The sequence below is a fragment of the Bombina bombina genome, chromosome 3, assembly GCF_027579735.1.
Source record: "Bombina bombina isolate aBomBom1 chromosome 3, aBomBom1.pri, whole genome shotgun sequence".
NCBI lineage: Eukaryota > Metazoa > Chordata > Amphibia > Anura > Bombinatoridae > Bombina > Bombina bombina.
The window spans coordinates 122,656,715-122,945,072 of record NC_069501.1 but is presented as its reverse complement, the minus strand read 5'-3'; the positions used below and the strand labels follow the sequence as shown (position 1 = coordinate 122,945,072).

General features: G+C 37.4%; 3 protein-coding genes and 2 long non-coding RNA genes across 5 annotated transcripts; 2 read left to right on the top strand and 3 right to left on the bottom strand.

Moving 5' to 3' along the window:
• Positions 1-49,772: 49,772 nt before the first annotated feature.
• Positions 49,773-199,842, top strand: LOC128652969 (uncharacterized). Its single transcript, XR_008401325.1, has 4 exons — positions 49,773-49,895; positions 55,051-55,291; positions 164,282-164,468; positions 199,733-199,842. It is a non-coding gene; the product is annotated as an uncharacterized LOC128652969 (long non-coding RNA).
• LOC128652967 (claudin-8-like) lies at positions 144,513-147,020 on the bottom strand. Its single transcript, XM_053705981.1, has one exon. It carries the CDS (start codon positions 146,842-146,844, stop codon positions 146,131-146,133), a length of 714 nt encoding a protein of 237 aa, XP_053561956.1. The 5' UTR covers positions 146,845-147,020; the 3' UTR covers positions 144,513-146,130.
• A 14,573-nt stretch (positions 199,843-214,415) lies between the features above and the next one.
• LOC128652968 (uncharacterized) lies at positions 214,416-225,381 on the top strand. The gene is made up of 4 exons (XR_008401324.1): positions 214,416-214,710; positions 218,485-218,692; positions 221,801-221,967; positions 224,238-225,381. It is a non-coding gene; the product is annotated as an uncharacterized LOC128652968 (long non-coding RNA).
• Positions 225,382-239,816: 14,435 nt separating this feature from the next.
• On the bottom strand, positions 239,817-240,545 carry LOC128652239 (claudin-8-like). Its single transcript, XM_053705178.1, has one exon. It carries the CDS (start codon positions 240,543-240,545, stop codon positions 239,817-239,819), a length of 729 nt encoding a protein of 242 aa, XP_053561153.1.
• Positions 240,546-251,589: 11,044 nt separating this feature from the next.
• On the bottom strand, positions 251,590-252,327 carry LOC128652238 (claudin-8-like). The gene has a single exon (XM_053705177.1). The coding sequence runs from the start codon at positions 252,325-252,327 to the stop codon at positions 251,590-251,592; it is 738 nt and encodes a 245-aa protein (XP_053561152.1).
• Positions 252,328-288,358: the final 36,031 nt, after the last annotated feature.

The window sequence follows — 288,358 nt, the reverse complement described above, 5'->3', positions numbered from 1 at the left end:
ATCTAATTGCAGTTGCCTGCCTGCCAGCGGGTGTGTCAGGCTCACAGTGTATACTGTGCCCACTTGTCCAGTGCCACCACTCATATCTGTTGTAACAGTAGTGTACATTTAAAAAAAAACAACACTTTTTTGACTGTGAAATAATAGCAGTCAGTTTCCTTCACACGTGTGCGTTTTAGTGCGTGCCTGCCAGGGCACAGTGTCACACCAGTGCAACTCATATCTGGTGTAACAGTAGTGTACATTTAAAAAAACAAAACACTTTTTTGACTGTGAAATAATAGCAGTCAGTTTCCTTCACACGTGTGCGTTTCAGTGCCTGCCTGCCAGGGCACAGTGTCACCCCAGTGCAACTCATATCTGGTGTAACAGTAGTGTACATTAACCCCTTAATGACCACAGCACTTTTCCATTTTCTGTCCGTTTGGGACCAGGGTTATTTTTACATTTCTGCGGTGTTTGTGTTTAGCTGTAGTTTTCCTCTTACTCGTTTACTGTACCCACACATATTATATACTGTTTTTCTCACCATTAAATGGACTTTCTAAAGATATCATTATTTTCATCATATCCTATAATTTACTATAATTTTTTTTTATAAAATATGAGGAAAAAATGAAAAAAACCACACTTTTTCTAACTTTGACCCCCAAAATCTTTTACTCATCTACAACCACCAAAAAACACCCATGCTAAATAGTTTCTAAATTTTGTCCTGAGTTTAGAAATACCCAATGTTTACATGTTCTTTGCTTTTTTTGCAAGTTATAGGGCCATAAATACAAGTAGCACTTTGCTATTTCCAAACCATTTTTTTTCAAAATTAGCACTAGTTACATTGGAACACTGATATCTGTCAGGAATCCCTGAATAGCCATTGAGATGTATATATATTTTTTTTTAGAAGACATCCCAAAGTATTGATCTAGGCCCATTTTGGTATATTTCATGCTACCATTTCACCACCAAATGCGATCAAATAAAAAAAATTGTTCACTTTTTCACAATTTTTTCACAAACTTTAGGTTTCTCACTGAAATTATTTACAAACAGCTTGTGCAATTTTGGCATAAACGTTACATTTTTCCAAATTTTAGGTTTCTCACTTCAATAATTTACAAACATTTTGTGCACTTATGGCACAAATGGTTGTAAATGCTTCTCTGGGATCCCCTTTTTTCAGAAATAGCAGACATATATGGCTATGGCATTGCTTTTTGGTAATTAGAAGGCAGCTAAATGCCGCTGCGCACCACACGTGTATTATGCTCAGCAGTGCAGGGGTTAATTAGGGAGCTTGTAGGGTTAATTTTAGCTTTAGTGTAGTGTAGTAGACAACACCAAGTATTGTTCTAGGCCCATTTTGGTATATTTCATGCCACCATTTCACCGCCAAATGCGATCAAATTAAAAAAAAATAGTCAACTTTTTCACAAACTTTAGGTTTCTCACTGAAATTATTTACAAACAGCTTGTGCAATTATGGCACAAATGGTTGTAAATGCTTCTCTAGGATCCCCTTTGTTCTGAAATAGCAGACATATATGGCTTTGGGGTTGCTTTTTGGTAGTTAGAAGGCCACTAAATGCAACTGCGCACAACACATGAATTATGCCCAGGAGTGAAGGGGTTAATTAGGTAGCTTGCATGGTTAAATTTAGCTTTAGTGTCGAGATCAGCTTCCCACCTGACACATCAGACCCCCTGATCCCTCCCAAAGAGCTCTCTTCCCTCCCCCACCTCACAATTGTCCCCGCCATCTTAAGTACTGAACAGAACGTTTGCCAGTACTAAAATAAAAGGTATCTTTTTTTTTATTATATATTTGTTTAGCATATTTACATATGCTGTTGTGTAGGATCCCCCCCTTAGCCCCCAACCTCCATGATCCCCCCCAAAACAGCTTCCTAACCCTCCCCCTCTGTCTTATTGGGGGCCATATTGGGTAATTGCAGCTGTCTGCCAGTACCCAGTTTGAAAATAAAATGTTTTTTTTTTATTTTTATTTCATTTTTCTGTAGTGTAGCTTCCCCCCACCCCACCAAAACCAATCCCCCACCCGCTCCCAGATCACTTAGATTTCCAAGTACTAAATATTTTGCACCCCTTTCTCCCACTTATAAAAACATTTTTTTCTGTAGTGTAGCGGTTCCCACCCGCTCCCTCCCCGTGCACGCGCCCACCTGCCTCCTCCCGTGCACGTGTGCTCGCTCTCTGACAAGGACCGCATCGATGGCCGCCCACCCACCTCCCACTTCAGCTCCCACCCACCAACGAATGCGGCCATCGATGTCCGGTGCAGAGAGGGGGGCGGGATTTAACTGTATTTTATCTGAGGACGTATGGAGTACGTCCTCGGTCATTAAGGGGCTAAAAAAAATAGACATTTGACTGTGAAATAATAGCAGTTTCCTTCACACATGTGCGTTTCAGTGCCTGCCTGCCAGGGCACAGTGTCACACCAGTGCAACTCATATCTGGTGTAACAGTAGTGTACATTTAAAAATACAATACAAAAATACAATTTTGACTGTAATAGATTGAATAGTTAGTTGTCTGCAAGCGTGTGTCTGGCCTACAGCATCTACTCTGCCGACTTCAGCCAGTGCACAGTGCCACTCATATCTGTTGTCACAGTAGCTTGCATGCATAGTACCACTAATAAAAAAAAAATGACAGGCAGAGGCAGGCCATCCCCGCAGGGGCCGTCGTGGTCGTGGTGCTGTGATTCCCTTTGGCCCTAGAATAATGCAGTGCGGTGCGTTAAACTGGGACTTTAGTCTGTCACTGTGAAGCGGGCGTAACCCTTACACTACCTGATCGATACAATATCATACCTGATGTTTTAAAGCACGTTATTCCAAACAATTTAGGAATGTTAGGTGATTTATGCCCTTTATGGATTAAAACCAGACTCTGCATCAACTATGTAATTTTCCATGGGAGTTTTGCCATGGATCCCCCTCCGGCATGCCACAGTCCAGGTGTTAGTCCCCTTGAAACAACTTTTCCATCACTATTGTGGCCAGAAAGAGTCCCTGTGGGTTTTGAAATTCGCCTGCCTATTGAAGTCTATGGCGGTTTGCCCGGTTCACCCGTTCGTGAACTTTTGTGGAAGTTCGCGTTCGCCGTTCGTGAACGGAAAATTTTATGTTCGCGACATCACTATTTGAAATGCATTAAAATGTATAAGGTCACAAAACAGAGCGGTTGTGCTGTTAGAGCTGTGACATTATCTGATGCATTTTGCGCTGCAACTGGAGCTTTCTCAAAGATTATTTTGGGGATTGTGTGGCTGGCTTTACATACTGTGATTACCCTCCCCAAACCATGCTGTATATACTTCACTTCCTACTAACAACAAGTGAAACAAATGTGCACATTAATTTATAGGTGGTCATCCACTCTTTGCTAGGTAATTTGGTTTCATGGATACCTGTGACTCAACTACTAAGCTCTGCTCAAATATAATTTTGTCTGATTTTGACAAAACTTGTATCAAGTACCGCTGCAGCCTTAACTCCATAAGTGAACGTGTGCAATATCGTCTTGTAATCTTTTCCAAACCAGCTGAGTTACTCTGCACCGGACACCTCTCACTAACTCGCAGGAGCATCTGACATCATCCGCATTCAACCTAACAAGCAGCTCACACAGAACGGCTCTGATCCTGCATGTACTGGTATCGTTATTAAATCTGACTATGCAATTGTCATAACTTTATTGTGCCTGCCTGGACTTTACTTACGCATGCTAAACTGTGGCATACATCTATTGCATTTTCCTTAACAATACCATACATAGTTAATTACTCTGTGACTGCTTACACGCTGTACACTGCAAGTCATGTTGTATCTCTGCTAACTGACTTTATTTGGCTGTACGCTGCTGTTACTGATAACATCTCTGCTAAAGCTTATATTCAGGAATGCTACCAACTACTGACTTGAGTATTACAGAGAAAGTCACTAACCTATGCCTAAAGGAACAGACTGCTGCGCTTGCTTACATTCTGCTTAATTCTAATATTGTGCTTGATACAAATGTTCATATTGTGGTTGTCCTCGCCATTACTACTTAAAAAATATATAGTGCTAAAACTGATCCTCTATATTCCTGAATTTTCTTCTTTGACCAACTCTGGGTCACCCTCAGTTCTATGAGCTCAAATAGGATATTAAATATAACATTGTATCCAAGGTTTGGTGTGAGACTGAGTGGAGAAGTACATTCTTATATGCATACTTGGGTATTCCTTTGAGTATCCTAACAATAGGCCATATGTATATATATATTTAACGTTGTTGCGGCATACAAGCAAAGACAGAACATCATCTATGTTGTTATCTTAAATTTCCCTTAAAAAGATCATTATTAGGTGACAAAATGTATATTGTATTTGTAACAGTCTCTGAAAATGCGTGACATATGCAAAAGTAACAGAATTGTAACAGTAGATCCTGTGGGAAAAAATATTATTGTTATTATTAAAGATGATTTGTAAATAGAAGGAAACTAATCCAAACATTACCTTTACCTGTTTTATGACCTTATGAATTTTAATGCATTGCAAATAAATACAGGGAGTGCAGAATTATTAGGCAAATGAGTATTTTGACCACATCATCCTCTTTATGCATGTTGTCTTACTCCAAGCTGTATAGGCTCGAAAGCCTACTACCAATTAAGCATATTAGGTGATGTGCATCTCTGTAATGAGAAGGGGTGTGGTCTAATGACATCAACACCCTATATCAGGTGTGCATAATTATTAGGCAACTTCTTTTCCTTTGGCAAAATGGGTCAAAAGAAGGACTTGACAGGCTCCAAAAAGTCAAAAATAGTGAGATATATTGCAGAGGGATGCAGCACTCTTAAAATTGCAAAGCTTCTGAAGTGTGATCATCGAACAATCAAGCGTTTCATTCAAAATAGTCAACAGGGTCGCAAGAAGCGTGTGGAAAAACCAAGGTGCAAAATAACTGCCCATGAACTAAGAAAAGTCAAGCGTGCAGCTGCCAAGATGCCACTTGCCACCAGTTTGGCCATATTTCAGAGCTGCAACATCACTGGAGTGCCCAAAAGCACAAGGTGTGCAATACTCAGAGACATGGCCAAGGTAAGAAAGGCTGAAAGACGACAACCACTGAACAAGACACACAAGCTGAAACATCAAGACTGGGCCAAGAAATATCTCAAGACTGATTTTTCTAAGGTTTTATGGACTGATGAAATAAGAGTGAGTCTTGATGGGCCAGATGGATGGGCCTGTGGCTGGATTGGTAAAGGGCAGAGAGCTCCAGTCCGACTCAGACGCCAGCAAGGTGGAGGTGGAGTACTGGTTTGGGCTGGTATCATCAAAGATGAGCTTGTGGGGCCTTTTCGGGTTGAGGATGGAGTGAAGCTCAACTCCCAGTCCTACTGCCAGTTTCTGGAAGACATCTTCTTCAAGCAGTGGTACAGGAAGAAGTCTGCATCCTTCAAGAAAAACATGATTTTCATGCAGGACAATGCTCCATCACACGCGTCCAAGTACTCCACAGCGTGGCTGGCAAGAAAGGCTATAAAAGAAGAAACTCTAATGACATGGCCTCCTTGTTCACCTGATCTGAACCCCATTGAGAACCTGTGGTCCATCATCAAATGTGAGATTTACAAGGAGGGAAAACAGTACACCTCTCTGAACAGTGTCTGGGAGGCTGTGGTTGCTGCTGCACGCAATGTTGATGGTGAACAGATCAAAACACTGACAGAATCCATGGATGGCAGGCTTTTGAGTGTCCTTGCAAAGAAAGGTGGCTATATTGGTCACTGATTCGTTTTTTTTGTTTTGTTTTTGAATGTCAGAAATGTATATTTGTGAATGTTGAGATGTTATATTGGTTTCACTGGTAAAAATAAATAATTGAAATGGGTATATATTTGTTTTTTGTTAAGTTGCCTAATAATTATGCACAGTAATAGTCACCTGCACACACAGATATCCCCCTAAAATAGCTAAAACTAAAAACAAACTAAAAACTACTTCCAAAACTATTCAGCTTTGATATTAATGAGTTTTTTGGGTTCATTGAGAACATGGTTGTTGTTCAATAATAAAATTAATCCTCAAAAATACAACTTGCCTAATAATTCTGCACTCCCTGTATATAGATTTTAACTCCTTAACCCAAAATTACATATATATATATATATATATATATATATATATATATATATATATATATATATATATATATATATATATATATATATATGTGTGTGTGTGTGTGTGTGTGTGTCATACGGTACTACTTTGCCTATTGTACCGCAGGACTTATTAATACGTCCGAGCTACAGTAGTCTCGACTGAAAAGTTTCAGCCGAGAGCTGAAAATCCTGAGCTCCAGACATCTGCTGGCATATGGAAATGGACCATCAGTGCTCTTGTTCCATATGAAGGCAGATGCCAGATCATTACAGATGGTGACACTGTGTGTGTCAAGGTCTGTAATGATCATCTGCTGGTGCTGGTGCTGGTGCTGGTGCTGGTGGGAGTTGTGGGAGGGAATCCGGGAGGCAGGTGGGTGGTCCAGCAGCAGAGGGAGGAGGGAGGAGGGAGGAGGGAGGGTGAGGGAGTGTAGAAAAAAAAATAAAGTGAGAGAGAGGCTACACTACATAAAAAAGAGGTGTGGGGAGCTCTAGATAATGATTGCTGGAGGGGAAAAATATAAGTGTTTATGGGCACTGGCAGACAGCTGTAGTAGTGGGAGCGGGGAAAGAGAACTATTTGGGGGGATCAGGGAGGCGGGAGGGTTGAAGAGGATCACTAAACTGCAGAAGAAATATATATTAAAAAAAAACAAACTGCATACTGCATACTGTCTGCCAGTACCTAAGATGGTGTTGACCTATGGGGGGTGAGGGAGGGAAGAAAGCTTTTTTGGAGGGAACAGGTAGGGATTAGGGGGTAAAAGGTGTCAGGTTGGAGGGTAATCTCTGCACTAAATCTAAAATTAACCTTGCAAGCAACCTGATTAACCCTTTAACTGCTGGGACAAATAGAAGTGTGGTGCACAACTGCAATTAGCCGCATTCTAATTACCAAAAAGCAATGTCAAAGCCATATATGTCTGTTATTTCTAAACAAAGGGTATCCCAGAGAAGTTTTTACAACCATTTGTGTTATGTTTGCACAAGTGGTATGTAAATCATTTCAGTGAGAAACCAAAAGTTTGTGAAAAATTTTATTTATATGATTGGATTTGGGTTGTCTACTGGCAGGTTAATAAGAAAAAAAATCAATGCTCTATATCTGGTTAAATGAAGTGATAGCAAAAATGCTAAAAATTCTCTGGTATTTTCGGCAAGTTCTTCTATGAAAGTCCAGGTAGAAAAGGGGTTAACCTAATGCAGTGCATGGTGGTTTGACTTTGTATTGCTTTTTATAAGCTGGTCTGGGAAAAACCCTTGATATTTTATAGGATTTTTGGCCGTGTTTCACTCCTGGAGGCATCGGGCAATATCATGAAAGCTGCACTATTTAACAGCTTCAAATAAAAATGACAGCCAATCTACAGGGTACATTAGTCATTGTTAATGGGTTAATTTTAATACATATTACATTTTAGAACTCTGTGGAAAATTAACCAGACAAGAGGCCTATTTATCAAGCCGTCAACTGCAAATACATTGGAATTCCACAGCGTAATTGTGGCAAGCTTGATTCACCTTATTTATCAAAGCCTACAGACTGGCAAAAGTAGAATTTTGTGATGTAACATATGATCCACTGGTCTCAGTCCAACACAGATCGATGCTTACGTCACTACAGATGTTCCAAATGCAAATTCGGCACTATCTGACTACTTTTGGAAGTTAACAAATATCTACCAGGTACGCTCGCCACTATTCCGGCCCAGCATACCTGGTTTTCAATCGGCCACTAAAAAATTACTAAGTTACAAAAAACTAACAACTAAGTTACAAAAATAAATAAACACTAAGTTACAAAAAATAAAAAAGAAATGATCAAAGATCTAAACTAATTACACCTAATCTAATAGCCCTGTGAAAATAAAAAAGCCCCCCAAAATAAAAAAACCCTAACCTACAATAAACTACCAATGGCCCTTAAAAAGGCCTTTTGCATGGCATGGCCCCAAAGAAATCAGCTCTTTTACCTGTAAAAAAAATACAAATAACCACCCCAACAGTAAAACCCACCACCCACACAACCAGCCCCCCAAAAAACCTACCTAAAAAAACCTAAGCTCCCCATTGCCCTGAAAAGGGCATTTGGATGGGCATTGCTCTTAAAAGGGCATTTAGCTCTATTGCACCCAAACCCTAATCTAAAAATAAAACCCACCCAATAAACCCTTAAAAAATCCTAACACTAACCCCAGAAGATCGACTTACAGTTTTGAAGATCCGACATCCATCCTCCAAGAAGCCGGCAGAAGTCTCCATCCAAGCGGCCAAAGTCTTCATCCAAGCCCACAGAAGTCTTCACCCAGACAGCATCCTCTATCTTCATCCACCCAGCGCGGAGCGGATCCATCTTCAAGACATCCGGCGCGGAGCATTCTCTTCCATCGACGTCTTCTTCGGAATGAATGTTCCTTTAAATGACGTCATCCAAGATGGCGTCCCATAGATTCTGATTGGCTGATAGAATTCTATCAGCTAATCGGAATTAAGGTTGAAAAAATCCTATTGGCTGTTGCAATCAGCCAATAGGATTGAGCTTTCATCCTATTGGCTGATCCAATCAGCCAATAGAATGTGAGCTCAATCCTATTAGCTGATTGGATCAGCCAATAGGATGAAAGCTCAATCCTATTGGCTGATTGAAACAGCCAATAGGATTTTTTCAACCTTAATTCTGATTGGCTGATATAATTCTATCAGCCAATCAGAATCTAAGGGACGCCATCTTTGATGATGTCATTTAAAGGAACATTCATTCCGAAGAAGACGTCGATGGAAGAGGTTGCTCCGTGTCAGATGTCTGGAAGATGGATCCGCTCCGTGACGGATGGATGAAGATAGAAGATGCCGATTGGGTGAAGACTTCTGCAGGCTTGGATGAAGACTTTGGCCGCTTGAATGAGGGCTTCTGCCGGCATCGTTGAGGATGGATGTCGGATCTTCAAATCTGTAAGTCGATCTTCAGGGGTTAGTGTTAGGATTTTTTAAGGGTTTATTGGGTGGGTTTTAGTTTTAGATTGGAGTTTGCGTGCGATAGAGCTAAATGCCCTTTTAAAGGCAATGTCCATCCAAATGCCCTTTTCAGGGCAATGGGGAGCTTAGTTTTTTTTAGTTAGGCTTTTATTTGGGGGGGTTGGTTGTGTGGGTGGTGGGTTTTACTGTTGGGGGGTTCTTTGTATTTTTTATTTACAGGCAAAAGAGCTGATTTCTTTGGGGCAATGCCCCGCAAAAGGCCCTTTTAAGGGCTATTTGTAGTTTATTGTAGGTTAGGGGTTTTATTATTTTGGGGGGGCTTTTTTTATTTTCATAGGGCCCTTAGATTTTTTTTGTAACTTAGTGTTTGTTATTTTTTGTAACTTAGTTGTTAGTTTTTTGTAACTTAGTAATTTTTTAGTGTAGATTTAAATTATTTAGTTTGATGTAATTTTATTATAAAAGTTACGTTAGATTAATTATTAATTTAATATAGTTTAATGTAATTTTATTATAAAAGTTAGGGTAGGTTAATTAATAGTTTAATATAGTTTAATTTAATTTTAGTGTTAAAGTTAGGGGAGATTTATTATTAATTTAATATAGTTTAATGTAATTTTAAAGGTAAGTTTAAACTGATTATAAGATAGGGATGAGTTAATATTTAATATAAAGTTAGCGGGTTGTTAGGTTTAGGGGTTAATAGGTTAATTTAGTTTATGGCGATGTGGGGGGCTGGTGGTTTAGGGGTTAAAAACATAATGTAGGTGGTGTAGGGGGCAGCAGATTAGGGGTTAATAACATAATGTAGGAGGCGGTGGGCTCCGGGAGCGGAGGAATAGGGGTTAATAACCTTATTAGAGTGGCGGTGATCTCTGGGAGCGGAGGAATAGGGGTTAATAACTTTATTTAGTTGCAGCGGGATCCGGGAGCAGCGGTATAGGGGTTAAACAGTTTAGTATAGTGTGGGTGTTTAGTGACAATATACAAATAAAGCTGGGAAAAAGTCGAATAGAAGCGAGATCGATAACTGTCAGTTAACAACAGTCCGCTGCTCATCGCCACGTACTAGGTGCGCGGCTTTTTGACAGCTTTTTTGTTAACTATGGAGAATTAATTCAAGTCTGCGGCAGCGATGTTAAGCGATGTCAGGCGAGCGTATTGGTGCCATCGAATGCAGCACAGTTGACAGCTTGTTAAGTCGGTCTCCCTGAGAACATAATGTCTGCAATAGAGATAGCTTTTTCTCTCTCACTTGATTTCCTGTCTCATGTTGTCAGTCTAATCTTTAAAATTAATATCAAGGTCTTTATATATATGGCAAATAGGTTTAGAGGTTAACTTAGAAGTAAGTGAGAAGTAAAGTGTTTGCACAAGGAAAACACAATGCTGAAAGAAAGGATATCAGTGTTCACAAAATTCTCTCCACTGCTGTCTAGAAGTATATATTTGTCTTTAAAGGGACAGTCAACCATAGAATTGTTATTGTTTTAAAAGATAGATAATCCCTTTATTACTCATTCCCCAGTTTTGCATAACCAACACAGTTATATTAATGTACTTTTTACCTCTGTGATTACCTTGTATCTAGGAACCTTTTTCCAGCCCCCTGATCATATGACTGTGACTGTTTATTATCTATTGTCTTAAATTTAGCATTGTTTTGTGCTAGATCTTAAATAACTTTCTGTGCCTGAACACAGTGCTATCTATATAGCCCACGTGTACTTTCTGTCTCTTTGTGTTGAAAAGAGATTTAAAAAGCATGTGATAAGAGGCAGCCCTCAAAGGCTTAGAAATTAGCATATGAGCCTACCTATGTTTAGTTTAAACTAAGAATACCAAGAGAAAAAGAAATTTGATGATAAAAGTAAATTGGAAAGTCAATTAAAATTAAAAGTCCCATCTGAATAAAGAAAGTTTAATTTATACTTGACTGTCCCTTTAAGGAATTTGTAGAAAAGAGCAGCAGCACCACACTTTATGAACTTTTAACTGCTTTTAATGATGAAACATACAGGAAAGCAACGACGTTTCGGTCATCAACTGACCTTAATCATACAACATGATTAAGGTCAGTTGATGACCAAAACGTTGTTGATTTCCTGTATGTTTCATCATTAAAAGCAGTTAAAAGTTCATAAAGTGTGGTGCTGCTGCTCTTTTCTACAAATTTGTCTACTTTGGGGGTTAGTGCAGAAACCCCTGTAGCGTGCACCCTTAATTGGATGGTGAGTGCTGGGCCCATTTCTATTTTTCCTTTAAGGAATTTGCCAAGGTTATGGTCAATATAAAGTAGTACAATTGCAGAATTAAAAAAATGCACAAAACACTTCAAAAATACATTACAGTTACACTTATATTAAAGGGACAGTCTAGTCCAAAAAAAAACTTTCATGATTTAGATAGAGAATGTAATTTTAAACAATTTTCCAATTTACTTTATCACCAATTTTGCTTTGTTCTTAGTTAAAAGCTAACCTAGGAGATTCATATGCTAATTTTTATGCCCTTGAAGGCCGCCTCTTATCTCAGGGCATTTTGACAGTTTTTCACCAACAGAGGGTGTTAGTTCACGTGTGTCATATAGATTACACTGTACTCAAGCACGTGGAGGTCCAGGGAGTCATCTCTGATTGGCTAAATTGGATGTCTGTCAAAAGAACTGCAATAAGGGGACAGTTTGCAGAGGCTTAGATACAAGGTAATCACAGAGGTAAAAAGTGTATTAATATAACTGTGTTGGTTATGCAAAACTGGGGAATGGGTAATAAATGGATTATCTAAAAATTCTGGTGTAGGCTGTCCATTTAACACTGTCAAATAAAAATGGTTCTCAAAAAATATTGCACACAAAAGTTATATCAAAGATATGAGATTTAAGCTGTTAGAAAAAAAAGATGCAGAAGGGCTTTAACATTGAGATACATGCATATACATGTCTAAATATATACATATACATGTATATTAGAGCCTTTTGGCATAAAGTGGATGAAAACATGTACAAGCATATTTATGCAATATTCATATTTAATAAAGGTTTTAACTATGTATTTACTGTAAATATTTCCCATTCCAATGTTCTACACTTAGCAGAATATGTCCTATGTATTTATAAATAGATATTCATATATATATATATATATATATATATATATATACATATATATATGTATATCTCTATACCTATATATATTCATGTTCATGTACAGTGTTCAGCATAAATGAGTACACCTCTTTTGAAAAGTAAGATTTTAATCAATATCTCAATGAACACAAGAACAATTTCCAGAATTTTGACAAAACTGAGTTTTATAGAACATTTGTTTAGCTCATTACATGAAAGTAAGGTTAATAATATAACTTAGATTACAAAACAAGTTGGCAACATATTGCAACATCTATCTTTTTCCATTCTTCAAGAATGACCTCTTTAATAGTCTGGATGCTGGATGGAGAGTGATGCTCAACTTGTCTCTTCAGAATTCCCCATAGGTGTTCAATTGGGTTCAGATCAGGAGACATACTTGGCCACTGCATCACTTTCACCCTATTCTTCTTCAGAAATGCCACAGTGGCCTTACATGTGTGTTTTGGATCATTGTCATGTTGGAAAACTTCACAACGACCAAGGGCATGGAGTGATGGTAGCATCTTCTCTTTCAATGTAGAGCAATACATTTGTGAATTCATAATACCATCAATGAAATGCAGCTCCCTGACACCAGCAGCACTCATGCAGACCCATAGAAGGACACTGTCACCAACATGTTTCACTGTAGGCACCATGCATTTTTCATTTTCATCTTCACATTTGCAACACCATACAGTTATGAAGCCATCAGTTCCAAAAGCATTTATCTTGGTCTCATCACTCCAGAGTACAGAGTCCAAGTAGTCTTCTTCTTTTTCAGCATGTGCCCTGGCAAATTCTAGGTGGGCTTTTTGTGCATGTACTATAGGAGAGGCTCCCTTCATGGATGACACCCATGCATGCCATCCCTCTGCAGTGTACGCTGTATTGTGTCATGGGAAACAATCACCCGAGTTTGGATTTCTACTTCTTTAGCTAACTGCAGTGAACTTGCATGGCGATTTTCTTCAACCCCTCTCATCAGAAGACTCTCCTGTCGAGGTGTTAACTTCCGTGGACGGCCTGGACGTCTCTGTGAGATGGTTGCAGTTCCATCTTTGTTACATTTTTGTATCATTTTTGCAACAGTATTCTGACTTATAAGTAAAGCTTTGCTGATCTTCTTGTAGCCTTCATCGCTCTTGTGTAAAGAAATTATTTTCTTTCTCATACCTTGTGACATTTGTCTTCCATGTGTTGCCATTGCTGACAGCATGACATGGGAAGGGAACTTCTTTGGTAAGTAACTCCCTTTTATAATCAACTGTCTGCTGGACACCTGTTTAATGAATAATTAGATTCACCTGTAGTTGAATTCTTGTTAATTAGGAATTTGTTGTCAGACAATGAATTTGTTTGGAAAAATACTTTGTTGTGAGTGCAAATTAACAAATCTTGGTAGTAATCAATGGCCCGCATTTGAGGGAGTATTTTGTAGTATAGTGTCCTATAGAATATGTTGTTTCTGAAAGGTAAGTAAACGTTTTCTGACAAATCTGTTGGGGTGTTCTTATTTATGCTGAGCACTATATATATATATATATATATATATATATATTTTTTTTTATATATATATATATATGTATAGGTATAAATATATATTTGTTGTAAAAATCAACATCAGATATATGTATACATATCTATTTATGAATAAATAGATTTCCGTTACGTAAAGAACATTGGAAAATAAAATATTCAGAATTTCATGTCGGGTTAACGTTATTGAGAATATGTGATGGTGTTTGTGCGAGAGAGTGTTAGGTTTTTTTTCAACTTTTTTTCTCCATTGACTTCTATGGTGGGAATGCATGAACGCGATCGCAATTTTCCAGATTTTTGCGCAAATCAGGTTACCGCTGGAGAAAAAACTGTTTACTTTCAACTTGTACTACCAGCACAACCCGATAAGAGCAAAACTTGAAAATCCTAACAAAGTTTTCAGCAAAATACTGCTCCACTTGTAATCTAGCCTTTACTGTCTATGAAGGGATAGTTTAGTTTAGTTAAATTATATTCTATATAGATGGCATGATAGTAATTACATAATAATGTAGTAATAGTATATCATAATAAGCTGCTGACATAGTATATATATAATATATATCTAGAAGCTGTTTCCGGCAATCCCCTGTACTGTTTCAATGGCGAGGGGAACTTTAGTGACAGACCCCCCCCCCCCCCCAGTAAAAATACATATATTTTGTCTTTTTATTTAGATGGTCATTTCTAACTCTGTCATAAATGGGAACCTTTAGTTTTTATTACAACCTACAAAAGTCTGTAAGGGCCCCTCTTTCAAATTTGGATACCCAATTTAGGGCTCGCTTCCATTGAGCCGTTAAAAATGGAGCCATAAGCTACCAAAGCGGCCCACAGCTAAAAGTAATTTACTGCTCCATTTAGTACCAGGTTTCCATTGAAAAGGTTCGCTCTTTTCGTGTAGGTGTAAATTAGCAATGTGTGACAGAAAAATCCGTAGAACAATTCGATATCAGAGTATCTTCAAGTGTACACCTTCCCTCCGTTCTTCAAGTGATCTGTGAACAACGGAGGGAAGGTGTACACTTGAAGATACTCTGATATCGAATTGTACTACGGATTTTTCTGTCACACTCTGATCAGACTTGAGTCTGTTAATTTGGAACATTACCAAAGTTTGAGTTCTAAGACACTCATCTAAAAAGATATATAACGGAGCCTCAAAAGAGACACTTAATAAGACATTTACTGTTCTCTCCTAATAGGAGTGTTTTTTATCTGCTCTTATAAACGTCTTGTTGTTTGTTAAAAACAGACAGTGGAGACACGTTTTGTCTTACTTGCGCATGTATTAGATGCCCTGTATTTAGTTGAATATATATATTATATAATATTGTACTTAGATATTCTACAAGTTTTAAATTTTGTATAATCCTACACCACCGGTAGTTTTTAATGTTTAATTTTATATGTTTAATTTTTAATGTGTAATTTGAATTGATCGTACTAATTAAGTAAAACCTCTTGTTTTATTATTAAGTGAAGAGAGTGTAACTTTATTATACGTTTTTAAACACACCACTTAACATAGTTAGTCAGCATTACTCTAGTGTGAAAGTGTCTATCTGTTTAAGCGCAAAAGATCTGTTTTCTATGATTATAACCATTTAAACTATTAACCCCTAAACCCCCATGCCCCCATATCACAAACAACTAATCACTAAGCCCCCTAACCTAAAACCCCCTAAATGAATCCCATTACATACATTAAAATAATCCTAAATTACAATTAAAATAAAAAAAACTAACATTACTTTAAAAATAAAAAAACCTAAGATTAAATTAATCTAAAATTACAAAAAGTAAAAAAGTCTATAATTACATATAAAAATAAACCAAATTATCAAAAATAAAAAAATTATACCTAATTCCTATGAAAATAAAAAAGCCCCTCTCCAAAAAATCACCCCCTAATCTAATACTAAACTACCAATAGCCCTTAAAAGGGCCTTTTGTAGGGCATTGCCCTAAATTAAACAACTCTTTTATCTTAAAAAGAGTCCCCCCTCTAACAGTAAAAACCCCACTAAGCCCCCCAAAATAAAAAACCTAACACTAACAAATCCTAAACTACCCATTGCCCCTAAAGGGGCATTTGTATGGGCATTGCCCTTAAATGGGCATTCAGCTCTTTTACACTGCCCAAAATACCTATTCTACGAAAAAAATGAACCCCCCAAAAATAAAAAAAATCCTAACTCTAATCCCCAAATATGTACTCACCGTTCCTGAAGTATGGCAGAGAAAGTCCTCTTCCAGGCGACGGTAAACTCTTCGTGGAGCCCGCAACATCTTCCATCGTCATACAGGACCAAGCCGGCGGGTATCGGAGATGACCGCGGGACTGAAGACCGATGACCACGGAACTGAAGACCGGTGACTGAGGAACTGAAGCTGGCGACCACAGAGCCAAAGAGCGTGGAGGATCCTCTTTGTATGATCCCAGCCGTACACTGAATATTGAATGCAAGTTACGCATTTAAATATGGCGTCACTTGCATCTTCTTTGTACAGTGATCGTAGGAAGAGGATCCTCCACGCTCCTTGGCTCTGCAGTCGCCGGTCATCTGTTTATTGGTCACGGTCTTCGGTTCCGCGGTCCTGTATGAAGATAGAAGAGGTTGCCACTTGGAAGAAGACTTCATCATGTACTTCAGGAATCGTGAGTACCTATCTGAGGGTTAGACTTAGCTTTTTTTAAATTTTTGATGTTTCTTCATGGGACTTCCATAGCGCTGCCATTATGAGTTTTGCGGTGAGGCTAAAAAGCTTGCGTTACACCCTATACCGACACGATCCATTTCGCAATATGAGAGCAGTAGTTATGAGTTTTACGCTACAAAACTGTTACATAAAACCCATAACTAAAGTGTAACAAAGTACACTAACACCCATAAACTACCTATTAACCCCTATATCGAGGCCCTCCCACATCGCAAACACTAAATTAAATTTATTAACCCCTAATCTGCCGCTCCCAACATCGCCGCCACTAATAACAATAATTAACCCCTATTCCGCGGCTCCCCGACATCGCCGCCACTATACTAAAGTTATTAACTCCTAAACCGCCACCCTCCCGCATCGCAAACACTATTTAAATATTATTAACCCCTAATCTATCGTCCGCCCACATCGCCCCCACTATTCTAAAGTTATTAACCCAGACCGCCTGGATGAAGATGAAGCCACCTGGATGAAGATGGAGCCACCTGGATGAAGATGGAGCCACCGGGATGAAGATCCTTCAAGTGGGACTTCAGCAACTGTAAGTGGATCTTCGGGGGTTAGTGTTAGGATTTTTTAAGGTTTTTGGGTGTTATTTTTTTAGTTTAGGGTTTGGGCTTTTCGTAAAAGAGCTAAATGCCCTTTTCAGGGCAATGCAAAAGAGTTAAATGCCCTTTTAAGGGCAATTCCCATACAAATGCCCTTGTCAGGGCAATGGGTAGCTTAGGTTTTTCAGATATTATTTTTTATTTTGTGTGTTACTCACTCAAACATAATTTACAATAGCGTTTATATTTTAGCAAAGATGTTTTCATACATGTAATAAAAATATTAATATCTTAAGGTGTTTAATGTCTCTTTAAATTGGTTTGAATTCACAAACCCCGCAAAAGCTATGTGATGCACTTTACAAATGAATTATGACTGACTGGAGCAGAGCACTCTCAATGGGAAAACACTTTTCAGATTCACTAAGAACAAAATTACCTTTCCAGATGATCCATTTCCTCTTTCTCTATGCAGCCTATTCTAGTATTAGTAAGTACAGGGGCTGTAGCAGTAGAATTGTTCATTGTGCACATTGATCTGTCTGAATCATTTCACACATGCAACAAAGCAAAATCTAACATGATAATCCATACTAATCCACAGCATGATTTAACATGAAGTTTTACTTTTTGTTTTAACTTTTCCCTCTTGAATGTGTGATTAAGATATAATTGTAAAGTATTATGTAAAACAGTATATTCAGCATGTTTGAAAGAGAACAGGAATACAATTCTTTACTATAATGACTTAATCCTTGCATAACATTATGCAAGTACATGTTACTGCCTGTTGAGACTCAAAAGCGATAACCAGCTAATTTATTTTTCCAGTTACCATATTGTTGCCATTTAATACTGTGCTTGTCTCTTCCCTCTTTCCTTAAAAATAACTAAGCTAACAGATATAAAAGAGAAAGTTATACATACGTGAGGAAAAGTCACTACTGATATTAAAATAATTTTATAGTACTTTACCTTTTTCACTATTCAAACAAGATCACATCTTTGTTAACCGGATGCTAAGTCAAAACATTGTTTCAGTGCATTTAAAGTGATTGTGTCTATATTTCTTAGCTCCTAAAAAGGTTTAGTAATTTAGAAGCAAGTGACCTTGTTTGGACTCATAGTGCATTAATGTGCATCCACAATATAGGGCTGCATTACGAGTAGCGAGCTTACTGTTGCGCGCAAGGAAAAAGGGATTTATCAGGGCTATTTGCACACGCCAGGGGGGTGATCACATATTTTGTGTAATTTTCAGCACAACTGCTGAAACTCACGTCACACACACCACCATATGATATACTGGCATAAGTAGGCCAAACTGGTGATGTTCAGAAATGTGCGCAACTACACATTTCTGGCGTCGCCAGTACTTTACACCAGTATATTGCATGCGTAATCGGAGATCAAAGAATAGGAGTGTTTGTGTTGATTTCACATGTAAAAATTCAAACGGTGCCATTCCAAACAATCCCTCTCACATCTTAGAAACAGCATGGGACACGTGGTGAGTAATAAGGGTGTGCCTTGTCTGTCAGATGTTTTAAGGCTGCAGATGTGAGGTTGTGCTGTTTGTGATTGGTTTGACACACTTGCAGAGGCAGATATTGGCTTGATTTATTAAGTGACCATGCAAGGGTTAAATATGGGAAATGTATGTGAGTGCGCATGCGTTAGGTGTTTGTTAAGCCTTCCAAGGACTTACGCTGCTTTTTTACTGTGCGCAAATATGTTACAAGGGCTCAAAGATATGAGATCTCAGGTGTTAGAAAAAAAGACATGCAAAATGCTTTAACACAAAGATACATACATACAATATACCTGTCTAAATATATATATATATATATATATATATATATATATATATATATATATATATATATATATATATATATATAAATTACTCCAGCCGAGTGCATTTTCACCTCCAGGACAGCTACCAGGGCGCAGGCAGGCAAATTCACAGTTCCATAAACAGCATGCACTCACTGGATTTGTGAAAATAGTGCTTTATTGGCACAAAAAATCAGTGACATTTCGGGGATCTTACCCCTTCATCAGACTTAGGGGCCAAATGGAGCTTGATGCCCCTGTTTCCGCGCTAGCCTTCAGGCTCGCCAGAACCAGCAGATTTAAAGCAGTGGTCTAAAGACCGCTGCTCCATAACTGGTCCGCCTGCTCTGAGGCTGCGGACATCAATCCTCCCAATCCTATACGATCGGGCTGATTCTAAGGGGGTTCATGGCAGATAGCAATGGAGGAGAGGAAATGTTATTAGGAAAGGTTAGTTTAAGTTGTATGCATCCCTGAACAGAAGAGTATTTAGGGAGTGCTTGAAGCTTTCAAAACTTGTGGAGCGAGGCAGAGTTCCACAAGATGGGAGTCAGTCTGGAGAAGTCCTGTAAACGTGAATGTGAGTAGGTAACAAGAGAGGAGCAGAGGAGGAGGTCGGGAGCAGAGCAAATGGGATGGGAGGGAGAGTATATGGAGACAAGGTCGGAGATATAGAGGGGAGCAGTGCAGTTGAGGGCTTTGTATGTCAGTGTCAGAATTTTGTGTTTAATCCTGGAGGCAAGAGGAAGTCAGTGAAGGGATTAGCAGAGAGGTGCAGCAGATGAAGAGCGATGGGTAAGGAAGATGAGCCTGGCAGATGTATTCATTATGCATTGTGTAGGAGCTAGACAGCAGCTAGAGAGACCAGAGAGGACGGAGTTGCAATATTCAAGGCTGGATATGATGAGAGAGTGGATTAAAATCATAGTTGTGTCTTGTGCAAGGAAATGTCTAATTTTATAGATGTTTTTAAGGTGGCCAAATGAGTTGTTAACAGTTATAGAGAGATGGGGGGGTCAATATTTTAGAAGAAGGGGGGAAAATAAGGAGCTTAGTTTTGGAGGGATTTAGCTTAAGGTAGTGAGAGGACATCAATGAAGAGATGTGAGAAAGACAGTTAGTAACACGGGTTAGCAAAGAAGGAGATAGGTCTGGAGCAGAGATATATCGGCATACAAATAATATTGAAACCCATGGGACTTTAATAGGGAACCTAATGATGACGTGTAAATTGAGAATAGAAGGGGACTGAGCCTTGCGGTACCCCAACAGAAAGTGATAACGGGGCAGAGGAAGCCCCAGAGAAGGCTACACTAAAGGTACGGTTAGACAGGTAAGAAGAGAACCACAAGAGGGCTGTGTCTCAAATGCCGAAGGATTGGAGGGTTTGGAGCAAAAGAGGGTGGTCAATAGTATCAAAGGCTGCAGACAGATTAAGGAAGATAAGCAGAGAAGTGGCCTTTGGATTTGCTGTAAGTAGGTCATTGGTAACCTTAACGATCGCTGTCTCTGTGGAGTGATGGGGGTGAAAGCCATATTGCAGTTGGTCAGGGAGGGAGTGTAATGTAAGGAAATGGGATAGGCGTACATGTTCTAGCTTTTCAAGAAGCTTTGAAGCAAGAGGGAGTAGGGAAATAGGACAGCAGTTAGATGGGGAAGTTGGATCGAGAGAAGGTTTTTTGAGGATAGGTGTGACCAGTGCATGTTTTAGAGATGAGGGAAATATACCAGTGCTGAGGAAGAGGTTGAAAATGTGTGTGAGTATAGGGGTAAGGGTAGAAGAGAGGAAGGGGAGTAGCTGTGAGGGGATAGTGTCGAGGGGACAGGTAGTGAGGTGAGAGCGCAGTATAAGTGGGTGAAAGGCTGGAAGCATGTTCAGACCTGATTTAATTTCTGATGGAATAGATTTTGTTATTGAAGTGGCTGGCAAAATCTTGAGCTGACAGAGAAGTTATATTGGGAAGTGTGGGTGGGCAGAGAAGAGTGTTGAAAGTGGAGAACAGACGTTATCGGTTTGAAGAAATAGTAGAGATAAGAGTAGAGAAGTAGTGTTGCTTATAAAGATTAAGGTCAGAGAAGTAGAAGTTCAAGATAAACTTGTAGTGAAGAAAGTCAGCTGAACTCCGAGATTTTCTACAGTGTCGCTCAGCAGTATGGGGACATCTGCATAAGTACCGTGTCAGAGGAGTATGCCAGTGCTGAGGGTTAGTGTGTGGTTTCCGAGCTATGGTAGGAGAGGCCAGATTGTCAAGGATCAATGTAAGTATGGAATTATAGTGGCAGATAGATTGGTTAAGGCAGGAAAAGGAGGAGATGGATGAGAGGAGAGTTTCGAGAGAACTAGCGAGCTGTTGCTGATCTAATGAAATAATGCTTCTGTGAAGTTTTGGTGAGGGGTAGAAGGAGGGAGAGTTGTAGGGAGGGATGAGATGTTGCAACTGAGGAGATGATGGTCAGAAAGAGGAAAAGGTTAGTTTTTGAAGTTTGAGAGAGTGCATCGATAGCTAAAGATCAGATCAAGGGAGTGACCATCTTTGTGACTGGGAGAGTCATTCCATTGTGATAGACTGAAAGAGGAAGTGAGTTGCAGAAGTTGTTTTGCAGAGGAGGCATTAGGATTGTAAAGAGGGATGTTGAAGTCATCAAGAATGAGGGCAGGGGTGTCTGAGGAAAGGAAAGCCAGGCAGCAAAGGGATCTAGAAATTGAGTTGAAGAGCCAGGGGGGTGGTATATGACTGCCACACATATAGAGAGGGGAAAGAATAAGCAAATCATGTGGGTTTTGAATGAGGAAAACATGAGGGAAGAGATGGGTTGTATTTGTTGAAAGGTGCAATGAGAGGAAAGTAAAATATTATTATTATTATTATTCTTTATTTATAAAGCGCCAACAGATTCTGCAGCGCTGTTCATAGGTAACAAAGATAAAAGGACAGTACAATATGAGACACCATAAGCCAGGTTGAAGAACCACGGTGCTGCTAGAGCATCTATCAGCGTCGCTTCTGGGTCCCTGGACCTGGATCCGTAACAAGGAAGCTTGGCGTTCTGGCGAGACGCCATGAGATCCAATTCTGGTGTGCCCCAACGATGAACCAATTGAGCAAACACCTCCAGATGGAGTTCCCACTCCCCCGGATGAAAAGTCTGACGACTTAGAAAATCCGCCTCCCAGTTCTCTACACCTGGGATATGGATCGCTGATAGATGGCAAGAGTGAGTCTCTGCCCAGCGAATTATCTTGGAGACTTCTAACATCGCTAGGGAGCTCCTGGTCCCCCCTTGATGGTTGATGTAAGCCACAGCCGTGATGTTGTCCGACTGAAATCTGATGAACCTCAGGGTTGCTAACTGAGGCCAAGCTAGAAGAGCATTGAATATTGCTCTTAACGCCAGAATATTTATTGGGAGGAGTTTCTCCTCCTGAGTCCACGATCCCTGAGCCTTCAGGGAATTCCAGACTGCACCCCAACCTAGAAGGCTGGCATCTGTTGTTACAATTGTCCAATCTGGCCTGTGAAAGGTCATACCTTTGGACAGATGGACCCGAGATAGCCACCAGAGAAGAGAATCTCTGGTCTCTTGATCCAGATTTAGCAGAGGGGACAAATCTTTGTAATCCCCATTCCACTGACTGAGCATGCATAATTGCAGCGGTCTGAGATGTAGGCGCGCAAATGGCACTATGTCCTTTGCCGCTACCATTAAGCCGATCACTTCCATGCACTGAGCCACCGAAGGGCGCGGAATTTAGTGAAGAACACGGCAGGAATTTAGAAGCTTTGATAACCTGGACTCCGTCAGGTAAATTTTCATTTCTACAGAATCTATCAGAGTTCCTAGGAAGGAAACCCTTGTGAGGGGTGATAGAGAACTCTTTTCCTCATTCACTTTCCACCCATGCGACCTCAGAAATGCCAACACTATGTTCGTATGAGATTTGGCAATTTGGAAGTTTGACGCCTGTATCAGGATGTCGTCTAGATAAGGGGCCACTGCAATGCCCCGTGGTCTTAGGACCGCCAGAAGAGACCCCAGAACCTTTGTAAAAATTCTTGGGGCTGTAGCTAACCCGAAGGGAAGAGCCACAAACTGGTAATGCCTTTCTAGAAAGGCAAACCTTAGGAACCGATGATGATCTTTGTGAATCGGTATGTGAAGGTAAGCATCCTTCAAATCCACTGTGGTCATGTACTGACCCTCCTGGATCATAGGTAGGATTGTCCGAATAGTTTCCATTTTGAACGATGGAACTCTGAGGAATTTGTTTAAGATCTTTAGATCCAAAATTGGTCTGAAGGTTCCCTCTTTTTTGGGAACCACAAACAGATTTGAATAAAATCCCTGTCCTTGTTCCATCTGTGGAACTGGATGGATCACTCCCATTATTAGGAGGCCTTTCACACAGCGTAAGAATGCCTCTTTCTTTATCTGGTTTACAGATAATCTCGAAAGGTGAAATCTTCCTTGTGGGGGGGAAGCTTTGAAGTCCAGAAGATATTACTGAGATATGATCTCCAACGCCCAGGGATCCTGAACATCTCTTGCCCACGCCTGGGCGAAGAGAGAAAGTCTGACCCCTACTAGATCCGTTGCCGGATAGGGGGCCATTCATTCATGCTGTCTTAGAGGCAGCAGCAGGCTTTCTGGCCTGCTTGCCTTTGCTCCAGGCCTGGTTAGATTTCCAGGCCGGCTTGGATTGCGCAAAAGTTCCCTCTTGTTTTGTAGCAGAGGAAGTTGATGCTGCACCTGCCTTGAAGTTTCGAAAGGCACGAAAATTAGACTGTTTGGCCCTTGATTTGGCCCTGTCCTGAGGAAGGGTATGACCCTTACCTCCAGTAATGTCAGCAATAATTTCCTTCAAACCAGGCCCGAATAGGGTCTGCCCCTTGAAGGGAATGTTAAGTAATTTAGACTTTGAAGGGGGGGCGGAGCTAGCAGCCAAAGCAGGGAGACGTGCATTTCTGAGGCTCCTGATTTTATTTTCAATTTCTATAAAACCTTTCCTCTGTGGATTAAAATTTGGATGTCAAACTATCTTTAAGATCCTCAGGAGGCTAATATAGATCATCTGGCTGCAGCATACATGGTGATTTTATTGCTGTGTTCACATCTTTGGAGAACCAGCAGGCCGCACATTGAAAATGGCGAAAGACAACTGCACCACACTACAGTCTCTACTCGCTGAATACGAGCTACGGATCCTCAATAGACTGGATGGTCTATTGACAAAGATTGAAGGGGCGCGTGTCACTGGGAAACCTGCCCTAACTGTTGATGAGGGAGAAGTGGATATCTGTAAAGAACCTGATCGCGTACAGCTAAGTGCAGGGTGTCTTTGCATAGAGCTGGATCTCCCTGATTTGGGGTTACTGCCAAACGGATCTATTTGCGAAGCCCTGGTCCTACTAGACCGCAATGTGCCGACCCCTGGGAAGATCACTACTGCCGAGTCAGGTGCAGGAGGGAGCGTGCTTGGCTTCCGTGAATGCAAACCTATTGCTGTGTGCATATCGCTGTCGGCCTTACATCGGAGCGCGGTCCTGGAGGTCTACATAGCCTGGGGCCTTGAGTGGAACAGCGCAGAGGCTCAGTCTAAGTATACTTACCTTCCCCTGATGGCCCAGAGTTGTGAGGATCCCTGGCTCTTTGGAGCAGATCTCAAAACAGGAGTTGGGTGATAATAATTCTAATAGAAGTGGATACTGGGTGCTCAGGTTACCACCTTCCCTATTGAACGTGCTGCTCTCTAAAACACAGCTCTTATAATTGCTGAATAGTTCAGCTATATCTGATCCTTAAGAATCTGCACTTATGAGGATGATTATCTGAGAGTGTGTGGATATTGAGATTACACCTTCTTAGATTGCAAAATGCCATAATTGTTATTATTGAAGTGGTGACTAGGCGCTTAGGATACCATCTTGCCTATTAAACGTGCTTCTCCCTAAAATTCAGTTTCTGCAACTGTTGAATAATCCTGCTATAACTTTACCTCAAGAATCTGCACTAATGAAGATGACTATCTGAGATTGTGCAGATGTCAAGACTAATCCTTTTGAGAATGCAAAATACTTATTATATGCAATTAGTTTCTCTAGCACTTATTCTGTCTGAGTACTGTTTAGCAAGGCCCTGTTTTGTTGCGTGTTGATGCCGCAAGGACTTATTTATGGCAGTTGCAAATGTTAAGCTATCTCAACATGTTTTTTTTTGTTTTTTTTTTTACCTTGATATATGCCCTGCAGTTCCTCTAACATGCTATTAATAGCTCCTACTCCATTGTAGGGAATTATTTACCTTTCATTTATATGCTGATCACCTGTATATTTCTTCTAGTTTACATACAATTCTGAAATGTGTATGATTGATAATTTACACTCTTGGGTTACACTATCCATGTGATGCTGACATTGGTCCTGTGCGACATTCAATCGCCTAGTTGTTATACTTTGCATTCATGAGCATTCAAGTATGACTAATGCCACTTTATGTGTATATCTATATGTTTCTTTAACACTCTGTACTTAGTGTTGGGATACGCTAGCATCAATTCCTTTATACTATACTCAAAAAAAAAATTTTTTTTAAGAATGTATGTGCTGAGCATCTCATGTTTGGTATATTGTTTGATATGACCACTACCTGCATTATATGTTTATATTCTTGCTCAGGAGCTTTTAGTGGGGGGCCCTGGAGAGCTGCCCGGTGTAGATAATGCAAAATAATATTCGTATCATTACTATAACGTCATTGTTGTGTGCGGTAGATAATTAAACATAATCTCTTTCCCCTGGGGCTAGCGGCCGAAGCCACAGGAGAGACAGAAACTAGAAAAGACACATACAACACATGCTTGTCTGAGACCTATATACCTAACATTACGATATTATTTATAAAGTGCAGGAATGTGTTTGCACACAATACATATGGAACCTAAAACCTTGCTCCCCTTGAGTTTACTTTAATATTTCTGAAATAGTTCATACCTAAACATGGAGAGTTAGAATATATTATTCACAAGATATAGTAACCCTTTGTTAGATAACTTTGCATTTGTTACGTATGTGGGTTTTAAAAACTTTATATGGTCTTCACCCACTATATTTTGCAGCTCAAAATTATAAGTGATTGTGACCTGTCCAAGGTTGAAATCTACATACTGATTTAGGAACTGGCATTCTCACAGAATAACAAATCTATGGAGCAGTTTTAAATACTGTGGTTATCGCCATAATACTCCTTATCCTCACTTTCACACTGAAGAGCTGGCTAGCTTTAGTTCCACATCCAATGGGATATATATGTGCCCGTATTTTTCCTTTACTTTTTTAGCTTTAGAGTAAATAATAATTTGCAGACCTAGCGGTCTAGCAGGTCCAATAGTTGTAAGTTATTTTATGGTATTCTGTGACAATTCAACAGAGGTTCTGTTACTTATGTTTTTTTTCTTTTTTTTTCTTAAAATAGAAAATGAGGTTCGCCATTGGAGTTCCAAAAGTGGTCTCCTTTGTTCATGTTGTCCCCCTATAAGTTTGCTTTATGGTTCTGAGGATCAAAAGTGTCCTCTTGTGTCATTTAGGGGGGTGGTGCGTTATTTGGCATACTGGCTGCACAATATTTTCTTTGAATTTGATTCTGTACTATGTCTTGCATATTTTGTGCCTTTTTTGTACTCTATTGTTCTTTTTTTGACATTTGTATGCCTTGATTTGAACTTCAATAAAAAAATATTAAAAAAAAAAAAAAAAAATTTAGACTTTGAAGTCACGTCAGCTGACCAAGATTTAAGCCATAGCGCCCTACGCGCCTGGATGGCAAATCCAGAATTCTTAGCCGTTAGTTTAGTCAAATGAACAATGGCATCAGAAACAAAAGAATTAGCTAGCTTAAGTGTTCTAAGCTTGTCAAGTATTTCAGTCAATGGAGTAGCTGTCTGAAAGGCCTCTTCCAGAGACTCAAACCAGAACGCCGCAGCAGCAGTGACAGGAGCAATGCATGCAAGGGGCTGCAGGATAAAACCTTGTTGAATAAACATTTTCTTAAGGTAACCTTCTAATTTTTTATCCATTGGATCTGAAAAAGCACAACTGTCCTCGACAGGGATAGTGGTACGCTTTGCTAAAGTAGAAACTGCTCCCTCCACCTTAGGGACCGTCTGCCATAAGTCCCGTGTGGTGGCGTCTATTGGAAACATTTTTCTAAATATAGGAGGGGGGGAAAACGGCACACCGGGTCTGTCCCAATCCTTAGTAATAATTTCTGTAAACCTTTTAGGTATTGGAAAAATGTCAGTACACACCGGCACCGCGTAGTATTTATCCACACAATTTCTCTGGCACTGCAATTGTGTCACAGTCATTCAGAGCAGCTAAAACCTCTCCAAGCAACACCCGGAGGTTCTCAAGCTTAAATTTAAAAGTAGACATATCTGAATCAGGTTTCCCCAAGTCAGAGACGTCACCCACAGACTGAAGCTCTTCCTCAGCTTCTGCATATTGTGACGCAGTATCAGACATGGGCCGTAAAACATCTGTGCGCTCTGTATTACGTCTAACCCCAGAGCTATCGCGCTTTCCTCTGAATTCAGGCAGTCTGGCTAATACCGCTGACAGGGTATTATCCATGATTGCCGCCATGTCCTGCAAAGTAATCGCTATGGGCGTCTTTGATGTACTTGACGCCATTTTAGCGTGAGTCCCTTGAGCGGGAGTCAAAGGGTCCGACACGTGGGGAGAGTTAGTCGGCATAACGTCCCCCTCGTCAGAATCCTCTGGTGATAATTCTTTTAAAGATAACAGCTGATCTTTATTGTTTAAAGTGAAATCAATACATTTAGTACACATTCTCCTATGGGGTTCCACCATGACTTTAAACATAATGAACAAGGAGTTTCCTCTATGTCAGACATGTTTATACAGACTAGCAATGAGACTAGCAAGCTTGGAAAACACTTTAAATCAAGTTAACAAGCAATATAAAAAAAATGTTACTGTACCTTTAAGAGAAACAAATTTTGCCAAAATTTGAAATAACAGTGAAAAAAGGCAGTTAAACTAACGAAAATTTTTACAGTGTATGTAACAAGTTAGCAGAGCATTGCACCCACTTGCAAATGGATGATTAACCCCTTAATACAAAAAACAGATTAACAAAACGAAAAATATGTTTTTTAAACAGTCATAACAACTGCCAAAGCTCCTACTTTTGAAGCCTTTTGAGCCCTTCAGAGATGTTCTATAGCATGCAGGGGACTGCTGAGGGAAGCTGAATGTCACAGTTTGTAATTTTAACTGCACCAACTGTAACTTTTATACTATAACAGTGGAAAGCCTCAGGAAACTGTTTCTAGTCAAAAATAAAGCCAGCCATGTGGAAAAAACTAGGCCCCAATAAGTTTTATCACCAAAGCATATATAAAAATGATTAAACATGCCAGCAAACGTTTTATATTTCACATTAATCAGAGTATATACCTCTGATAGCAAGCCTGATACTAGTCACTATTAAATCACTGTATTTAGGCTTTAATTTACATTAATCCGGTATCAGCAGCATTTTCTAGCAAATTCCATCCCTAGAAAAACTTAACTGCACATACCTTATTGCAGGATACCCTGCACGCCATTCTCCCTCTGAAGTTACCTCACTCCTCAGACATATGTGAGAATAGCAGTGGATCTTAGTTACTTCTGCTAAGATCATAGAAAAACGCAGGCAGATTCTTCTTCTAAATGCTGCCTGAGATAAAATAGTACACTCCTTTACCATTTAAAAACAATAAACTTTTGATTGAAGAAAAAACTAACTATATTTTACCACTTTCCTCTTACTACCTCCAGCTATGTTGAGAGCTTGCAAGAGAATGACTGGATATGGCAGTTAGGGGAGGAGCTATAGAGCAGCTCTGCTGTGGGTGATCCTCTTGCAACTTCCTGTTGAGAAGGAGAATATCCCACAAGTAATGGATGATCCGTGGACTGGATACACCTAACAAGAGAAAAGAGAGTTACAGGAGAGGAGAGAGCACTAGAATTCAGTGAATAGTTGCAGATGAACAGGGATTCTATTAACGTACCAAAAGAGCGTTACAGGAGAGGAGAGAGCACTAGAATGCAGTGAATAGTTACAGATGAACAAGGACTCTGTTCAAGCCTTCATGGTGTGGCAGAGTAGTGAAAATGATTTGCATACATGGGTCACAGATTTAAATTTACTTTCAACACCAATCAATTTAAAAATGGAATCATTTTATGAGGAAATCTCCTTTTTGGATCTTAATGTGTTTAAAGCCCAGTCTGAAGGAGTTTGTAATTTTGGTACATCATTGTTTTCAAAGCCAACTGATAGAAATTCTCTATTAGAATCACATAGCTGTCACTATATACACCAAAACAGGGGGGGGGTTGATAGCCTCTCAACTCACTTGGGTAGGTAGAAATAACACTGAGGTACCTATCATGCTAAAACTAATGGATGAAATGGAAAATAAATTGTTGCCACATGGATATGACACATGATTGGTCCATGAAACAAGAACCAGAATCCTCACCAGGACTCAAGATGATCTCCTATTATGCGGAACAAATAAAACAAGACACAATCGGCTAGATTTAGAGTTCTGCGGTCAAAGGGGTGCGTTAGCTACGCGTGCTTCCCCCCCCCCCCACCTTTTAAATACCGCTGGTATTTAGAGTTCACAGAAGGGCTGCGTTAGGCTCCAAAAAAGGGAGAGTAGAGCATATTTACCGCCACTGCAACTCTCAATACCAGCGTTGCTTACGGACGCGGCCAGCTTCAAAAACGTGCTTGTGCACGATTCCCCCATAGGAAACAATGGGGCAGTTTGAGCTGAAAAAAACCTAACACCTGCAAAAAAGCAGCGTTAAGCTCCTAACGCAGCCCCATTGTTTCCTATGGGGAAACACTTCCTAAGTCTGCACTTAACACCCTAACATGTACCCCGAGTCTAAACACCACTAACCTTACGCTTATTAACCCCTAATCTGCCGCCCCCACTATCGCTGACACCTGCATATTATTATTAACCCCTAATCTGCCGCTCCGTACACCGCCACAACCTACGTTATCCCTATGTACCCCTAATCTGCTGCCCCTAACACCGCCGACCCCTATATTATATTTATTAAACCCTAATCTGCCGCCCCCGCTATCGCTGACCCCTGCATTTTATTATTAACCCCTAATCTGCCGCTCCATACACCGCCGCAACTTACGTTATCCCTATGTACCCCTAATCTGCTGCCTCTAACACCGCCGACCCCTATATTATATTTATTAACCCCTAATCTGCCGCCCCCAACGTCGCCTCCACCCACCTACAATAATTAACCCCTAATCTGCCGACCGGACTTCACCGCTACTATAATAAATGTATTAACCCCTAAAGCTTAGTCTAACCCTAACACTAACACCCCCTTAAGTTAAATATAATTTAAATCTAACTAAATAAATTAACTCTTATTAAATAGATTATTCCTATTTAAAGCTAAATACTTACCTGTAAAATAAACCCTAATATAGCTACAATATAAATAATAATTATATTGTAGCTATTTTAGGATTAATATTTATTTTACAGGCAACTTTGTATTTATTTTAACCAGGTACAATAGCTATTAAATAGTTAATAACTATTTAATAGCTACCTAGTTAAAATAATTACAAAATTACCTGTAAAATAAATCCTAACCTAAGTTACAATTAAACCTAACACTACACTATCAATAACTTAATTAACTAAACTATCTACAATTATCTACAATTAAACCTAACACTACACTATCAATAAATTACTTAAATAAAATACATACAATTATCTACAATTAAACCTAACACTACACTATCAATAAATTACTTAAATAAAATACCTACAATTATCTACAATTAAACCTAACACTACACTATCAATAAATTAATTAAATACAATACCTACAAATAAATACAATTAAATAAACTAACTAAAGTACAAAAAATAAAAAAGAACTAAGTTACAAAAAATAAAAAAATATTTACAAACATTAGAAAAATATTACAACAATTTTAAACTAATTACACCTACTCTAAGCCCCCTAATAAAATAACAAAGCCCCCCAAAATAAAAAAATGCCCTACCCTATTCTAAAATTAAAATAGAAAAGCTCTTTTACCTTACCAGCCCTTAAAAGGGCCCTTTGCAGGGCATGCCCCAAAGAATTCAGCTCTTTTGCCTGTAAAAAAAAAACATACAATACCCCCCCCCAACATTACAACCCACCACCCACATACCCCTAATATAACCCAAACCCCCTTAAATAAACCTAACACTAAGCCCCTGAAGATCTCCCTACCTTGTCTTCACCACACCGGGTCCCGATCTGTCCAGAAGAGCCTCCGAAATCTTCATCCAAGCCCAAGCGGGGGCTGAAGAGTGACGTCCATCCTCCGGCTGAAGTCTGGATCCAAGCGGCGGCTAAAGAATTCCATCTTCGGGCAGAAGTCTTCATCCTATCCGGGCAGAAGAGTCGATCCGGACTGGCAAACATCTTCATCCAAGCCGCATCTTCTCTATTTTTCCATCCGATGACGACCGGCTCCATCTTGAAGACCTCCGGCGCGGATCCATCCTCTTCTTGCGACGTCCTAAGTCCGAATGAAGGTTCCTTTAAATGACGTCATCCAAGATGGCGTCCCTCGAATTCGGATTGGCTGATAGGATACTTAGGATACTATCAGCCAATTGGAATTAAGGTAGGAAAATTCTGATTGGCTGAAGGAATCAGCCAATCAGATTCAAGTTCAATCCGATTGGCTGATCCGATCAGCCAATCAGATTGAGCTCGCATTCTATTGGCTGTTCCGATCAATCGGAATTTGAGGGATGCCATCTTGGATGACGTAATTTAAAGGAACCTTCATTCGGACTTAGGACGTCGCAAGAAGAGGATGGATCCGCGCTGGAGGTCTTCAAGATGGAGCCGGTCGTCATCGGATGGAAAAACAGAGAAGATGCGGCTTGGATGAAGATGTTTGCAGGTCCGGATCGACTCTTCTGCCCGAATAGGATGAAGACTTCTGCCTGAAGATGGAATTCTTTAGCCGCCGCTTGGATCCAGACTTCACCCGGAGGATGGACGTCACTCTTCAGCCCCCGCTTGGGCTTGGATGAAGATTTCGGAGGCTCTTCTGGACAGATCGGGACCCGGTGTGGTGAAGACAAGGTAGGGAGATCTTCAGGGGCTTAGTGTTAGGTTTATTTAAGGGGGGTTTGGGATAGATTAGGGGTATGAGGGTGGTGGGTTGTAATGTTGGGGGGGTATTGTATGTTTTTTTTTACAGGCAAAAGAGCTGAATTCTTTGGGGCATGCCCCGCAAAGGGCCCTTTTAAGGGCTGGTAAGGTAAAAGAGCTTTTCTATTTTAATTTTAGAATAGGGTAGGGCATTTTTTTATTTTGGGGGCTTTGTTATTTTATTAGGGGGCTTAGAGTAGGTGTAATTAGTTTAAAATTGTTGTAATATTTTTCTAATGTTTGTAAATATTTTTTTATTTTTTGTATCTTAGTTCTTTTTTATTTTTTGTACTTTAGTTAGTTTATTTAATTGTATTTATTTGTAGGTATTGTATTTAATAAATTTATTGATAGTGTAGTGTTAGGTTTAATTGTAGATAATTGTAGGTATTTTATTTAAGTAATTTATTGATAGTGTAGTGTTAGGTTTAATTGTAGATAATTGTAGGTATTTTATTTAATTAATTTAATGATACTGTAGTGTTAGGTTTAATTGTAACTTAGGTTAGGATTTATTTTACAGGTAATTTTGTAATTATTTTAACTAGGTAGCTATTAAATAGTTATTAACTATTTAATAGCTATTGTACCTGGTTAAAATAATTACAAAGTTGCCTGTAAAATAAATATTAATTCTAAAATAGCTACAATATAATTATAATTTATATTGTAGCTATATTAGGGTTTATTTTACAGGTATTTACAAGTATTTAGCTTTAAATAGGAATAATTTATTTAATAAGAGTTAATTTATTTCGTTAGATTTAAATTCTATTTAAGTTAGGGGGGTGTTAGTGTTAGGGTTAGACTTAGCTTTAAGGGTTAATACATTTATTATAGTAGCGGTGTGGTCCGGTCGGCAGATTAGGGGTTAATAATTATAGGTAGGTGGAGGCGACGTTGGGGGCGGCAGATTATAGGTTAATAAATATAATATAGGGGTCGGCTGTGTTAGGGCAGCATATTAGGGGTACATAGGTATAATGTAGGTTGGGGCGGTGTACGGAGCTGCAGATTAGGGGTTAAAAAAAATATGCAGCTGTCAGCGATAGCGGGGGCGGCAGATTAGGGGTTAATAAATATTATGTAGGTGTCGGTGGTATTAGGTGCAGCAGATTAGGGGGACATAGGGATAACGTAGGTGGCGGTGGTGTGCGGTCGGCAGATTAGGGGTTAAAAAAATTTAATAGAGTGGCGGCGATGTGGAGGGCCTCGGTTTAGGGGTACATAGGTAGTTTATGGGTGTTAGTGTACTTTAGAGCACAGTAGTTAAGAGCCTTATAAACCAGCGTTAGCCCAGAAAGCTCTTAACTACTGACTTTTTTCTGCGGCTGGAGTTTTGTCGTTAGATTTCTAACGCTCACTTCAGCAACGACTCTAAATACCGGCGTTAGAAAGATCCCATTGAAAAGATAGGATACGCAATTGACTTAAGGGGATCTGCGGTATGGAAAAGTCGCGGCTGCAAAGTGAGCGTTAGACCCTTTCCTGACTGACTCTAAATACCAGTGGTAGCCCAAAACCAGCGTTAGGAGCCTCTAACGCTGGTTTTGACGGCTAACGCCAAACTCTAAATCTAGCCGAATGAGAGGATGAATTATGTAACCACTTTTGACATGACACATAAACCTATCAACTTGGCTAGGAGGAATCATTGGGAGTCACTCAAAGAAGATAAAAATCTCCCATTCCAATATATGCAACCTCCAAGGATGGCCTATCACTGTGTGCACAATCTGAGGGACATACTTGTTGACACTGACCCTGAGAAATGCTACCAAAAAGCTATGTGGCTGAAATCCACTAAAATGGGATGTTATCAGTGTGGAGATTGCACTACATGCCAGAGTATGCTGAGGGGCTAGCCCTTTCAACACCCGCAACTGAACTAGAGGTTCAAGATCAACCACAGATTGACTTGCACTAGCGATTATGTGCTATACCTGCTCATCTATCCTAGCTCTCTGGTATATGTTGGTAAGACAATTACAAAGTTTCAGGAGTGTATGAAAATATATATATAAAATGGTGATTTAGAACAACCTATAGCACGCCATTTTGCACAATGTAAACATAATTTGTCTAGCTTAAGGACTATGCTGATTGATCATATACCCCCATTACGCAGAGGAGGAAACAGAGCACAAAAGCTCTTATGTCTGGAATCATTACATTGACATTCAGATGGTTTAGCAGTGATGGGGATGGATTTGGTTACAATAGGTTAACGTCACACATGTAAATTAGTGATTCCCTTTCACAGTGAACAAAAGGGTTAATTGAATTGACCTTTACTGTAACCTTAAGAGTTGTGATAGGGCTTTTGTTTCTGTCAGTTTTGTGTAACTTCCCATTTTATATTTTGTGAACAGGTAACACAAAAAGGCCTTTTGGGAGCTTTTCTGTTTAAAATACATTCACTGCTCCAGGCTTCTAACACACATATCCATTTTGCATTGTGATCACCTAAGAAACTTGATGGCCAATTCAGGCGGAAAGCAAAAAGACATTTTTGGAGCAAATCATAGATAAATTGTAATGGACCCCAAAATCTGAATAATCCACAAATGGCTTTCAAATAAGAATGTTTGATAATATCATACAGTGTACAGCTTGCCATATGTTTGTATAACTGGACACGCACTTTAGGGATCATATCTCTCTGGCACTTGTGAGTATATTGTTTCTTTAGAAGCTCGTATTAGAGTTCTGGAGGAATAAATTGCAACACTGTGTGATATCCAGATGCTTGTAAATGGAAATAGCATTAACTGAGCAGATTGTTTATGAAGTGGATTCAGACGGGGAGAATAGGGGAAGTAGAAGTAAACAAAAGAGACAGGCCAGTTCTGCGCCGGTACACCCCAATAGATTTGTCAGATTTTGGGGATATCGGTTCATTTGTGTCAATATCAGAGAAGACTGTTCTGCCTACTATAATGAACAGTTCTTCAGTCATGGAAGGGGGACATACAAGTCTGGGCCCAAGACTGTTGCTGGTTGCAGGAAACTATTTTATTAGGAAGGTTGATAAGGTAATTTGCTATCCAGATCCCTTAAATAGAACAATTTGCTGTCTTCCAGGTATTATTTTGGAATTTATTGACACATTTTTAAAGGGGTCTGGGTCTGAATCCACAGTCATGGTGCCTATTGGGACTAATTACATAGTTAGTGGGAGATTGTGTATCCTAAAAAATGACTTCCGAGAGTTAGGAAGCAAACTTAAAGCGAGAACCTCCAAGATTACCAGTGCCATGAGCTAACCAAGTAAAACAGAAGCAAAATTCAGAAAATTCCTGGTTAAAAACATGGTGTAAAAATTAGGTGTTTGACTTTTTAGGGCACTAGGCTGACTTTTTGCTTGGGCACAATTTATACAGTAAGGATGGATTGCACCGGAATGACATGGGTTCGGGTGTGTTGGGGAAGAGGATGGTAGCAGGTTTAGAGAATTTTTAAACTAATAACTGACAGATAGATCAGTCTGTGAATATGATACACCTAAAACATCTTAAGGAATGAGTTACAGAAGGTTACACTTAGGAACTGTCAAATTACAAAGTTTGAAGGAAAGCACACCAAGTAGCAGCAGAAAGCACAAGAATGAAATGTAAAATGGAGGAGCTGGAGCACTTAGCCGCAGAAGAGGATTGTGATATTATCAGTATAACTAAAACCTGGTGGGATGATTCATATAACTGGGTAGTTAACTTAGAGGGTTAAATTTTATTTAGTAGTAGTAAAAGGGGAGGAGCAATTTGCATGTATATTAAAACTGACCTTAAACCTACAATAAGGGAAGATAATTATGATAATACATGTCGAAAAAATCCTAAACAATATTGCTAGGAACATGCTACAAGCCCCCCACCCCACCCCACAACATTACTGATGTACGAAACTCAGCTGTTAATGCAAATAGGATAGGCTATTGTTCTGTAATTATGGGAGATTTTAACTAGCTTGAAATAAACTGGGCCAATAAAACTAACAATACAGCTAAGGGAGATAGATTTTTTTATTGTTCTCAAACATAATTTCATGTCATAATTAATAGAGGAGCCAACTAGTAATAAAGCTATATTAGATTTAGTGTTATCAAACAATACAGAAATAATAGCAAACATTGAAGTCAAAGAACATTTGGGTAACAGTGATCATAACATGGTCACATTTGAAATCACTTTCCACAGTGTTAGAAGTGTTCAACCAAAACTTTTAATTTTAAGAAAGCAAAATTCAATGAATTAAGAAAATTATTAAATAGCATAAATTGGGACAAAGTGTTCTTCAATTAAAAAAACAGAGGATACATTGATAATATTTAAAACTTTGTTAAACAAATATGCACATAAACACATACAATATGGTTATAAAAGTAAAAGAAATAGATCCAAGCCAACGAGATATTAGAAACAAAACAAAACGTAGGGCATTTAAGTTATTCTAAAACAATAGTACAGACTCAATAAAATTATATATATATATATATATATATATATATATATATATATATATATATATATATATATATATATATATATATATATATATATATATATATAATGTAACAAAGCATGCAAAAGCAATCTAATTAGCAAAGATTAAATGCAAAGGATTCCAAGTCAAAACTTTTTTTTAAATATATGAATAGCAAAACATCTAAGAAGTTAAATATAGGTACCAGAAAATCACCTAGATTACGAGTTGTTCATTCATGTTTTAACGCTGAAAAAATGGTAATTTCAGTGTAAAAACAGCACCGCCGCCATTACAAGTCTTGTCGGTATAGCTGTACTGCAAGCCTTTTAGCCTGTAACGCAATGTCAGTCCCGCACACGACAGTCCCGCACACGTAAAAATTACGTTTTATCATGGGACTTCCATAGCGCAGCCATTACAAGTTTTGCGTTCTGGCTAAAAAGTTTGTGTTACACCCTATAACGACAAGATCCGTACTGCCATCTTAGAGAAGTAGTTATGAGTTTTACACTACAAAACTGTTACATAAAACTCATAACTCGTTACAAAGTACACTAACACCCATAAACTACCTATTAACCCCTAAACAGAAGCCCTCCCGCATCGCAAACAATATATTAAAGCTATTAACCCCAATTCCGCAGCTCCCCGACATCGCCACCGCTATACTAAAGCTATTAACGCCTAAACCGCCGCCTCCCCCGCATCACAAACACTATTTAAATATTATTAACCCCTAATCTGCCGTCCGCCCACATCGCCCCCACTATAATAAAGTTATTAACGCCTTATGCCGCCGCCACTATAATAAACCTATTAACCCCTAAACCTTAAGCCCCCCACAATGAAATATACTAAATAAACCTATTAACCCATAAACTGAAAGTCCCCCACATCACAATAAACTAATTTAAACTAGTAACCTCTAAACCTAATTCCCTCTGACTTTATATTAAAATTACAATTTCCCTATCTTAAATTAAATTAAAATTTACCTGTCAAATTAAAAAAATAAGTTTAAACTAACAATTAAACTAATATAACTATTAAACTAAAATTAAACTAACTACCAATTAAATAAACTATATTACACATAAAAGAATCCTAACACTACTCTAAAAATGTCAAACTATTTAATTGCAAAAAATAAAAAAGACTAAACTACAAAAAATAACAAACAAAATTATCAAAAATAAAAAAGAATTACACCTAATCTAATATCCCTATAAAATAAAAAAGTCCACTCAAAATAAAAAAAACCTAGCCTATATTAAACTACAATAGCCCTTAAAAGGACCTTTTATAAAGCATTGCCCTAAAGAAATCAGCTCTTTTACCTGTAAAAAAAATGCAAAGACCCCCCTCAACAGTAAATACTACCACTTAACCCACCCCCCAAAATAAAAAAAAACTAACTCTAAAATAAAATAAGTTACCCATTGCCCTGAAAACGGCATTTGTATGGGCATTGCCCTTAAAAGGGCATTTAGCTCTTTTGCATTGCCCTGAAAAGGACATTTAGCTCTTTTATGAAAAGCCCAAACCCTAAACTAAAAAAAACACCATAAAAACCTTAAAAAATTCTAACACTAACCCCCGAAGATCCACTCACAGTTTTTGAAGTCCCGCTTGAAGGATCTTCATCCCGGCGGCTCCATCTTCACTAAGGCAGCAGATGGCTCCATCTTCATCCAGGTGGCTCCATCTTCATCCAGGTGGCTCCATCTTCATCCAGGCGGCATCTTCCATCTTCATACAGTGTTTTTTATTTTTTGTAATGTTAGGTTTTTATTTTTTGTAATGTTAGGTTTTTATTTTTTGTAATGTTAGGTTTTAGTGAAAGGTAGTTTAGGTTTTATTTCACAGGTAAGTTTGTATTTGTTTTAACTAGGTAGTTAGTAAATAGTTAATAACTATTGACAAACTAGTCTACCTAGTTAAAATAAATACAAATTTACCTGTGAAATAAAAATAAAACCAAAGCTAGCTTCAATATAACTATTAGTTATATTGTTGCTAGCTTAGGTTTTTTTTCACAGGAAAGTATGTATTTAGTTTTAAATAGGTATTATTTAGTTAATAATTGTAAATTTAATTTAGCTCTATTTTAATTATGTTAAAGTTAGGGGGTGTTAGGTTTAGGATTAGGGTTATGGTTAGATTTAGGGGTTAATATAGTTTCATTTAGGTTGTCGCGATGTGGGGGCTGGCGGTTTAGTGGTTAATCAGTTTATTATAGTGGCGGCATGGCGGGGAGCAGCAGAATAGGGGTTAATAGATTTATTATAGTGTGGGCGATGTTGGGGTGCAAGGGATTAGGAGTTAATAACGTTAGTATAGTGGCGGCGATATCGGGAGCGGCAGATTAGGGGATAACAGATTTATTTAGGTGGCGTCGATATCGGGGGCAGCAGATTAGGGGTTAATAATATTAAGTAGGTGCCAACAATGTCACAGGCAGCAAATTAGGGGTGTTTAGATGTGGGGTTTATGCTAGGGTGTTAGGTTTAAACTTTTTTTCCCCCATAGACATCAATAGGGCTGCGTTACGGACTTTTCATTCTGCGATCGCAGGTTTTTTTTCTGACACCTTCTCCCCATTGATGTCTATGGGGAAAGCATGCACAAGCACGTCAAAACAGCGCTTGTATTGTGTGCGGTATGGAGCTCAACGCAACCATATCGCACGCACAAGCTGGCTGTTTGAAAACTTGAAATGGCTGCGCTATAGGGGATGAAATAACGCAACTTTTGTTGCATTTGTTAAATTCCCTATAGCGAGCATAACTTGTAATATACCTGAATGTGAGAGGGATAGCATGATTAACAGTGACAGGGAGAAGGTTGAGGTACTAAACCAGTTAATTTATTCAGTATATACAGTGGGAAATACCTTAAAACAAACTAGAACATGCAAGCCCATACCAATAATTGGGTTATCTCTAGAGAATATCAGGGGGGAAAATGGATAATATTATGGTAAATAAAACTCCAAGTCCAGATTGAATACACCCAAGGGTTTTAAGGGAACTTAGCACTGTTTTAGCCAGACTTCTACTCTTAATTTTTTAAGAATCATTATCCTCAGGCATAGTACCCCAGGACTGGTGTAAAGCTGATGTGGTGCCACTTTTTAAAATGGAAAGCAGTGCAGATCTAGGAAGTTATAGAATTGTTAGTCTGACATTGGTAGTGGGCAAGATACTTGAAGGGGTTATAAGGGTTTTTTTTGTTGAGTATATTCGTGTAAACAAAATGAAGTAAAAATATTGATAAAGTGGAATCAGTTGATTTGATAAACTTAGATTTTGCATAGGCGTTTGATACAGAGCCACATGAGATTAATGTACAAAATTAAGGGACTGGGAATAGCTGAAAATGTTAGCTCATGGATAAATAACTGGACAATGCAGACAAAACAGTGTTACAAGTGTTCAACCAAAACTTTTAATTTTAAGAAAGCAAAATTCAATGAATTAAGGAAATTATTAAATAGCATAAATTGGGACAACGTGTTCTTCAATTAAAAAAAACAGAGGATACATTGATAATATTTAAAACTTTGTTAAACAAATATGCACATAAACACATACAACATGGTTATAAAAGTAAAAGAAATGAATCCAAGCCAACGAGATATTAGAAACAAAACGTAGGGCATTTAAGTTATTCTAAAACAATAGTACAGACTCAACAACATTATATTTTAGGGTAGTTATACGATAGTTATACGATAGTGCAATCACTATAATCTTATCCTATATATGCCACTCTCAAATACTTATCTCCTTCCTCGATAAGTGTTTGTTAGAAATTAATTATGAAAAAAGTAAGAGGGCGCTGTGGATAGCAATTGGATCTTATAATGGATATTTGTTAATACTTGGTATCAGATGCTTTACTCAAATAAAGCATCAAATATGAATCGATATTTAAATGTATCAGAATGTTTCTTCAAATGATTAAAACAACTTGTGAAACTTTGTTGTATTTACTTAGCTACTAAGAATTCTTATGCCCAGTTGAAGCTTTACACCGGTTATAAATATATCTTCCAAAGAGTGTTTTATACTCAGATCATTTGAAAAGTATTTCTATACTCTAACAGTCTTAAATAAAGATGTGTAACTCATAGATAGAATTCTATCAGCCAATCGGAATTAAAGGGTAAAAAATCCTATTGGCTTGAGCAATCTACATAAACAGTCATAATAAAGTCAATAGATTAGTGCAGGATGAAATTGCTTTGTAATGGGATTTGCAAAAAATTGAATAATGGGCAGGTAAATGGAAAATGAGATTTAATACACGAAAATGTAAGGCACTACATTTTGGAAGTAAAAATAATCAGGCAACCTATTATTTAAATGGGACTTAGTAAAACAGAGAAGGAAAGAGATTTGGGCATACTTATAAATAAGATAAAAATGATTGCACAGTGCAGAGCAGCAGCTTCTAATGCTAATACAATTCTAGCATGTATAAAAAGAGGCATTGATGCAAGGGAGGAAAGCATAATTTTGTTCCTATATAAATCCCTGGTAAGACCTCTCCTTGAGTATGGCTTGCAATTCTGGGGACCAATCTCCAAAAAAAGACATTACAGAGTTAGAAAAAGCTCATAGAAGGGCCACAAAACTAAAAAGTGGAATGCAGAATTTAAATTATGAGGAGAGGCTAGCCAAACTTGCGCCTAGATTTAGAGTTTGGTGTTAGCCATCAAAAGCAGCGTTAAGGGGTCCTAACACTGCTTTTTACTGCCCGCTGGTATTTAGAGTCAGGCAGGAAAGGGTCTACCGCTCACTTGCTTTCCACGACTAGAGGCAACCACAGATCCCCTTACGTCAATTGCGTATCCTATCTTTTCAATGCGATTTGCCTAATGCTGGTATTACGAGTCTTGGAAGAAGTGAGCGGTAGAGCCTGTACCTACCGACAAAAAAAGTCAGTAGTTAAGAGCTTTATGGGCTAACGCGGGAACATAAAGCTCCTAACTACTGTGCTATAAAGTACACTAACACCCATAAACTACCTATGAACCCCTAAACCAAGGCCCCCCCACATCGCAAACCCTATAATAAATTTTTTTAACCCCTAATCTGCCATTCCGGACACCGCCGCAACCTACATTATCCCTGTGAACCCCTAATCTGCTGCCCCTAACATCGCCGACACCTATATTATATTTATTACCCCTAATCTGCCCCCCCCCCAACGTCGCCACCACCTACCTACACTTATTAACGCCTAGTCTGCTGACCGGACCTCGCCGCCACTATAATAAATGTATTAACCCCTAAACCGCTGTACTCCCGCCTCGCAAACACTATAATAAATTTTATTAACCCCTAATCTGCCCTCCCTAACATCGCCGCCACCTACCTACAAATATTAACCCCTAATCTGCCGCCCCCACCGTCGCCGCTACTATAATAAAGTTATTAACCCCTAAACCTAAGTCTAACCCTAACCTTAACACCCCCCTAAGTTAAATATAATTTAAATTAATCTAAATAAATTTACTATAATTAAATAAATTAATCCTATTTGAAACTAAATACTTACCTATAAAATAAACCCTAATATAGCTACAATATAACTAATAGTTACATTGTAGCTATTTTAGGATTTATATTTATTTTACAGGCAACTTTTTATTTATATTAACTAGGTACAATAGCTATTAAATAGTTAATAACTATTTAATAGCTACCTAGTTAAAGTAATTCCAAAATTACCTGTAAAATAAATCCTAACCTAAGTTACAAATACACTTAACAGTACACTATAAATAAATTTAATAAATTACCTACAATTAGCTAAACTAAAATACAATTAAATAAACTAATCTATAATACAAAAAACAAACAAACACTAAATTACAGAAAATAAAAATTTTTTACAAGAAGTTTAAACTAATTACACCTAATCTAAGCCCCCTAATAAAATAAAAAAGCCCCCAAAATAATAAAATGCCCTACCCTATTCTAAATTACAAAGTAATCAGCTCTTTTACCAGCCCTTAAAAGTGCCTTTTGCGGGGCATTGCCCCAAAGTAATCAGCTCTTTTACCTGTAAAAAAAAATACATTACCCCCCAACATTACAACCCACCACCCAAATACCCCTACTCTAACCCACCCAAACCCCCCTTAAATAAACCTAACACTAACCCCCTGAAGATCTCCCTACCTTGAGTCGTCTTCACCAGCCAAGCCGAATTCTTCATCCAAGCGGAGCAACAAGAGGTCCTCCATCCGGTAGAAGTCTTCATCCAAGCGGGGTAAGAAGAGGTCCTCCATCCGGTAGAAGTCTTCATCCAAGCAGGGTCTTCTATCTTCATCCATCCGGAGCGGAGCCATCTTCCATACAGCCGACGCGGAGCCATCCTCTTCAACCGACGGACTAACGACGAATGACGTTTCCTTTAAGGGACGTCATCCAAGATGGCGTCCCTCGAATTCCGATTGGCTGATAGGATTCTATCAGCCAATCGGAATTAAGGTAGGAAAAATCTGATTGGCTGATTCAATCAGCCAATCAGATTGAAGTTCAATCCGATTGGATTCTATTGGCTGATCGGAACAACCAATCGAAATTCGAGGGATGCCATCTTGGATGACGTCCCTTAAAGGAAGCGTCATTCGTTGTTAGTCCGTCGGCTGAAGAGGATGGCGCCGCGTCGGCTGTATGGAAGATGGCTCCGCTCCGCTCCGGATGGATGAAGATAGAAGACCCCGCTTGGATGAAGACTTCTACCGGATGGAGGACCTCTTCTTGCCCCGCTTGAATGAAGACTTCTTATGGATGGAGGACCTCTTGTTGCTCCTCTTGGATGAAGAATTTGTCTCGGCTGGGTGAAGACGACTCAAGGTAGGGAGATCTTCAGGGGGTTAGTGTTAGGTTTATTTAAGGGGGGTTTGGGTGGGTTAGAGTATGGGTATGTGGGTGTTGGTTTGTAATGTTGGGGGAGGGGGGTTATTGTATTTTTTTTACAGGTAAAAGAGCTGATTACTTTGGGGCAATGCCCGGCAAAAGGCTCTTTTAAGGGCTGGTAAAAGAGCTAATTTCTTTGTAATTTAGAATAGGGTAGGGCATTTTATTATTTTTGGGGGCTTTCTTATTTTATTAGGGGGCTTAGATTAGGTGTAATTAGTTTAAACTTCTTGTAAAAATTTTTTATTTTCTGCAATTTAGTGTATGTTTTTTTGCATTATAGATTAGTTTATTTAATTGTATTTTAGTTTAGCTAATTGTAGGTAATTTATTTAATTAATTTATTGATAGTGTAATGTTAGATGTATTTGTAATTTAAGATTTATTTTACAGGTAATTTTGTAATTATTTTAACTAGGTAGCTATTAAATAGTTATTAACTATTTAATAGCTATTGTACCTAGTTAAAATAAATACAAAGTTGCCTGTAAAATAAATATAAATCCTAAAATAGCTACAATGTAACTATTAGTTATATTGTAGCTATATTAGGGTTTATTTTATAGGTAAGTATTTAGTTTTAAATAGGATTCATTTATTTAATTATAGTAAATTTATTTAGATTAATTTAAATTATATTTAACTTAGGGGGGTGTAGCGCCTAGATTTAGAGTTTGGTGTTAGCCATCAAAAGCAGCGTTAAGGGGTCCTAACACTGCTTTTTACTGCCTGCTGGTATTTAGATTCAGGCAGGAAAGGGTCTACCGCTCACTTGCTTTCCACGACTAGAGGCAACCGCAGATCCCCTTACGTTAATTGCGTATCCTATCTTTTCAATGGGATTTGCCTAATGCTGGTATTACAAGTCTTGGAAGAAGTGAGCGGTAGAGCCTGTACCAACAAGACTCATACCGACAAAAAAAGTCAGTAGTTAAGAGCTTAATGGCTAATGCGGGAACATAAAGCTCCTAACTACTGTGCTATAAAGTACACTAACACACAATAAACTACCTATGAACCCCTAAACTGAGGCCCCCCCACATAGCAAACCCTATAATAATTTTTTTTAACCCCTAATCTGCCGCTCCGGACACCGCCGCAACCTACATTATCCCTGTGAACCCCTAATCTGCTGCCCCTAACATCGCCGACATCTATATTATATTTATTACCCCTAATCTGCTCCCCCTAACGTCGCCACCACCTACCTACACTTATTAACCCCTAATCTGCTGACCGAACCTTGCCACCACTATAATAAATGTATTAACCCCTAAACCGCTGTACTCCCGCCTCGCAAACACTATAATAAATTTTATTAACCCCCTAATCTGCCCTCCCTAACATCGCCGCCACCTACCTACAAATATTAACCCCTAATCTGCCGCCCCCACCGTCGCCGCTACTATAATAAAGTTATTAACCCCTAAACCTAAGTCTAACCCTAACCCTAACACCCCCCTAAGTTAAATATAATTTAAATTAATCTAAATAAATTTACTATAATTAAATAAATTAATCCTATTTAAAACTAAATACTTACCTATAAAATAAACCCTAATATAGCTACAATATAACTAATAGTGGTTAATATTTGTAGGTTGGTGGCGGCGATGTTAGGGAGGGCAGATTAGGGGTTAATAAAATGTATTATAGTGTTTGCGAGGCTGGAGTACGGCGGTTTAGGGGTTAATACATTTATTATAGTGGCGGCGAGGTCCGGTCAGCAGATTAGAGGTTAATAAGTGTAGGTAGATGGCGGCGACGTTGGGGGGAGGCAGATTAGGGGGTAATAAATATAATGTAGGTGTCGGCGATGTTGGGGGCAGCAGATTAGGGGTTCATAGCTATAATGTAGGTTGCTGCGGTGTCCGGAGCGGCAGATTAGGGATTAATAATATAATGCAGGTGGCGAGGATGTCGGGTGCGGCAGATTAGGGGTTAATAAGTGTAAGGTTAGGGGTGTTTAGACTCGGGGTTCATGTTAGGGTGTTAGGTGAAGACTTAGAGAGTGTTTCCCCATAGGAAACAATGGGGCTGCGTTAGGAGTTGAACGCTGTTTTTTTGCAGGTGTTAGGTTTTTTTCAGCCAACTCAGTCCCATTGTTTCCTATGGGGATATCGTGCGCGAGCACGTTTTTCCAGCTTACCGCTACCGTAGGCAACGCTGGTATTGAAGGTTGAAGTGGAGCTAAATTATGCTCAATGCTCCCTTTTCTGAGGCTAACGCAGCCATTCAGACAACTCTAAATACCAGCGTTGTCTTAGGGTGTGCTGGAAAAAAAAGCAGCGTTAGCACCGCTGGACTTTACCGACAAAACTCTAAATCTAGGCGTTGGTCTTTCTCTTGAAAAAAAGGTGCTTGAGTGGTTATATGATTACTTTATATAACTGTATTCTAGTATAGTTGGCTGAAGCTCTGTTTATCCCAATTAAATTGTTTGTGATAAGAGGTCACAATTTAAGACTGGAGGAAAGGAAATTTAGGGCCAGATTACGAGTGGCATGCTAAATATTTACAAAAGGGGGTTTATTGCGAGTGTTTGCATGCATCAGGTTTATATATCGCATTGTGAATTGAATGTATCCACAAATCAGCAAGTGCTACTGAGGGTGCTGAACCAAAAATGGGCCGGCTCCTAAACTTACATTCCTGTTTTTTCAAATAAAGATACCAAAAAAGGAAGAAAATTTGTTAGAAGTAGATTAAAAATGTTTTTTAAAATTACATGATCTATCTGAATCATGAAAGAAAACATTTGGGTTTAATATCCCTTTAAGTTCAATTGGATCATTTATTACAAACCAGGTATAATCTGTACATATTGAACTTGATGTAATTCTGTCTTCTTTCAACCTCATCTACTATGCTACTATGTTAAATAGCTCTTTTAGACCTTTCCAATCCAATGCCTTGTCATATACCATATCCCTTTAAAGGGATGCTAAAGTGAAAATGTAATGTTCATGATTTAGATAGAGCATGCAGATTTAAGAGATTGTCCAATTTACTTTCATTATCAACTTGTCTTTAGTTTTTTTTATGCATAATTTCTGAGTCACCTGCTTCTACCAAGCCTGTGAACATATTCATTACATGTATGAGTCTGTAATTGGTAAATAACTGTCACATGGTACAGTAGGCATGTAAATAGAAGCAATCTTTACTCTGAACAAAAATCTATTGATAATTTGCAATTCAGAGTAAGTGTGTTTCGACAAAAGTGCATGGAATTCTACTATATTTAGTGGTCCTTTAACTGTTTGAAATGTATTTCTATTATAAAAATTTATATATATGAAATTCAGAAAGATCCCTTCCACATAGGCAATTCACAAGAGTGGCAAGAATAGTATCTGAAAATGATCAGCTTTAAAGGAGATTAAATGATATAACCAAAATAAATTGTGGATAGAAGTTATCCTCCTAGGTTGTTATAGAGTGAATTGGAGAATTCAATTTAAAATCAGCCAATAGAATAAAAGTTTTTCCTATTGGCTGCTTTTGAAAATTGGATTTGAAAATCAGCCAATAGAAATGCAAGGGCACCTCTATATAAGGGGGAGCCTCATATTTAATCTTCAGTGTGCTGCAGTGACAGCATTAAGAGGACATTGGACCGAAGATCAGAAAAAAAGAAGACTGATGGAAGATGGAAAAAACGGACGCACACCACAAATGAGCACCAGCATGGAAGAAGAGGAGCACTGCCGAAGTTGCCCACCTAAGGAGCTGGCTTCAAGTGTGGTGAGTATCAACTTTGTGGTTTAGAGATCTGAGAGTTACATGGTCTATGAGGTTGCTTTGGCTATTGTTGCTCCTAGGCACTTTCACTTGACTAGGGCAGATGTAGTAGGGTAGAAATTTTGGTGGGGGAATTTAGGATAGGATTTTTTAATATTTTTTTTACTGGCAAAAGAGTGATAATCACTTACGCCCCTTTTCAGGGCATACTTTTTTTTTTCAGATTTTTTAGCATAGGATTTTTTTAAGATAGGAATTTTATTTAATGCAGAATAGCTATTACTTTAGGGCACTGCCTGACAAATGCCCTTCTCAGGACAATTTTATTAGGATAGTTTTTAAAAAAACAAACTATAATCACTTCAATTAGGGCACTTCCTGACAAATGCACTTTTCAGGATAATTTGTAGAGTAGGTTAAGGAGAAGAGGTTGGTCTTTAATATGGATCACTCTGAAAACAGTAAAGCAATTATGAAAATTGTCAAGAAACATTAACATTTTTTAAGAACATATCATCTAGAGGTTATAGAGTTTAGTTTACCAAGAATGCCAACCTTTAGAAGGAGGCGTAATATTAAAGATGTCTCGGTACATATGGATGTGGGTAGTAAAAAGAGGGCAATGCAGGTTTTTTTAACCTGCAGGAGAAATGGCTGTTACCTGTCCCTTAATTGTGGTAATTGCAATTCCATTATAAAGGGTTCATATTTTTTTGCATTTACTAATATGTAGAAAATTTACTATTAAAAAGTACTACACCTGTAATTACCACCTTTGCTGTATATTTGATAAAGTGTCCATGTGGGAGAATCTATATTGGAGAGACCACAGGAAAAGTCCATGAACAAATTACATAAGAGCAGGAACAGAGAGGCATCAGTGTCTTCCCATTTTTTTTAAATTTTACCATAATATCAGCCAATTACACTTTACAATTATAGACAATATACCATATTTACGAAGAGGTAGTGATAGGGGAGTCACTCTTGTAAAAGAGGGAAGCCTTTTGGATACACAAAACCAAACTCCTTTCTATGTATAGGCATGAATAAGGAATTGCATCACTCCAACTTTCTTTCCATTGATTCTTTCTGCATGCTGTGTCTGTATTTCATGTATTTTGATATGATGTACAATATTTTTTAGAATATCAAAACTTTCTCTCAAGCTGTAAGTTGATGTAATTTTCATAACGAATGATATGTGTTTTAATGGACAGACCACTAGAGGCACATATACAGGTTGCAGGATTATTGGGCGTTTTTTGAACAGTGCAATATTAGATGTTAGACATGCATGATGAAGTGTTTATTGCACTAAAGGTATTTTAGTGCTGCTGGAAGTTTTTGTGAGCTTACTTTACACCACTCCAGCCGAAGCTTGGAATGGCACATGTTGATGTGAGGATTGTGTTCAGCTGCTTGGCCATGGAAACCCTTTTCATTAAGCTTCTGACGCACAGTGATAGGCAATTTTTATGTGCTATGTGGTTCAGCCCTGCTCTCAGAGTTACGTGGTCTACGAGCTTGCTTTGGCTATTGTTGCTCCTAGACATTTTCACTTCACAAAAATAGCACTTACAAATAACATGGGCAGATCTAGTATGGTAGACATTTCATAATCTGACTTTTGGCAATGGTGGCATCCTGTTACAGTTCCACATTTAAAGTCACTGAGCTCTTTAGTATGACCCATTGTACTGCCAATATTTGACTATGGAGATTTCATGACTAGGTGCTGGAATGTATACCCGGAAAAAACTGAAGTTGTTACAGTTAGGGGCTTTTTTCTTTAATTGATTTTTAATTGGAGTTGATGCCGGAATAACTTCTAGAAACATCTTCATTCATAAAGTTTGAGTTGCTTTGGGGAAAGGGGCAAAACAATTCTTCCACCAGGGTCCTCTCTTTATTAGGTGTGTCTCTGGTTTCACAAAAGGGTTTTGTTGAATTTAGGCCCTTATAATAACTATACAAAATTATTTTTTTTACGTTATCTTTATGCTAGCAATAAAGAAATGAGACAAAATATTTACCACAGTAAAATGTTGTACTAGTGTGCAATAAAATATCTAAATTTGTATCATCTCCACCTGGAAGTTATTATGATAGCAATCAAATCACAGCTTCAAGAGCATGGAACTACTTATGTAAAAGTAACCCTTCCTAATACTCACCTAACAGCATATGCCTGATACTTTCAGTGACCAATGCTTTTTGAGAGAGACTTTTGGTTTGGATTCTCAGGTGTTTTGTGGGCAGAGTCATGAACAGCAGGAACTGTCATGGGCATTTTATGGCAGGTTTAGGTGCAGCAACGGGGTTAGACAGAGTATAGGTGGAGTCAGGCTTGTAGTGGAATGGGAAGGTCCCTGGCATCACTTTGTAAACTTTTCTAGGGAAGGGTAAGATCCCAAACTATGAAAATTCCAGTTAGGGTTTTTAGATGTTTCTACAGTTCTGGTGTGTGACAGAGAAGCTCCTTCAGTACACAGTAAGTGATATCTAGAAGCTCCTTTAGTACGCCGTTAGTGACACAGAAAAGTTTCCTCAGTACACAGTGTGTGATATAGAGAAGCTCCTTCAGCATGCAGCAAGTGATATAGAGAAGCTCCTTCAGTACGTAGTAAGTAATATAGAGAAGCTCATTCAGTACGTAGTAAGTGATATAGAGAAGCTCCTTCAGTTCGTAGTAAGTGATATAGAAAAGCTCCTTCAGTATGTAGTAAGTGATATAGAGAAGCTCCTTCAGCATGCAGCAAGTGATATAGAGAAGCTCCTTCTGTACACAGTAAGTGATATAGAGAAGCTCATTCAGTACGTAGTAAGTGATATAGAGAAGCTCCTTCAGTTCGTAGTAAGTGATATAGAAAAGCTCCTTCAGTATGTAGTAAGTGATATAGAGAAGCTCCTTCAGAATGCAGCAAGTGATATAGAGAAGCTCCTTCGGTACGTAGTAAATGATATAGAGAAGCTCCTTCAGTACGTAGTAAGTAATATAGAGAAGCTCCTTCAGTACACAGTAAGTGATATCTAGAAGCTCCTTTAGTACGCTGTTAGTGACACAAAAAAGCTTTCTCAGTACACAGTGTGTGATATAGAGAAGCTCCTTCAGCATGCAGCAAGTGATATAGAGAAGCTACTTCGGTACGTAGTAAGTGATATAGAGAAGCTCCTTCGGTACACAGTAAGTGATATCTAGAAGCTCCTTTAGTAAGCAGTAAGTGATATAGAGAAGCTCCTTCAGTATGCAGTAAGTGATATAGAGAAGCTCCTTCGGTACACAGTAAGTGATATAGAGAAGCTCCTTCGGTACACAGTAAGTAATATAGAGAAGCTCCTTCGGTAAACAGTAAATGATATAGAGAAGCTCCTTTAGTACGCCGTTAGTGACACAGAAAAGCTTCCTCAGTACACAGTGTGTGATATAGAGAAGCTCCTTCAGTATGCAGCAAGTGATATAGAGAAGCTCCTTAAGTACATAGTAAGTGATACAGAGAAGCTCCTTCAGTACATAGTAAGTGATATAGAGAAGCTCCTTCAGTACATAGTAAGTGATATAGAGAAGCTCCTTCAGTACATAGTAAGTGATATAGAGAAGCTCCTTCGGTACGTAGTAAGTGATATAGAGAAGCTCCTTCAGTACACAGTATGTGATATAGAGAAGCTCCTTCAGTACGTAGTAAGTGATATAAAGATGCTCCTTTAATACGTAGTAAGTGATATAAAGAAGCTCCTTCAGTACGTAGTAAGTGATATAGAGAAGCTCCTTCGGTACACAGTAAGTGATATAGAGAAGCTCCTCCAGTACACAGTATGTGATATAGAGAAGCTCCTTTAGTACGCCGTAAGTGACACAGAAAAGCTTCCTCAGTACACAGTGTGTGATATAGAGAAGATCCTTCAGTATGCAGCAAGTGATATAGAGAAGCTCCTTTAGTACACAATAAGTGATATCTAGAAGCTCCTTTAGTATGCAGTAAGCGACATAGAAAAGCTTCTTCAGTACACAGTAAGTGATATAGAGACGCTCTTTCTGTGTGCAGTAATGATATAGATATACTCCTTCAATACACAGTAATGAATATAGAGACACTCCTTCAATACGCAGTATGTGATATAGAGACGCTCCTTCAGTACGTAGTACGTGATACAGAGAAGCTCCTTCGGCACACATTAAGTGATATCTAGAAGCTCCTTTAGTACGTAGTAAGTGATATAGAGAAGCTCCTTCAGTACACAGTATGTGATATCTAGAAGCTCCATTAGTATGCAGTAAGTGATATAGAGAAGCTCCTTCAGTACACAGTATGTGATATCTAGAAGCTCCATTAGTATGCAGTAAGTGATATAGAGAAGCTCCTTCGGTACACAGTAAGTGATATAGAGAAGCTCCTTCACTACGTAGTAAGTTATAAAGAGAAGCTCCTTCGATACACAGTAAGTGATATAAAGATGCTCCTTTAGTACGTAGTAAGTGATGTAAAGAAGCTCCTTCAGTACGTAGTAAGTGATATAGAGAAGTTCCTTCAGTACACAGTAAGTGATATAAAGAAGCTCCTTCAGTACGTAGTAAGTGATATAAAGAAGCTCCTTCAGTACGTAGTAAGTGATATAGAGAAGTTCCTTCAGTACACAGTAAGTGATATAGAGAAGCTCCTTCAGTATGCAGCAAGTGATATAGAGAAGCTCCTTCAGTATGCAGCAAGTGATATAGAGAAGCTCCTTCAGTACGTAGTAAGTGATATAGAGAAGCTCCTTCAGTAGACAGTAAGTGATATAGAGTAGCTCCTTCGGTACACAGTAAGTGATATAAAGAAGCTCCTTCAGTACGTAGCAAGTGATATAGAGAAGCTCCTTCAGTATGCAGTAAGTGATATAGAGAAGATCCTTCGGTACACAGTAAGTGATATAAAGAAGCTCCTTTAGTACGTAGCAAGTGATATAGAGAAGCTCCTTCAGTATGCAGTAAGTGATAAAGAGAAGATCCTTCGGTACACAGTAAGTGATATAAAGAAGCTCCTTCGGTACACAGTAAGTGATATAAAGAAGCTCCTTCGGTACACAGTAAGTGATATAAAGAAGCTCCTTCAGTACACAGTAAGTGATATAGAGAAGCTCCTTCGGTACACAGTAAGTGATATAAAGAAGCTCTTTCAGTACGTAGCAAGTGATATAGAGAAGCTCCTTCAGTATGCAGTAAGTGATATAAAGAAGCTCCTTCGGTACACAGTAAGTGATATAGAGAAGCTCCTTCGGTACGCAGTAAGTGATATAGAGAAGCTCCTTCGGTACACAGTAAGTGATATAAAGAAGCTCCTTTAGTACGTAGCAAGTGATATAGAGAAACTCCTTCAGTATGCAGTAAGTGATATAAAGAAGCTCCTTCGGTAAACAGTAAGTGATATAAAGAAGCTCCTTCAGTACGTAGCAAGTGATATAGAGAAGCTTCTTCAGTACACAGTAAGTGATATAGAGACGCTCTTTCTGTGTGCAGTAATGATATAGATATACTCCTTCAATACACAGTAATGAATATAGAGACGCTCCTTCAATACGCAGTATGTGATATAGAGACGCTCCTTCAATACGCAGTATGTGATATAGAGAAGCTCCATTGGTACACAGTAAGTGATATAAAAAAGCTCCTTCAGTACGTAGTACGTGATACAGAGAAGCTCCTTCGGCACACATTAAGTGATATCTAGAAGCTCCTTTAGTACGTAGTAAGTGATATAGAGAAGCTCCTTCAGTACACAGTATGTGATATCTAGAAGCTCCATTAGTATGCAGTAAGTGATATAGAGAAGCTCCTTCAGTACACAGTATGTGATATCTAGAAGCTCCATTAGTATGCAGTAAGTGATATAGAGAAGCTCCTTCGGTACACAGTAAGTGATATAGAGAAGCTCCTTCACTACGTAGTAAGTTATAAAGAGAAGCTCCTTCGATACACAGTAAGTGATATAAAGAAGCTCCTTCAGTACGTAGTAAGTGATGTAAAGAAGCTCCTTCAGTACGTAGTAAGTGATATAGAGAAGTTCCTTCAGTACACAGTAAGTGATATAAAGAAGCTCCTTCAGTACGTAGTAAGTGATATAGAGAAGTTCCTTCAGTACACAGTAAGTGATATAGAGAAGCTCCTTCAGTATGCAGCAAGTGATATAGAGAAGCTCCTTCAGTACGTAGTAAGTGATATAGAGAAGCTCCTTCAGTACACAGTAAGTGATATAGAGTAGCTCCTTCGGTACACAGTAATTGATATAAAGAAGCTCCTTCAGTACGTAGCAAGTGATATAGAGAAGCTCCTTTAGTATGCAGTAAGTGATATAGAGAAGATCCTTCGGTACACAGTAAGTGATATAAAGAAGCTCCTTTAGTACGTAGCAAGTGATATAGAGAAGCTCCTTCAGTATGCAGTAAGTGATATAGAGAAGATCCTTCGGTACACAGTAAGTGATATAAAGAAGCTCCTTCGGTACACAGTAAGTGATATAAAGAAGCTCCTTCGGTACACAGTAAGTGATATAAAGAAGCTCCTTCAGTACACAGTAAGTGATATAGAGAAGCTCCTTCGGTACACAGTAAGTGATATAAAGAAGCTCTTTCAGTACGTAGCAAGTGATATAGAGAAGCTCCTTCAGTATGCAGTAAGTGATATAAAGAAGCTCCTTCGGTACACAGTAAGTGATATAGAGAAGCTCCTTCGGTACGCAGTAAGTGATATAGAGAAGCTCCTTCGGTACACAGTAAGTGATATAAAGAAGCTCCTTTAGTACGTAGCAAGTGATATAGAGAAACTCCTTCAGTATGCAGTAAGTGATATAAAGAAGCTCCTTCGGTAAACAGTAAGTGATATAAAGAAGCTCCTTCAGTACGTAGCAAGTGATATAGAGAAGCTCCTTCGGTACACAGTAAGTGATATAAAGAAACTCCTTCAGTACACAGTAAGTGATATAGTGAAGCTCCTTCGGTACACAGTAAGTGATATAAAGAAGCTCCTTCAGTACACAGTAAGTGATATAGAGAAGCTCCTGCGGTACGCAGTAAGTGATATAGAGAAGCTCCTTCGGTACACAGTAAGTGATATAAAGAAGCTCCTTCAGTACGTAGCAAGTCATATAGAGAAGCTCCTTCAGTACACAGTAAGCAATATAGAGAAACTAATTAGGAGAAACCAGTAACTAATCAGGTTTACTCAAGGTGTTGGAGATTCTGGTCACTCCAATGTGCTTAAAGAGAAACTTTGGCTATATAAAGGTATATAGGTCTTAAACTTTCTCATGTGAGGAATATCTAAAAGATGTTAGAATATAATAGACAAATAAAATTAATATATTCAACATAATTGTTCAAAAGATATTGCAAAATATATTTTTTCATCAATTCTAGGAACATAAAAAGCAAATTAAGTAATACGAAACAAATAATTATGAAAATTAAAACATAAAAAATATGTATTATATATTTTTTTTAATTAATTGCAATATCAGGTGTCTAAATTTGCTATCTCTCATGAATGATTGGCACAGCCAATAAAATAAGCACACTATAAGCCTTTGGTTTCAGCCCCGTTTTCTGCTTTTGAATATTTTGACTTTGTGGTTGGGATTACCGCACAAAGCTGAATCCTTTGCTTTTACCTTAAGCGTTTGGAGTGGTCTGGAAGACGTCATCCATCCCTGCAGCCTATCACAGCAAGCTACCAGCTGACAAAAAGTGGAGCCCTGGAGCCAGAGAGGAGGGTTGTACACTCACCCTGATGAAGGAGCTTAACACACAGTGGACAATCCCAGAGGCGAAGACTGGAGTGTTTACTCACCTGACCAGGATGGAACATACATCGGATTTGCCCCTAACTACATCTTGCACAAAGGCTCGGCAGTGGAGGTATGTGGACTTACTGTTCTCAACTTGGGACACTGTTTTCTAATTGACGTAGTTACTTTTTACTTAAACAGTTGTTATTTGATTTCCGGATTCCACCAAGGTCACATAAACTGTTACTTTTTGCAAGCAGTTCTTCGGGACTATTTCAATAACCTCTTTGGGATAATCCTTATTGATGAACTATCAGCACAACAGAACCCTTTGTTAAGGGAACCCTCACTTGGACCTTTTTTAACTATACTTTATTTGGATAAGGATAGCTCAGAATAACAGAGGACTTACTTAGTGATACCAAGCCCTCATTACTCACAGATACCAAGTGCAAACTTAATATTATAATTACTATTTGTGTCTGATTTATGCACATTTCTTTTATATAGCAGCAACTTTAAAAGTTTCTATGTTACTTTAATAAGTTAGGATCATACTTTGCATATTTTTGTATATCGTTTACGAATTGAATTACAGTTTAAAACATTGAGAGGGACAGGGCAGTTCCCTGAGCTGAACAGTGGAGTACCCAGTGTATGTCTGAAGCTCTCTCACAAGTGTTGTGAAATTATGTAAGCATTTTAAACAAGTTGGCCTCACTGATTTGTCTCACCAACTGTATGTAGGTAAAGTTTGCTCAAAATTCACAATACACTTGTTTTAACTAACAGAAAAATAATATATACTAAAATATAGACAAAGGCAAGTCAAATTATAGTGAAAATATTTCAGTTTAATTGGGAATTGATGCAATGGAGCCTTTATTTCAGCCCAGGGGTCCTACAGTTACCTTCTCTCTCCCATGTGAAATTGTGCATCCCAGAGACTTTAATTGTTTTCTTTGGAAGGCATCTCTCATCTCTCTGGGATTTCATGGTTCTTCCCCCTTTCTTAGAAAATTCAGTGAGTTCTGCCCTGTAATGATGCTCTATGGAAAACTGAAGCTGCCAGTTTTAATTTAAATAAGACATTCAAATTGCAATCTAATTTGTAAAAGATACACATAAATATACAAAGTATGAGACTAATTTGTTAAAGAAACTGTGAAAGCATAATCAGAATTTTTAAAATCACAATCCTTAATACACTGCTGTAAACAAAAAAAAAAGAAAATAGAAATAACAAAGTTTAAATGTGCCAAAATGTAAATAGAATGTTTAAAGTGAAATAAAATAGAAAGCACAAAGTGTAAATGCAGCAGAACTGTCATTTCATGCAGTGCTATATTGCACTGGGCTTGTCTCTCCTTCACATACGGAAATGCAGGGAATGTCCCTTGCAGAAATAAAGCAAAATTTGCCTTTTGAAAATTTCACTAGGGATCTGACAGTGCTGAAAGGTTTTGAATATCAGGTCCTAAGTGATATAGAGCAGCTCCCTCAGTACACAGTATGTTATTAAATGAAGTTTCTCCTGGTTATTCTCCATACAAAAGAGGTTAAATGAACACTGAAATCTAGTTTATTTAGGGCCAGATTACGAGTGGAGCGCAAACGTTTATGCAGGAGTAATAAGGGGTTTATTCCAGGTGTTTGCGCTCGTCGGGTTAATCACTCCTATTATGAGTTGAAAGTAAACACGATTGCTTGAGCGCAATCACAATTTACTCTAGAATGATTACAGCAACTTCAGAGTTCTGGTTAACTGTTTCACAAAACTAAAAAGTGTCACAAAACACATCAAAAATATATTACAAAGTATAGTTACACTCATGATAATGGCACAAAAAAAAGTTATAAGGGCTCAAAGATATGAGATCTCAGGTGCTAGAAGGAAAAAAAAGCAGGCAAAGGCTTTAACATTGTGATACATACATATACATCTCTAATGATGTATATGAATGTTTATATATATGTCTATATATGTATACTTATTTATTTATGTATTTATATACGATTATGTATTTACAGACATAAACACATACATACATATGTACACATATAAAGACATATATATATAAGTGCATTGGATCCCTTTGCAGTTAAGTAGATGAAAACATGCAAAAGCATATTTATGAAATATTCATATTTAATAAATAATTTAACTGTGATTGTAATGTAAATATTTCAGATTCCAATGTTCTGCACATTGGGGAATATGTTCTAAATATTTATAAATAGACATTCATATATATATATATATATATATATATATATATATATATATATATATATAGGGGTCATACACTCCCAAGTTTTTCAACAAACAGTAGAAAGTCTTCTCATTAAGTTGGATAAAAAGAACAAGAACAACCACAAGGGAGTAACTACTCAGATAATTTAAATTCACAGGAAAAAAAAAAACCTTGAGAGATCTAAGTAATGATACTAACATTGTTAAGAGAATCAGACAAGGGAGGGAACGTTGTGGTTTTGAATAAAACAGACTATTTAGCTGAATCCAAAAGACAAATTAGTGATACACATACTTACGAACATCTCTTGTCTGATCCTATAGACTCTTTTACATACATTTTAGGTCAATTAGTGGAAGGGGCAAGAAATAATTGCATTATTTCTTCTAAGGTGACTGATAGCCTTATACCTGAATGTCCTGTCATGTCTATCTTCCACTATCTACCGAAATTACACAAAAGTATGTTCAATCCCCCTGGCCGCGCTATTGTGGCGGGTTTAGGCTCTCTCAATGACAATATTTCCAATTTGTTGGACAGTTTCTTACAGCCAATTGTCACCAACTTTCCTGGGTATTTGAAAGACACAACAACATTGATACAGCAGGTTGAGGGTTTTGAATGGAAGAACTCATATAGGTTTATTACCCTTGATGTATCATCATTATACTCATCCATCCCTCACACTAAGGGTCTTAATGCTTTGGAGCACTTTTTGTACACTTCTTCGTTGTATGACGACACTATACAATTTATCTGCTTAATTGCAGAATATTTGCTTTCAAACAATTTTTTTCTTTTTTAGGGACAGCATTATCTCCAAAGATGTGGCACAGCCATGGGCGCCAATTTTGTGCTATCCTATGCTAATCTCTATATGGGATTCTGGGAACTGTGCCACATCTTTGGAGATAATATTCCTTTTAGACACAATATTATTTATTTTGGAAGATACATTGATGATCTTCTAATAATATGGGATGGAGATGACCATCTAATTTCACAGTTTCATGAATATATCAACACCAATCACTTTAATCTTTCTTTTACCATTGAGCACAGTGATACACAAATCAATTTTTTGGATGTCACTCTTGTGGCATGTTCCAAATCTGTAGAAGTGGTTTACTATAGAAAAGCCACTGCAGGAAACACAATATTACATTACACTTCATGTCATCCTCAGCATATACTTCAATTAATACCTTTTAGGCAATACATTCGTACTAAAAGAAATTGCACACGAGATACCAAGTACCAGCAAAATGTAGAAGACACGCAACAAAGACTAGAAGCCTGTGGCTATAGCACTGAATTGCTTGATACAGTAAGACAAAAAGTAAATTGTATACCTAGAGAGAGTTTATTAAAATATAAAAAGAAAACTACTAGTTTTAACTCCAAACCCACATTTATTACTATGTATAGTAGAGACTATACTAAAGTAAGAAACATTATTCTGAGTTGTCTTCCAATTCTTAAGGGTGACAAGAAATTAAATGTGATTTTTATCCAATGGCTGTAACTTTTTTACCAGGAGGGCAAAAACTCTTAGAACTATTCATTCACCTTCCATGTTACCTAAACAGCAATCCAATATAAGGCTTCCTACCTGAGTAGGTTGTCATAAATGTAATTGCAATGTATGTAAAACTTGCCAATATATCAAGAGTGGAATCAGATTTGAATCAACAGTAACTAAGGCAACATACGAGATTATGTATAATATAACATGTAATACAACACATGTTATTTATCTATTGACATGTAACGGTTGTAACAAACAGTATGTAGATCGCACTAAACGGGCCTTGAGAGACAGAGCTCTTCAACACCTTAGAAATATTAGTAAACCGGACAGTAACACACCTATAGCCAAACATTTTAGATATGAACACCAATCAAATGACACACTTTTACAAATACAAGGAATTGATCATATCTCTAGGCATAGGAGAGGGAGGGTAGAGAGAGGTTACTTGATCAGAAAGAAGTATTTTGGATTTTCAAGCTTCAATCTAAACATCCTGATGGCTTAAATTCCAATATTGATATGTAAATTTATTTTACTACAATTTCTAATTCCATCTTATTATTTAGGATTCTTTTTTTTTTTTATAAAAATGGAGTGAGTCAGGATAATTAATCAGTATAAAAACAAGGGACAAGGTTGACCAATAGAAATAAGTACATGAATAATATTGATACACATTGCTGTTGTATATTTTCCTTCCTTTTTTTTTCTCATAAATTGTTGATTTCATTGATATTGTATTTATGTTGAGACATTTAATTATAATTTCGGTACAAACTTATATTCCAAGTTTATATATAGTGGCTATTTTTTACAACAGCAATGTAATATACAGCAATATACCTTTAGGATGTTAATTGAAACAGGTGTTTCTGAGCTAATTAGATATAACTTTTTCTTAAATAGAGGTCTGTTTGGAGTCTGTGGTTATGCCAGTGATCAAGGGCCAGGGATAGGCCCGAAACATGTTTGGCACGCTTTTCCACCAGACCGCAGTATTTTTCTAATATTTTTTATGGCTTTTCATGTATATTTTTTTTTTTCTTTTTGCACAATAAATGTTACTTTTTATAAAAAAATTATCTTTTCCTCTCCTTCACTCCTGAGAGGTGCGGATGATACCTGATTAGTATATACATAACATATTTTGTTATGTGAAGAACATTGGAATGTGAAATATTCATATTTTTGTGTTGGGTTAGTGCGATCGGATTTGCGCGTGAGTGGGGTGTTTTTTTCCACTTTGTTTCTCTATTGACTTCTATGCGGGAATACGTGAACAGCCCCTCAATATTCTAACTGACTTTTTGCACTCGTCAGGTTAGCGCGCAAGTGAAAATAGTATACTTTTAGCTCATAATATGAGTGCAACCCGATGAGCGCAAAAAGCTTACTTCTAGCGCAATTTATGCTCGAGCAGTAGCTTTCCAGATTAAAATGATTAATCTTTAAAGGACCAGTCAACATATTAGATTTGCATAATCAACAAATGCAAGATAACAAGACAATGCAATAGCACTTAGTCTGAACTTCAAATGAGTAGTAGATTTTTTTATAACAAATTTCAAAGTTATGTATATTTCCACTCCCCTTGCACCATGTGATAGCAATCAGCCAATCACAAATGCATATACGTATAGTCTGTGAATTCTTGCACATGCTCAGTAGGATCTGGTGACTCAAAAAGTGTAAATATAAAAGACTGCGCACATTTTTTTTAATGGAAGTAAATTGGAAAGCTGTTTAAAATTACATGCTGCATCTGAATCATGAAAATGTAATTTAACCTGAGTGTCCCTTTAAGCATGTAAAGACCCAATCTGTGAATGAACAGAGCTGTGTGAGCTATCCATATCAGGGAATACAAGCTTCATAATTATAAATGGAATTGCACTGTGAAATTCTGTCAGTACAAACTATTGGTGCAGTTAACACAGTACAAAAAATTCTGGTGAAATTAGTTATCAAATGTTTTTAAATGAATTGACCTCAAAGTTAAAAATCTTTAAAAAAAAAGTTGTGAAAGACAATTTCCATTGCTCTTCTTAGAAGAACCCTTTCCATATTGCACACTCATTGCTTTATATGTGCAAAAGCTGATTTTTATCTGTCTCTAATTGGCCACATCAAAGGAGATAATTACTCAAGAAACTTTTCAAGACATGTGTCTCTCTAAAAAAAAACAATGTAATGCTTAAACAAAACTGACAGTTTTAAAAACATTTAAAATAATATTTTTGCATGGAGAGCTTTTGCAATCCAGTGGTTCATATCTGATGCAAATATAAAAATGAGATTAAAAGGACAGTCTACTCCAGAATTGTTATTGTTTAAAAAGAAAGATAATCCTTGTATTAACAATTCCCCAGTTTTTCATAACCAACACTTATAGAAATATACTTTTTACCTCTGTAATCACCTTGTATCTAAGCCTCTGGAGATTGCCCCCTTATTTCAGTTATTTTAAAAGACTTGCATTTTAGCCAATCAGTGCCCTCTCATAAGTAATTCCACAGGCATGAGCACAATGTTATCTTTATGGCACACATGAACCAGTGCTATCTAGCTGTAAAAAACTTTCCAAATGTACTGAGATAAGAAGCGGCCTTCAAGGGCTTATAAATTAGCATATGACCCTACCTATGTTTAGCTTTCAACAAAGAATACCAAAGAGAAAAAGCTAATTTGATAATAAAAGTAAATTGGAAAGTTGTTTAAATTTGCATGCCCGATCTGAATCATGAAAGTTTAATTTTGACTAGACTGTCCCTTTAATGTGCCTTTAAAGGGACACAAAACTCAATTTTTTTCTTTCTTGATTTAGAAAGAGCATACAATTATAAACAACTTTCTAATTGACTTCTATTATCTATTTTGCTTCATTCTCTTGATATTCTTTACTGAAAAGCATATCTAGATATGCTTATGAGCTGCTGATTGGTAGCTGCACATAGATGCCTCCTGTGATTGGTTCACCGTGTGCATTGCAAATTCTTCATTAAAGTATATCTAAAGAATGAAGCAAATTAGGTAATAGAAATAAATTGGAATGTTGTTTAAAATTATATTATCTACCTTAATCATAAAAGAAAATGTTTGGGTATAGTGTCCCTTTAAGCTTTGATAGAAGAACATTTTTTCATTTGTAAACAATTAATAGTTTGAACTGTATGTAAACTGTGTTGCCAAAGGACAATCCCTTACACTTTGAAAGAGCCAATACATTGAATAAATAGGTGTATGGTGTAATTGTATAGACATTTATGAAAGCTATACCTTCTGCATGTAACTATCTCTTTTTTTCACATCTTTCTCTGAGTTATAACTAACCACTCATGCTCAGTTAGTTGTATGTTGTTTTAAGGTTGATGAAGTGATATTATAGGAAGTGTCAGGGACTGTTTTAATCTCCCATGCTGGTGGCAGGAGGTATATTGCAGTGTGCTAGTCTCTTAAAGGGACAGTCAAAATTAAACTTTCATGATTCAGAAAGAGCATGCTATTTTAAACAACCTTCCAATTTACTTCTGTTTAATTTGCTTCCTTCTCTTCTTATCCTTTGCTGAAAGGTCAATCTAGATTAGCTCAGGAGCAGCAGAGAACCTAGGTTCTAGCTGCTGTTTGGTGGCTGCATATTTATTCTGAGTGTCATTGGCTCACCAATATGTTCAATTAGAAACCAGTTGTGCATTGTTGCTCCTTAAACAAATGATACCAAGAGAATGAAGCAAATTTGATAATAGAAGTAAATTGGAAAGTTGTTTAATATTGTAAGTTCTACCTAAATCATGAAAGAATTTTTTTGGGTCTCATGCCCCTTTAAATAACTTATTGTACTGCTTTTAGCAAATTTGCTTTTTTCTCTTAGCAGCCTTTATAAAAGTGTAAACCTAGGCAGGATCATAGGAGCTCAGGAGTGTGCACGTGTCTTTAGCATTCTATGGCAGCATGGTTTGCAACAATGTAATAGAATATTGCAAACTCTGCTGTCATAGAGACACCCTTGAGCTTTTTTGGGCCGGCGTAAGTTTACTCTTCAGCAAAGGATTCCAGGAGAACAAATCAATTGTGATAATATAATTTGGTTGGAAAACTGTTTAACGTTGCATGGCCTGTCTTATTCATAAAAGATGAATTTTGACTTGATGGTCCATATAAAATAACATGGGAACTATAAATCGTTTTATCATGCATATAGCATACTCAATGGTCATATAATTAATACAAATCATTCCTGAAACTAATATTTTGCTAAAACACTTGATGCAAGTGTTGGAAGTAATGTAACTTATTTGTAATTTAAATATTGCAGAATTCTTAAAGATTTGTTCTTGTTCCTCAGTAAAGAACTGATAACAGGGTACAAATGTAGCACTCATGAACGTGTAGGAAAAAATGTGAGGAAATAAGCTAAAATATAACTTTTACTAGATTATCATTATCTAGCAAAAGTTATATTTTAGCTTATTTCCTCACATATCAGTTCTTTACTGATTTATTGTATAGATTGTAACCAGTACAAGCACCAATCCCCACATATTACTAGTAATATATTAAATATATATTTTTCCAATGGGGAGCGTTCATAATTTCTGAGTAGTGCCATTGTTTCTTCTCTATGATTGTTCTTGTTCCTCGTCACAGCAGCAAATTGTGACTTCAGCTTAGTTATAATCAGTGGAGCTGCATATAACTATCTAACCATCACTCTAAGGCCAGATTTTGTGAGCAGCCCAACAGTCAAACAGTTAATTAGGGAACTATATCCTGCAGTTAGCAAACACTACACAATGCAGCCAGCAATATATGGTTACCTTATTAACTGTTTCACTACTGGGCTGCTCACTGAGAGCTTGCTTCCATTGAGCTGTAATTCCGTTTGCGTACGCTCGTAAACCGATAAATATGCTGTCGGAAGCAATATCATTTATCGACTGCTTCCAACGGCTTGTTATAACCCAATTTCGGCAAATGGACCCCGGCTGCCAAAAACCTTATCATGTCCCATACAAAGAATAGGAAGCCGCTAATCTTTAAATTATACCCGGTTTCCAATGCCCACGCAAACCGTAAATACACTGTCAGAGGCTGCCGATACATTAACAAAAATAACACCTAGCTCAACTAGGTGTAAAACAGGAAAAAGGTGCTCTTTGAGATCTTTTTCCCATTTAAAATCTAACCCGACACGTCAAAACCCCTCTATCCGCCATCCCCCCACATTGCAACTTATAATATATGTATTTACCGCTAAACCTCCATGCCCCACAACCAAACTATCTATTTAAACTATTAACCCCTAATCCGCCATTAACCCACATCACAATTAACCTAAAAAATCTATTAACCCCTAAACCGCCAAACCCCACAACGCAAATAACTAATCACTAAGCCCCCTAACCTAACACCCCCTAAATTAACCCCATTACATAAATAAAAATAATCCTACATTAAAATTAAAATAAAAAACCTAACATTACTTTAAAAATAAAAAAACTGTTTAAATTAAGCTAAAATTACATAAAATAAAAAAGTCTAACATTGCATAAAATAATAAACAAAATTATCAAAAATAAAAAAATTAAACCTAATCCCTATGAAAATAAAAAAGCCCCCCCCCAAATAAAAACACCCCCTAATCTAATACTAAACTACCAATAGCCCTTTAAAAGGGCCTTTTGTAGGGCATTGCCCTAAGTTAAACAGCTCTTTTACCTTTAAATAAAAACTAAGTTCTCCCTAACAATAAACCCCCCCACCCACCAAACCCCCCAAAATAAAAAAACTAACACTAAAAGATTCTAAACTACCTATTGCCCCTAAAGGGGCATTTGTATGGGAATTGCCCTTAAAAGGGCATTCAGCTCTTTTACATGAAAGTTTAGTTTTGACTTTACTGTCCCTTTAATTTTGACTTGACTATCTTTTAAACAACAAGGCCATGAATTAGAGTAATAAATTGTGAGCATAGTGAAGCAATTAAAAAATGCTCCTTTTGAGTGCTAAGCACTTTCCCACCTGGGTGCTAAGCTGATTTAAGTTTTTTTTTTTTTTTTTAAATATATACATTTTTTTAACTTTTTTTTCTTTTTTCAGATCCCCAAGATTTACACCGTTGGAAAGGTTAGGTAATTACCTTTCCATCGGTGGGTCTTGGGGGTCTGTAGCTGCTTACATGCCTGAGATACAGTCTTCTAAGCAGAATGCCCCCTTTCCCTATACTTGTCATTTTCCTTTTTAAATAAAGTTGCGCAGTGATATCATCATGCCATTGCGCGTGACGTCACTGCGCAAAACGTGAATCCCCGGTGATGCCTGTCACTATACAGGCCCGATCGCCGGGGTAGAAGCGGGTGGGAGCCCCCAGATCTCCCTCAAGGTGGGAGAGTGCTAGTGACGGCTCTGAGCCGTCGTTAGCACCTGAGTGGGAAACTCTGCAACGGTAAACACAGCCAGTAGAAGAAATTACACTCCCAGTGGGGTATAGAATCGATAAGGTAATAAAATGTTAATTTTCTATTGTTCTCTCCAAGTATTGGTGATTGTTTTACAGATGTATAAGATAAAGAAGCAGGTATATGTACACAATGTATTAAAATAATGAGATCTGATTATACCTACAAGCTCAACCCATTTTATTAGGTTGTGGCTTCAAAAATAAAATCGGCTAATTCATATACACAAATAAGCCTTAAAAAGCAAATCTCATACATTTTATACTCTGCAGCTGGTAAAAAAAAGTAATTGGAAACACATTAAGGGAAAAACTATTTTAAAGTATACTGGGGGGTAGTTATCAAGCCGTCTACTTTTCTGGCTTCGCCGGCCCAATACGTCCGCCTAAGCTCGCCTACCTTCGCCGCCGCGGACCTTGAATACGTTCGCCTAAGTTATCAAATAAAGCTGTCAAAAAGCCGCGGGGCGATGAGCAGCGGACTGTGACAGTTATCACTCATCCGATCTCGCTGCCCTTCGGCTTTTTCCCAGCTTTATTGCTAGCCTGTCACTAAGCACTCACACTAAACTGCACTGTTCTACCCCCTATACCGGCGCCCCCGGAGGCCCCCGCAACTAAATAAAGTTACTAACCCCTAAACCGCCGCTCCTAGACCCCGCCGCAAGTCTTATAAATGTATTAACCCCTAAACCGCTGCTCCTAGACCCCGCCGCAAGTCTTATAAATGTATTAACCCCTAAACCGCCGCTCCCGGACACCGCTGCCACCTACATTATACCTAGTAACCCCTATCCTGCCCCCCCTATACCGTCGCCCTCTATTATAAAATTATTAACCCCTATCCTGCTGATCCCGCACCTCTCCGCAACTAAATAAATAGTTTAACCCCTAAACCGCCACTCCATGAACCCGCCGCAACCTATAATAAATTTATTAACCCCTATCCTGCCCCCCACTACGCCGCCGCCACTGTAATAAAATGATTAACCCCTAAACCTAAGTCTAACCCTAACCATAACGCCCCCCTAACTTAAATATTAATTAAATACATCTAAATAAATTAACTCTTATTAACTAAATGAATCCTATTTAAAACTAAATACTTACTTATAAAATAAACCCTAATATAGCTACAATATAAATAATAATTATATTCTAACTATCTTAGGATTTATATTTATTTTACAGGTACCTTTCAATTTATTTTAACCATGTACAATAACTATTAAATAGTTATTAACTATTTAATAGCTTACCTAGCTAAAATAAAGAGAAATTTACCTGTGAAATAAATCCTAACCTAAGTTACAATTACACCTAACACTACACTATACTTTAATAAATTATTCCTATTTAAAACTAAATACTTACCTGTAAAATAAACCCTAAGATAGCTACAATGTAATTAATAATTATATTATAGCTATCTTAGGATTTATATTTAGTTTACAGGTAACTTTGTATTTATTTTAGCTAGTTAGAATAGTTATTAAATAGTTATTAACTATTTAATAACTACCTAGCTAAAAGAAATACAAAATTACCTGTAAAATAAATCCTAACTTAAGTTACAATTAAACCTAATACTACACTATCATTAAATTAACTAAATAAACTACCTACAAATAACTACAATGAAATACAATTACATAAACTAACTAAAGTACAAAAAATAAAAAAAGCTAAGTTACAAAAAATAAAAAATTAAGTTACAAACATGTTAAAAATATTACAACAATTTTAAGCTACTTACACCTAATCTAAGCCCCCTAATAAAATAACAAACCCCCCCAAAATAAAAAAAATCCCTACCCTATTCTAAATTACATAAATTTCAAAGCTCTTTTACCTTACCAGCCCTTAAAAGGGCCATTTGTGGGGGCATGCCCCAAAAAGTTCAGCTCTTTTGCCTGTAAAAGAAAAATACAACCCCCCCCCCAACATTAAAACCCACCACCCACATACCCCTAATCTAACCCAAACCCCCCTTACAAAAACCTAACACTAATCCCCTGAAGATCATCCTACCTTGAGTCGTCTTCACTCAGCCGAGCCACCGATGGAACTGAAGAGGACATCCGGAGCGGAAGAAGTTAATCCTCCAAGCGGCGCTGAAGAAATCTTCCATCCGATGAAGTCATCATCCAGGCGGCGCTGAAGAAGTCTTCGATCCAGCCGATGTCATCTTCAAAGAGGCGCTGAAGAGGTCTTCTATCCGGGCGAAGTCATCTTCCAAGCCGGGTCTTGAATCTTCCTTCCGCCGACGCAGAACCACCTTCTTCACCGACGGACTACGACGAATGACGGCTCCTTTAAGGGACGTCATCCAAGATGGCGTCCCCTCAATTCCGATTGGCTGATAGGATTCTATCAGCCAATCGGAATTAAGGTAGGAAAATCTGATTGGCTGATGGAATCAGCCAATCAGATTCAAGTTCAATACGATTGGCTGATCCAATCAGCCAATCAGATTGAGCTCGCATTCTATTGGCTGATCGGAACAGCCAATAGAATGCGAGCTCAATCTGATTGGCTGATTCCATCAGCCAATCAGATTTTTCCTACCTTAATTCCGATTGGCTGATAGAATCCTATCAGCCAATCGGAATTGAGGGGACGCCATCTTGGATGACGTCCCTTAAAGGAGCCGTCATTCGTCGTAGTCCGTCGGTGAAGAAGGTGGTTCCGCGTTGGCAGAAGGAAGATTCAAGACCCGGCTTGGAAGATGACTTCGCCCGGATAGAAGACCTCTTCAGCGCCTCTTTGAAGATGACATCGGCCGGATCGAAGACTTCTTCAGCGCCGCCTGGATGATGACTTCATCGGATGGAAGATTTCTTCAGCGCCGCTTGGAGGATTAACTTCTTCCGCTCCGGATGTCCTCTTCAGTTCCATCGGTGGCTCGGCTGAGTGAAGACGACTCAAGGTAGGATGATCTTCAGGGGATTAGTGTTAGGTTTTTGTAAGGGGGGTTTGGGTTAGATTAGGGGTATGTGGGTGGTGGGTTTTAATGTTGGGGGGGGGTTGTATTTTTCTTTTACAGGCAAAAGAGCTGAACTTTTTGGGGCATGCCCCTACAAATGGCCCTTTTAAGGGCTGGTAAGGTAAAAGAGCTTTGAAATTTATGTAATTTAGAATAGGGTAGGGATTTTTTTTATTTTGGGGGGGTTTGTTATTTTATTAGGGGGCTTAGATTAGGTGTAAGTAGCTTAAAATTGTTGTAATATTTTTAACATGTTTGTAACTTAATTTTTTATTTTTTGTAACTTAGCTTTTTTTATTTTTTGTACTTTAGTTAGTTTATGTAATTGTATTTCATTGTAGTTATTTGTAGGTAGTTTATTTAGTTAATTTAATGATAGTGTAGTATTAGGTTTAATTGTAACTTAAGTTAGGATTTATTTTACAGGTAATTTTGTATTTCTTTTAGCTAGGTAGTTATTAAATAGTTAATAACTATTTAATAACTATTCTAACTAGCTAAAATAAATACAAAGTTACCTGTAAACTAAATATAAATCCTAAGATAGCTATAATATAAGTATTAATTACATTGTAGCTATCTTAGGGTTTATTTTACAGGTAAGTATTTATTTTTAAATAGGAATAATTTATTAAAGTATAGTGTAGTGTTAGGTGTAATTGTAACTTAGGTTAGGATTTATTTCACAGGTACATTTCTCTTTATTTTAGCTAGGTAAGCTATTAAATAGTTAATAACTATTTAATAGTTATTGTACATGGTTAAAATAAATTGAAAGGTACCTGTAAAATAAAAATAAATCCTAAGATAGCTAGAATATAATTATTATTTATATTGTAGCTATATTAGGGTTTATTTTAAAGGTAAGTATTTAGTTTTAAATAGGATTCATTTAGTTAATAAGAGTTAATTTATTTAGATGTATTTAATTAATATTTAAGTTAGGGGGCGTTAGGGTTAGGGTTAGACTTAGGTTTAGGGGTTAATAATTTTATTACAGTGGCGGCGGCGTAGTGGGGGGCAGGATAGGGGTTAATAAATTTATTATAGGTGGCGACGGTGTAGGGGGGGCAGATTAGGGGTTAATACATTTAATATAGGTTGCGGCGGGTTCAGGGAGCGGCGGTTTAGGGGTTAATACATTTATTATAGTTGCGGTGGGCTCCGGGAGCGGCGGTTTAGGGGTTAATATGTATAGAGTAGCTTGCGGTGGGCTCCGGGAGCGGCGGTTTAGGGGGTAATAACTTTATTTAGTTGCAGCGGTGTAGGGGGGGTCAGATTAGTGGTGTTTAGACTCGGGGTACATGTTAGGGTGTTAGGTGTAGACAGCTCCCATAGAAATCAATGGGATGTCTGTCAGCAGCGAACTTGTACTTTCGCTATGGTCAGACTCCCATTGATTCCTATGGGATCCGCCGCCTCCAGGGGTGGTGGATTGAAAACCAGGTACGCTGGACCGTAAAAGTGCCGAGCGTACCTGCTAGTTTTTTGATAGCTAGCAAAAGTAGTGAGAATGTGCCGCACTTGTGTGCGGAACATCTGGAGTGACGTAAGAATCGATCTGTGTCGGACTGAGTCCAGCGGATCGAAGCTTACGTCACAAAATTCTACTTTTGCCGGTCTCGAGCCTTTGATAACTAAGGCGAATCAGCCTCGCCACAAATACGCTGCGGAATTCCAGCGTATTTGAGGTTGACGGCTTGATAACTACCCCCCACTGTCCCTTTAAATATATTACACTACAAGAAACCTTCATTAAAAATGTATTTCAGCTATTTCCATGGTCAAAGCATTGAAATTAACTTCTTTCAAATAATGCAGACATTTCATCCTTTCTATCTTCAAGAAGAATATGTAGAAATATGCAGTTTGGAATGAAAACAACATTATCCTTTAAGTAATGAACATTGGAATTAAATATACAGTAAAACAAATATAAAGACATAAATATATATATACACACATACACACATTTATATATATATATATATATATATATATATATATATATATATATATATATTAGTGCATTGGAGCCCTTTGCAGTCAATTAGCTGAAAACATGAAATATCAAATGTATGCAATATTCATATTTAATCAAATGTTTAACTGTGTATGTAGTGTAAATATTTCACATTCCAATGTTCTTCATATAGGGGAATATGTGCATAAGTATTTAAAAATAGATATTTATATAGATATCTGGATATATCTATTCCTAAATATAATCATTCTTTAGCATGTAAGATGCAAGTAGAGTTGTTCTTTTCATTTAAATACACTAACATTTTTTTCTGTATGTGACAATGCATGTTGGAACTTATCACATGCTTGTACATGAAAATAATTATCATACTCTAAAACTGAGTAGTAATTTGTCACAATTAAACAAATTACTGTGACAAATCATAAATATATTGGGCAAGATTACAAATGGAGCGCTAATTTATTTTGTGTCTGTCAATGTGCGAATTCGCCTTCTGACGGGCGCACAATAAATAACCAGCCATTACAAGTGGCTGCTTATTACTACCACAAGCTAGCAGTTACAATTAATGCTCAGAAAATTTACTAGAGGTCAGACCTTTGTTTAAATATCAGAAAGTGGCCCAATTGCCCCAAAAATAAAGTATTTGTTAGTTTTTTTATTTTAAATTTTTTTAGCATTTTTTGTAAAATAAAAAACAACGGCACTAAGCAGTTTTTAGGGCCTAAAGTTGGTGGGTGTGGGGTACTATAAAAAAACGCTTTACATTGTGGTCTATGGGGACTGTGTTCTCAGTAAATATATATGTATATGCTTATATACATATACATTTGTGTTAATATGTGTATATACACATATAAACAAATAAATATATATGTATATATTCATTAGGGATGGGCGAATGTGTTTATATCCGAATTCGAATGTTAGAACGAATGTTATTGTAGAAATTCGATTTACATAATAGAATGTTGATAAGAATAAATATTATTAAAAATTTGATTTTCGAATGTCACATTCGAATTCGAATGTCACATTCGAATTCGAATGTCACATTCAAATTCGAATCTTACATTCAAATATCACATTCAAATTCGAATATTACATTTATAAAACACAATTGTAGACTAGAAACACTATTTCAAATGTCACATTCGAATCGAATATCACATTCAAATCGAATGTCACATTTGAATTAGAATATTACATTTATAAAACACAGTATTAGACTAGAAATACTATTTTGAATTCGAATGTAACATTCGAATCTAATATCACATTCGAATCGAATATCACATTTAAAACACAGTATTAGACTAGAAATACTATTTCAAATTCGAATGTGACATTCGAATTTGAATGTAGCATTCAAATTTGAATATTACATTTATTAAACACAGTTGTAGACTAGAAATACTATTTCAATTTGAATGTCACATTCGAATTCGAATGTCACATTTGAATTCGAATATTACATTTCGAAATTGAATGAATACATAGCTAAACATTCTATTAGTTGAACTAATATTTTCGAATTTTATTGAAAAATTCGAAAACGAAAATTCGAAAGTAGAATGTTAGAATGTTATATCAACATTCGAAATTCGATTCGAATGAACGAATGTATCAAAATTCATTTTAAATTTCAAATTTTTAGAAACATTCGCCCATCCCTAATATTCATATACATATATATTTATGTTTGCTATCCATCGCTGTGTGACTTACCCCCTTTGCTGCAATAGTTCTCATGGCGTGTCTGACAGTATGAGAGCGAGACTCCCATTGGAGCCTATGGAAGTGTGTACTTGCATTAAAAATCATCTTGTAAAGAATTTGCCAAAGTGTCATCTTTTTATACATCCAGTTCAATCATCTATTTAGATGCCTGTAATTTTAAGATCATTGAAAACAGGCCTAATGATTGTTGACATTAACAACACAACAAATTGTTGCTAAAAGTTAATCAGTATAATTCTGATGGTTACTTGCTAACTATGTGGCATGAGACCCCTTGTTTAAAAGTGGAACACCCTGCTCTAAAATGATGAGTCTTATGATAAAATTAATTGGTTAGGGGTGGCAGAAGTCCTGACCCAGAGAGGGTCTGTGTTGTACCAAATACCTTCCACTTCCTAATAATAGACTCCACTGTGCTTCTAGGCATTGATAAAGCCTTTGATATTTTCTTGCATGCATCTCCTGACTTGTGCCTGTCCACAACATTATCCCAGAGATCTTTTGACAGTGCCTTGCCACCTATAGTTGATTGTTTGCTTCAGTTGCACTACCAAGAACAACTGATATGCTCCAGGAAAGATCTTTTCATGCTGAGCTAATCAATATTCCCACAGCTGATCACAGTTGAAGGTCAAACGGCTTTGTGTGTGCCATTGAGAAGGTGATTAGCTACACCTGATTGAGTTTACAAGTAATTTTAGGAGGGGGTGATTCTTTTTCCAACTCAGTAATTCTGTTTTTGAATTGTCTTTATTTTTGTCTGACATGTTGCTGTTATATCTTTCACTTGGATGTTATAAGTAGCACTGAGTAATTAGGTAAAAAAAGTGTCTGTCTTTATTTGTTGAAAAGCAGGGAATGTCCTATGTTCTCTTGGTATTCTTTGTTGAAAGTTAAACTTAAGTAGGCTCAAACTGATTTCTAAGCTGTTAAAGGTTTACTCTTATCTAAGTGCATTTTGACAGTTTTTCACAGTTAGACACTGTTAGTTCAGGTTTGTCATATAGATAACACTGGACTCACTCCTGTGGAATTATTTATGAATCAGCACTGATTGGCTAAAATGCAAGTCTGTCAAAAGTACTGAGATAAGGGAGCAGTCTGCAGAGGCTTAGATACAAGGTAATCAGAGAGGTAAAAAGTATATTAGTATAAATGTGTTGGTAATGCAAAACTTGGGAATTGGTAATAAAGGGATTAACTATCTTTTTAAACAATACAATTCTGGTGTAGACTGTCCCTTTAAAGTAAACAGTTTTTAATTAAATGTTTTAATGCAAAAATGTTTTAATCTTATTCAATTGCAGCTTTTTCTCCAATGTATTTTAATGGGACAGTCAAGTCAAAATTAAATTTTTATGATTCAGATAGGGCATGCAATTTTAAACAACTTTCCAATTTACTTTTATCATCAAATTTGATTTATTCTCTTGGTATTCTTTGTTGAAAGCTAAACTTAGTTAGACTCAAACTGATTTCTAAGCCGCTGAAGGCCGCCTCTTATCCCAGTGCATTTTGACAGTTTTTCTCAGTTAGACACTGCTAGTTTATGTGTGCCATATAAATAACCAACAGTTAAAACCAACATTGTTATTGTTTAAAAAGCTACATAACGCCTTTACTACCCATTCTCCAGTTTTGCACAGCCAACATGGTTGTATTTATACACTTTTTTACCTCTGTGATTACCTTGTATCTAAGTTTCTTTTGGCAGCCCCCTGATCACATGGCTATTAATTTATTGACTAGCATTTTAGCCTATTAGTGCACTGTCATGCACAATTCCACGGGAGAGAGCACAATGTTATCTATATAGCACACACATGGATTACCAGTCTCTTGTTGTGAAAAGCTAATAAAAAAGCATGTGGTAAGAGTCTGTTTGTAGTTGCTTAGAAATAGATAGAAATTTAGAGTGTTGGTTATGCAAAACTGGGGAATGGGTACTAAAGGGATTATCTATCTTTTTAAACAATTACAATTTTTAAGTAGACTGTCCCTTTAAGATTGGCTGCCTACTGCTTTATAAGTTCCACAAAACATTTTATTTCTATATCTCAGACTTTAGAAGCTTTTTAATTTAACAAACACTGCATGGTTGTGGGATTTGTAATTATTTTTGATGAGTGTTGTTTTGAGGATTTTTAGATTATGACATGGAAGTGAGTAGGATTTGTGGCCAGTGACTCATTTGTGTTGACTCACTTGATAAAGGCCTAGTTCTAGGCTGAAACGCGTCAACAGAATCAAATTAAGCACATTACCTTATATCCACTTAACAGTTGATATACTCTGCAATTTTGTTTTTTCTTTTTTCCACAGGCTTTTTATGTCAATTTTTGTTTTTGTATTATTGTTCTCTCATCTGGTACCACAAGGTCCACTAATAGGACCTGGATCTCACCCTATTCTTATATGATTTTTATATGATGCCCAACAGAGATTTCATATTACTTTGAGCACTGAGTACATTGTTGAAAACAGAACATTTCTGTACACCTGAATTTTTGTACACCCAGATTTTTACTCACTTTTTCACCTTCCACCATTTTTTGTTTTTTGTTTCTCATCCATTTTTTCTCTTTTTTTTTTCATTTTTTCTCATTTTTTCCCTTTGATTTTTCACTTATATTTTTACACACATGTTATTTTGGAACCACTAGCATCAACACACCGGATTTTCAAATTTATACTCTTGGATGAACTGTTATTGACACATTGAACTTTGGACCAACTGATCATTATATATATTTATTCCAGGACCAACCTATTTCGCTAGCTCATTGCTAGACTGTATTTTTCCATTGTGCCATTCTGGTACTTCCACTGTTTATTTAGTCTGCCTTATTTTTGCTTTTATTTTGCACATTTCGTATTTTTAGTGTACCAACCATTTACATTATTCTGTTTTATCATTGTTTTTAGACATGGATCTATGTATTTATATGTATTAGTTACTATATGTAAGAGTTAACACATGTTCTACACACTAGGTAATATTGGTAATATTGACTTTATGTACTTGGTGTTTATGTACTAGGTACGATTTTAGAATTTTTTACTAGGTATTTATCTAAGTGTAATATGTGCTAGAATAAGCATGTACTATGTACTATTTTTTATTACTAGGTATTTATTACAGTGTTAATTTTAGTTATCTACCTCAGCCTTTTTGGTGCTCCCCTCATCTCTTTCTCTGTTTAGACTCTTTTTGGGGTTCACTAGGGAACTCATTGAGGAAAGCTAGAGGTACCTCCATTTGCGTAGGGTAAACTTCATTGTACTAACTTAAATTGTGAAACTGTCAATATTTAATGGGTCACACTCACAACCTAAAACATATTATTTAATTACTATTTAAGTATCTGAAAATAATTTTTATGAAGTGATCATTTTGATTTAGAAGCCAACAAGAAGTGCAGTTGGGCCATAAAGGGACATTAAACACTTTGAGATGGTAATATAAAATTATAAATTGTAAGCACTTATGCTTATCTTATTTATTTTGTCCCCTTTTCCTGTAATTTGATTCTGAAATTGTGAGCTTTTCATGTCCTGTTAGAAATGGAATTGCAAGGGGGGGGCGGAGCCAACTGGGAAGCTGATGGGTCGCACATTTCAGGAGCTCCGGATACTACACATATAATTTATAGATCTAGTGACCCTGCACGCTTCTAAATCGGTCCCACTATGAAAATTTACTGACATGACTGACCTTGGCACCTATTCCCAAAATTTATAATACTGCTCTGATGAAACTACGCATGTATCGGGAGAAAACTGTCTACAAGCGGCTTGGGGAGCCGCCATCTTAGGGCCTGCATAGTGTCTACGGGGACGACAGAGGCTTACTGACGGCGACTGTGCTACTCCTAAACCTGACGACTGCTGCCAAACTCCAACATGGATACCGCAGAGTGCATTATGAAAGAGATCCACCGTTTTTTGAATAGCTGCCAAGAGGTGCTTGCGGGCTTTGTGGTGTCTGCGCCACGGCAGTCAGAGACAGCGCCCAGTGCCTACCTTTACCGCGCTCCCGCTGTTACTGAGATACCCAAGGGGGAGGATGCTCTGGGGCCCCGGCGTACCTCTCTCACTCGCTTTCATCTCCAGGTCACTCTGGGAGCGGAGAGCGCGATGGCGGTGGCACAACCAAAAAAGCAAGAAAATGGAGGCGGGTTGCCGAAAGCTGCACGCTGTACACCTCTGGACACTGTAAGTGCTGTTGGGGGCTCATCGGCTCTGGCGGATCGAGACCTCCTAGCTTGGTACCATCTATCCTCTGGTGTGGCCTTCGGAGATATCTTTGACAAGTGGCAAACTAGCCGGATGGATAAGAAATCAGCCCAAAATGTACATTACTTTATCTATGATCCCTCTCTTGAGTTGAGGACACTGGTAGGGACTTTGGCTTTGCATGAAAGACTAGGAGTGGGCTAAAAATCTCCTTTAATAAATCCATTGCAATGTGAAAGGGAAACAATGTGGTTTTGCGATCAACCAATATCACCACTTCAAGATGGACCTATTAATGTTATACCAAAGTTTAATGCTCTGATGCAGTTACTTAATCTGCTTTCCGTTATTGCAATTTCCATGTTTAGCTATAGTAATATATTTATGGAGACCCTGTCTCTGTGTTGCTAGGCACCGCACTTATTGTTAATGTACAGACTGTTCACGGCAAGACCACGGTGACCTCTTTAAGTATATATTTAAGGTCTAGATTGCATTATAGAGCTATTGTTTGATATAGTTCATCATGCTGGATTGTCTCGCCCACATAAGTGCTATTCCCTAGCCTGCTTCTGTTTAAGGTTTATTATGATTAATACTAGGGGAACCTTTTCCACAGCAGGTGGAGCTTGGACTTCACTGAATTTCTTTTTCTGAGTTATTCCTACCGCTTTTCCCTCTCATAATATACAGCATCAGATGCATGTATGTCTATTTAAAGATATTCTATGTTAAGGCGCTGTGTTGTGTATGTAGAATGTTGATATGAGTAATGATCGCGCTACACATACACTTGACAAAAGATGGAAATGTACAGCTCTCCAGCTGCTTTGGCCCGTAGTACCTGAATTTGTCGTACTGGACAATAGCATATGCCATACCTCGATCATAAATACACAAGTCTCCCCTGATAGTAGATAGCTATTAATGTTCCCTCTAGAGGCCATCTCTTTAGCCTGACAAAGATAAAAATAACATATTATGATGTCAAAGAGAGTACCCTTTATATAGATATATATGTATACACATATGTGTTTTTACTCCCCTCACTCCCTTCACAGTTAATGGTCACTTATAGCTACACTAAAGCTTGATATGCTGATCTCTACCACTTTAAATGTTTTTAAGACGTGAGTGTCTGCGGCCGGGATACTCTGTCCTTCTCATGTTTAGCTTTATAGACGGGATCTGCATCACATATATAGATAGGAGACCAAATAGTAAGTAGGGGACTACCAATTTTCACCATTATTCCCACAATTACAACCATACCCCGTGCCCTACTAAGTCTATTACCTTTGGCCCATTTGCTTAACACTCCAATTAACATATAGCCCTTGCCTAAATGACATCAACAATTCAGTAAAAAGGCCTAGAATATATATACACAGCTTTCTTTATATAGTTTTTAGAGCAGGCAGGTCCTGCATCATTGTCATTCCCTTTTATGTGATATAGCGCTTTACTTAAATATTTGGTCTAACATACTCAATTTACCACCTCCCCCCCCCCCCCACCTTAATATATCTCCTATTTCAGGAGAGTGAATTATGTGGTTTCTCTACCCAATACCACACCTTATTTCTCCTTTTTATAAATATGTCTTGCACTTTAAACTTATATTGGCACTACATTTCCTCCAAGCAGAGCAAGATTGTTTAGTATTATTTTCCTTTCTCACAAATAATGTTTTCCTAAGCAAGTCTTATATAACTATTGAGCTTACACTGAGGTTTACCTTGTTGCTATATATCTCTAAATAGCTCTTATACTATTACTTAATTTATGTTTGATATTTACCTGGTTATTTACAATATATCCCAATTATAGCTTTAAAAAACATAAAACAGAGGTTCTTCATTAGGGGCTCATGAGTGGCCCTATCACATCACTGCTTACCTGCCCTATACTGTACTACAACATCTTGGCGGTCTCTATATGGCCACTTACACCTTGCAGCAGGTTTAATGTTTGAACAGAGTTTCTTGTTTATAGCTAATAGGTAATCTGTCATTTAACTATACTATGCACCTAGGTGACCTTGTCTTGGCAGTTTACTCTGTAACAATTTATTTTTCTTTTCATTATGTATGGAAAAGCAATACTTGTTGTTTGGTAAAGAACCTCAATAAAAATTTGTTTAAAAAAAAAAAAAAAAAGAAATGGAATTGCAAAACATTTTTATATCCCATACAGCCATTTGGGGCTGATTTAACAAGGGCCGAATGGCCCCTAATCACCCTGTTTCTGTGCGAGCCTCTGGGCTCGCCGGAAACAACAGCTAAGAAGCAGGGATCGGCATTGCACAATCAGTTCACCAGAACGGCTTGTGCAATGCTAAATGCTGACAGCGAATCATGTCCGCCTGCCATTTGATAATTGGTCCCCATTGGCTGCACACTTTAGTGACCTATTTATAACTGTCCCTGATTACAACATGGCAGTTCCCAATGTTTTATAGACACTAAACCTTGACACTTGTTTTGTCAATATTTAAATAGCTAAAGCTAATGAAACTTTTAAAAAATACATCTACATGTTATTCTCAGACTAATCTTTTCTTTGAAGCATTGATTTAGTGTTTTATGTCCCTTTAAGGTCTGATTGCTCTTTGACTGATAGCAAAATAATAAAGACTATGGGGCTGTATCATGTCTGCTTGTACATTAATAAATTGGCCCCAAAATATGGATTAGAAGAGAAAGTATAATTGGCAAATTTGGAGAAAGGTGAAATTCTTTTGACAAGCATCTAATTCTAGATGAAAGGTATGAGGGCGGTGCAAGTGTTTCCGTATAGTGTTATTACCAGTATAAATAAATAAGTGTGGCTCATACCTGCTGCACTAGATTAGATCTTTTTCTTGGCATAGCTCTTAATTTATGATTTCCTTTTGACGAGACATGCTAAATATTCTGTCCAACAAGCTGAACCAGTATTGCTAATCCATTACAGATGACAGACACTCTGATAGATTAAACAGTTTGATATTCAATTTATGCAGTGCAAAGTACATAACAATTTTATATGTAATACTCCCTTATGACCATTCATTTTACCAGTCTTCATTTACAAACTTTAATAAAAACAAAATAATAAAGGTCCCTTTTTAATGTACAAGGCTGGAATCAGAACTCTAATATGCAATCATGATGGCCTTTAAAAATGTAGAGACGTTACAACTGTGGAAGTTTTTCTGTATCCATTTCAAAGCAATTGTGAAATATGATGTATCCCCGAAATGGAAATTTTTATGGTAAAAAGATTTTCACAGAGGCATTGTTGTACTGTAGCCTGCTGGTGATGGTCTGAGGGAGACTTAGAAAAGATAAGAATGTAATATGATTTGTGTGTGAGAGAGAGTTTGTGTGTGTTTGTGTGTGTATGTGTGTATGTGTGTTTATGTGTTTGTAAAGTGTGTATGTGTGTGTGTGTGTATATGCATGTGTGTGTATGTGTGTGTGTTTTTGAATGTGTATGCGTGTGTGTTTATGTGTGTGTGTATTTGCATGTGTGTGTGTTTTTGCATGTGTATATGTGTGTGTGTGTATTTGCATGTGTATATGTGTGTGTGTATGTGTTTATGTGTGTGTGTATTTGCATGTGTGTGTGTGTATGTGTGTGTGCATGTGTATATGTGTATTTGCATGTGTATGTGTGTGTATGTGTATTTGCAAGTGTGTGTGTATGTGTGTGTGTTTATGTGTGTGTGTAAATTGTGTATGTGTGTGTGTATGTGCATGTGTATGTGTGTGTGTGCATGTGTATATGTGTGTTTGCATGTGTATGTGTGTGTATGTGTATTTGCAAGTGTGTGTGTATGTGTGTGTGTTTATGTGTGTGTGTAAATTGTGTATGTGTGTGTGTATGTGCATGTGTATGTGTGTGTGTGCATGTGTATATGTGTGTTTGCATGTGTATGTGTGTGTATGTGTATTTGCAAGTGTGTGTGTATGTGTGTGTGTTTATGTGTGTGTGTAAAGTGTGTATGTGCATGTGTATATGTGTATGTGTCTGTGTTGCAGTCATATACCGCCCCCCTGGCTCCCCAACTCAATTTTTAGATCACTTTGCTGCCTGGCTTCCTTGTTTCCTTTCCACAGATACCCCTGCCCTCATTCTTGGCGACTTCAACATCCCTCTTGACAATCCCACTGCCTCCTCTGCAAAACAACTTCTTCAACTCACTTCCTCTTTCGGCCTGTCACAATGGACTGACTGTCCCACTCACAAAGATGGTCATTCCCTTGATCTGATTTTCACCTATCGATGCACTATCTCTAATTTAACAAACTCCCCTTTTCCTCTCTGACCATCATCTCCTAACTTGCAACATCACTTCCCTCCCTACAACCCCCCCTTCCTCTACCCCTCATAGGAAACTTCAAAGAAGCACTAAGTCATTAGATCTGCAACAGCTTGCTAGCTCTCTCAAACCTCTCCTCTCATCCATCACCTCCTTTTCCTGCCCTGACCAATCTATCTGCCAGTATAACTCCACCCTTATATCGGTCATTGACAATATGGCCCCTCCAACCATAGCTCTGAAACCACACTCTCATCCTCAGCCCTGGCATACTCCTCTGACACGGTACCTACGCAGATGTTCCCGTACTGCTGAGCAACACTGGAGGAAATCTCGTAGTTCAGCTGACTTTCTTCACTACAAGTTCATCCTGCACTCATACTATTCTGCCCTTAATCTCTATAAGCAACAATACTTCTCTAATCTCATCTCTACTCTTTCCTCTAACCCAAAACGTCTGTTCTCCACGTTCAATACTCTTCTCCGCCCACCCCCACCTCCTAATACAACATCTCTCTCAGCTCAAGATTTTGCCAGCCACTTCAATAACAAAATGTACTCCATCAGAAGTGAAATCAGCTCTCAACATACTACCAATCTCCCACCCCCTCAAAAGCTCACAATCATCCAAAACGCAAATATCCAAAAATGCAGCTCTTTTGCCCCTGTTAATGAGGATGAAGTTTCTGCCCTTATACTGTCCTCCCACCTCACTACCTGTCCCCTCAACCCCATCCCCTCACAGCTACTCCCCTCCCTCTCTTCTACCCTCACCTCCATACTCACACACATTTTCAACCTCTCCCTCAGCACTGGTATATTTCCCTCATCTCTAAAACATGCACTGGTCACACCTATCCTCAAAAAACCTTCCCTCGATACAACCTACCCATCCAACTATCGCCATATTTCCCTACTCCCTCTTGCCTCAAAGCTCCTTGAAAAGCTAGTATATGCACGTCTATCCCATTTCCTTACACTAAACGCTCTTCTTGACCCACTGCAATCTGGATTTCGTCCCCATCACTCTACAGAGACAGCAATTGTCAAGGTTACCAACGACCTACTTAGAGCAAAATCCAAAGGCCACTTCTCTCTGCTTATCCTCCTTGACCTGTCTGCAGCCTTTGACACTGTTGACGACCCTCTTCTGCTCCAAACCCTCCAATCCTTCGGCATCTGCGACACAGCTTGCTTGTGGTTATCTTCCTATGTGACTAACCATACATTTAGTGTAGCCTTCTACGGAGCATCCTCTGCCCCGTTACCACTTTCCATTGGGGTACCTCAAGGCTCTGTCCTCGTTCCCCTTCTCTTTTCAATCTACACGTCATCATTAGGTTCCTTAATAAAGTCCCATGGGTTTCAATATCATTTGTATACCGATGACACCCAAATCTACCCCTCTGCACCAGACCTACCTCCTTCCTTACTAACCCGTGTCACTAACTGTCTTTCTCATATCTCATCTTGGATGTCCTCTCACTACCGTAAGCTAAATCTCTCCAAAACTGAACTCCATATTTTTCCCCTTTCTTCCAATGTCTCCACCGCCAAAATTTCTATAACTGTTGATAATTTCATCATTACTCCTACCCCGCATGCCCGAGTTCTTGGGGTCACACTTGACTCAGATCTTTCCTTCACTCCAAACATTCAGTCCTTGACTAAAGTCTGCCGCTTCCACCTTAAAAACATCTCTAAAATTGGACATTTCCTTACACAAGATACAACTAAGATTTTAATCCACTCCCTCATCCTTCCCCGCCTCGACTACTGCAACTCCGTCCTCTCTGGTCTACCTAGCTGCCGCATAGCTCCTTTACAATCCGTTATGAATGCCTCTGCCAGGCTCATCTTCCTTACTTGTCGCTCTTCATCTGCTGCACCTCTCTGCCAATACCTTCACTGGCTTCCTCTTGCCTCTAGGATTAAACACAAAATCCTCACTCTGACATACAAAGCTCTCAACTGCACTGCTCCCCCCTACATTTCAGAACTTGTCTCCAGATACTCTCCCTCCCGTCCCCTTCGATCAGCTCAGGATCTCCTCCTCTCCTCCTCTCTTGTTACTTCCTCACATTCCCGTTTACAGGACTTCTCCAGATGGGCCTCCATCTTGTGGAACTCCCTGCCTCATTCCACAAGACTCTCCCCTAGTTTTAACAGCTTCAAGCGCTCCCTAAAATCTCTACTATTCAGGAAAGCTTACAACCAACACTAAAATTTCCTAACTCCATTGCTTTTACCTTGAACCCATTAGAATGTAAGCCTATGAGACTAGCTGTTTGCAGATCACCTTCATAAGAGCCGACTGCAACAGTGAATCTTTCGGCAGGGCCCTCTACCCACTTGATCCCTACAAAAGCTATCCTGTATACCGACTATGTTTACAGCGCTGCGGAATCTATTGGCGCTCTACAAATACCTGATAATAATAATAATAATGTGTGTGTGTGTGTGTATGTACATGTGTCTGTGTGTGTGTTTGCATGTGTATATGTGTGTATTTGCAAGTGTGTGTGTTTATGTGTGTGTGTATGTGCATGTGTATATGTATGTGCGTTTGCATGTGTATATGTGTGTGTGTATATGTGTGTGTGTGTGTATTTGCAAGTGTGTGTGTGTATGTGTGTGTGTAAGGTGTGTATGTGTGTATGTGCATGTGTATATGTGTGTGTGTCTCTGACGGCATCAGAACAAGGCTCCCATTGGAGCCTATGGAAGCGTGCTCTTGTGAGAGCAATGCTTTCTAGCAATTGCGAACTGAATTGCGCTTAACTAGTAATACCAGCGCACATTAGCGTGCACTGGTTTTTCTCAGTGGAGCGCTAATATTGCTTGCGCACAATCAACATTTAGCACTCCATTTGTAATCTGGCCCTAATTGTCTAATGAAAAATGTTATCTTACAATTTTCAGTTAATACTTTTTATTGAAAGCATAGGTATATATTCCTTACTTAGGGTGTATCAGTTTTGTTAAATAAATGTCTTTTCAATTAATTTATCATATAGGGGCCTATCTATCAAGCTCCGAAAGGAGCTTGACGGCCCGTGTTTCTGGCGAGTCGTCAGACTTGCCAGAAACAGCAGTTATGAAGCAGCGGTCACAAAGACTGCTGCTCCATAACCCTGTCCGCTTGCTCTGAGCAGGCGGACAGAAATCGCAACAATTCAACCCAATCGGGTTGATTGACACCCCCTGCTGGTGGATCATGTCTGCTCGCATGTCACAGTGGATCATGCCCGCTTGCATTATAATAAATCTGCCCCTTAGTGGCAAATTCACTGCTGTTATTTATTGCTATTGCTAACTGACAGTTAATCTAATTACAATAAGTACAATAACAATTTAAAAAAAACAGGATATTATTATTTGCAAACAATTCTAAATTTACTAAATATATAGAGAAAATATATCTTTTTAAACATCCTTTTCCTATAGGCTACTTACAGCAGGTTTGAATGATAACTGGGGAAGACATTTCACCATCTCCAGTCTCCTTTACTTGTTTTTTAGTCTTATTTTAATATTTAGTGTACAACTGATACAGTTAATATAGTTGTGTTTTAAGCAGGAAAAAATATAACACTTCTATTGTTATTAACAGTTTGGGACTTTGTAACTACACTTCATATTGTTTGGCACAACTAAATTCTGGTACTGGACACCAAACGGTATTTTTTAATGCCTTAGCATTTAATTTTTTATTTTACACTGATGTTTATAATAAAGTATGCTGGAAAGCAGATGGAGATTTTTTGTAGTTTGATTTGGTGTGAATTAGCTTGAGCATGACAAATCTGCTTGTTTTAATAGAAAATTCACACAATATGCCTATAATGTCAAAGATGCGAAAAATGCAAGAAGGTATTTTTCCTGCAACAAGTTATGTACCTAGTAATGTGACAGCATGTACTAGTTATTTATGTTTCTATGTGATTTTGAATTATGTGCGACTGTATTTCGAGTGGATTCCACAATATGTTTGGTTTTGAATAGGGATAAATGAACTGTATCATAGTGTATTAGACATATTGTAACTGCTTTAAGTTACAGATGTCCCACTAATAATATAATGTAGTCTTGTAATTTTGTATATAAAACAGTTTATGTTGTTTGCCGTTTCCCTATTCTCTTTTTTTGTACGAGTTATAGCATATAAGATGCAAGCAGAGTTTTCTATTCATTTAAATACACAAACATTTTTCTGTATGTGACAAGGCATGCTGGAACTTATCACATGCTTGTACATGAAAATAATTATCATACTCTAAAACTGAGTAGTAATTTGTCACAATTAAACCAATTTTCGGTGATAAATCATAAATATATTGAGCAAGATTACAAATGGAGCGCTAAGTTATTGCGCGCCTCTCAACGGACAAATTCGCCCGTTCACGGTCGCACGATAAATAACCAGCCATTACAAGTGGCAGCTTATTGCTACCACAAGCTTGCAGTAGCAATTAGCGCTGAGAAAATTTGCCAGAGGTCAGACCTCTGGTTAATTTTCAAATAGTGCCCCAATTGCACCCAAAATAAAGTATATGTTATTTTTTTTTTATTTTAATTTAAAAATAAAAACAACTGCACTAAGCAGTTTTTGGGTTCTAAAGTTGGTTGGTGCCTTTATATTGCGGTCAATGGGGACAGTGTGTTCTCAGTAAATGTATATGTATATATATATATATATATATATATATATATATATATATATATATATATATGTATATTTTTGTGTTAATATGTGTATATACACATATAAACACATACATATATATGTATATATTCATATGCATCTATATATTTATATTTGCTGCCTATCACTGCGTGATTTTCCGCCTTTGCTGTGCTAGTTCTCATGCCGTATCTGTGTATTGTAAGGGTTGACAGAGGGACTATCCCATCCCCATTATTTTTTACAAGTGGATAGGGTTTTTCAGGTAATATCAGTTGCTACAAAAGATATGTAATTTTCCCAATTTTAGTGGTTAAATAGGGGTGCTTTGGTCCATTTAAGTCCATACAACCCCCAAAATCCCCTAGTAGACAGGTGATTGAGATTTCTATGACAATCACCTAAAAGGGCATGAGACCATTCATTAGAAATAAGGTAATACTCTCTTTTATATGACAGTTATGAAAAACATAGGGCTAGGTTACAAGTAGAGCACTAATTGCTCAAATGTAAATTTTACAAGAAGTAATCATCTTGCACTCGTTGGGTAGCACGGGTATTACAAATATGAAGTAAAAGTTTTGCACCAATTGAAACCTAACGTGTGCAAACCAAAGGACTTCACATATTGCCCCATTTGCCCCATAGACTTTAATGGAGAACACAGAAGAAAAACATAATTTATGCTTACCTGATACATTTATTTCTCTTGTGGTGTATCCAGTCCACGGATCATCCATTACTTGTGGGATATTCTACTTCCCAACAGGAAGTTGCAAGAGGATCACCCACAGCAGAGCTGCTATATAGCTCCTCCCCTAACTGTTATATCCAGTCATTCGACCGAAAACAAGCAGAGAAAGGAGAAACCATAGGGTGCAGTGGTGACTGTAATTTAAAATTAAAAAATACCTGCCTTAAAATGACAGGGCGGGCCGTGGACTGGATACACCACAAGAGAAATAAATTTATCAGGTAAGCATAAATTATGTTTTCTCTTGTAAGGTGTATCCAGTCCACGGATCATCAATTACTTGTGGGATACCAATACCAAAGCTAAAGTACACGGATGAAGGGAGGGACAAGGCAGGTACTTAAATGGAAGGTACCACTGCCTGTAAAACCTTTCTCCCAAAAATAGCCTCCGAAGAAGCAAAAGTATCAAATTTGTAGAATTTTGAAAAAGTATGAAGCGAAGACCAAGTCGCCACCTTGCAAATCTTTTCAACAGAAGCCTCATTTTTAAAGGCCCATGTGGAAGCCACAGCTCTAGTAGAATGAGCTGTAATCTTTTCAGGAGGCTGCTGGCCAGCAGTCTCATAGACTAAGCGGATTATGCTTCTTAGCCAAAAAGAAAGAGAGGTTGCCGAAGACTTTTGACCTCTCCTCTGTCCAGAGTAGACAACAAACAAAGCAGATGTTTGACGAAAATCTTTAGTAGCTTGTAAGTAAAACTTTAAAGCACAAACCACGTCCAGATTGTGTAATGGAAGTTCCTTCTTTGAAGAAGGATTTGGACACAAAGACGGAACAACAATGTCTTGATTGATATTCTTATTAGATACCACCTTAGGTAAAAACCCAGGTTTGGTACACAGAACTACCTTATCTGCATGGAAGATCAGATAAGGAGAATCACATTGTAAGGCAGATAACTCGGAAACTCTACGAGCCGAGGAATTAGCTACCAAAAAAAGAACTTTCCAAGATAAAAGTTTGATATCTATGGAATGAAGAGGTTCAAACGGAACCCCCTGAAGAACTTTAAGAACCAAATTGAAGCTCCAAGGTGGAGCAACAGGTTTAAACACAGGCTTGATTCTAACTAAAGCCTGACAAAATGCCTGAACGTCTGGAACATCCACCAGACGCTTGTGCAAAAGAATAGACAGCGCAGAAATCTGTCCCTTTAAGGAACTAGCTGACAAACCTTTTTCCAATCCTTCTTGGAGAAAAGATAATATCCTGGGAATCCTGACCTTACTCCATGAGTAGCCCTTGGATTCACACCAATAAAGATATTTACGCCATATCTTATGATAGATTTTCCAGGTGACAGGCTTTTGTGCCTGAATTAACTTATCAATGACTGACTCGGAGAAACCACGCTTTGATAAAATCAAGCGTTCAATCTCCAGGCAGTCAGCCTCAGAGAAATTAGATTTGGATGGTTGAAAGGACCTTGAAGTAGAAGGACCTCTCTCAGCGGCAGAGTCCATGGTGGAAAGGATGACATGTCCACCAGATCTGCATACCAAGTCCTGCATGGCCACGCAGGTGCTATCAAGATCACCAATGCTCTCTCCTGCTTGATCTTGGCAATCAGGCGAGGGAGCAGAGGAAACGGTGGAAACACATAAGCCAGGTTGAAGGACCAAGGCGCTGCTAGATCATCTATCAGCGTTGCCTTGGGGTCCATGGACCTGGATTCATAACAAGGAAGCTTGGCATTCTGGTGAGACGCCATGAGATCCCCCGGAGATTTCATCCCCCGGATGAAAAGTCTTTCGACTTAGAAAATCCGCCTCCCAGTTCTCTACACCTGGGATATGGATAGCTGATAGGTGGCAAGAGTGAATCTCTGCCCAGAGAATTATCTTTGAGACTTCTAATATCGCTAGGGAACTCCGTGTTCCCCCTTGATGGTTGATGTAAGCCACAGTTGTGATGTTGTCCGACTGAAATCTGATGAACCTCAGAGTTGCTAACTGAGGCCAAGCCTGAAGAGCACTGAATATCGCTCTCAGTTCCAGAATATTTATTGGAAGGAGTGACTCCTCCTGAGTCCACGATCCCTGAGCCTTCATTGAGTTCCACACTGCACCCCAACCTAGAAGGCTGGCATCTGTCGTTACAATTGTCCAATCTGGCCTGCGAAAGGTCATACCTTTGGACAGATGGACCCGAGATAGCCACCAGAGAAGATAATCCCTGGTCTCTTGATCCAGATTTAGTAGAGGGGACAAATCTGTGTAATCCCCATTCCACTGACTGAGCATGCAGAGTTGCAGCGGTCTGAGATGTAGGCGTGCAAACGGCACTATGTCCATTGCCGCTACCATTAAGCCGATTACTTCCATGCACTGAGCCACCGAATTTTCATTTCTACAGAATCTATCAGAGTCCCTAGGAAGGAAACTCTTGTGAGGGGGGATAGAGAACTCTTTTCCTCATTCACCTTCCACCCATGCGACCTCAGAAATTCCAACACTATGTCCGTATGAGACTTGGCAATTTGGAAGTTTGACGCCTGAATCAGGATGTCGTTTAAATAAGGGGCCACTGCTATGCCCCGCGGCCTTAGAACTGCCAGAAGCGACCCCAGAACCTTCGTAAAAATTATTGGGGCTGTAGCTAACCCAAAGGGAAGAGCTACAAACTGGTAATGCCTGTCTAGGAAGGCAAACCTGAGAAACCGATGATGATCTTTGTGTATCAGAATGTGAAGATAAGCATCCTTTAAATCCACTGTAGTCATGTATTGACCCTCCTGGATCATAGGTAGGATGGTATGAATAGTCTCCATCTTGAATGATGGAACTCTGAGGAATTTGTTTAAGATCTTTAGATCCAAAATTGGTCTGAAGGCTCCCTCTTTTTTGGGAACCACAAACAGATTTGAGTAAAATCCCTGTCCCTGTTCCTCCTTTGGAACTGGATGGATCACTCCCATAACTAGGAGGTCTTGTACACAGTGTAAGAATGCCTCTCTCTTTATCTGGTTTGCAGATAATTGTGAAAGGTGAAATATCCCTTTTGGGGGGGAAGCCTTGAAGTCCAGAAGATATCCCTGGGATATAATTTCCAACGCCCAGGGATCCTGGACATCTCTTGCCCACGCCTGAGCGTAGAGCGAAAGTCTGCCCCCTACTAGATCCATTACTGGATAGGGGGCCGTTCCTTCATGCTGTCTTAGAGGCAGCAGCAGGCTTTTTGGCCTGCTTACCTTTGTTCCAGGTCTGGTTAGGTCTCCAGACCATCTTGGACTGAGCAATTGTTCCCTCTTGTTTTGCATTAGAGGAAGTTGATGCCGCACTTGCCTTGAAGTTTCGAAAGGCACGAAAATTAGACTGTTTGGCCCTTGATTTGGACCTATCCTGAGGAAGGGCATGACCTTTTCCTCCAGTGATATCAGCAATAATCTCCTTCAAACCAGGCCCGAATAGGGTCTGCCCCTTGAAGGGAATGTTAAGCAGCTTAGACTTTGAAATAACGTCAGCTGACCATGATTTAAGCCATAGCGCTCTGCGCGCCTGGATTGCAAAAACCAGAATTCTTAGCCGTTAGTTTAGTCAAATAAACAATGGCATCAGAAACAAAAGAATTGGCTAGCTTAAGTGCTCTAAGCTTGTTAAGTATGTCATCCAATGGAGTCGCTACCTGTAAAGCCTCTTCCAGAGACTCAAACCAGAATGCCGCAGCAGCAGTGACAGGAGCAATGCATGCAAGGGGCTGTAGGATAAAACCTTGTTGAATAAACATTTTCTTAAGGTAACCCTCTAACTTTTTATCCATTGGATCTAAGAAAGCACAACTGTCCTCGACAGGGATAGTAGTACGCTTTGCTAGAGTAGAAACTGCTCCCTCCACGTTAGGAACTGTCTGCCATAAGTCCCGTGTGGTGGCGTCTATTGGAAACATTTTTCTAAAAATAGGAGGGGGAGAGAACGGCACACCTGGTCTATCCCATTCCTTAGTAGTAATTTCTGTAAACCTTTTAGGTATTGGAAAAACATCAGTGCACACCGGCACTGCATAGTATTTATCCAGTCTACACAATTTCTCTGGCACTGCAATTGTATCACAGTCATTCAGAGCAGCTAAAACCTCCCTGAGTAACACGTGGAGGTGTTCAAGCTTAAATTTAAATGTAGAGATATCAGAATCAGGTTGCATCATCTTCCCTGTGTCGGAAACATCACCCACAGAAAGAAGCTCTCCTTCTTCAGCTTCTGCATATTGTGAGGCAGTATCAGACATAGCTCTTAAAGCGTCAGTATGCTCTGTATTTCGTCTAACTCCAGAGCTATCTCGCTTTCCTCTAAATTCCGGTAGTCTGGCTAATACCGCTGACAGTGTATTAGGCATAACTTCCCCCTCGTCAGATTCCTCTGGTGATAAATTTTTTAAAGACATAATATGATCTTTATTGCTTAAAGTGAAATCAGTACATTTGGTACACATTCTAAGAGGGGGTTCCACCATGGCTTTTAAACATAATGAACAAGGAGTTTCCTCTATGTCAGACATGTTCGTACAGACTAGCAATGAGACTAGCAAGCTTGGAAAACACTTTAAATCAAGTTAACAAGCAAATATAAGAAACGATACTGTGCCTTTAAGAGAAACAAATTTTGTCAGAATTTGAAAAACAGTGAAAAAAGGCAGTAAATCAAACAAAATTTTTACAGTGTGTATAATAAGCTAACAGAGCATTGCACCCACTTGCAAATGGATGATTAACCCCTTAGTTAAAAAAACGGATCAAAAAAACGATATAGACTTTTTTTAACAGTCACACCAAACTGCCACAGCCTTGCTGTGGGCCTACCTTCCCCAACAAACGATTTTGGAAAGCCTAAGAGCCCTTTAGAGATGTCCTATAGCATTCATGGGACTCCTGGAGGAAACTGGATGTCTCAGTCTGTAAAAGTTACTGAGCAAAAAAGCACTAAATTAGGCCCCTCCCACTCATAGTAACACAGGGGAAAGCCTCAGGAAACTGTTTCTAGGCAAATTTAAGCCAGCCATGTGGAAAAAAATAGGCCCCAATAAAGTTTTATCACCAAAGTATATATAAAAACATTTAAACATGCCAGCAAACGTTTTATATTGTAAATATAAAAGAGTATTACCTCAGGAAGTAAGCATGATACCAGTCGCTATTAAATCACTGTATTCAGGCTTACCTTACATAATTATGGTATCAGCAGATTTTTCTAGCATTCACATCTTCTAGAAAAAATCTTAACTGCACATACCTCATAGCAGGATAACCTGCACGTCATTCCCCCACTGAAGTTATCTCTCTCTTCAGTCATGTGTGAGAACAGCAATGGATCTTAGTTACAACCTGCTAAGATCATAGAAATCACAGGCAGATTCTTCTATTTTTCTGCCTAGGACAAAATAGTACAACTCCGGTACCATTTAAAAATAACAAACTTTTGATTGAAGCAAGATAACAGCTACATTTCACCACTTTCCTCTTACCACCTCCATGCTTGTTGAGAGTTGCAAGAGAATGACTGGGTATGGCAGTTAGGGGAGGAGCTATATAGCAGCTCTGCTGTGGGTGATCCTCTTGCAACTTCCTGTTGGGAAGGAGAATATCCCACAAGTAATGGATGATCCGTGGACTGGATACACCTTACAAGAGAAAAACCTATTGCTTGCGCAGTAAACCCGACAGGAGTTATTCGTATTTCACATTACATTTTTCGCCTCATACAAGAAAACGTTTTTTTTTCTTGTAAATGCAGTATAGATATATAGGTATAGATATATGTTGTACATTAACATTATCACATATATGTAGAAATATATATTTAATAAAAATACCTTTTTTTACCTATACCTATGTATTTATTTATTTATATCTATATATCTATTATACATACTGTACATTATTAATATTTTTTTTTTCAATTTTCAATTTAATATTTCAATAACAAGCTTTACAATTACTAATTCTTCATGTGCACTAACCCAACACTGCGTTACACCTAAAGTGAGAAACTTGAAGTGCGTTACACATATTTTACATTCCTATGTTCTTCACATAGATTTTTTTTATTATTATTATTAAATCAATAGATAAATAGATATAGGTAGATTTTTTTACTTCTGCACTATCCTCTAATGATTATGGGGAGAATAAGATATTCAGGTTTTGCTTACGCGCAAAAGTTTTACTTTCAACTTATAATATGCGCACTTCCTGAAGTGCACAAAAAAAGCTTATTTATAGTAAAGTTTACACTCGAGCGAAAGAGCTTAATAGCACACCACTTGTAATCTAGCCCATATTCAGGTATACAGAGACATATACAGTATAGTATTAATCAATATTAATATGTAGCTAATAACTAGTGTTGCTTGTCAATATATAATTGAGGTTTTGGTACTTTAATAAAATTATATTAGTTAGTATAATATTCAAGGTCCCCAACATAGCTGCATGATTCCTATCATTATATTAATGATATCTATAACCGCAAATATTCCCATTTATTCATATATGGTTTAAGTAAGTCTCTTAGTCCAGTGTTTCTCAACCGTTGTCCTCAAATACCAGGGGTAACCTAAGATGGTCTATTTACATTGAACACCAGTGAAGGATTCCACAATATTTCTAAGTATTAAATAAGCCCACATGAAACAGTTTTGTTAATATGATTTAAGCTCTTTACATTTATTAATCAGGTGAGTTAATCAATTCTGGTTTACCTTTTATAGTCACAAATGTTTTGTTAGGCAATTCCTGTAAACCTGATCTTGTCTGTTGACAAAAACTCTGGGTTAATCAGGAATCTGTTAATCCTATTATATAAAAGGCCAAGTGTGTTTGTCTGAAGCTGTCATTCGCAGTAGAGACAGTGCGAGGACAAACACATCTGGCCTTACCTGACATGCTGCTGTTTGCGCAAAGAGAGGGGGGGAGAGAGAGAGCAAAAGAGAGGTGGAGTGAGAGAGAGCGCAAAAGAGAGGTGGATAGAGTGCAAAAGAGAGGGGGAGAGAGCACAAAAGAGAGGGGGCGAGAGAGCAAAATAGAGGGAGGAGAGAGAGAGCAAAAGAGAGGCGGGAGAGAGAGAGCAAAAGAGAGGGATGGAAAGAAAGAGCAAAAGAGAGGGATGGAGAGAGAGAGCAAAAAAAGGAGAGAGAGACAGAGCAAAGAGAGGGGGGAGAGAGAGCACAAAAGAGAGGGGGGAGAGAGTGCAAAAGAGAGGGAGGATAGATAGAGCGCAAAAGAGAGGGGGGTAGAGAGAGAGCGCAAAAGAGAGAGAGAACGCAAAATAGAGGGGGAGAGAGAGAGCGTAAAAGAGAGGGGAGAGAGAGCGCAAAAGATAGAAGGAGAGAGAGCAAAAGAGAGGGGGGGAGAGAGGGAGCAAAAGAGAGGGGGAGCAAAAGATAGGGGGGAAGAAAGAGAGAGCAAAAGAGAGGTGGAGCGAGAGAGAGCCCAAAAGAGAGGGGGAGAGAGCAAAAAAGAGAGGGGGAGAGAGAGCAAAAGAGAGGGGGGAGAGAGAGAGCAAAATAGAGGGGGAGAAAGAGAGCAAAAGAGAGGGGGGAGAGAGAGAGCAAAAGAGAGGTGGAGCGAGAGAGAGCGCAAAAGAGAGGGGGAGAGAGCGCAAAAGAGAGGGGGAGAGAGCACAAAAGAGAGGGGAGAGAGAGCAAGGGGTGGGACCGCTATACTGCAAAAATGGCCCGTGTGAACAGGCTTTAGGACTAGTAATATTATAATTTTCTTAAGGTTTGCCGGGATTATTAGCTTAAAGGGACACTGAACCCAAATTTTTTCTTTCATGATTCAGATAGAGCATGACATTTTAATCAACTTTCTAATTTACTCCTATTATGAAATTTTCTTCATTCTCTTGGTATCTTTATTTGAAATGCAAGAATGTAAGTTTAGATGCCGGACCATATTTGGTGAACAACCTGGGTTGTCCTTGCTGATTGGTGGATAAATTAATCCACCAATAAAAAAAGTTATGTCCAGAGTTCTGAACAAAAAAAAAGCTTAGATGCTTATTTTTCAAATAAAGATAGAAAAAGAACGAAGACAAATTTATAATAGGCGTAAATTAGAAAGTTGCTTAAAATTGCATGCTCTATCTGAATCACGAAAGAAAACATTTGGGTTCAGTGTCCCTTTAACTGTTTCTTGCCAGCTACGCTCGCCAGAAACAAAAGTTTGTGTTTCTCTATTAAACACTTGTCACTTAGCAACCACTTTCTGGATTGTTTATTCTTTCTCATCACCTTAAACATTATTCCTTTGTAAACTATAACACTGCTGGACTTTAGATCCCTACTCCATATCTGAGCTTACCAACTCCTTTCCTCCTAATTTATATCTACTTCTTAAAACATTAATAAAGTGATTGTAGCACTCTGTGGCCCTCTCTGCATCGGCCAGTGATGGTGCAGATCGTTGGTGGCATGGGGGGAATAGGAGGAAGGCGGGTGGGTGGCCCATCGCTGGAGGAGTTCGGGTGAGAGGTCCGGTAGCACGCGTGAGGGGGCGGGAGCAGGTGGGACCGCTACACTATACAACATTTTCAGTGAAAGGGAAAGAGGGAGAGGGGGGATAAGTGTTGGGAAAAGAATCTGGGAGGGGAAGGGGGGAGGGTATTGGGGGGGCAGCTACACTACAGAAAAAAATTGGGTTTTTAATTTGCATTATAAAATAAAAGCCTAAATTAGCAAACTGGGTACTGGCAGACAGCTGACAGTACCCACAATGGCGGAAAATAGGTAGAGGGGGAGGGTTAGAGAGCTGTTTGGGAGGGATCAGGGAGGTTGGGGGCTAAGGGGGAGCCTACACTGCAGAATATATAAAAAAGTACTTAAGATGGGGGTGACAATTGTGGGGTGGGGGAGGGAAGAGAGCTGTTTGAGAGGGGTCAGGGAGGGATCAGGGGGTGGGATGTGTCAGGTGGGAGGCTGATCTCTACACTAAAGCTAAAATTAACCTTACAAGCTACCTAATTAACCCCTTCAGTGCTGGGCATAATGCAAGTGTGGTGCACAGCGGCATTTAGCAGTCCTTCTAATTACCAAAAAGCAATGCCAAAGCCATATATTCATGAACAAAGGGGATCCCAGAGAAGCATTTACAACCATTTGTGCCATAATGGCACACTCTGTTTGTAAATAATTTCAGTAAGAACCTAAAGTTTGTGAAAAAGTTAATGTTTTTTTTTTTTATTTGATCGCATTTGGCGGTGAAATTGTCTACTAAAAAAATATATGTCAAGCGATATTCAATGAATGGAAAGCTAACGCTATTAGCTAAAGTCAAACAATAGAAGTTAAAAAATGAATGAGACTTTCAGTCATTAAATCTTTAGTAGATATTTCACATTAAACGCTATACGGATAAGAGCCGTTTCTCCACCCGCCATATTCAGCAATTGATTGACAAATGACTCATCTGCAATCAACTAATCATTGTCCCCCCCCCCCCCCCCGGGGTGTTCAGCCCCTTTGCACAAACATCACGGCCCAGGGGAAACAATGATTAGTTGATTGTAGATGAGTCATCTGTCAATCAATTGCTGAATTTGGTGACCATTGGATCAGATCTTATCCGTATAGCGTTTCATCTGAAATATCTCTGAAGATAAGTATATACTAAAGAATTCATGAATGAAAGTCTCATTCATTTTTTAACTTCTATCGTTTGACTTTAGCTAATAGCGTTAACTTTACATTCACTTTCAGGGATTCCTGACAGATATCAGTGTTACAATGTAACTATCGCTTATTTTGAAAAAAAAAAAATGGTTTGGAAATAGCAAAGTGCTACTTGTACTTATTGCCCTATAACTTGCACAAAAAACAGCAAAGAACATGTAAACATTGGGTATTTCTAAACTCAGGACAAAATGTAGAAACTATTTAGCATGGGTGTTTCTTGGTGGTTGTAGATGTGTAACAAATGTTTGGGGTCAAAGTTAGAAAAAATGTTTTTTTTTTCAATTTTTTCATCATATTTTATAATTTTTTTAATAGTATATTATATGATGTGATAAAAATAATGGTATCTATAGAAAGTCCATGTACTGGCGAGAAAAAATGGTATATAATATGTGTGGGTACCAATTTTGCTTTGTTGTCTTGGTATTCTTAGTTGAAAGCTAAACCTAGGAGGTTCATATGCTAATTTCTTAGACCTTGAAGGCCTCCTCTAATCTAAATGTATTTTGATAGTTTTTCACCACTAGAGGGCATTAGTTCATGTGTTTCATATAGATAACATTGAGCTCATGAACGTGAATTTACTGTGGAGTCAGCTCTGATTGGCTAAAATGCAAGTCTGTCAAAAGAACTGAAATAAGGGGGCAGTCTGCTGAGGCTTAGATGCAAGGTAATTACAGAGGTAAAACGTGTATAATTATAACTGTGTTGGTTATGCAAATCTGGGGAATTGGTAATTAAGGGATTATCTATATTTTAAAACAACAAAAATTCTGGTGTTTAACTCTGTAGGCTTAGTCCTTTTTGTGTGTGTAACTTATTTTCAACATGGTGCGTGGGGGGGGGGATAATAACTAGGAATCAATTATTCTTTGCTATCATGGATTTAATCGCCTAGATTACGAGATTTGCATTAGAGGCTTGCGGTGCTAACAAGCAGTTTATGCTCACCACTCACTTACAGACAGTGCTGGTATTACGGGTTTTTACAAACCCGGCGTTAGCCGCAAAAAAGTGAGCATAGAGCAAAATTTAGCTCCACATCTCACCTCAATACCAGCGCTGCTTACGTTAGCGGTGGACTGGTAAAACGTGCTTGTGCACGATTTCCCCATAGGAATCAATGGGGGAGAGCCGGCTGAAAAAAAAACTAACACCTGCAAAAAAGCAGTGTAAAGCTCCTAACGCAGCCCCATTGATTCCTATGGGGAAAATACAATTATGTCTACACCTAACACCCTAACAGGACCCCCGAGTCTAAACACCCCTAATCTTACACTTATTGACTTACAACTTTTGAACTACTAAGCAGGATACTTCATTATACCTCTTTGCTGCATTTAACACTACTAAGTGTTTTCAAATTTGGAACGTCTTTCCTCCGTTTGGATTGGATGAATCTGTCAGGTGACGAAAAGACGTACACGCCGACAGTGAAGACGCTGGAGTCACGCTTGGGAGTGAAGAGAAACTCAGTGTGCAGTGCTCACAGCTGACCAATCCGTCGGGAGCGTGGTAATAGCACCGGAGCCACTCGCAGCTATTAAGTCTGTCAGGTACGTGGGACGTATACAATTTTACTCTATTTTCCATCGCTATAATTTGAATTTTATCTGACTGGTCAGTGACTCTTTGTGTTCTATATCACTGGGAATACCACTCAGACACCACTTATAGAGACCATCTGGTCCGTTGTTGCACTGACACCTTTTGCCTTCAAACTCCTTAGGTTATTAACCTCTAATTACAAGGTTAACCGATATCTACTATACGAACAGGCATATGCACTTTGATATATACTTTGGATATACTAGACTGCTATATTTTAGACCGTTTTTTCATCTTAACTGCCATCGTATTTTATATTGATCAGATAGATTTTATGTTATTGATTAGATGTATTTTTATGTTATTGATTGCCTTGTCATTTATTTAGAGTTTTTAGTTTAGTTATTCTGTTCGTCATTCAATCAGAGGTGCTATTTTATCTTATTATAGTACTAGTTATTTATTCGATGTGGCCACATCTTTATTTTTGCTTATGATTTAGCTAGATTTTAGAACATAACAACACTGTATGGATTGTTTTCTTTTTTGTATATATATTATTAAATCTATTTTTTGAGATTATCTCTTTGATGATTAGTGAATATATTCATATATTAACTTTTTTATGTGTATAAGCCATTATATTTATAGTAGTTTTATGAAATACAGATTGATGGTGTATTAATTTATTTTTATGTAAGCAAATCTATTAAAGTTTTTAGGTATTATATATTTGTATTTTATTGACACCCGTTATTTTATACTTTCCCCTTGTATGAGCTCAGCCTTGTGCGACACTCTATCACCCACTTTTCTTATCTCCATACTTTGAACTGTGTTAGAGAGATCACAGTTTATATTAGAGTTGGCTTGAGTTCTTAGGTACCTGTCCAGACCTATCACCTAATCTATTAATCTTACACTTATTAACCCCTAACATCGCCGCCACCTGCATTATATTATTAACCCCTAATCTGCCGCTCCGGACACCGCCACCACCTACATTATACTTATGAACCCCTAATCTGCCGCCCCAACATCGCCGACACCTACATTTTATTTATTAACCCCTAATCTGCCGCCCCCAACATCGCCACCACTATAATAAAGTTATTAACCCCTAAACCTAAGTCAACCCTAACACCCCCTAACTTAAATATAACTAAAATAAATCTAAATAAAATTACTACAATTAACTAAATAATTCCTATTTAAAACTAAATACTTACCTATAAAATAAACCCTAAGCTAGCTACAATATATCTAATAGTTACATTGTAGCTAGCTTAGGGTTTATTGTTATTTTACAGGCAACTTTGTATTGATTTTAACTAGGTAGAATAGTTATTAAATAGTTATTAACTATTTAATAACTACCTAGTTAAAATAAAGACAAATTTACCTGTAAAATAAAACCTAACCTAAGTTACAATTACACCTAACACTACACTATAATTAAATTAATTACCTAAATTAAATAAAATTAATTACAATTAAATAAAAATAAGTACAAAAAAACCCACTAAATTACAGAAAATAATAAACAAATTACAAGATTTGTAAACTAATTACACCTACTCTAATCCCCCTAACAAAATAAAAAAGCCCCCCCAAAATAAAAAAAGACCTACCCTACACTAAATTACAAATAGCCCTTAAAAGGGCTTTTTGCGGGGCATTGCCCCAAAGTAATCAGCTCTTTTACCTGTAAAAAAAAAGTACAAATAACATCCAACATTAAAACCCACCACCCACACAACCAACCCTACTCTAAAACCCACCCAATCCCCCCTTAAAAAACCTAACACTAACCCCTTGAAGATCACCTTACCGGGAGACGTCTTCATCCAACCGGGCAGAAGTGGTCCTCCAGACGGGCAGAAGTCTTCATCCAGACGGCATCTTCTATCTTTATCCATCTGGCACGGAGCGGGTCCATCTTCAAGACATCCGACACGGAGCATCCTCTTCTGTCCACGGCCGATGACTGAATGAAGGTTCCTTTAAATGACGTCATCCAAGATGGCGTCCCTTCAATTCCGTTTGGCTGGTCGAATTCTATCAGCCAATCGGAATTAATGTAGAAAAAATCCTATTGGCTGATGCAATCAGCCAATAGGATTGAACTGGCATTCTATTGGCTGATTTCAACAGCCAATAGAATGCCATCCTATTGGCTGATCGGACCAGCCAATAGGATTTTTTATTTTGGGGGGCTTTTTTATTTTGTTAGGGGGATTAGAGTAGGTGTAATTAGTTAAAAAATCTTGTAATTTGTTTATTATTTTCTTTAATTTAGTGTTTGTTTGTTTTTTAACTTTAGATAATTTTATTTAATTGTAATTAATTGTATTTAATTTAGGTAATTAATTTAATTATAGTGTAGTGTTAGGTGTAATTGTAACTTAGGTTAGGTTTTATTTTACAGGTAAATTTGTCTTTATTTTAACTAGGTAGTTAATAAATAGTTAATAACTATTTAATAACTATTCTACCTAGTTAAAATAAATACAAACTTGCCTGTAATATAAAAATAAACCCTAAGCTAGATACAATGTAACTATTAGTTATATTGTAGCTAGTTTAGGGTTTATTTTATAGGTAAGTATTTAGTTTTAAATAGGAAATATTTAGTTAATGATAGTAATTTTATTTATATTTATTGTAATTATATTTTAGTTAGGGGGGTTAGGGTTAGACTTAGGTTTAGGGGTTAATATATTTAATATAGTGGCGGCGACATTGGGGACGGCAGATTAGGGGTTAATAAATATAGGTAGGTGGCAGCGATGTTAGGGACGGCAGATTAGGGGTTAATAATATTTTACTAGTGTTTGCGATGTGGGAGTGCGATGGTTTAGGGGTTAATATGTTTATTATAGTGGCGGCGATGTCCGGTTCAGCAGATTAGGGGTTAAAATATTTATTTTAGTGTTTGCGATGTGGGAGGGCCTCGGTTTAGGGGTTAATAGGTAGTTTATGGGTGTTAGTGTACTTTTTAGCACTTTAGTTAAGAGTTTTATGCTACGGCGTTGTAGTGTAAAAACATAATTTATTTAAGAATTTACCTGATAAATTAATTTCTTTCATATTGGCAAGAGTCCAAGAGCTAGTGACATATGGGATATACAATCCTACCAGGAGGGGTAAAGTTTCTCAAACCTCAAAATGCCTACAAATACACCCCTCACCACACCCACAATTCAGTTTAACGAATAGCCAAGAAGTGGGGTGATAAAGAAAGGAGTACAAAAGCATCAACAAAGGAATTTTAATAATTGTGCTTTATACAAAAAAATCATAACCACCATAAAAAGGGTGGGCCTCATGGACTCTTGCCAATATGAAAGAAATTAATTTATCAGGTAAATTCTTACATAAATTATGTTTTCTTTCATGTAATTGGCAAGAGTCCATGAGCTAGTGACGTATGGGATAGCAGTACCCAAGATGTGGAACTCCATGCAAGAGTCACTAGAGAGGGAGGAATAAAAAATAAAGACAGCCAATTCCGCTAAAAAAATCCACAACCCAAATCATAAGTTTTAATCTTATAATGGAAAAGAAAAAAACTGAAATTATAAGCAGAAGAATCAAACTGAAACAGCTGCCTGAAGAACTTTTCTACCAAAAACTGCTTCTGAAGAAGAAAAAACATCAAAATGGTAGAATTTAGTAAATATATGCAAAGAAGACGAAGTTGCTGCTTTGCAAATCTGATCAACTGAAGCTTCATTCTTAAAAGTCCAGGAAGTGGAAAATGACCTAGTAGAATGAGCTGAAATCCTCTCAGGCTGGGATTTACCCGACTCCAAATAAGCATGATGAATCAAAAGCTTTATCCAAGATGCCAAAGAAATGGCAGAAGCCTTCTGACCTTTCCTAGAACCAGAAAATATAACAAATAGACTAGAAGTCTTCCTGAAAACTTTAGTAGCTTCAACATAATATTTCAAAGATCTCACCACATCCAAAGAATGTAAAGATCTTTCCAAAGAATTCGTAGGATGGGGACACAAAAAAGGGACAACAATTTCCCTACTAATATTGTTGGAATTCACAACTTTAGGTAAGAATTTAAATGAAGTCCGCAAAACTGCCTTATCCTGATGAAAAATCAGAAAAGGAGACTCACAAGAAAGAGCAGATAATTTGGAAACTCTTCTAGCAGAAGAGATGGCCAAAAGAAACAACACTTTCCAAGAAAGCAATTTAATGTCCAAAGAATGCATAGGCTCAAACGAAGGAGCCTGTAAAGCCTTCAAACCCAAATTAAGACTCAAAGGAGGAGAGATTGATTTAATGACAGGCTTGACATGAACCAAAGCCTGTACAAAACAATGAATATCAGGGAGTTTAGCAATTTTTCTGTGGAATAAAACAGAAAGAGCAGAGATTTGTCCTTTCAAGGAACTTGCAGATAAACCCTTATCCAAACCATCCTGAAGAAACTGTAAAATTATAGGAATTCTAAAAGAATGCCAAGAGAATTTATGAGAACACCATGAAATGTAAGTCTTCCAAACTCGATAATAAATCTCTCTAGAAACAGATTTACGAGCCTGCAACATAGTATTAATCACTGAGTCAGAGAAACCTCTATGACTAAGATACCTGGGATATGGACTGCAGAAATTAGACAGGAGCTGGATTCTGCCCAAACAAGTATCCGGGATACTTCTTTCAAAGCCTGAGGACTTTCAAAGCCTGATGATTGACATATGCCACAAATGTGACATTGTCTGTCTGAAAACAAATAACGGCACTCTCTTCAATAGAGGCCAAAACTGAAGAGCTCTGAGAATCACACAGAGTTCCAAAATATTGATTTGTAATCTCGCCTCTTGAGATTTCCAAACCCCTTGTGCTGTCAGAGATCCCCAGACAGCTCCCCAACCTGAAAGACTTGTATCTGTTGTGATCACAGTCCAGGTTGGATGAACAAAAGAGGCCCCTTGAACTATACGATGGTGACCTAACCACCAAGTCAGAGATAGTCGAACATTGGGATTTAAGGATATTAATTGTGATATCCTTGTATAATCCCTGCACCATTGGTTCAGCATACAAAGCTGAAGAGGTCTCATGTGAAAACGAGCAAAGGGGATCGCGTCTGATGCTGCAGTCATGAGACCTAAAACCGCCATGCACATAGCTACTGAAGGGAATGACTGAGACTAAAGGTTCTGACAGGCTGCAACCAATCTCAGACGTCTCTTTTCTGTTAGAGACAAAGTCATGGATACTGAATCTATCTGGAAACCTAAAAAGGTTACCCTTGTCTGAGGAATCAAAGAACTTTTTGGTAAATTGATCCTCCAACCATGTCTTTGAAGAAACAACACTAGTTGATTTGTGTGAGATTCTGCAGAACGTAAAGACTGAGCAAGTACCAAGATATCATCCAAATAAGGAAATACCGCAATACCCCGCTCTCTGATTACAGAGAGTAGGGCACGAGAACCTTTGAAAAGATCCTTGGAGCTGTCACTAGGCCAAAAGGAAGAGCAACAAATTTGTAATGCTTGTCTAGAAAAGAGAATCTCAGGAGCTGATAGTGATCTGGATGAATCGAAATATGAAGATATGCATCCTGTAAGTCTGATGTGGACATATAATGCCCTTGCTGAACAAAAGGCAGAATAGTCCTTATAGTCACCATTTTGAATGTTGGTACTTTTACATAACGATTCAAGACTTTTAGATCCAGAACTGGCCTGAATGAATTTTCTTTAGCAAGAGTAGAGATGGCCCCATAAACTTTGGGGATCTTTTCCCAAAACTCCAATCTATCAGTAGGCAAAGGATACAATTTTTTAAACCTTGAAGAAGGAGTAAAATAAGTACCCAGTCTATTCCATTCCTTTGAAATCATATCTGAAATAGCATCAGGAACTGGAAAAACCTCTGGAATAACTACATGAGGTTTATAAACCGAATTTAAATGTTTATTAGTTTTAGTATCAAGAGGACTAGACTCCTCCATATCTAATGCAATCAACACTTCTTTTAATAAAGAACGAATATACTCAATTTTAAATAAATAAGAGGATTTGTCAGTGTCAATATCTGAGGCAGGATCCTCTGAATCAGACAGATCCTCATCAGAGATAGATAAATCAGTATGTTGTCGGTCATTAGAAAAGGCATCAACTCTATGGGAAGTTTTAAAAGACCTTTTACGTTTAATAGAAGGCGGAATGGCAGATAAAGCATTCTGAATGGAATCAGAAATAAAATCTCTTAAATTTACAGGAATATCCTGAGCATTAGATGTTGATGGACCAGCAACAGGTAATCAACTACTACTGATGGAAACATTCTCTGCATGTAAAAGTTTATCATGACAACTATTACAAACCACAGCTGGAGGAACAGTTACCACAAGTTTACAACAAATGCACTTAGCTTTGGTAGAACCAATATCAGGCAGCAGGATTCTAGTAGAAGATTCTGAGACAGGATCAGATTGATACATCTTGCAGTATGTAAAAGAAAAAACAACATATAAAGCAAAATTAACAATTTCCTTATATGACAGTTTCAGGAATGGGAAAAAATGCAAACAGAATAGGCCTCTGACATAGAAAAAAAGACCAGAGGCAAAAGGAATAAGGTCTTACATAATGAAAAAATGTTTGGCGCCAAGTATGATGGACCACAAACTGAAAAACATTTTTTGGTGCCAAAAACGTCCGGAATGAAACTCGAGCGTCATAGAGACGCAACCTCGTGAAAGACTCGGCGCCAACTAAGATGCCGGAAATGACGAATTTGCATCAACAAATGTAATTTTCGCGCCAAAAAAGTCTCGCGCCAAGAATGACGCAATAAATTATAGCATTTTGCGCTCTTGCAAGCCTAAAACAGCCCGCAATTTAGAAAGAGTCAATTTGAAAACCTCAGGTAAGAATTTTTTTTATTTTTTTTTCATAATGCATTTCCCAGATATGAAACTGACAGTCTGCAGAAAGGAAATATGCTGATAAACCTGAATCATGGCAAATATAAGTACAAACATATATTTAGAACTTTATATATACAGTGCCAAACCATAGCTGAGAGTGTCTTAAGTAAATGAGACATACTTACCAAAAGACACCCATCCACATATTGCAGATAGCCAAACCAGTACTGAAATGAAAATCAGTAGAGGTAATGGTATGTAAGAGTATATCGTCGATCTGAAAAGGGAGGTAGGAGATGAATCTCTACGACCGATAACAGAGAACCTATGAAATAGATCCCCATTAGGAAGACCATTGCATTCAATAGGTGATACTCCCTTCACATCCCTCTGACATTCACTGTACTCTGAGAGGAACCGGGCTTCAAAATGCTGAGAAGCGCATATCAACATAGAAATCTAGCACAAACTTACTTCACCACCTCCATAGGAGGCAAAGTTTGTAAAACTGAATTGTGGGTGTGGTGAGGGGTGTATTTGTAGGCATTTTGAGGTTTGGGAAACTTTGCCCCTCCTGGTAGGATTGTATATCCCATACATCACTAGCTCTTGGACTCTTGCCAATTACATGAAAGAAACTCTTAACTACTGACTTTTAAATGTGGTACCAGGCTTGACAGGAGAGTCTACCACTCACTTTTGGTCAGACTCGTAATACCGGCGCTATGCAAGTCCCATTGAAAATATAGGATACGCAATTGACGTAAGTGGATTTGCGGTATTTCTGAGTCTGGCCAAAAAAGTGAGCGGTACACCTGTACCTGCAAGACTCGTAATACCAGCGGGTGTTAAAAGGCAGCGTTAGGACCTCTTAACGCTGCTTTTTAACCCTAACGCACAATTCGTAATCTAGGCCAATGTGTTTCAGTATGGATGTATTGTACTTAAAATGCAACATCTTTATCATTTGTTTGTTATCTAGGGTATTTATATCTAAATGGTCAATTTAGAGTAGTGGATAGTCATTGGGCATTACTAAATTCTTGTATTTCTTTAAATGTGTTGTCATGGTAATGTTTCACTTAAAACCTTGTCTGTTCTGTATATTCTTTATAATACAAACAAATACACATACATTTGTTAGATTTAATAGTAGGTTTGTATATCCCAAAAATATATTACTATATATCCTTCACTATAAAGACATTTGTTTATCATTGTTATATTTTGGACATATCAAGATTTAAAAAATCTAATAGTGGTCCATTATACATAACCTAGATGCTGTTTCAGTGTAAAAATGAGAGAGCATCCCGTACAGAGGTGAAAAGATAGATATACAGATAGATAGCAGATAAATAGATATATAGATAAAAGTTTGATGATAGATAGATAGATAGATTGATGATGATAGATAGACAGATAGATAGAGAGATAGAGAGATAGATGATAGATAGATAGATAGATAGATAGATAGATAGATCATAGATAGACAGATAGATAGAGAGATAGAGAGATAGATGATAGATAGATAGATAGATAGATAGATAGATAGACATTATATCCCCTTTTATATTTGTTTCTACCATCAAATATTTCTACAGTACAAATAATTTAGCTATTTTAAAAACAAAAATTGTCCCTTTTAATCTTCCTTACAATCAATATTTAATTTAATAAGCATCTTTACTAATGGCTCTGGCACTGCAGTAATAATGTATGACCATATGAATGTGGAATGTAGCCATATGATCTAAGACTTCTCAAGATGTTTATATTTACAATATAGAAATCAGGTGTAACTTTAAGTAATAAAACGTGCACTCCTGCAGGTATGCAAGATGAAATCATATTTTCTATGCTATGGTCTATAATTTAAATACAAGAAAGCAGTTCTAGTTCTATGACTAGGAAGTAGCTGGCACAGCCCTCAAGGCAGAGCTTACAGTGAGCGAATAGCTGAGGAATGTGCCATTAGCATGTGGTTTATATATACAAACATCAAACTACTTTCATTAGCATTGTTAGTATGAATACACATCAGTGAGGTGGTATGTACTGTGTATGTAATTATACTCTCATAAATCTGAAACCACAGGGCAAAATAATAGGTCTCTGAAAACTGATTAAATACATTTATTGACCCTGTAACTTATAAAGAGAAGCTAAAAATATTAATAATCATTATATGTATTTTACATCTTCATTCAAAAATAGATTTGACTTGATATTGATACAATTACTGTAGTAAAGTCACTACTTAAGCATTAAAGCCACCCATTAAGTTGCCCAGCACTAAATAATAGCCCCTAGCCCAATCATCACCCAAGCCAGAGCAAAAACACACAAACTCAGGAGCTGGAAGAAAAGACCAGCATGCACTTTATTAACAAATTAACTTCCGTAACTTAGGTAAAGTATGAACAAAATGAACGTATTCCTTTCCAACAAAGGGCTAGATTGCGAGTGGAATGCAAATTAGCGCTCCCACACAATCGATAGGATTCGCTAGATGGAGGCTTTTTGTGCATGAGGGGTTGTGCTAGTATTATGAGTTGAGCGAAAACACGACGTGCGCTAAAAAGATATTGTGACCGAGTTAACTTCTCCCATAGATTCTAAGGGAAAATGAAAACGGCAAAATTGTTCGCTAACCCGAATGTGCTTATTTAAGATCACTAAATCCGACATGAAATATTAATATTTAACATTCCAATGTTCTTCACATAGAGGAATATGTTCTATTTACTCTTAAATACATATTTCTATAGATATATAGTTATAGATATGTATTTTATATTATGTATGTATTGTATTGGGTGCTTGCAAAGCGCGGCAAATCACCCGTAAGGGTCTCAAGGCGCTGCTCATTTTATAGACTTCGGAAGGATGAAAGGCTGAGTGGACCTCGCCTGGGATCGAACCTGCAACCCTCGACCACAGTGCATTAGCATGCTGAGCTATATATATATATATATATATATATATATATATATATATAAAATATTATGAAGAACATAGGAATGTAAAATAAGGAATGAAAAATATGATTTTGCACACAAGGTTTTGTTATTTCGATTTTAACGCGGTTGGGTTAGCGCACATGAAAATTTAGTAAGTTATGTTATTGAAAGATTAAATATAAAATATTTTTAAAAATTAATAAAAATTATTAAACATACTGTCAAATATTCTAAATAATCCATAGAATGAATCTGTAAACTTTACAGTATGTTTAATACATTTTATATTTTTATTATTTTATTTAAATATTTTATATTTAATACTTCAATAACGCCTTAAGATTAAAAAATTTTCATATGTGCTAACCCGACCGTGCTAAAATCAAAATTGCTAGACGCATATTTTACATTACTATGTTCTTCCCATAGAAAATAATGTACTTTTTATTATTAGATATAAATTTCTACAAATATCTGATACTGTTCATGTAAAATGTGTGTCTATACCTATATATCTATATACAGATATATAAAGAAATATGTATTTACAATAAAAAGGACATTATCCTGTAAGTAAAGAACATTGGAACGTGAAATATGTAAAGTTAATATACATTAAAACACAGAAATATTTAAATATATATGTACACATATATATACATATATACTGTATATATACATACATAGACATATTTAGACATGTGTATATGTATCTCTATGCTAAAGCCATTTGTAGGCCTTTTTTTTTCTAACACATTAGACCTCATATCTTTGAGCCCACTTTTTGACACATTTTAAAATTATAATTTGTAATCAGACAGTCACCTAGATTACGAGTTTTGCGTCAGAGGCTATGCGGTGCTAACGAACAGTTTATGCTCACCGCTCACTTAAGACAGCGCTGGTATTAAAGGTTTTTACAAACCAGACAAGAAGTGAGCATTGAGCAAAATGTTGCTCCTTACCGCACTCCAATACCAGCGCTGCATACGTTAGCGGTGAGCTGGTGTAACATGCTCGTGCACGACTTCCCCATAGGAATCAACGGGGAGAGCCTGCTGAAAAAAAGTCTAACACCTGCAAAAAAGCAGCGTAAAACTCCTTAACGCAGCCCCATTGATTCCTATGGGGAAACACATTTTATGTCTACACCTAACACCCTAACATGAACCCCAAGTCTAAACACCCCTAATCTTACACTTATTAACCCCTAATCTTCCACCCCAACATCGCCAACACCTACATTATACTTATTAACCCCTAATATGCCGCTCCAGACACCGCTGCCACCTACATTATACTTATGAACCCCTAATCTGCTGTCCCAACATCGCAGACACCTACATTATATTTATTATCCCCTAATCTGCCTTCCCCAATGTCGCCGTAACCTACCTACACTTCTTAAACCCTAATCTGCCGTCCCCAACGTCGCCGCCACAATAATAAACATATTAACCCCTAAACCGCCACACTCCTGCATCGCAAACATTAGTTTAATATTATTAACCCCTAATCTGCCGGCCCTAACATCGTCGCCACCTACCTACATTTATTAACCCCTAAACCTAAGTCTAACCCTATCCCTAACACCCACAAATTAAATATAATTTAAATAAATCTAAATAAAATTACTATCATTAACTAAATTATTCCTATTTAAAACTAAATACTTGCCTATAAAATAAACCCTAAGCTAGCTACAATATAACTAATACATACATTGCATCTAGCTTAGGGTTTATTTTTATTTTACAGGCAAGTTTGTATTTATTTTAACTAGGTAGAATAGTTATTAAATAGTTATTAACTATTTAATAACTACCGAGATAAAATAAATACAAAAGTACCTGTAAAATAAAACCTAACCTAAGTTACAATTACACCTAACACTACACTATAATTAAATTAATTCCCTAAATTAAATACAATTAAATACAATTAAATAAAATTAGCTAAAGTACAAAAAAAACAAACACTAACAAAATAAAAAAGCCCCCCCAAAATAAAAAAGCCCTACCCTACACTAAAATAAATACAAAAGTACCTGTAAAATAAAACCTAACCTAAGTTACAATTACACCTAACACTACACTATAATTAAATTAATTCCCTAAATTAAATACAATTAAATACAATTAAATAAATTAGCTAAAGTACAAAAAAAAACAAACACTAACAAAATAAAAATCCCCCCCAAAATAAAAAAAGCCCTACCCTACACTAAATTACAAATAGCCCATAAAAGGGCCTTTTGCGGGGAATTGCCCCAAAGTAATCAGCTCTTTTACCTGTAAAAAAAATTACAAATCCCCCCATCATTAAAACCCACCACCCACACAACCAACCCTACTCTAAAACCCACCCAATACCCCCTTAAAAAAACCTAACACTAACCCCTTGAAGATCACCTTACCGGGAGAAGTCTTCATCCAACCGGGCTGAAGTCCTCAACGAAGCCGGGAGAAGTCTTCATCCAAGCTGGGCGAAGTGGTCCTCCAGACGGGCAGAAGTCTTCATCCAGACGGCATCTTCTATCTTCATCCATCCGGCACAGAGCGGGTCCATCTTCAAGACATCCGGCACAGAGCATCCTCTTCCAACGAAGTCTTCTTACTAAATGATGGTTCCTTTAAATGATGTCATCCAAGATGGCATCCCTTCAATTCCGATTGGCTGATAGAATTCTATCAGTCAATCGGAATTAAGGTAGAAAAAAATCCTATTGGCTGATGCAATCAGCCAATAAGATTGAGCTGGCATTCTATTGGCTGATTGGAACAGCCAATAGAATGCCAGCTCAATTCTATTGGCTGATTGGATCAGCCAATAGGATTGAACTTCAATCTTATTAGCTGATTGCATCAGCCAATAGGAATTTTTCTACCTTAATTCCGATTGGCTTAATTCCGGAAATTGAAGGGACGCCATCTTGGATGACGTCACTTAAAGGAACCGTCATTTAGTAAGAATACTTCGTTGGAAGAGGATGCTCCGTGCCGGATGTCTTGAAGATGGACCCGCTCCGCGCTGGATGGATGAAGATAGAAGATGCTGTCTGGATGAAGACTTCTGCCCATGTGGAGGACCACTTCGCCCGGCTTGGATGAAGACTTCTCCCGGCTTCATTGAGGACTTCGGCCTGGTTGAATGAAGACTTCTCCTAGTAAGGTGATCTTCAAGGGTTTAGTGTTAGTTTTTTTTTAAGGGGATATTGGGTGGGTTTTACAGTAGGGTTGGTTGTGTGGGTGGTGGATTTTAATGTTGGGGTGGGATTTGTAATTCTTTTTATAGGTAAAAGAGCTGATTACTTTGGGGCAATGCCCTGCAAAAGGCCCTTTTAAGAGCTATTTGTAATTTAGTGTAGGGTAGGGTTTTTCTTTATTTTTTTTTTGGGGGGGGGGCTTTTTTATTTTGTTAGGGGGATAATGTTAGGTGTAATTAGTTTAAAAATCTTGTAATTTGTTTATCATTTTCTGTAATTTAGTAGGGGGGTTTTGTGTAGCTAATTTTAATTGTATTTGATTGTATTTAATTTAGGGAATTAATTTAATTATAGTATAGTGTTAGGTGTTAGTGTAATTTAGGTTAGGTTTCATTTTACAGGTAAATTTGTCTTTATTTTAACTTGGTAGTTATTAAATAGTTAATAACTATTTAATAACTATTTTACCTAGTTAAAATAAATACAAACCTGCCTGTAAAATAAAAATAAACCCTAAGCTAGCTACAATGTAACTATTAGTTATATTGTAGCTATCTTAGGGTTTAATTTATAGGTAAGTATTTAGTTTTAAATATGAATAATTTAGTTAATGATAGTTATTTTTATTTAAGTTAGGGGGTGTTAGGGTTAGGGTTAGATTTAGGGGTTAATAATTTTATTATAGTGGCGGCGACGTTGGAGGAGGCAGATTAGGGGTTAATAAATGTAGGTAGGTGTCGGCGATGTAAGGGACGGCAGATTAGGAGTTAATAATATTTAACTAGTGTTTGCAATGCAGGAGTGCAGCGGTTTAGGGGTTAATATATTTATTATAGTGGCGACGATGTCCGGTTCGGCAGATTAGGGGTTAAACATTTTATTTAGTGTTTGCAATGTGGGGGGCCTAGGTTTAGGGGTTAATAGGTAGTTTATGGGTGTTAGTGTACTTTTTAGCACTTTAGTTAAGAGTTTTATGCTACGGCGTTGTAGTGTAAAACTCTTAACTACTGACTTTAAAATGCGGTACCAGTCTTGATAGGAGAGGGTCTACCTCTCACTTTTTGTCAGACTCGTAATACCGGTGCTATGCAAGTCCCATTGAAAAAAGAGGATACGCAATTTACGTAAGTGGATTTGCGGTATTTCCAAGTCTGGCCAAAAAGGTGTGCGGTACACCTGTACCTGCAATACTCGTAATACCAGCAAAGCAGCGTTAGGACCGGCAAACGCTGCTTTTTAAGCCTAACGCACAACTCGCACAACTCGCAATCTAGCCGAATGTTATTGTGAGTGTAGCTGTACTGTTAAATGTATATTTGATGTTTTTTTGCAACTTTTCTGTCTCACGTAAGAGTTAACCAGAACTGAAGTCGCACTAACCTGATGCATGTTAAATTAGAATGCGCTCAAGCAAACACATTTACTTTCAACACATACTTTTTTCCGATGTGTGCAAAGAGCCGCAAAATACTCCTTATCTCTCCCCATGTAATCTAGTCCAAAGAAGGGAAGGGGAAACTGAGTTAATATCTATAAATTATGAACCCAAGAAAATAGCAGGCCATAGCCACAAGTTACTTAGGCAGCAAAACCAACTGGGGCAACGCACTCAAACATTGTAGTTGCCAGGTGCCCTCAGAAGGCATGAGTCAGTGGATCAAATGGGATCAGCACCCCTGCTCCTACCCGGAGTATCTTGCCCCTACAATTAGCTCGGCCCTTACTCCATCTAGACTCTGGGAATAAAAAATTGGGCCCTGACATCTCCACAAGAGACCACTAAATAAAGAGGGAACCCTTGATGCCAACTACCAAGCATGAATCTGTATGGATAAAGCTGTATGCAAATTATCCAAATTATCCAAAAATATTTTCCCCAACGTATTGGCATGCCTTAGAACAAAACCCCAGCGACCATTAGGGCCCTACCCAACTCCCTATCAATTTTCTTCCTGATCCAAATTCCTCCACACTCTCTGTGCAACCAAACAAGACCACCCAGTATGGACTCCTGGTAACTTGGTTCACAGCTATCGAACATCTGACTTCATTGCATTGATTTAATCCATCATAAGAGCAGACCACACATTGTTACCGCTCAGGTGGAGCATTACGATGTGAGGCCTGCCCCACCTGCACACAGAAAAAAATGAATCAAATATATAAGATTTATGACAAAATGGCACTTTAGTGGGTTAAATGATCACAACTTAAAGGCCCTCTATGTTGATTGATTCATTTTAATAGTGTTTACTGATGCTAATAGGGAACATATGTTCAATTAACCTGTTGTACTCAGAAACAAAGATAGGGCCAGTATCAGTATAGTGTGCATGTGCAAATGTTGGGTTATGAACTTTGCAAATTTTCGGCTAGATTACGAGTTTTGCAGTAAGCTGAAAAAGCAGCTTTAACAGGTCCTAACGCTGCTTTTTCACTACCACTGGTATTACGAGTCTTGCAGGTTTAGGGGCACCACACACTTTTTTGGCCTTACCGCAAACCGAATTACGTAAACTTAGTAAATTCTTTTTTCTATGGGACTTCCATAGCGCTTATATTACGATTCTGTCCTGGGAGTCCAAAAAGTGAGTGGTACACCCTACCCCGTCAAGATTCCTAACGCATTTTAAAGTCAGTAGTTATGAGTTTTACACTACAACCATGTAGCATAAAACTCATAACTAAAGTGCTAAAAAAGTAAACTAACACCCATAAACTACCTAATAACCCCTAAACCGAGGCCCTCCAGCATCACAAACACTAAAATAAAAAATGTAACCCCTAATCTGCCATTCTGGACATCGCCGCCACTATCATATAAACCCCTAAACCGCCACACTCCCACCTCGCAAACACTAGCTAAATAATATTAACCCCTAATCTGCTGCCCCTAACATTGCCGCCATCTACATTATACTTATTAACCCCTAATCTTCTTCTCCAGACATCGCCGCCACCTACCTACATTTATTAACCCCTAATTTGCCGTCCCCAATGTCGCCGCCACTATGTTACATTTATTAACCCCTAAACCTAAGTCTAACTCTAACACCCCCTAACTTAAATATAATTTAAATAAATCTAAATAAAATTACTATCATTAACTACATTATTCCTATTTATAACTAAATACTTACCTATAAAATAAACCCTAAGATAGCTACAATATAACTAATAGTTACATTGTATCTATCAGGGTTTATTTTTATTTTACAGGCAAGTTTGTATTTATTTTAACTAGGTAGACTATTTAATAACTACCTAGCTAAAATAAATACAAATTTACCTGTAAAATAAAACCTAACCTAAGTTACAATAACACCTAACCTTACACTATAATTAAATAAATTCCCTACATTAAATACAATTAAATAAATTAAATTAAAAACCCCCACTAAATTAAAGAAAATAAAAAACAAATTACAAGATCTTTAAACTAATTACACCTAATCTAATAGCCCTATCAAAATAAAAAAGCCCCCCAAAATAAAACAAAAACCCTAGCCTAAACTAAACTACCAATAACCCTTAAAAGGCATTGCCCCAAAGAAATCAGCTCTTTTTCCTGTAGAAAAAAATACAAACACCCCCCCCAACAGTAAAACCCACCACCCACACAACCAACCCCCCAAATAAAATACTAACTAAAAAACCTAAGCTCCCCATTGAGCATTTGGATGGGCATTGCCCTTAAAAGGGCATTTAGCTCTAGTGCGGCCCAAAGTCCCTAATCTAAAAAATAAACCCACCCAATACACCCTTAAAAAAATCCTAACACTAACCCCCGAAGATTCACTTACCGGGAGAAGTCTTCATCCAAGCGGCAAGATGTCCTCAATGAAGCCGGCAGAAGTGGTCCTCCAGATGGGCAGAAGTCTTCATCCAGACAGCATCTTCTATCTTCATCCATCCGGCACGGAACGGGTCCATCTTCAAGATATCCGACTCGGAACATCCTCTGTTTCCGACGGCTTAAGGTAGAAAAAATCCTATTGGCTGATGCAATCAGCCAATAGGATTGAGCTTCAATCCTATTGGCTGATCCAATCAGCCAATAGGATTGAGCTTGCATTCTATTGGCTGATTGGAACAGCCAATAGAATGCCAGCTCAATCCTGTTGGCTGATTGCATCAGCCAATAGGATTTTTTCTACCTTAATTCCAATTGGCTGATAAAATTCTATCAGCCAATCAGAATCTAAGGGACACCATTTTGGATGACGTCACTTAAAGTGATATTCATTACGAAGAAGCCGTCGGAAGAAGAGGATGCTCCGAGTCTGCCCGTCTGGAGGACCAATTCTGTTTGTCTTGTAGACCACTTCTGCCAGCTTTGTTTTCAGGGCAATGGGGAGCTTAGGTTAGTATTTTATTTGGGGGGTTGGTTGTGTGGGTGGTGGGTTTTTCTGTTGGGGGGGTGTTTGTATTTTTTTTACAGGAAAAAGAGCTGATTTCTTTGGGGCAATGCCCCGCAAAAGGCCCTTTTAAGGGCTATTGGTAGTTTAGTTTAGACTTGGGGTTTTTTTTATTTTGGGGGGGGCTTTTTTATTTTGATAGGGCTCTTAGATTAGGTGTAATTAGTTTAAAGATCTGTAATTTGTTTTTTATTTTCTGTAATTTAGTGTTTTGTTTTTTTGTGATTTAGCTAATTTAATTTAATTTATTTTATTGTATTTAATGTAGGGAATGTATTTAATTATAGTGTAAGGTTAGGTGTTATTGTAACTTAGGTTAGGTTTTATTTTACAGGTAAATTTGTATTTATTTTAGCTAGGTAGTTATTAAATAGTTAATCACTATTTAATAACTATTCTACCTAGTTAAAATAAATACAAACTTGCCTGTAAAATAAAAATAAAAGTAACTATTAGTTATATTGTAGCTAGCTTAGGGTTTATTTTATAGGTAAGTATTTAGTTTTAAATAGGAATAATGTAGTTAATGATAGTAATTTGATTTAGATTTATTTAAATTATATTTAAGATATTTGAAGAAGATTTGAGGCAAGTTAAATATTTTCTATTTAAAACAAAAATGTAGCACTTGGAATTCTGCTATGTTTTCAGAACTACTTTTCCTTTTAACAGCCTCATGCCTACATGCATGCTCACATGCTCATACCTTACCCTTTTCCACAGGCAGTTTGTATTGGCCCCTCTCTCCTTTCCTCTCCTTACCTTAGCTCTCATGAACTACTTTCTATTTTAAAATCTATATCAATGAACTGCACCCCCTCACAAACATACCCCCACTGCTATAAATCTCATTCTCACCTACTCTTACTTTCCATCTTGCTGCTATTAGCATCAGGTGACATCTCTCCAAATCCTGGGCCCACACTTATTGCCACCATTACCCAATCACGCACTCCTTATAGTAATTTTAATAAAAGCAACACACATAACCTCATCTCCATCAAATGCATCCCATACGCACACACTCCTTTCACTTGCGCACTATGGAACTCTCGCTCTGTCTGCAATAAACTTACAACCATTCATGACCTGTTTATTTCAAATTCTTTCACCCTTTTAGCAATTACCAAAACCTGGCTATCTCCTTCTGACAGAGTTTCCACTGCTGCTCTCACACATGGTGGTCTTCACTTTAGCCATACCCCTAGGGCAGGTGAGAAACGTGGCGGTGGTGTTGGGATCCTGCTCTTCCCCTCTTGCACTTATCAGTACCTACCTCCAATCCCATCTCTCTCCTTCTCTTCCTTTGAAGTCCACTGTATTCACCTGTTCACCCCTCTCTCCCTCAAAGTGGCAGTCATCTATCGCCCTCCCAGGCCTACCTCCCATTTCCTTGACAACTTTGCGGCCTGGTTTTCTCACTTTCTCTCTACAAATATACTAACCCTAATTCTTGGGGACTTCAACATTCCCATTGACAACCCATCTGCCCCTGCTGCCTCTAAACTTCTTTTACTTACATCCTCCTTCGGTCTCTCACAATCCACCCTATTTCCTACCCACCGTGATGGACACTCCATCGACCTGGTATTTTCCTACCTCTGTTCTATATCTGACCTCACGTGTCGCCCCTTTCCCATTTCAGACCATCACCTGGTCACCTATAATATTAATGCAACAGCTAAACCAACTCCTCCATCCCGCCCCCGCAGCTGTAGAAATCTGCATGCTGTGGATCCACTCCAATTTTCAAAAACTATTCAAGATCTCCTCATCACACTTCCACTATAACCTGCCCTGATCTTGCAACATTCCACTCTAACAAAACTCTCTCCTCTGCACTAGACACACTTGCCCCCCCAGCTGCGCAAAACATCACGCCGTCAGTTGCAGCCCTGGCACTTTCAGCAAGCACACTATTTGCAAAGATGCTCCCGTACTGCTGAGCGTGTCTGGATGAAAACTTACTCTGAACCTGACTGCATACACTATAAGTTTATGCTTCATTCATACACTTGTGCCCTTCACTTAAACAAGCAAACCTACTTCTCCTCCCTTATATCTTCTCTTTCCTCAAACCCTAAAGGACTATTCTCCACCTTTAACTCTCTCCTCTACCCTCCTGCTCTACCCCCTTATCTGCAATACTCCATCAACGGGCCCTGCTACTCCCTCTGCCACCCTCTGCATCCTCCATCCAGCCACTGAGAATTAAGTTTCCTCCTTGCTATCTTCCTCACGCCTCACTACCTGCCCACCCGACCCTATATCTTCCCATCTAATACCCTCCCTATATTCTACCCTCATTCCTGCTCTTACACACATCTTCAACCTATCTCTTTCTACCGGCTCATTCCCATCTTCTTTCAAACATGCAATAGTCACTCCCAAACTCAAAAAACCCTCCCTTGACCCTAATTCTCCTGATAGCTACTGCCCAATATCACTTCTCCCACTAACATCAAAACTCCTTGAAAAACTAGTTTACAATCGCCTAACCCACTTCCTGTCCACCAACTCCTTGCTTGACCCCCTGCAATCCAGATTCCGCCCCAAACACTCAACTGAGACTGCCCTTACCAAGGTTATGAATGATCTTCTCTCTGCTAAAAATATTGGCCACTACTCCATACTCATCCTACTTGACCTCTCAGCTGCCTTCGACACAGTTGACCACCCCCTCCTCCTACAGACCCTTAACTCTTTTGGCCTCTGTGGCAGTGCTCTTTCCTGGTTTCACTCTTATCTTTCTCACAGGTCTTTTTCTGTGCCATTTGCCAATGACTCCTCCTCACTAATGCCTCTGTCTGTTGGAGTACCTCAAGGATCTGTTCTGGGTCCTCTACTCTTCTCCATTTATACTTCTTCTCTGGGTAAACTTATCAACAGTTATGGCTTCAAATATCACCTCTATGCTGATGACACCCAGATCTACCTCTTTCTCATGTCAGCAACTGCTTATCTGGTATTTCTTCCTGGATGGCCTCTCACCACCTAAAGATTAACATGTCCAAGACTGAGCTCCTTCTTATCCCCCCCCCTCAAGCTCTATGCCGACCTGTGACTTCTCTATCCCTGTTGACGGCATCACCATTTCCCCATCACCCCAAGTCTGCTGCCTCGGAGTAACACTTGACTCAAATCTATCCTTCACCCCCCATATCCAATCGCTTTCTACATCCTGCTGCAACCATCTACACAAAATTTCCAAGATTCAACCTTTTCTGTGCGCTAACACCACAAAGCAAATAATCCACTCCTTTGTTATTTCCCAACTTGACTACTGCAATAACCTACTTACTGGCCTTCCTCTTTCCCGCCTCTCCCCTCTTCAATCCATCCTAAATGCCTCTGCCAGGCTGATCCACCTTTCCCGTCGCTCTGTAACTGCTGCACCTCTCTGCGAGTCCCTTCATTGGCTCCCCATACACAGCAGAATTAAATTCAAAATTCTCACCCTTGCATACAAAGCGCTCACCAACTCCGCTCCCCTCCACCTATCCTCTCTAATAAAGAAGTATACTCCAGCCCGCCCACTAAGATCCAACAATGACCTGCTCCTTGCTTCTGCGACTATCACCTCCTCTCATGCTAGACTGCAGGACTTCTGTCGTGGCAGCACCTACCCTCTGGAACACTCTCCCTCATGCTGTCAGGCTTTGCCCAAATCTTTCTTCCTTTAAATGCTCTCTTAAGACTTTTCTGTTCAGAGAAGCCTACCACCCAACTCAATAATATTCCTTTTACCTAACAACATTTCCCTCCTCTAACTCTGCATTAACATATTTCTCACTCTTGCAGTCCTCACCTCCTGTTTCTCAACCTCCTACCCTTCTAGATTGTAAGTTCCACGGGAATAGGGCCCTCGATTCCTCCTGTATGTGTTTGTAAATTGTGTCCTGTCTCTTAGTCTTAGAAGTTTTATACTATTGTTTTATTTAAATGATCTGTATCCATGGACAGCGCTGCGGAATATGATGGCGCTTCATAAATAAAGTATAATAATAATAATAATTTAAGTTAGGGGGTGTTAGGGTTAGGGTTAGACTTAGGTTTAGGGGTTAATAAATTTAATATAGTTGCAGCGACGTTGGGGGCGGCAGATTAGGGATTAATAAGTGTAGATAGGTTGCGGCGACATTGGGGCGGCAGATTAGGGGTTAATAAATATAATGTAGGTGTTGGCGATGTTGGGGCAGCAGATTAGGGGTTAATAAGTATAATGTAGGTGGCGGCGGTGTCTGGAGCGGCAGATTAGGGGTTAATAAATATAATGCAGGTGTCGGCGATGTCGGGGGTGGTAGATTAGGGGTTAATAAGTTTAAGATTAGGGGTGTTTAGACTCAGGGCTCATGTTAGGGTGTTAGTTGTAAACATAAAATGTGTTTCCCCATAGGAATCAATGGGGCTGCGTTACTGAGATTTACGCTGCTTTTTTTCAGGTGTTAGACTTTTTCTTAGCCGGCTCTCCCCATTGAAATCGTGCATGAGCACGTACGACCAGCTCACCGCTGACTTAAGCAGCGCTGGTATTGAAGTGTAGTTTGGAGCTCAATTTTGCTCTACGCTCACTTCTTGCCTTTTAACGCCGGGTTTCAGAAAACCTGTAATACCAGCGCTGCATGTAAGTGAGCGGTGACAATAAACTGCTCGTTAGCACTGCACAGATCCTAACACAAAACTTCTAATCTTGACGTTTATATCAAGGTAAATTTGTAATTTTTAACTTTAATTGATTAAGCAGGTAGCTTTTATACCTGGTAGTTACATTTGAAAGCATTTTTTTATTTTTGCGGTTAGCCTTGAATGAGTGGAAATGTGTTGTTCTAGGTTTATCACATTTTTATAGATTAGTAATTCCATAAGTTATTATTGGCCCCATAAAAGTGTTTAAGTATTAAGAATTTGGATTGTAATCAGTCAAACAGGATTTGGACATTTAAGTACAGTCAAGACCCAATAAATCATTTTGATTACTTAATGTTACATACTAAAGTAGCATTCTGTAACTGGTCCCATATCTATAAGCTTGTAAGAAATACATGAAACACAATCAACTCTTAAATAAGTTTTCCCCCTCACACATGATGATTTGTACATGTGCAATTTGAAACAGCTAACTGACAAATATTAAACTTTCACTGCTAAACTGTCATACATAAACTGTCTGGACAAGATATATACAATTACAAGTTACAGAAAAAGCTGTATATACGGCTAAGAACAATACTCCCCTTAAAAGGGTGAACCGTTGCCTCCCCACAGTCTCTCCCAAGTTGAACTGTATTGTAGATCAGTATTAGTATATGGGGTGCAGGTCCTGGGGTATCCCTCAGCCCACATATAATCTTTCTTCCGACTCAGGATCCTCCAATGGGAAAGCCTCTATAACACTAGGAATAGAAAATCCATGTGTGAATATATATAAAGCGAGTATATAATAATGCAGTATACTCACTCAGATAAATATCCAAATTCAGCAATGTGAAGTAAGTAGAAGGAATACTTCATGTAAAAGAACAAAAAAGCTTTATTCTTATTTAGCTCAGCACGTTTCACTGATCCAGGATGTCTTTTTCAAGAGCATTAAAGTGACACTCAGGTCAAATTAAACTTTAATTATTCAGATAGAGCAGCAATTTTAAACAACTTTCCAATTTACTTCCATTAACAAGACGTGCAGTCTTTTTATATTTACACTTTTTAAACCACCAGCTCCTACTGAGCATGTGCAAGAATTCACAGAATATACGTATATGCATTTGTGATTAGCTGATGGCTGTCACATGGTACATGGTTGATTAAGTAAATCTACCGTATTTACTGGTCCTTTAAAATATTTAAAATGCTATGTTGTTACCGCTAACACAAGCGGTTTAAATACAGGGCACTTGTTATCCATTTTTCGGTCTTTAACACTGGAACACAAATAAACATTCAAAAAACAATAAAAAAATATATACCTAAAGAGGGGGGGGGGGCATTTATTTCCAACCAATCATACAAATCTAAGCTTTTTAGATGATGTAATAGTTTATATGCCTTATCGATTTCGATAACATACTTAAAATTAAATTGAAGTTGTAATTTGTATTGGATGGAATAAAGCTCATCCCATACAATTTGAAACAACCAATTATCGGTCTTGATTTACTAGTCTTCAAACGAGTCTGTGTCATGCCAAAGAGTTCTCAAATAATTCCGTGTTTACAAAAGGTGTCACGTGTTCATTGTAGCCAATGAGGGTTTGTTCATCTCAATTGAGGTGTACATACAATATTAACAAAAAATATGTGACACAACCGAACCAATCATTGAGCTTGAAAACCGGAATCTGTGTATTAGATTTTCTGATCCAAAGTTTTCACCTTTCAAAACCGTAACAGGGGATGATCCTAGACAATCACAATGTCCCTCTGTTTAAAGAGCTGTCCATATATTCATAGAGATCGCTAAGGCACCCTTAAACATATATGGGAAAAATAATCAAATGGTAAATATACAAATAAAAAATATACTTAACAAATAGTTATAGCTATCCTTAAAGATTTTTTCAAATACCTACTGTGCTTAATTTACTCTTACCATGCTAAGTTTAAATACTGTTATTAAATTACATATATGTGTGAAATACTGTGTAATAGATATAAAGTGCTAATATAAAGTAAATTCATATTTCGTTAACATTATAAAGGTCATCAAATATATTTTAAAACCAATGAGACCTTTAAAAATAAAATAAAATTAAATAAATGCTGCAATGGTTATATCCTTGTTTAAACACCAATGACCATATGTCCTAAGTGTGTGTATCCACCATAATTCCCTTTTGTCTAATTCCTTTTTTACATGGCTCCTCTCCAGTGGAGAGATACTTTTTATATTCCCATCCATGTAAATGCTACCTTATTGTATTTGTTACACTTGTTGCAATGTAGTTGTACACCATGGTCTTCATGTTTCTTTTCAATCTTGTTAAGATGTTCCAAAGCTCTAGTTTATAAAAAATGTGTAGGCTCTAGTTTTTAAAAAACGTGTAGTTTGACGTTACTATTGTACATGTAACTACATTGCAACAAATATATCACATGTTTAGTTTTACATCCTATGAGGCTCTTTATCTCAAACGTTTGACCAGTTGTAGTGGAAGTAAAGCTCTTATGCACTCTTTTCGTATAATTGCATCCTTTGTATCTACCACAGGTATAAAAGCCATTAAGATTGGATATTTGAATCAGTTTTTGAGGGTTCATTCCTTTTATTAAAGATGGTGCTAATTTCTGCTTAAAACTAATTCCCTTACGAAAAATTATCTGGTTTTTTTTGGGAATGCTGGTGTTTGAAATGTCATCTTCTTTTAAAATGTGCCAATGTTTCTGTATGTTATTCCTAATACTTTTATGGCCACTGTTAAAAGTTGTAACAAACCTAGGAAAGGAGGAATCTTGTGTCTTATCACAATTTTTATTTTCATGCGGCTAGATTTGGAGTTTTGTCGGTAACGACCCGAAAAACTAACGCTGGCTTTTATCTGGCCGCACCATAAAAATAACTCTGGTATTGAGAGTCCACAGAATGGCTGCGTTAGGCTCCAAAAAAGGAGCGTAGAGCATTTTTAACGCAGCTTCAACTCTCGATACCAGAGTTGCTTACGCAAGCGGCCAGCCTCAAAAACGTGCTTGTGCACGATTCCCCCATAGGAAACAATGGAGCTGTTTGAGCTGAAAAAAAACAAACACCTGCAAAAAAGCCGCGTTCAGCTCCTAACGCAGCCCCATTGTTTGCTATGCGGTAACCCTTCCTACGTCTGCACTTAACACTCTAACATGTACCCCGAGTCTAAACACCCCTAACCTTACACTTATTAACCCCTAATCTGCCGCCCCCGCTATCGCTGACCCCTGCATATTATTATTAACCCCTAATCTGCCGCTCCGTACACTGCCGCTACTTACATTATCCCTATGTACCCCTAATCTGCTGTCCTAACATCGCCGACCCCTATATTATATTTATTAACCCCTAATCTGCCCCCCACAACGTCGCCTCCACCTGCCTACACTTATTAACCCCTAATCTGCCGACCGGACCTGAGCGCTACTATAATAAAGTTATTAACCCCTAATCCGCCTCACTAACCCTATCATAAATAGTATTAACCCCTAATCTGCCCTCCCTAACATCGCCGACAGCTAACTTCAATTATTAACCCCTAATCTGCCGACTGGAGCTCACCGCTATTCTAATAAATGTATTAACCCCTAAAGCTAAGTCTAACCCTAACACTAACACCCCCCTAAATTAAATATAATTTACATCTAACGAAATTAATTAACTCTTATTAAATAAATTATTCCTATTTAAAGCTAAATACTTACCTGTAAAATAAATCATAATATAGCTACAATATAAATTATAATTATATTATAGCTATTTTAGGATTTATATTTATTTATTTATATTTATTTTACAGGTAACTTTGTATTTATTTTAACCAGGTACAATAGCTATTAAATAGTTAAGAACTATTTAATATCTAAAATAGTTAAAATAATTACAAAATTACCTGTAAAAAATACTAACCTAAGTTACAATTAAACATAGAAACATAGAAACATAGAAACATAGAAACATAGAAACATAGATATTGACGGCAGATAAGAGCCATAGGCCCAGCAAGTCTGCCCGACCTTACCTAACAGTATAAACTTATCTAGTTCGTAGGATAGCCCTATGCTTGTCCCATGCATTTTTAAAGTCCCCCACAGTGTAAACCTAACACTACACTATCAATAAATTAATTAAATAAACTACCTACAATTACCTACAATTAACCTAACACTACACTATCAATAAATTAATTAAATACAATTCCTACAAATAAATACAATTAAATAAACTAGCTAAAGTACAAAAATAAAAAAGAACTAAGTTACAAAAAATAAAAAAATATTTACAAACATAAGAAAAATATTACAACAATTTTAAACTAATTACACCTACTCTAAGCCCCCTAATAAAATAACAAAGCCCCCGAAAATAAAAAAATGCCCTACCCTATTCTAAATTACAAAAGTTCAAAGCTCTTTTACCTTACCAGCCCTGAACAGGGCCCTTTGCGCAGCATGCCCCAAAGAATTCAGCTCTTTTGCCTGTAAAAAAAACATACAATACCCCCCCCCAACATTACAACCCACCACCCACATACCCCTAATCTAACCCAAACCCCCCTTAAATAAACCTAACACTAAGCCCCTGAAGATCTTCCTACCTTATCTTCACCCTGCCAGGTTCACCGATCCGTCCTGAAGAGCTCCTCCGATGTCCTGATCCAAGCCCAAGCGGGGGGCTGAAGAGGTCCATGATCTGGCTGAAATCTTCATCCAAGCAGGAGCTGAAGAGGTCCATGATCTGGATGAAGTCTTCATCCAAGCGGGAGCTGAAGAGGTCCATGATCCGGATGAAGTCTTCTATCAACGGCATCTTCAGTCTTCTTTCTTCCGGATCCATCTTGCAGACCTCCGACGCGGAACATCCTCTTCTCCCGACGCCTACTAGCCGAATGACGGTTCCTTTAAGGGACGTCATCCAAGATGGCGTCCCTCGAATTCCAATTGGCTGATAGGATTCTATCAGCCAATCGGAATTAAGGTAGGAATATTCTGATTGGCTGATGGAATCAGCATATCAGAATCAAGTTCAATCCGATTGGCTGATCCAATCAGCCAATCAGATTGAGCTCGCATTCTAACCTAAGTTACAATTAAACCTAACACTATACTATCATTAAATTAATTAAATACAATACCTACAATTACCTACAATTAAACCTAACACTACACTATCAATAAATAAATGAAATACAATTCCTACAAATAACTACAATGAAATAAACTAACTAAAGTACAAAAAATAAAAAATAACTGTTCCGATCAGCCAATAGAATGCGAGCTCAATCTGATTGGCTGATTGGATCAGCCAATCGGATTGAACTTGATTCTGATTGGCTGATTCCATCAGCCAATCAGAATATTCCTACCTTAATTCCGATTGGCTGATAGAATCCTATCAGCCAATAGGAATTTGAGGGACGCCATCTTGGATGACGTCCCTTAAAGGAACCGTCATTCGGCTAGTAGGTGTCGGGAGAAGAGGATGTTCCGCATCGGAGGTCTGCAAGATGGATCCGGAAGAAAGAAGATTGATGATGCCGTTGATAGAAGACTTCATCCGGATCATGGACCTCTTTAGCTCCCGCTTGGATGAAGACTTCATCCGGATCATGGACCTCTTCAGCTCCCGCTTGGATGAAGACTTCAGCCGGATCATGGACCTCTTCAGCCCCCCACTTGGGCTTGGATCAGGGGTATGTGGGTGGTGGGTTGTAATGTTGGGGGGGGGGTATTGTATGTTTTTTTTTACAGGCAAAAGAGCTGAATTATTTGGGGCATGCCCCGCAAAGGGCCCTGTTCAGGGCTGGTAAGGTAAAAGAGCTTTGAACTTTTGTCATTTAGAATAGGGTAGGGCATTTTTTTATTTTGGGGGGCTTTGTTATTTTATTAGGGGGTTTAGAGTAGGTGTAATTAGTTTAAAATTGTTGTAATATTTTTCTTATGTTTGTAAATATTTTTTTATTTTTTGTAACTTAGTTCTTTTTTATTTTTTGTACTTTAGCTAGTTTATTTAATTGTATTTATTTGTAGGAATTGTATTTAATTAATTTATTGATAGTGTAGTGTTAGGTTAATTGTAGGTAATTGTAGGTAGTTTATTTAATTAATTTATTGATAGTGTAGTGTTAGGTTTAATTGTAACTTAGGTTAGGATTTATTTTACAGGTAAATTTGTAATTATTTTAACTATTTTAGCTATTAAATAGTTCTTAACTATTTAATAGCTATTGTACCTGTTTAAAATAAATACAAAGTTACCTGTAAAATAAATATAAATCCTAAAATAGCTATAATATAATTATAATTTATATTGTAGCTATATTAGGGTTTATTTTACAGGTAAGTATTTAGCTTTAAATAGGACTAATTTATTTAATAAGATTTAATTAATTTCGTTAGATGTAAATTATATTTAACTTAGGGGGGTGTTAGGGTTAGACTTAGCTTTAGGGGTTAATACATTTATTAGAATAGCGGTGAGCTCCGGTCGGCAGATTAGGGGTTAATAAGTGTAGGCAGGTGGAGGCGACGTTGTGGGGGGCATATTAGGGGTTAATAAATATAATACAGGGGTCGGCGGTGTTAGGGGCAGCAGATTAGGGGTACATAAGGATAACGTAGGTGGCGGCGCTTTGCGGTCGGCAGATTAGGGGTTAATTATTGTAGGTAGCTGGCTGCGACATTGTGGGGGGCAGATTAGGGGTTAATAAATATAATATAGGGGTCGGCGGTGTTAGGGGCAGCAGATTAGGGGTACATAAGGATAACGTAGGTGGCGGCGCTTTGCGGTCGGCAGATTAGGGGTTAATTATTGTAGGTAGCTGGCTGCGACGTTGTGGGGGGCAGATTAGGGGTTAATAAATATAATATAGGGGTCGGCGGTGTTAGGGGCAGCAGATTAGGGGTACATAAGGATAACGTAGGTGGTGGCGCTTTGCGGTCGGCAGATTAGGGGTTAATTATTGTAGGTAGCTGGCTGCAACGTTGTGGGGGGCAGATTAGGGGTTAATAAATATAATACAGGGGTCGGCGGTGTTAGGGGCAGCAGATTAGGGGTACATAAGGATAACGTAGGTGGCGGTCGGCAGATTAGGGGTTAAAAAAATTTATTCGAGTGTCGGCGATGTGGGGGGACCTCGGTTTAGGAGTACATAGGTAGTTCATGGGTGTTAGTGTACTTTAGAGTACAGTAGTTAAGAGCTTTATAAACCGGCGTTAGCCCAGAAAGTTCTTAACTACTGACTTTTTTCCTGCGGCTGGAGTTTTGTCGTTAGATGTCTAACGCTCACTTCAGAAAAGACTCTAAATACCGGAGTTAGAAAGATCCCATTGAAAAGATAGGATACGCAATTTACATAAGGGGATCTGCGGTATGGAAAAGTCGCGGATGAAAAGTGAGCGTTAGACCCTATGTTGAGTGACTCCAAATACCGGCGGTAGCCTAAAACCAGCGTTAGGAGCCTCTAACGCTGGTTTTCATGGCTAACGCCAAACTCCAAATCTAGGTCTAAGAATTTGTTTCTTTTCCCATTTTTGATCACTATTGTTTCATTTTCTAAAACTGCATGTTGATATCCCTTCTGTAGGAATCTATTCTTAAGGGTATCAGATTGTTCATCAAAATACTCTATCCAATCTCAATTCCTCCTCATCCTCATGATGGGTGATGACTGCTATCCTGTCTAATGTAGGTGTTCATATCACATTTTTAAAGTAAGTTTTTGTATGAATTATGTTGTCAACTACAAAGATGGAAAGGTCAAGGAAAGTGATTTCAGTTTTATGTATTTCAATACAATTGACATATCATTATTATGGACATGTTGAATGAATTCTTGCAAAGACCCATTTCCCCCTTTCCAAATGCACAACACAACACATCGTCGATATACCTATGTCATATTACCAGGTCCGCACCAAGGGAATTATTATCCCACACATACTTATGTTCAAAAAAATCCATTTAGTTGTTAGCATAGCTTGGTGTGAATGTGGTGCTGTATATCTGAAGATATCTGAAGATATTGGTTGTTGTTAAACCAAAATAAATTATGTTAAAGGATGTAATCAATTGCCTCTATAATAAATTCCAACAAACTTGTAGCTAATTCTTGATCCTTTTCTAATTTCTATCTTATGGCATCCAAGCCCTTCTGGTGGTCTATAATAAAATAGAGAGAGGTCACATCCATGGTGACCCAACAATACTCATCCTTCCATTGTAGGTCTTTAATTATATTTAGCACATGTTTTGTGTCTTTTAAAAAGGATCTTGAAGTCTATGCATATGGTTGTAAAAAAAATCAATAAATGCTGACAAATTAGACCATAGTGGATCTATTCCACTAATTATGGGTCTACCTGGGGGGTTTTCTGAATCTTTGTGGATTTTCAGGAGAAAGTTAAAAATGGGTGTTTTTGAATCTGCTCTATAAAGGAAAGAATATTCATCATTAGATATTATATTTTTTTCTAATGCTTGTATAAGTAAATCAAGTAATTATTTTGTAAAGTTTTTCTTTTGACTTCCATTAAGAACCCGGTATGTTTTTTTGAAAGATAATATTCTATTGGCCTCTTCCATATAGTAATCCCTGTCCATAATCACTATTCCTCCCCCTTATCCGCCTCCTTGATTATTATGTCCTCTCTCTTATTAAGTGCTTTATAAATATCAACCTCTTGTTTATTCAAATTATGTGTCGGTTTTAATTCCATATTTTCTATCTCTTTCATAATCAATTTTCCAAATCTTCAATATTTTACCCTTTACAATGACTAGGATAAAATCTTGATCCATTTCTAAATTGTGTTTTGGGGTTATTAGTTACAGAATCATGAGGAATGTAACTCAAAGTACTTTTTTTGACAAAAAAAACTTTAACTATCAGATTGCTAATGAATTTTTGTTAACATTTTGTGTGGGGATACATTTTAAACCCTTTGATAAGACAATTTTTTTTCGTCATTTATTGTTACTGGTTTGTAACAATAAGTAATAAAGAATAAGTATTGGGTCTAGACCATCCCTTTAAGGAAAGGACCATTAATCATAGAACCAATAATGAAAAAAGTGCTGTAGATAATGAAATGAAAATGACTGCTCATAATTGTATCAACATCGAAAACGGCTCATCTGCAGTACTTAACGTACAGATAATTATGAAATGATAGACTGTGATCAATCCCATAGTTACCTGGGGCAAGTAATGCAATAAATGTATGCTCTAACATGCAATTTTTGCATTAAAATGTCTCTTCAAATAACCCAGATTTACACTTCATCAATAAGGTTTTATAAATGCTCTAAATGCTTTTCATACAATGTTATAGAAAAGATGATGAAGAAGATTTTGAACTATTTAGATTTTGTGTACATGTTTTTATGTATGAAAAAAGCTGTCTGAGCACATGCTTTGAATGCTCAGTGTGATGAAATGAAATCTTTATGTACAATTGACAAGATCACAGGAACATTGTTTCACCTAAGGCAAAATATTGTGGTCTTTTAATTTCAGTCAGGTTTTAGAGTTTACCTCAACATACACTTTAAAGATAAGACATAGCAGAGAGCGTTTAGGAAGTAAAATATTGTGATTGAGAAAAGGATGAAGATAAGAGTAGCAAAGATAAATATTTGCTCTAATAAAATGTTCTGTTATCGGAGTAATGAAATTCCCCCCCCCCCCCATATGGTAAAATAGAAAATGTTTTACACTTTGTGGAAATGGGATCAATCTACCTTTGTATCAGTATAACCGAAGGAAGTATAAGCAGCAACCCTAATAAAACTACATATGTGTTTTCAAAGGCAGATTGTTTATAGTAATATAAAACGTTTTTTAACACAACTTTTTTAACAATTTGAAGGAAAACTTTATTTATTCTGCCTTGTTTCCTTGGAATTTAAAAAAAAAAAAAAAAAACATCTCTGTTGATGTCCCCAGGCTTTCAGAAAGACATTAATAGTAGGAGTATAAATATTGTATTTTTTTTTTTTTCAAGCACCTCGGTCTAGATTCAATAAGATGTGTCCATGGAAAAAATATCTTGCAGAAAAAAAAGGATGGCGAGGTTCAAAGAGATCTGTATATGTCCCTTGTCAGCCAAAAGCAAGATTGTTTCTATTGAAATCAGCGCATGAGTGGGGGGTAGACATTGGCCTAGATTCAATAAAATCAATGTATAGCTTAAAAAAATCTTGCCGCAACAACACCTGCCATTTAAAATGTCAAGATTCAAAAAGATTTGTACCCACCACTCTTCAGAGCACTGAGCGGTAAGATCATTGATCAATAGAGCAGTTATAATTTTGCAGAGTAATCCACTGTCAAGGATACCATCATCACAAAAAGAAAAAACGAAAAAAAAAGAAAAGAAAAAAAAAACAGTACAGCCTCTGTAAATCAATCCACTCTAACATGTGCAAAGGAGAAAACATGAAAAATGTTGAAGAAAATAAAAATAAAAATAAAAAAAGGGACAACCTCATCAACTTTGATTGGGAGACAATAAATTTCTCTTAGGCAATTGCATCTTTTTAAATCCCTCGGGCTGACTTGCAGTTTAGGTGAAAAATCCTGGCAACAACTCACTCAAGAGCGCCCTGGAAGGCCACCCTCAACCCTTTTTTCACTTCACAAAACATACATGCAAGAAATTAACATTTACAGATCTCATGGCAAACATTTCCAAAGTGATGCGGTTGTATTTATTGTTTTTCTGTGTGTCTATTGGTTTAAATTTGCTGTGAAGGATATAATAATTTGGGCATTTTCAAATGATTATGGGTCAGATAACAAGTATGGTGCTTTTAGCGCTTTCGCTCGCGTGGAAACACAGCCAAAAGGAATCTTTTAAAGTGCGCTGGTTATCGTGTGTATTACAAGTTGTTAGTGCGTGCGAGTGAAATCCAACGCCCACTAACTATAGACTTCAGATATAAAAGCCATGTTAACTTTTTCCCATAGACTTTAATAAAGCACGCAAACTGGAAAAAAACCTTATCGCTCATGCACTACTAACCCAACAATGTGTTAGGGCTACAGCACTAAACCTGAAGGTAGTTAAGAATATTTTTCATTCCAATTTTCTTCACATAGAAGAAAATGTTCTATTTATTTTAAAATAGATATTTCTATATATATCTTAAGTATTTTTATTTTTTAAATTAGTCTATACCTACATATTTTATTTATTTAAAAATATATAGAGCATTTTACCCTATGTAAAGTACATTGGAATATAAAATATTTACAATACATACACACTAAAACACATTCACCTAGATTACGAGCTTTGCGTTGCGGCTTTTAACGCTTAAAAAATGGCAATTTCAGCGTAAAAGCAGGAACGAACTATTGCAAACTATTAGGAGTCGTGTCAGTATAGCTATACTGCAAGCATTTTAGCCTGTAACGCAACGTCAATCCTGCACTCAAAAAAAAAATTTTGTGTGGGATTTCCATAGCGCCGGTATTACAGGTTGTGCAGGTTGTTACAGGTTGTGCGTTCAGGCTAAAATGCTTGCGTTACAGCCTATACCGACACAATCCATACCACCATCTGAAAGCAGTAGTTATAAATTTTGTGTAACAAAAATGTTTCACAAAACTCATAACTAAAATGTTACACTAACACCCATAAACTACATATTAACCCCTAAACCGAGGCCCTCCCACATCGCAAACACTTTATTAAACTTATTAACCCCATATCTGCTGCCCACCCACATTGCGGCTATTAAATAAACCTATTAACTCATAATCTGCTGCCCACCCACATTGCCAACAATACTGAAATTATATTAACCCCTATTCCGCCCCTCCCCAAGATCGCCACCACTAAAGGGGCATTTGTATGGCCATTGCCCTTAAAAGGGCATTTAACTCTTTTTCAAAGCCCAAACCCTATTCTAAAAAAAAAAACACACAAAAAACCCCCCACTAACCCCAGAAGATTTTCTCACGGTTTCTGAAGTCCGGACTTCCATCTCAATCCAGGCGGCAATGTCTTCAGCCAGGCGGCGAGGTCTTCATCCATCCCGGGGGGCGTCTTCTATCTTCATCCCGGCGGCGTGGAGTGGAGCCATCCTGGAAGGTGATCCCATCCTGCGCGGAGCATCCTCTTCATACAGTCGCTGTCGTACATTTAAGTTGAATGCAAGGTAGCCCTTTCAAAATGGTGTCCCTTGCAAATCAGCCAATAGGATGAGAGCTTCTGAAATCCTATTGGCTGTTTTGAACAACCAATAGGATTTCTGTAGCTCTCATCCTATTGGCTGTTTTGAACAGCCAATAGGATTTCAGAAGCTGTCATCTTATTGGCTGATTTGAATTTAAATAATCAAATCAGCCAATAGGAATGCAAGGGACACCATTTTGAAACGGCTACCCTGCATTCAACTTCAGTGTACGGCAGTGACCGTTTGAAAAGGACTCTCCGTGCAGGATGGGATCAGCTTCCAGGATTGCTCCACTCCGCACTGCCGGAATGAAGATAGAAGACACCCCCGTGATGTATGAAGACCTTGCCGCCTGGATGGAGATGGATTTCCAGACTTCAGAAACCGTGAGTAGATCTTCTGGGGTTAGTGTTAGGCTTTTGTTTTAAATTTTGAGTTGGTTTTTTTTTTAGACTAGGGTTTTGACTTTGAAAAAATAGCTAAATGCCCTTTTAAGGGCAATGCCAAAGAGCTAAATGTCCTTTTAAGGGCAATGCCCATACAAATGCCCCTTTAGGGACAATGGGTAGCTTAGGTTTTTTAGAGTTAGGTTTTTTATTTTCGGGGGTTGTTTGGGTGGTGGGTTTTACTGTTGGGGGGGACTTTGTATTTTTTTACAGGTAAAAAAGCTGATTTCTTTAGAGCAATGCTTATTGTAGGCTAGGGGGTGTTTTTATTTTGGGAGGGCTTTTTTATTTTTATATGGCTATTAGATTAGGTGTAATTGTTTTTATTTTTGATAATTTTGTTTATTTTTTTGTAATCTTGGTGTTTTTTATTTTTTCGTGATTTTAGTGTTTATTATTTTTGGTAAACAGATTTTTTAAGTTTTTCATAGGATTTGTTTTTTTTCAGTTGTAATTTAGATTTTTTTTCATAGTGTTAGGTTTTTTTAAATTTGTAATTTAGATATTTTAATTGGTAGTTTTTTTATTTTATTAGTAATGTTAGTTTTATATATAATTTAATGTTAGGTTTATATTTATTTCACAGGTAAGTTTTTATTTATTTAAATAAAGTTATATTGTAATTTGAATTTAAAGTTAGGGGGGTGTTAGGTTTAGGGGTTAATAGTTTAATTTAGTGTGTTGCGATGTGGGGGGCTAGCGGTTTAGGGGTTAATAGGTTTTTTAGTGGCGGAGATGTGGGAGGCCGGAGGTTAAGGGTTAATAACTTTATTTAGTGGCGGCGATGTCGGGGAGCGGCAGATTAAGGGTTAATACGTTTATTATAGTGGCGGCGATGTCAGGGAGTGGAGGAATAGGGGTTAATAACTTTATTATAGTGTCTGCAATGTCAGGAGCAGCAGATTAGGGGTTAATAACGTTATTTAGATGTCAACAATGTCGGGGGCAGCAGATTAGGTGTGTTTACACTAGGGGTTTATGTAAGGGATTAAACGTAACTTTTTTTTCCCCATAGACATCAATGGGGTTGCTTTACGGCGATCGTCATTCCGCACTTCTGTTGTTAGTTTTTTTTTTCTAACACTCTCTCCCTATTGATGTCTATGGGGGAAAGCGTGCACGAGCATGTCAAAGCAGCCCTTGGATTTTGTGCGGTATGGAGCTTAATGCCACCATATCGTACGCACAAGAAGGCTTTTCAGAAACTCGTAATGGCAGCGCTATAGAGGGTGAAATAATGCAACTTTTGTTGCATTCGTTTCTCACCCTGTTTAGCGCAAAACTCGTAATATAGGTGATTATTATTAAAAATTAATATTGATTAAAAAAGATTTTTAGCGTTTTCAGGTTTTGACTGAAAAGGGCTCCAATGTGTATACATATACATACACACATATATACATACACATGCACTCACACACAATTACACATACATGCACAGAGTACTGATACAATAATATACACACACTCAAACAGTCACACACAAAGGCACACATATACACACACACACACACATATATACATACACACATATATACATGCACATGCACTCACACACAATTACACATACATACACAGAGTACTGATACAATAATATACACACACTCAGTCACACACAAAGGCACACATATACACACACACATATATACATACACACATATATACATACACACATATATACATGCACACATATATACATACACACATATATACATACACATGCACTCACACACAATTACAAATACATGCACAGAGTACTGATACAATAATATACACACACTCAGTCACACACAAAGGCACACATATACACACACACATATATACATACACACATATATACATACACACATATATACATGCACACATATATACACACACACATATATACATACACATGCACTCACACACAATTACACATACATACACAGAGTACTGATACAATAATATACACACACACAGTCACACACAAAGGCACACATATACACACACACATATATACATACACACATATATACATGCACACATATATACATACACACATATATACATACACATGCACTCACACACAATTACACATACATGCACAGAGTACTGATACAATAATATACACACACTCAGTCACACGCAAAAGCACACATATACACACACGTATGTATATGTATATGAAAAGTATCCAAAAAAAACTATGGAAATTTGGAAGCTGTCTAGATATCTTTAGCAGTGTGTATTGAATTATGTAGTGTTATGTTGTATCTTGTATTATTGTGATAAACAAATTACATTGCATTTAAAAAAAAATAACAAGGAGGCAATATACTAAAAATCGCCAAAACTATTAATAAAATACCCTAAAAACTATTAAACGGACAGTCTACTTGAAAATGTGTATAGTTTAAAAAGATAGACAATCCCTTTATTACCCATTCCCCAGTTTTGCAAAACCAACACAGTAGTATTAATACACTTTTTTCCTCTGTGATTATCTTGTATCTAAGACTCTACAGACTGCCCCCTAATCTCACTTCTTTTGATAGATTTGCAATTTAGCCAATCAATGCTGATTCATAAGTAACTCCACAGGAGTAAGCACAATGTTATTGATATTGTACACATGAACTAGCATTGTCTAACTGTGAAAATCTGTCAAAATGTACTGAGATAAGAGGCAGCATTCAACGGCTTAGAAGTCAGTTTGAGTCTACCTAGGTTTAATTTTTAACAGAGAATACCAAGGGAACAAAGCAAATGTGATGATAAAAGTAAAGTTGTTTAAAATTGCATGTCCTATCTGAATCATGCATGTTTAATTTTGACTTTACTGTCCCTTTAAGTTATTTTCAGTACAAGAGAATGAATTAAGTATGGGCGTTTGTGACAGATGAGATGAACAAGGAAGAATTGATGTCATGCTCAGGGTTTATATGGCTTCTCCCAGATATTTTGCATAGCCTGTCATTTCCATATGCAAAAAATGACATTAGCTATGGGTATTTGTCTTAGAAACAAATAATTCAGTAGCCACAAATACAGAGCTCTCTACTGAAGACTATAATTGTAAGTTAAGAAGAACATTTTTGTACACAAAACCTAAATCAAAATATTCAATTGAAGAGATATTCTAGTCAAAATTTAAATGCGCAAAGATGAATTACATCTTTGACAAGAATCATATTTGCAATATGCATGTATTGGAAAAAATGCTTCTAGTTAAAGTTATCACTGTTTTAGTGTTAAAGGGCCAGTAAACATACGGCTAGATTTAGAGTTTTGTCGGTAACGACCTGCGTAGCTAACGCTGGCTTTTTTCTGGCCGCACCTTTAAAATAACTCTGGTATTGAAAGTCCACAGAATGGCTGAGTTAGGCTCCAAAAAAGGAGCGTAGAGCATATTTAACACAACTTCAACTCTCGATACCAGAGTTGCTTACGGACGCGGCCAGCCTCAAAAACGTGCTCGTGCACGATTCCCCCATAGGAAACAATGGGGCTGTTTGAGCTGAAAAAAAACCTAACACCTGCAAAAAAGCCGCGTTCAGCTCCTAACGCAGCCCCATCAATTGCTATGGGGAAACACTTCCTACGTCTGCACCTAACACTCTAACATGTACCCCGAGTCTAAACACCCCTAACCTTACACTTATTAACCCCTATTCTGCCGCCCCCGCTATTGCTGACCCCTGCATATTATTTTTAACCCCTAATCTGCCGCTCCGTAAACCACCGCTACGTACATTATCCCTATGTACCCCTAATCTGCTGCCCCTAACACCGCCGACCCCTATATTATATTTATTAACCCCTAATCTGCCCCCCACAATGTCGCCTCCACCTGCCTTCACTTATTAACCCCTAATCTGCCGACCGGACCGCACCGCTATTATAATAAAGTTATTAACCCCTAATCCGCCTCACTCCCGCCTCAATAACCCTATAATAAATAGTATTAACCCCTAATCTGCCCTCCCTAACATCGCCGACACCTAACTTCAAACATTAACCCCTAATCTGCCGACTGGAGCTCACCGCTATTCTAATAAATGTATTAACCCATAAAGCTAAGTCTAACCCTAACACTAACACCCCCCTAAATTAAATATAATTTTAATCTAACGAAATTAATTAACTCTTATTAAATAAATTATTCCTATTTAAAGCTAAATACTTACCTGTAGAATAAATCCTAATATAGCTACAATATAAATTATAATTATACTATAGCTATTTTAGGATTTATATTTATTTTACAGGTAACTTTGTATTTATTTTAACCAGGTACAATGGCTATTAAATAGTTAAGAACTATTTAATAGCTAAAATAGTTAAAATAATTACAAAATTACCTGTAAAATAAATCCTAACCTAAGTTACAATTAAACCTAACACTACACTATCAATAAATTAATTAAATAAACTACCTACAATTACCTACAATTAACCTAACACTACACTATCAATAAATTAATTAAATACAATTCCTACAAATAAATACAATTAAATAAACTAACTAAAGTACAAAAAATAAAAAAGAACTAAGTTACAAAAAATAAAAAAATATTTACAAACATTAGAAAAATATTACAACAATTTTAAACTAATTACACCTACTCTAAGCCCCCTAATAAAATAACAAAGCCCCCCAAAATAAAAAAATGCCCTACCCTATTCTAAATTACAAAAGTTCAAAGCTCTTTTACCTTACCAGGGCCCTTTGCGGGGCATGCCCCAAAGAATTCAGCTCTTTTGCCTGTAAAAAGAAACATACAATACCCCCCCCAACATTACAACCCACCACCCACATACCCCTAATCTAACCCAAACCCCCCTTAAATAAACCTAACACTAAGCCCCTGAAGATCTTCCTACCTTATCTTCACCCTGCCAGGTTCACCGATCCGTCCTCGGAAGTCTTGATCCAAGCCTCGGAAGTGTTGATCCAAGCCCAAGTGGGGGGCTGAAGAGTGACGTCCATCCTCGGGCTGAAGTCTGGATCCAAGCGGCGACTGAAGAAATCCATCCTCGGGCTGAAGTCGGAAGTCCATCATCTGGATGAAGTCTTCTATCAAGCCGCATCTTCAATCTTCTTTCTTCTGGAGCGGAGCGGAACCATCTTCTTCCAAGCCGACGTGGAACATCCTCTTCAACCGACGACTAGACGACGAATGACGGTTCCTTTAAATGACGTCATCCAAGATGGCGTCCCTCGAATACCGATTGGCTGATAGGATTCTATCAGCCAATCGGAATTAAGGTAGGAATATTCTGATTCTGATTGGCTGATTGCATCAGCCAATCAGAATATTCCTACCTTAATTCCGATTGGCTGATAGAATCCTATCAGCCAATCGGAATTCGAGGGACGCCATCTTGGATGACGTCCCTTAAAGGAACCGTCATTCGTCGGGAAGTCATCGTCGGAAGAAGATGGGTCCGCGGTGGAGGTCTTCAAGATGGAGCCGGTCCTCATCGGATGAAGATAGAAGATGCCGCTTGGAAGAAGATGGTTGCCGGTCCGGATCTACTCTTCTTCCCGGATAGGATGAAGACTTTGGAGCCTCTTCTGGACTTCTTCAGCCGTCGGATGATGGATGTCTAGCCCCCGCTTGGGCTTAGATGAAGATATCGGAGCCAGGATGGATCGGTGTGATACCCGGTGAGGTGAAGACAAGGTAGGAAGATATTCAGGGGCTTAGTGGTTTATTTAAGGGGGGTTTGGGTTAGATTAGGGGTATGTGGGTGGTGGGTTGTAATGTTGTGGGGGGGTATTGTATGTGTTTTTTTACAGGAAAAAGAGCTGAATTTCTTATGGCATGCCCCGCAAAGGGCCCTGTTCAGGGCTGGTAAGGTAAAAGAGCTTTGAACTTTTGTAATTTAGAATAGGGTAGGGCATTTTTTATTTTGGGGGGCTTTGTTATTTTATTAGGGGGCTTAGAGTAGGTGTAATTAGTTTAAAATTGTTGTAATATTTTTCTTATGTTTGTAAATATTTTTTTATTTTTTGTAACTTAGTTCTTTTTTATTTTTTGTACTTTAGTTAGTTTATTTCATTGTAGTTATTTGTAGGTATTTTATTGAATTAATTTATTGATAGTGTAGTATTAGGTTTAATTGTAGGTAATTGTAGGTATTTTATTGAATTAATTTATTGATAGTGTAGTGTTAGGTTTAATTGTAACTTAGGTTAGGATTTATTTTACAGGTAATTTTGTAATTATTTTAACTATTTTAGCTATTAAATAGTTCTTAACTATTTAATAGCTATTGTACCTGGTTAAAATAAATACAAAGTTACCTGTAAAATAAATATAAATCCTAAAATAGCTATAATATAATTATGATTTATATTGTAGCTATATTAGGGTTTATTTTACAGGTAAGTATTTAGTTTTAAATAGGAATAGTTTATTTAATAAGAGTTAATTTATTTCGTTAGATTTAAATTATATTTAATTTAGGGGGGTGTTAGTGTTAGGGTTAGACTTAGCTTTAGGGGTTAATACATTTATTAGAATATCGGCGAGATTCGGTCGGCAGATTAGGGGTTAATAATTGAAGTTAGGTGTCGGCGATGTTAGGGAGGGCAGATTAGGGGTTAATAAATATAATATAGGGGTCGGCGGTGTTAGGGGCAGCAGATTAGGGGTACATAGCTATAATGTAGGTGGCGGCTCTTTGCGGTCGGCAGATTAGGGGTTAATAAGTGTAGGCAGGTGGAGGCGACGTTGAGGGGGCAGATTAGGGGTTAATAAATATAATATAGGGATCGGCGATGTTAGGGCAGCAGATTAGGGGTACATAGCTATAATGTAGCTGGCGGCGGCGTGCGGATGGCAGATTAGGGGTTAATAAGTGTAGGTAGCTGGCGGCGACTTTGTGGGGGGCAGATTAGGGGTTAATAAATATAATATAGGGGTCAGCGGTGTTAGGGGCAGCAGATTAGGGGTACATAAAGATAAAGTAGGTGGCGGTCGGCAGATTAGGGGTTAAAAAAATTTAATCGAGTGTCGGCGATGTGGGGGGGCCTCGGTTTAGGGGTACATAGGTAGTTTATGGGTGTTAGTGTACTTTAGGGCACAGTAGTTAAGAGCTTTATGAACCGGCTTTAGCCCAGAAAGCTCTTAACTACTGACTTTTTTCTGCGGCTGGAGTTTTGTCGTTAGAATTCTAATGCTCACTTCAGCCACGACTCTAAATACCGGAGTTAGAAAGATCCCATTGAAAAGATAGGATACGCAATTGACGTAAGGGGATCTGCGGTATGGAAAAGTCGCGGCTGAAAAGTGAGCGTTAGACCCTTTTTTGACTGACTCCAAATACCGGCGGTAGCCTAAAACCAGCGTTAGGAGCCTCTAACGCTGGTTTTCACGGCTACCGCCAAACTCCAAATCTAGGCCATAGAAAATAATGTTATATAATTCTGCACATAGTGCAGAATTATATACCATTATATTAGTGCTAGCTTTATGTAATTAATATTCCCTGTGAACTTTTATTAAAAAATAGTGTTTTCCAGACCCGCTCTCTGTCCTCTACTGAGCGGGTCTGTTTTTTACACTGCGCACATCTGGCCAGCTGTCTAGTCACAACCCGGCCCGACCGCGCCACTCAGTGCAGCTCGCTCTTGCTCTGTCTGATAGCGGGAGCGAGCTGCACTATGTGCAGAATTATATAACATTATTTTCTATTTTTACTGGCCTTTTAACATTTTTCTCTGCATCTGCATGTAAAGAATCGCTGGATATTCTCAGTGCACCAGCATTCTAAATACTGCAGCTGTTTAGAGTGCCAGTGGCGCTTGTATCAAGTCAGCAATGAACAAATTGAGTCATTACCAGATGGTACAAGTATCGTAGGCTCTCTGAGCAAGTGCTGTGTTTAAAATGCTGATGCTTTAGTGCATACTTAAATACACCTTTAAAGCAGCTATAGCTTTTATTAGAAGCATTTTGCTAATACATGTATATTACAAAATGCTTCTATTCAAAACTGAAATGCATCCATGTGGATTCCAATCTTGGCTGTAATGTCCCTTTAAAGGGACAGTGAACACCTTGTAATTGCAAGAAATTGCTGTTGTGTTGCTATAGAATAACATATCATCAAAGCCTTAATGTTTTTAAAACAAATTAACATCCTTTCTATTGCAATTATTTTTCAGTAGCCACGTTCCACCCACCATGTGCCTTGTTTGGATGAGCCAATCTGGGCTTTAATCCACAGACAACAAGGTTAGCCATTGTTATAAAGTTAGTATAAAATGCATTGTTTAGCAGTTGTTATCTGATAAAGTCAATAGGGGAAGAATCAGCCTTAAGAAGTCAGCAGGATGCATTTCAAGTTTCAATATGCATAACTAAACATTTTATATAAAAATCTAAAGTTGATTATTGTCCATTTTAGAGGGAGGTGGCAAAACAGAGTGGAATTCCTCCTAAATACGTATGAAAATCTGTTCAGTTCATCATCTGGATGGCCAGCTGCCAATCTAAATTTCACATGTGGGATGTAGGCAAACAAAATAGCCACAACTCCAAAGAGTTCTCTAGAGGCCAGAGCAGCAACCAGAGTGTACACACTTACCTAACTATGGCTTGGCACCACTGGACATTTTTAGAAAAAAAAATATTTGTGTTTTTAATAGACATATATTTATATTTAAAGGGACTCTGAACCCAAATTTTTTCTTTTGCGATTCAGATAGAGCATGCAATTTTAAGCAACTTTCTAATTTACTCCTATTATCATTTTTTCTTTGTTCTCTTGATATCTTTATTTGAAAAAGAAGGCATCTAAGCAATTTTTTCGTTCAGACTCTGGACAGCACTTGTTTATTGGTCGGTTAAATTAATACACCAATCAGCAAGGAAAACCCAGGTTGTTCACCAAAAATGAGACGGCATCTAAACTTACATTCTTGCTTTTCAAATAAAGATACCAAGAGAATGAAGAAAATTTTATAATAGGAGTAAATTAGAACGTTGCATAAAATTGCATGTTCTGAATCACGAAAGAAAAAATGTGGGTTCAGTGTCCCTTTAAGCCTTCTAAAATATTGATTTGGCACCCCTTTCATGTATTATGAAGTTGGATCACACTGTCTTTGAGGATTAAAGGGACAATAAAGTCAAATTTAAACTATTGTGATTCAAACAAAAACATGCAATTTTAAACAACTTTCGAGTTTACTTTTGTTGTCTAATTTTTTTCATTCTTTTGTATCCTAATGACAAGAAGCACTTGTGCACAGCCATCAGTACAGTATTGCTTCTCCTGAGCCTGCCTAGGTATGCTATTCAATAAAGGAAAGCAAGAAAACAAAGTAAATGTGAAGTAAATGGAAAAGTCTCTTAAAATTGCATGTTCTGTCTGATGCATGAAGTATTAAATTTGAGTTTTTTGTTTTAACACTTGCGTTAAATTAGAATTCAGCCATTGTTTCTAATAATCATATATATGCGTGACTAAAGCAGAGGTTACTGTATATTTGCTACCATATTATAAATTGTTGAAAACAGAGTGGGAGGTAAATAGGAAAAAAAACTGGAATAACCAGAAAAATAGTTGGAGAGCAAAAGATGGAAAGAAATTAATGATAGTAATTAAATCTACAAGTGGGAGTATGGGCAGAGTTCAAATCTGGGAGCAGACACAATAAGAAAAGAAAAGGGATAGAGAAATTTGTGTAGAGAAATAAAGCTAAGAAATGAAATCATTCCCTGGGGGTGGAGGCAGAACTTAGACATGCAACTGGGAGAGGTACACAGCCTCATTAATATTACTGCTGTCCTGCTAAGATGGTTAAAAGGTGACTGTATGTATATAAAGATGGAGTTATGTACAAATATAAGACTACAATATACTGCATATTGGTCAATTATTCAGGACTGGTTGATCCATTTAGTTAAATGTAACATACAACAATTCTTTACTTACAGACAGGGGGGAAAAAGTCCTCTCCAGCTTTTCCAGTTCCGATATTATTCGATGCAGCTGATTCCCTATAGCTTGTTCATCTATTTATTTAATAGGGAGCTTAACATAACAAATTAACGATCAAGCTGGATAGACTGGTGAGGCAGGAGTGACTGGACTGTGCATTTTTTACCAATGACTTTGCCTAATTTAGGTAAACATGCATCCATTTTAAAATAATTAATAATTAATCATTTTTATTCCAGATAGTTGATAAACAAGTCTCATATTTCAGAGAAATGTGCTCAAAACATAGATACCAAGGCGATGAAGGCTAAACTGTTGTCAGAAAATAATTGTTTGCTGCAAGTATGGTGGGGGCTTTTCTAGCATCATAGAATAAAATATTAATATAAAAAAGTGTAGTACAGTGTAATTAAAAGTTTTAATAAAAAAGTACTTATACTATATACTATCTGCAGATGGTTTGTCTAATTAATAAAGTTTTGCAGTTTGTATACAAAAAAAGTCAATGAGAATATTCAGAAAAACAACTGATTAAAGGGACAGTAAACACCAGAATTTTTGTTGTTTTAAAAGGTAGATAATCCCTTTATTACCCATTCCCCAATTTTGCATAACTAACACAGTTATAATAATATACTTTTTACCTCTGTGATTACCTTGTATCATTGCCTCTGCAAACTGTCCTCTTATTTCAGTTGTTTTGACAGACTTGCATTTTTAGCCAATCAGTGCTTGCTCTTAGGAGCTTCACGTGCCGGAGCTCAATGTTATCTATATGAAACACATGAACTAACGCCCTCTAGTGGTGAAAAACTGTCAAAATGCATTCCGATTCGAGGCAGTCTTCAAGGTCTAAGAAATTAGCACATGACCCTCCTAGATTTAGCTTTCAACTAAGAATACCAAGAGAACAAAGCAAAATTGGTAATAAAAGTAAATTGGAAAGTTGTTTAAAATTGCATGCCCTATTTAAATCATGAAATATTTTTTTGTGACTTTACTGTCCCTTTAAACGCAACAAGCAATATCAGTCTATCCTCCAATGCCAGAGAAAATTCTTACTTTTACTTTCCAGTAAAAAGTCTATCAATAAATGGAGAACAGTAGTATTCTACCCTGACATAAAGCTGTTTGTTCAAACGTAGGTATCTCACATAACAGAGTAATAGCGGAATGTAAATAATAAGCACAATAAGGATTCACTTATGTTTTTGCATTTAACAAGAAATGTGAATACAATATATTTTATAATTATTAAGGACCTACTAATAAGGATTTTACAAAAAATGAGCATTAAAATAGAATGTTACAATTATAAAACATATTCCTGTAGGTGCCTTTCTCACAAAATGGCGGTAGAGACAGCCCCTCACATAACACACTGTATTTTCTTTAGCTTCTGAATAAAGATATTGGCTTTTATTTGCTGTATTAGTGTTTACTCTTTATTAATCAGCAGTTACATCAAAACAGTTCATAAATAAATCCAGGGATTGCCAGGGAGAGTTATCAACTCTAATTTACTGTTAAAGGGACACTCAAGTCAAAATAAACTTTTATGATTCAGAAAGAATAGCAGTTTTAAGGCACTTTCCAATTTACTTTCATTATCAAATTTGACAGTCGTTTTATATTCACACAATCACAGGATATACATATATTAGTCTGTGATTGGCTGGTGTCTATCACATGACAGAAAATAGAAGAAAAATAAATTTGACAAAAATCTACTGCTTATTAGAAATTCAGAGTAGGTATTAAATCATCTGTTTATTATGCACTTACTAATTATGCAATTCTACTTTATCCTTTTGGACCCTGATAAAAATCTCTGATATTCTAACCATGGCAATATCTCCCCTCTAGAGTAGTACCAGAAACTACCACTTTGCTACATGTACTTTTTCATTAAATACTTCACCATAAGGGTTCCCTTGTGAGCTTATTTGATTTTGTTTTATAGACTAGTGTTATGTCTAAGTGTACCTTTAAGATCTCAGTTTCTATTATAGATCTATGTATTCTGTCATATAGTTTACATACACACTAAAATACCACAATATGTATAACAGAAATTCTCCATCATTTCTGTCACTACTTTCTGATGCATTAGTTTGTCACTAGATGACAGACTTACAGAAAAGTGTCTATTAATTGTAACATTAAATCAAAAAACATGGTTTTACACATAATCATTACCATGGTATATTTCTCTTTATTTGTTTATATGAAATTCTACATAAGGAAAGGAAAATAAAAAAAAAAAAATATATAAAGAAAAATAATAAAGAAATAGATGTCATGAAAAACCTAAATCCCCCCCCCCCCCCAAAAAAAAGGAACAGATTGTTTCTTTTGATTGACTGGCAGAAATAGGTGTGTTGTGCTACATGAGTGTGTGTTCTGAAACATGCACAGTGTCATATAGAAATCAATCAAATGAATGAAAACAAGTGGAGTCAATATACACCTTCAAACATATTTTATTGCAACAAATCAAAATAGAAGGAACAAACTAAAAAAAATGTTATAGCTGTTTGCTAACATGCAAACCTACATTGATACCTATGTTCCTTACATAATTATAAACTGGAGTCTTTGAGTAAAACATTTTTTTTTAAATATACAATAATACTATTCAGGGCATTCAAGCATTTCAAGATACTTTGGATTCTGTATATTCATAAACATGTATAATCATAATACTTTACATTTGAACACAGTCTAAGGCTACATATATTAACTAATGTAAGCTCATGTCAGTTGTTATAATTAACACTTGCTGAAATTTATCAATATATTGGTTTAATGGCATTTAAATAAGACCAGTACCAGATTTTACATGTAAGGTTAAAACTGACCTCTTTACTGGTAGAAAGTTAATGGCCCTTGTAGGTTTACGTTTTTACTGCATAAAGATAGCCAGACTTTAGAACTAGTGCAAATTAATGACTTGCATAGTGCATCATTAAACAAACCAGCAGATCAAATTTAACAGGAAGATCAAAGAAAATATAAACTTAAAATATAATTTTAATATAATTTGCATAGCATTCATGCCTACTCCACCTTTACAAACAATTAGCAAATACTTGGCAGTAATTTAAACATTCAGATATGTCATCACTAGTATACTGAAAAATACAAGTCCCCTGTAATTATACTATAAACGTGTTCTAATACTGGGTCAATGCAACTGTTATTGAACAAATTACATTCTTTTGAAAATAATAATATGTTCTATTTTAATACTCTAAAAACATAAATGTAACTTTGTAGGCATTGCATTAAAGAATTTGATGCCAAATAAATATACATCAATCACTGAACTGTCTTTAACAAATTCTTAACTGTCTGTCTCTACGTAAGGTGTTTGGTGATATGAAATGTCAACATTTCTAAGATTATGCTACAATTAAAGACCAATCATTAAAAATAATATCTAAATTGATGGTCATTTATTAGTGGGTAAATAAGGAAAGATTTTACTCTGAACTGTACTGCATTTATTATGCAAAGTTGTGCAATTAAAAAAAATATATATACAAAGTTTTCTAGATTAAAACCAGAGTGTGGAGTAAGTGCTATCATTTTGTATACTGCAATGTTATTGTAAAACTTTTAAATATGTCTTTGTGTGTTCATTTTGTTATTCTATCTACAAATTGCACAAGATATAAAGTATTTAACATTTACATATTAAATTAACCTTTTATCCATTATATTACACTTTTTTTCACGTTAATTTAAATAATACAAAAAATATTATAAATGTTTTCAGCATAGTCACAAATGTTTAAGAAGCCTAAAATGTAAAAAAAATAAAAATAATAAATGTAGTCTGTCATCTCATAGCTTGTTGATGTGAAGTGTTGGTTGCTGTTCCATGCTGCTATGAAAATAATAAAATAACTGGAAATTTGCAAATTCATTTTGCTCTCAGATGTCCTTGCAGACTACAATTTTTAACATATATGTCCATTGCTTGTTTTTTTTATGACTATTACTTTTCTTCATTCTGTGCTTCTTTATGATCAAATTTTAAAGTGCAGTCATTAATATTGAGCTTTCGCAGAACAGTCAGTTCAGATGTATTGACTTTTGGAATAATGAGTTTGGCTTAATGTGTGCTCTTGAGTTTGGCAAGGTCCATACACTGGTCTTGGGACAGTACATTCTGATGAATAGTCAACAGAGTCGCATCTTTCAAAACGTGGGAAGCACCAGCACAATATTATTCCTGCAATTAACAGAAAAAACACAGTGGGCCATCCAAGGAAAATAGCCTCGCCAATTTCTTGCCTCTGTATGGTCTTGCACATGGGATTATTAATTTCTTTAATGATGTTGCTGGTTACCCAACTTACTGGTATCAGTACAAGAATAGCTGCAAGGATGAACCCTATTCCTGCAGTTAGAAGCATGCAGAATCTGCCGGCCTCTACTCCTCTACAGCAGCGAATGCACACCAAGGCAACAATAGCAATGATTAATGCAATAATGGAAATAACCACAGCAAAAGACATAAGTACTCGTCCAGCTTTCAGATCAGTAGTGATTGACACCAGGGAGTCATAGCTACTACAGTGCATGTTGTTTTGGTTTTTCGTTATGCAGGTTACCCATAAGCCATCCCAGCGACTTAACCACTGTCCATCAATACGTTTGTCACAGTTTAATGCGTTACCTTCAACCATGTATGACACTCTCCACTGCGACATTGAAGTGACGACAATGGTTAGCAATGTGCCGATAGCCCCCAGTATGATTGCAAGAATCTGAACAATGATGAACACCATGACTCCTCTGATTCCTTACCCTTTTTCACACTTGTGTCTTCTTTTGAGTTGTCTAAAGCTTGATGGACTTTATTTGCTTTCTCAACTTCTGTAAATATAGCTTGGAATTAACAGTCTTTGCTTCCACAAACCAAGCTTGCAGCCTTAGTATTTCTTCACTAGAGTTCTGCACTTGCAGGATTTCCAAATTGAAATGATACTGAGCTGTCTCCTGAGGTTGGTTTTATTAATCAGGTCACGTGTAACAGGTCCTCTGCGTCATAACATGTTAACTATGGGTGTGATCACACTTGGAAATCTTTCTTGTAATAGTTGTAGGTAAGAGTCACAAAATCTCTATGTTTTTCTGCTCTTTTGAAACCCTACATTAAAAAGCCACACGTTTTCAACATGTGTTATGTCAATACTTGGAAAAGTCCCAATAAACGTGTCTAGAAAGAAAGTGAGGGTATGTCTATGACAGTAAGAATTTTATTTTTATATATAAACTTCAAAGGACTCTGCTGATTTACATGACTTTAAATAACTTTTAATCTTTTTAAGCAAAATCCTGCTGTAAAGTTCTGAGACCAGAAGTGAAAGAGTCTTTAGTATGGTGGGTTTACATATTTATTTTTTAGTTTTTTTAGTTAACTGACATACCTGACAGCTATAGCAACAGTAGTTTTGTACAATATGAAATGGGTACATTGAATAAGTTTGTTCTCAGTTCCCAGTGTGCGTGCATATGTATATGTAATGTGTGTGTATATCTAGATATGTCTGTGTGTTATTTATAATTCTTCCTGAAAGGGAAATTGTATTTATCAATATTTATTTATTACTTATTTTTTACATCACATGATACTGCAAATTGGGATTTTTTTTTACCTAAACCATTATGTTAAGTTTATCTGTTAAAAAAAAGTCTCTAAATTGATTGGTTTGTTAAAATATTATTGATTTAATAAAAGTTTACAGTGTAAAGGTGTGTGACCTATATACGTAACAAACAAAAATATTTTATAGGCAGGTTTTTTTTATAGAGTGCTTTTTAAAATACCTCAACTTTTATGTAGTAAAAAATACTTAAAACACAGCAATACTTTTCCAAAAGCAATATTATAAAAAAAATCCATATTTTCTTTTACTTAAAAAAAAAATCTATTTCTGTAGCAAAATATAATACTTAGTAGATGTTTACAGACGACAAAAAGTAGATATGAAATATTATTTGTGAAGTAAAAAGAATGACGTCATTTTACAATGTAAATCATATTAAATAATTTTAGATGTAGAAGTTACTGTTTTTATCAGGTGTAAACTGAAAAACTAAAGTGTAATTCAAATATAAAATTACACAGAATCCTAAATAAAATCTTTTCATGTTGCTCATGTTTAATTTTTTAACTTTAATCTTACTTTTCATCTATAGAACGTTACAATAAGGATGTCTGCCTTTAGGCCTAAATTGAATTAAATTTGTAATTTATTTAAAGGCATGTACAAATATATTATGAAAAGTGATTGAGCTTTTGGTATGTTCAATAACCAGATTCAAAAATGTATTTGTAAAGTTCTTGAAAACTGCAATGCTACTTTTTGGGGGAATTCTCTCATGTGACACCCATGTTTATTTGTGACCGTAGTATATATTCATCACTATGGCAACAGAGCTTGAAGGCTGCATTTTGCATACATATTAGTGGTCCTATCATTACAGAATATTCTGTTTTTGATCCACTTGTATATGTGAGACACAGCTGTACAATAATTTAGGACTGTGGGGTCTTTTTATGAAATTCATTAAGTGAACATTTTATATTGCAAGTCTTATAACTGGAAACGTATAAAGAGAAGGCAAGACAATACAGTAAAACGTGCATTTTATTTAATTAAATTTGTCAAATTTGTGTTTATACCTAGCATTGCCTTTAGAAATAAGACAAAAAAATATACATATTTATGTTGTATTGTAAACGATGTAAAAATAAATGATAAACGTTATGAAATAGCATACGTTCAATCTAACTTCAGTAATATCAGTGTATTAAAACTGGTATTTGCTTCAAACTGAGAGCTTTTAAAAGTGTTGTGTTTTGCTGTGTTAAACCCTGTAGTCCAGGGCTTGACAAACCCAGTGAGCCACTGGCTCCTAACTTTTTTGGTTATTCTCCATATATCTATAGTAAATACCACTTTCTGGCTTCTAAAAGTATGGCTAGTTCCTAAATTTTAAATAGATTTGTCGACCCCTGCTGTAGTCCATCCATGTTAAGCCCCTTTATTTTCAGTGTATTTTACAGGAATAGAAAGTTCTGCTGTTGCGAGGTCGGTGAGTCACTAGGTCACAGACCTGGCAAACTGCATTGGATCTTTGTTTTTTGTGTTCTAATGCATTATAAAGACAATGCCGCGGCATCCTAGCATTCCTTTCCATTTATTTTGAAGAGACAAATAACAATTAGCAGAATTTACATTTTGTATTTAGTGCAGACTTTCATTAAGTACTAACCTTCAAAATGTTGTCTAATTTGAATACAATGGCCCTATATATATAAAAAAAAAACTGCATAGCATCACTTTGTTAGGTAGTGTGTACCATAGAGCAGAGTATACATCATGCACTGGCTTTTCAAAGATTGGTATTTACATATAGAATTCCTAAAGCTTTTACAAGCGTCATAAACACTATTTTAAGTCTACAAAGATCTTATACTGTTATAAAGTTTATTTTATTTGTAGGATTAAATGTTATGATTTATGCAGCTTAATTGTAGTTAATAGAACATATTGAACTTTGTAGATCTGTGAAAAAATATATTCTGTTGTGATGTCTAATGCACATGTTAGTTCAGTATCTACCACGGCATATTTTCATGACTGAAACACATAGATTGCTGCCCTGTAGTACAAATAGGTAATAGGCACAGGGCTTTTTTAGGAAGGCGTGGTGACTTGTAGAATTTGTGTCATACCTTAGACATGGAATGTATAGATGAATCAATCAAATTCCTACAATGTTTTTATAATACCAAGCCCCGGGTCAGCTAGTTATTCTGTCTCTTGCTCACATGGTGAAGCGTTAGGGCACATAATGAACTGTAGGATATAGTCAATTATGTTTTGGTTTGTTTTTAATGCTGTCATTTTCAAATCAAGTTAACAGGATGGTTAATAATTATATGCAAAGTTAATATAATACATAACTTTATATTACATATTTAAAAGATTATCTTTGTTATGAAGAAAGTAAATGCTAGTTCTGTTGTTATAAGAATGACTGAAGCAAATGTTTGTTGCATTAACTAACTTTCACAAGATTACAAGTTTTGTGCTATACTGGGTGCGTAAATAACGCAAGAAAATGCTATTTTCCATACCGCTGCCATTACAAGTTCAGCCATTACCTTCTTTTGTTATGCGGTATTGTGCGATAAGCTCCTTACCGCACAAAACCCAAGGCCTGAATTTACATGCTCGTGCATGCTTTCCCCTATAGACATCAAAGGAGAGAGAGTGTTAGAAAAAAGCACCTGCTATTGCGGAATGGCGATCTCCGTAACGCAACCCCATTGTTGTCTATGTGGAAAAGAAAGTTATGTTAAAACCTAACACCCTAACATAAGCCCCTAGACCCGTAATCTGCCGCTCCCCGACATCGCAGACACTAAATAAAAGGATTAACCCCTAATCCACTGCCCCTGACATTGCAGACACTAAATAAACCTATAAACCCCTAAACCGCTGGCCCCCCACATCGCTACTACTATAATAAACCAGTTACCTCTAAACCGCCGCCCTAAACCGCTGGCCCCCACATCGCTACAACTATAATAAACCTACTAACCCCCTAAACCGCTGACCCCCCACATCGCACCTACTAAAATAAACCTATTAACCCCTAAACCCCTAAATTAGCCAATAGGATTTCAGTAGCTCTGATTTGAAAATGTCAGCAAATAGGAATGCAAGGTACCCCATTTTTAAATGCGTACCTTGCATTCAAGCTTCAGTTTATGGCGGTGATCGTATGAAGAGGATCCTCCATGCTGGATGTCCGCACCGGCGATGATGCTCCGCGCCTCCACAGCTCCGATCCTCCACAGCTCCGCACCACTGGGATGAAGATAGGAGATGCCCCCGCGATGGATGAAGATGTTGCCGTCTGGATGAAGATGGATGTCGGCAACTATGAGTATATTTGTTGTGGAGTTAGTATTAGCTTTTTTTATTTTATTGGGTGTGCTTTTTTTTTAAATTAGGAATGGGCAGTAAAAGAGCTGAATGCCCTTTTAATGGCAATGCCCATACAAATTCCCCTTTAGGGGCAATTGGTAGCTTAGGCTTTATTTAGACATAGGTTTTTTTATATTTTGGGTTTGGGGGGGGGGGTTTACTGTTAGGGGGACTTTGTAATTTTTAGGTAAAAGTGCTGTTTAACTTAGGGCAATGTCCTACAAAAGGCCCTCTTTTAGGGCTATTGATAGTTTATTGTTAGGTTAGGGGGTGTTTTTATTTTGGGGGGGCTTTTTTGTTTTATAGGGCTATTAGATTAGGTGTAATTTTTATTAATTTGGATAATTTCATTTATTATTTTTTGTAATCTTAGATTTTATTTATTTGTTCGTAGTGTTAGTTTTTTTTTTTCATTTTAAATTTATTTTTTAATTTTTAGTTAATGTTATCATTTTAAAATAGTAATGTTAGGTTACTTTATAGTTTAAACATAGTTTTTTTTTTATTTCACAGGTACATTTTTATTTCTTTAAAGATAGTTATATTGTAAATTTAATTTAATTAATTTAAAATGGGGGGGTAGGTTTAGGGGTTAATAGTTTAAGATAGTGTGTTGCAATGTGGGGGGGCGGCGGTTTTGGGGTTAATAGGTTTAGTTTAGTAAATAGCTCTCACACACACACATAGATGGATAGGCAAATATAGATGGATAGATAGATAGATTGATAGATAGATAGATAGATAGATAGATAGACAGATAGAAGAGAGAAAGAAAGAAAGAAAGAAAGAAAGAAAGAAAGAAAGAAAGAAAGAAAGAAAGATGTAATTCCCATTGGTATATCCAGATCTTTCTATGTCTAAGGCATTTTTTTTGTTAATTTATGAAGATAACCAGCTTAGTTTAGTCACTACTCTGTCAAAGAAAGTTAAACAGCTTCATATTACTTCTGAAGTAATTTTTCATCTCATGAAACATTTCAGTTAAATTAACTTAAGAGCAAATCTCTGAGTTTACCTAATGCACTTTTCCTTCAGAAAGGAGATAAAAAGATGAGTCAGTTCAACGTTTGCAGCATGTCAAAGAAATGATCAGTCTGTAATTCTAAACATGGAACAAAAAGACAAAATACTTTAACCTGCTCTCAGATCTCCATTATTTCTATTTGATGTTTTACCAAAGTAGGGATAGCTATTGGGAGCAGGAAATTTGTCAAATCCATAAACTATGACTATGACTGTAACTGTAAAGCTGTTAAAGTCATGCTCATAAGTTAATTGTATCAGCCCATTTGAATACCTGAGTAACACTATAAAACTATATATATTCTACTCATATGATCATTAATACAAAAATTACAGTATGAGCAGAATTTTATTGAAATTTAATATAAAAATATGGTTGTATTTTAAAGTGTTGAAAAGTTTTCTGATGTATAGACAACAAATTGTTCTACCATTAGTTGCCATGCCTTACTCACACAAATTATAAGGTGGCTCACCGGTAATGTGAGACAAGTAAGTGGTACAGCTTTTTAAAGGTAGTATACTATCTTCTCTATATATTTATGTTATAAAAATGTTGCTAAGGGATATTGGTAATAATAGAGAATCCGTTTGTGACTATATTTATGACACATTGCTACCTTATTTTTTAAAGGGGCACAAAAGTCTATTTTATGCTAACGATAATCATCAGTGTTTGAATAAATAATATTATATGCTAGAAATAATGTGTATATATGCATAGGCATGGGCACATTTTCGGGATTTGGCATTTGTTTGTTAAATGGATGCTAAATATGGCTGCAAGCAGCATTTAACTTGTTTTGGTGCTGCTGAATACATCAGTGTGAATGTGTAAGAAGCACAGATCTGGATGCTGCTGCATCTATATTCATTTAGCAAACGAATGCCAAATCCCAAAATTTCAACCATACCTACATACAGGGGTCAAGTCGGGCGGGAATGTATGGGAACGGAGTTCCTGCACTATTTTTACAGGAGGAACTAAGTTCCCCCTGGACAGAGGACAGAAACACTTTAGTAAACACTGCTGCTGCTGGAAGAGGAGCAGGAGCACAGTCTAGTTAGAGGGATAGTAAGATACTCTAGTAATGGGCAGTAACACTTCCTACAATACACTAAATGCAAGCTAGTTGGGTTCCTGCAGTGTTATCACCCCTGTTATAAATATTATCTGTATTATCTTTTATTACACGGTTCTTACATTTCTGTGTGGCTTGATCTGGGGGTACTTATCTTCCCTCAGCAGAAAAAGGACTATTGCACCTTAAGTGGGTGAGAGTCTGTGACAGAGGAGGATTCTCAGGCCCAAAGGCGACCATTCAACCCTTCATTTGCTTTCATTAACTCAAGTGTATAGATTATATACATATAAATACAGTGTGTGTGTGTGTATATGTATGTATGTATATATATAAATATATATATATATATATATATATATATATATATTAATTGTGAGGGAGGGTGGAAGTCTTGGTGAGTTCCCGCACTTTTTTTTTGGAGGACTTGACCCCTGCCTACATATAAGTACTTTCCAGTGTCTAAATGACCCCTCTAACTCTATACTTATCAAATAGACAATTTGGCTCTATTTATCAAGCTGGAGATCTTGTGGTGCAGGCTTGCCTAAGAGAGCCTGCAGCCAATAGTTAAGAAGCAGACATTATAAGACCACTGTTTCTAAACCTCTCTGCCAACCTGGAGCTGGAAGTTTAAAACCCCCTCTAATCCAGCCAGGGTGATTTACAGCTTCTGCTTTCACACAATTCCTGTCTGCACACTTATTGATAAATGGAGCCCTTTCTGTTTATTAAACTTTCACTATGGGGCATATTTATCAAGCTCTGTATGGAGCTTGATGCCCCGTGTTTAGGCTCGCCAGAAACACAAGTTATAAATCAGCGGTCTTAAGACCACTGCTCCATAACCTGTCCACCTGCTCTGAGGCGGCGATCGGGTTGATTGACACCCCCTGCTAGCGGTGAATCTGCAGGGGGCGGCATTGCACCAGCAGTTCACAAGAACTGCTGGTGCAATGATAAATGCTGAGAGCGTATGCTGTCGGCATTTATCGATGTGCAGCTGACATGATCCGCAATAACGGATCATGTCCACTTGCACATTAATAAATAGGCCCCTATGAGTATAGGAACATTGTTCAACTTTTATCAAAATTAGCAAACTGATATTTTTTTCAGCAAGTACCTGCTAGGCCCGCTCAAATTAGAAGTCACATGACCCTCTGTCTCTGGGAATTTTCATTTTGAGTGTGATGTCATATATCAGACTACCCCTAAGAATGAGAAGACACCACACCAGAGAACTTTCTCATACACGCTATTCCTTAGTCGTTTAACAATTATACAAAGAATATAGATATTAGACATGTGCATTCAGAGATTTTGGATACCTCTGAATTTGGAATAAAGCGGCCCTTCATGCCAGTCGGCTGTTTACGGAGACAAATTTATACTTGTGAAACAGCAACACACTAAAATCTGTGCAAATCCAAGTATAAATTTGGCTCCAAAAATAGCCTACCAGCATCAAGGTCCACCTTCTTCCACATTCAGAGGTAGCCAAAACCTCTGAATGTTTACATCTTATAGATAGACAGTATTGCTTATGGCAGCAATGTGAACCCATTATATATGTAAACATAGAATAATACATAATTGTATTATTGATATTTTAAATTAAAGAAATTAACAAGAAGCTTGGAATGATAAGTTGGTCTGAATCTTGGATGAACAAAGGAAACTGGAGTTAGTTAAGTAGAAGAAGTAACTTTGTTTCAGTTGGAATATTGAAGGCAAAACAGAGGATCACATTATAATAAGGGCTCAAAGGTTATGGAAGGTATCCATTGCTGAATCTCAGGAGCGTGCATGTATCTGCAACACTATATTGCAGAATGATTTCCGCAACTTCAGAGCTCTGATTAACTGTTACGCAAGACTAAAACGTTTTACAAAACACATAAAAAATATATTCAAAAGTACAGTTACACTCATAATTACACTATCTAATAAAAAATATTTTCCAAAATATTTCAATAAAAGGTTATAAGGGCTCAAAGATATGAGATGTCAGGTGTTAGAGGAAAAACTTGCTTTTACCTAGGGATCCATAGAAACACATGTATAAATATATGTATGCATATAAATAGATATGCATGTATTTTTATAATAGCAAACAAGAAACTTGCACTCTCTGGTCTTTTTTTGAAACAATCTTTTACTGTGAAAAGTGATGTTTCGGGGACAAAGTATCCTTGTGTGTGTCTTGATAAAGCCTTGCATTGGTGAAACACATTGACCAGGACTGTAATCACTCTAAGACCATTGGCCGATGGAGCAGGCTAAAGAAATCCGGTGTATAACACCAAACACTTTAAATCACCTCTATGATCAACCCTGACGAGTTTAGTGACCGACTGAAGGGGATATACAAGAGGAACTACCATTAACCTTGGGAGAAATCGCTACTAGTGATCACTACTGTGGACACAGAGTGGCTGTCACATTGTAGAGGATTTGATCTCTGCCCCCCTGCGTACACGGAGGATAATCCAACGATGAACGCCGGAATCCAAGATGTCCGCAAGAATGGAAACGCTACACGTGTCTGCCGAATTTCGGACATCACAGAAGTCTGAGTGAAGTACCACGTTTGGCTACAGAGGTCAATCTTCCATTTTTCCAGGCCCGCAAAGAATGAGATGTTACATGCATCTGCCGAACTTTGGATATCACAGGAGTCTAAGTAAATTGCCACGTTTGGCTAGAGCGGTAAATCCTCTTTTTTTCCAGGCATTAAGATCTCTATGTGTGTGGGGTACACTGCAGAAGGAAACAACGAACAACTACTGAGTCACCAATATCTTAACGATAAGACTAGCCTTATATAGGTATATGCAATCTCCTTTTTGACTTTTTGGTGACTTTTGCTTTTTTGGGCTCATAAGCGCATTAACCCACACATGGTAGATTATCATTTGAATTTGAACTTGTAACGGTTTGGTTCTCATATCTCTTCTAGGCCAATATTATTGTTATTATTTTAAGTAAGTTAGCCAAATAGCCGCTATATTGTTTTATATTTGTACTCATATTAGCTAATTTGTTATATTTTTAGTAACCAGCACAGCGGTGCTGTAATATCCAAGCTGATACTCTTAGCTGTATAACACAAACATATTCAAGATATTCATTAATTGGGAAACGTCCCTAATGATTTTATATTGGTCCTTTGCTCTCACATGATAGATTGTTTTATTCATTTGCATTTGCTGTTCGTATATTAAATATAATAATTTTAAATTCTAATTTTGTTCTTCAGACCTGTTAATCTTTAGCTTTAATTAGCGCTGTCTCACTTTTGCACACATTAAAAACCAGCAACACAGGTTTTTAATATTATGTCACATTTTTAATATTATGTCACATTTGATCGCTATATTAGCAGTTATATAACGATGCTCAGACAGATTTTATCTATATGTTATTGCTGCACACTATTTTTACAATGTGACTAGGTGGTTACCATGACTACCATTTGGCATTTTGTTGGTCCTAATTGCTGTACTTTTACCACACTAGCACCCTGGAAGCTGTTGGACTAAGTGAGAGTGCTCTCCTTTGCTAATATATATATATATATATATATATATATATATATATATATATATATATATATATATATATGTGTATTTATATGTGTATATATGTATTTTACAGACATATAAATACAGATCATATATCAACATATAGAAATACATACATATATCTCATTGCAATCCTGCGCTCGTGTTTGCTCAAGCTTTGTTTGTTTAAAACAAGGTTCCATTAAAGTCTATGGGGCAATACGATCCTGCGTTCGCAATTTCATAAAGCATTTTTTTAAAGGGAAACTTCATACTTCAAGAGCCATCGAAAGAAGAGGATGCTCTGTGCTGATGTCTTGAAGATGAATCCGCTCCGCGTCGGAAGGATGAAGATAGAAGATGCTGTCTGGATGAAGACTTCTGCCCACCTGGAGGACGACTTCTTTCCTCTTGGATGAAGACTTAACCCGGCTTTGTTGAGGACTTCTTGCCGCTTGGATGAAGACTTCTCCCGGCTGGATGAGGATGGATTTCCGGTCTTCAAAAACTGTAAGTGGATCTTCGGGGGTTAGTGTTTTTTTAAAGGTTTATTGGGTGGGTTTTATTTTTAGATTAGGGACTTTGGGCAGCGTAAAAGAGGTAAATGCCCTTTTAAGGGCAATGCCCATCCAAATGCCCTTTTCAGGGCAATAGGGAGCTTAGGTTTTTTTAGGTAGGTTTTTTTTGGGGGGTTTGGTTGTGTGGATGGTGGGTTTTACTGTTGAGGGGTTGTTTGTATTTTTTTTTTTTTTACAGGTAAAAGAGCTGGTTTCTTTGGGGCAATGCCCCGCAAAAGGCCCTTTTAAGGGCCATTGGCAGTTTAGTGTAGGCTAGGGTTTATTTTATTTTGGGGGGCTTTTTAATTTTGATAGGGCTATTAGATTAGGTATAATTAGTTTAAATATTTGATCATTTCTTTTTTATTTTGTGTAATTTAGTGTTGATTATTTTTTGTAATTTAGTTAAATGTATTTTGTTAATTTCATTTATTTATTTTTAGTGTAATGTTAGGTTTTAGTGTAAGACAGGTTAGGTTTTATTTTACAGGTAAGTTTGTATTTATTTTAACAAGGTAGTTAGTAAATAGTTAATAACTATTTACTAACTAGTCTACCTAGTTAAAATAAATACAAACTTGCCTGTAAAATAAAAATAAAACCTAAGATAGCTACAATGTAACTATTTGTTAAATAGGTATTATTTAGGTAATAATAGTAATTTGTATTTAGATTTCTTTTAATTATATTAAAGTTAGGGGTGTTAGGGTTAGGGTTAGACTTAGGGATAGGTTAAGGGGTTAATATATTTATTTAGTGTTAGTGATGTGGGAGGCCAGAGGTTTAGGGGTTAATAATTTTAGTATAGTGGTGGCGGCGACATTGGAGGAAGCAGATTAGGGGTTAATAAGTGTAGGTAGGTGGCGGCGATGTCGGTGGCAGATTAGGGGTTAATAACATTATATAGGTATCAGCGATGTCAGGAGCAGCAGATTAGCGGTGTTTAGAATCAGGGTTTATGTTAGGGTGTTAGGTTTAAACATACATTTTCTTTAGAAAATAGATAGAAATCAATGGAGCTGCGTTACAGAGCTTTACGCTCCATTATTGCAACTGTTAGTTTTTTTTTTAGCCAGCTCTCCCCATTGATGTCTATGGGGAAATCATGCACGTGCACGTAAAACCAGCTCAAAGCAGCGCTGGTGTTTGTGTGCGGTATTGAGCTCAACTCTGCCATATTACCCGCAAACACAGGTTTTTGGAAAACCTGTAATAGCAGCGCTATTAAAGGTAAGCGGTGGAAATAACTTGCAAGTTATTACCGAGCCAGCCATAATGCAAAACTCGTTATCTGGCCGAGTGTTCTTAAACTTAGTTACAACTCCAGTAACGGTTAGTGCTCACCATGCTTGTGTTTTTCCTCCTGTACCTGCGGCTCTCTTTAAAGCCATTCTCGTATTTAAACCCAATAAAGAAGTCTGTTGGTAAAGGCTTCATCTCTACATTGGGCGCCACCATCTTGTAGCCAACGTATTGTTGCATGCTGTGATAGAAGTAGAGAGTTTATATAGATTAGTGATGCTACTGCCTTTTGACCGTGCACTTTGGATTAGCAAACACAACAGAAAAGAGAACTCTACTTATTTGCAGTTTTTCTTTTTTTACCGTTTTAAAGTTACATAGCAAATATAAAAAATACCTCAATAATAATAAAGAGCAATGTACCCAATGTACAGCTCCCGCCGTCTGTTGTGTACTCTAAACTGAAGAGAACAACAATATCACTGATCTGTGAATGCCCACCCCTTGTGTAACAGTATGAAAAAATACTTACATTTCAAGATGGTGGCGCCCAGTGGGAAGATGCAGAGCTTCACTAACCAGCACTTGTAAAGGGTTAAAATAACAGCTTTAAAGAGAGCCGCAGGCTAAAGAGAAAAAAAAGGGTGTATAGTAACCATACAACTGTAGATATACCTTGTAGTTTAAAGGCACAGTAAACAATAAAAATATTATTCTTTAAAAAAGATAATCACTTTATTTACCATTCCCCAGTTTTGCATAACCAACACTGTTATATTAATAGACTTTTTACCTCTATAACTACCTTGTAGCTTCTGCTTCCTTATCTCAGATCTTTTGACAGACTTGCATTTCAGGCAATTAGTGATGACTTTTAAATAGCTCCACTGGGGTGAGCACAATGTTATCTATATGGCACACATGAACAAACAGTACATTTTATTAGCTATTCACAGTCAGACTATGACATAAGAGGTGGACTGCAGAGTCTTAGAGGTCAGCCTATAATCCTACCTAGGTTTAGCCTTTAACAAAAAAATACCAAGAGAAAAAAGCAAATTTGATGGTAAAAAGTAAATTGGAAAGTTGTTTAAAATAACATGCCCTATGTGAATCATAACATTTTAATTTGGACTTTACGGTCCCTTTAATGTCCCTTTCACCCTTTAAGGACCAGGGCTGTTTAACACTTTTGTGGTGTTTGTGTTTAGCTGTAATTTTCCTCTCTCTCATTTACTGTTCCCATACAAATTATATATATATATTTTTTTCCCAGGACAAGAAGGGCTTTCTTTACATACCATTATTTGTATCATGTCATATAATATTTTTTTTTTACTTGAAAAATCTTTTATTCATCTACAATTGCTAATGAAAAAAACTACTAAATAGATTCAAAATTTTGTCCTGAGTTTAAAAACACCCAAGGCTAGAGTCTTGCATTAGCCTTAAAAAGCAGCGTTGAGGGGTCCCAACGCTGCTTTTTAATGCCCGCTGGTATTACGAGTCAGGCAGGAAAGGGTCTACCGCTCACTTTTTTTCTGCGATATTAGCATACCGCAAATCCCCTTACGTCAATTGCGATCCTATCTTTTTAATGGGATTTGCCTAACGCCGGCATTACGATCGCCTGAAAAAGTCAACAGTAGACCCTCTCCTGTCCAGACTCCTACCGCATTTAAAAGTCAGTAGTTAAGAGTTTAATGGGCTAACGCCGGAACATAAAACTCTTAACTAAAGTGCTAAAAAGTACACTAACACCCATAAACTACCTATTAACCCCTAAACCGAGGCCCCCCCACATCGGAAACACTTAACTAAAATGTTTAACCCCTAATCTGCCGACCGGACATCACTGCCACTTTAATAAATATATTAACCCCTAAACCGCCACACTCCCGCCTCGCAAACACTAGTTAAATTTTATTAACCCCTAATCTGCCGTCCATAACATCGCCGACACCTACCTACATTTATTAACCCCTAATCTGCCGACCCTAACGTCGCCGCTACTATATTAAATTTATTAACCCCTAAACCTAAGTCTAACCCTAAGTCTAACCCCCCCTAATTTAAATATAATTTAAATTAAACAAAATAAATTTAACATAATTAAATAAATTAAGGCTGATTGGATTGTATTTTTTTTACAGGTGAAAGAGCTGATTACTTTGGGGCAATGTCCCGCAAAAGACCCTTTAAAGGGCTATTTGTAATTTAGTATAGGGTAGGGAATTTTATTATTTTGGGGGGCTTTTTTATTTTATTAGGGGGATTAGATTAGGGGTAATTAGTTTAATATTTTTTCTTTTTCTGTAATTTAGTGTTTTTTTTCCCCGTAATTTAGTTTATTTAATTTAATTGTTATTAATTGTAGGTAGTTTAGGTAATTAGTTTAATTATAGTTTAGTGTTAGGTGTAATTGTAACTTAGGCTAGGGTTTATTTTACAGGTAATTTTGTACTTATTTTAGCTAGGTAGTGATTAAATAGTTAATAACTATTTAATAACTATTCTACCTAGTTAAAATAAATACAAAGTTGCCTGTAAAATAAATATAAATCCTAAGCTAGCTACAATGTAACTATTAGTTATATTGTAGCTAGCTTAGGGTTTATTTTATCGGTAAGTATTTAGTTTTAATTATGTTTAATTTATTTAATTATGTTAAATTTAATTTGTTTAATTTAAATTATATTTAAGTTAGGGTGGGGTTAGACTTAGAGTTAGACTTAGGTTTAGGGGTTAATAAATGTATTATAGTGGCAGAGACGTTGGCGGCGATAGATTAAGGGTTAATAAATTTAATATAGTTGCAGCAACATGGGGGGGCAGATTAGGGGTTAATACATATAATGTAGGTGTCGGCGATGTTGGGGGCAGTAGATTAGGGGTTCATAAGTGTAAGATTAGGGGTGTTTAGACTCGGGGTTCATGTTAGGGTGTTAGGTGCAGACATAACTTTTATTTTCCCATAGGAAACAATGGGGCTGCATTAGGAGCTGAACGCTGCTTTTTTGCAGGTGTTAGGTTTTTTTTCAGCCAGCTCAGCCCCATTGTTTCCTATGGGGAAATCGTGCACGAGCACGTTTTGCCAGCTTACAGCTACCGTAAGCAACGTTGGTATTGATGTGAGATGTGGAGCTAAATTTTGCTCAACGCTCACTTTTCTGAGGCTAACACCGGCTTGCAGAAAACTCGTAATACCAGCGTTGGCTTAAGTGAGCAGTAAGAAAAAAAAGGCTCTTTAGCAACGCACAGCCTTACTGAAAAAAACTCGTAATCTAGCCGCCTGTGTTTACATTTTTTACATTTACTTTTTTCCTTTTTTTGCAAGTTATAGGGCTATAAGTACAAGTAGGACATTGCTGTTTCAAAATATATATTTTAAAAATGTGTCAATAGTGACATTGTAACACTGTCACAAACATAATAATTGTCTGTTACTATCTGTCTCACATGCCTGGCAGATAGTAATAGCGGTATTTTCAGGACCGTCATCAGTCCTCAAGGGGTTAAATGCATATACTTCAATTCACACATTTTAGTTTATTTTGCAAACACTCTGTGATTAACTGCCTAAATGTAATAATGATAGAGACTAAGTTTACTTACTTGATTTAAGACATATCTTTTAAAGACTTCTTTATTCTCTAAGCTTTAAGCTATTAAAATATTATTGACAGTAAAGCACTTTCAGGTAGATTACAAGTTATGAGCGCTAATGGGAATTTAACGAACGCAACAAAAGTTGCATTACAAGTTTTGAAACAGCTGGCTTGTGCATGCGATATGGTTGCGTTGAGCTCCATACCGCTCAAAATACAAGAGCTGTTTTGACTTATTCGTGCACGCTTTCCCCATAGACATCAATGGGAAAAGGTGTCAGAAAAAGACCTGTGATCGCGGAATGAAAAGCTCCGTAACGCAGCCCCATTGATGTCTATGGGGAAAACAAATATATGTTTAAACCTAACACCCTAACATAAACCCTAAGTCTAAACACCCCTAATCTGCTGCCCCAACATAGCCGACACCTACTTAATGTTATTAACCCCTAATCTGCTGCTCCCGATATCTCCGCCACCTAAATAAAGCTATTGACCCCTATTCTGCCGCTCCCGAAATCACTGCCACTATATTAAAGTTATTAACCCCTATTCACCTGCTCCCCAACATCGCCCACACTATAATAAATCTATTAACCCCTATTCCACTGCTCCCCGACATCACCACCACTAAATAAAGTTATTAACCCCTAAACCTCTGGCCTCCCACATCACTACCACTAAATAAACCTATTAACCCCTAAACTGCCAGCCCCTCACATCACAACAACCTAAATTAAACTATTAACCCTTAAACCTAACCCTAACGTAACCCTAACACCCCCTAACTTTAACATAATTAAAATAGAGCTAAATTAAAGTTACAATTATTAACTAAATAATACCTATTTAAAAATAAATACAAACTTACCTGTGAAATAAAACCTAAGATAGCTACAATAAAATTAATAGTTATATTGTAGCTAGCTTAGGTTTTATTTTTATTTCACAGGTAAGTTTGTATTTATTTTAACTAGGTAGACTAGTTAGTAAATAGTTATTAACTAGTTAAAATAAATAAGAACTTACCTTTAAAATAAAACCTAAGCTGCCTTACACTAAAAACTAACATCACAAAAAAAAACCACTAAAATGAAAAAAAAACACTAAAATTGCAAACAATAAAAAAACTACCATTACAAAAAATAACAAACAAAATTACCCAAAACAATAAAAATTATTCCTATTCCTACTCTAATACCCTGTTTAAAAAAAAAAAACACCCCAAACTAAAAAAACCTAATCTATAATAAACTACCAAGGGCCCTTAAAAGGGCCTTTTGTCAGCTCTTAAATGGGCCTTTTGTTGGGCATTGCCTTAAAGGACCAGTAAACACAGCAGATTTGCATAATCAACAAATGCAAGATAACAAGACAATACAATAGCATTTACTCTGAATTTCAAGTAGATTCTTTTCTAACACATTTCAAAGTTATGTATATTTCCACTCCCCCTGTACCATGTGATAGCAATCAGCCAATCACAAATGCATATACGTATAGTCTGAGTTCTTGCACATGCTCAGTAGGAGCTGGTGACTCAAAAAAAGTGTAAATATAAAAAACTGTGCCCATTTTTTTTAATGGAAGTAAATTGGAAAGTTGTTTAAAATTACATGCTGTATCTGAATCATGAAAATGTAATAAAACCTGAGTGTCCCTTTAAAGGTAACAGCTCTTTTGCTACAAAACAAAACAAACACGCTCTAACAGTATATAACCCCCCACCCCCCAAACACACAAAATAAAAATAAAGTAAAACCTAATCTACCCATTGCTTAAAAGGGCATTCAACTCTTTTTACTGCCGTTAAAAGGGCATTCAGCTCTTTTATGAAATGCCTAACCCCTAATCTAAAAATAAAAACCCACCCTAAAACGAAATAACATTACACAAAAAAACGAATTATCAAAAATAATAAAAATGATTCCTATTCTAATACCCATTTAAAAAAAAAAACAACCCCAAAATAAAAAACCTAATCTAGAATAAACTACCAATAGCCCTTAAAAGGGCCTTTTGTAGGGCATTACCCTAAGTTAAGCAGCTCTTTTACAAAAAGCACAAACCCTAAACTAAAAAAAAAACACCCAAAAAAACCTTAAAAAATCCTAACACTAATCCCGACAATCTATTTACAGTTGCTGAAGTCCCGCTTGAAGGATCTTCATCCCGACGGCTCCATCTTCATCCAGACGGCTCCATCTTCATCCAGGCGGCATCTTCTATTTTCATCCCGGCGGCGCGGAGCGGGTCCATCCTGAAGACATCCGGCACAGAGCATCCTCTTCATACGGTCGCCGTCGTATACTGAATCTTCAGTGCAAGGTATGCGATTCAAAATGGTGTCCCTTGCATTCCTATTGGCTGATTTGATTTTGGAATTCAAATCACCCAATAGGATGAGAGCTACTGAAATCCTATTGGCTGTTCAAATCAGCCAATAGGATTAAAGCTACTGAAATTTTATTGGCTATTAGATTAGGTGTAATAAGATATTTTTGTAATAAGATATTTTTGTAATAAGATATTTTTGTAATAAGATATTTTGTAATTTTTAGAGTTGTGTTAGGATTTTTGTAATGTGTATTTTAGTTTTATTTAATTGGTAGTTAGTTTAATTTTAGTTTAATAGTTATATTAGTTTAATTGTTAGTTTAAACTTAGTTTTTTTAATTTGACAGGTAAGTTTTAATTTAATTTAAGATAGGGAAATTTTAATATAAAGTTGGGGGGGGGGGCGTTGGGTTTAGGGCTTACTAGTTTAAATTAGTTTATTGTGATGTGGGGGGATTTTGGTTTAGGGGTTAATAGGTTTATTTAGTTTATTTTGTTGTGGGGAGTTTCGGTTTAGAGGTTAATAGGGTTATTATAGTGGCGGCGGAATTAGGGGTTAATAACTTTAGTATAGTGGGGGCGATGTAGGCGGCTGGCAGATTAGGGGTTAATATTATTTAAATTGTGTTTAAATAGTGTTTGTGATGCGGGAGGGTGGCGGTTTAGGGGGTTAATTTAGTTATGAGTTTTATGTAACAGTTTTGTAGCGTAAAACTCATAACTACTGCTTTTAAATTGCAAAATGGATCTTGTCGGTATAGGCTGTAATGCAAGCTTTTTAGCCTCACCGCAAAACTCGTAATAGCAGCGCTATGGAAGTCTTATAAAACTGACCTTGCGTTACAGGCTAAAAATCTTGCTGTACAGCTATACCAACAAGACTTGTAATGGCTACAGCACTGTTTTATCTCTGAAATTACATTTTTTCAGCGTTAAAACACGAACGCAAAACTTGTAATCTAGGTGTTTGGCAGTAACTAAAAAGCATCTTTCATATCAAGATTCATTAACTTCAAGAGATATTCATTGATGCTGTCATTAATATCAATTACAGTGTAGAATAAGAGTGAAAACAGACAAGTATAAACAAAAAATAATACTGAATTATTCTAGGCAGCAAGACTGCAACATTATAAAACTGACATGAGGAATGTGCAACAATATGGTGTGAACAGAACTGAATCGGTTCTTCTATTCATCTGAGCCTATAAATAATAGAAAGTATATCTATGTGGGTAAATGTCATTTAAATACATTTGGTAATCTGTATTTTTAATCACCACTCCTTTTTTCTAAGGACTACTAAGCCTATACTATTCATTATGCACAGAATGCCCGAGGTATTGACTTGTAACTCACTAATGAAGTTCAAAGGGCTAAATTGTTAAACTGCTATTACTTTCAGTAATCTGTCAGATCATACTGAGACATCCATCTAATGAAATCTTAGTATTTGCAAAATACAAGATCCGAGTGAATATATTTTTAAATTAGACAAATGTTCCCCTTTATATTCTTTCTACTGTTTTAACACTTATATACAATTAATATCTATATTATTTGAATATTGTTTAAATGTTACCAGGAAAGCAAACATTTGTTTGTATATGACATTTATTTATAATGAACAAATCTGATGAGTTTTTAATGTATATTTGCCTTTCCTTAGTTAAAGGGATATAAACCCAACATATTTCTTTCATGGTTTAGATAGAGCAGGGTTGAAAAACCTTGGCTCTCCAGATGTTTCAGAACTACATTTCCCATGGTGCTCAACTGGACTTCAGAATGCCTAAACATCATGGGTAATGTAGTTCTGAAACATCCCCATCCCTGATATAGAGCATGCACATTTAAACAACTTTCTAAGTTACTGCTATTATCAGTTTGTCTTTGCTCTCTTGGAATCTTTTGTTGAAAAGCAGGGACATATGCATATATATGTCAGCAGTTTTATAAGAATGTTATCCATTTGCAAGAGCACTAGATGGCAGCACTATTTTCTGCCATGGAGTGCCCCAGATATATATATATATATATATATATATATATATATATATATATATATATATATATATATACTGTATATATGTGTGTATGTGTGTATGTGTGCATATATATACTGTATATATGTGTGTATGTGTGTATGTGTGCATATATATACTGTATATATGTGTGTATGTGTGTATGTGTGCATATATATACTGTATATATGTGTGTATGTGTGTATGTGTGCATATATATACTGTATATATGTGTGTATGTGTGTATGTGTGCATATATATACTGTATATATGTGTGTATGTGTGTATGTGTGCATATATATACTGTATATATGTGTGTATGTGTGTATGTGTGCATATATATACTGTATATATGTGTGTGTGTGTGTATGTGTGCATATATATACTGTATATATGTGTGTATGTGTGTATGTGTGCATATATATACTGTATATATGTGTGTATGTGTGTATGTGTGCATATATATACTGTATATATGTGTGTATGTGTGTATGTGTGCATATATATACTGTATATATGTGTGTATGTGTGTATGTGTGCATATATATACTGTATATATGTGTGTATGTGTGTATGTGTGCATATATATATACTGTATATATGTGTGTATGTGTGTATGTGTGCATATATATACTGTATATATGTGTGTATGTGTGTATGTGTGCATATATATACTGTATATATGTGTGTGTGTGTGTATGTGTGCATATATATATATATACTGTATATATGTGTGTATGTGTGTATGTGTGCATATATATACTGTATATATGTGTGTATGTGTGTATGTGTGCATATATATATACTGTATATATGTGTGTATGTGTGTATGTGTGCATATATATACTGTATATATGTGTGTATGTGTGCATATATATACTGTATATATGTGTGTATGTGTGTATGTGTGCATATATATACTGTATATATGTGTGTGTGTGTGTATGTGTGCATATATATACTGTATATATGTGTGTATGTGTGTATGTGTGCATATATATACTGTATATATGTGTGTATGTGTGTATGTGTGCATATATTTACTGTATATATGTGTGTATGTGTGTATGTGTGCATATATATACTGTATATATGTGTGTATGTGTGTATGTGTGCATATATATACTGTATATATGTGTGTATGTGTGTATGTGTGCATATATATACTGTATATATGTGTGTATGTGTGTATGTGTGCATATATATACTGTATATATGTGTGTGTGTGTGTATGTGTGCATATATATACTGTATATATGTGTGTATGTGTGTATGTGTGCATATATATATACTGTATATATGTGTGTATGTGTGTATGTGTGTATGTGTGCATATATATACTGTATATATGTGTGTATGTGTGTATGTGTGCATATATATACTGTATATATGTGTGTGTGTGTGTATGTGTGCATATATATACTGTATATATGTGTGTATGTGTGTATGTGTGCATATATATACTGTATATATGTGTGTATGTGTGTAAGGTGTTGCATATATATACTGTATATATGTGTGTATGTGTGTATGTGTGCATATATATACTGTATATATGTGTGTATGTGTGTATGTGTGCATATATATACTGTATATATGTGTGTATGTGTGTATGTGTGCATATATATACTGTATATATGTGTGTATGTGTGTATGTGTGCATATATATACTGTATATATGTGGTGTATGTGTGTATGTGTGCATATATATACTGTATATATGTGTGTATGTGTGTATGTGTGCATATATATACTGTATATATGTGTTGTATGTGTGTATGTGTGCATATATATACTGTATATATGTGTGTATTGTGTATGTGTTGCATATATATACTGTATATATGTGTGTATGTGTGTATGTGTGCATATATATACTGTATATATGTGTGTATGTGTGTATGTGTGCATATATATACTGTATATATGTGTGTATGTGTGTATGTGTGCATATATATACTGTATATATGTGTGTATGTGTGTATGTGTGCATATATATATATATTTTTTTTTTTAAAAGCAATGCCATTTATGATGCTTTGACAAAAACACTAAACACATGCACAGATCTTAACCCCTTAATGACCGGACCATTTTTCAATTTTCTTACCCTTAATGACAATGGCTATTTTTACATTTCTGCAGTGTTTGCGTTTAGCTGTAATTTTCCTCTTACTCGTTTACTGTACCCACACATATTATATACCGTTTTTTTCTCGCAATTAAATAGACTTTCTAAAGATACCATTATTTTCATCATATCTTATAATTTACTAAAAAAAAAAAATGATAACATATGAGGAAAAAATGGAAAAAAAACACTTTTTCTAACTTTGACCCCCAAAATCTTTTACTCATCTACAACCACCAAAAAACACCCATGCTAAATAGTTTATAAATTTTGTCCTGAGTTTAGAAATACCCAATGTTTACATGTTCTATGCTTTTTTTTGCAATTTATGGGGCAATAAATACAAGTAGCACTTTGCTATTTCCAAACCACTTTTTTTCAAAATTAGCGCTAGTTACTTTGGAACCCTGATATCTGTCAGGAATATCTGAATATCCCTTGACATGTATATATTTTGTTTTAGAAGACATCCCAAAGAATTGATCTAGGCCCATTTTGGTATATTTCATGCCACCATTTCACCGCCAAATGCGATTAAAAAAAAAAAAAAGTTCACTTTTTCACAAATTTTGTCACAAACTTTAGGTTTCCCACTGAAATTATTTACAAACAGCTTCTGCAATTATGGCACAAATGGTTGAAAATGCTTCTCTGGGATCCCCTTTTTCATAAATAACAGACTTATATGGCTTTGTGGTTGCTTTTTGGTAATTAGAAGGCCGCTAAATGCCGCTGCGCACCACAACATGTTTTATGCCCAGGAGTGAAGGGGTTAATTAGGGAGCTTGTAGGGAGCTTGTAGGGTTAATTTTAGCTTTAGTGTAGTGTAGTAGACAACCCCAAGTATTGATCTAGGCCCATTTTGGTATATTTTATGCCACCATTTCACCGCCAAATGCGAGCAAATAAAAAAAAAAACTTTACATTTTTCACAATTTTAGGTTTCTCACTGAAATTATTTACAAACAGCTTGTGCAATTATGGCAGAAATTGTTGTAAAAGCTTCTCTGGGATCCCCTTTGTTCAGAAATAGCAGATTTATATGGCTTTGGCATTGCTTTTTGGTAATTAGAAGGCCGCTAAATGCTGCTGCGCACAACACGTGAATTATGCCCAGCAGTGAAGGGGTTAAATTAGGTAGCTTGTAGGGAGCTTGCAGGGTTAATTTTAGAGATCAGCCTCCCACCTGACACATCCCACCCCCTGATCCCTCCCAAATAGCTCTCTTCCCTCCCCTACCCCACAATTGTTACCGCCATCTTAAGTACTGGCAGAAAGTCTGCCAGTACTAAATAAAAGAGTTTTTTTTTTTTTTTAAATAAAAATTATAAAATATTTTAGTTGTGATGGACCCCTGCCTTAGCACCAACCTCCCTGATCCCCCCCCTCCAGCTCTCTAACCCTCTCCCCTACCTAATTACCGCCATCTTGGGTACTGGCAGCTGTCTGCCAGTACCCAGTTTGGCCCACAAACCAAACTTATTTTAATTGTATTTATAACTGTTATTTGTGTTTATTTATTTCTGTAGTGTAGCAGCCCCCCCCACAATACCCCCACCCCTCACAGATCCTTATAAATATAAAAAAAAAAATAACTTTTTTTCCCCTTATTTTTTCATTGGTGTCAGTGTGGCTAATGTGCGCATGTGCACGTGCACGTGCACGCGCGCCCATGTGCACGCGCGCCCACGTGCACACGCATCGTGCACGCGCACGCACACGCTCCCTCCTCCCACCGGTCAGAGGCACCATCGGCACCATCACTACCGGTGCAGAGAGGGCCACAGAGTGGCTCTCTCTGCATCGGAGTCTTGTAAAGGGGTATTGCAGGATGCCTCCATATCGAGGCATCACTGCAATACCCTCAGAGCTGCTGGAAGTGATTGTGATCACTTCCAGCACTCTGTTAGACAACTGACGTACCAGATACGTCCATTGTCATTAACTGATTGTTAATGCATGATGTACCTGGTACGTCAGTTGTCATTAAGGGGTTAAAGGGACATGAACGCCAATTTTTTTCTTTCGGGATTTAGAAAGAGCATGTCATTTTAAACAACTTTCTAATTTACTTATATTATCTAATTTGCTTCATTCTCTTGATATCACTTGCTGAAAAGCATATCTAGATATGCTCAGTAGGTGCTGATTGGTTGCTGCACCTAGAGGCCTTGTGTGATTGGCAAATTAGATAATAGAAGTAAATTGGAAAGTTGTTTAAAATTACATGCCCTATCTGAATCATGAAAGTTTAATTTTGACTAGACTGTCCCTTTAAACAAATATTACAAATAAGCAAAAAAAGAACAATGTGCATATACAAACAAATTATTGAAATAAGTTAAACATTGAAGTTCCCCATTTAGAAATAATTACATTACATACATATATCAATACATTTTTGTAAATTTCCATTAAATAAAAAATATTTTTATTTAATTTAATTTGTTAATGAATTCAGTGTCTCTTTGTTTTTGTTTCTCCCTAGAGGCAATCACAGGTAAGTAGCGCAGGCATTAAAATTTAATTTTATAGTAAGTCAGGTTACCACAGCAACTAACTTGTTATGGCATGATTTCCAAGAAATTCATTGTCATATAGAACGTTAACTTACACCTTCACGAAAAAAGAGCAACTGCACACAATGTGCAAAATATTTAAATGGAAACATTGTACTAATATGGAGCCGTAAACTAGTTTTAGATGTCAGCAACTTCGTTAGATTACAACTCCATTTTTTGAACGACTCAATGGAAACAAGCCCTTAGTATTTGGATTGCATAATTGGGAGATTAATGACCAAAATAACTATTTTGTGTCGTTTTTGGGAAGTAATAAGTTTGAGGTTATGGGATAGTATTAAGAATGAGCTTTATTTCAGAATTCACATTCAGCATTTTTCAGAAGCGGCATTTGTTTATTTTCAACACTGGATATATTAAAGTTAAAGTACAATATTCAAAGATCTGTGCAAGATCTATGCAGGAAAGAAAAGAACCAAATGCTTCTGCCTGCATCCATATTCGGGATTCCTTTATTAATTTCAAATTTAAAAAACAATGCCCCTGCCTAGTGACATTTAAACTAGAAAAAATACACTGAGAATACTGTCAGAGGTTTTTGACAAGATTGTGATCAATCCCCTTTGTGTTTAGTTAATTTTCATACATATATACTGTATATATATATATATATATATATATATATATATATATATATATATATATAATCCATCTTAATGTTTGTTTATAGTGTGTTACTAATGAAGCTACTTATCTATAATAAAACTAGTGGTGCTGCACCAACAATGCAATTAAATTCCACACTGTGAGATGTCACCTTAGCAAATGAAACCTGAATCTCAAGCATGACAAGAATAGGATATGACACAGCTCAATATTTAGCAGGATGTTCTGTGTTATGATTCATAATCTATCTGCAGGAATAATTCATAATCTGTCTGCAGGAATCATAAAAGTAAGACAACATTAGCCACAAAGTGTATGATAATTGGCTACTTGCACATGACCATCTTTATATGGATGACTATGACTCCAAAACATGTATAGATGTAAAGTGCTATATTACAATAGGAACAAATAATATATACTGGCTTTGGGAAATTCTCCCAACACAAATTTGGTGTTGGTTTGTATTTATTTGTCAACATTTTGCAAACCTTCTCAAATACATACATGGCAGCTCCTTTTGTAGAGCAATGATACAAATGTATCTCTATACATAGATATAAGATTAAAGAGACAGTCTAGTCAATATATATATATAATCTATACACTTTGGTTAATGAAAGCAATTTAAATCCAATGAAGGGTTGAATGGTTGCTTGAGAATCATCTTCTGTCACAGAGTCTCACCCACTTAAAGGGTCAGTAAACAGAAAATAATGTTATATAATTATGCACATAGTGCAGAATTATATAACATTATATTAGTGCTAGAGTTATATAACCTAATATTGCCTGCAAAGTTTTATTAAAAAATAGTGTTTTCCAGACCCACTCTCTGTGCTCTTCTGAGCGGGTCTGTTTTTTTACACAGAGCGCATCTGGCCAGCTGTCTTGTCACAGCCCAGCCCGACCGCGCCATTACACTCGAGTGCAGCTCGCTCCTGCTCTGTCTGACAGTGGGAGCAAACTGCACTGAGTGTAATGTCGTGGTCGGGCTGGGCTGTGACTAGACAGCTGGCCAGATGCGCTCTGTGTAAAAAAACAGACCCGCTCAGAAGAGCACAGAGAGTGGGTCTGGAAAACACTATTTTTTAATAAAACTTTGGAGGCAATATTAGGTTATATAACTCTAGCACTAATATAATGTTATATAATTCTGCACTATGTGCATAATTATATAACATTATTTTCTATGTTTACTCTCCCTTTAAGGTGCAATAGTCCTATTTCTGTTGAGGGGAGCTAAATAACCCCAGAACAAGCCACACAGAAATGTAAGCACCATATGTTACACACATTGCGGGGGGGGGGGGGGTGATCACACAGCAGGACTGCTGACAGGCTTGTATTTAGTATATTGTAGGAAGTGTTAATGCCCATTACTAGAGGATCTCACTATCCCTCTAACCAGACTATGCTCCAGCTCCTCCCATCAGCAGCAGCAGTATTTACTGATGCATTTCTGTTCTGTGTCCAGAGGAAACTTAGTTCCTCCTGCAAAAATAGTGCAGGAACTCCGTTCCCACGTGTTCCCATGTGACATGACCCCTGGTGCCATATAGATAACATTGTGCTCCCGTGGAGTTATTTATAAGTCAGCACTGATTGGCTAAAATGCATGTCTTTCAAAAGAACTGAAATAAGGGGCAGACTGCAGAGGCTTAGGATACAAGGGTAATCATCAAGAGTTAAAAAGTGTCAGATAGATTACGAGTTTGGCGTTATGGGTGAAAAAACAGCGTTATGCTTCATAATGCTGCTTTTTCCCTAATGCCGCTATTACAAGTCTTGTAGTATAGGTGTTACCGCACACCTTTTTGGCCATCACGCAACGTCAGTACCGCACTTTTTAAAAAGTCCTTTTTTATGAGAACTCCCATAGCGCCGGTATTACAGTTTGCCTGGGAGGCCAAAAAAGCGAGCGGTACACCTATACTGACAAGATCCGTACCGCCATCAAAGTCAGTAGTTATGAGTGTTTACGTTACAAAGCTGTAGCATAAAACTCATAGACTAAAATGTTAAAAAGTACTCTAACACCCATAAAACTACCTATTAACTCCTAAACCGAGGCCCTCCCGCATCGCAAACACCTAAAATAAAAATATTAACCCCAAATCTGCCGCTTTGGACATCGCCGCCACTAATATAAAGATTAACCTCTATTCCGCCACTCCCATTATCGTCGCAACTATAATAAACCTATTAACTCCTAATCTGCCGTCCGCCCACACCATCACTATAATAAACCTATTAACCACTAAACGCAAGCCCCCACAATGAAATATACTATAATACATTATTAACTCCTAAACCTCTGACCTCCACATCACTAACTCTATATAAATACATTAACCCCTAAACCTAACCCTAACCCAAACGTAAGCCTAAGGTCTAACCCTAACCCTAACACACCCCCTAACATAAATATAATTAAAATAAAGCTAAATAAACCTGCCTTACACTAAAAACTAACATTACAATAAAATAAAGTAAATTCAATTATTTTAAATACAATTTTCTAAATTACAAAAAAAACCCACTAAATTACAAAAATTAAAACACAAAATTAAAAATCTAATAGCCCTATCAAAATAAAAAGCCCCCCCCAAATAAAAAAACCATAGCCTACACTAAACTGCCAATGGCCCTCAAAAGGGCCTTTTGTGTGGCATTGCTCCCCAAAAAATCAGCTCTTTTACCTGTAAAAAAAAAATGCAAACACCCCCAACAGTAAAACCCACACCCAACCAACCCCCCCAATAAAAACCTATCTAATTAAACCTAAGTTAGACCATTGCCCTGAAAAGGGCATTTGGATGGGGTGTTAGAAAAGTAAATTGCGCTATATTCTGATCTATGTTGTGATAGACTATAAGGGTGATATAAGGGTGATAATCTTACAGGTTCTATACAAATATATATAAAGACACAGATAAAATCAGATCAGTTCTACTGGAAGTTATATATATGTAGTATATGAAACATGTACCTAGTATTAATACATAATAGAATACCTTTGAAGCAGGCTAGGATTAAGGCAGACGCCGAAACCAGGTCAGCCTTTTTGTCAACTGTTTTTCAATTTGTCTTTTTTTGTCTCTTACCCTGGGGTAACTTTAACCCTTTGACTTAATAAAGTTTAATTTTTAAATCACTTTCTGGTGCTCCTGACACCCTTTTTTTCTTGGATATTTGCAAATATTGGTCATAGTGAGCACAAAGAGTGAGTTTTACTTTTTCATGTACCTCTGCTGCGGAGGTAAAATTTCCATACCATTCTGCTTGGGCAGTTCTTCAGCACCAAGAGGCACCTGCCAGCCATTTGCTAGTCAGGTGGAGGAAGAAAAAGTACAAGTGGAGAAACCATCTCTACGGGCACACCACATCAAGGAGAGAGCAAGAGGACTGCACCTAGCAACAGGAGAGTGGTGAGTCACTTTGGATTATAAAGTACTGTATCAGTTATATTTTGAGTGAAGGTTCCTCAATTTTGAACAACAGGGGTTTGTTGTGGGGGTCAACTTCCCCTTATTTGTTTCAAGTGGCAAATTGCTATAGCGTTCAACGCAGTGTGTGGACAAGTGACTGTGTTTCTATATTAAAAGTGCATTGTGCATACATCCAACTCTATTTTGGTTCCCCCATTACTCTGACTGTACCTTTTAAGTACCCAGAGAATTGATTAGTATCAAATTCTAACAAACTTAGGATACAATAAGCTATAAGGGTCTCCGTTAGACTCACAGTACCTCTGGATTTATTGTCCCATACATTTGGATAGGATAGCCTTGGAATATATGACTCAAATGAGTGTCCAAATGCTTCAAAGTCTTTATAAAAAATAGAACCTTGATTCCTTTTCAAACTCTAATGTATATCGCTTTGATTAATGGACAGTTAGAATGCCTTTCTGTGCTGCTTTAGTCCAGCTTGGTGATTCCCAACCTTGGCTCCGTTAGTGGTTACATGAAATAGAAAAAAGAAAAAGCGCACAAGGCAAAACTCAAGTGAAAGATTTTATTATAAAAGTTTGCACACGCAGATGCTATTGCACTTACTAGAAATATATGAATAAAAAGCCTTCAGAGTTTTAGCGTTCAGTTGTTAGAACTACCCATCACTCACTATAGGCTGAGAAGGACTGCCTCTTACTTGCTGCATCATGAGTGTCTAACAGGGTTTTCCAGATACCACTGTGAGCATGCTTGGTGGCATTGTCTATAAAAGGGGCATTTAAGTCTTTTGCATTGCCCAAACCCTAAGCTAAAAAAACCCCCACAGAAATAAAAAACCCTTAAAAAACCTAACACTTACCCCGACGATCCACTTACAGTTATCGAAGTCCGGACATCCATCCTCATCCAGCCAGTGAAAGTCCTCATCCAAGCAGCAAGAAGTCTTCATCCAGGATGCCTCTTCGATCTTCATCCATCCGGCGAAGGTTCTCATCCATATTATTATAAGGGATTAAAGTGAGGGGATGTGGGGTTAGAAAAAAAAACAGCACTTTCAAGTGCCTTTACATTGAAGTCTATGGGGGACTGTGTTTTTTACTATAAATATATATATATATATATAAATATATATATAATATATATATATAATATATATATGGTTTATATGCATATATATTTATGTGTTAATATGTGTATATACACATATAAACACATACATATATATGTAAATATTCATAGATAATTTTAAATTTTGCTGCCCAATGCTGCATCGGACTTACCCCCTGCACTGCGCTAGGTTCTTTGCTGTGTCTCACGGCTTTCAGAATGAGGCTCCCATTGGAAGCGCGCTCGCGTGAGCACAAAGCTTCCATGCAATGGTGAAACACAAGGTTGCATGCACATTGCACTTAACTTACAATACCAGCGTACATTTGCGTACTCTCGTAATATGAGTGGAGTGCAAATATCGCACTCGCAAAAGTGCACTCCTAATCTAGGCCCAAAATGTTTTCTATGTACATTGTTTGTAATGCAGTGCTTAATTGTTGATATGTATTGTAAGACACACCTGGTGTAGGGGCATATCCTCAAAATGTGTAGTGTGGAGTCTGGAGGGACATAGTGCAAGACTTGTCTTCATTTAAAAATGGTATATGTTTTTATGGTAAATTTCGACTAAGGTGACCAGATTACCAAGACCCAAATCAAGACACCTCATAAATGTTGAGGTGTTGTTAAAAAAAAAAAAAAAAAAGTTATTTATTTAAATGCATACAGGTATGGGAATATAGTTTACCTAAAAGCTAATATAAATCTGTTGTAATCTTTACTTTAAGGGACAGTCTTCTTTTAAAATTGTTATTGTTTAAAAAGGAAACATAATCCCTTTATTACCCTTTATGGCTGAGTTAAGAACTGGAGTTACAAACTGGAGGGGGAAACTGCAGACCCCACTAACAGGTAAACCTTACTAACTATACACCTGCACAATGCTCTCTATGGCCTAGATTTGGAGTTTGGCGGTAGCCGTGAAAACGAGCGTTAGAAGGGCTCCTACGCTGGGTTTTAGGCTACCGCCGGTATTTGGAGTCACTCAAAATAGGGTCTAATGCTCACTTTCCAGCCGCGACTTTTCCATACCGCAGATCCCCTTACGTAAATTGCGTATCCTATCTTTTCAATGGGATTTTTATAACTCCGGTAGGTTTAGAAGTCGTTTCTGAAGTGAGCGTTAGGACATCTAACGACGAAAACTCCAGCCGCAGGAAAAAAGTCAGTAGTTAAGAGCTTTCTGGGCTAACGCCGGTTTATAAAAGCTCTTAGACTACTGTGCTCTAAAGTACACTAACACCCATAAACTACCTATGTACCCCTAAACCGAGGGTCCCCCCACATCGCGACACTCTGAATTTTTTTTTTTAACCCATAATCTGCCCGGACCGCCACCTACGTTATACTTATGTACCCCTAATCTGCTGCCCCCTAACACCGCCGACCCCTGTGATTATATTTATTAACCCCTAATCTGCCCCCCTCAACGTCGCCTCCACCTGCCTACACTTATTAACCCCTAATTCTGCCGACCGCAAAGCGCCGCCACCTACGTTATCCTTATGTACCCCTAATCTGCTGCCCCTAACACCGCCGACCCCTATATTAGTATTTATTAACCCCTAATCTGCCCCCTCAACGTCGCCTCCACCTGCCTACACTTAGTTAACCCTAATCTGGCCGACCGGACCTGAGCGCTACTATAAATAAAGTTATTAACCCCTAATCCGCCTCACTAACCCTATCATAAAAGTTATTAACCCCTAATCTGCCCTCCCTAACATCGCCGACACCTAACTTCAATTATTAAACCCCTAATCTGCCGGACCGAATCTCGCCGCTATTCTAATAAATGTATTAACCCCTAAAGCTAAGTCTAACCCTAATACTAACACCCCCCTAAGTTAAATATAATTAAATCTAACGAAATTAATTAACTCTTATTAAATAAAATTATTCCTATTTAAAGCTAAATACTTACCTGTAAAATAAATCCTAATATAGCTACAATATAAATTATAATTATATTATAGCTATTTTTAGGATTTATATTTATTTTACAGGTAACTTGTATTTATTTTAACCAGGTACAATAGCTATTAAATAGTTTAAGAACTATTTAATAGCTAAAATAGTTAAAATAATTACAAATTTACCTGTAAAAGAAATCCTAACCTAAGTTAAAAATAAACCTAACACTAGAACTAACAATAAATTAATTAAATAAAACTACCTACAATTACCTACAATTAACCTAACACTACACTATCATAAATTAATTAAATACAATTGCTACAAAATAAATACAATAAATAAACTAGCTAAAGTACAAAAAAATAAAAAAGAACTAAGTTAAAAAAAATAAAAAATATATAGACAACATAAGAAAAATATTACAACAATTTTAAACTAATTACACCTACTCTAAGCCCCCCTAAAAAAATAAACAAAGCCCCCCCAAAATAAAAAAATGCCCTACCCTATTCTAAATTACTAAAGTTCAAAGCTCTTTTACCTTACCAGCCCTGAACAGGGGCCCTTTGCGGGGCATGCCCCAAGAAATACAGCTCTTTTGCCTGTAAAAAAAAAACATACAATACCCAAGCCCCCCAACATACAACCCCACCACCCACATACCCCTAATCTAACCCAAACCCCCCTTAATAAAACCTTACACTAAGCCCCTGAAGATCAACCTACCTTGTCTTCACCATACCAGGTTCACCGATCGAGCCAGAAGAGCTCCTCCGATGTCCTGATCCAAGCCAAGCGGGGGGCTGAAGAGGTCCATGATCCGCTGAAGTCTTCATCCAAGCGGGGCAGAAGAGGTCTTCCATCCGATTGAAGTCTTCATCCAAGCGGCATCCATCCGGAGCGAAGCGGCAGCATCCTGAAGACCTCCACCGCGGAACATCCATCCTGGCCGACGACTGAACGATGAATGACGGTTCCTTTAAATGACATAATCCAAGATGGCGTCCCTCGAATTCCGATTGGCTGATAGGATTCTATCAGCCAATCGGAATTAAGGTAGGAATATTCTGATTAGCTGATGGAATCAGCCAATCAGAATCAAGTTCAATCCGATTGGCTGATCCGATCAGCCAATCAGATTGAGCTCGCATTCTATTGGCTGTTCCGATCAGCCAATAGAATGCAAGCTCAATCTGATTGGCTGATCGGATCAGCCAATCGGATTGAACTTGATTCTGATTGGCTGATTCCATCAGCCAATCAGAATATTCCTACCTTAATTCCGATTGGCTGATAGAATCCTATCAGCCAATCGGAATTCGAGGGACGCCATCTTGGATGACGTCATTTAAAGGAACCGTCATTCGTCGTTCAGTCGTCGGCCAGGATGGATGTTCCGCGGTGGAGGTTTTCAGGATGCTGCCGCTTCGCTCCGGATAGATGCCGCTTGGATGAAGACTTCAATCGGATGGAAGACCTCTTCTGCCCCGCTTGGATGAAGACTTCAGCCGGATCATGGACCTCTTCAGCCCCCCGCTTGGGCTTGGATCAGGACATTGGAGGAGCTCTTCTGGACCGATCGGTGAACCTGGTATGGTGAAGACAAGGTAGGATGATCTTCAGGGGCTTAGTGTTAGGTTTATTTAAGGGGGGTTTGGGTTAGATTAGGGGTATGTGGGTGGTGGGTTGTAATGTTGGGGGGCTTGGGTATTGTATGTTTTTTTTACAGGCAAAAGAGCTGTATTTCTTGGGTCATGCCCCGCAAAGGGCCCTGTTCAGGGCTGGTAAGGTAAAAGAGCTTTGAACTTTAGTAATTTAGAATAGGGTAGGGCATTTTTTTATTTTGGGGGGCTTTGTTATTTTATTAGGGGGCTTAGAGTAGGTGTAATTAGTTTAAAATTGTTGTAATATTTTTCTTATGTTTGTAAATATTTTTTTATTTTTTGTAACTTAGTTCTTTTTTATTTTTTGTACTTTAGCTAGTTTATTTAATTGTATTTATTTGTAGCAATTGTATTTAATTAATTTATTGATAGTGTAGTGTTAGGTTAATTGTAGGTAATTGTAGGTAGTTTATTTAATTAATTTATTGATAGTCTAGTGTTAGGTTTATTTGTAACTTAGGTTAGGATTTCTTTTACATGTAAATTTGTAATTATTTTAACTATTTTAGCTATTAAATAGTTCTTAACTATTTAATAGCTATTGTACCTGGTTAAAATAAATACAAAGTTACCTGTAAAATAAATATAAATCCTAAAATAGCTATAATATAATTATAATTTATATTGTAGCTATATTAGGATTTATTTTACAGGTAAGTATTTAGCTTTAAATAGGAATAATTTATTTAATAAGAGTTAATTAATTTCGTTAGATTTAAATTATATTTAATTTAGGGGGGTGTTAGTGTTAGGGTTAGACTTAGCTTTAGGGGTTAATACATTTATTAGAATAGCGGTGAGCTCCAGTCGGCAGATTAGGGGTTAATGTTTGAAGTTAGGTGTCGGCGATGTTAGGGAGGGCAGATTAGGGGTTAATACTATTTATGATAGGGTTAGTGAGGCGGATTAGGGGTTAATAACTTTATTATAGTAGCGCTCAGGTCCGGTCGGCAGATTAGGGGTTAATAAGTGTAGGCAGGTGGAGGCGACGTTGTGGGGGGCAGATTAGGGGTTAATACTATTTATGATAGGGTTAGTGAGGCGGATTAGGGGTTAATAACTTTATTATAGTAGCGCTCAGGTCCGCTCGGCAGATTAGGGGTTAATAAGTGTAGGCAGGTGGAGGCGACGTTGTGGGGGGCAGATTAGGGGTTAATAAATATAATATAGGGGTCGGCGATGTTAGGGCAGCAGATTAGGGGTACATAGGGATAATGTAAATAGCGGCGGTTTACTGAGCGGCAGATTAGGGGTTAATAATAATATGCAGGGGTCAGCGATAGCGGGGGGCGGCAGATTAGGGGTTAATAAGTGTAAGGTTAGGGGTGTTTAGACTCGGGGTACATGTTAGAGTGTTAAGTGCAGACGTAGGAAGGGTTACCGCATAGCAAACAATGGGGCTGCGTTAGGAGCTGAACGCGGCTTTTTTGCAGGTGTTTGGTTTTTTTTCAGCTCAAACAGCCCCATTGTTTCCTATGGGGGAATCGTGCACGAGCACGTTTTTGAGGCTGGCCGCTTCCGTAAGCAACTCTGGTATCGAGAGTTGAAGCTGCGTTAAAAATGCTCTACGCTCCTTTTTTGGAGCCTAACGCAGCCTTTATGTGGACTCTCAATACCAGAGTTATTTTTATGGTGCGGCCAGAAAAAAGCCGGCGTTAGTTTTTCGGGTCGTTACCGACAAAACTCCAAATCTAGGCCTATGTCTTTTCTGCCCTTTCTGTCTGCCATTTTCCTAAAACTCACTGCATGCCCTTATAACAACAATAATCCCCACATTATCCTTATCTCTCCCTCCTTTTCCTCATTGTCTATGGTGTCCTCTCATGAACTACTCTGCCTCCTTAGAAATACTTCTCCATTTAACTATAGATCTGTCTCTAATCATACATGCTCCTACAAGTCTCACTCTCACCTTCTGTCACTCACACTCTTACTACTGCTTGCTGCTGGTAACATCTCTCCTAACCCTGGCCATGCAGCAATCACCACACTTTTAAACTCACACTCAGTCTCTCACAATACAAACTCCAGGTCACGCAATCCTAACAATCTCATCTCCATTAACCCACAGCGCTTATCCCCTCTTTTCTTGTGCCCTCTAGAATGCTCATTCTGTCTGTAACAAACTTACAACTGTTCACTACCTGTTTGTTTCTAATGCTTTCAATCTTTTAGCAATTACTGAATACTGGCAATCTTCTTCTGACACTGTTTCCATTTCTGCTCTCATGCATGGCGGGCTCAATTGTAGCCACACACCTAGGCCAGGTGACAGACATGGTGGCGTTGTTGGAATCTTACTCTCCCCCGCCTGCTCCTATCAGCACCTGTATCAGCACCTGTATCCTCATCATCTTTCTCCTTCTCCTCCTTTGAAGTCCACTGCATCCTCCTGTTCTCCACCCTCTCACCAGTTATCTATCGCCCTCCTGGACCATCCTCCCAATTCCTTGACAACTTTGCTGCCTGGCTTTCTCACTTTCTCTCTACAAATACACCTGCTCTAATCCAAGGGGACTTCAACATCCCCATTGATAACCCATCTGCCCCTGCTGCCTCTAAACTTCTCTCACTCACAAACTCCTTTTGTCTCTCACAATCCACCCTATTCCCTACTCACCGTTACGGACACTCTATTAATCTGGTATTCACCTACCTCTGCTCCCTTTCTGATGTCACCTGTCGCCCATTTCCCATCTCAGACCACCATCTGCTCACCTATAATCTCAATGCACATGCTAAACCTATTTCTCCCCCTTGCCCCCGCACCTGTAGAAATCTGCACACTGTGGATGCTCTCCAACTTTCCAATTTTATTAAAAAACACCTCCCCCACACTTCCATGGTAACCTGCCCTGCCCCTGCTACAAATCACTATAATAATACTCCTCTGCACTCGACACCCTTGCTCCTCCACAAATACAGAAAACCCCACGTCATCAGCTCCAGCCCTGGCACTCTCAGCAAACATGCTACCTTCACTTAGCCAAGCAAAACTACTCTTCTCTTATATCTTCTCACTCCTCAAACCCTAAATGTCTCTTCTCCATTTTCAACACTCTCCTCTTTCCACCGGCACACCACCTTTATCTGCCTTTAGTACTCAAGACTTGGCAGACTACTTTTTCAACAAAACACTTACCATCCGAAGTAACATCCCACCACAAGACTGCAACCTTCCGTCTCTGCCCCCGGTCACCCCCTCCACCACTCTCAGTACCTTTCCCCCAACCACTAAGTTCCCTAATGTCTTCTTGGGCTCCGTGACATTGCCCTCTCCTGGATCCAGGCCCTCTACTCTTCTCTATCTATACTTCCTCACTGGGTAAACTTATCAGTAGCAATGGCTTCAACTATCACCTCTATGCTGATGATACTCAGATCTACCTATCCACCCCTGCACTCTCTCCTTCTGTCCTTTCCTACATCAGCGACTGCTTATCTGGCATTTCTTCCTGGATGACCTCTCACCACTTAAAAATCAACATGTACAAGACTGAGCTTCTTCTAATCCCCCCATCTAATTATACTCCAGTTTCTTACTTTACTATCACTGTTGGCGACACCACTATCTCCCCATCAACCCAAGTCTGCTGCCTAGGAGTTACACTTGACTCCAATCTGTCCTTCATACCCCACATCCAATTGCATCCTTCATCCTGTCGCAACCACCTATGCAATATCTCCTTTTCTGAGTGCTGAAACTACTAAACAGCTAATCCATCTGCTTGTAATTTCCTAGCTTGACTAATTTAATAACCTACTAACTGGCCTTCCTATCTACTGCCTCTCCCCCCTTCAATCCATCCTAATTGCCTCTGCTAGGCTAATCACCTCTTGTGACGCTCTGTATCTGCTGCTCTGTGAGTCCCTTCACTGGCTCCCCATTCACAGTAGAATAAAAATCAAGATTCTCACTCTGGCCTACAAAGCCCTTACCAATGCAGCCCCCCCTACTTGTTCTCACTCATCAACAAATATACTCCCCTAAGAACCAACAATGATCTACTCCTTGCATCTTCTAACATCACCTCATCTCATGCTAGACTACAGGACTTCTTTCGTGCGGCACCAACCCCCTGGAACCCTGGAACGCACTTCCTCAAGCTGTCAGACTTTCCTCCAACCTCTCCTCCTTTAAACGTTCCCTAAAGACCTTCTTGTTCAGGGAAGTCTATCTCCAAATCAATAACAAATGAATTCCACTTGCCTAATTGTTGCCCTCATCTTTTTTTTTTTCTTTTTTTTTAATTCTTTTTATTAATTAAACATGAGATATTATACAAGTATGGTACAGGAGAAAAATAAACAATAAAACGAAAAATTATTGTGGACCTTCCACGAATAGATTGAACAATAGACATAAATATATATATATATATATCTTGGTTCAGAAATAACATAACCATACATGAACAAATTTGCAATGTAACATTACACAGTCAGATTAATTAAATTCATTAATCTTTCAGCAATATTAAAGTGAATGTAAATTTTGATGTTTAAGTGCCCGGTTTTTAAAACTTTGATTAAAAACAGGGGCACTTTAATTCATCAAAATTTACATTTCACTCCTGTTGTGACAAAAAACTTACCTTTTAAACTTCACAGCAGCTCCAGGTTCCTCCGGTCTCACAAGCCATTTATGATGTCAGAAATGATTGATAGGTCATCCTCCAATCACAGATTCCCCCCCGGGGGATTCAGTGTCTGATTCACTGCTGTGATTGGAGGAAGCCGATGCCTCATTTTAGACCCAGGAAGAGGCTTTGAAACAGGTGGAGGAAGCTGGAGCTGCTGTGAAGATTAAAAAGTAAGTTTATTTTCACAACAGGAGTGAAATGAAAATATTGATGAATTAAAGTGCCCCTGTTTTTAATCAAAGTTTTAAAAACCGGGCACTTTAGCATCACAATTTACATTCACTTTAACCATCCCATATTACTTTTTGAAACATAAAAAAGCAACAAACAATAAAACAAGCAGAACCGAGAGGGGATTTTTTTTAAATAATACTATTTTCTCTACATGTGATCCACTGATATCTTGGTTAGCTGAGAATCTGAGCCGGAAAAAAATTCCTAATACACCTCTCTATAATTAGTAATCCACATATATGGAAATAGGTCTAATAGAACCATTTACACAAAACTTATAGAAGATAAAAAGGGGAATAAAACCCTTTTTGGATAGATATTGGATATGACTTGATGATAGGTAACTATTCCATCAAGAATGTTTTTTATTCTTTTCTCCGTAGCTGAATGAAGATGGAATGATTCATACATAATTTGGGCTTGAATTCCCTTAAAAACCAGTGAAAGGCCTGGAGCATGCTTAGCTTTCCAATTTTTGACTATAAAAGGTCTGACGATTAGTATAATGGTATTTAGAATATTTATCTGCACGCTAGCTTTATGATTCTGTGTATATAATAAGAAAATGTCTTCTGGCAAGAGACCAATAGACATATTAAAAAGTTTATTAATCCAAAATTCAACTTTTAGCCATAATTCATTAATTTTAGGACAGAGCCAAAACATATGAAGAAGGTCTGCTTTAGGATTAAAGCAGCGCAGGCAGGCACTAGGTTTTGTTGGATAGAATTTAGAAATTTTGAGTGGAGTTAGATAATAATTAAGTTTCATATGCGATTCCTTCCAACTCATGGATATTTCACACTTAAAAAGAGTGACAAAGTTTTGTCTAATTTTATCAGATTCTATTGTAGGAAGCATAGGTGACCATATATTACAAAGGTTATCAAGATAAAGTAGGCTTTGTTTAGAGAGCAAGATATCATACATTAAAGAAATAGAGGCGTTACCATTTATAGATTTTTGAATACAGGTCTAGATTTCGGACCACAAATCTAAAGAGGAAAATTTCCATTTTTGAGTTGTGATATAATGTCGTATTTGGAAATAGACAAACAGATTCGTCCATGGTAGATCATAATGTTGAAAGATTGACTCCGCAGAAAGAATCTGTCTGTTTTCGTTGAATAATTGGCCAATAACTTGGAGGCCCTTTTCGGCCTAGCATTTAAATACATTTTGATTTATTCCTAAGGAGAATTGTGGGTTACCTATTATGGGCAGAAATTCAGAAAAAGTGTAGTCCAGCTCGAACACGGAACAAAACTTATGCCAAGCTAAGACAATATTGTTAATTGAGCTAAGGAAAGCTACATTCGATGGTAGATTTCGTTGTGTATAATGTAGTAAGGCTTTTAAAGAACACAGTGATATAAGATATGATTCCATATCAAAGGAGGACACTATATTAGTCTCAGCAATCCAGTCTATGGCAATTTTACTATAGCGGCCCAATTTTAAAGCCTAGCATTGGGGAGAGCTAGGCCCGCAATTCCGTGTTTTTGCATAAGTCTATTCAAAGATAACTGGGTTTCTTATCTTTCCAAATAAATTTAGAGAGCGAAGATCGAAAGCTTCTGTAGGTATTTAATATAAATAATGGTAAATTTTGGAGACGGTAGAGTAAGCGAGGAAAAATAATGGTTTTAATTAAGTTTACCCGTGCCGTAATAGATAATGGAAAGGAAGCCCATAGTTCCAGGTCTATTTTAATCTTTTGAAAAAGTGACAGAAAGTTAGATTTGTACCAATATTTGTGATTCTTATGTAATTCTATACCTAAATATTTAATGGCATCAACAACTCTGAATGGAAGTTTTAGAGATCTTATGGAATGTTTACTGACCCACATGAGTTCACTTTTCTCTAGATTGATTTTATAGCCTGAGAAAGAGCTAAACTCATTAAGACACTGAAGAGTAGCCGGTATTGATTGATGTGTATTTGCTAGGAATAATAGTAAATCATCCGTGTATAATAACGTTTTCAGTCATTGTGAACCAAAAGGAATCCCTGTTAAAATCTCCCGAAATCGAATCGCTAATGCTTACAGGGCGATATTAAAAAGGAAAGGTGATAGTGGACAACCCTGTCTAGTGCCTCTTCTAAGCGTGATTTTGGGGGATAGATCCCCATTTATAAGAAAAAAGGATATTGGATGATGATATAACTTTATAATAAATTGGAGAAAATAATTCTTAAAGCCAAAATTGGCTAAGGTCATAAACAATTGTTTCCATGAAATAGAACCCAAAAGCTTCAGCAGCATCTAGAGTGCAGATCGCTATGTCTTGAAAGATACGCTTTTTCTTAGGTTGTTCTACATTCCACATATAATCTAGAAATGTGGTTATTTTACGTAGATTTTTAGCTGAATTTCTAGATAGCATAAAGCCGGTCTGTTCCGGGTGAATAAGTTTATCTAAGCAAGAAGAGAGTCTTGCAGAAATAATTGAAGTTAATATTTTATATAGGTCTGTAGGAAGCGTGAACCTCCGGATTTTTATCTTTCTTAAGGATCAAATAAATATTTGCAGCTGAGAAGAAGACTGATATAGGATTATCCAAGATAAAATAATTGTTAAAGATTTTCTCAAGAGTTGGAATCAGTTCTTCAGATAAACATTTGCAATATTCCGCAGGTAGACAATCTGGACCAGAAGCTTTATTTAATTTAGATTTATCTATTGCTTTACTGATCTCTTCCTTAGTAATGGGGACATGAAGGATATCCAGATCCTCATCCTGTAACTTGGGAAGCTTAATCTTTGACCAGAAAGTGTCCTGATTGTAAGTATTAATGTCTAAATCTGAATAGAGCTGTTGATAGTAGGAGTAAATTACATTACTAATTTCTTTAGTATCCGTATATCGGCTATCTCCACTTTTAAGAGAAGGTATAACATTTTTCTTCTTTCTATTTTTAGCAAGCCTGGCTAGATGCTTTGCCGAGCATTCATGAAAACCTCTAATGTGAAGATTCAATTTGGTCTCTTCATCAGGCAGTTTTTGCTTTAAAAATAGGTCCCTCTCTTTTCTCATTTCCGAGTATTTGTTCCAATTTACAGTGGAGCGATCAGCATAGTATTTTTTATATGCATTTCTGACTTGATTGGCTAATTGATTTTTTAAAGCCCTATTCTTTTTATTCCAAACATTCAAGAAGGCTTTTATTTCACCTTGTAAAATTGCTTTGGATGCCTCCCAAAAGATTTCTGTTTTGTTAAAATACAAGATATTGTGGGAACTATAATCTTTCCATTTCTGTTTTAACCACAATACAAATCTAGGATTATTATAGAGGTAATGAGGGAAGAATGTTTGCGTTTTGTTTTGTGGAATAACTAGTGAGGGAAGTGATAGTGAAATGATTACGTCGTCCGATATCAAGATCTCCCCGATACCTGCATCTACTTTAAGGATAGAGAGAGATTCAGAAATTAAAAACAGATCAATCCTAGAAAATGTTCAATTAGCTTTGGTTTTGTAAGAAAATAGCTGGGTGTCAGAGTTTATAATCTGCCAGATATCTAGCAAATTAAGTTTATGCCGAAAGTTATTAAAATATTTTGAACTTTTCTTGTTTTCTGCAATATTCTTGTTAGAGAATCTGTCTAGTTCTGGACACAGGGTCATATTAAAATCTCCGCCTATAACTAAGTTCTCATTAATAAAAGGAAACACTTTGAATTTAATTTTCTCCCAAAATTCATCAGAAAATGTATTTGGCCCATATATGTTACAGAATGTGAATTTCATGTTTTTGATTAGAATTTGAAGTAAGATGTATCTAGAGTCAGGGTCTTTATCTGTATTTATAATGTTATATTCATGTTCCTTGTTTATTAAGATAGCTACACTGCATTTCCTATTTACACATGAGGTAGTAATCACCTCCTCCACCCACTTTATCTTAAGTTTGGTGGATTCTTGAACATTGAGATGCATTTCCTGAAGAAAAACTATATCAGGTTTCAGCTTTGCCAGAGATTTAACAATAAGTTTACCCTTCATTGGGATGATATCCCGCCTGTATTCCAGGACAAGATATTGAATTTATCCATTGTATCAGCTATCAACCAGATATAAAACGCTTTTTTGTTCTAAAAGTAGCATTACATGAGAGAGAGAGAGAAAAAAATAATCAATAAAACAGAGTGAGTCCTTATCCAAGGATTGCATCTATACCTTATACATCGCGTGTCAAACAATTGAAAAACCAACCTCCAAGGGATAAGAGGATTACACAGTATGATATTCATTCTGATCTCAGCATTTAACATAGCCTAAGTAATGATTTAAACTATTATTTGGAAGCAACAAATTCCTTAACATCAGATACATCATTAAACACAAGCCTAGACCCATTATCCTGAACTACAACAGCACCTTATTGTTTTCAGACATAGGTGGTTCACCTTTTTTAAAAAGCTTTAGAATTTCTATTTTATCTTGAAATTGGAATAATTTGAATATACACATTCTGCTCCTGGATGAGCCTTTTGTGTCAAATTTCTTGGGGTCAATTCTGTGGGCCTTTCTTTAGCTAAGGGCAGCTGCTGTGATGGTATGCCTAGAGCCTGAGGTAATACAATAGAGGTCAATTTTAAAAGATCTTCAAATTCGGGCAATTTAGGGAGATCAACTATTCTAATATTATTACACCTAGAGCGGTCCTCTAGGTCCTCAAGGCGTAACTGTATATAGTTAATTCTAGAATCTTGTTTTTGAATTATACTTTCTTGAGTATTAACTTGGTCCTCTAGATCTGAGATTCTATTTTCTGCCTCCGAAATTCTAGTTGAAAATTTTCTAACCTCAGTAAAGAGTGAGACTATGTCTGATGAAATAGAACCTAATTTGGCTGATTCAAATTTTTCAGCCAATAGGAATGCAAGGGATGCCATCTTGAAACGATTCCCTTGCATTGAATATTAGGTGTACGGCGGCGGCCGTATGAAAAGGATGCTCTGTCCTGGATGTCTTCAGGATGGACTCGCTCCGTTCCGCCGGGATCAAGATAGAAGATGCCGCCTGGATGAAGACTTCTCACCGCCTGGATGAGGACTTTGCCGCCGGGATGAAGATCCTTCAAGCGGGACTTCAAAAACTGTAAGTGGATTGTCAGGGGGTTAATGTTAGGCTTTTTAAAGTTTTTTTTGGGTGGGTTTTTATTTTAGATTAGAGTTTGGGCAGCAAAAGAGCTAAATGCCCTTTTAAGGGCAATGCCCATCCAAATGCCCTTTTCACTGCAATGGGTAGCTTAGGTTTTTTAGATTGGGGGGGTGGGAGTTTGTAATGTTAGTGGGTTTTTGTATTTTTTATACAGGTAAAAGAGCTCTTTAACTTAGGACAATGCCCTACAAAAGGCCCTTTTAAGGGCCATTGGTAGTTTATTCTAGATTAGGTGTTTTATTTTGGGGTGTTTTTTTTCCAATGGGTATTAGAATAGGAATAATTTTTATTATTTTTGATAATTTGTTTGTTAATTTGTGTAATGTATTTTTTTTTTTTTCGTTTTGGGTTGGGTTTTTATTTTTAGATTAGGGCTTGGGCAGCAAAAGAGCTAAATGCCCTTTTAAGTGCAATGCCCATACAAATGCCCATTTCAGGGCAATGGGTAGATTAGGTTTTACTTTATTTTTATTTTATGGGTTTGGGGGGTGGGGGGTTTGTATACTGTTAGGGAGTGGGGGGTTTTTTGGTAGCAAAAAATCTGTTAACTTTAGGGCAATGCCCTACAAAAGGCCCTTTTAAGGCCCCCCAAAAGGCCCTTTTAAGGGCCCTTGGTAGTTTGGGGGTGGTGTTTTGTATACTGTTAGGGGGTGTTTGTTTGTTTTTAGTAGCAAAAGAGCTGTTACCTTTAGGGCAATGCCCTACAAAAGGCTCTTTTAAGGGCCCCCAAAAGTCCCTTTTAAGCCCTATCTAATAGCCCTATCAAAATAAAAACAGCCCCCCCAAAATAAAAAAAAAACCCCTAGCCTAAACTAAACTATCAATAGCCCTTAAAAGGGCCTTTTGCTGGGCATTGCTCCAAAGAAATCAGCTATTCCCCTGTAAAAAAAAATACACACAACCCCCCCAACAGTAAAACCCACCACCCACACAACCAAACCCCCAAATAAAACCCTAACTAAAAAAAACTAAGCTCCCCATTGTCCTGAAAAGGGCATTTGGATGAGCATTGCAGTTAAAAACACAATTTATGCTTACCTGATAAATTTATTTCTCTTGTGGTGTATCCAGTCCACAGATCATCCATTACTTGTGGGATATTCTCATTCCCAACAGGAAGTTGCAAGAGGACACCCACAGCAGAGCTGTTATATAGCTCCTCCCCTAACTGCCATATCCAGTCATTCGACCGAAAACACGCAGAGAAAGGAGAAACCATAGGGTGCAGTGGTGACTGTAGTTTAAATGAAAAAATTACCTGCCTTAAAATGACAGGGCGGGCCGTGGACTGGATATACCACAAGAGAAATACATTTTTCAGGTAAGCATAAATTGTGTTTTCTCTTGTAAGGGATACCAATACCAAAGCTAAAGTACACGGATGAAGGGAGGGACAAGGCAGGTACTTAAAGGGAAGGTACCACTGCCTGTAAAACCTTTCTCCCAAAAATAGCCTCCGAAGAAGCAAAAAATTTGTAGAATTTTGAAAAAGTATGAAGCGAAGACCAAGTCGCCGCTTGCAAATCTGTTCAACAGAAGCCTCATTTTTAAAGGCCCAAGTGGAAGCCACAGCTCTAGTAGAATGAGCTGTAATCCTTTCAGGAGGCTGCTGGCCAGCAGTCTCATAGGCTAAGCGGATTATGCTTCTTAGCCAAATAGAAAGAGAGGTTGCTGAAGCCTTTTGACCTCTCCTCTGTCCAGAGTAGACAACAAACAAAGCAGATGTTTGACAAAAATCTTTAGTAGCTTGTAAGTAAAACTTTAAAGCACGAACCACGTCCAGATTGTGTAATAGACGTTCCTTCTTTGAAGAAGGATTAGGACACAAGGATGGAACAACAATCTCTTGATTGATATTCTTGTTAGATACCACCTTAGGTAAAAACCCAGGTTTGGTACGCAGGACTACCTTATCCGTATGGAAGATCAGATAAGGAGAATCACATTGTAAAGCAGATAACTCGGAGACTCTATGAGCCGAGGAAATAGCTACCAAAAACAGAACTTTTAATATCCGTATGGAAGATCAGATAAGGAGAATCACATTGTAAAGCAGATAACTCTGAGACTCTACGAGCTGAGGAAATAGCTACCAAAAACAGAACTTTTGATATCTAACAGAAAGTTTGATATCTATGGAATGAAGAGGTTCAAACGGAACTCCTTGAAGAACCTTAAGAACCAAATTTAAGCTCCATGGGGGAGCAACAGGTTTAAACACAGGCTTGATTCTAACCAAAGCCTGACAAAATGCCTGAACATCTGGAACATCTGCCAGACGATTGTGCAAAAGAATAGACAGAGCAGAAATCTGTCCGTTTAAGGAACTAGCTGACAATCCTTTTTCCAAACCATCTTGGAGAAAAGATAATATCCTGGGAATCCTAACCCTTGGATTCACACCAATAAAGATATGTACGCCATATTTTATGGTAAATGTTCCTGGTGACAGGCTTTCGTGCCTGTATTAAGGTATCAATGACTGACTCGGAGAAGCCATGCTTTGATAAAATCAAGCGTTCAATCTCCAGGCAGTCAGTCTCAGAGAAATTAGATTTGGATGGTTGAAAGGACCATAAAGTAGAAGGTCCTGTCTCAGAGGCAGAGTCCATGGTGGAAAGGATGACATGTCCACCAGATCTGCATACCAGGTCCTGCGTGGCCACGCAGGCGCTATCAAAATCACCGATGCTCTCTCCTGCTTGACCTTGGCAATCAGTCGAGGGAGCAGAGGAAACGGTGGAAACACATAAGCCAGGTTGAAAGACCAGGGTGCTGCTAGAGCATCTATTAGCGTCGCCTTAGGATCCCTGGACCTGGATCCGTAACAAGGAAGCTTCGCATTCTAGCAAGATGCCATGAGATCCAGTTCTGGTTTGCCCCAACGATGAATCAATTGTGCAAACACCTCTGGATGGAGTTCCCACTCTCCCGGATGAAAAGTCTGACGACCTAAAAAATCCGCCTCCCAGTTCTCTACACCTGGGATATGGATAGCTGTTAGGTGGCAAGAGTGAGTCTCTGCCCAGCGAATTATCTTTGAGACTTCTAACATCGCTAGGGAACTTCTTGTTCCCCCTTGATGGTTGATGTAAGCCACAATCATGATGTTGTCCGTCTGAAATCTGATGTACCTCAGAGTTGCTAACTGAGGCCAAGCCTGAAGAGCATTGAATATTGCTCTTCCAGAATATTTATTGGAAGGAGTGTCTCCTCCTGAGTCCACGATCCCTGAGCCTTCAGGGAGTTCCAGACTGCACCCCAACCTAGAAGGCTGGCATCTGTTGTTACAATTGTCCAATCTGGCCTGCGAAAGGTCATACCTTTGGACAGATGGACCCGAGATAGCCACCAGAGAAGAGAATCCCTGGTCTCTTGATCCAGATTTATTAGAGGGGACAAATCTGTGTAATCCCCGTTCCACTGACTGAGCATGCATAGTTGCAGCGGTCTGAGATGTAGGCGTGCAAACGGCACTATGTCCATTGCCACTACCATTAAGCTGATTACTTCCATGCACTGAGCCACCGAAGGGCGCGGAATGGAATGAAGAACACGGCAGGAATTTAGAAGCTTTGATAACCTGGACTCCGTCAGGTAAATTTTCATTTCTACAGAATCTATCAGAGTCCCTAAATATGATCTTTATTGCTTAAAGTGAAATCAGTACATTTGGTACACATTCTAAGAGGGGGTCCAACATGGCTTTTAAACATAATGAACAAGGAGTTTCCTCTATGTCAGACATGTTTGTACAGACTAGCAATGAGACTAGCAAGCTTGGAAAACACTTTAAATCAAGTTAACAAGCAAATATAAAAAACGGTACTGTGCCTTTAAGAGAAACAAATTTTGTCAAAATTTGAAAAACAGTGAAAAAAGGCAGTAAATCAAACGAAATTTTTACAGTGTATGTAATAAGTTAACAGAGCATTGCACCCACTTGCAAATGGATGATTAACCCCTTAATTCAAAAAACGGATAAAAAAAACGATATAGACGTTTTTTAACAGACACAACAAACTGCCACAGCCTGCTGTGGCCCTACCTTCCCCAATAAACGACTTTGGAAAGCCTTTGAGCCCTTTAGAGATGTCCTATAACATACAGGGGACTCCTGAGGGAAGCTGGATGTCACAGTTTGTAATTTTAAATGCAACAACTGTAACTTTTATACTACAACAGTGGAAAGCCTCAGGAAACTGTTTCTAGGCAAAATTTAAGCCAGCCATGTGGAAAAAACTAGGCCCCAATAAGGTTTTATCACTAAAGCATATATAAAAATGATTAAACATGCCAGCAAACGTTTTATATTGCAATTTTATAAGGGTATTACCCCTGAGAGTAACCATGATACCAGTCACTATTAAATCACTGTATTCAGGCTTAACTTACATTAATCCGGTATCAGCAGCATTTTCTAGCATTTTCCATTTCTAGAAAAAATTGTAACTGCACATACCTCATAGCAGAGTAACCTGCACGCCATTCTCCCGCTGAAGTTACCTCTCTCCTCAGACATATGTGAGAACAGCAATGGATCTTAGTTACAACCTGCTAAGATCATAGAAAACTCAGGCACATTCTTCTTCTATTTACTGCCTGGGATAAAATAGTACAACTCCGGTACCATTTAAAATAACAAACTTTTGATTGAAGATAAAAAACTAACTATATTTCACCACTCTCTCTTACTACCTCCATGCGTGTTGAAAGTTGCAAGAGAATGACTGGATATGGCAGTTAGGGGAGGAGCTATATAACAGCTCTGCTGTGGGTGTCCTCTTGCAACTTCCTGTTGGGAATGAGAATATCCCACAAGTAATGGATGATCCGTGGACTGGATACACCTTACAAGAGAAATGGCATTTAGCTCTATTGCTGCCCAAAGCCCTAACCTAAACATAAAACCCACCCAATACACCCTTAAAAAATCCTAACACTAACCCCCGAAGATCCACTTACCGGGAGAAGTCTTCATCCAAGCAACAAGATATCCACAACGAAGCTGGCAGAAGTGGTCCTCCAGATGGGCAGAAGTCTTCACCCAGACGGCATCTTCTATCTTCATCCTTCCAACGCGGAGCGGCTCCATCTTCAAGACATCCGGCACGGAGCATCCTCTTTAATCGACGTCTTCTTGCTGAATGAAGGTACCTTTAAATGACGTCATCCAAGATGGCGTCCCTTAGATTCCGATTGGCTGATAGAATTCTATCAGCCAATCGGAATTAAGATTGAAAAAATCCTATTGGCTGATCCAATCAGCCAATAGGATTGAGCTTGTATTCTATTGGCTGATTGGAATAGCCAATAGAATGCAAGCTCAATCCTATTGGCTGATACTTGAATACTTTTGCAGACAGCAGTAACATTCAATTGCGGCAAAACCGCAGGCCAACACGGCTGAGTTGGCTTCCGACTCAGGTGGTAAAGTAACACCGTATTCCACAAACGGAACCCCGACAAAACCTCAGGGCCAAGTGGCGGAGAGTGGAGGAGCGTTTTCCAGGCAGTCGGCTACCACGCTGACATGGAGTGTGTGGTTACAAAGCTCCACTCCCAACGGATGTCCGTTTGAATTCCCTTAATGATAGTTGCCCTCATCTAACTCCACACTAACATCATTCCCACCTTTGCAGTCCCCACCTCCTGTTTCTCACCCTCTTACCCATCTAGATTGTAAGTTCCCATGGGAACAGGGCCCCAAATTTCCCCTGTATTTGTTTGTTAAATTTTGTCTGGTGTCTCATATTGTACTGTCCTTTTATCTTTGTTACCCATGGACAGCGCTGCGGAATCTATTGGCACTTTATAAATAAAGAAGAAGAAGAATTGCCCAGTTTTGTACAGCCAACATGTTTATATTAATATACATTTTACCTCTGTGATTATCTTGTATCTAAGCCTCTTCTGACAGCCCCTTATCACATGGCAATTTATTAAATGTCCATTGACTTGCATTTTAGCCAAATAGTGCTGTGTCCTGCACAACTTCACAGGCGTGAGCACAATGTTATCTATATGGCACACAGGAATTAGCAGTCTCCTGTTGTGTAAAGAAAATAAAAATGCATGTGATAAGCGGATGTCTGTAGTGACTTAGAAGCAGGCAGAAATTTAGAGATTTAAATATTATAAAGTATATTAATATAACAATGTTGGTTGTGCAAAGCTGGGGAATGGGTAGGAATGGTGTTTATCTTTTTAAACAATAACAGACTGGTTCTTTAAAATAAATAAGAGCTGCTATATTTTTCAGAGATGTACATTTTCTTAAGGAGGTCTTTATTCAGCAAAAGCATCATAAAATTTTAACACAAAATTACCTTAGTCATTTGCCTTCTGAGTCCCGTCACCAAGCTGAGTTTTGTCACTAGCCCATACACTGTTTATGAGTGACAACACCATTTCATTCACAGTATTGGTTCCAGTTATCATTGGCTGTCATTTGCCTCTGGGTGCCATTATATGCTGCATTCGTTTTCGTTATACAAATGTAAATGTACATATTGATTGATTATATGAGCAACTAGGTTTAGCATCTTTCTACTATATAAATACAATGTAAAATGTTCCTTTGCTGCAGGTGAAAAAGTTCACCTGTAGCCTCAAGCAACGCTGCAGGGGCCACTCTAATGGCTGTGCGGCAACGCAGAGTGATGATGCAGCTCGTGCGCTTAGTGTGTCCTGCCTGGTCATCTCTGCACTCTAAGCCCATCAGGTCATTGTAGCTGAGCGCTTAGGAGTTGAAATATTTGTACTTCAGAAGCGATGCAACGCGGCACGAAGCAGAAGTTTTTGCCTCGCCCCCACATTGCTTCTACTATGTCACAAGCCTTAATCCTAATAGGAGGCTTCGCCAGCCAATCGCTAAAAGACCTTCTCCTGTAACGAAGGCTCTGGGACCAGCTGTGCTAATGCTCCTCCTAGTGCGGCTCAGGCTCTGAAGAAGGCTGGGAATTAGCACGGCTCTCTACACACTAGAGGTAACTATTTAACCTTAAAAGCTCATTTAAAGCAAACAAACAAATACTGAGGAATGCGTTCCGTATTTGTTTTCTTTAAATTAGTGCATTGGTTCGAATATTCCTTTTATGAAAGCAAAATGAATAACTGTTTTTCATTGTGAATTCACATTCACAAACAAAATGCACAATCCTACTTTAGAGATTTAAAATGATAGCTGCCTAATTACAGATTGTTTTATTATTTTATTGTTTGATTTACTTGGTTTTTTTAGTTAGTTTATATTTAATATTGTTTCTGAGTTAAAAATGTGGCACCTTTTGGATTTTTTTCACTATTTTTTTTACATCTTCTACCTGTATGAAATGACTTTTATTGGAACTGTCACTGTCTCCCATGAGGGAACAATCAACCCAAGAATTCCAGTAGTTTATAACAATATGTAGACTGTGTTACTAAGTGTATTAGAATAGGTTTTTAAATTGTTTAGACTAGAGTACTACTGAAAAAAAATAAAAGAAAATTCTTGACATATTATTTATTTTTTACATCAATTGAAAAATATGTTGGCCCCATACAAAAGAAAGTCTAACATCATTGTTTATATACATCACATTTTATAATAAGCGTACAGTACATTGAACACAGCTTTGCTAAACAGTAGATCTGATATTTATCTGTACATATTAAACTGTTTGAGTGCAACTGCATATAGCTACAATCAAAGACTACTGCTTCAACCAGTTCATACAGATAACTGCATAAATACTTACACATATATACATGTGTCTATACAGAACATAAGCCATATATATATATATATATATATATATATATATATATATATATATATATATATAATATATATATACTATATAAGTATATAGTCTTATCCATGCTTGTTGTTATAAATCAGTACACACTATTAGCTATAGTGATGCAATCAGCTAGTTACCTTTAAACTTAAAGGGACATTATTTCATGATTTAAATAAAGCATACAACTTTAAACAACTTTTCCCTTTACCACTATTATCTAATTTGCTTCTTTTACTTTGTATCCTTTGTTGAATTCATACCTAGGTAGTCTCCGGAGCATCAGTGCACTACTGGATGCTAGCTGGTGATTGGTGGCTGCACGTATACGACTTGTCATTGGCTCACCTTATGTGTTGAGCTATCTACCTGTAGTGCTGCAACTTCAAAAAAGGATAACAAGAAAATGAAGCAAATTTGAAAATAGAAGTAAATTGAAAAGTTGTTTAAAAGGGTATGTTCTACCTGAATCATGAAAAAAAAACAATTGGGTTTCATGTTTCTTTAAGGTTCAGTGCATTAAGGCAAACAATTGCACCCATGTGTACAGTCAGCTACATACAGTAACCTGCTGCATGTAAATATGTAATTAAAAACATCACTGCATGCAGCTAGCTACATCATTATATGCAGTTACATGCATCTATGTATGAAGTAGCAAAATCATTGCATACAATATGCTGCATCTGGGAATATAATTAGCTAAATTTATATATACAGTTAGCTATATTATTGTATACAGTAAGATGTATCTATCCATACAATATGCTGCATCTGGGGATATAATTAGCTCACTCTATATATACAGTCAGCTATATTATTGTATACAGTAAGATGCATCTATCCATACAATATGCTGCATCTGGGAATATAATTAGCTAAATCTATATATACAGTCAGCTATATTATTGTATACAGTAAGATGTATCTATCCATACAATATGCTGCATCTGGGAATATAATTAGCTCACTCTATATATACAGTCAGCTATATTATTGTATACAGTAAGATGTATCTATCCATACAATATGCTGCATCTGGGAATATAATTAGCTAAATCTATATATACAGTCAGCTATATTATTGTATACAGTAAGATGTATCTATCCATACAATATGCTGCATCTGGGAATATAATTAGCTAAATCTATATATACAGTCAGCTATATTATTGTATACAGTAAGATGTATCTATCCATACAATATGCTGCATCTGGGAATATAATTAGCTAAATCTATATATACAGTTAGCTATATTATTGTATACAGTAAGATGTATCTATCCATACAGTATGCTGCATCTGGGAATATAATTAGCTAAATCTATATATACAGTTAGCTATATTATTGTATACAGTAAGATGTATCTATCCATACAATATGCTGCATCTGGGAATATAATTAGCTAAATCTATATATACAGTCAGCTATATTATTGTATACAGTAAGATGTATCTATCCATACAATATGCTGCATATGGGAATATAATTAGCTCACTCTATATATACAGTCAGCTATATTATTGTATACAGTAAGATGTATCTATCCATACAATATGCTGCATCTGGGAATATAATTAGCTAAATCTATATATACAGTCAGCTATATTATTGTATACAGTAAGATATACATACAATATGCTGCATCTGTGTATGCAGTAAGATTCAGTATTGCATACAGTTAGATTTGCCAGTATATATTATATACTACAACAATAAATACAATATATATTTAAACCATTATGAAACAATGTAGATTAAATAACATAAAGATGATAACAGACAAATGAAAAATGGCAGAAATGTAGCATTTGTGTTCCATAATTAGTTTAGAGAAATTATTATAAATAATGTCCATATTAAATATTAATAAGATAACGACAATGCTGTATCTTCAGTTTATCAACTGTTTATTCTTCTCAACAGCTGGTTCTGTTTTGTCTGTATGTTCTGAGTTCTCTTCCCATCAAGCTTTCTTCATTACAGAGTTCAGGTCGAGAGACAACAATTCTGTGATTGACTCTTTTCTTTCTGCAGACACATGGGTTATACCAGCAAAATATGGATCCTCCCATGAAGAAAAGCAACACTGTGGGCCAGCCGAGAAATATGGCTTCCCCAAGTTCCTGTTGCTGAACAGATTTACAGGAGGAAAAGCAAACATCTCTCAAGACGTTACTTGCAGTCCATGTCACAGATACTAGAATTAGGATTCCCAGCAAGTATGAAACTTATGCCAGCTGTCAGCAATAAGCAGCTCTGGTTCCATCTGTTCCTCCTGCAGCACTGATTAAACAGAATGCCAGTTAGAGCATTAATAAAAGCAAAAACGGCAAATAGCACTGCAAAGGACATCAGAACTCTTGCACCCTTCAAATCAGGTGTCATGGATAAAGACTGGGAATAATATTGACAATTTAATGGGTTGTTGGATTGCTTTACACAGGTCATCCACAGTCCATCCCAACGACTTATCCAGTGCCCATCAATGCGTCTTCCATGTGAGCCACTCTCCATGACAATGGACACTTTCCAGTGGGGCATTGCACAAACAGCAATTGCCAAAACTGTTGCAACGCCATTGAGAATCATACCAATGATTTGCACAATGCAGCTTTTAGTGACTTGTTCCCTTTCAGCTCCTGCCATTCTGTAAAGATGTAGGAAGTCAAATCCTTTCAGTGCTTCTGAGGAAAGTAACACTGTCTATTTCTGGATTCTCATATGACGGTGCTTCATTTCTAAACTGTGCTTAAATACTTTAAGACAGAAATGTTTTGTTGCCTTACAGTTCACCTGGCACGTGTATTAACTAATGTTCTCAATATCATGATATGTAGAGGAGTGGCTTAAATAGGAAACATGCTGATTAATTATTATGATACACTCTTCATAGTTTCTTTTGAAACAGAAATAAAAAGTCAGTACATTTTCAGGCTATGCAGAACACAGGAAAACTTGGTGCTTAGGAAAAAAGGGTGTAACTGTAGAATGTTGAACACTCCATTCATATGATAAAACATACTGAAGAACATTATGCTAGCATGTAAGGGAACACAATAGTGCAATGGAAATTATTAGGAAAGAAGTGTTCTGCCTAATTGTTATTGTCTGTTATAGAATTGCAAAGTCATTTGCAGCTGTTGTAAACATTAGTCTGTATAATAAAGAGACACTTTAGATCTGAGTTAATAATTTATATTAGGTTCACATCAACAATTTCATACATATATACTCTACATATGTATAGTATATATATATATATATATATATATATATATATATGCATGGGTGTGTGTATATATATATATATAGGTTTGTACTGGTCTGAGGAAGGGGCCTGCGTGCTCCGAAACGTTACCTAATTAAAGAGTTTTTTACATAAATCCAGTGAGTGCAGTCCTATGTTGCAGATTACTATGATTACTTATTGATCTGGCACCCTGGTTGGCGACTATTTGACATTGAGAGTGCAGATACACATGGAGGATATGATTGCTTTTTTATCTGGCACCCAAAAGGATCTACTGAGCTGATACTCACACCACCCTGTGGGGTCTCCACTAGCAACAGTGGGGCCTTTTTGTTTCATTTGGTTGTTTTCTGGGAGAAAACAACTTTTTTTTGGTCTGAAAGGACTTTTTAAAAAAAACACACACTGTTAGGTTTACCATTACTACTAATCTGGCTTGTTGGGGCCCACATCCGGCTGCTCATAAATCTATACCTACAAGAGACATTTTATTTGAAACAAATAGCTATCACAAAACTGACAATATGGCAGAGGCAGTAGGTGATCCTGAACTACCTGAAGAGGAATACACTACAAAGACATTTGCATTCACTAATGATGATGCCATGAGGATCCTGGTAGATTCAGAGACAACAGATATTGAACAAGTTGAAAACTCACAAACTATCTATAATACTCTAATGAGACTTAGAAAGAGAGAAATTGACCTTGAGCTACACACAATATATTTATCTAAATATTACAAGAAAAGCAAGATCCCGAGGGGATTTAGGATAAAGAATCAACCAACCATTGGAAGGAATAATAAAAACTTCTGTCTACGGTGGTGCCAAATACTAAACAAGTGTTCCCTGGATTTAATCTTATAGTGATTGAAGAATGTACTAATATTTTGGCCACTGTGAGGATGAATTAATGGAATTCAACACTCATAAATTACAGATACTACAGACTGACACAGGCGAGCCTTGGATGGAGAAAATCACTAAACAAGTCACTGAATACAGGAAGGAACTAGTGGCATTCAAAAACCAAAAACTATACACAGTTGACAATGACTACAAAGACAGAAGAATATATGCTTGGATTCATGGTAACACCCAGGGAGGACAACAAAGGCAAAGAAGACAGCGCAATTACCGATCCAGATACCTCAACACGGTGGATAGCAGCTCAGGCTCTGACAATGAGGCCGCTAACAATGAACAATGCTATCAAGACCAAACTCCAACAACATCACAACCAACTTTTTTAGGGGTTACCACGAGATCCGCAAACACAAGAGGTCGAGGCCGCATCCGAGGAGGGGGAACTACTGTGGGCAGAAGACCCCCCCTACCTCCAAGGTAAAAAACCCAGACATTGTAATCAACCTGAGTGACAGGACTTTGGATGAGGGTGAGATTAGCCTGCTAAACAAAGGCCTGATGTTTATCCCCACATTTACCAATGATGACTTTGAAAATTATTTGGATATACACAGATTCCAAAGGAACCTTAAATTAAAAGAAACACTTAAAGATTTTCCAACTGAAAAAGAAATAAAGCGATTTAAACCAAAAAGTAAATTCGAACCAAAAACATGCGGATCAAGCATCAAAACCTACACCAGACTGATTGGCAATGACAGTAAAGAACTGGAACAGATGAAACACAGACCTAACCTCAATAGAGCTGAAAGAATGGCACTCAAAACATTATCCACTGACACTGGGATCGTCATTCGCCCAGCAGATAAGGGAGGAGCCATTATTGTGATGAACTATGACCAATATCGCAAAGAAATACTTCGTCAACTTAATGATCATCAGACCTATAAAAAACTTACCCGGGATCCAACTAACTCTTTTAAAAGGGACATTGATATGGCTCTGTCTGAAGCAAAACGGTTGAATTGGATCAGCAGTGATGAATTTAATTTCCTCAGTAGTATGTATCCCATACATCCAATTCTGTATACCCTCCCCAAGATACACAAGGACCAAAAGAACCCCCCTGGGAGGCCAATTGTATCAGCACGGGGGTCCCTGCTGCAACCCCTAGCAATATTTGTTGATGCAATCCTACAGCCACTAGTGAGATCGATGGACTCATATATCAGGGACTCAGGTGACCTCATTACCATACTTAACACCGTGGACACAATTAGCAACAGTGACCTGTTGGTCACTATGGATGTAAGAAGCCTATACACGGTTATCCCCCACACGGATGGACTTAAGGCGGTCGCACTAGCCCTGTCAAGGTTACCATATGTGGGACCTCCGCTTTCGCTGATACTTGACCTACTGGAGAAATGTTTAACCCTCAATTACTTTCGCTTTGAAAGTACGTTTTACCAACAGCTCATGGGGACTGCAATGGGGTCGAACATGGCCCCATCTTACGCTAACTTGTACATGGAGCACTATGAGCGTGATATCATAGATGTATACAATATTGATACAATAAGACATTACAAAAGGTACATTGACGATGTCTTCCTCATATGGCAGGGCACGGAGGAATCCTTGAAAGAATGGGTAGTACAACTCAACATAATTGAGTCCCCAATTAAATTCGAGTTGAATTATGACCTGAATAGTATTGACTTTCTGGATCTAAGAATTTATAAAAAAGGAGGCAAACTATTCACAAACTCTATACACCAAACCAACGGATCGAAACTCTATCCTTGAGGCATCCAGTAACCATCCTCCACACACCAGAAGGGCGATCATAAAGTCACAGATGATCCGAGTATTAAGAAATAATACTGAAAATAGCAATCGTGAACCACAATTACAAATGATGACAGAGAAGTTCCTACAAAGAGGATACAAGATGGAGCTCATACAGGGGGTCATAGATGAGATCATTACTCATGAGGATCACCAATCTGAACGACTGGAGCAGACCAAAAAGGAAAGGATGATATTCACCACCACCTATAACAAAGGGAAAGACAAGATGGCACGGGACATCAGGAACAGATGGGAGATCCTAGCGACTGACCAAAGTTTACCATTTACACATATGGACCCCCCAATTATGGGGTATAGACGTGGAAGGAGTCTAAGGGATCTACTCATGGCTACAGACCCACAGCATTGCTATATGAAACAACAATGGCTTAAGACGAAGAAAAAGGGCTGTTACAGATGCCTGGGATGTACAACTTGCAGTGGAATGATCCCATGTAAAGTGTTTAGACATCCACACACGACCCAAAAGTACACAATAAGACATTATATCACCTGCACGACGACTCATGTGATCTATCTATTGAGCTGCTGCTGTGGCCAATTTTATGTAGGAAAAACGACAGACAATGCACGTCTCAGAATGGCTAACCATAGATCAGCCATAAGGAGCGCCCTGGACAAAGGAACTTCGGACCAACCTGTGGCAAAACATTTCCTTATGGCCAAACATAAAGTAACTGATTTAAGGTTCATCTTGATTGACCATGTTCCGTCCCTCAAACGAGGGGGGGACAGGGATAGAACCCTACTCCAGATGGAATCTAGATGGATTCATAGACTTGGTACCCTATACCCCAAAGGCCTGAATATGTCCAATGACTGGCACTGCTTCCTCTGAGACTAATCTGCAATAACTACGTTACATTCCGCTCTTGTGATGAGGCACCTGGTGCATTTCACCCGCGATTGTGGGACACAAGTCAGGTCTTGATGTTGGACCAGCGGGGCACAGATAAGGTACACGGCTTGGTCCTGCCTGGACGCACCATAGTTTGGTTAACTAACCAGTGAGGTTCATATGCTCTAGTGTGATACACACTTGGTGGGTCCAACTTAAGTGTCGTTTATGGGCCTGTGTGGTGGCTACTCAGTGATGGAAGCAGGCCACCTAAATACATGACATATGGGTATTAATGGGATGCCTGTGATATTCTGGAACTGGTTGAAGTACATTGTGTTTGTTCCTGGCTACCTAACACAGGATCTGTGTACAGTAGGACTGACACAGACCTTCTTTTGACCTGAAAATATTAACATTCTTATAATATTATAGTGTTAAACCTCTACTAAGCTATTCAGGAGAACGTGATATCACTTTGATTGCCATTTATAACAGTGAACCAATGATATATTTTGAGGTTTTACTGATTGGACTGGTGGGGGTCCAGGCACAAGGTCTTAGGCTGTACTATTATGAAATATTTATATGCACATATGTGGTAATGTAAAAAATGTTCAGTTCAGTCTGAATTGACTCCACACATAGTTGAACCCTAGGGCTGTTTTACTGAGTAATAGGCTACTGAGATTTACACAGCCTTCTGCAGTTCTATGGATTACTACTGGATTATTTTGGCTATTAACACTACAGGGGATGAAGCCTCTGGTCATACACTTTATGTTAAATATACTTTATGTTAAGCACACTAAGTATGTACATATTTTATGCATAATGTTGTTTAGCCCTATGAGATGCTTAGGTGTATAACAGAGTTCCCGTGGTGTCATATGTACATATCCACTACAATGCTCTTAGCCCACTTAGAGTTATTTTATTTTACTTAGATGTCCTTGCCGAAGGAATATGCCTTCTGATGTGTCCCACGTTATAGCTTTAACCATACCTAGCCCAATGTAACATAGGCGGTCAGGATCGCATATTGACTAAATGCTTTGCTGGGTCACCATGACTACGCGCATACACACGCGCATTACGTCATCAATTTATGTAAATTAGCCATGCGCTATGTTAATGAGCATTACGGGCGCCGGAGCATGCTTCTCTGGGAGCCTATTACAATGTATAGGCTCGCTTTTCATGCAGCGATTTTTCCTTATAGAAGGTTTGGAGCCTAGTTCTGAGCATAAAACTCACTAGATATACGGAGAAGCTATAGAGCTATGTTTAAGGTAAGAGTGATGAGGCTGCTTAGAGGGTATACCGTATGAATCTCTAAATTTGATTGTATAGTGATTAGCTGCAGGCACATTATCACCTAGTGGGAACTGATTATCATATACTATAGAATGAAGTCACAGTTTGATACAACAAGAGGGTTTCACAGTGCTATTCTCATTAATGACAGATGCATGTATAACCTTTTGACTGTATGTGATGCACTGCTGTACTGACATATATGTCTTTATATCACATATGATGTTTTATTTTACACCAATATGAAATGCTTTGTCTTCCATATGTCTCTTATCTTATGAATCCACTTAACGTATACAATTGAACACAGGGATGTTTAGCTTTACTTATACATTTAATAATAGGCATATTTTTGGCTCATGCATTTATTGTACCACTTATACAACTTTGAAGCTCTTATGAATTGTTTTATGAATTGTTTGATTAGTAGTATGGTCACATTGAGGGGGTCAGGGGTTATCACCATGACAACCCAGTTTTGGCGCAATTCACAGTTGATTTGGTGGTGGGTGGGGCTTAATATGTTTATAAGACACAGTGTTTAGTTGCATGGTTTGTACTGTCTGAGGAAGGGGCCTGCGTGCTCCGAAAACGTTACCTAATTAAAGAGTTTTTTACATAAATCCAGTGAGTGCAGTCCTATGTTGCAGATTACTATGATTACTTATTGATCTGGCACCCTGGTTGGCGACTATTTGACATTGAGAGTGCAGAGACACATGGAGGATATATATATATATATATATATATATATATATATAAAACACAAATAGCAATCAAATATATATACACATATATACACATTCCCAAACACATTCATACACACACACACATATATATATATATATATATATATATATATATATATATATAAATCAATGTAAATATTTGCATAGGAAATTAGTACATCTAGGCAAGTATCCCCGCTTGCTTTTCCCGCGGGGATACTTGCCTAGATGTACTAATTTCCTATGCAAATATTTACATTGATTTAATTTTGAGACATGGAGGATTTTAATTTCAGTTTTTTATCTCCCCCCATAATTTTAATTAATTGTATATATATATATATATATATAGGCAAATTGATTTGAATCTGCATTCACACTATGCAGTGACAGTAACTAGGGTGCTAGTAAAAAATTATAATACAAACTAAACAAAAAGGCTGTACTCGCTCGAATTTTGAAAAAAAAAACAATACAAAATTTAATTTGACATTTTGGGGACAAACTCACCTTCCTGATTGGGAACCCATGGGGGCTGATTTAGCAAGGGCCAAATGGCCCTGAATGTAACTGTTCCTGCACAATCCTTCAGGCTCGTTGGAAAAAGGAGTTAAGAAACAGCAGTCGTAAGACCGCTGCTCCTTAACTCGTTCGCCATCTCTGAGGTGGCGGACAGCAATCCACCCGATCACATACAATCGGGTTGCTTGACACCCCCTGCAAGCGGGCAATTGGCCGTGAATGTGCAGGGGGCGGCACTGCACAAGCAGTTCACCAGAACTGCTTGTGAAATGTTAAATGCCGACAGCGTATGCTGTCAGTATTCAGCGATGCAGGGCAGACATGATTCGTTATACATAAATATATGTATATACTCAGTGTAGGTGGGACAGAGAGGTAATGAAATGTTAATTTTGAACTGTTTTCTAAGTATTTGTCTTTACGTATTAGTCTGTGTGTAAATAGTGACAGATAAACTAAGAAAAGGAGGACTTTAAGTATAAAGAAAGATAATAAGTGTAACTCTCCCCGCAAGCTCAGCCCATTTGACTGACTGTATTTCACAGACAGATATTGCATACATAAAAATATAACTAAAGAAGCAACTCTGCAACTGGTATTACAAGTCATTGAAAACTAATTAAGTGAAAATCAGTTTTACTGTACATGTACACTGTCTCTTTAAGTTCTAATCGAAATGACTAATGGCAAATATTTTCTAGTACTCTATACCCCTAGAATAGTTTGCACCTGAGTATATTGACAGTGTCATTGGGTTATAAAGAAGTAGATGCTAACTGTAATATGTTTAGAATAATTATAGTGTTAGCGGTAGTAGAAGAGATACAGTATGTTGTACTATGAGTAGAACCATTTTAGTGATTATAAATTATACATATTGAAAACACATTTAGAAGACATGCCTTCCACAAACTTGCTAATCTACAGAATTACCTAATGATATGATGATCAGTATTAAAACAATGCTAATTACTTAAATATGTATTGGCATAACCTTAAGTACATATAATCTCTGTTTACCTTTCATAGTGCTCATGTTACCTTACTTGACTAGTGATCATTACTCAGATGTGTACACTTACCTTGGCAATGCCACTGTACACGTTCAACCATTCCATAGTTCTGTATAATGTACTTATAGGTCTCTAGTTTTAATACTAACCCTAGTAAGGACATATTTCCCTTTTCTTAACCTATGCTAACCATATCAAGCCATAGAGTACCTCATATGACTTAAAGGACCACTCAATGCAGTAGAATGGCATAATTAACAAGTGCATGATAAAAAGACAATGATTTAACACTTAGGGGCCGATTTATCAAGGGCTAAATAGCCCCTGATGCCTTCAGGTTCACAGGAAACAGCAGTTATGAAGCAGCCGTCTTAAGACCGCTGCTCCTTAACTGGTCCACCTGCTCCGAGCGGCGGGCAGCAATCAACCGATCAGATACGATTGGGTTGATTGAATTTGCAGGGGGTATTATGATCCAAGCAAGGTAGGAAATCAGCACCACTGATAAGTGAACGGTAAAAGGGGGGTAACTGCAATGCCCCAAAACAATATCCATAGAACGTAGATACCAGCACAATTAGGTATAAAAGTATAATCTTTATTGCAGACCCATATCTTAAAAATAGCAACGTTTCGGGGTTAACCCCTTAGTCATGCCCTAGGGCATGACTAAGGCGTTAACCCCCGAAACGTTGCTATTTTTAACATATGGGTCTGCAATAAAGATTATACTTTTATACCTAATTGTTCTGGTATCTACGTTCTATGAATCTGCAGGGGGCAGCATTGCACAAGCAGTTCACCAGAACTGCTTGTGTAATGTTAAATGCCGACAGCGTATGCTGTCGGCATTCAGCGATGTCTGTCAGACATGATGCGCTACAGCGTATCATGTCGGACAAACATTGTTAAATTGGCCCCGTACTCTCAATTTCTAATAAGCAGTAGATTTTTTATCTGACAAATTAATTTTTTCTCCCATTTTCCAGTCTCCAGTATCATGTAACAGATATCAGCCAATCACAGACTAGTATACATATACCCTGTGAGCTTGTGCACATGCTCAGTAGGATCTAGTTCCCAAAAAGTGTGAATATAAAAATACTGTGCAAAATTTGATAACAGAAGTAAATGTGAATTTGTCTTAAAACTTCATGCTCTGTCTGAATCATAAGAGTTTATTTTAACTTGAGTATCTCATTTTGATGGCAGATAAGGCCCATTAACTCCACCTATATTTCCTAATTAGTTTGTAGAATAGCCATATTCTTATCACATACTCTCTTGATGTATCCCACAGTTTTTGTCTTTTCCACCACTAATGGAAGTTTATTCCACATAAAAACCAGCCTTTCTATAAAGAAGTGCATTTGCAAATTACTCCTGAAGCTACTACCCTTCAACATGAGAACGTGACCCCTTGTTCTAGTGTTGCTCTTATTGTAAAAACAAATTCAGCTCAGATTCAGTTTTATTAAGTTATTTATTGTACTTAAAGGTTCCTAGCATATGACCTCTGTTCTCTAAGCCATATTTATTTCGGTTGACACATCTTTCTTTCTAAGTTTTATTTTTTATACCAGTTTATTTATATAATTCAAGAGGAAGTCTAACTAGTGATCTGTAAAGTGTCATAACAACCTAATGTCTGCTGCCTCTTCCTATACATATAAACATTCTACTGGCCGTACCTGCTACCCTACATTGTTTACCAAATTTCAAATAATCTGTTTTTCCATTTATTTGGCATTCAGGTTACTCACACAATGTCAAATCTTCACTTTCAAACACTCCACAACACCTTCAGTTCTCCCCCCAAATTTTTGCTCAACCATTGAATGATATTATTTACAATATTGTTTATAAGTGTCATAGAATGGTTGGACATAATCATGAAAGTAATTCTGATGGTACACTAGAAGGAACAATCTTGATTATTGACAGCAGGTTATAAGCGCCAATTGGCTGCTAGCAGGGGATGTCTATCAGCCCGATCGTATAGGATCGGGCAGATTGATCTCCGCAGCCTCAAGGGAGGCGGACAAGTTATTAAGCAGAAGTCTATAGACCGCTGCTTCATGACTGCTGTTTCCAACGAGCCTGAAGGCTCGCACGGAAACGGGGACATCAAGCTCCATTTGGAGCTTGATAATTCGGCCCCCAAGAGTATGCAAATATACACATGTTAAAACAATCTTTATGGCATAAGATATTTTGTGTGTAATTTAATAAAAGTAACACTTTATATGTTTAGTCATTTAGTTAAAAAAAACTAAATTATTCATAATGTCTGACTCTAATACACAGGAGATACATTTAGTTATTTTTTAAAGCTTTGCATGCACTGGTATCACGAGTAGAGAGCAAATATTATGCTTGTGAAAGTGCAATTTTGCACTCCACTCGTAATCTAGGCCAAAATGTTTGGTATGCACATTGTTTGTAATGCAGTGCTTGATTGTTGATATGTATTGTAGGCACAACTGGTGTAGGGGCGTGTCCTCAAAATGTGTAGTGTGGAGTCTGGAAGGACATAGTGCAGACTTTTCATTTAAAATTTGTATTTTTTTATGGTACATTTTGACCATGGTGACCAGATTTCCGAGACACGACATAAATGTTGAGGTGTTATAAACAAAAATTGTTTAATGTATACAGGTATGTGAAAATAGTTTCCCTAAAATCCATTGCTAAGATAAATCTGTTGTAATCTTTACTTTAAAGGGACAGTCTACCCAAAAAATGTTATTGATTAAAATGATAGATATTCCCTTTATTACCCATTCACCAGTTTTGCAGCATGGTTATATTAATATACTTTTTAACTCTGTGATTACCTTGTATCTAAGCCTCTTCTGACAGCCTCCTTATCACATGGGGATTTATTTATTGGCTATTGATTTGCATTTTAGCCAAATAGTGCTGTGTCTTATACAACTCCATGGGAGTGAGCACAATGTTATCTATAAGGCACACGGATTAGCAGTCTCTTGTGAAAAGCTAATAAAAAAGCATGTGGTAAGAGGATGTCTGTAGTGGCATAGAAACAGGCAGAAATTTAGAGGTTTAAATGTTATAAACTATATTAATATAACAATGTTGGTTGTGGACAACTGGGGAATGGGTAGTAAAAATGTTATCTTTTTAACCCTTTGGCTGCTAAGCCATTTTCCACCTGGGTGCTAAGCTGGTTTTGAGCTTTTTTTTTTTACTCATACCATTGAAAAGGTTAGGCAATTACCTTTCCAACGGTGGGTATTGGGGGTCTGTAGCTGCTTAGATGCCTGAGATACAGGCTTCTAAGCAGCATGACCCCATCTCCCTATATTTGTCCAATAAAGTTGCACAGTGACATCATCACGTCATTGCGCGTGATGTCACCACGTTAAAGGTGAAGACCTGGCGATGCCTCTCACTATTCAGGCCAGATCACCGGAGTGGGAGTATCTGGGAGCCCCCAGATTGCCCTCAAGGTGGGTGAGTGCTAGCGATGGCTCTGAGCCGTCGTTAGAACCTGACTGAGAAAATCTGTGACGACTCAGAGCCGTCGTTAACACTCAAGGGATTTAAACAATAACAATTTTGCTGTAGACTGTCCCTTTAAAATAAATAAGAGCTGCTATATTTTTCAGAGCTGTACATTTTCCTAAGGAGGTCTTTATTCAGCAAAAGCATCTTAAAATCTCCACACAAGTTTACCTTAGTCACTAACATTGCCTTCTGATTGTCCTCACCAAGCTGAGTTTTGTCACTAGCCCATACTTTATTTATGAGGGACAGCACCATTTCATTCACAGCACTGGTTCCAGTTATCATTGGATGTCATTTGCCTCTGTTTGCCATTATATGCTGCATTTGTTTTCATTAAACAAATGTAAATGTTCCTTTGCTGCAGGTGAAAAAGTTTACTTGTAGCACTTGAGAGCCATGATAATTCTAATAGGAGAAGAAATACGGTGGATCCCAGAGCCAAGTGCTAAACAACCTTCTCCTGTAGCGCAGGCTCTCGTATCCGCCGTGCTAATCCTCCTACTAGCGCGGCTCAGGCTCTGAAGAAGGCTGGGGATTGGCGCGGTTCTACAGCGCATTAGAGGTAAGTATTTAAAACTTAGAAGCTCATTTAAAAGAAAACAACTGAATACTGAAAATTTTTCTCAGTATTTGTTAATTTCTTTATAGTTAGTGCATTTGTTCAGATAATCTTTTTAAGAAAACAAAACGAATATCCATGTTTGTGACTAAACAATTGCACAATCCTGCTTTGAAAATGTAAAATGATAGCCGCCTAATTACTGATTGTTTTATTAGTTTATTGTTGTTTGATTACTTGGTTTTGTTTAGTTAGTTTATGTTTAATATGGTTTCTGAGTTAGAATGTGGTACCTATTTTGGATTTTTTTCCTTTCATTTTTTACATCTTGTACCTGTATGAAATTACTTTTAGCTGAACAGTCACAGTCTCCCATGAGGGAACAATCAACCCAAGAATTCCAGTAGTTTATAAACAATATGTAGACTGTGTTACTAAGTACATTAGAATATTTTTTTAGATTTTATAGGGTACTATATAAAAAAAAATAAAAACATATTTCTTGACATAATATTTATTTTATATATCAATTGAAAATATTTTGGTCCATAAAAAAGAAAGTCTAACATCATTGTTTATATACATTCACATTTTTATAAGTACAGTACATTGAACACAGCTTTGCTAAACAGTAGTTCTGATATTCTATCTGTACATATTAAACTATTTAGCTACATCAAAGACTACTGCTTAGCCAATCCATACAGATAACATAAATACTTACACATATATACATGTCTCTATACAACAGCCATCTAGAGTAATAGTCTTATCAATACTTGTTGTTATAAATCAGCACACACCATTAGATATAGTGATGCAATTAGCTTTAAACTTAAACATGATTTCATGATTAAGATAAAGTATACCATTTTAAACAACTTTCCACTTGTACATGTACTTTCTAAATTGCGTCTTTCACTTTGTATCCTTTGTTGAGAATCATACCTAGGTAGTTTTAGGAGCATCAGTGCACTACTGGGTGCTAGCTGTTGACTGGTGGCTGCATGTATATGTCTTGTCATTGGATCACCTTATGTGTTGAGCTATCTACCCGTAGTGCTGCCCCTTCAACAAAGGATAACAAGAGAATGAAGCAAATTTGAAAATAGAAGAAAATTGAATAGTTGTTTAAATGGGTATGCTCTACCTGAATCATGAAAGAAAACAATTGGGTTTCATGTTTCTTTAAGGTTCAGTGCATTAAGGCAAACAGTTGCCCCCATGTGTACAGCCAGCTACATACAGTAACTTGCTGCATGTAAATATGTAATTAAAAACATCAATGCATGCAGCTAGCTACATCATTATATACAGTTACATGGATCTATGTATGAAGTTAGCAAAATCATTGCAAACAATATGCTGCATCTGGGTATACAATTAGCTAAATCTATATATACAGTCAGCTATATTATTGTATACAGTAAGATGTATCTATCCATACAATATGCTGCATCTGGGAATATAATTAGCTAAATCTATATATACAGTCAGCTATATTATTGTATACAGTAAGATGTATCTATCCATACAATATGCTGCATCTGTGTATGCAGTAAGATTCAGTATTGCATACAGTTAGCTTTGCCAGTATATATTATATACTACAACAATAAATACAATATATATTTAAACCATTATGAATCAATGTAGATTAAATAACATAAAGATGATTACAGACAAATGAAAAATGGCAGAAATGTAGCATTTGTGTTCCATAATTAGTTTAGAGAAATTATTATAAATAATGTCCATATTAAATATTATAAGATAACGACAATGTTGTATCTTCAGTTTATCAACTGTTTATTCTTCTCAACAGCTGGTTCTGTTTTGTCTGTATGTTCGGAGTTCTCTTCCCATCAAGTTTTCTTCATTACAGAGTTCAGGTCGAGAGACAACAATTCTGTGATTGACTCTTTTCTTTCTGCAGACACATGGGTTATACCAGCAAAATATGGATCCCCCCATGAAGAAAAGCAACACTGTGGGCCAGCCGAGAAATATGGCTTCCCCAAGTTCCTGTTGCTGAACAGATTTACAGGAGGAAAAGCAAACATCTCTCAAGATATTACTTGCAGTCCATGTCACAGATACTAGAATTAGGATTCCAGCAAGTATGAAACTTATGCCAGCTGTCAGCAATAAGCAGCTCTGGTTCCATCTGTTCCTTCTGCAGCACTGATTAAACAGAATGCCAGTTAGAGCATTAATAAAAGCAAAAACGGCAAATAGCACTGCAAAGGACATCAGAACTCTTGCACCCTTCAAATCAGGTGTCATGGATAAAGACTGGGAATAATATTGACAATTTAATGGGTTGTTGGATTGCTTTACACAGGTCATCCACAGTCCATCCCAACGACTTATCCAGTGCCCATCAATGCGTCTTCCATGTGAGCCGTTCTCCATGACAATGGACACTTTCCAGTGGGGCATTGCACAAACAGCAATTGCCAAAACTGTTGCAACGCCATTGAGAATCATACCAATGATTTGCACAATGCAGCTTTTAGTGACTTGTTCCCTTTCAGCTCCTGCCATTCTGTAAAGATGTAGGAAGTCAAATCCTTTCAGTGCTTCTGAGGAAAGTAACACTGTCTATTTCTGGATTCTCATATGACGGTGCTTCATTTCTAAATTGTGTTAAATACTTTAAGACAGAAATGTTTTGATGCATTACAGTTCACCTGGCACGTGTATTAACTAATGTTCTCAATATCATGATATGTAGAGGAGTGGCTTAAATAGGAAACATGCTGATTAATTATTATGATACACTCTTCATAGTTTCTTTTGACACAAAAATAAAAAGTCAGTACATTTTCAGGCTATGCTTAGTTGCTACGCAGAACACAGGAAAACTTGGTGTTTAGGAAGAAAGGGTGTAACTTTGGAATGTTGAACACTCCATTCATATAAGACATACTGAAGAACATTATGCTAGCATGTAAGGGAACACAATAGTGCAATGGAAATTATTAGGAAAGAAGTGTTCTGCCTAATTGTTATTGTCTGTTATAGAGTTGCAAAGTTATTTGCTGCTGTTTTAACATTACAGTAGAGTCTGTATAATATAGAGACACTTTAGATATGAGTTAATAATTTATATTAGGTACACATTAACAATTTCATACATATATACTCTATATATGTATATGTGTGTGTATATACTATATATATATATATATATATATATATATATATATATGTGTGTGTGTGTTAGTGTATATATATATATATATATATATATATATATATATATATATATATATGTAATATATATATAATCCAAAAAAACACAAATAGCAATCAAATAAGTGGGTTGCGTCACTCTTTGGATTTTCACTTATTTGCTTGCTATTTGTGTGTTTTTTGGATTACATATTTACCAAACTGGACACTCTGGTGAAAGAGATTGTAATACGCTCAGCGGCTAAGGGGGGTTCAGTGGTTATCATGGACAGGGTTGCATATGTTGGGGAGGCTTATAGACAACTTGACGATACTTCCCAGTATTTGCACCTTGTGAATGATCCCACTAGACTTTATTTGAGAGAATTAAGATCATTGTTGGACGATGGTTTGGAGGATGGGCATTTTGACAGGGCTACGTATGACTATTTGTTAGTGGATAGCCCTGTGGTGCCCATCTTCTACCATCTTCCAAAAGTACACAAATCTACTGAAAATGTTAAGGGACGACCCATAGTAAATGGCATAGGGTCACTCTCTGAACATCTCTCAGAATGGGTCAATGCCATACTACACTCCTTTGTGCTAGCCTTACACAGCTATGTCAGGGATACCAAGGACATAATTGGCATATTGGAGAATACACAATGGCATGCAGAAAGGTACTCATGGTTAGCAGTGGATGTCGTGGCTCTGTAATCCTCTATACCTCATGAGGAAGGACTTAAGGCGATTGCATTTTTCCTTAAGCAACACTCAGATTTCACGAGTGAGTTTATTAATTTTGTACTCAGAGCCAGGAGATTCCTGTTGACCCACAACTACTTTCGTTTTGAGGGCAAATTTTACCTCCGGAGGTGTGGGACCGCTATGGGGGCAAAGTTTGCCCCCTCCTATGCCAACCTTTTTATGGGTTGGTGGGAGCGGTCCCACATCTATGGAGGTGAAAATGCCTTCAGGGACAATGTAGCGCTTTATCGGCGCTACATTGATGATCTGCTTTATGTCTGGCAGGGTCCATTGAATGAGGTTGAAGAATTTATACAACATCTTAATGTCAATGATGTGGGCCTTAGCTTTACTTTTGAAAGCCAGAAGGAGTCAATCATCTTCCTAGACATCACATTGACTGGGAAAGAAAATGGTAGTATCTCTGTTGATCTGTATAGGAAACCCATAACTAAAAATACACTCCTACATGTGAGGAGTTGTCACCCAAGGAATGTTCCTTTTGCAGTTGCCAAGGGGCAACTAATTAGGGTGAAGAGAAACTGTATGGATGGGTCAACCTATGCAGACCAATGTAAGCATATGAAAGACAGATTATCCCAAAGAGCTTACCCCTTGCATGTCATTAACAGGGCCCAATCACAGGTGGATAAAATTGACAGAAAAAATCTGTTAAGAGAATCAAGCAAAAAGAAGTCACCTACTACACTAACATCCTCTAGGGTCACTTTTGTATTTCCGCACGAGCCTTCAGCCTCCTTACATCAAATATTGCAAATAAAGTTTTCTGCTGTTTTGCAAGTGCCTTGGGACATGTACCCACTCTGGTTTGAGAATGCAGTCCACTTCAGGGTTTAATACATTTTATATATATGTAAATACTCAGTGTAAGTGGGACAGAGAGGTAGCAAAATGTTAATTTTGAATTGTTTTCTAAGTATTGGTCTTTAAGTATTAGTCTGTGTGTATATAGTGACAGATAAACTAAGAAAATTAGGACTTTGAGTATAAAGAAAGGAAATAAGTTTAACTCTCCCTACAAGCTCAGCCTATTTGACTGACCTGCGGTTTCACAGAGACAGATATTGCATATATAAAAATATAACTAAAGAAGAAACTCTGCAACTGGTATAATAAGTAATTGAAAACTAATTTAGTGGAGACCAATTTTACAGTACACTGTCTCTTTAAGTTTTAATCTAATCGAAATGACTAATGGCAAATATTTTCTAGTACTCTATACCCCTAGAATAGTTTGCACTTGAATATATTGACAGTGTCATTGAGTTATAAAGAAGTAGAGGCTAAGAGGGATATTTATCAAGCTGTCAACCCCAAATACGCTGGAATTCCGCAGGTCTCAATCCGACACAGATCGATGCTTACGTCATTACATATGTTCCGAATACAAATTCGGCACTATCTGACAACTTTTGCAAGTTATCAAATTTCTAACAGATACGCTTGTGGCTATTCCGGCCCAGCGTACCTGGTTTTCAATCTGCCACCCTTTAGTCTGCAGATGCCATAGAAATCAATGGGAGTCTGAAAGCAGCGAAAGCACATGTTAAACTATTAATTAACCTACCCTAACTATTATACTAAAATTATATTAAACTATTAATTAACCTACCCTAACTGTTATACTAAAATTACATTAAAATATATTAAACTATTAATTAACCTACCCTAACTATTATACTAAAATTACATTAAACTATTTTAAACTATTAAATAACCTACCCTAACTATTATACTAAAATTACATTAAATTAACAATTAAATTAAATATATTAAATATTTAAAAACCTAACCCTACTCAAATTATTTAAATCTACTATTACAAATTACTAAATTACAAAAAATAACAACTAAGTTACAAAAAATAAAAAACACTGTTACAAAAAATAAAAAAACACAGTATCAAAAATAAAAAAGAATTACACCTAATCTAAGAGCCCTATCAAAATAAAAAAGACCCCCCAAAATAAAAAAAGCCCTAGCCTACACTAAAGTACCAATGGCCCTTAAAAAGGCCTTTTGCGGGGCATTGCCCAAAGAAATCAGCTCTTTTACCTGTAAAAAAAATACTAACCTCCCCATTGCCCTGAAAAGGGCATTTGGATGGGCATTGCCCTTAAAAGGGCATTTAGCTCTTTTTCTGCCCAAACCCTAATCTAAAAATAAAACCCATCCAATAAACCCTTAAAAAACCCTAACACTAACCACCGACTATCCACTTACAGTTTCCGAAGACCGGACATCCATCCTCAACCAAGCAGCAGAAGTCCTCAGCGAAGCCGGCAGAAGTCTTCATCCAAGCGGGCCGAAGTCTTCATCCAGACGGCATCTTCTATCTTCATCCATCCAGCGCAGAGCAGCTCCATCTTCAAGATCAGGTGCTGAGCATCCTCTTCTCCCGATGGTCAACAAAGAATGAAGGTTCCCTTTAAGGTATGTCATCTAAAATAGCGTCCCTTATATTCCGATTGGCTGATAGAATTCTATCAGAAAATAGGAATTAAAGGGGGAAAATCCTATTGGCTGTTGCAATCAGCCAATAGGATTGAGCTTTCATCCTATTGGCTGATCCAATCAGCCAATAGGATTGAGCTTGCATTCTATTGGCTATTCCAATATGGCTATTCCAATATAGCTGAAAATATCTATTTAGCCAATCACAAGAGACAAATGTGTGCAGGCACCAATTAGCAGCAGCTCCCACTAGTGTATGATACTTGCATATTCATTTTTTAACAAGTGATACTAAGAGAACAAAGCATATTTGAAAATAGAAGTGAATTTAAAAGTGTCTTAAAATGACATACTATATCTGAATCATGCAAGTTTTATTTTGACTTTCCTATCCCTTTAACCCTTTGAGTGCTAATGACTGCTCTGAGTCATCACAGAGTTTCCCACTCTGGTGCTAATGACGGCTCAGAGCCGTCACTGGCCCTCTCCCACCTTGAGGGAGATGTGGGAGCTCCCACCCATGACCACACAGTAGGAGTGGCAGCACAAAAATATTTATTTAAATATTAGCAGACAAAAAAGAACGGCAACGTTTCAGGATGCTATCCCTTATTCATGCCATCATGCCCTCATGCTCCCACCCACCCCTACCCTGGCAATCGTGCCTGTAGAGTGACAGGCATCGCCGGGGCTGACGTCAAGCGCAATAATGTGATGACATCACCGCACAGGGGGCATGCTGCTTAGAAGCCTGTATCTCAGGCATCTAAGCAGCTACAGACCCCCAAGAAATGTTATTAAAGCACTAAAAGTTGCATAATACAATTTGTATTGTTTCATCATCTTACAAATACAGACCAAGAGTATGTAAATATCCACATTTTAAAACAATTGCATAATATACATATTAGAATCTTTATGGCATAAGATATTTTGTGTGTAATTTTATAGAAGCAACACTTTATATATTTAATCATTCAGTTAAAAAAAATTATGCACACAGGCCCATTTATCAAGCTCCGTACGAAGCTTGAAGGGCCGTGTTTCTGGCAAGTCTTCAGACTCGCCAGAAACAAAACTTATGAAGCAGCGGTCTAAAGACCGCTGCTCCATAACCCTGTCCACCTGCTCTGAGTAGGCGGACAGGAATCGCCGGAAATCAACCTGATCGAGTACAATCGAGTTGATTAACAACCCCCTGCTGGCGGCCGATTGGCCGCGCGTCAGCAGGGGGCGGCATTGCACCAGCAGCTCTTGTGAGCTGCTGGTGCAATGTTAAATGCGGAGAGCGTATTGCTCTCCGCATTTAGCGAGGTGTTGCAGACCTGATCCGCACTGTCGGATCAGGTCTGCAACACCTTTGATAAATTGGGGCCATAATGTCTGACTCTAAGAAATACACAGGAGCTACATTTTTAAAACTACTCTATAAAAACACATACATAAATTGCATTAGTTATTTTTTAAAGGTTTTAATCCAATTCATAATAAATGTTACATATACTGTACATATATATCTTAAATTTGCTGCCAAACGCGACGTGACTTACCCCCTGCACTGCGCTAGGTTCTTTGCTGTGTCTGACAGCATCAGAACGAGGCTCCCATTGGAGCCTATGGAATTGCGCTCTTGTGAGAGCAAAGCTTCCATGCAATACGTACACAAGGTCGGGTTCGCATTGTGATTAACTTATAATACCTGCGCAAATTTGCGTGCGCTGGTATTACTAATTTTTAAGCCTTTGAGGGCTGCCTCTTATCACATGTTTTTTAAATCTCTTTTCAACACAAAGAGACAGAAAGTACACGTGGGCCATATAGATAACACTGTGATCAGGCACAGGGGGTTATTTAAGATCTAGCACAAAACAATTTAAGACAATAGATAATAAACAGTCACAGTCATGTGATCAGGGGGCTGGAAGAAGGTTCCTAGATACAAGGTAATCACAGAGGTAAAAAGTATATTAATATAACTGTGTTGGTTTTGCAAAACTGGGCAATGGGTAATAAAGGGATTATCTATCTTTTAAAACAATAACAGTTCTATGGTAGACTGTCCCTTTAATTGTTGATGTGTATTGTAGACACACCTGGTGTAGGGACGTGTCCTCAAAATGTGTAGTGTGGAGTCTGGAAGGACATAGTGCAGGCTTTTTTTTTTTTTTTTTATAGTATATTTTGACCATGGTGACCATATTTCCCAGACATGGCATAATTGTTGAGGAGGTGTTATAAACAAAAATTGTTGAAAATATTTAATGTATACAGGTATGTGAAAAGAGTTTATCTAAAATCTATTGCTAAGATAAATCTGTTGTAATCTTTACTTTAAAGGGACAGTCTACTCCAAAAATGTTATTGTTTAAAAAGATAAATAATCACTTCATTAATCATTCCCCAATTTTGCAACATGGTTATATTAATATACTTTGTACCTCTGTGATTACCTTGTATCTAAGCCTCTTCTAAAAGCCCTGATCACATGACTTTTTATTTATTATCTATTGACTTGCATTTTAGCCAAATAGTGCTGTGTTCCTGCACAACTCCATGGGAGTGAGCACCATGTTATCTATAAGGCATACAAATTAGCAGTCTCTTGTGAAAAGCTAATAAAAAGCATGTGATAAGAGGATGTCTGTAGTAGCTTAGAAAAAGGCAGACATTTAGAGTTTTAAATGTTATAAAATATATCAATATAGCAATGTTGGTTATGCAAAGCTGGGGAATGGATAGTAAAGGTGTTATCTATCTTTTAAACAATAACAGTTTTGCTGTTGACTGTCCCGTTAAAGTAAATAAGAGCTGCTATATTTTTCAGAGTTGTACATTTTCCTAAGGAGGTCTTTATTCAGCAAAAGCATCTTAATAACTCAATACAAGTTTACCTTAGTCACTAACATTGCCCTCTGAGTGCCATCAACAAGCTGAGTTTTGTCACTAGCCCATACGCGTTTTATGAGTGACAATACAATTTAATTTGCAAAATTGGTTCCAGTTATCATTGGCTGTCATTTGTCTCCGTGTGCCATCATATGCTGCATTTGTTTTCATTAAACAAATGTAAATGTTCCTTTGCTGCAGGTGAAAAAGTTTTCTTGTAGCCTCTAATGCGCTGGAGAGCCACGCTAATCCTAATTGGAGGCGTAGCACGGCAGATCCCAGATCCAATCGCTAGTGGACTTTCTCCTGTAATGCAGGCTCTATGATGCGCTGTGCTGCGAAGAAGGCTGGGGATTAGCGCGCTAGAGGTAAGAATTTAAACCTTAATAGCTCATTTAAAGGAAAACAACTGAATACTGACAAATTGTGTCAGTATTTGTTCATTTCTTTATAGTTAGTGCATTTGTTCGGATATTCCTTTTATGAAAACAAAACGAATATCCGTGTTTTATTCACAAATTCACATTTGTGACTAAATAAATGCAAATTGCAAATGCAAATGCAGTTATCATTGCAGCAGCAGCTCTTGTGAACTGCTGGTGCAATGCCGCCCCCTGCAGATAGGCAGCTAATCGTCCGCTAGCAGGGGGTGTTATACAACCCGATCGTATTTGATCGGGTTGATTTCTGTCCGCCTCCTCAGGGCAGGCGGGAAAAGTTATGGAGCAGCAGTCTTTAGACCGCTGCTTCATATCTTAGTTTCTGGCTCCATACGAAGCTTGATAAATATGCCCCACAATCTTACTTTGGAGATTTAAAATGATAGCCGCCTAATTACTGATTGTTTTATTATTTTATTTTTGTTTGATTAATTGGTTTTGTTTAGTTAGTTTATGTTTAATACGGTTTCTGAGTTAAAATGTGGCACCTTTTTTGGATTTTTTTTTCATTATTTTTTTACATCTTGTACCTGTATGAAATTACTTTTAGTTGAACTGTCACAGTCTCCTATGAGGGAACAATCAACCCAAGAATTCCAGTAGTTTATAACAATATGTAGACTGTGTTACTAAGTGTATTAGAATAGGTTTTACATTGTTTAGGGTACTATTACAAAAAATATAAAAAAATTCTTGACAAAATATTTATTTTATACATCAATTGAAAATATGTTGGGCCATACAAAAATCTAACATCATTGTTTATATACATTCACATTTTGTACATTGAACACAGCTTTGCTAAACAGTAGATCTGATATTCTATTTGTACATATTAAACTATTTAGCCAATTCATACAGATAACTACATAAATACTTACACATATATACATATCTCTATACAGCAGCCATCTAGAGTAATATATAGTCTTATCCATACTTGTTATTATAAATCAGTACACACCATTAGATATAGTGGTGCAATCAGCTAGTTACCTTTAAACTTAAACATGATTTCATGATTCAGATAAAGCATACAATTTTAAACAACTTTCCACTTTACCTGTATTATCTAAATTGCTTCTTTCCCTTTGTATCCTTTGTTGAATTCATACCTAGGTAGTCTCCGGAGCATCAGTGCACTACTGGATGCTAGCAGGTGATTGGTGGCCGCACGTATATGACTTGTCATTGGCTCACCTTATGTGTTGAGCTATCTACCTGTAGTGCTGCAACTTCAACAAAGGATAACAAGAGAATGAAGAAAATTTGAGAATAGAAGTAAATTGAAAAGTTGTTTAAAAGGGTATGCTCTACCTGAATCACAAAAGAAAACAATCGGGTTTCATGTTTCTTTAAGGTTTAGTGCATTAAGGCAAACAGTTAGTTGCACCCATGTGTACAGTCAGCTACATACAGTAACCTGCTGCATGTAAATATGTAATTAAAAATATCACTGCATGCAGCTAGCTACATCATTATATACAGTTACATGGATCTATGTATGAAGTTAGCAAAATCATTGCATACAATATGCTGCATCTGGGAATATAATTAGCTAAATCTATATATACAGTCAGCTATATTATTGTATACAGTAATATGTATCTATCCATACAATATGCTGCATCTGGGAATATAATTAGCTAAATCTATATATACAGTCAGCTATATTATTGTATACAGTAAGATGTATCTATCCATACAATATGCTGCATCTGGGTATACAATTAGCTAAATCTATATATATACAGTCAGCTATATTATTGTATACAGTAAGATGTATCTATCCATACAATATGCTGCATCTGTGTATGCAGTAAGATTCAGTATTGCATACAGTTAGCTTTGCCAGTATATATTATATACTACAACAATAAATACAATATATATTTAAACCATTATGAAACAATGTAGATTAAATAACATAAAGATGATAACAGACAAATGAAAAATGGCAGAAATGTAGCTTTTGTGTTCCATAATTAGTTTAGAGAAATTATTATAAATAATGTCCATATTAAATATTTATAAGATAACGACAATGTTGTATCTTCAGTTTATCAACTGTTTATTCTTCTCAATAGCTGGTTCTGTTTTGTCTGTATGTTCGGAGTTCTCTTCCCATCAAGTTTTCTTCATTACAGAGTTCAGGTCGAGAGACAACAATTCTGTGATTGACTCTTTTCTTTCTGCAGACACATGGGTTATACCAGCAAAATATGGATCCCCCCATGAAGAAAAGCAACACTGTGGGCCAGCCGAGAAATATGGCTTCCCCAAGTTCCTGTTGCTGAACAGATTTACAGGAGGAAAAGCAAACATCTTTCCAGACGTTACTTGCAGTCCATGTCACAGATACTAGAATTAGGATTCCAGCAAGTATGAAACTTATGCCAGCTGTCAGCAATAAGCAGCTCTGGTTCCATCTGTTCCTCCTGCAGCACTGATTAAACAGAATGCCAGTTAGAGCATTAATAAAAGCAAAAACGGCAAATAGCACTGCAAAGGACATCAGAACTCTTGCACCCTTCAAATCAGGGGTCATGGATAAAGACTGGGAATAATATTGACAATTTAATGGGTTGTTGGATTGCTTTACACAGGTCATCCACAGTCCATCCCAACGACTTATCCAGTGCCCATCAATGCGTCTTCCATGTGAGCCGTTCTCCATGACAATGGACACTTTCCAGTGGGGCATTGCACAAACAGCAATTGCCAAAACTGTTGCAACGCCATTGAGAATCATACCAATGATTTGCACAATGCAGCTTTTAGTGACTTGTTCCCTTTCAGCTCCTGCCATTCTGTAAAGATGTAGGAAGTCAAATCCTTTCAGTGCTTCTGAGGAAAGTAACACTGTCTATTTCTGGATTCTCATATGACGGTGCTTCATTTCTAAATTGTGCTTTAATACTTTAAGACAGAAATGTTTTGATGCCTTACAGTTAACCTGGCACGTGTATTAACTTATGTTCTCAATATCATGATATGTAGAGGAGTGGCTTAAAAAGGAAACATGCTGATTAATCATTATGATACACTCTTCATAGTTTCTTTTGTACAAAAATAAAAAGTCAGTACATTTTCAGGCTATGTTTAGTTGCTACGCAGAAGACAGGAAAACTTGGTGTTTAGGAAAAAAGGGTGTAACTTTGGAATGTTGAACACTCCATTCATATGATAAAACATACTGAAGAACATTATGCTAGCATGTAAGGGAACACAATAGTGCAATGGAAATTATTAGGAAAGAAGTGTTCTCCCTAATTGTTAATGTCTGTTATAGAATTGCAAAGTCATTTGCAGCTGTTTTAACATTACAGTAGAGTCTGTATAATATAGAGACACTTTAGATATGAGTTAATAATTTATATTAGGTTCACATCAACAATTTCATACATATATACTCTATATATGTATATGTGTGTGTATATACTGTATATATATATATATATATATATATATATATATATGTATATGTGTGTGTATATACTGTATATATATATATATATATATATATATATGTGTGTGTGTGTATATATATATATATATATATATATGTGTGTGTGTGTGTGTGTGTGTGTATATATATATATATATATATATATATATATATATATGTGTAAATATATATAATCCAAAAAAACACAAATAGCAATCAAATAAGTGGGAGGCGTCACTCTTTGGATTTTCACTTATTTGCTTGCTATTTGTGTGTTTTTTGGATTACATATTTACCAAACTGGACACTCTGGTGAAAGAGATTGTAATACGCTCAGCGGATAAGGGGGGTTCAGTGGTTATCATGGACAGGGTTGCATATGTTGGGGAGGCTTATAGACAGCTTGACGATACTTCCCAGTATTTGCACCTTGTGAATGATCCCACTAGACTTTATTTGAGAGAATTAAGATCATTGTTGGACGATGGTTTGGAGGATGGGCATTTTGACAGGGCTACGTATGACTATTTGTTAGTGCATAGCCCTGTGGTGCCCATCTTCCACCATCTTCCAAAAGTACACAAATCTACTGAAAATGTTAAGGGACGACCCATAGTGAGTGGCATAGGGTCACTCTCTGAACATCTCTCAGAATGGGTCAATGCCATACTACACTCCTTTGTGCTAGCCTTACACAGCTATGTCAGGGATACCAAGGACATAATTGGCATATTGGAGAATACACAATGGCATGCAGAAAGGTACTCATGGTTAGCAGTGGATGTCGTGGCTCTGTAATCCTCTATAAGAAAATAAAACAATTAGAGACCAGCGCAAAATGAATTGAATATAAACACCTATATATAAGGAAGATTCCCAATATTACTTCCAAAAGGACAAAAATTTAAATATAATACAAAATATAAGTGCGCAAAGTGGATGCTAAAGTAAACAATTAAAAAGGGGTTTTAAAATAAACTCAGAATTCTGAATGTTTGACCATGTACAAAAATTTAAATCTAATATATTCAAATGCAGAGAGGTTTTTTTATAGGTCCTCACACCAAAGGGTTAAAATTAATTCCCATATACTTCGATTAAATTAAATTAGTGGTGAATACAAACGTGAAACAAACCACATATGATTAAAATATATATTGTATTTTATAATGCTTAAAAACATGAAATAAACAATTTGAAAATACTCTTTCTAAAATTATGAATCTAACATTTATTTATTTAATACAATTGATAGTGACCGGCCCTAACTTATAAAACACATCTAAATTAATAACACATCTAAATTAATACCAAATAAATTGATAAAAGGACAAATATGATCACAAAATAAAGTGTAAGTTTTAAGGACTCAGATGGAAACTTTGTAATTAGTCCCAAAAGGAAAGTCCCAAACGATGTCCTTCCCAAGCTTTCCACAAAAGCACAATGCACGATGATAAGCAAGAAAAATCTTCTGATTCCTCCCAGCTGGTCCTGAGCAGCGTCTAGGTGGGAGACAGAAGCGTCCACTTGAAATTGGTGTATATAGTTTATACAACAAACAAATATCGGTACTTACACATAGGTATTATTATGTAACATTCAATAATACAAATGGTGCACTTAATATTACCGGCCAGCTGAAAATATCCAGTCTTAAAAAAACAACTCAAACAGCAGGCACAGCTGAGAAAAAAATCCTTCATTTTGGGTTGTTTGGGGATTTTAAATAACTGAAAAAAGTGCCGGCAGATTACGCAGGGCTGAGCAGCAATTTAGCACATTTAGATACATTACAGAATTGCAAGTACAAGTGGACTAATGGAGGCAGCAGACGGATCTGAGAGGAACGGGTGTGAGCAGATGTAAATGAAATTGAATCCAGCCCAAAAACCACAGGTGTCCAAAATCCATCCCCAGCGACAGAACACAGGCCAGAATTTGTGGATTTGAACACAGTGAAATTAATCAGGTGTATCCTGTTTGGCGCCTTGATTTTTACATCACTCTGGGCTACTCTCTGTAGTGAGCTGGTGTTAAGGCTGTGAGAAGAGCCTGTGTGGATCCTATACACACTGGGACACCTGTGTTTGATGAGAATTGGGCGCGGCGCTGATCTTTCAGTACCTATGTGTAAGTACCGATATTTGTTTGTTGTATAAACTATATACACCAATTTCAAGTGGACGCTTCTGTCTCCCACCTAGACGCTGCTCAGGACCAGCTGGGAGGAATCAGAAGATTTTTCTTGCTTATCATCGTGCATTGTGCTTTTGTGGAAAGCTTGGGAAGGACATCGTTTGGGACTTTCCTTTTGGGACTAATTACAAAGTTTCCATCTGAGTCCTTAAAACTTACACTTTATTTTGTGATCATATTTGTCCTTTTATCAATTTATGTGGTATTAATTTAGATGTGTTATTAATTTAGATGTGTTTTATAAGTTAGGGCCGGTCACTATCAATTGTATTAAATAAATAAATGTTAGATTCATAATTTTAGAAAGAGTATTTTCAAATTGTTTATTTCATGTTTTTAAGCATTATAAAATACAATATATATTTTAATCATATGTGGTTTGTTTCACGTTTGTATTCACCACTAATTTAATTTAATCGAAGTATATGGGAATTAATTTTAACCCTTTGGTGTGAGGACCTATAAAAAACCTCTCTGCATTTGAATATATTAGATTTAAATTTTTGCACATGGTCAAACATTCAGAATTCTGAGTTTATTTTAAAACCCCTTTTTAATTGTTTACTTTAGCATCCACTTTGCGCACTTATATTTTGTATTATATCTGTAATCCTCTATACCTCATGAGGAAGGACTTAAGGCGATTGCATTTTTCCTTAAGCAACACTCAGATTTGACGAGTGAGTTTATTAATTTTGTACTCAGAGCCAGGAGATTCCTGTTGACCCACAACTACTTTCGTTTTGAGGGCAAATTTTACCTCCAGAGGTGTGGGACCGCTATGGGGGCAAAGTTTGCCCCCTCCTATGCCAACCTTATCTATGGAGGTGAATATGCCTTCAGGGACAATGTAGCGCTTTATCGGCGCTACATTGATGATCTGCTTTATGTCTGGCAGGGTCCATTGAATGAGGTTGAAGAATTTATACAACATCTTAATGTCAATGATGTGGGCCTTAGCTTTACTTTTGAAAGCCAGAAGGAGTCAATCATCTACCTAGACATCACATTGACTGGGAAAGAAAATGGTAGTATCTCTGTTGATCTGTATAGGAAACCCATAACCAAAAATACACTCCTACATGTGAGGAGTTGTCACTCAAGGCATGTTCCTTTTGCAGTTGCCAAGGGGCAACTAATTAGGGTGAAGAGAAACTGTATGGATGGGTCAACCTATGCAGACCAATGTAAGCATATGAAAGACAGATTATCCCAAAGAGGTTACCCCTTGCATGTCATTAACAGGGCCCAATCACAGGTGGATAAAATTGACAGAAAAAATCTGTTAAGAGAATCAAGCAAAAAGAAGTCACCTACTACACTAACATCCTCTAGGGTCACTTTTGTAACTGACTTTAGTGATGATTACAACGATGTATGAAGAATAGTAAATAAGCACTTTCGTATGCTATCCACTGATGACAAATTAGTTGCTAGTGTTGAAGGGGGTCTGCGCTGTTCCTACAGACGCAGCAAGACAATAGGAAATGTTGTCTCTCCATCTGAAATTCCACCATTGACAAGCAGTGCTCAAAGTGCATGGCTTACGCATAGGGGGATGTACAGGTGTTGCAGGTCTAGGTGTAGGCCATGTGAATTCTGTATTTTTTCGAATGTATTTCGATCACAGGTCACAGGAGAAGAATTTAAAATCTTGTACTGCCTCAACTGTACATCCTCCTATGTGATCTATCTTATCACATGTGTAGAATGTCATTTACAATACATAGGCCTCACGACAACAGAGGTTAACACTAGAATACGCAACCACCTCTCTACAATCAAATTGGATGAGGCAACAACTCCCCTTGTAAAACATTTCAAATATGTTCATCAGAAAAGAAATGACACATTCAGATGGCAAGCCATCAAATGGATCAATACCCCCAAGAGGGGTGGAGACAGGGACAGGATCCTAGCCAAACGTTAAATGTTTTGGGTATTCAAGTTACAGACTAGGGTGCCTAGGGGACTCAACTCAGAGTATGATCTTATCAATTATTGGAAATGATTTATGAGGGAAACTATGCTCCGTTCCTCTGAGTTGGGAACCCTAGGCCAACCCCTAGGATCTACAGTTTTTAATACGTTTTGCTTTACTATTATCTATATATGGGCCTTTCTGTATGTCGCATATAGTATTTGTTGTAATGGCCCTACATTGATGTTCTATCTTGCTGTGTATACCTCTTTTCCACTGACAGATGTGTATGCATATATTACACTTTTACCATTTATGTTTGTGAGCAGCTAAATATATGGCTTTTATTATAAGTCTTTTTGATATTTATCCTTTAGGGATTTATATTTACATTCTGCAGTCAAAGTGATTTTATTTATATATTCAAATTATTTTTGTTTTTGAATATATTATATGAGAATTTGATAGAGGTATGACTCTTTTCTTTAAACTCTCCAAGTGTATACACCCTTGGTAAAGGTGTCATAATGATATATATTTTTTTAAATTATAGTCAATTTTCAAATATTTATATTTGAAACTTTTCATCAATCACTTTACTCTATCTACTCACAATATATATATATATATATATATATATATATATATATATATGCGTTTAAATATCTAAAAGTGGATCTAACTAAATGAGGTTTATTCATAAAAAGTTTGGTGAATAACACTTGTGAACTCTTGCAACCTGATTTTATTGGTTGTTAGTTTTGGGTTGAAATGTATAGGAATTCAATAATTGTGCACTCTTAGCACATTTGTACAGTATGGTTTCCGTTTTGTATACATATATTTCCCTTTCCATGTATTTGTCCAAATCTTATATCTTTTGGAATGTTGATATTTGAGGGAATATCTACTAAGGGTTAATCCCACACTTGTGTGTCAGGCTAAACAAGCATTGATAAATTTGTTGACCAATTATCTTTAAGGTTTGCTTTTAAATAGGCACCCCAGGTATACTGAGTTAGCTATGATTACGGCTATCTAGCCGAAACATGTTAGCCTTCAGTTTTCCTGTGATGTTTTTCTAACTTGTATCTGGACACTCCTGGAACCTTTTAACATTTTTCAATAAAGGACTTGTTTTTACTTGCACTGGATTGCCTTCGTTACTTTTTAAACTTTATACACAGTGCCAGAGTAAATCCAGAAGCAAGGAGAGCTGGGTGACTAGCTTGCATTTTTGCGGTGATCAAGCTGTTTGAGAGTACTCCGGTTACTGTGGGTTTGATTGGACACGCCCCCTTGCACATTTGCACGCCTTGCATTACAGCGACGCTGTTAGATACAGCAGAAGTTTGGAGCGGAGTCTTCGGCTATCAGAGGAAGCTAGGTTCGGGACCTGGACACACTACAGAGCGGTAAGGGATAACAGCCATAGGCTGTTTGAGCGCCTGGTTGCTTCATTTTATCTTGTGATAGTATCCCTTGCCGTGTGTGTATTTGCCCGTGTGTATGAAAACACAGCCAAGTGCTCTATGACCGGACCACTGTGTATCAGAGACATTTCCCAAGTCAGCCAAGACAGTATAAATCCGGGTACTCATTGATCACTGTTTGTATGTATTAACTAAATACAAGCAAAATTTTGCCAATTTTGACTTTCTTCATCATTCACCACTCACCAACGTTTTAAAGTGAAAACTTTTTCTGCTGTGATTGTGGTATATATATATATATATATATATATATATATATATATATATATATATATATATATATATATATATATATATAAAAATATATATATTATCCAAAAAAACACAAATAGCAATTAAATAAGTGGGAGGCGTCACTCTTTGGATTTTCACTTATTTGCTTGCTATTTGTGTGTTTTTTGGATTACATATTTACCAAACTGGACACTCTGGTGTATTGACTGCTTTGAATATATAGCAAAGTGTAATTTCTTCATTGTTGTCACATGAAAAGATATAATAAAATACTTACAAAAATGTGAGGGGTGTACTCACTTTTGTGGCATACGGTATATATTTATAGGCAAATTGATTTGGATCTGCATTCACACTATGCAGTGACAGTAACTAGGGTGCTAGTAAAAAATTATAATACAAACAAAAAGGCCGCACTCTCTAGAATTTTGAAAAAAACTATAAAAAAATGTAATGTGACATTTTGGGGACAAACTCACCTTCCTGATTGGGAACCCATGGGGGCTGATTTAACAAGGGCCAAATGGCCCTGAATGTAAGTATTTCCGCACGAGCCTTCAGGCTCGCCGGAAACAGGAGATAAAAAGCAGCGGCCTTAAGACCGCTGCTCCTTAACTCGTCCGCCACCTCTGAGGTGGCAGACAGCAATCCACCCAATTACATACGATCAGGTTGATTGACACCCGAATGGCCGCGAATGTGCAGGGGGTGGCATTGTACAAGCAGTTCACTGGAAATGCTTGTGCAATGTTAAATGCTGAGAGCGTATACTGTTAGTATTCAGTGATGAAGGGGGGACTTGATTCACTATAGAGAATCATATATGCCCGGGCTATGATAAATCTACCCCTTGGTGCTATTCAGAAGTGTTGCTTCACATACAGGATCCCCCAGACCAGAGCCTCCTTACATCAAATATTGCAAATAAAGTTTTCTGCTGTTTTGCAAGTGCCTTGGGACATGTACACACTCTGGTTTGAGAATGCAGTCCACTTCTGGGTTTAATACATTTTATATATATGTAAATACTCAGTGTAGGTGGGACAGAGAGGTAGCAAAATGTTAATTTTGAATTGTTTTCTAAGTATTGGTCTTTAAGTATTAGTCTGTGTGTATATAGTGACAGATAAACTAAGAAAATTAGGACTTTGAGTATAAAGAAAGGAAATAAGTTTAACTCTCCCTACAAGCTCAGCCTATTTGACTGACCTGCGGTTTCACAGAGACAGATATTGCATGTATAAAAATATAACTAAAGAAGAAACTCTGCAACTGGTATAATAAGTAATTGAAAACTAATTTAGTGGAGACCAATTTTACAGTACACTGTGTCTTTAAGTTTTAATCTAATCGAAATGACTAATGGCAAATATTTTCTAGTACTCTATACCCCTAGAATAGTTTGCACTTGAATATATTGACAGTGTCATTGAGTTAGAAAGAAGTAGAGGCTAAGAGGGATATTTATCAAGCCGTCAACCCCAAATACGCTGGAATTCCGCAGGTCTCAATCCGACACAGATCGATGCTTACGTCATTACATATGTTCCGAATACAAATTCGGCACTATCTGACAACTTTTGCAAGTTATCAAATTTCTAACAGATACGCTTGTGGCTATTCCGGCCCAGCGTACCTGGTTTTCAATCTGCCACCCTTTAGTCATGAGGCGTTGACCGTTACATGCAGTGTGAATAAACTGATACAACTTACCTGGGATTTACCTGCATATATTTAAGTAAGGGTTCAGAAGAGATCCTACAGAGATGCCATAGAAATCAATGGGAGTCTGAAAGCAGCGAAAGCACATGTTAAACTATTAATTAACCTACCCTAACTATTATACTAAAATTATATTAAACTATTAATTAACCTACCCTAACTGTTATACTAAAATTACATTAAAATATATTAAACTATTAATTAACCTACCCTAACTATTATACTAAAATTACATTAAACTAACAATTAAATTAAATATATTAAATATTTAAAAACCTAACCCTACTCAAATTACAAAAAACTAAATTACAAAAAATAACAACTAAGTTACAAAAAATAAAAAACACTGTTACAAAAAATAAAAAACCACAGTATCAAAAATAAAAAAGAATTACACCTAATCTAAGAGCCCTATCAAAATAAAAAAGACCCCCCAAAATAAAAAAAGCCCTAGCCTACACTAAAGTACCAATGGCCCTTAAAAAGGCCTTTTGCGGGGGAATTGCCCAAAGAAATCAGCTCTTTTACCTGTAAAAAAAAAATACAAAGCTCCCCATTGCCCTGAAAAGGGCATTTGGATGGGCATTGCCCTTAAAAGGGCATTTAGCTCTTTTTCTGCCCAAACCCTAATCTAAAAATAAAACCCATCCAATAAACCCTTAAAAAACCCTAACACTAACCACCGACGATCCACTTACAGTTTCCGAAGACCGGACATCCATCCTCAACCAAGCAGCAGAAGTCCTCAGCGAAGCCGGCAGAAGTCTTCATCCAAGCGGGCCGAAGTCTTCATCCAGACGGCATCTTCTATCTTCATCCATCCGGCGCAGAGCAGCTCCATCTTCAAGACATCCGGTGCGGAGCATCCTCTTCTCCCGATGGTCAACAAAGAATGAAGGTTCCCTTTAAGGTATGTCATCTAAAATAGCGTCCCTTATATTCCGATTGGCTGATAGAATTCTATCAGAAAATAGGAATTAAAGGGGGAAAAATCCTATTGGCTGTTGCAATCAGCCAATGGGATTGAGCTTTCATCCTATTGGCTGATCCAATCAGCCAATAGGATTGAGCTTGCATTCTATTGGCTATTCCAATATGGCTATTCCAATATAGCTGAAAATATCTATTTAGCCAATCACAAGAGACAAATGTGTGCAGGCACCAATAAGCAGCAGCTCCCACTAGTGTATTATACTTGCATATTCATTTTTTAACAAGTGATACTAAGAGAACAAAGCATATTTGAAAATAGAAGTGAATTTAAAAGTGTCTTAAAATGACATACTATATCTGAATCATGCAAGTTTTATTTTGACTTTCCTATCCCTTTAACCCTTTGAGTGCTAATGACTGCTCTGAGTCATCACAGAGTTTCCCACTCTGGTGCTAATGACGGCTCAGAGCCGTCACTGGCCCTCTCCCACCTTGAGGGAGATGTGGGAGCTCCCACCCATGACCACACAGTAGGAGTGGCAGCACAAAAATATTTATTTAAATATTAGCAGACAAAAAAGAACGGCAACGTTTCAGGATGCTATCCCTTATTCATGCCATCATGCCCTCATGCTCCCACCCACCCCTACCCTGGCAATCGTGCCTGTAGAGTGACAGGCATCGCCGGGGCTGACGTCACGCGCAATAATGTGATGACATCACCGCACAGGGGGCATGCTGCTTAGAAGCCTGTATCTCAGGCATCTAAGCAGCTACAGACCCCCAAGAAATGTTATTAAAGCACTAAAAGTTGCATAATACAATTTGTATTGTTTCATCATCTTACAAATACAGACCAAGAGTATGTAAATATCCACATTTTAAAACAATTGCATAATATACATATTAGAATCTTTATGGCATAAGATATTTTGTGTGTAATTTTATAGAAGCAACACTTTATATATTTAATCATTCAGTTAAAAAAAATTATGCACACAGGCCCATTTATCAAGCTCCGTACGAAGCTTGAAGGGCCGTGTTTCTGGCAAGTCTTCAGACTCGCCAGAAACAAAACTTATGAAGCAGCGGTCTAAAGACCGCTGCTCCATAACCCTGTCCGCCTGCTCTGAGTAGGCGGACAGGAATCGCCGGAAATCAACCTGATCGAGTACAATCGAGTTGATTAACAACCCCCTGCTAGCGGCCGATTGGCCGCGAGTCAGCAGGGGGCGGCGTTGCACCAGCAGCTCTTGTGAGCTGCTGGTGCAATGTTAAATGCGGAGAGCGTATTGCTCTCCACATTTAGCGAGGTGTTGCAGACCTGATCCGCACTGTCGGATCAGGTCTGCAACACCTTTGATAAATTGGGGCCATAATGTCTGACTCTAAGAAATACACAGGAGCTACATTTTTAAAACTACTCTATAAAAACACATACATAAATTGCATTAGTTATTTTTTAAAGGTTTTAATCCAATTCATAATAAATGTTACATATACTGTACATATATATCTTAAATTTGCTGCCAAACGCGACGTGACTTACCCCCTGCACTGCGCTAGGTTCTTTGCTGTGTCTGACAGCATCAGAACGAGGCTCCCATTGGAGCCTATGGAATTGCGCTCTTGTGAGAGCAAAGCTTCCATGCAATACGTACACAAGGTCGGGTTCGCATTGTGATTAACTTATAATACCTGCGCAAATTTGCGTGCGCTGGTATTACTAATTTTTAAGCCTTTGAGGGCTGCCTCTTATCACATGTTTTTTAAATCTCTTTTCAACACAAAGAGACAGAAAGTACACGTGGGCCATATAGATAACACTGTGATCAGGCACAGGGGGTTATTTAAGATCTAGCACAAAACAATGCTAAATTTAAGACAATAGATAATAAACAGTCACAGTCATGTGATCAGGGGGCTGGAAGAAGGTTCCTAGATACAAGCTAATCACAGAGGTAAAAAGTATATTAATATAACTGTGTTGGTTTTGCAAAACTGGGCAATGGGTAATAAAGGGATTATCTATCTTTTAAAACAATAACAGTTCTATGGTAGACTGTCCCTTTAATTGTTGATATGTATTGTAGACACACCTGGTGTAGGGACGTGTCCTCAAAATGTGTAGTGTGGAGTCTGGAAGGACATAGTGCAGACTTTTTATTTATTTTTTATTTTTATTTTTTATAGTATATTTTGACCATGGTGACCATATTTCCCAGACATGGCATAATTGTTGAGGAGGTGTTATAAACAAAAATTGTTGAAAATATTTAATGTATACAGGTATGTGAAAAGAGTTTATCTAAAATCTATTGCTAAGATAAATCTGTTGTAATCTTTACTTTAAAGGGACAGTCTACTCCAAAAATGTTATTGTTTAAAAAGATAATCACTTCATTAATCATTCCCCAATTTTGCAACATGGTTATATTAATATACTTTGTACCTCTGTGATTACCTTGTATCTAAGCCTCTTCTAAAAGCCCTGATCACATGACTTTTTATTTATTATCTATTGACTTGCATTTTAGCCAAATAGTGCTGTGTTCCTGCACAACTCCATGGGAGTGAGCACCATGTTATCTATAAGGCATACAAATTAGCAGTCTCTTGTGAAAAGCTAATAAAAAGCATGTGATAAGAGGATGTCTGTAGTAGCTTAGAAAAAGGCAGACATTTAGAGTTTTAAATGTTATAAAATATATCAATATAGCAATGTTGGTTATGCAAAGCTGGGGAATGGATAGTAAAGGTGTTATCTATCTTTTAAACAATAACAGTTTTGCTGTTGACTGTCCCGTTAAAGTAAATAAGAGCTGCTATATTTTTCAGAGTTGTACATTTTCCTAAGGAGGTCTTTATTCAGCAAAAGCATCTTAATAACTCAATACAAGTTTACCTTAGTCACTAACATTGCCCTCTGAGTGCCATCAACAAGCTGAGTTTTGTCACTAGCCCATACGCGTTTTATGAGTGACAATACAATTTAATTTGCAAAATTGGTTCCAGTTATCATTGGCTGTCATTTGTCTCCGTGTGCCATCATATGCTGCATTTGTTTTCATTAAACAAATGTAAATGTTCCTTTGCTGCAGGTGAAAAAGTTTTCTTGTAGCCTCTAATGCGCTGGAGAGCCACGGTAATCCTAATTGGAGGCGTTGCACGGCAGATCCCAGATCCAATCGCTAGTGGACTTTCTCCTGTAATGCAGGCTCTATGATGCGCTGTGCTGCGAAGAAGGCTGGGGATTAGCACGCTAGAGGTAAGTATTTAAACCTTAAAAGCTCATTTAAAGGAAAACAACTGAATACTGACAAATTGTGTCAGTATTTGTTCATTTCTTTATAGTTAGTGCATTTGTTCGGATATTCCTTTTATGAAAACAAAACGAATATCCGTGTTTTATTCACAAATTCACATTTGTGACTAAATAAATGCAAATTGCAAATGCAAATGCAGTTATCATTGCAGCAGCAGCTCTTGTGAACTGCTGGTGAAATGCCGCCCCCTGCAGATAGGCAGCTAATCGTCCGCTAGCAGGGGGTGTTATACAACCCGATCGTATTTGATCGGGTTGATTTCTGTCCGCCTCCTCAGGGCAGGCGGACAAGTTATGGAGCAGCAGTCTTTAGACCGCTGCTTCATATCTTAGTTTCTGGCTCCATACGAAGCTTGATAAATATGCCCCACAATCTGACTTTGGAGGTTTAAAATGATAGCCGCCTAATTACTGATTGTTTTATTATTTTATTGTTGCTTGATTAATTGGTTTTGTTTAGTTAGTTTATGTTTAATACGGTTTCTGAGTTAAAATGTGGCACCTTTTTTGGATTTTTTTTTTCATTATTTTTTTACATCTTGTACCTGTATGAAATTACTTTTAGTTGAACAGTCACAGTCTCCTATGAGGGAACAATCAACCCAAGAATTCCAGTAGTTTATAACAATATGTAGACTGTGTTACTAAGTGTATTAGAATAGGTTTTACATTGTTTAGGGTACTATTACAAAAAATATAAAAAAATTCTTGACATAATATTTATTTTATACATCAATTGAAAATATGTTGGGCCATACAAAAATCTAACATCATTGTTTATATACATTCACATTTTGTACATTGAACACAGCTTTGCTAAACAGTAGATCTGATATTCTATTTGTACATATTAAACTATTTAGCTACATCAAACTATTTAGCTACATCAAACTATTTAGCTACATTAAACTATTTAGCTACATCAAACTATTTAGCTACATCAAACTATTTAGCTACATCAAACTATTTAGCTACATCAAACTATTTAGCTACATTAAAGACTACTACTTAGCCAATTCATACAGATAACTACATAAATACTTACACATATATACATATCTCTATACAGCAGCCATCTAGAGTAATATATAGTCTTATCCATACTTGTTGTTATAAATCAGTACACACCATTAGATATAGTGGTGCAATCAGCTAGTTACCTTTAAACTTAAACATGATTTCATGATTCAGATAAAGCATACAATTTTAAACAACTTTCCACTTTACCTGTATTATCTAAATTGCTTCTTTCCCTTTGTATCCTTTGTTGAATTCATACCTAGGTAGTCTCCGGAGCATCAGTGCACTACTGGATGCTAGCAGGTGATTGGTGGCCGCACGTATATGACTTGTCATTGGCTCACCTTATGTGTTGAGCTATCTACCTGTAGTGCTGCAACTTCAACAAAGGATAACAAGAGAATGAAGCAAATTTGAGAATAGAAGTAAATTGAAAAGTTGTTTAAAAGGGTATGCTCTACCTGAATCACAAAAGAAAACAATCGGGTTTCATGTTTCTTTATGGTTCAGTGCATTAAGGCAAACAGTTGCACCCATGTGTACAGTCAGCTACATACAGTAACCTGCTGCATGTATATATGTAATTAAAAACATCACTGCATGCAGCTAGCTACATCATTAAATACAGTTACATGCATCTATGTATGAAGTTAGCAAAATCATTGCATACAATATGCTGCATCTGGGAATATAATTAGCTAAATCTATATATACAGTCAGCTATATTATTGTATACAGTAAGATGTATCTATCCATACAATATGCTGCATCTGGGGATATAATTAGCTAAATCTATATATACAGTCAGCTATATTATTGTATACAGTAAGATGTATCTATCAATAAAATATGCTGCATCTGGGAATATAATTAGCTAAATCTATATATACAGTCAGCTATATTATTGTATACAGTAAGATGTATCTATAAATAGAATATGCTGCATCTGGGAATATAATAAGCTAAATCTATATATACAGTCAGCTATATTATTGTATACAGTAAGATGTATCTATCCATACAATATGCTGCATCTGGGTATACAATTAGCTAAATCTATATATACAGTCAGCTATATTATTGTATACAGTAAGATGTATCTATCCATACAATATGCTGCATCTGGGGATATAATTAGCTAAATCTATATATACAGTCAGCTATATTATTGTATACAGTAAGATGTATCTATCCATACAATATGCTGCATCTGTGTAAGCAGTGAGATTCAGTATTGCATACAGTTAGCTTTGCCAGTATATATTATATACTACAACAATAAATACAATATATATTTAAACCATTATGAATCAATGTAGATTAAATAACATAAAGATGAAAACAGACAAATGAAAAATGGCAGAAATGTAGCATTTGTGTTCCATAATTAGTTTAGAGAAATTATTATAAATAATGTCCATATTAAATATTTATAAGATAACAACAATGTTGTAGCTTCAGTTTATCCACTGTTTATTCTTCTCAACAGCTGGTTCTGTTTTGTCTGTATGTTCGGAGTTCTCTTCCCATCAAGCTTTCTTCATTACAGAGTTCAGTTCGAGAGACAACAATTCTGTGATTGACTCTTTTCTTTCTGCAGACACATGGGTTATACCAGCAAAATATGGATCCCCCCATGAAGAAAAGCAACACTGTGGGCCAGCCGAGAAATATGGCTTCCCCAAGTTCCTGTTGCTGAACAGATTTACAGGAGGAAAAGCAAACATCTTTCCAGACGTTACTTGCAGTCCATGTCACAGATACTAGAATTAGGATTCCAGCAAGTATGAAACTTATGCCAGCTGTCAGCAATAAGCAGCTCTGGTTCCATCTGTTCCTCCTGCAGCACTGATTAAACAGAATGCCAGTTAGAGCATTAATAAAAGCAAAAACGGCAAATAGCACTGCAAAGGACATCAGAACTCTTGCACCCTTCAAATCAGGTGTCATGGATAAAGACTGGGAATAATATTGACAAGATAATGGGTTGTTGGATTGCTTTACACAGGTCATCCACAGTCCATCCCAACGACTTATCCAGTGCCCATCAATGCGTCTTCCATGTGAGCCGTTCTCCATGACAATGGACACTTTCCAGTGGGGCATTGCACAAACAGCAATTGCCAAAACTGTTGCAACGCCATTGAGAATCATACCAATGATTTGCACAATGCAGCTTTTAGTGACTTGTTCCCTTTCAGCTCCTGCCATTCTGTAAAGATGTAGGAAGTCAAATCCTTTCAGTGCTTCTGAGGAAAGTAACACTGTCTATTTCTGGATTCTCATATGACGGTGCTTCATTTCTAAATTGTGCTTAAATACTTTAAGACAGAAATGTTTTGATGCATTACAGTTCACCTGGCATGTGTATTAACTAATGTTCTCAATATCATGATATGTAGAGGAGTGGCTTAAAAAGGAAACATGCTGATTAATTATTATGATACACTCTTCATAGTTTCTTTTGAAACAGAAATAAAAAGTCAGCACATTTTCAGGCTGTGTTTAGTTGCTACGCAGAACACAGGAAAACTTGGTGCTTAGGAAAAAAGGGTGTAACTGTAGAATGTTGAACACTCCATTCATATGATAAGACATACTGAAGAACATTATGCTAGCATGTAAGGGAACACAATAGTACAATGGAAATTATTAGGAAGGAAGTGTTCTGCCTAATTGTTATTGTCTGTTATAGAAATGCAAGGTTAGTTGTCTGTATAGTATAGAGACACTTTAGATCAGAGTTGATAATTTTTATTAGGTTCACATCAACAATTTCATACATATATACTGTATATACTGTATGTATGTGTGTGTATATATATATATATATATATATATATATATATATATATAAAATTAAAAAAACACAAATAGCAATCAAATAAGTGGGAGGCGTCATTCTGGGTTGTAACTTATGTGCTTGCTATATGTGGGGGGTTTTGGCTTACATATTTACCAAGCTTGACACTCTGGTGTATTGACTGCTTTGAAGTTAGAGTGTCCTTTCCCCTTTCCCTAAGGATTTATATATTTATATATATATATATATATATTTATACATTTATAAATATACACATTCATACACACACTTACACACACACACACATATATACAGTGGGACCTCGGTTTACGAATTTAATGCGTTCTCCGGGACGTTTCGTATTGCGAAAAATTCGTAAACCGAAACACGGTTTCCCATAGGAATGTATTGAAAACCAATTAATGCGTTCCGGAGGTGAGAAAAAAGGCTCCAAAACCTGCTGCAAAAGGCTCCAAAAGGCTCCAAATGGCTCCAAAAGGCTCCAAATGGCTCCAAAAGGCTCCACAACTTGCTGCACATGGCTCCAAAAGGCTCAGCAACTTGCTGCAAATGGCTCCAAAACCGGGACACTTGTTTCGTATTGCGAAGAAAATTTCGTAAACCGAAACACGGTTTCCCATAGGAATGCATTGAAAACCAATTAATTCGTTCGTATTGCAAAAAAAATTTGTAAACCGAGGCATTTTTTTCCCAGAATCTTCATTCGTAAACCGAAATTTCGTTTACCGAGTCGTTCGTTAACCAAGGTCCCACTGTATATATATATATATATATATATATATATACACAACACACAGAAAACCTGGCACTCGCCAGCAGATTCACAGTAATGTTTAAAAACAAAGGCCTAGATTTAGAGTTTGGCGGTAGCCGTCAAAACCAGCGTTAGAGGCTCCTAACGCTGGTTTTTACCTCCCGCTGGTATTTGGAGTCAGTCATGAAAGGGTCTAACGCTCACTTTGCAGCCGCGACTTTTCCATACCGCAGATCCCCCTACGCCAATTGCGTATCCTATCTTTTCAATGGGATCTTTCTAACGCCGGTATTTAGAGTCGTGGCTGAAGTGAGCGTTAGAAATCTAACGACAAAACTCCAGCCGCAGAAAAAAAACAGGAGTTAAGAGCTTTTTGGGCTAACGCCGGTTCATAAAGCTCTTAACTACTGTGCTCTAAAGTACACTAACACCCATAAACTACCTATGTACCCCTAAACCGAGGCCCCCCCACATCGCCGCCACTCGATTAAATTTTTTTAACCCCTAATCTACCGACCGCACACCGCCGCCACCTACGTTATACTTATGTACCCCTAATCTGCTGCCCCTAACACCGCCGACCCCTATATTATATTTATTAACCCCTAATCTGCCCCCCTCAACGTCGCTGACACCTACCTACACTTATTAACCCCTAATCTGCCGACCGGACCTCGCCGCTACTATAATAAAGTTATTAACCCCTAATCCGCCTCACTCCCGCCTCAGTAACCCTATAATAAATAGTATTAACCCCTAATCTGCCCTCCCTAACCTCACCGACACCTAACTTCAAGTATTAACCCCTAATCTGCCGACCGGACCTCACCGCTACTATAATAAATGTATTAACCCCTAAAGCTAAGTCTAACCTTAACACTAACACCCCCCTAAGTTAAATATAATTTAAATCTAACGAAATAAATTAACTCTTATTAAATTAATTATTCCTATTTAAAGCTAAATACTTACCTGTAAAATAAACCCTAATATAGCTACAATATAAATTATAATTATATTGTAGCTATTTTAGGATTAATATTTATTTTACAGGTAACTTTGTATTTATTTTAACCAGGTACAATAGCTATTAAATAGTTAATAACTATTTAATAGCTACCTAGTTAAAATAATTACAAAATTACCTGGAAAATAAATCCTAACCTAAGTTACAACTAAACCTAACACTACACTATCAATAAATTACTTAAATAAAATATCTACAATTATCTACAATTAAACCTAACACTACACGATCAATAAATTAATTACATAAAATACCTACAAATAAATACAATTAAATAAACTAACTAAAGTACAAAAAATAAAAAAGAACTAAGTTACAAAAAATAAAAAATATTTACAAACATTATAAAAATATTACAACAATTTTAAACTAATTACACCTACTCTAAGCCCCCTAATAAAATAACAAAGCCCTCCAAAATTAAAAAAAAGGCCCTACCCTATTCTAAAATTAAAATAGAAAAGCTCTTTTACCTTACCAGCCCTTAAAAGGGCCCTTTGCGTGGCATGCCCCAAAGAATTCAGCTCTTTTGCCTGTAAAAAAAAAACACACAATACCCCCCCCCAACATTACAACCCACCACCCACATACCCCTAATCTAACCCAAACCCCCCTTAAATAAACCTAACACTAAGCCCCTGAAGATCTCCTTACCTTGTCTTCACCACACCGGGTCCCGATCTGTCCAGAAGAGCCTCCGAAATCTTCATCCAAGCCCAAGCGGGGGCTGAAGAGTGACTTCCATCCTCCGGCTGAAGTTTGGATCCAAGCGGCGGCTAAAGAATTCCATCTTCGGGCAGAAGTCTTCATCCTATCTGGGCAGAAGAGTCAATCCGGACCGGCAAACATCTTCATCCAAGCCGCATCTTCTATGTTTTTCCATCCGATGACGACCGGCTCCATCTTGAAGACCTCCATCGGAACAGCCAATAGAATGCGAGCTCAATCTGATTGGCTGATCGGATCAGCCAATCGGATTGAACGTGAATCTCATTGGCTGATTCCATCAGCCAATCAGAATTGTCCTACCTTAATTCCGATTGGCTGATAGAATCCTATCAGCCAATCGGAATTTGAGGGACGCCATCTTGGATGACGTCATTTAAAGGAACCTTCATTCGGTCTTAGGATGTCGCAAGAAGAGGATGGATCCGCGCCGGAGGTCTTCAAGATGGAGCCGGTCGTCATCGGATGGAAAAACATAGAAGATGCGGCTTGGATGAAGATGTTTGCCGGTCCGGATCGACTCTTCTGCCCGGATAGGATGAAGACTTCTGCCCGAAGATGGAATTCTTTAGCCGCCGCTTGGATCCAGACTTCAGCCGGAGGATGGACGTCACTCTTCAGCCCCCGCTTGGGCTTGGATGAAGATTTTGGAGGCTCTTCAGGACAGATCGGGACCCAGTGTGGTGAAGACAAGGTAGGGAGATCTTCAGGGGCTTAGTGTTAGGTTTATTTAAGGGGGGTTTGGTTTAGATTAGGGGTATGTGGGTGGTGGGTTGTAATGTTGGGGGGGGGGTGTTGTATGTTTTTTTTTACAGGCAAAAGAGCTGAATTCTTTGGGGTATGCCCCACAAAAGGCCCTTTTCAGGGCTGGTAAGGTAAAAGAGCTCTACTATTTTAATTTTAGACTAGGGTAGGGCATTTTTTTATTTTGGGGGGCTTTGTTATTTTATTAGGGGGCTTAGAGTAGGTGTAATTAGCTTAAAATTGTTGTAATATTTTTATTATGTTTGTAATTAATTTTTTTTATTTTTTGTAACTTAGCTTTTTTTATTTTTTTGTACTTTAGTTAGTTTATTTAATTGTATTTATTTGTAGGTATTTTATTTAATGTATTTATTGATAGTGTAGTGTTAGGTTTAATTGTAGATAATTGTAGGTATTTTATTTAATTAATTTATTGCTAGTGTAGTGTTAGGTTTAATTTTAGATAATTGTAGGTATTTTATTTAAGTAATTTATTGATAGTGTAGTGTTAGGTTTAATTGTAACTTAGGTTAGGATTTATTTTACAGGTAATTTTGTAATTATTTTAACTAGGTAGCTATTAAATAGTTCTTAACTATTTAATAGCTATTGTACCTGGTTAAAATAAATACAAAGTTGCCTGTAAAATAAATATAAATCCTAAAATAGCTACAATATAATTATAATTTATATTGTAGCTATATTAGGGTTTATTTTACAGGTAAGTATTTAGCTTTAAATAGGAATAATTTATTTAATAAGAGTTAATTTATTTCGTTAGATTTAAATTATATTTAACTTAGGGGGGTGTTAGGGTTAGGGTTAGACTTAGCTTTAGGGGTTAAAAAATTTATTAGAGTAGCGGTGAGGTCCGGTCGGCAGATTAGGGGTTAATACTTGAAGTTAGGTGTCAGCGATGTTAGGGAGGGCATATTAGGGGTTAATACTATTTATTATAGGGTTAGTGAGGTGGATTAGGGGTTAATACATTTATTATAGTAGCGGTGAGGTCCGGTCGGCAGATTAGGGGTTAATAATTGTAGGTAGGTGGAGGCGACGTTGTGGGGGGCAGATTAGGGGTTAATAAATATAATATAGGGGTCGGCAGTGTTATGGGCAGCAGATTAGGGGTACATAGGGATAACGTAGGTTGCGGCGGTGTATGGAGCGGCAGATTAGGGGTTAATAATAATATGCAGGGGTCAGCGATAGCGGGGGCGGCAGATTAGGGGTTAATAAGTGTAAGGTTAGGGGTGTTTAGACTCGGGGTACATGTTAGGGTGTTAGGTGCAGACATAGAGACTGTTTCCCCATAGGAAACAATGGGGCTGCGTTAAGAGCTGAACGCTGCTTTTTTGCAGGTGTTAGATTTTTTTTCAGCTCAACTGCCCCATTGTTTTCTATGGGGGAATCGTGCACGAGCACGTTTTTGAAGCTGGCCGTGTCCGTAAGCACTGCTGGTATCGAGAGTTGCAGTGGCGGTAAATTATGCTCTACGCTCCCTTTTTGGAGCCTAACGCACTGAAAACGCAGCCATTCTGTGAACTCTAAATACCAGCGGTATTTAAAAGGTGCAGGGAAAAAAAAGCCAGCGTTAGCTACGCGGGTCGTTACCGACAAAACTCTAAATCTAGCCGAAAGTCAGTAATATTTGCCTCCAAAGGAACAGGCCCAGGACCACGACAAGGTCTCTTTCCTGGGACCCTAAACCAGAACCCACACAATGCATACATCAAGGGTGACACAGGCTTTTGTAACCTCCCTTATGTAAATACAAAACACAGGAATGGACCGCACTTGGCCGGAAAAGCAGCGAGCGTAACGGTTAACTATTTGATAACTTTTAAAAAGTGTCAAACAGTGCCGAATGTGTATTCGGAACATCTGTAATGACGTAAGCATCGATCTGTGTCGGATTGAGACCGGCGGATCGTATGTTACGCCACAGATTTCAACTTTTTCTGGTCGGTATGCTTTGATAACTAGGTCGAATCAAGCTCGCCACAACTACGCTGCAGAATTTCAGCGTATTCTAGCGTATTTGCGGTTGACGGCTTGATAAATATCCTCCACAGTATGTTGTACCATGAATAGAACCATTTTAGTTATTATAAATTATACATATTGAAAACACATTTAGATGACATGCCTTCCACAAATTTGATAATATACAGTATTACCTAATGGTATGATGATCAGTATTAAAACAATGCTAATTACTTAATATGTATTGGCATAACCTTAAGTACATATAATCTCTGTTTACCTTTCATAGTGCTCATGTGTGATCATTACTAGATGTGTACACGTACCCTAGCAATGCCACTGTACACGTTCAACCATTCCATAGTTCTGTATAATGTACTTATAGGTCTCTAGTTTTAATACTAACCCTAGTACTGACATATTTCACTTTTCTTAACTTATGCTAACCATATCAAGCCATAGAGTATCTTATGACTTAAAGGACCACTCAGTGCAGTAGAATGGCATAATTAACAAGTGCATACTAAAAAGAGAATGATTTAACACCTAGGGGCCGGTTTATCAAGGGCTGAGTAGCCCCTGATGCCATTGTTTCCACGTGAGCCTTCATTAACTGCACCTATATTTCCTAATTAGTTTGTAGGATAGCCATATTCTTATCACATACTCTCTTGATGTATCCCACAGTTTTTGTCTTTTCCACCACTTATGGAAGTTTATTCCACATAACAACCAGCCTTTCTATAAAGAAGTGCATTTGCAAATTACTCCTGAAGCTACTACCCTTCAACATGAGAACGTGACCCCTTGTTCTAGTGTTGCTCTTATTGTAAAAACAAATTCAGCTCAGATTCAGTTTTATTAAGTTATTTATTGTACTTAAAGATTCCTAGCATATGACCTCTGTTCTCTAAGCCTTATATATTTCGGTTGACAAGTCTTTCTTTATAAGTTTTATTTTTTATACCAGTTTATTTATATAATTAAAGAGGAAGTCTAACTAGTGATCTGTAAAGTGTCAAAACAACCAAACGTCTGCTGCCTCTTCCTATACATATAAACATTCTACTGGCCTTACCTACTACCCTATTACACTGTTTACCAAATTTCAAATAATTCTTAGCATTAATTCTAAGTTCTGTTTTTCCATTTGTTTGGCATTTAGGTTACACAATGTAAATTTTCACTTTTAAACACTCCACAACACCTTCAGTTCTCCCCCAATTTTTTTGCTCAACCACTGAATGATATTATTTACAATATTGTTCATAAGTGTCATAGAATGGTTGGACATAATCATGAAAGTAATTCTGATGGTACACTAGAAGGAACAATCTTGATTATTGACAGCAGGTTATAAGCGCCAATCGGCCGCTAGCAGGGGATGTCTATCAGCCCGATCGTATAGGATAAGGCAGATTGATCTCCGCAGCCTCAAGGGAGGCGGACAAGTTATTAAGCAGAAGTCTATAGACCGCTGCTTCATAACTGCTGAAGGCTCGTGCAGAAACAGGGATATCAACCTTCATTCGGAGCATGATAATTCGGCCCCCAAGAGTATGCAAATATACACATGTTAAAATAATCTTTATGGCATAAGATATTTTGTGTGTAATTTAATAGAAGTAACACTTTATATGTTTAGTCATTTAGTTAAAAAAACTAAATTATTCATAATGTCTGACTCTAATACACAGGAGATACATTTTTAAAACTAAATACTCCATAAAAACACATAAATAAATTACATTAGTTATTTTTTAAAGTTTTGCGTATCATGAGTGGAGCGCAAATATCACGCTTGTGAAAGCGCAATTTTGCACTCCACTCCTAATCTAGGCCAAAATGTTTTGTATGTACATTGTTTGTAATGCAGTGCTTAATTGTTGATATGTATTGTAGGCACAACTGGTGGAGGGGCGTGTCCTCAAAATGTGTAGTGTGGAGTCTGGAAGGACATAGTGCAGACTTTTCATTTAAAATTTGTATTTTTTTATGGTACATTTTGACCATGGTGACCAGATTTCCCAGACACGGCATAAATGTTGAGGAGGTGTTATAAACAAAAATTGTTTAATGTATACAGGTATGTGAAAATAGTTTTTCTAAAATCCATTGCTAAGATAAATCTGTTGTAATCTTTACTTTAAAGGGACAGTCTACTCCAAAAATGTTATTGATTAAAATGATAGATATTCCCTTTATTACCCATTCCCCAGTTTTGCAGCATGGTTATATTAATATACTTTTTAACTCTGTGATTACCTTGTATCTAAGCCTCTTCTGACAGCCTCCTTATCACATGGGGATTTATTTATTGGCTATTGATTAGCATTATAGCCAAATAGTGCTGTGTCTTATACAACTCCATGGGAGTGAGCACAATGTTATCTATAAGGCACACGGATTAGCAGTCTCTTGTGAAAAGCTAATAAAAAAGCATGGGAAGAGAATGTCTGTAGTGGCGTAGAAACAGGCAGAAATGTACAGGTTTAAATGTTATAAACTATATTAATATAACAATGTTGTTTGTGGACAACTGGGGAATGGGTAGTAAAAGCGTTATCTATCTTTTTAACCCTTTGGCTGCTAAGCCATTTCCCACCTCAGTGCTAAGCTGGTTTTGAGCTTTTTTTTCTCATACCATTGGAAAGGTTAGGCAATTACCTTTCCAACGGTGGGTCTTGGGGGTCTGTAGCTGCTTAGATGCCTGAGATACAGGCTTCTAAGCAGCATGACCCCATCTCCCTATATTTGCCCAATAAAGTTGCGCAGTGACGTCATCACGTTAAAGGTGAAGACCTGGCAATGCCTCTCACTATTCAGGCCAGATCGTCGGAGTGGGGCTATCTGGGAGCCCCCAGCTTACCCTCAAGGTGGGTGAGTGCTAGCGATGGCTCTGAGCCGTCGTTAGCACCTGACTGAGAAAATCTGTGATGACTCAGAGCCGTCGTTAGCACTCAAGGGATTTAAACAATAACAATTTTGCTGTAGACTGTCCCTTTAAAATAAATAAGAGCTGCTATATTTTTCAGAGCTGTACATTTTCCTAAGGAGGTCTTTATTCAGCAAAAGCATCTTAAAATCTCCACACAAGTTTACCTTAGTCACTAACATTGCCTTCTGATTGCCCTCACCAAGCTGAGTTTTGTCACTAGCCCATACTTTATTTATGAGGGACAGCACCATTTAATTCACAGCACTGGTTCCAGTTATCATTGGATGTCATTTGCCTCTGTTTGCCATTATATGCTGCATTTGTTTTCATTAAACAAATGTAAATGTTCCTTTGCTGCAGGTGAAAAAGTTTACTTGTAGCACTTGAGAGCCATGATAATCCTAATAGGAGAAGAAATATGGTGGATCCCAGAGCCAAGTGCTAAACAACCTTCTCCTGTAACGCAGGCTCTGGTATCCGCCGTGCTAATCCCCCTATTAGCGCGGCTCAGGCTCTGAAGAAGGCTGGGGATTCACGCGGTTCTCCAGCGCATTAGAGGTAAGTATTTAAAACTTAGAAGCTCATTTAAAGGAAACAACTGAATCCTGAAAATTTTTCTCAGTATTTGTTCATTTCTTTTTAGTTAGTGCATTTGTTCAGATAATCTTTTTAAGAAAACAAAACGAATATCCATGTTTGTGACTAAACAAATGCACAATCCTGCTTTGGAAATGTAAAATGATAGATGCCTAATTACTGATTGTTTTATTAGTTTATTGTTGTTTGATTACTTGGTTTTGTTTAGTTAGTTTATGTTTAATACGGTTTCTGAGTTTTTTCCATTTATTTTTTACATCTTGTACCTGTATGAAATTACTTTTAGTTGAACTGTCACAGTCTCCAATGAGGGAACAATCAACCCAAGAATTCCAGTAGTTTATAAACAATATGTAGACTGTGTTACTAAGTACTTTAGAATATTTTTTTAGATTTTATAGGGTACTATATAAAAAAAATAAAAACATATTTCTTGACATAATATTTATTTTATACATCAATTGAAAATATGTTGGTCCATAAAAAAGAAAGTCTAGCATCATTGTTTATATACATTCACATTTTTATAAGTACAGTAGATTGAACACAGCTTTGCTAAACAGTAGTTCTGACATTCTATCTGTACATATTAAACTATTTAGCTACATCAAAGACTACTGCTTAGCCAATTCATACATATAACTACATAAATACTTACACATATACTGTATACATGTCTCTATACAGCAGCCATCTAGAGTAATATATAGTCTTATCCATACTTATTGTTATAAATCAGTACACACCATTAGATATAGTGATGCAATTAGCTTTAAACTTAGACATGATTTCATGATTAAGATAAAGTATACCATTTTAAACAACTTTCCACCTGTACATGTACTTTCTAAATTGCTTCTTTCACTTTGTATTCTTTGTTGAGAATCATACCTATGTAGTTTTAGGAGCATCAGTGCACTACTGGGTGCTAGCTGGTGATTGGTGGCTGCATGTATATGACTTGTCATTGGATCACCTTATGTGTTGAGCTATCTCCCTGTAGTGCTGCGCCTTCAACAAAGGATAACAAGGAACGAAGCAAATTTGAAAATAGAAGAAAATTGAATAGTTGTTTAAATGGGTATGCTCTACCTGAATCATGAAAGAAAGCAATTGGGTTTCATGTTTCTTTAAGGTTCAGTGCATTAAGGCAAACAGTTAGTTGCACCCATATGTACAGTCAGCTACATACATGCATGTATATATGTAATTAAAAACATCACTGCATGCAGCTAGCTACATCATTAAATACAGTTACATGCATCTATGTATGAAGTTAGCAAAATCATTGCATACAATATGCTGCATCTGGGAATATAATTAGCTAAATCTATATATACAGTCAGCTATATTATTGTATACAGTAAGATGTATCTATCCATACAATATGCTGCATCTGTGTATGCAGTGAGATTCAGTATTGCATACAGTTAGCTTTGCCAGTATATATTATATACTACAACAATAAATACAATATATATTTAAACCATTATGAATCAATGTAGATTAAATAACATAAAGATGATAACAGACAAATGAAAAATGGCAGAAATGTAGCATTTGTGTTCCATAATTAGTTTAGAGAAATTATTATAAATAATGTCCATATTAAATATTTATAAGATAACGACAATGTTGTATCTTCAGTTTATCAACTTTTTATTCTTCTGAACAGCTGGTTCTGTTTTGTCTGTATGTTCGGAGTTCTCTTCCAATCAAGTTTTCTTCATTACAGAGTTCAGATCGAGAGACAACAATTCTGTGATTGACTCTTTTCTTTCTGCAGACACATGGGTTATACCAGCAAAATATGGATCCCCCCATGAAGAAAAGCAACACTGTGGGCCAACCAAGAAAGATGGCTTCCCCAAGTTCCTGTTGCTGAACAGATTTACAGGAGGAAAAGCAAACATCTCTCAAGATATTACTTGCAGTCCATGTCACAGATACTAGAATTAGGATTCCAGCAAGTATGAAACTTATGCCAGCTGTCAGCAATAAGCAGCTCTGGTTCCATCTGTTCTTCCTGCAGCACTGATTAAACAGAATGCCAGTTAGAGCATTAATAAAAGCAAAAACGGCAAATAGCACTGCAAAGGACATCAGAACTCTTGCACCCTTCAAATCAGGTGTCATGGATAAAGACTGGGAATAATATTGACAATTTAATGGGTTGTTGGATTGCTTTACACAGGTCATCCACAGTCCATCCCAACGACTTATCCAGTGCCCATCAATGCGTCTTCCATGTGAGCCGCTCTCCATGACAATGGACACTTTCCAGTGGGGCATTACACAAACAGCAATTGCCAAAACTGTTGCAACGCCATTGAGAATCATACCAATGATTTGCACAATGCAGCTTTTAGTGCCTTGTTCCCTTTCAGCTCCTGCCATTCTGTAAAGATGTAGGAAGTTAAATCCTTTCAGTGCTTCTGAGGAAAGTAACACTGTCTATTTCTGGATTCTCATATGACGGTGCTTCATTTCTAAATTGTGCTTAAATACTTTAAGACAGAAATGTTTTGATGCCTTACAGTTCACCTAGCACGTGTATTAACTAATGTTCTCAATATCATGATATGTAGAGGAGTGGCTTAAATAGGAAACATGCTGATTAATTATTATGATACACTCTTCATAGTTTCTTTTGTACAAAAATAAACAGTCAGCACGTTTTCACCCCAGGCTATGTTTAGTTGCTACGCAGAAAACTTGGTGTTTAGGAAAAAAGGTGTAACTTTGGAATGTTGAACACTCCATTCATATGATAAAACATACTGAAGAACATTATGCTAGCATGTAAGGGAACACAATAGTACAATGGAAATTATTAGGAAAGAAGAGTTCTGCCTAATTGTTATTGTCTGTTATAGAATTGCAAGGTTATTTGCAGCTGTTTTAACATTACAGTAGAGTCTGTATAATATAGAGACACTTTAGATCTGAGTTAATAATTGATATTAGGTTCACATCAACGATTAAACATATATTTACTGTATATATGTACATATATATATATATATATATAAATATGTTTGTGTGTATGTGTGTTTGTGTATATATATATATACACACATACACACAAATACATATATATATTTATAGGCAAATTGATTGGGATCAGCATTCCCACTATGCAGTGGCAGCAATCAAGGTGCTGGTAAAAAAAATTGTAATACAAAATAAAGAAAAAGACCGCACTCGCTGGAATTTATAAAAAAGTAGTAAACAAATGTAATGTGACATTTGGGCAAATACTCCTCTTCCTCTGTCTGAGGAAGGAGAGTTTGTCCCTGAAACGTCACATGTTATTTCTGAATTTTTAAAACTCCTGCGAGTGTTGTCTTTTATATATATATATTCCACCAATGACATGCACTCACTCCAAATTATGTATTCACGGCCCAGATGGCTCCTCAAAAAACAGAATAGAGTTTCAGGCAAGAAAGAGGGCACTCACTGGTCTTTTCATCATCAAAACAGATACTTTATTTCATCAAATCAAACAAAAGTCGACGTTTCGGCTCTGTGCTTGTTACACATCAAGATTGTCTTGAAAAAGGCTCACTACATATATAAATATATATATATATATATATATATATATATATATATATATATATATGTATATACCCAGTGGAAATGGGACAGAGAGGTAGCAAAATTTTATTTTTGAATTGTTTTCTATGTAATGGTCTTTAAATATTAGTCTGTGTGTATATAGTGACAAATAAACTAAGAAAAGGAGGACTTTGAGCATAAAGAAAGATAATAAGTTTAACTCTCCCTGCAGGTTCAGCCCATTTGACTGACGTGGTTTCACAGAAACAGATATTGCATATATAAAAAATATAACTAAAGAAGCAAATCTGCAACTGGTATAACAAGTCATTGAAAACTAATTAAGTTGAAACCAATTTTACAGTACACTGTCTCTTAAAGTTGTAATCTTGTAGTTTCCAAATGTCTAATGAAAACATATTTTCTAGTACTCTATACCCCTAGAATAGTTTGCACTTGAGTATATTGAGAGTGTCATTGGGTTACAAAGAAGTAGAGGCAGGGGCCTCTATTTAACAAGGTCTGGCGGACCTGATCCGACAGTGCGGATCAGGTCCGCCAGACCTTGCTGAATACAGAGAGCAATACGCTCTCCGTATTCAGCATTGCACCAGCAGCTCACAAGAGCTGCTGGTGCAACTCCGCCCCCCTGCAGACTCGCGGCCAATGGGCCGCCAGCAGGGGGTGTCAATCAACCCGATCGTACTCGATCGGGTTGAATTCCGGCCTTTGTGACCGCTCCTTCATAACTGCTATTTCTGGCGAGCTTGCAGGCTCGCCAGAAACACGGGACATCAAGCTCTATCCGGAGCTTAATAGATAGGCCCCTAACTGTAATATGTTTAGAATAATTATAGTGTTAGCGGTAGTAGAAGAGATACAGTATGTTGTACCATGAGTAGAACCATTTTAGTTATTTTAAATTATACATATTGAAAACACATTTAGAAGACATGCCTTCCAATTACCTAATGATATGATGATCAGTATTAAAAGAATGCTAATTACTTAAATATGTATTGGCATAACCTTAAGTACATATAATCTCTGTTTACCTTTCATAGTGCTCATGTTACCTTACTTGACTAGTGATCATTACTCAGATGTGTACACTTACCTTGGCAATGCCACTGTACACGTTCAACCATTCCATAGTTCTGTATAATGTACTTATAGGTCTCTAGTTTTAATACTAACCCTAGTAAGGACATATTTCTCTTTTCTTAACCTATGCTAACCATATCAAGCCATAGAGAACCTTATATGATTTAAAGGACCACTCAATGCAGTAGAATGGCATAATTAACAAGTGCATAATAAAAATAGCCCCTTATTCCCCTGTGTCTGCCTGAGCATTCAGGCTAGCCGGAAAAAGCAGTTATGAAGCAGCGGTCTTAAGACCACTGCTCCTTAACTTGCCTGCCTGCTCTGAGCGGCGGACAGCAATCAACCCGATCAGGTTGATTGACATTCTCTGCTAGTGGCCGATTGGCGGCAAATCTTCAGGGGGCGGCATTGCACAAGCAGTTCACCAGAACTGCTTGTGTAATGTTAAATGCCAACAGAGTATGCTGTTGGAATTTTACAGCATATCATCTCGGACAGACATTGTTAAATCGGCCCCCTACTCTTGTTTTCAAATAAGCAGTAGATATTTTATCTGACAAGTTTTATTTTTTCTCCTATTTTCCGGCCCCCTGAATCATGTAACAGATATCAGCCAATCACAGACTAATATAAATATACCCTTAGATTTTGTGCACATGCTCAGTAGGATCTTGTTCCCCAAAAAGTGTGAATATAAAAAGACTGTGCAAAATTTGATAATGGAAGTAAATGTGAATGTGTCTTAAAACTTCCTGCTCTGGGGCATATCTATCAAGCTCCGTATGGAGATTGAAGCCCTGTGTTTTTGGCGAGCCTTCAAACACATAAAAAGCAGTTATGAAGCAGCGGTCTTAAGACCGCTGCTCCATAACCTGTCCGCCTGCTCTGAGGAGGCAGACAGACATTGCCACAAATCAATCCAATCAAGTATGATTGGGTTGATTGACAACCCCCTGCTGGTGGCCGATTGGCCGTGAATCTTCAGGAGGTGGCATTGCACCTCACAAGAGCTGCTGGTGCAATGCTGAATACGGAGAGCGTATTGCTCTGCGCATTCAGCGAGGTCTGTCGGACAGGTCTTTAATGAATGTGCCCCTCTGTCTGAATCATAAGAGTTTATTTTTAATGGTACATAAGGCCCATTAACTCCACCTATATTTCCTAATTAGTTTGTAGGATATCCATATTCTTATCACATACTTTCTTGATGTATCGCACAGTTTTTGTCTTTTCCACCACTTATGGAAGTTTATTCAACTTCCAGCCTTTCTATAAAGAAGTGCATTTGAAAATTACTCATGAACCTACTAGACATCAACATGAGAACATGACCCCTTGTTCTAGTGTTGCTCTTTTTGTAAAAAAAAAAAAAAATTCAGCTTAGATTCAGTTTTATTAAGTTATTTATTATACTTAAAGATTCCTAGCATGTGATCTCTGTTCTCTAAGCCATACATATTTTGGTTGACAAGTCTTTCTTTATAAGTTATATAATTAATGAGGAAGTCTAACTGTAATGTGTCATAACAACCTAACGTCTGCTGCCTCTTCCTATACATATAAACATTCTACTGGCCGTACCTGCTACCCTATTACATTGTTTACCAAATTTAAAATAATTCTTAGCATTAATTCCAAGTATTGTTTTTCCATTTGTTTGGCATTCAGGTTACTCACACAATGTCAATTTTCACTTTCAAACCTTCAGTTCTCCCCCATAACTTTTGTTCCACCACTGAATGATATTATTTACAAAATTGTTCATAAGTATCATAGAATGGTTGGACATAATCATGAAAGTAATTCTCATGGTACACTAGGAGGAAAAATTTTGATTATTGATAGCAGGGTATAAGCGCCAATGTGTGTGCGGATGCAAATATCTATTCCTAGATATGTGTCTTAAAGCTCTATAAAGTTAACAATTCTGAAAATAGACTGTTTTCCTATATCTCTAAGAACCTTACTGAAGTTCAATGGGCAAAAAGAAGAGTCAGGATCTGAAGACCATGTTTTTACAGTAGCTTGACATAGATACAAGTGTTGTTATACTAAGAACCTTATTGGGTTAGGGAAAGTAAAAGCTTAGCAAAAAATACAAATTATGATATAACTCAGACTTCCTCTTAAAATTGTGTGGTCTGAATACCATCTAACTACTTAAGTTGAGGACACAAGATATAATATTTGTGAGCTCACGCTCTTGTATGGAGACACTGTGGCAAATCATTACAGCAAACAGTAATTTTTGAGATATTAGAGGTATATGTCTGAGCTTAGAATGTTGCTTAAACTCACAGGAGATTAATGTAAAGGAAGATGTAAATGGAAAATAATTACCTAGATTACAACATAGAAGATATGAACCCGTTCACAGACATAAATGGGATTTGTCATGTCGCTCATTCAGGGTCTGATTTTCATAACCTCGCCACTGAGACGAGATATTCTAAAAAGTCTTGTTGGTACAGCGAGGCCTTAAAAAAAAAAATTGAAACACAAATTTTATATGTTTTAAACAATACTGCTTAAGTGCCAAAGTAGGAGAATTTGAGGTATTTACACTCTCATTCTCATTTGTCCTTAACATCTTTTGTGAATAGATTTGGTGGAGTTCTACAATGAGTTTAGAATTAAGCCTGAGATTGTTACATTTATTCTAAAGTGGCTGGTAGAATTGTTCTTAAAAATTGATTGAATTCAATTGGGTAGAGGATTATTTTCAAATGCATTATCCTCATCTGTAGCACCACAAGAGCAACATTGACTATGGGGGATATTTATCAAGCCGTCAACCGCAAATACGCTGGAATTCCATACCATAAGTGTTGCAAGCTTGATTCGACCTAGTTATCAAAGCCTACAGACCGGCAAAAGTTGAAATCTGTGATGTAACATATGATCCGCTGGTCTCAATCTGACACAGATCAATGCTTACGTCATTACAGATGTTCCGAATACACATTCGACCCTATTTGACACTTTTTCAAAGTTATGAAATAGTTAACAGGTACGCTCGTGACTATTCCGGCCCTGCGTACCTGGTTTTCAATCTGCCACCCTGGAGGCTGCGGATGCCATAGGAATCACTGCAAGTCTGAAAGCAGCGAAAGCTTATGTTCGATCCTGCCAGATATCCCATTGATTTATATGGTAGAAAACAAGTTACGTTTATACCTAACACCCTAACATAAGCCCCGAATCTAAACACCCCTAATCTGCCACCCCAACATCGCTTCCACCTAAATAAAAATTAATAACCCCTATTCTACCGCTCCCAGATGCCGCCACCACTAAATAAAGTTATTAACCCCTATCCCGCCGCTCCCGGACCCTGCTGCCACTAAATAAATGTATTAACCACTATCCCGCCGCTCCCGGAACCCCGCCGCCACTAAATAAACATATTAACCCCTAAACCTCTGGCCTCCCACATCACTACCACTAACTAAGCCTATTAACCCCTAACCCGCCAGCCCCCCACACCGCCATAAACTAAATTAAGCTATTAACCCCTAAACCTAACAACCCGCTAACTTTAAATTAAAATTACAACATCCTATCTTAAAATAAATTTAAACTTACCTCTAGAATTAAAATAAACTATTTTAAACTATTAATTAACCTACCCTGACTATTATACTACACTTAACTTAAATTAGCAATTAAATTAACTAAGCTTACAACTTACATATTAAAAAAGCCTAATCCTACTAAAATTATTTAAATCTACTATTAAACCTAATTACAAATTACTAAATTACCAAAAAAATTAAAAAAAATAAAAAACACTAAATTACGGGGAAAAAAAACAACATTATCAAAAATAAAAAAGAATTACACCTAATCTAATAGCCCTATCAAAATAACCCCCCCCCAGCCTACAATAAACTACCAATGGCCCTCTTGAAAGGGCCTTTTGTGGGGCATTGCCCCAAAGAAATCAGCTCTTTTACCTGTAAAAAAAAATACAAACACCCCCCCAACAATAAAACCCACCACTCAACCAGCCAAACCCATCAAATAAAAACCCTATCTAAAATAACCTAAGCTCCCCTGAAAAAGGCATTTGTATGGGCATTGCCCTTTTTATTATAAATAATTGTTTTTGCTTATAAAAACCATTACTTAATGTTTTCAAAGACAAGTAAGGGCTAGATTACGAGCATTGTTTTGTGTAAGCTAGAAGAATTTATTGCAGCTGTTTGCGCACATCGGAAATTAAAAGTAAATGCATTTGCTTGAGCGCAATTGATTTTAACGCATGTCGGGATAGCGCAACTTCAGAGCTCTGGTTAACTGTGACAAAAGGCTAAAAAGTTGCACAAAACACATCAAAAATACATTTAACACTACAGTTATACTCATAATAACACTAATAAAAATTATTAAAAAAAAATTGCAATAAAAAGTTATAAAAGCTCAAAGTTAAGATGTTTCAGGTGTTAGGGAAAAAAAAGGCAGACAAAGGGCTTCAACATAGATACGCAAGCAAAAACATTTTATTTTCAACTTATTATGTGTGGTAACCGAAGCGCACAAAAAGCCGAGGTTGAGGGCAGATAGTGCACAGGCGGTAGCGATAAATAGCGCTCCACACATTCGGGCCGATTTATTATATGGCAGACGGACATGATTCAGCATTTATGCTTGCACAAGCATTTCTTGTGAAATGCTTGTGCAATGCTTCCATCTGCACAGGGGGTGTCAATCATCCCGATCGTATCTGATTGGAATGATTGCAGTTCTCCACCTCAGAGGTGGCGGACGGGTTATGTAGAAGCGGTCTTACGACCGCTGATTCTTAACTTCTGATTCCTTTGAGTCCGAAGGCTCGCGCGGAATGAGCTGCATACGCTGCTTAGAAATATGCCCCATAATCTAGCCTATAGTAAACTGAGAAGTGGTTTTGGACACAATAAATGTACAGCATATATAGCTTTAGCTAGTGACAGACTTGTTTAGGGCTACCATTTTAGTGGGAAGAAGAAGAAGAGAAAACAAATATTGAGTTAATATCGAATTATGATGGAACGTCCGGTCTGACTTGATGTTGCAGTTAATATAATTTGGATCGTTTTTAAACAGTTCTGATGTATACATTTTTACTACAAAGAAAAAACAAAACAAAACTCAACTTATGATTACATAAAAAAAGCCCTTACTTGGAGATATAGGAGTAGATTGACCAATGTCTGTCCGCCATGATACGCTGTAGCGTATCATGTCCGACAGATATCACTGAATGCCGACAGCATACTCTGTCGGCATTTATCATTACACAAGCAGTTCACCAGAACTGCTTGTGAAATGCCGCCCCCTGCAGATTTGTATAGGATCGGGCGGATTGAAGACCGCAGCCTCAAAGGCAGCGGACAAGTTATGGAGCAGTGGTCTTTAAACCGTTGCTTCATAACTGCTGTTTCCGGCGAGCCTGAAGGGTCGCGCGGAAACAAGGGGAACAAGGGCCATTTGGCCCTTGTGAAATCTACCCCATAAAATCCATTTGCATCCAAAATAGTTTTTAAAAGTGACTACTGATCTGTAAGATGGATTTTAACCAACCTTAGCTTTTGGTTTTAAATCTCCAAGGAATTACCCAGTGACTGAAAATGCATCCTGCTCTAATAGTCTATTTCAGATAGTTATAAATTGGTGGCAGTACTATATGTTAAACACTTGTGACCAAAATTTACTAAGCCTTGTGCCCATGTCACTTATTAATGGTCATTTGCAATTTGTTTGTGGGACCTCTGACAGTCACAAGTGTGACCTGACTTTCACTTCTTTTCTGGCAAATGTAATTAAAGCACTAAAAGTTGCATAATACAATTTTGTATTGTTTCCTCGTCATACAAATACAGACCAAAAGTATGCAAATATACACATTTTAAAACAATTGCATAATATACATATTAGAATCGTTATGGCATAAGATGTTTTGTGTGTAATTTAATAGTAGTAACACTTTAAATCTATATGTTTAATCATTTAGTTAAAAAAAATATGCATAATGTCTGACTCTAATACACAGGAGATACATTTTTAAAACAAATTACTCTATGCAAACACATAAATAAATTACATTAGTTATTTTTTAAAGTGTTTAATCCAATTCGTAATAAATGTTATCAAATTCACAATAAAAATATTTAAGCTGAATATTTATATATAATTTGGAAATATAGTCAAAACTAACAATGTATATAATACATTTCTCCTTAAAATTATTTTGTGCCTATTTAAAGTATAATATCTAGTACAGTTCCCCATAACTGCAATTATCTGCAGTTTATTTAAATGGGTTCAGCTACTGTTGATGTTTCTAACCAAAAGAATTATTTGGAACATTGTCAGTGATTAGGGTCACACTGTTGTATTTTCATTATTTTGGATGTAAATTTATTTGGAGTATATATTATTTTAGTAAACCACTGTGTAATTAACTTGGTTACCTTTAATTAAAAAAATACTTTTGCTGATTATGCCAGTCTGGTATGCCAGGTGACTTATAGAGGTTGCAATTATGATTCCAGAAAGGATACATCACCTTCAAAGCTGTTTACTAAGCTCACTCAATTGTAAACAAGGAATAAAACACCACACTTAGGACCTAGAAGTCAAAATGAAACCTTAATGATTGAGATAGATACAATAAAAAAAATTCTAATCTATTTCTATAAAAACTTTTTTATACCTTTTTGTCTTCGTATCTTCAAATTTGGCACCATTACAAGTTCCTGAGCCTACTTCAGTATGCTCTCATGGAAAGGGGACAAGTTTCAACCAAAAAGGACTAAATTTGATAATAGAAGAAAGGAATTGTATTAAAGAACTTTGATTTTTCAATAACTAATGCACTGTTAAATTACTTAGATTTAGGAGCTGTGCATGCTGCCTAATAAGGAAAAAAATATATGTACTGTATGTACTTTTTTCTTTCATTCTTTATTATGAAATCTTTTAATTTTGGTTTTAAAGCATACATAACACCAACATGATAAGGTTACAACAAGGCAGATAAGAATTAACATAGTGATGACATTCTTTGTACAGCATAAATAAGCTATTTATACAGGATTCTAGTGTCACTTATCTTATATGGTGCAGAAAACAAAACAATTCAGGACATCAGAGTTGTTCATAGAGAATCATAGAATAGAGTCCTTTTCAAACCTCACTTAAGTGCCTTGGCTAATAGCTACTCCAGGATTATAACCATTGAAAATATAGATATTTGGGAATAGTATTCTTGCAAATTATATAGCTTCTTAAGATGTAGGGAATAGATATGTGGTAGTAGTATTATGTTGGAGCATACAAGGGAGAAGGGAATATTGTTATGGAATAATCAATGTCATAAAACATCTAGAATACTAATTTAAGGAAATATGTTTATAGGATATATTTTCCTTTGTTTACTTCAGTAAACTTAGATGGGGGGGTCAAGTATTTGTAATATACAGCTTAGAGGTAGTGTTTGTTTTGGTTTTTTTTTTCATTTTTTTTAGAAAACAACGCATCTATACATGTATACGCTCAGATAACTATAATTATGTATAGCAATCCTGGCTAAAAGAGCTATGAAAGTTACACTTGTAAAGACAACATAAACAATTCAGTACTTTTAAACGTTAGGCCATCTTCAAAAGAGGGTAGGCTAAAACTGTATATAATAACAACTAGACTATTAAAATAGTCAAACCTATGGGGAGTATATAACATAGTAAATTTCACCACCCAAACATGTGAGATACGAGAATACATACTAAACAGAAACTCAGGCTGGTGACCTTCTTAAAACGTAGTATCATTGGGAATAATAGTAACCATACCATTAGAGATAAAGATATATATACTCTCATCTATCATGATACTAACGTGTGATACCTAGATAAGGAGCATTTTGCATGTATTTACCAGTATCTGTTCTTCAGAATAAAGGTAGAGCTAGGTGTTTGGTTTATAGAGTGATACATAGGTAGAACAGTCTTGTCCAATGTAGGTCTGTCATGAGGGTATGGGCCCTATACCTCTCGACGAAGGATACAAAATTCTCACCACTGGCAAATTATAGCTTGTGAGTCTAATGTTAAGTTGCTTATAACTAACATTATCTAGATGTGAATAAAGTCCAAAATTGTATTCTATAAAGCTATGATGATTTGTACAAGATATAAACTAAACAAACATTTCTACTCCCCCAATGTCAGGATATAAGATATACAGTATATATTTTTATATATATATATATATATATATATATATATATATATATATATATATATATACACACATACAGTATATATATATATATATATATATATATATATATATATATATATATATATACATATAGTGTTTACCTACTGGTTAGTGGTAATACATCTAAGTTGGCTGAAAACACAGTAATGACCCTTAAAAGGTTGATATAAAGTGTTAGCTGCGACACCCGTGGTGTCACAATCATATATAATATGCATAATGGCCTAGATAGGAAGATGAATAATAATCTCATTTAAGCCAGGGTAATGTCTACAAATAGACTTTGAAGCAGATATAAATTTCAACTAGGCCGATAAGATATTAGTGAACAAGCCTGTGTATGAAGTCGAAGCTAGTTACAATACTTCTTGTTATATATAGTTATTAGTTGCTTATTACCTGTCAATAAGCAGGCATATTTACTATCCAGTTTGAACCAAATTACAAAAGTTTGGTAAATTTTTACTCTAAATCAATGGATTATGAACTAAGCATTATATTAATTCCAACTTAGTTTCAATCACTCCCAGCTGAGATCAGCAGATATGTTAAGCAATATGCAAATTGTAAAGGTTCATAGTATGGCAGCATACATCCTGTTGTAATATAGACAAGGTCATAGGAATCTCTTACGGCTAGATTACGAGTTTTGCGGTATGAGTGAAAAAGCAGCTTTATGGCTCTTTTTCACTACCACTGGTATTACAAGTTTTGCAGGTTTAGCTGCACCGCAAACTTTTTTGGCCGGAACGCAACGTAACTACCGCAGCTTTCAAAAAGTCCTTTTTCAGTGGGACTCCCTTTGCGCTGGTATTTCGAGTCTGCCTGGGAGGCCAAAAAGTGAGCAGTACAGCCAATACCGTTAAGATCCATACCGTAAACTGAAAGTCAGTAGTTATGAGTTTTACGCTACAAAGCCGTAACATAAAACTCATAACTAAAGTGCTAAAAAGTAAACTAACACTATAGACTACCTATTAACCACTAAACTGAGGCCCTCCCACATCACAAATACTAAAATAAAATGATTAACCTCTAATCTGCTGCTCCGGATATCGCCACCTCTACAATAAACATATTAACCCCTAAACCGCTGTACTCCCGCATCGCAAACACTAGTTAAATATTATTAACCTCTAATCTGCTGTCCCTAACATCGCCACCACCTACCTACATTTATTAACCCCTATCCTGCCGCTCCCAGAGCCCACCACCACATACATTATGTTATTAACCCCTAATCTGCCACCAACTACACTGCCACCACCTACATTATACTTATTAACCCCTAATCTGCCGTCCCCAACGTCACCGCCACTATATTAAATGTATTAACGCCTAAACCTAAGTCTAACCCTAACACCCCTAACTTAAATCTAATTAAAATAAATCTAAATAAAACCTACTATTAATAACTAAATAATTCCTATTTAAAACTAAATACCTGTAAAATAAACCCTAAGATAGCTACAATATAAATAATAGTTATATTGTATCTAGCTTAGGTTTTATTTTTATTTCACAGGCAAGTTTTTATTTTAACTAGGTAGACTAGTTAGTAAATAGTTATTAACTATTTACTATCTACCTAGTTAAAATAAATACAAATTTACCTGTAAAATAAAACCTTACCTGTCTTACACTAACACCTAAACTTACACTACAATTAAATAAATTACATAAATTAAATACAATTCTAAATTACAAAAAAAACCCCACTAAATTACACAAAATTAAAAAAGAAATTACAGATATTTAAACTAATTACACCTAATCTAATAGACCTATCAAAATAAAAAAGTCCCCCCAAAATAAAAAAACCCTAACCTAAACTAAACTACCAATAGCTCTTAAAAAGGCCTTTTGCGGGGCATTTCCCCAAAGAAATCACCTCTTTTACCTGTAAAAAAAATAAGAGCAACCCCCCAACAGTAAAACCCACAACCCACACAACCAACCCCCCAAATAAAATCCTAACTAAAAAACTTAAGCTCCCCATTGCCCTGAAAAGGGCATTTGGATGGGCATTGCCCGTAAAAAGGGCATTTTGCTCTTTTTCAAGTCCCCAAACCCTAATCTAAAAATAAAACCCACCCAATAAACCCTTAAAAAAGCCTAACACTAACCCCCGAAGATCCACTTACAGTTTTTGAAGACCTGACATCCATCCTCAACGAAGCGGCAGAAGTCCTCAACGAAGCGGCAGAAGTCTTCATCCAACCAGACAGAAGTCTTTATCCAACCGGCATCTTCTATCTTCATCCATCCGGCGCGGAGCTGGTCCATCTTCAAGACATCCGGCGCGGAGCATCCTCTTCAATCAACGTCTTCTTGAACAATGAATTCTTCTTTAAATGACGTCATCCAAGATGGCGTCCCTTGAATTCCGATTGGCTGATAGAATTCTATCCGCCAATTCAAATTAAAGGTGAAAATATCCTATTGGCTAATGCAATCAGCCAATAGGATTGAGCTTCAATCCTATTGGCTGATCCAATCAGCCAATAGAATTGAGCTCGCATTCTATTGGCTGATTGGAACAGCCCTGTTGGATGAAGACTTCTGCCTCTTCGTTGAGGACTTCTGCCGGCTTCGTTGAGGATGGATGTCGGGTCTTCAAAAACTGTAAGTGAATCTTCGGGGGTTAGTGTTAGGCTTTTTTAAGGGTTTATTGGGTGGGTTTTATTTTTAGATTAGGGTTTGGGCACTTGAAAAAGAGCTAAATGCCCTTTTAAGGGCAATGCCCATCCAAATGCTCTTTACAGGGCAATGGGGAGTTTAGGTTTTTTAATTAGGATTTTATTTGGGGGGTTGGTTGTGTGGGTGGTGGGTTTTACTGTTGGGGGGTTGTTTGTATTTTTTTTACAGGTAAAAGAGCTGATTTCTTTGGGGCAATGGGAAAAAAGGGATATTGGTAGTTTAGTTTAGGGTATGGTTTTTTTTATTTTGGGAGGGCTTTTTTTATTTTGATAGGGCTATTAGATTAGGTGTAATTAGTTTAAAAATCTGATAATTTCTTTTAGGGCTATTAGATTAGGTATAATTAGTTTAAATATCTGATAATTTCTTTTTTTATTTTGTGTAATTTAATGTTTGTTTTTTTGTAATTTAGTAAATTGTATTTAATTAATGTAATTTATTTAATTGTAGTGTAAGGTTAGGTGTTGGTGTAAGACAGGTTAGGTTTTATTTTACAGGTAAATTTGTATTTTTTTTAGCTAGGTAGTTAGTAAATAGTTAATAACTATTTACTAACTATTCTACCTAGTTAAAATAAATATAAACTTGCCTGTGAAATAAAAATAAAACCTAAGCTAGCTACAATGTAACTATTAGTTATATTGTAGCTATCTTACGGCTAGATTTAGAGTTTGGCGTTAGCCGTCAAAACCAGCGTTAGAGGCTCCTAACGCTGGTTTTGGACTACCGCTGGTATTTAGAGTCAGTCAGGAAAGGGTCTAACGCTCACTTTGCAGCCGCGACTTTTCCATACCGCAGATCCCCCTACGCCATTTGCGTATCCATTCTTTTCAATGGGATCTTTCTAACGCTGGTATTTAGAGTCGTGGCTGAAGTGAGCATTAGAAATCTAACGACAAAACTCCAGCCGCAGAAAAAAGTCAGTAGTTAAGAGCTTTCTGGGCGCCGGTTTATAAAGCTCTTAACTACTGTGCTCTAAAGTACACTAACACCCATAAACTACCTATGTACCCCTAAACCGAGGTCCCCCCACATCGCCGCCACTCTATTAAATTTTTTTAACCCCTAATCTGCCGACCGCACACCGCCGCCACCTACGTTATCCCTATGTACCCCTAATCTGCTGCCCCTAATACCGCCGACCCCTATATTATATTTATTAACCCCTAATCTGCCGCCCTGCTATCGCTGACCCCTGCATATTATTATTAACCCCTAATCTGCCGCTCCGTACACCGCCGCAACCTACGTTATCCCTATGTACCCCTAATTATATTGTAGCTATTTTAGGATTTATATTTATTTTACAGGCAACTTTGTAATTATTTTAACTAGGTAACTATTAAATAGTTATTAACTATTTAATAGCTATTGTAGCTGGTTAAAATAATTACAAAGTTACCTGTAAAATAAATATTAATCCTAAAATAGCTAAAATATAATTATAATTTATATTGTAGCTATATTAGGGTTTATTTTACAGGTAAGTATTTAGCTTTAAATAGGAATAATTTATTTAATAAGAGTTAATTTATTTCGTTAGATTTAAATTATATTTAACTTAGGGGGGTGTTAGTGTTAGGGTTAGACTTAGCTTTAGGGGTTAATACATTTATTATAGTAGCGGCGAGATCCGGTCGGCAGATTAGGGGTTAATAAGTGTAGGTAGGTGGAGGCGACGTTGGGGGTGGCAGATTAGGGGTTAAAAAATATAATATAGGGGTCGGCGGTGTTAGGGGCAGCAGATTAGGGGTACATAGGGATAACGTAGGTTGCGGTGGTGTACGGAGCGGCAGATTAGGGGTTAATAATAATATGCAGGGGTCAGCGATAGCGGGGGCGGCAGATTAGAGGTTAATAAGTGTAAGGTTAGGGGTGTTTAGACTCGGGGTACATGTTAGGGTGTTAGCTGCAGACATAGTTTAGACTCGGGGTACATGTTAGGGTGTTAGGTGCAGACATAGTGTATCCCCATAGGAAACAATGGGGCTGCGTTAGGAGCTTAACGCTGCTTTTTTGCAGGTGTTAGGTTTTTTTTCATCTCAAACTGCCCCATTGTTTTCTATGGGGGGATCATGCACGAGCACGTTTTTGAAGCTGGCCGCGTCCGTAAGCACCGCTGGTATTTAGAGTTGCAGTGGCTGTAAATATGCTCTACGCTCCCTTTTTTGGAGCCTAACGCAGCCATTCTGTGAACTCTAAATACCAGCGGTATTTAAAAGGTGCGGGGGAAAAAAAGCACGCGTAGCTAACGCACCCCTTTGGCCGCAGAACTCTAAATCTAGCCTTTAGTTTTTATTTTACAGGCAAGTATTTAGTTTTAAATAGGAATTATTTAGTTATTAATAGTAGGTTTTATTTAGATTTATTTTAATTACATTAAAGTTAGTGGGTGTTAGGGTTAGGGTTAGACTTAAGGTTAGGTTTAGGGGTTAATAAATTTAGTATAGTGGCGGCGACGTTGGGGGCAGCAGATTAGGGGTTAATAAGCGTAGGTAGGTTGCGGCCACATTGGGGGCGGGAGATTAGGGGTTAATAACATTATGTAGGTGTCTGCAATATTGGGGGCGGCAGATTAGGGGTTAATAAGTGTAGGTAGGTGGCGGCGATGTCAGGGGCAGCAGATTACGGGTTAATAAGTGTAATGTAGGTGTCGGCGATGTCGGGGGGGGGCAGATTAGGGGTTAATAAGTGTAGGTAGGTGGCGGCGACATTGGGGCGGCAGATTAGGGGTTAATAAGTGTAATGTAGGTGGCGGTGCTGTCGGGGGCCGCAGATTAGGGGTGTTTAGACTCGGGGTTCATGTTAGGGTGTTAGGTGTAAACATAAATTTAGTTTCCCCATAGGAATCAATGGGGCTGCATTACGGAGCTTTACGCTGCTTTATTGCAGGTGTTAGGCTTTTTTTCAGCCGGCTCTCCCCATTGATGTCTATGGGGAAATCATGCACGAGCACGTAAAACCAGCTTACCTCAGTTCACCGCTGGTATTGGAGTGCAGTATGGAGCTCAATTTTGCTCTACGCTCACTTCTTGGTTGCTAATGCCGGATTTTTGCAAACCTGTAATACCAGCGCTGTAGGTAAGTGAGCGGTGACAATAACTTGCAAGTTAGTATCGAGCAGCTCTTACCGCAAAACTCGTAATTTAGCCGTTAGTTTGTCAAATAGCATATCTTCATAATAAGAAACTCTGAGCATATGGCCCCAACCACAACGTAACAATTTAGAGCATTGCTGTCCATGATGGTGTCAAACCGTTAGTATATGGGTCATTGGAGGTATCTCACCCGGTGAGCTCATGAGGACATTAAGGGGCATATTTATCAATGCGTCAATCTAAGTGCATTCACCAGCGTCAATACACTCGCCAGACATCGCTGACGTGGATCAACATATGATCCCCTAATTTTTTTTTTAAAAATGTCAAAAACACGCACATCAAGTACGGAGTTATTCAGGTTTTCCCCAACTTTATTTATACCATTTCATTACTGTCCATGAACAAGCACATTTCTCTAAAACTAATCTTTTATTTTTCCTCTGTTAATGTCCAAGAAATATATAGATTTATACCTCAACAAACAATATCTCATAGAAAGTTATTTTTATATTTAAAAAATCTGTTATATGATACTTTCACATAAAATAATGTGTATTTGTATTTCTAGAAGTCATGATATGCTTTTATCGCATGTTTTTTTTTTATAAATGATTATTAATGCTAGAATTTGTACATATATCTTTGCACATACTTGTGTATATATATATATATATATATATATATATATTTATATTTATATATAAATATATATATATATACAGTATATATATATATATATATATATATATATATATATTTATATACAGTATATATGCTATGTCAGAAATATTTTGCAAACATATGTACATGTCCCTTAGTTGCTTTTTTGGTTCTAAACAATGTTGTCTATCATATCTATGTGTTTATTTATACCATTATATGTATATAGTGTACATTTATTATTATTCTGAGCCTGACTAATTGCGAATATAGCATGTCATCAGGGTATCATATGTATGTATTTGCAATCAATGGATATTTTAAGAGCTGGGCCAGTTTTCTCTCTGTACCTGTGTAACCCCTCCTGATTGCAATCTATTTTTAAATACCACCCCTACACAGGTGTTATAAAATGGGCTGGTATATAAGATGACATTTCTTACTGAAAATGAAATTGAAGAGAAGGAAGAAATACACTGAAAATAGCATGACAGTAAAGAGGTGATTTTAATTTCTGCTGTATCTGAATCATGACAGTTTAATGTTAGATCAGCTATCCCTTTAAGCTATCATCTTAAGATTATATTGAATCAAGCATCAATTTGAATTTTAAAATCATTGTCTAAAATATTACGCTGTGTGTCCTAATGTCAGCATCAATGTTTATATTTAATACTAATTTCACATATACATAACAAATTGCACAGATGGCACTTACAAGTTCTGATGAGTTCCTATGACTAAGTGCTGCACGGCACGAAATGCGTAAGGACACGCCCCCTACCTCCTCCATTGTTACGTGTCTGTGTATTGACCATGATCGTCTTGGATTAAAGATCTGCTTTTTTTGCAGATACAAAGTGTGCTGCCTCCTTCCTTTTCTGATGAGTGATCAATGACACAAGTATCGAGCAATTTGATTCATTAATGATAGTTTAAAATTTATATTTTAATCAGTTTGGCTGATGTCTTAAATCATGTGATTATGCATATTCCAATCAAAAGTGGTTGAAAAATGTACTAGTGTGTGGATTGCTTAGGAGTTTGTGTCATAATTGTTGCGAAAAGTGATGCATCAATATTGGTGTGAAGTGGAGAGTGTGACTTGTATTACATGGCTTAAAAATAAACAGGAAGTTAGCTATATTATGTTGGGTACATTATTTTTATCTCTATATCTATTAGTGCGAAAAGTTTGGGGCAAAACTTTTCAAAAAATTTGGAGAAATAATATTGTCCCCTTGCTTTTTAATGAGATACAAATTTGTAACATAATCCATAATTAGTAATGTATTCTTAATTTCAATCTCACGACAAATACGACCTGGAATTCAAGTGTATTTTCAGTTGACGCTTTGATAAATATGCCCCTTAGCATTCAGTTCAGCAGGAAAACCAATCTTGTATAAAGCAAGCAGTGCTCTAAATTAGACACTTGTAGATAGGGCCTTAATCTACTGCCACGTGGTAGTTCGATTAACCAATGCTGGCTCTATTCAAGAGTTTGATCTTCTTATAGGCCTGAGCGCAAAAACATTTCTTGTAAGGTTTATCCCATATTCAAATGGTCACATAGCTTCCGATTCTACCGAGCCATGTATTGGCATTGCCAGATAGTACCTGTACACCAAGAGGGCTTGAGAAAATAAGCTTGCAGGTAAGGGCTGTAAGTGGTCCTCGAGTCCATATACACACTCTGAGGTATATCTGCCAGTGCCGCTACTTTTAGAATCTCATATAGCACATCCAATTGCAAATCGTGTGGCTTATAGTTGGTTTTCAGTTCCTTACCGGTATCTGGCATAGCGATCTCCCAGATCTCCTCGCCACGTGGTAAAACAAGCACCGGTCTTGTTAGTAAAGATGGCGGCTGCCGGGGTTCCATTTCACCTTTGTCACTGTCGCACTTCTTAACATGAGTGGTTCGGGCGACTGAAGAGAAGGTGTGGGTAGCGGGAGGGTTGAAAGTTTCAACCACTGCGTCTAGAAAAGCTGCACTTGAGTAATCTAGCGATTCGCTTATCTCAGTCAGGATAAATGCGGCCATGTCTTTGCACATTCTATATTTATGATAGGCAAGTGAAAGTTCAAGATCGTAAGTTAAGTTAGAACATCTATCCCCAAAGGTAGTAGGAAGATAGTTCTCCATGTGGATCCCTCATATGAACTGGAAAATTATAAAAATAGGTAGTAGAAACTTTAAAATCGTTATATGTAGCAGGAGCTCCTGAAATGTGCGTCTTGCCTTAATGGTTGTCGGATCCTCCCCCCGGTAAAGAATATATTTAATTTTGTAAGCTTTGCATAAGCCATGAACAGTTATAGAAGCATAACTAAAAACTGCTAGTTTGTAAAGTTTATTTAATTTAGTGATACCATATTTATTTATGTTTAAATATTTTTTATTAACAACTTCTTTGTTCATTAACTGTACAAAAGTTTTTCAACCAATTTTCCAGAGATACAAAAGTTAGAATATTAGAGGATAATAACTTTAACACAACCAAATAGTATTCCCTCAGTGCCTCCTATACATCTTAATATCCTTCAAGTTTTCAAGGAAATCATTGTTGGATACTGTGGACCCTGGGAAAAAAGTCAAGTTACAGATTCCACCAGTTGGCCCTCTATTTTTGGAATCTATTGTAGAAGGATTGTTACAGATCTGTCACCGTGTGGGATTAAAAAAAGGTTATGGGGGGGGGGAAGGAGAAAAAACACAAGATGGGGGGGAGGGGGGGAAGAGGCAGTATCCCTGCTCCCCAGCGGTCCTCCCAGACCTACTGAAATTGTTCAAACTCCGTGTTCAAGAGTCAGATTGTTCCTCATGTCTTCCTCTGTGAGGTGTCGAGTTGCTAATCCAGTAGTACCATATCTTCTGGAAAGAGGCCCTATTGTTTAATGTGTCCGCTGCGTTTTCGTCCATAGTGTAGGTATAGCAGATTTTATTGTGTATTTCCGGCCATGGGGGTGATCCCACCTTCCAGTATTTTGCAATACAGACCCTTGTTACTGTGCAAAGAATTCTGATGAACGTGTTAATGTATCTGTGGAATTTATCTATCTGCTCGTGTAGTAGTGCCTGTTGGATAGTAAGTGTGAACTCCTCCTCTAGTAGGTGACTAACCAGTGCGGAAAGTTTTTGCCATGTCCCCTGTATCTCCCTACAGTCCCACTACATATGTCTATAGGACCGTAATTCACTGCATCCTCTATAGCATAGGTTGCTGCCATTTGGTTGCATATGAGCCATCCTTATTGGGGTTAAATACCATCTAAATAAAGTTTTCATCACATTTTCCTTTAGATCCATACTAATTAGTCCCCTGTCAGCTTCCTGGATCAACCCCTCCCATTCTTGTATTCCTTTAATTATATTTAAATCCTTTTCCCATGCTAACATCATCACGGATTTAGTTCTGTTTGGTGGTGTCTGCAGAGCTATGTATATCCTGGAGATATTATGTTTACTCCTTGTGTGGCCTGCGCCGCAAGTCTCTAACACCGTAGGTTGTCCATTTCTTAATTTCTTCAGGAAGGAGTGTAAAGAAGAGCGTAACTGGAGGTAAACATAAAAATTGAGTTTTGTAGGTGTAAGTTTTGTCTGCAACTGAGTGAAAGAGAGTAATTATCCTTTCTGTACTACGTCTGCTACTCTATAGAGCCCTTTGTTTTCCCATTTGGCAACTAGTGTATGAGAGTCATCTGACAGGAGGAATCTAATTGGCGTCAGGAAGGAGAATTCAGGAAATAAGTCTGGTCTTTTAAGTGTTTGTCTCCAAGTCTTTTTAATCAGGTCCGATGTCTATGCCTTAGCATGTTCTTTAGTTGGGCTAGTATATTGTGTGTCCCATAAAATCGAATCTCTTTCCTCCCACCCTCCCAGCTCCATCTCCAGAAACACCCAAGTGGCTTCCTCCGATCTCCTCAGGAGACAGGAGTCCTGGGCCAATCTAGCAGCCCTATAATATTCCATTAGATCTGGAGCACCTACCCCTCCTGCTGCTCTACTTCTACATACCACTTGTCTCGCTATTCTGGCTGATTTTGGTCCCCTTATAAAAGCTAGTATTTCAGCTTGTATTTTGATAAGGTCTGTTTTAACCAATTTGATGGGGAGGACTCTGAAAAGGTATAGGATACGTGGGAGTATATTCATTTTAACTAACGCTACTCTCCCCATCCAGGAAAAACCACATGTCCGCCATTTCAAAAGGTCTTTTCTGAATTGTCTAAGAAGTGGGGTATAATTATGTTTATATAGAAATTGCATCTGCACCGGGAGATTAATACCCAGATATCTGATTGTTTTGGAGACCCATCGCAACTCAAAATTAAGTTCAATTATTTTACGTGTGTGGGGGGGAATAGCCACCGGAAGGAGTTCACTTTTCTCCATATTGATTTTGTAACCTGAGATGTTTGAGAAGTCGTTTAATAACTTATGTAGATTAGGGAGTGATAAGAGTGGTTTGGTAAAAGTAAGTAGGATATCGTCCGCGAATAAAGATACTTTGTATTCAGATTGGGTTACCCAGATTCCCGATATGTCTGGATGGTTTCGAATTCTGGCCGCCAATGGCTCAATACAGAGGGCGAATAATAGGGGCGACAGGGGGCACCCCTGCCTTGTCCCATTCAATATGGGAAAAAGAATGGACCTATAACCTCCTGTTGTAACCTGGGCCCGTGGGTTTGAATATATTGCCTGCAGAGCTGTCATAAAAGTGTCATTAAAACCTAACTCCTCCATGACCGTAAACATATATTTCTAGGCTATTCTATCAAACGCCTTCTCCACATCTAATGATAGAATTAGAGAAGGCTTCTGCGTATTTTCTAGGTGATTAATAAAATTAATCACCCGTCTTATGTTGTCTGGGGCCTCCCTATTCTGTATAAACCCCACCTGATCAGGATGGACTAAGTGGCCATGTTTAAGGCGATTGGCTAAGATTTTAGTAAAGATCTTAAGGTCTTGGTTGATCAACAAGATTGGTCGGTAATTTTGACATCTCTTGTGGTCTTTATCTGGTTTGGGGATAACCACTATCTTCGCATCTAACAATTCCTGGGGGATTGGATTACCGTCCATAATAAAATTGCAAAACTTGGTTAGGTGTGGGACAAGGGTGTTTTTGAAGAGTTTGTAGTATTCACCCGGGAAGCTGTCAGGGCCTGCTGATTTCCCTGGTTTCAAATCTTTGATGGCTTTTGATATCTCAACAGGAGATATCGGAGCATTAAGAGTGTTTTTTTGCTCTGTCGTCAATGGTGTCAACCTACAGTCATCTAAGAATTTCCTTGTCTGATTCACTGTCTCTGTATTGTGTGAGTTACCTTTTCTCCATCATAAAGCTTGCCATAAAAGTTTGCAAATGTATCAACTATCTCCCTGGGCTGTGAAGTTAGGGCCCCCTTCTCCATCTCTATCAAAGGTATAGCCGACGCCTTACATCTCTCTCTAATTTTGTGTGCCATATATCTATCTGGCTTATTCGCATAGATAAAGTAATGTGATTTAAGCCGCTGTGCTGCTCTTGCTGCTTGCGAGTTTAGTATTGTTGCTAGGGATTGTCTTTTGTCATGAAGGGCTTGCAGAGCCACTGGGCTTTTAGTCAATTTATGTTGTCTTTCTATTGTTTCAATTTCTTTATGAAGTTGGTCTATGTGTGTTCTATATTTCTTATTAATTTTAGTTTTGAGTTGGATCAACAGTCCCCTAACCACTGCCTTATGGGCAGCCCATGTATACATTGGGTTTGTGCTGGATTCTATATTGATAGTCCAAAATTCTTTCATGGCACGTAACATGTCATTGTAATCTTGGTTATTTCTTAATAGGGTGTTGTCGTATGTCCAAGTCCTGGTTCTGTTAATGTCCCTTAGTCCATCTAGGTCAGCAGAAATTATAGAGTAGTCCGACCATATGCAAGCATGTATACTCGAACTACGCAACATGGGTTGTAGTATCTGGCTCAAGTAAATGTAATCAAGCCTAACGTAAGAGTTATGTGCAGCTGAGTAAAAGGTGGTGTCGGTAGTTGTCCCGTATAGCGTGTTCCATGTGTCTTTAAGAGTGTGTGGTGCGAATGAATCTTGTATAGACTTGACGATACGGTTGTGCCTGTGTTGTTTAGGAGTCAGTGTTTTAGTATGTGAGGGTTGGATAGGAGTCATAGTAATATTAAAATCTCCTGCTAGCAAAATTTTAGTTTGTGACCAGTCTGTCAAGAGATGGGCAATGTGGGCAAAGAATGCGTGTTGATTGTCATTGGGGGCATAAACATTGCATAGGGTTACCTCATTATCTAGAATGCGTCCCTGCACTATCAAGTATCTACCCTCGGGATCCGCTAATGTGCTGCTATGATGGAAACCCACAGAGGAGTGGATCAAGATACATACCCCTCGTGTTTTATTAGGAGCTGTGGCGTGATAATGTGTGGAGAATTGCTTAGTCTAGTATTTCGGTATATTGTCCCTAAGAAAGTGTGTTTCCTGTAGAAACACCAATTTGGCGTCTAGTGCCCTATATTGGTTCATTGCCAATCTACGTTTAATATCCGTATTGAGACCACGAACATTATGAGATATCAATTTAATTTTCATGTTCATAGGTGTATGCATTGGTTTGTGTTATCATGTGAGGCGAATTGTATGTATGTAAGTAACCTGTAAGGTGAAGCGTCTTGCCCTGAATCTTCTGGTCTGTTGTGATGAGTTGCAGCATGTGGTTCTTTATCTCGAGAGGACTGCTGGGAGGGGGGGGAAAGGCAGGGGGTAAATAACAATACATCAAACAGTCAACATTTAACTGGTCCCCAAACAGAGGGACAATATAACAATATCTGAGAACATTCCTGAGACCGAGTGGAAGCCACCTGATCTCAAACATTGGGGGACACTTGCCAGCCCCTCTTAAGTGTTAGTAGAGCAGGCACTGATACAGAGCATGCCCGTCCCAAGACCAACCGAGATTAATTATGATATTGATAGCGGCTGGATATCCAGCCTGGTTCAAGCAGACAATAGATATTATTCCTGCATTATGGGTAGTGGAAGTCTGGCAGTCTCATATCTATAAAGGACCACATTAAGTTCCTCAGTCCTTAGATCTTTTGTTGATTGGAGATGAGAGGGAATCTGGATAAAAAGAATTCTCTATACCTTGTCCCTTAGTTCATTTGTTTTTTGCCTCTTGTGGCTGACCTTTTGCCAGGTCATTTGGGTGTTAGATCCTATTGAGTCGCTTTTCCTTGTTGGTGGCAGATCCTGGTCCGGTAGGGTCGGAGGATCTAGGACCAATATACCACATACCTCTGTTATATCTTCCTGGTGTTTGATGTTTATGGTTTTGGAGTCTTTAGTAATGCTTAAGACAAAGGGGAATCCCCACCTATAAGGGATTTGTTGTTTGCGTAGTATACTGGTTAGTGGTCTCAGTGAACCTCTCCGTTGCAGGGTGCGTAAGCTTAAGTCCTGGAAGAATTAAACTACAATTCCCTGGAACTTAAAAGTTGGATTCTTTCTAGAGGCCTGTAGTATCTTTTCTTTGTCAGGAAAAAAAGTCAGTTTAACTATCACATCCCTTGGGGGTATTCCGTTTTTAGTTTTGGCTTTGAGGACTCTATGTGCCCTTTCCACATGGAATGTGTATTCAGGGGGTGAACCAGTTATCGGGCTGAAGAGCTGTGTAATGTATGGCAGGATATCCTTGGGTGTGACATCTTCTGGGATCCCCTTTAATCTAATATTGTTCCGTCTGCTCTTGTTCTCTAAGTCTTCCATTTTGTCTTGTATTTCCTGTAAAAGCTGCTGTTGACTAGAGACTGTGTTATTTCATCTACATTTTCCACCATTGAGTCTTTTTGGTCTTCCAGTATATCAATTCTATTTCCCATATCTGTGAGGTCAGATTTGATTTCGGCTAAGCTGGATGTCACCGAAGTGTGTATAGAATCTATCTTCCCCCATAATTTTTCAAAATTATCCGTTATGTCCTTCTTAAATATTAGAGATTGTAGATCTGCTCTAGTAATAGGGGATTGATCTTCAAAGGTTGGCGGTAGAGATTGATCTGATTCATCTCCTACTTCCATGTCCTTATTAGTTTTGGATATATGTGAGGTTTTAAAAAAGGAGGACACTGTAGAGGGTGTGCTTTGGTTTGTTAATTTCTCCTTTTCCTCCTCTTCTTGTAGCCATTGCTTACTTATATTCAAATATAAGGGAAAAAAGATTTCTGTAGTTTGAGGTGAGTGAAAGGACCCCTCTCCCTTCTCCAACTCGAAATGTAGTACAAAATAACTCCAGGAGCAATTGAATATTTCAGGAGAAGGTTAGTGTTTCAAGTGGGCTGAGGCAATTTTAAGTAATATAAAGATATGTTTCAGTGAACTCTCTTCATTTGAATAGCTAGTGGTGCTCTACGGCTTCTCTTTTACAGCTCATGTAGAGGCTGGTGTCCCCTTGCTTCACCCCCCAAGCTTACATATTTCTGGGGTGTACTGCAGACCTATAATCAATACATTCCTTTGAGCTGCATCTTAATAAAGCCTTGTAAAACAATAAGAAAGTTCCAGATCGCATGGAGACCTTTTCCCTTGTTAGGGTTTTGGGGGCTATGCAAAACAAATCAGTATAGTTCCACAGACAAAGCACCCAGAGATGATAATTTAATAGTCCCAGAGAGCAGCCTTCCCAGACCACAAGAGTCTAAATTTTAATGTGAGCTCCTTAGGGGTTTATTATGGCTGCGGTTATAACCCCAATTGTTGTAAGGGACTTGTAGGAGTAAGTGGCACCCAGATAAGTGTGTGTGAGATCGAACTTAGGCCTTGTGCTGCCTCGTTATTTTAGCCTCCTCCCTTGGCCCCCTTACCTCCAGTTGTGTGTTGGCATCTCCCTGCTCGGTATTGTCCTATGGGTCTGACCTCTCCCGAGACCCGATTGATATCGGGCGGTTCTGGCAAGAGTTTCTCCGTCTTTTTGGCCCTCCAAGAGGGCCGGAGCGTGATGTTGTGGGCGAGGAAGGCCTCAGGCAAGATGGCGGATCTTCACGACAAGTTCCAGCAAGATCGCGGCACCTCGCCCTGCAGAACCCTTGCACCAAACCTGCCAGGAGTCGGGTAAGCACAGATCCTGCAGTCCTGGGGTTCTTTAGTGGTGTATAAGTCTCCGGTGCTGTAGTGCTACGTGCAGAAAGACTCCTCTTAATCGCCGCCGGGTTAAGTAGTACTGGGACTGTGCGGTAGTGTCTCAATCTCCAGGTGCTCCCTCCTAGTCCAGCAGGAGTATGTTTCCAGAGCTTGGTAGGGCAAACTGTTCCCAAAACAATCACAGCAATATTGCAATAATCTCTCTTTTTTTGACCTAAAAGTAGAGAGCTCTCACTCTGTGCGTCTGCTTCTCTCGGCAGTTAACTCCGCCCCCCTTTTTTCATGATACCATATTTATTTAATTGTATATTTAGGGATAGAATACGATTGGATCTGTAGTTTGAGCTCCCGTCTGCGCATTACCTCTGCTAGACTTTGGCTGTGTGCGTCGTGTAGCATGCGTATTACAAGTTGAAAGTAAAAATTTTTTGCATTAGCGCTAACACATTGTCCTCAAAAAGCCGAAGTCTGAATATCATGACCATGTTAATGTATCCCCCCAAAGACTTAAATGGAGCATGAAAAGTGGAAAACACCTTTACTCGTGCGCAAACCCGATCGCATTTTCTTAAGTGTGCTAACCTGACATGAAATATGAATATTTCATGTTACAATGTTCTTCACATAGAAGAATATGATCTATTTTTTTTTTAAATACAGCCTCTCTTCATCAGTGGCGGACTCCACTAGGACTTTACCTTCCACCCTGTCTTCATCCATCTTCCATCCGATTTGCCTTCTTTTCTTCTTATCTTCTGATTTTCTGTCCCTGATGTTCCTCTTCATGCACTCACAGCTGCACATTGAAGCTTGAATTTGAGGTACCCCCTTATATAGGGGTGCCCTTATATTCTGATTGGCTGATTTTCAAATTCAAATCAGCTAATTGAATAAAAGCTTTTTCTAACGGCTGACTTGAATTTGGTTTTGAAAATTAGCCAATCGGCATTCAAGGGCACCCCTATTTAAGGGGGTACCTCGCATTCAAGCTTCAGTATGTGGTGGTGACTGCATGAAGAGGACCTTGAGGAAATAAAATATGATGATAAGAAGAAAAGATGCCATGGATGAAGAGGAGCACCACTGGGGCTTATCACATAGGATCTGGATTCCAGTTGGATGAGTAGAAACGTTGTTGTTTAACTTAGGGTTTTTGTTTTTTTTTTAAGAATAAAATTTTCTTGTTTTTTTTTTTTTAGGATAGGCTTGTTTTTTAGACTAGGGATTTTTTATTTGGATAGGGTTTTTTTTTTTACCTTAGGTTTTTCTTTTAGAATAGGGATTTTTTTATTGATATTCTGGTCAAAAGAGCTATATCACTTTAGGGCAATGCCCTACCAAATGCCCTTCTCATGTTTCTTTTTACGGTATTTGTTTTTAGATTAGGTTTCTTTTATAAGGTAAAAGAGCTATATCACTTTAGAACAATATCCTACCAGATGCCCTTCTCAGAGTATTTTTTTTTAGTATAGGGATTATTTTAGGGTATTTATTGTTTTTAGATTAGAGATTTTTTTATAAGGTAAAATGACTAAATAACTTTAGGGCAATGTCCTAACAAATGTCCTTCTCAGGGACATTTTTAGTGTAGGTTTTTAAAATAGTTTTTTTGGGGAGTGGGGAGGTAACTTTGGTTTTAGAATAGTGAAGTTTTTTTTTTTAAATTAAAAGAGCTTTACTTAACATTAAACACTTTGAGATGGTAATATAAACTGATAAATTGTATATTATAAAACAACTCTGCAATATACTTTCATTATTTATTTTGTCCTCTTTGCCTGTAATTCCATTCTGAAATTGTGAGCTTTTCAGTTCCTGTTAGAAATGGAAGTGCAGAACACTGTTAAATCCAGCACAACCATTGGCTGCACACTCTAGTGACCTATTTATAACTGACTATAATTGGCCACAGCAGAGAAGGTAACACAAGTTACAACATGGCAGCTCCCAGTGTTTTATAGACACTAAAATGTTACACTAATTTTGTCAATTTTTAAACAACTAATGAAACTTTAAAAAATACATCTACATGTTAGTCATGGACTAATCTTTTCTTTGAATGCATCATTATATCTATCATGTATTTAGTGTTTAATGTCCCTTTAAGTGCTATGCCCTACAAAATGCCCATTTAATGGAAACATTTTTAGAGTAGGTTTTATTGTATAGGGACACAAATACTCTTAATGAAAAAGAGTGGGACAGCACAAAAAAACAATTATGATTAGTGATGTTGCAAACATAAAAATTTGGGTTAGCGAACGGCGAACACGAAATTCCGCAAATGTTCGCGAACGGGCGAACCGCCATAGACTTCAATAGGCAGGTGAATTTTAAAACCCACAGGGACACTTTGAGGCCACAATAGTGATGGAAAAGTTGTTTCAAGGGGACTAACACCTGGACTGTGGCATGCCGGAGGGGGATCCATGGCAAAACTCCCATGGAAAATTACATAGTTGATGCAGAGTTTGGTTTTAATCCATAAAGGGCATAAATCACCTAACATTACTAAATTGTTTGGAATAACGTGCTTTAAAACATCAGGTATGATGTTGTATCGATCAGGTAGTGTAAGGGTTATGCCCGCTTCACAGTGACAGACCAAGCGGGTACAACATCATCATCATCACACCGTACGTCCATGTGTGTAATGCTGCCTGACTGAGACATATCCCTGTTATCTACATCTGTTATCTACATCCTCTGGCAATAATGGTTGTGCATCACTCATTTCTTCCAACTGATGTGTAAATAACTCCTCTGACAGATCAAGTGAAGCGCCTGTGATGCTAGTGTTGGTGGTGGCAGCAGGCAGGCGAGTGGTAACTTGAGAGGTGCCCGAAGCTAAGCTGGGATTGGGTGTCCTGTGTTAGCCAGTCAACTATGTCCTCAGAACTTTTTGAGATCTTACTCTCTGGCCTAGACCTGAGCTCTTGCCCTCACCTGAGCCACACCCAACAGAAGTTTCACAGTGCTGAGAGGACCTCAGCTGAGCAGGATAATTCCACACACAACATCTTTTTTTATACTTCTACAATCTCAGGTTCCACGCAGTCTGTCCGAGGGCCCAATTGTCTTCTTCTTCAGTTCTACTTCACTGAGAGAACCTCTGTGCTCCACGCTGCACCCTGCTCTAACACTCACAGCGGTACTTGGCTGTTCAGAGCCTTACGGAACTACCTGAATTGCTGGCTGCCTATTGGAGGTCACTGGGTGACGTACATCAGTCGAGGTGTGTCTGTTGGGTGACCCAGAACAGTCCCGATCTGTGCTTAGAGGCACGCCATCTGTGTCGCTTTGTTTGTGAGTATCTGGTACTACGGGGTGAAGCTTTATCATGTGGGAATTTTATCCTGTTCGACCAACGATACTGTTTTATGTTTTTGGTGCCTCTCTTCTTTCTCTCCCTTCTACCATAGCCAGAAATCCATCCGGATTACTATCGGGAGTGCTGCCATCAAGTTCGGTGTCTCATCACTACAATCAACATCCAAGCACTAGCGCACCCTCTGAGGATTGTCAATCTTTTTTTTTTATTAACTATTTAATAACTACCTAGTTAAAATAAAGACAAATTTACCTGTAAAATAAAACCTAACCTAAGTTACAATTACACCTAACACTACACTACAATTAAATTAATTACCTAAATTAAATACAATTAATTACAATTAAATAAAATTATCTAAAGTACAAAAAAAAACACTAAATTACAGAAAATAAAGAAATTACAAGAAATTTAAACTAATTAAACCTAATCTAATCCCCCTACAAAATAACCCCCCCGCAAAATAAAAAAAACCTACCCTACACTAAATTACAAATAGCCCTTAAAAAGGACTTTTGAGGGGCATTGCCCCAAAGTAATCAGCTCTTTTACCTGAAAAAAATTACAATTCCTCCCCAACATTAAAACCCACCACCCACACAACCAACCCTACTCTAAAACCCACCCAATCCCCCCCTTAAAAAAACCTAACACTAACCCCCTGAATATCACCTTACAGGGAGACGTCTTCACCCAACTGGGCCGCAGTCCTCAACAAAGCTGGGAGAAGTCTTCATCCAAGCCAGGCAAAGTGGTCCTCCAGATGGGCAGAAGTCTTCATCCAGACGGCATCTTCTATTTTCATCCATCCGGCACGGGTCCATCTTCAAGACATCCGAAGCAGAGCATCCTCTTCAAACGACAGCTAAACACAGAATGAAGGTTCCTTTAAATGACTTCATCCAAGATTGCGTCCCTTCAATTCTGATTGGCTGATAGAATTTTATCAGCCAATCGGAATTAAGGTAGAAAAAATCCTATTGGCTGATGCAATCAGCCAATAGGGTTGAACTGACATTTTATTGGCTGATTGGAACAGCCAATAGAATGCCAGCTCAATCCTATTGGCTGATTGGATCAGCCAATAGGATTGAAGTTCAATCCTATTGACTGATTGCATCAGCCAATAGGATTTTTTCTACCTTAATTCCGATTGGCTGATAGAATTCTATCAGCCAATTGGAATTGAAGGGACGCCATCTTGGATGATGTCATTTAAAGGAACCTTCATTCTGTGTTTAGCCGTCGTTTTAAGAGGATGTTCCACGCCGGATGTCTTGAAGATGGACCCGCTCCGTGCCGGATGGATGAAGATAGAAGATGCCGTCTGGATGAAGACTTCTGCCCGTCTGGAGGACTACTTTGCCTGGCTTGGATGAAGACTTCTACCGGCTTCGTTGAGGACTTCGGCCCGGTTGGGTGAAGACGTCTCCCGGTAAGGTGATCTTCAGGGGGTTAGTGTTAGGTTTTTTTTAGGGGGGATTGGGTGGGTTTTAGAGTAGGGTTGGTTGTGTGGGTGGTGGGTTTTAATGCTGGGGGGAATTGTAATTTTTTTTTTCAGGTTAAAGAGCTGATTACTTTGGGGCAATGCCCCGCAAAAGGCCCTTTTAAGGGCTATTTGTAATTTAGTATAGGGTAGGGCTTTTTTTTGCGGGGGGGCTTTTTTATTTCTAATCTTGGATTAGATTAGGTGTAATTAGTTTAAAATTCTTACAATTTCTTTATTATTTTCTGTAATTTAGTGTTTGTTTTTTTGTACTTTAGATAATTTTATTTAATTGTGATTAATTGTATTTAATTTAGGTAATTAATTGAATTGTAGTATAGTGTTAGGTGTAATTGTAACTTAGGTTAGGTTTTATTTTACAGGTAAATTTGTATTTATTTTAGCTAGGTAGTTATTAAATAGTTAATAACTATTTAATAACTATTGTACCTAGTTAAAATAAATACAAACTTGCCTGTAAAATAAAAATAAACCCTAAGCTAGCTACAATGTAACTATTAGTTATATTGTAGCTAGCTTAGGGTTTATTTTACAGGTGAGTATTTAGTTTTAAATAGGAATTATTTAGTTAATTGTAGTAATTTTATTTAGATTTATTTAAATTATATTTAAGTTAGGGGGGTTAGGGTTAGACAGGTTTAGGGGTTAATATGTTTATTATAGTTGTCCCGACGTTGGGGGTGGCAGATTAGGGGTTAATAAATGTAGTTAGATTGCAGTAGACATGTGCATGGCGAAAAAATTCGGTTCGGATCGATTCAGATTTTTTCTAATTTCGATTCGGAGCGATTCGAATTCGGAAAAATTTGAATCAATTTGGTTCGGATTTGTTTCGGATTCATTCGGATTTGAATAAATTCGGTTCGGATTTGTTTCAGATTCGGCTAGATTCGGTTCGGAAATTCGGAATTTCGGTAAGTGTTAGGTGGGATTAGACTAATATTATGTACTGTACATTAGGTGTAGCCCATAGCAGAGTGATATAACCTAATATACTGTACAATACTAGTATAATCCATGGCCATCCGAATCTACCGAATAAATCCGAATAAATCCGAAGTTATTCGGATTTATTCGGTAGATTCGGCACTATTTTAATTCGGAGATTCGGTTCGATCCGAATCTCCAAATTTTCCGAATTTTCTGAATTTCCGAATCGAACCGAACCGAATCGCACATGTCTAGATTGCGGCGACATTGAGACGGCAGATTAAGGGTTAATAAATATAATGTAGGTGTCGGCGATGTTGGGGGCAGCAGATTAGGGGTTCATAAGTATAATGTTAGTGGCGGCGGTGTCCAGAGCGGCAGATTAGGGGTTAGTAATATAATGCAGGTGTGGGCGATGTCAGGGGCGGCAGATTAGGGGTTAATAAGTGTAATATTAGGGGTGTTTAGACTCAGGGTTCATGTTAGGGTGTTAGGTGTAGACATAAATGTAGTTTTCTTGTCCCTTTAAATCTCTGTTCAGATAGTGCATGCAAATTTAAACAACTTTCTAACTTACTTCTGTTAAAAAAAAATTTTGCTATCTTTTGTTGAACTGCAGGTAGGTAAGCTCAGGAGTGTGCATGTGTATGGAGCACTATACAGCATTTTGCAAAAATGTTATCCATTTGCAAGAGCACTAGATGGCAGCACTATTTCCTGCAATGTAGTTCTCCAGACATCTGTAGGTAAGGGTAGAAAAACCACTTGATTGCTCTATAGAGGAAAGCTTCCTAAAATCAGACACTCTCCCAAAGTATCTAGAAAGTAAGTACAAAGAGGTGGTATAAGAAGTGCTAAAAGCTAAGGGGCCTATTTATCAAGCTCTGTATGAAGCTTGATGCCCCGTGGAGGTTCGGCGGAAACAGAAGTTATGAGGCAGTGGTCTAAAGACCGCTGCTCCATAACCTGTCCACCTGCTCTGAGGCGACGGACAGACATCGCTGAAAATCAACCCGATCCAATACAATCGGGTTGATTGACATCCCCTGCTAGCGGCCAATTGGCCTGCGGAACTGCAGGGGCGGCTTTGCACCAGCAGTTCACCAGAACTGCTAGTGCAATGATAAATGCTGACAGCATTTATCGATGTGCGACGGACATGATCCGCAATATCGGATCATATCCGCGTGCACATTAATAAATAGGCCCCTTAATCTTCAATGGACATAAAAATATATTCACCAAATGGTTGGGTGGTGGAAGGAATATTATTCAATAAAACTGTTGCTTTAAATATCAAGAACAATGCTTTATTGCAGAAGCCAAATGACATAAATACACAATTGTATAAACAAGCTACTTGCATAAAAACATATAAAATCACATAAAAACATGCATAGCTAGAATGTATTTAGTGTAGATGTTGGTATATTGCAGATTAAAAAATGAGTAGTACAGATTATCCTGTATATAGGGGCATATGTGCAGGCTCGCCAGAAACAGCAGTTATGAAGCAGCGGTCAAAAAGACCCCTGCTCCATAACTTGTCCGCCTGCTCTGAGCAAGCGGACAGACATCGCCGGAAATCAACCCGATCACGTACGATTGGGTTGATTGACACCCCCTGCTGGCGGCCTATTGGCCGTGAGTCTGCAGGGGGCGGCGTTGCATCAGCAGCTCTTGTGAGCTGCTGGTGCAATGCTGAATACGCTCGCCGTATTTAGCAAGGTCTGTCGGACCTGATCCGTACTGTCGGATCAGGTCCGACAGACCTTGATAACTAGAGGCCATAGTGTGTATATATATATATATATATATATATATATATATATATATATATATATATATATATGGGTTGTTCATAAAATTATAACAGCATATAAGAACTAATTGTAGTGTGCACGCTCTATATAAAAGTCATATCAATGTTCTGTTTATACTTCCAAAGAAAATGGGGTATAGAGTAGTATGCTGGGTTTTCTTTCCCACCGTAGCTCAAAAAGGTTACGTACTCACAGTTTACTTCTTGATATCCTCCACAGGCTGCTTGCCCATCCAGAGGCACGATTTGTAATCCAATACGTATTCCGATCTTGTCCGTGTGTGCTTGCAGGCTTTAACTGAGTGAAGTAAGAACTTGCTGTCTGGTGACTTTTTGCAGACATAACTGAAGTGTGTAAAACTTTACAGAACGGCTTCCGTGATCATCTCAGTACTCCTGACCAGCAGTGGCTGACCAGCAGTCTCCAGACACCTACCTAGGCATCTCTTCCCACAAATAATATCACAGGAACTAAGCAAATGTGAAAATAGAAGTAAGATGGAAACTAAATATCCCTTTAAGAAAAGCTTGAAAGAAGATCACAATTTTAAACATAGTTATATATGGTTAAAATAAGAGCACATGGAGGTCAGCTAGCCTGTTTTCCTGTGTCTGCAATTATTTTCCTTTTTTGTCTCTTGTATTTTCTAATCTTTCCTCAGATTTATAGTTTAAAGAACTGAAATTCTTGGATGAGTAAGGTCATTTATATAAAGAGGCCCATTTATCAAGCTCTGTATGGAGGTTGTGGGCCTGTGTTTCTGGCGAGTTTTCAGACTCGCCAGAAATAGCAGTTATGAAGCAGCGGTTGCAATGCTGAATACGGAGAGCGTATTGCTCTCCGCATTCAGCGAGGTCTTGCGGACCTGATCCGCACTGTCGTATCAGGTCTGCAAGACCTTTGATACATAGGCCTCAATGACTTTTATACTGAAAGTTTCTACCTTTGCAAGTGTATATATGACTATAACCTTTAAGATATCATAGAGCACAGTAAAGCAAAAAAACAAAACAAAAACATATTAAATGTTACTGAAGGGTTTAGAATTTTAAAAATTTGTATATATATAAAATTATGAAAATTGTCCTAGAAACAGAGATTTTAAAGGCAGATAAGCAGCAGAAGGACTGTTTAGTCTGCCCGTATTTCCTTCTGAACTATCATTTATTCTCAGCATGGCCTTACGCGTTTTCTGCAAATTCAAATAAGTGTGCTCTTTTCCTGAATCCACAAATCATCTTTTATATCTTCTTACATAGATATTATTCTATACAACATAACTCATAGAACAGATTGTCAGAAAGGTCGATAAACTTGAGGTTTATTTACTTCTGTTTCGAGCTGTCTAGTTAAAAGAATGAATGTGTCTACTAACATTCACAACCCTACATGTTTTATTCAGCTTTCATTCAGCTCCTTTAGTGTATAGAAAACCGTTACACCTTAAACTTGCAAGAAAGAACACCAAATGTTATGAATGGCTCAAAGAAACAAAATTCTTTTAAACATTTAAGGTGAACTCTTATGTATTTAGATATTTTTTTAATATAACAGCTGTTATCTGGGACTTATTTTAAGTTATTTATTGATTTCCTATTCTTGAGATGGCGTTACATTATAATTTAGGTATATTAGATATAGATATACATATAATAATTTAGATATTTAGATATATTAGACATTTGCATTAATTTTTGTACAAATGCACATTCGTCAAGAAAATGTGAATCTTCATTTTGTGTAAACAAAAATATGAATGAATGCACCAAATAAAACGAAAAAAGAAAAATACTGCTGAAATTCATTAGTATTCATTTGTTTCCTTTCATTTTAATTTTTTAAGGATTAAATACTTACTTTAGCACTCTGGAGAGCACGCTAACCCGATCCTCTTCTTACCAGAGCCCCGGTCTCGTTAATAGGAGGCTTAGCTAGGGTGACCATATTGCCGCTTTAAAAAGGAACACATATGAAAAATACATATGTCAGGGTTGTTTTCAAGGCTGTTTAAAGAAATGTTTTGTATAAGAACCCTGACATGTATTTTTCATATGTGTCTTTTTTTAAAGCAGCAATATGGTCACCCTAGGCTTAGCGCTCTTGGCTCCCAGGACCTGCACTAACGTTAGCGCAAGTCCTGGGAACTGAAAGCGTTAAATCAGGTGTTAATGGGGCCAGGGCTTTTGCAAGAAGAGGATGGGGTTAACATACTCTCCAGAGAGCTTTAAGGTATGTATGTTTAGCTATAGGTGAACTTTTCACCAGTAGCTTCGAAATAT

Coding starts and splice junctions, on each gene's coding strand:
- LOC128652967 (XM_053705981.1), bottom strand. CDS start 146,844: ATGGTGTTCATCATTGTTCAGATTCTTGCAATCATACTGGGGGCTATC.
- LOC128652239 (XM_053705178.1), bottom strand. CDS start 240,545: ATGGCAGGAGCTGAAAGGGAACAAGTCACTAAAAGCTGCATTGTGCAA.
- LOC128652238 (XM_053705177.1), bottom strand. CDS start 252,327: ATGGCAGGAGCTGAAAGGGAACAAGGCACTAAAAGCTGCATTGTGCAA.